This window comes from Oryx dammah, unplaced genomic scaffold (assembly GCF_014754425.2).
Source record: "Oryx dammah isolate SB20612 unplaced genomic scaffold, SCBI_Odam_1.1 HiC_scaffold_17, whole genome shotgun sequence".
Lineage (NCBI taxonomy): Eukaryota > Metazoa > Chordata > Mammalia > Artiodactyla > Bovidae > Oryx > Oryx dammah.
The window spans coordinates 19816515-20104872 of record NW_024070201.1 but is presented as its reverse complement, the minus strand read 5'-3'; the positions used below and the strand labels follow the sequence as shown (position 1 = coordinate 20104872).

General features: G+C 38.5%; 1 protein-coding gene and 1 non-coding gene across 3 annotated transcripts; one reads left to right on the top strand and one right to left on the bottom strand.

The window, feature by feature from the left end:
• The first annotated feature begins 65760 nt into the window (after nt 1–65760).
• ARHGAP20 (Rho GTPase activating protein 20) lies at nt 65761–275628 on the top strand. Of its 2 annotated transcripts, XM_040257933.1 has the most exons (15): nt 65761–65959; nt 90417–90499; nt 186027–186191; nt 213032–213181; nt 227278–227319; nt 228256–228340; nt 230827–230904; nt 234558–234624; nt 236993–237181; nt 255097–255275; nt 257038–257199; nt 263011–263120; nt 265729–265918; nt 268760–268874; nt 269955–275628. In XM_040257933.1, the coding sequence occupies exons 1-15, from the start codon at nt 65855–65857 to the stop codon at nt 271790–271792; spliced, it is 3558 nt and encodes a 1185-aa protein (XP_040113867.1). In that variant the 5' UTR covers nt 65761–65854; the 3' UTR covers nt 271793–275628. The 2 variants fall into 2 exon arrangements, with proteins under 2 accessions (XP_040113867.1, XP_040113868.1); XM_040257934.1 differs by lacking the exons at nt 65761–65959; nt 90417–90499; nt 186027–186191 and adding an exon at nt 199913–199918.
• Nucleotides 221053–221124, bottom strand: TRNAW-CCA. Its single transcript has one exon. It is a non-coding gene; the product is annotated as a tRNA-Trp (tRNA).
• Nucleotides 275629–288358: the final 12730 nt, after the last annotated feature.

Sequence of the window (288358 nt, the reverse complement as noted above, 5' to 3'; positions counted from 1 at the left end):
ATGCCAGGCTGGATGACTCGCAAGCTGGAATCAAGATTGCTGGGAGAAATATCAACAACCTCAGATAAGCCACTCTAATAGCAGAAAGCAAAGAAAAACTAAAGAGCTTCTTGATGAGGGCAAAGGAGGAAAGAGGAAAAACTGGCCCAAAATCCAACACTCAAAAAGCTAAATTCATGACATCCAATCCCATCACTTCACAGCAAATAGAAGAGAAATAAGTGGAAATAGTGACAGATTTTATTTTCTTGGGCTCCAAGATCACTGTGGATGGTGAATGCAGCCACGAAATTAAAAGACACTTGCTCCTTAGAAGAAAAACTATGACAAATCTAGACAGCATATTAAAAAACAGAGACCTCATTTTGCTGACAAAGTTTCATATAGTCAAAGCTAGTTTTTCTATTAGTCACGTATAGATGTAAGAGCTGGACCATAAAGAAGGTTGAGTGCTGAAGAATTGATGCTTTTGGTGTTGGAGAAGACTCTTGAGAGTCCCTTGGACAGTAAGGAGATCAAACCAGCAAACCTAAAAGAAATCAACCCTGAATATTCATGGAAGGACTGATGCTGAAGCTGAAGCTCCAATACTTTGGCAACCTAATGCAAACAGCTGACTCATTTGAAAGATTGAAGGCAGGAGGAGAAGGGGGCTATAGAGGATGAGATGGTTGGATGGCATCATCGACTTAAAGGACATGAGTTTGAGCAAACTCCAGGAGATAGTGAAGGACAGGGAAGCCTGGCATGCTGCAGTCCATGGGGTCACAAACTGTCAGGCACAACTGAGCGACGGACAAAAAACAACAGTCCAAACTCCCTGCCCTTGAACACTGCATCGTTAAGTTATTGGTCCCTGTTTGGATGAGACCAGATTGGAATGCTGGGTCAGAGTGCACCATTCACCGTGGATAAAAGATGGGACCTCTGATTTGAGTGAAAGCCAACTCTGGAGTGTTCTGTAACCATAGTAACTAAATCAGAGCATGTATTAATGATAAGCAAAAACAACTGGCAGTTTGCCTAAGCATCACTTAGAAGCATTAGCTTCCTAAGGTGAGGACTGTGAATAAACAGGCACCCGGTTCAGCATCACTCGTTCGTTCTCCCTGAAGAACACACTTCAGGCACCTGAGGCAGTGGTGAGGGCTGCCCCAGGGGTTGTAGATGTAGAAGCATCACTTCAGAACAGGGAGTAGAACCCATTCCTGGGCTTATTTCTGAGATTCTTATCAACTATATCTCAATTACAGATTTACATCTCCCTAATACGGTCTTGATTGTAATCCAGCTGCACAAGTCCACTGAAATGTTGTAATTCCCACCGTAAGTAACATCAGGCTAGGCCCAGATCCCTATAAGGACAAAGAATTGTCTTCCCACTGAACATATAGGTTCAAAGACCTTACAGTGGAAGTTTACATGTTTCCAATTGGATCAGGACAGCCGGATGTGCAGAACAGAACAGAATCTTTAGCTTTGGAAGACGTGAGTTCGAGTCTAAGTCCACTCACTCACTTCCTGCATAACTGAGCCTGAGACAGGCTCAGTCACTCCTCCTCTCAAATGGGGATAGCTTCCATCTTGGCGAGTTCATAGAATTAAATGAGATACAGAAATGGCAACCCACTCCAGTAATCTTGCCTGGAAAATCCCATGGACCGAGGAGCCTGGTAGGCTGCAGTCCTTGGGGTCTCGAAGAGTCCAACAGGACTGAGCGACTTCACTTTCACTTTTCAGTGTTCCCGCCTACAGAATCCCAGGGACCGGGGAGCCTGGTGGGCTGCCGTCTATGGGGTCGCACAGAGTCGGACACGACTGAAGCGACTTAGCAGCAGCAGCAGCATCACAGGGTACTTGTCTTGTTCCATCTGAAATAATCACTTTCCACCTCATTAGAACTGACCCAAACGAGTTCCTTCTTATAGCTGAGTAATATTCCATTGTGTATATGTACCACAACTTCCTTAACCATTCATTGGCCGATGGACAATTCTAATGAGGTGGATATACCTAGAGCCATTATACAGAGTGAAGTAAGTCAGAATGAGAAAGACAAACATATATTAATGCATATATATGGAATCTGGAAAGATAGTACTAACAATTCTATGTTCAGGGCATCAAAGGAGACACAGACATAAAGAAGAGACTTTTGGACAGAATGGGAGGAGACTGTGGGGTGATTTGAGAGAATAGCATTGAAATATATATATATATATTACCATATGTAAAATAGATAGCCAGTGGCAGTTTGATGTATGACACAGGGAACCCAAAGCTGGTGCTCTGTGACAATCTAGAGGGATGGGTTGGCGAGGGAGTTGGGAGGGGGGTTCAGGAGGGAGGGGACACATGTATGCCTATGGCCAATTCATGCTGATGTATGGCAGAGGCCATCACAATATTGTAAAATAATTATCCTCCAATTAATATAAGTAAAAAAAATTTTTAAAGAGAAATCACTTTCTTCTGTGTCCTCATAGCCCATTTTATTTATATCTCTTAAAAGGCATCCTACAGTTTCACTCTTAATACTTTTATATAAGCCTGACTCATTAAATTATGAGCTCTTTAAAGGTAGGAACTTATTTGTATTAATTTCTTTCTATTGCTAATCCTGAACCTAGTTCATTTATATGAATTACCACATTTATGTGATTTGTATTATGACTTCAATAAACACAGGCTTCACTTGTAGCTCAGTTGGTAAAGAATCTGCCTGCAATGCAGGAGGCCCTGGTTCGATCCCTGGGCTGCGAAGATCCGCTGGAGGAGGGAAAGGCTACCCACTCCAGTATTCCGGCTCGGAGAATTCCATGGACTGTATAGTTCATGGGGTCTCAAAGAGTTGGACACAACTGAGTGGCTTTCACTTTCACTAAACACATGTTCAGCTGAATTTAATTCAGTTAAGTTCAGCTGGACAAAACTTGCTTTCCTATTTGCTCCTCACCTACTATTTCAACTGGGAGTATCTGCACTGGGCAATAGGCAGTGCTGGGATGCTTGGGCAATGGGGAATCTGGAGTGGATTCCAATCAGACTTTGGGGTGGAATTGAAGCAACAAACCGTAGCACTGGAGGAGCTGTGTCTGCCATGACTTTCTCTTTAGGCTGAGGGAGTTGAGTCAAATTCAAACATTGGAGCCATGCTTATGGTGCCACTACAACTCTTCTTACCTGACAGGTGTGACCCTTTCAATAGTTCCACTTTCCCTAATTTGTTTCTCAATTCCTGGACCCAGGAGGTTTTCTCTAAGTAAAATTGTATCCAGTGAAGAAGGGGAGAAAGATTGGAAATGACTTTGGGGGAGATAAGTAAATTTGTATTGTCCTCTTAATACTTATTTTTGTATTATGAATTTTTACAGAAGGTATATGTCCTTTATCCTTCACTAGTGAATCACTGAGATTTTATTTTGGAAGGAGTATTTGTAAACTTCAAAAGACTTTACAGGGTTAAGTTTCTGTTACAGGAATGAAAATGCAGCATAGCTTCAGTTGTCTCTGTTCTACCACTTTTAACTTAACGATTTGTAAACTTGGATGCAGGTCCTGGAGCCAGCTCCTGGGTGCAGCTGTCAGGAATATCATAGCTGAATCAGAGTGTTCTGTGGGGCCATCCTCACATTCCCAGGATCTCCTCTCCACCATCTGGGCCACCCATTAGCTGGATCTTTGCCTACCTCATAACAATTATGCTCTCAAACATAGGACAAATCTAAATCAAGTTCCCCTGGGTGTTTCTAGGGGTTAGACATTCTTGACTTTGCAATCATGCGGTACGTCATTATCTTGCAGGAGCATTGCTTTTGTGGCCAGCATCACTTCAGGAAGTACAGAGCACACTGGTTAAAAGTGAGTCTTGGAGTGTTTCCAGTTTGTTCTAAAAGGGAAGTTGACGCTTTAGTAATATCTGGCATTCTAAACTTTGCAGTATAAGAAATTCACTCTTTCAAAAACAGGGATCATAATAATAGCAAACACTTCTGTAGTACTTTCTTTGTGCCATTCTAAATTATTTCTGTCATACATAGTTAGTTAATTCATACTATGACCCTGTAACTTATATGCAGGTCAGGAAGCAACAGTTAGAACTGGACATGGAACAACAGACTGGTTCCAAATAGGAAAAGGAGTACGTCAAGGCTGTATATTGTCACCCTGCTTATTTAACTTATATGCAAAGTACACCTTGAGAAATGCTGGGCTGGAAGAAGCACAGGCTGGAATCAAGATTGCCAGGAGAAATATCAATAACCTCAGATATGCAGATGACACCACCGTTATGGCAGGAAGTGAAGAGGAACTAAAAAGCCTCTTGATGAAAGTGAAAGAGGAGAGTGAAAAAGTTGGCTTAAAGCTCAACATTCAGAAAATGAAGATCATGCCATCTGGTCCCATCACTTCATGGGAAATAGATAGGGAAACAGTGGAAACAGTGTCAGACTTTATTTTTGGGGGCTCCAAAATCACTGCAGATGGTGATTGCAGCCATGAAATTAAAAGACGCTTACTCCTTGGAAGGAAAGTTATGACCAACCTAGATAGCATGTTGAAAAGCAGAAATAGTACTTTGCCACCAAAGGTCCGTCTAGTCAAGGCTCTCGTTTTTCCAGTGGTCATGTATGGATGTGAGAGTTGGACTGTGAAGAAAGCTGAGCACCGAAGAATTGATGTTTTTGAACTGTGGTGTTGGAGAAGATTCTTGAGAGTCCCTTGGACTGCAAGGAGATCCAACCAGCCCATTGTAAAGGAGATCAGTCCTGGGTGTTCATTGGAAGGACTGATGCTAAAGCTGAAAATCCAATACTTTGGCCACCTCATGCAAAGAGTTGACTCATTGGAAAAGACCCTGATGCTGGGAGGGATTGGGGGCAGGAGGAGAAGGGGACGACAGAGGATGAGATGGCTGGATGGCATCACCGACTTGATGGACATGAGTTTGAATGAACTCTGGGAGTTGGTGATGGACAGGGAGGCCTGGCGTGCTGTGATTCATGGGGTCGCAAACAGTCGGACATGATTGAGAGATTGAACTGAACTGAATGACCCTGTGAGGTAGTATTTTAAGTAACCCAATTTTACCCATAATGAGTCTGGGGCACAGAGAAATAAATAACTTCCAAGGTTATATAGTTATTCAGTAGTTGTAGTAGCCTCTGAACCCAGACAGAAAGTTTCCAGACTCTTATTTACAAGTTCAGTGAAAAGGGATATAGAAAAACAAAAGACACAAATTCAAAATTTTCATTATAGCAAGTAATTTCAAGATTTCCCCTCAAGATGCCAAATTTTGTCACCTAAATTTTTCTCTTAACATCCTTCTGGTGATGATTAGTAATCAAATGGCTGAATGAAATAATTTAAAAAAAATCTTTCCCTCTCCCTTTCTTTTTTACTCCTTACCATATTTATTTACTGAGTCCTAATATTTACTAGGAGTTGATGACATGGTGGAATATGAGCGTAAATAAATTATGTCCACAAATAATGCACAACCTATAGGGGGGATGAAGTATAATTGTCAATTGTAGATAAATGTATTAGATTTGAAATATAAAGAAAATTGTTCTTTGCAGGAGCCCTAAGGAAGCATGGTTAATTCTGCCTGGTCTTCCAGGAAACAGAGAAGGAGAAGAAACAAGGATTTGGGAAAAGTTCATAAGTAGATATGGATTAACTCACTATCATTTTAAGTCCTGTCAATTCAGTAGGTGTTTACACAGAATCTACTATGAATCTAGCATTATAGCTGTTGTTCAGTCATTCAGTCGTGTCTGACTTTTTGCAGTCCTATGGACTGCAGCATTCCAGACTTCCCTCTCCTTCATCATCTCGCAGAGTTTGCTCAAACTCATGTCCATTGAGTCAGTGATGCCATCCAACCATCTCATCCTCTGTCATCCCCTTCTCCTCCTGCCTTCAGTCTTTCCAAGTATCAGAGTCTTATCCAATGAGTTGACACTTTGCATCAGGTGGCCACGGTATTGGAGCTTCAGCTTCAGCATCAGTCTTTCCAGTGAATATTCAGAACTGATTTCCTTGAGGATTGACTGGTTTGATCTCCTTGCAGTCCAAGGGACTCTCAAGAGTCTTCTCCTACACCACAGTTCAAAGGCATCAGTTCTTCAACATTCAGCCTTCTTTATGGTCCAGCTCTCACATCCATACATGACTACTGGAAAACCATAGATTTTACTATATTGATCTTTGTCAGCAAAGTAATGTCTCTGCTTTTTAATATTCTGTCTAGGTTGGTGATAGCTTTTCTTCCAATGAGCAAGTGTCTTTTAATTTCATGGCTGCAGTCACCATCTGTAGTGATTTTGGAGCCCAAGAAAATAAAGTCTGACACTGTTTCCATTGTTTCCCCATCTTGTCATGAAGTGATGGGACAAGATGCCATTATCTTCATTTTTTGAATGTTGAATTTTAAGCCAGCTTTTCCACTTTCCTTTTTCACCTTCATCAAGAGGATCTGTAGTTCCTCTTCACTTTCTGCCATAGAGTGGTGTCACCTGCATAACTGAGATTATTGATATTTCTCCTGGCAATCTTTATTCCAGGTTGTGCTTCATCCAGCCCAGCATTTTGCATGATGTACTCTGCATAGAAGTTAAATAAGCAGTGTTACGTACTCCTTTTCCAATTTGGAACCAGCTCATTGTTCCATGTCCAGTTCTAATTGTTGCTTCTTGACCTCCATTCAGGCTTCACAGGAGGCAGGTAAGGTGGTCTGGTATTCCCATCTCTTGAAGAATTTTCCACAGCTTGCTGTTATCCACACAGTCAAAGGCTTTAGCATAGTTAATGTGTAGCACAAGTAGATATTCTTCTGGAAATCTCTTGGTTTTTCTATGATCCAACAGATGCTGGCAATTTGATCTCTGGTTCTTCTGCCTTTTCTAAAACCAGCTTGAACATCTGAAAGTTCTCGGTTTACGTACTACTGAAGCCTAGCTTGGAGAATTTTGAACATTACTTTGCTAGCATGTGAAGTGGGTGCAATTGTACAGTAGTTTGAACATTCTTTAGCATTGCCTTTCTTTGGGATTGGAATAAAAACCAACTTTCACAGTCCTGTGGCCACTGCTGAGTTTTCCAAATTTGCTGGCATATTGAGAATAGTACTTCAACAGCATCATCTTTTAGGATTTGAAATAGCTCAGCTGGAATTCCATCACTTCCACTAGCTTTATTCTAATGATGCTTCCTAAGGCCCACTTGACTTCACACTCCAGAATGTCTGGCTCTAGGTGAGTGATCACATCATTGTGATTATCTGGGCCATGAAGATCTTTTTTGTATAGTTTTTCTGTGTTTTCTTGCCACCTTATCTTCTGCTTCTGTTAGGTCCAACCAAAGTTGTGTCCATCTTTGCATGAAATGTTCCCTTGGTATCTCTAATTTTCTTGAAGAGACCTCTCGTCTTTCCCATTCTCTGTTTTTCTCTATTTCTTTGCATTGTTCCCTTAGGGAGACTTTCTTATCTCTCCTTGCTATTCTTTGGAACTCTGCATTCAGATGCTTACATGTTTCCTTTTTACCTTTGCCTTTTGCTTCTCTTCTTTTCTCAGCTATTTGTAAGACCTCCTTAGTCAACCATTTTGCCTTTTTTCATGTATTTTTTTTTCCCTTGGGATGGTTTTAATCACGAGATCTTGTATAATGTTACAAACCTCCGTCCATAGTTCTTCAGGCACTCTTTCTGTCAGATCTAACCCCTTGAATCTACTTGTCACTTTCACTGGGATTTGATTTGGGTCATACCTGAATGGCCTAGTGCTTTTTCCTACTTTCTTCAATTTAAGTCTGAATTTAGCAATAAGGATTTCGTGATCTGACCCACAGTCAGCTCCTGGTCTTGTTTTTGCTGACTTGTTTTTGCTAGCTTCTTCAGCTGCAAAGAATATAATCAATCTGACTTCAGTATTGACCATCTGGTGATGTCCATGTGTAGAGTCATCTCTTCTGTTGTTGTAAGAGGGTGTTTGCTATGACCAGTGTGTTCTCTTGGCAAAACCCTGGTAGCCTTTGCCATGCTTCATTTTTTACTCCAAGGCCAAACTTGCCTGTTACTCCAGGTATCTCTTGACTTCCTACTTTTGCATTCCAGTCCCCTATGTTGAAAAGGACATTATTTTTGGTGTTAGTTGTGGAACGTCTTGTAGACATTATATTAGGGGTGAAAAAAATATGTAGGATAATATGACAAGGTCCTTACCTCAAGACGTGTACAATCGTTTTGAGGGGATAAAAATTGCAGAGTCGTCCTTCAGTATCTGCAGGAATTCGTTCTAGGACTTCCATTAAACACCAAAATCCACAGATGCCCAAGTCCCTTATGTAAAACAGCACAGTACCATCTGCACTTTGTATCTATAATTTTTGATCCACAGTTTGTTGAATTCAGGGATGTGGAATTCGCCGATAAGAAAGACATACTATATAAATAAAATTATCAGAAGTCTGTGATAAAGTGCCAAATACATCATGTAAATAAGAAATGCAATACAAGATAAGAGAAGGGGGCTAGGAGTATGGAATTAGGCAGTCACAAAGAATTCCATGGAAATAGGACCATACTATATGTGTTCTTTGTCCGAACCTTGTTATGAAAAGTGAAAGTGTTAATCACTAAGTCATGTCTGTCTCTCTGCAACCCCATGGACTATAGCCCACCAGGCTTCTCTGTCCATGGTATTTCCCAGGCAAGAATACTGGCGTGGGTTGCCATTCCCTTCTCTAGGGGATCTTCCAAACTCAGGGATCGAATCTGGGTCTTCTGCATTGCAGGAGAATTCTTTACCACCTGAGACACCAGGGAAGCCCCAATTGGAAAAAAAAAAAGGAGAAGTTGTAGTTTAGGGAAAATAATTTACCTATCCTAATTTCCCTAAACTACAACTTCTCCTTTTCATTTTGTTACATTTATTTTTATAAGCTTATTTAACTTTTTTAAAATTAAAAAAGAATTAATTAATCAATTTTAATTGTAGGATAATTACTTTACAATATTGTGGTGGTTTTTGCCATACATCGACATGAATCAGCCACAGGTGTACAGGTGTCCCCCCATCCTCCCTCCCTACTCCATCCCTCTAGGTTGTCCCAGAGCATTGGCTTTGAGTGCCCTGCTTCATGAGTTGAACTTGTACTGGTCGTCTGTTTTACATATGGTAATATACATGCCTCAGTGCTATTCTCTCAAATCATCCCACCCTCGCCTTCTCCCACAGAGTCCAAAAGTTTATTCTTTTGTCTCTTTTGCTGCCTTGCATATAGGATCATCATTACCATCTTTCTAAATTCCATATATAAGTGTCAATATACAGTACTGATGTTTCTCTTTCTGACTTACTTCACTGTGTATGATAGACTCCAGTTTCATCCTCCTCATTAGAACTGGCTCAAATGCATTCCTTTATATAACTGAGTAATATTCCACTGTGTATATGTTCCACAAACTTCCTTATCCATTCATCTGCCAGTGGACATCTAGGTTGCTTCCTTGTCCTAGCTATTGTAAACAGTGCTGCAATAAACATCGGGGTGCATGTGTCCATTTCAATTCTGGTTTCCTCAGTTTGTATGCCCAACAGTGGGATTGCTGGGTTGTATGGCAGTTCTATTCCAAGATTTTTAAGGCATCTCCACACTTCTCCATAGTGGCTGTACCAGTTTGTATTACCACCAAAGAACAAGAAAGGAAAAGAGAAAGAGGGAGGGAGGGAAAAAGAAAAGCAAAAGTATCTCCATTAGCTTTTGACTCTTATGATGCTCTGAGCCATGTAGTCCAAGAGCATATTATTATGTAAACACTACAGTAAAGCAAAGTGGATAAGAACCTAACCTTAAGAGCTTAACTTCATGGGTTCAGCTCTCAACTCTGCCACTTACAGGTGTGTGATCTTGGACAAGTTATTTGGTCTTGAAAAAGTCTTGAAGAGAGAAATTGGAAACATTTTCTATATTTAAATTTTGAAAGTTTTGTGTATTTTGATTATCTGTGCCCTTTATTTCATAAACCACGTATTGAGGCTTAGTTTCTTTATATATAAAATGGAAATAGTAATAGTACTTTCCTCAACAGGTATATTGGGAAGATAACTGAGTTAATTACATTAATGAGCTTAGAGCAGCCTCTACACAAAGGTAGTATTCGGTAGTCAGTCAACAATTATTTCCTGAACATTTACTATATTCCAAGAATTGAGTTACATTTTGGGAATATGTAAATAAACAATTTACAGTCCTGTACTCAAGGATTTCACAATCTAGTGGTAGGAACATTAAACAAACAACTTTTATTTTAAAGAAGCCATTTATTCAGCTGAAAAGTACATAATAGTTAACATTTAGAATGTTTGCAATGTGTAATATTTTAGATTTTGTGGTAACAAAGACAAATATAAAAGCAACCAAAGTCAGAATTTTAATTCATTTACCTCCTTGCATCATAATCATGCGTATAAGATATTAATTATAAGTAGTTTATGAAACACTGGATATATTTCCAAAAAGTCAGAAAATACAGTGGAAGAAAAAATATGGTTAAAGTTAGAAATGAGAAAATAAAATAACCTAGAATAATCGAGAAATATGCAGGCAACATATAAAAATATTTTTCAACATTGAGAGGTGATTTAATATTCTAATGCCAATTATTTTTAAATTAACTTATAAATTCAACTTAATATTAATAAACCTCAAACTGTAACTTTTAAAATTATTATAATTTATTTTAAAATGTATATTAAAAAATTATAATATTCTCCAAGAATAGGTAAGGAATTATAAAAAGTAATATGGGATTGGAGACACACTCTGCCAAGATAATAACTTTATTATAAAACTATAATATTTTACATAGTTTGGTACTGGACATAGACCAATCAGTAGAACAGATAACAATCCAGAAATATACCCAAAAGTATATGGAAAAATATTATAGATCAAGGTGCTGCTTCATCATGTGATGGTTGAAAGATAGAATTAATATCCTTTTTTAAGTATTTGAATTGTTTAGCTGAGTTTGTGCAGTTTTCATAGAAAGTACACAATTCTTATAGAATTTATTTATATGTATAACACATATAGACATATATACATGTTATATAATATATTAATATGAGTGCATGTGTGTTAAGTTGCTTCAGTCGTGTCTGATTCTTTGTGACCTAATGGACTATAGCCCACCAGGCTCCTCTGTTCATGGGGTTTTCCAGGCAAGAATACTGGAGTAGATTGCCATGCTTTCCTCCAGGGGATCTCCCCAACCCAGGGATTGAATTAGCATATCTTACATGTCCTGCATTGGCAGGAGGGTTTTTTACCACTAGCACCACCTGGGAAGTCCCAATATATTAACATATACATGTATAAAAATTAAATAGATTGTGTATATATGCAAATATTTGTGTAGCTGCATATATATATGCATATACACATACATAAGTGTGTGTAAAAGAAAGATAAATAAAAATGCTTAAACATTTATTAAATATGTCATAAACAGATAATTTTTAATAGAGCTTGAAATTTGCTAAATTAGCAGCATGCACAAGCATATCTTCATATTTTCCTTTTACTGGTGTGGCATAAAATGTATTACCTTTTTACCAGTCAAAATTGAGCTTATGCTCAATGAAAACTTCTGGATTTTGTATAAGAAGTATTGCTTATTCAAGTATTTTCCTTCCAGTACTATGCAATCAAAAATTTTATATACATATATATTTTTGTATCACATTTTATCTGCTTTAAGCCTATAATTTCAACTCATTAGGAATGCTTTAAATCTCAGTGCCACCCCTGCCCTAATTCTCCCTTCCAAGTTTGTGTTATCTGTAGGTTTGACGAGTATGCCTTCTACTCATCAGTAGGTTTGTGGAACAGAACAGTCATGGACAGAATCCCACAGCACCATGAAATACTTCCTTCCATATTAATACCTAGTTAATCATCTTTTTGATATACAACCAACTATAAATTTTAGCTACTATGTTATCATCATTCAGTTCATGTTTTTCAGTTTGCTCACCAGAGTATTTTACTGAGGTGCCATGTTAGGTAATAAGAAACTATGGTGTCTCAATAAAACCAAGATATATTCCTATATAATACTCCCTGGTCCACTAGTCCAATAACCCTATCGAAGAAGGAAAATAAATCTTTTTATGATTCATTCTGACTCTTGACAAATATTACCTTCACCTGCCTAGTGATCATCCCACCTCTCTAATTCCCCATCCCATCCCCTATCAGGCTTCTAAATTGTTAGCACCTCCAGGTCAGGAATACAGAATTCTTTGTCCATAGGGCCTAGCATAATTCCTGACATATAGCAGACAATCAATAAGTAGTTGTTGCATGAATGAATGAAATCGTCTACTCTATTTGGTTTAGGTTCAAGTTTCATCTAGGACATTCCTTTGCTAAGTTGCAGTCACTATTCCAGGCCATGTATGTGATCACCCTTTGGAAAACATTAAGCTACAGGTTGTTATTATTTATAAGAATAATTTTAGCCATTAACTTAAGAATGATAGTGTAGTGTTCATGGATAACAAATAGAAAACAGAGCTTATTTTCTGCTTTGCTTCTGCCATTTCAAGGAAAATTATCTCCATCATGAAAAAGAATAAAATGCGTGAGTTAAATAAAGAGTTTCTGAGAAATCATAATGTCTGGTCCCAACCAGTTCAAGTCCATCAGTGGGTTAAAGACAGGGAACTCTGAAACTTTGCAAGTAAAATTGTACCAGTGAGCTCTAAAGAGAAGTAGAGGAATCTTAAAAGACACAATGAGTAAAGGGAACTAGCATTATAGTTTTATAAAGAGGAAAGAAAGTAGATTGGCATTTTATTTATTTCTAATTTATTCTTTCTTTGTCCAAATTTGATATCAAGGTTATTTAACCTCATAAAATGACTTGAGAAATTTTCTCTTTTTTTCTATTGTCTTGAAGATTTTGTATAAGACTGAAATGATCGGTTCATTAGAGTTCTGTAAAACTCATAAAATCATCTGGTAAGATGTTCTTAATCTAGGGAAGTTGCTGATTACTGATAAGTTAAGTTCTATAAGTTAAGGTCTATTTAGGTTTTCAATTTTTACTCAAGAAATATGGTCATTTTGTATATGTTTATATTTTATAGGCAAAATGTAAACATATCATTCTGTCACTAAATCAGCTATTAATATATTGTAGTATAACTGCTTTTTATTCCTAAGATTTTGTTTATCTTTTTTTCATGATGTTTCAACATGTGCATGTTTATCAGTTTTTGGTTATATTGATCTAAATTACTATATTTTTTCTATTTCCTGGTCTCTTTCTTTAAATTAGCTCTGCTGTTTGTTTTCTTATGTTTTACCTTAAGCTCTTCCATTCTCACTTTTTTTAATGAAAGTATTTAAAGCTATAAGAATCTTTATGCCCATCATTTTAGCTGTATCCAACATTTTTTATATTATTTTTACTATTATTCATCTCTAAGTATTTTCTGTTGGGGGGTAAGATTAGTTTGTACTTTAATTACACTGTAGGCACATAATTTGTATAATAATGATCCTTTGATAGTTGAGGGGGTTTTGGGGAGTTTTTTTGTCTAAAGTACAGCTAATATATGTAAATGTTCCATGTGTGCTTAAAAAAGTTGATCTTTATGTGCAGATTCATACTTTTGAATTCACCTACCCACTAAAATGTATTTGTACAGGCAAGATCAATATCTGTGGTGGTTTTGTAGCCATTTGTGGACATGCACAGAGCAGTGAAAACTTTGAAATGTACAATATGTCCCTTCCCCCGCTTCCCGCCCCCAAGTGAGGTCAGACTAGGTGACATTGCTTTCTTGTTTCAGCTCCCATCATCTAAACAATTGACCTTTCACTATATACTTAGTGTCACTTTTTTACATTTTAGAAATTTTTGGTGGTGATTTTTCTAACTAAAATAAGTCTCCAAGCATAGTGTTAAAATGCTGTCTGCTGTTCCTAAGGACAAGAAAGCTGTGATGTGCCTTATGGAGAAAACATGTGTGTTAGATTACGTTTTGTTCAGATGTGAGTTATAGTGCTTTTGGCATAAAGTTCAGTGTTAATGAATCAACAGTTTAAATAAGGTGTCTTTAAACAGAAATACACATAAAACAAGGTTATATATTACTGATCAGTAGATGAAAATGTCATGATCAGAGGTTCTTGGAACTTTACTTTATATTTCTCCTAGGACCAGTGTGTTGCTGGGACTACATAGAATACAACTGCCATGAATAATAAGAATCAACCATATATACATGGTAATTGTGGATAAATATTTCTAAATATACATATTAAATTTTCTAAAAGGAAGACATGGCCATAATGTCAAAAACATGGTGAATCTAACAAGAGCAAGTTATTTTTATAAAATTTCTTATCAATTTAGGAACAAGATTAAGGAGGCCCATAGGTAACCTTTCAATAACCCTATTCAAAAGGGACTGATTGATAGATACATCCACATCTCACTTAGAGGGAGATTTCTAGTGGCTGGCTCTAGAGCTTTGCCCTTAGCCCTGCCCCTTTAACATATTTATCATGATATGAATAAGAACAGTCAGAGGATAAGCTCTCATAGCAATTTTTCTACTCCTACTAGTTTCCTAGAGGTTTCTTCTTCTTGGCCTACATGTTGAAACTATTGACTTTTCTCCTTGATACACTTCTTCATTCTAGACCGGCTATAGAGTGAAATGCAGTTTTGCCTGTTCTCTTCTATTCCTAAGGACCAGTACACAGGTCCTCTTGTTTTAAGAGACTGAGGTATTATCAATACAAGGAAATAGTCATAAGATGAACCTGAGAACATTATCATGCTTTCCCACAGAGCTAATCATTATGGCCCCTAGTTTGTTTCTAGTTAATTTTGATTTAATAAGCATGCTTCTGAACATCTAGTGTAAGCAGGCAGTGTACAAAGTGCCTCCAGGGACATGAGGAGAATAAAATGGTCATCCTGCCTTCAAGTCAACTGATGCTTTTTCCTTCATCATAGCCTGTGATGCCTTCAGGGAGGTCAGCAATCCTGGCGGCACCCCCTCCCACAGCCAGTTTATGAGTGCTGGCTCTTCCGAGGTCCTCAGGCTTGCATAATTCTTGCTGCAAAGGATCTCAGTTTAGTGTAAGGCCGCATTTGGGGGCATTCCTTCAGTGCTACTTCCCAATGAATAGGTGACCAAAATACACACACACACACACACACACACCACCACCACCACCACCACTACCACCATCAACAACGACAATCTGTAGATGACTTCAAATTGGAAGAGAAAGCAAATATATAAAGTGAAAAAGTTAGAATCCAGTTCCCAAATACAAATATAACAAAGCAGTGTAGCCAGATGTCCACAGGCAAGGGTAAAAGTGGTTATTATTTGATTTTGTCACCATTATACTAGTTTCTGGTTTGTTGATTTTTAGAAATAATTCATTACTTGAAAACTATACCAGGGACTAGGGGAGGAAGGAATGGTAATTATTGCTTAATGGATATAGTTTGTCAGTTTTGAAGTTGAAAAGAGTTCTGGAAATCAGTAATGGTAATAGCTGCACAATGATATGAACGCACTTAATACCACTAAACTACACACTAAAAATAGTTAAGATGGTAAATTTTATGTTACGTGTATTCCCCTGCAATCTTTTTTAAAAGTGCAAAGGAAGAAAACAGTGCCCATATTAAAGATGAGGCAAATATATGATTTTGAAATTTCATTTCTACTGGGCCGTCTACTTTGATGATGGTTACCAAGACCTCTACTAACAACATGCATTTGATGGTGGTTAATACAGAGCCCTACTTTTCAGACTGAAAACCAACAACCTATAAGGGAGGGTAAATTTAAATTAGCAGCCTTAGGGGTTTCATTCTAAAAGAGAGGGGAATACCAGACCACCTGACCTGCCTCTTGAGAAATCTGTATGCAGGGTCAGGAAGCAACAGTTAGAACTGGACATGGAACAACAGACTGGTTCCAAATAGGAAAAGGAGTACGTCAAGGCTCTATATTGTCATCATGCTTATTTAACTTCTATGCAGAGTACATCATGAGAAATGCTGGGCTGGAGGAAGCACAAGCTGGAATCAAGATTGCTGGGAGAAATATCAGCAACCTCAGATATGCAGAAAACACCACCCTTATGGCAGAAAGTGAAAAAGAACTAAAGAGCCTCCTGACGAAAGTAAAAGAGGAGTGAAAAAGTTGGCTTAAAGCTCAACATTCAGAAAACTAAGATCATGGCACCTGGACCCATCACTTCATGGCAAATAGATGGGGAAACAGTGGAAACAGTGACAGACTTTATTTTGCGGGGCTCCAAAATCACTGCAGATGGTGACTGCAGCCATGAAATTAAAAGACGCTTACTCCTTGGAAAGAAAGTTATGACCAACCTAGATAGCATATTAAAAAGCAGAGACATTATTTTGCCAACAAAGGTCCATCTAGTGAAGGCTATGGTTTTTCCAGTGGTCATGTATGGATGTGAGAGTTGGACTATAAAGAAGGCTGAGCACCGAAGAATTGATGCTTTTGAACTGTGGTGTTGGAGAAGACTCTCAAGAATCCCTTGGACTGCAAGGAGATCCAACCAGTCCACCCTAAAGGAGATCAGTCCTGAATGTTCATTGGAAGGACTGATGTTGAAGCTGAAACTCCAATACTTTGGCCACCTGATGTGAAGGGTTGACTCATTGGAAAAGACCCTGATGCTGTGAAAGATTGAAGGCAGGAGGAGAAGGGGACGACAGAGGATGAGATGGTTGGATGGCATCACCAATTCGATGGACATGAATTTGAGTAAACTCTGGGAGTTGGTGATGGACAGGGAGGCCTGGCATTATACAGTCCATGGAGTCGCAAAGAGTTGGACACAACTGAGCAACTGAACTGAACTGAACTGAGGGGTTTCATAAATTCCATAAAACCTTAGTACGCTGTGCTTAAACCAGACATGTGCTGTGTGTGCTTAGTCACTCAGTCATGTCTGACTCTTTGCCACCCTTTAGACTGTTAATGTAGCTACTAAAACCATGAACTTTGGATTAGTCAGACTGGCTTACTTTCCCACCTAGACTCTTACCCATCCCTAGCTGAGCAGCTTTGCTGTGCTGTACTTAGTCGCTCAGTCATGTCTGACTCTTTGCAACCCCATGGACTATAGGTCGCCAGGCTCCTCTGTCCTTGGGGATTCTCTAGGCAAGAATACTGGAGTGGGTTGCCATGCCCTCCTCCAGGGGATCTTCCCAACCCAGGGATCAAAACCAGGTCTCCTGCATTGCAGGCAGATTCTTCACTGTCTGAGACCACCAGGGAAGTCCAAGAATTCTGGAGTGGGTAGCCTCTCTTCTCCAGGGTTTTCCTGACCCAGGAACTGAACCAGGGTCTCCTGCAATGCAGGTGGATTCTCTACCAGCTGAGTTACTAGGTAAGCCCAGCTGAGTGGCTTTGGGGGCAGTTATTCTAGTTCTTGGAGTTTTGGAAAGTTACAGTCATTTAATATCTACTTCTTGGGATTAGTTGAGAGAATGTATATGAAGTACCTGGCCCATAGTAATCTCCATGAATAATGTTATTATTTGCACATGCTGTTCTTTTTATCCAGAAAGTTTCCACACTCCTGCCTACTTTACTCTGGCTTGGAAAGCTACATCTGGAGAGCCTTACTGACCCAGACATCCCATACTCCAATTTCTAGTGAAGCCTGGACATGCTGAGTTCCATAATTGTTCCTACCACATGCATTTAATTATGTATGTCTCTCTCACATTGGGTCATAAACTCTTTGAAAATAGAAATGCTCTTGTATTTTAATATCCCAAGCATTTAGTAGCGCTTGTCACAAATCATAAAGTACAATATGATATAGCCACTAAAAGACCTAATATAATCTTCAGGATTATTTATAGAAAAAAGTGGCTCTGTGTCTTTGAAAATTTTTATACCTAAACTCTTAGGCCTTTGGGATGGGATCCTGCAGAATATTATTTTCATGGTTGGATTACATTCATGGTTGCCAAGTATGTGAGGTTGCATCAGGCAAGGTAGGGCATAAATTTTCCATTCTTTCTGGAGTCTACATTTCTAGACTACTACTATTGTCTACTACTACTACTACTATCTTGAGTACATTATTATGTTCTTTTGCATTAAATTATTTTCTTTTAAAAAGGGAAAAATGTTGATAGTAGATGAATATCATGGGGATTACTTGTTTAATTTACTACTTTTAATTAGCAAAATAAAATAATTGCCAACTTTTTCTGTTTCCACCTCTCAAACATTTTTACAAATTTTACTAATCAGTGAGACCAAAAGCCCAGAAACGGATGAAAATTGAGGTATTTCAACCCTAATATTCTGATTGTGATATAGAAATTGCATCCTATAGACAAATCATCTAACCACACATATAGGCCCATTTTAGAAAACTGAGAAACGACTCCCCAAACTCACATCACCAACTTCTGGTAATCTTAGGTTAGCCTTTAGATAAAGATTTCACGCCTGTGATAGATTTTTTGGAAACTCACTCATGACGTTAAACCCAAGCCCACTCCTTACCAGAAGACTGCATTTCAATGATGACCTAGGGGTGGGAGTATATGGGGGCCTGAGATAACAGGCCCATTGATAAAGTAAATGCTCCAGCTGACTGCAATAAGCCACAGCTGTTTCGTTAATTTTGTTTTCCAAAAGTAAAATTTATGTAGGGCCAACCAAAGCCTAATCAGCCCTTCCTTGGAAGTACTGCTACCACAGACAGACTGACTTGTTTTCCTAAAACATAATTAAGTCATCATGTGCTTTTCCAGTAATTTCCTTTTGCATCACTTCTAACAAGCAAGATACATTTTTTTTAAAAATTGGCTAAATAATCAAACGTTCCTTTCGTCTTCTTGTTGTTTTAGAACTGTCAAAAGTCAGTGTTCATGACATTTCAGTCCATTATGTGGGAGTGATGATCCACACACTGAAATTGGCTGGTGTTAAATAGCCAGATATGAATGGAAACTTCTGCCAAAAGATTAAGTAACCAACGTATGGGTAAGTGGTGCAAACAGGGCATGATGGAATTTGGTTTAGAGATATGAAACCAGACTAGTGTTAAGCATTTGAAACTTTCTAGTACCTTTAAATAATCTGGATGACAAAGCTCTTGCCTACAGATTCGGACTTTGTAGGATTAGAAGAGGGCTATTTTATCATCAGCTGTGGTACAGTTTGCCCCTGTGCTTTCCCCTAAACAGTCACACAATCCCCAACATGGGAAAAACTAGAAAGCATTCCAGGACTGTTTTGCCTATAAAACAAATTTATAACATTTATCTTGACAAGTGTGGCTGAAGACAGTCCTAATACTTATTAAGAATTATTTAGCAAGTGTCAGAACAAGTGGTTAAATATATCACTTATCGTGAAATCTATCCTGTTATATTTCCCTAGGAAATACAACTTTCTATTCCTCCAAGCATCTATTTTCAAATATTCTCTTCTCTTCTCTCTTCAAGTCTCTAATTTCTCCTCCTCTTCCTCTGTACACATAAGGATTCACCTCATAGAAAAAATTAGGATTTTTTTCTAGAAAAATTAAGAATTTTCATAGAAAAATATAAATCCAGTAGAAAAAGAACCACCTCATTACCTAATTATCCTTCTGGCAACCTGCTTACACCTTCATCCTTTGCCCTTCTAGATAAATTTCCCCCTTTCTAATGGATCATTGTCACTGACAGACAAACATGTCTTAATTAATGTGTCCTATTTTTTTTAAAAAGTAAACTGGACTCCCTTGATCCCATATTACTCTAGCTCCACTGTTTGTCAGCTACGTTTTTAGCAGCAAAACCACTCAAAAGAGTTATCTATGCTCTTGACTCTCATTCACGTCTCAGCTTCCTCTAACTGCCCTTTTGTTCTTGTTAGTCATCAGTGACCTGACCTAGTCAGCATCCCAGTTCTCCATTTTCATCTTTTGTGGTCTCTCAGTAGCATATAATGTGGTTACTAAATTTATTTTTGTAAGTATCTTTCATACCACAATCACTTGATTTTCCTTTTCATAATATCCTTTTCTTCTACCAAATTTTAAGCTTTGAGGATGTTTGCAGCTGTGTCTTCCACTTTCTAATCTTATCTGTCTACACGCTCTACATGATCCCATCCATCCAGTTCAATATGTTTTAAGATAAAGATTTTCAAGGTTTTAGCTCTAATCAGAGGATTCTTAAACTTTGGTGCCATGAACACCTTTGGGAGTTTGATAAAACCTAGGGATCTCTTCACAGGATATTGCTTTTACATGTATAAAGTAAAATAGATTATTATAAAAGAAATACATTGTGCTGAAACACAATTATCAAATACAAGAAAAGAGGTTTATGATATTATATAAAAGTTACTACTTTTTAAACTCAGAGTAATATGATATAGCAGACAGTCCAATAATCACCCTATGGGATACCAGTGCAGTAGTAACTATAAACTATATTCAAGATATCTGTATCAATTGTAATGAAACATGAAAACATCTCATTTTTACCAGTGAATATATCAAAAGCACTGATAATATTATTGTGGTTTGTTTTCTATAATCATAATGGATTGAAATTTCAATAAAACCAACTCCAGTATTACATAGGACAATAAATCATAATAAAGTGGGATTTATTCTAGGAAAACAAGACTAGTTCATTATTAGGAGAACCAATAACTATAATTTACTACAGTAAAGAATAAAGGAGAAAGTTATGTGATCATCTCAAAAGATGTTTTTAAGGATTTGACAAAAGTTCGATATTCATTTATGATATAGAAAAAAAACTTATCAAACTAAGAATAGAAGGAAAATTTCTCAATCTGATAAGGGTACAAATATCATACAAAATGGTGAAATATTGAACGGTTTCCTGACCAGAGTAGAGAAAAGAATGTTTGCTGTCATCACTTTTATTCAATGTTATTTTGGAGATCCTAACAAGTGAAATAGTGAATAAAAATAAATAGAAGGCAGAAACAAATGTCAGAAATGAAGGAATATAGTTGTTTTAATTAACAAATCATTGATTTATATAGAAAATTCAAAGAAATCTACAAAATATCTACCAAAACTGATAAGTATGTTTAGTGAGCTCATAGTACACAAAATAAAAACACACAAAAATTAATTGCATTTCTATATACTGAATGCAACAACTTTTTTAAAAAATTTAAGAATTATACCATTTAAATAGCACAAAATATGAAATATTTAAGGATAAATTTAACAAAATATGTATAAGATTTATAGAATAAAAAAATTAAAATGTTCTGAGAAAGTTAAATAAGACCTAAATAAAGGTAAAGAAACGTCATGTTCATGAATTGAAAGAATTGAGATTATTAAAAGATTAATTCTAGTCTCCTTAATTGACTTATGGAGAAGGCAATGGCAACCCACTCCAGCACTCTTGCCTGGAAAATCCCATGGACGGAGGAGCCTGGTAGGCTGCAGTCCATGGGGTCGCTAAGAGTTGGACACGACTGAGCGACTTCACTTTCACTTTTCACTTTCATGCATTGGAGAAGGAAATGGCAACCCACTCCAGTGTTCTTGCCTGGAGAATCCCAGGGACAGAGGAACCTGGTGGGCTGCCGTCTATGGGGTCGCACGGAGTCGGACATGACTGAAACGACTTAGCAGCAGCAGCAGCCTTAATTGACTTATAGGTTCGAGGCCATTTGAATTAAAATTCAAGCAGGGCTTCCTTTAAATATTTTATATTTTTAGAAAATGAGAAGCTAATATTAAAATTTTATGGAAATATAAAAGACTTAGCCAAAACAGCCTTGAAAATGAAAAAAATTGGAAGGCTTCTCTATAGGATTTCAAAACTTACTTTAAAACAGAGTAATCAAGATAGTGTCCAACTGGCGTAAAGATAGGCAAATCGATCAATGTAACAAATTACAGAATCCAAAATTAAGTAAAATAATACATATATATACATATGTATATATGTATACACATTCATATATATAAATGATCAAAGGATTTTTAACAAATTTATCAATGCAATTTAAATGTGGAAGGTCTTTGACACAATTGGATAATCATATGGTTTTTTTAAACACATGCCTGGAACCTCTACTTCTCTACCTAACACCATACCCAAATTAATTTGAGATGGATCAATTTACAAACTACAAAGCTTCTAAACAGAAACACAGGAGATTATCTTTGCAAACTTCATACAGACAGAGTTCTTAGACAAAATGCAAAAGCACTAGCCACCACAAAATTCATGAAAATTTATCACTTTTGCTAGAGGGGCATGGGCAAGATGGCAGAATAGGAAGACCCTGAGCTCACCTTCTCCCATCAATTCAGTTCAGTCACTCAGTCATGTCCGACTCTTTGCGACCCCATGAACTGCAGCACACCAGGCCTCCCTAACCATCACCAACTCCCTCCTGGAGTCCACCCAAACCCGTGTCCATTGAGTTGGTGATGCCATCCAACCATCTCATCCTCTGTCGTCCTCTTCTCCTCCTGCCCTCAATCTTTCCCAGCATCAGGGTCTTTTCCAATGAGTCAGCTCTTCGCATCAGATCCACACAAAAATTCCAACTGTTCACAGAGCAACTATCTATGATAATGAAATGAAGACCTGCAGAAAAGATTTTACACAATTAAAGAAATAAAGAAGGAGCCATAGTGAAATGGATAGGAGGAGCAGAGATGCAGAATATCAAGACCCACACTCTCAAATACCTAACCCACAAAAGGAAAAATAATTCACAACATTTGCAAAGTTTCTCCCCAAAGAGCAAGGAGTCTGAGATTCACATTAGCCTCCCCAGCTTAGAGGTCCTACACTGGGAATATAAGCCCCCATAAAGTCTGGTTCTGAAAGCCAGTGGGTCCTATGTATGGGAGAGTCAGAGGACTGTAGGAAACAGGGCCTTTGCACTTAAAGGGTATATGCAAAATCTCATATTCCAAGCCCCAGTGCAGAGGTGATCATTTGAAAGGAACCAAGGTCAGCCCTCTTGCAGATCTTAGAGAGTCTCTTGGAGAGGCAAGAGGCAACTGGAACACCCCTAGGGGACAGATATACTGGTGGCAGCCAATTTGGGGACCTTGTTCTACCACAAGGACTCTAGTGCTATCAGGCACCATTTTGGAGTTCTTTCTCTAAACTATTAGCACCAGGAACTTACCCACCCACCAGTGAACAGGCACCAGTCCTGGGACACATCTAGGCAGGGTAGGCAGTCATAAAAGGACCCAGCCTTGCCCACTAGCAGGCTGGAACCAGTCATCAGAATGCTCAGACTAAGCAGCCATCACCACAGAGACTCAGCCCCACCTACCATCAGAGCAGCAGACACTGCAGAAGGCAAGGCCTAGCAACTAACCAGACCAGGGGCCACCCTACCTACCAGTAGGCCCATAGTGATTATCTTCACAACAGCAAGGGCCTGTGAAACCCAGATGGGACACCCTTAAAGCATATAGGTCTGGTGGCCACAAATGAGTGTGCTTTGGGGTTCTATAGAATATCTTCTACATAAGGCCACTTATCCAAGATTGGGAAATGTAACTGACCTACCTAATGCTGCTAAGTCACTTCAGTCATGTCCGACTCTGTGCAACCCCATAGACGGCAGCCCACCAGGCTCCCCCGTCCCTGGGATTCTCCAGGCAAGAACACTGGAGTGGGGTGCCATTGTCTTCTCCAATGCATGAAAGTGAAAAGTGAAAGTGAGTCTCTCAATCGTATCCGACTCTTAGCGACTCCATAAACTGCAGCCTACCAGGCTCCTCCGTCCATGGGATTCTCCAGGCAAGAACACTGGAGTGGGTTGCCATTTCCTTCTCCAATGCATGAAAGTGAAAACTGAATGTCAAGTCGCTCAGTTGTGTCCGACTCCTAGCAACCCCATGGACTGCAGCCCACCAGGCTCCTCCGTCCATGGGATTTTCCAGGCAAGAGTACTGGAGTGGGGTGCCATTGCCTTCTCCGGACCTACCTAATACATAGCTGTAAATACAGAAGATTAGACTAAATATGGAGAGAGAGAAGTATGTTTCAAATGAAGGAATAAGAAAAAAAAAAACAGAAGAACTATGTGAAATGGAGACAAGGAATCTATCTGATTAAGAGTTCAAGGAAATGATTAAAAAGATACTCAATGAACTCATGAGAAGAATGGATGAATACAGTGAGAAATTTAACATAGTTAGAAAATATAAAGAAGAACCTTTAAGAATTAAAGAGTATAATAACTAAAATTAAAATACACTATAAAGAATCAAGAATAGATTAGATAATACAGAAAAAAACATAGAAAACTGGAAGACAGAGTAGTGGAAATCACCTAAGCTGAAGAGAAAAATGAATTGTTTAAAAGGATGGTAATTTAAGATACAAGTATGATAATTTAAGATATATTTGGGACACCATCAAGCATGCTAACATCCCCAGTATAAGGGTCCCAGAAGAACATGGATAGAAAGGAACAGAGAACTTATTTGAAAACAAAATGCTAAAAACTTCCCAATCTGGGAGAAGAAAGAATTCCAGGTGCAGGAAGCACAGAAAAATCCCAAACAATGGGAAACCAAAGAGGTCCACATTGAGACATTACAATTAAAATGTCAAAAAAAATTTTAAAATAAAGAGAGCATCTTAAAACCATCAAGAGAAAAACAACTAGGTAAAAACAGGGAACTCCCGTAAGATTTATCAACTGACTTACCTTCAGAAACTTGGCAGGCCAGAAGTGAAAGTGAAAGTGAAGCCGCTCAGTCATGTCTGACTCTTTGCAACCGTGTGGACTGTAGCCCACCAGGCTCCTCATTCCATGGGATTCTCCAGGCAAGAATACAGGAGTGGGTTTCCATTTCCTTCTCCAGGGGATCTTCCTGACCCAGGGATCGAACTCAAGTCTCCCACATTGCAAGCAGATGCTTTAATCTCTGAGTCACCAGGGAAGTCCAGAAGCGAGTGGTATTTAAAATGATGAAGGGGAAAACCTACAATCAAGAATGCTCTACTTAGCAATGCTATCATTCAGATTTGAAGAAAAGATAAAGAGTATTATAGACAAGCAAAAGCTAAATGAATTTAGTACCACTAAACTGACTTTCCATGAAATCTTAAAGGGACTACTCTTAAGCAGCAAAAAAGGGGCACAACTATAAATATGAAAATTCTGAAAAAAAAATCTAAATGGTAAAGACAAACATATAGTAAAGGTATTAGATCAACCTCTTAGAAAGGTTTAAAACAGGGACTATATCTATCATTGATATCAACAATAAGTAGTTAAGGGGTACACAAAACAAAAACATAAAATGTGATATCAGAAATATTAAATGTAGTAAGCAAGTAAAAGTGCAAGTTTCTTGGCATGCATTTAAGGGATTATTAACTTAAAAAATCATAGATTTGTAACTAAAAACCAAAAATGTATAATCAGTTCAGTTCAGTCGCTCAGTCTTGTCCAACTCTTTGCAACCCCATGAATCGCAGCACGCCAGGCCTCCCTAACCATCACCATCTCCCGGAGTTCACTCAGACTCACGTCCATTGAGTCCGTGATGCCATGCAGCCATCTCATCCTCGGTCGTCCCCTTCTCCTCCTGCCCCCAATCCCTCCCAGCATCAGAGTCTTTTCCAATGAGTCAACTCTTAGCATGAGGTGGCCAAAGTACTGGAGCTTCAGCTTTAGCATCATTCCTTCCAAAGAAATCCCAGGGTTGATCTCCTTCAGAATGGACTGGTTGGATCTCCTTGCAGTCCAAGGGACCCTCAAGAGTCTTCTCCAACACCAGAGTTCAAAAGCATCAATTCTTTGGCGCTCAGCCTTCTTCACAGCCCAACTCTCACATCCATACATGACCACTGGAAAAACCATAGACTTGACTAGATGGACATTAGTCGGCAAAGTAATGTCTCTGCTTTTGAATATGCTATCTAGGTTGGTCATAACTTTCCTTCCAAGGAGTAAGCATCTTTTAATTTCATGGCTGCAGTCACCATCTGCAGTGATTTTGGAGCCCCCAAAAATAAAGTCTGACACTGTTTCTACCGTTTCCCCATATATTTCCCATGAAGTGATGGGACCAGATGCCATGATCTTCGTTTTCTGAATGTTGAGCTTTAAGACAACTTTTTCACTCTCCTCTTTCACTTTCATCAAGAGGCTTTTTAGCTCCTCTTCGCTTTCTGCCATAAGGGTGGTGTCATCTGCATATCTGAGGTTATTGATATTTCTCCCACCAATCTTGATTCCAGCTTGTGTTTCTTCCAGTCCAGCGTTTCTCATGATGTACTCTGCGCAGAAGTTAAATAAGCAGGGTGACAATATACAGCCTTGATGTACTCCTTTTCCTATTTGGAACCAGTCTGTTGTTCCATGTCCAGTTCTAACAGTTGCTTCCTGACCTGCATACAGATTTCTCAAGAGGCAGGTCAGGTGGTCTGGTATTCCCATCTCTTTCAGAATTTCCCACAGTTTATTGTGATCCACACAGTCAAAGGCTTTGGCGTAGTCAATAAAGCAGAAATAGATGTTTTTCTGGAACTCTCTTGCTTTTTCCATGATCCAGCGGATGTTGGCAATTTGATCTCTGGTTCCTCTGCCTTTTCTAAAACCAGCTTGAACATCAGGGAGTTCACAGTTCACATATTGCTGAAGTCTGGCTTGGAGAATTTTGAGCATTACTTTACTAGTATGTGAGATGAGTGCAATTGTGCGGTAATTTGAGCATTCTTTGGCATTGCCTTTCTTTGGGATTGGAATGAAAACTGACCTTTTCCAGTCCTGTGGCCACTGCTGAGTTTTCCAAATTTGCTGGCATATTGAGTGCAGCACTTTCACAGCATCATCTTTCAGGATTTGAAACAGCTCAACTGGAATTCCATCACCTCCACTAGCTTTGTTCGTAGTGATGCTTTCTAAGGCTAACTTGACTTCACATTCCAAGATGTCTGGCTCTAGATGAGTGATCACACCATCATGATTATCTGGGTCATGAAGATCTTTTTTGTACAGTTCTTCTTGTATTCTTGCCACCTCTTCTTAATATCTTCTGCTTCTGTTAGGTCCAGACCATTTCTGTCCTTTATCGAGCCCATCTTTGCATGAAATGTTCTCTTGGTATCTCTAATTTTCTTGAAGAGATCTCTAGTCTTTGTCACTCTGTTCTTTTCCTTTATTTCTTTGCATTGATCGCTGAAGAAGGCTTTCTTATCTCTTCTTGGTATTCTTTGGAACTCTGCATTCAGATGCTTATATCTTACCTTTTCTTGTTTGCTTTTCGCCTCCCTTCTTTTCACAGCTATTTGTAAGGCCTCCCCAAACAGCCATTTTGCTTTTTTGCATTTCTTTTCCATGGGGATTGTCTTGATCCCTGTCTCCTGTACAATGTCACGAACCTCATTCCATAGTTCAACAGACACTCTATCTATCAGATCTAGATCCTTAAACTTATTTCTCACTTCCACTGTATAATCATAAGGGATTTGATTTAGGTCATACCTGAATTGTCTAGCGATTTTCCCTACTTTCTTCAATTTGAGTCTGAATTTGGCAATAAGGAGTTCATGATCTGAGCCACAGTCAGCTCCCAGTCTTGTTTTTGTTGGCTGTATAGAGCTTCTCCATCTTTGGCTGCAAAGAATATAATCAATCTGATTTCAGTGTTGACCATCTGGTGATGTCCATGTGTAGAGTCTTCTCTTGTGTTGTTGGAAAAGGGTGTTTGCTACGACCAGTGTGTTCTTTTGGCCAAACTCTGTTAGCCTTTGCGCTGCTTCATTCCATACTCCAAGGCCAAATTTGCCTGTTACTCCAGGTGTTTCTTGACTTCCTACTTTTGCTCTCCAGTCCCCTATAATGAAAAGGACATCTTTTTGGGGTGTTAGTTCTCAAAGATCTTGTAGGTCTTCATAAAACCGTTCAACTTCAGTTTCTTCAGCGTTACTGGTTGGGGCATAGACTTGGATAACTGTGATATTGAATGGTTTGCCTTGGAGATGAACAGAGATCATTCTGTCATTTTTGAGATTGCATCCAAGTACTGCATTTCGGACTCTTTTGTTGACCATGATGGCTAGTCCATTTCTTCTGAGGGATTCCTGTCTGCAGTAGTAGACGTAATGGTCATCTGAGTTAAATTCACCCATTCCAGTCCATTTTAGTTCGCTGAGTCCTAGAATGTTGACGTTCACCCTTGCCATCACTTGTTTGACCACTTCCAATTTGCCTTGATTCATGGACCTGACATTCCAGGTTCCTATGCAATACTGCTCTTTACAGCATCGGACCTTGCTTCTATCACCAGTCAGATCCACAACTGAGTATTGTTTTTGCTTTGGCTCCATCCCTTCATTCTTTCTGGAGTTATTTCTCCACTGATGTGGTCCACTGGAGAAGGGAATGGCAAGCCACTTCAGTATTCTTGCCTTGAGAACCCCAGGAACAATAGGAAAAATGTATAATAGATACAAATCAAACAAAGAAGATCAAACATAACACTAAAGATAGTCATCAAAGCACAAGGGAAGAGAACAAAGAAAGAAACAAAAAGGAACTATAAAACAGTCCCCCCAAAATTAACAAAATGGCAATAAATACATAAGTATTAATAATTGCTTTAACTTAAATGAACTATATACTTCAACCCAAAGACATAGAGTGCTTAAATGGATTTTAAAAATCAAGACTAATGTTTGTTGCCTGTGAAAGACTCACTTCAGAGCTAAAGACACACAGAGACTGAAAGTGAGGGGATAGGAAAAGATATTTCATGCAAATGGAAAAGACAAGAAATCTGGAGTAGTAACACTCATATTAGACAAAGTAGACTTTAAAACAAAGTGTACAACAAAAACAAAGTGTGTTATATAATGATAAAGAGCTCAATAAAATAAAAGGATACTACATTCATTAACATATATGCAACCAATGCAGAAGCATTGGTTAGTTAGTTAAAGCATTTAAATGTTAGTTAAATATATAAAGCAAATGTTAACAGACATAAAGGGAGAGATTGACAATAATAGAATAATAGTAGATTTTAACATTTTATTTACATTATGGACAGACCATTCAGACAGAAAATCAATAAGGCAATGTGGTCTTAAATAACACAAGTGGATTTGGTAGGCATCTACAGGACGTTCCACCCAAAAATAGCAGAAAGTACATTCTTTTCATGTGCAACATTCTCTGGGATATATCACATGCTGGACCACAAAATAAGTCGCAATAAATTTTAAAAGACTGAAATTATATGAAGCATCTTTTCCAACCACCACTGTATGAGACTACATCAAGGACAAGAAAAAAGAAAAAAAACTACAAAACACACAAACACACACACACACAAACATGTAGAGGCTAATCTGTAAGCTACTAAACAAACAATGAATCACTGAAAAAAATCAGAGGAAATAAAAAAATATTTGGATGACCCTATCTGCAGGGAAGGGATGGAAACTCAGATGTAGAGAGAATGGACTTGTGGACACAGCAGGGGAAGGAAAGGGTGGAATGAACTGAGAAGGTAGCATTGGCGTATATGCACTACCATGTGTAAAATAAATAGCTAGTGGGAAGCTGCCATATAACACAGGGAGCCCAGCCTGTTGGTCTGTGATGACCTAGATGGGTAGGGTGGGGGATGGGATAGGGGGGTGGGAGGGAGACTCGAAAGGGAAAGGATATATATAGTTATTAGCGACTTGTATTGTTATACAGCAGAAACCAACACAACATTATAAAGCAATTACCCTTCAATTAAAAAAATCTTAAAAACATTCTTGGAGACAAAAGACAATTACAACACAATGCTTCAAAATCTATGGAATTCAGGAAAAGTTGCTCTAGGAAGAATGATTGTAGTGATTGATACCAGTCTGCCACAGAAAAATAAGAAACAGCTCAAATAAATAGTCTAACTTTACAACCAATGGAACTAGAAAAAGAAGAAAAAGCAAAATTCAATATTAGTAAAAGGAAAAAATAATAAAGATTGGAGCACAAATAAATGCTGCTGCTGCTGCTAAGTCGCTTCAGTCGTGTCTGACTCTGTGAGACCACATAGACGGCAGCTCACCAGGCTCTCCCATCCCTGGGATTCTCCAGGCAAGAATACTGGAGTGGGTTGCTATTTCCTTCTCCAATGCATGAAAGTGAAAAGTGAAAGGGAAGTTGCTCAGTCGTGTCTGACCCTCAGGGACCCCATGGACTGCAGCCTACCAGGCTCCTCCGTCCATGGGATTTTCCAGGCAAGAGTACTGGAGTGGGATACCATCGCCTTCTCCCACAAATAAATGAAATAGAAACTAAAAATAAACAATAGAAAAGATCAATGAAATTGGTTCTAGAGCTGGTTCTTTGAAAAAATAATCAAAATTGATAAACTTTTAGCCAGACTCATAAGAGAAAGAGCCCAAATAAATAAAATCAGAGGAGATATTTGAACAAACACTGTAGAAACACAAAAGATCATAAGAGATTACTGCAAAAAATTATGTGCCAACAAAGGACAGAAGGAGATAAATTCTTAGAAATGTACATTCTTCCAAGACAGAATCAGGAAGAAACAGAAAAGAAAAAAAGATGGACTATCAATAATTAAATTGAACAGTAATTTTAAAAATCCTTTAAAAATGTCCAAAATGAGATTGCATCATAGGCAAATTCTACCAAACACTTAAAGAGTAGTTAATGCTTATCCTTATTAAATTACACCAAAAAGTTGAAGTGGAAATAATGATTCCAAATTAATTCTACCAAGCCAGCATCACTCTGATACCAATATCAGACAACACACAATGAAAATAATAATAATTACAGGCCAATATGACTGATGAATACTGATGCAAAAATTCCCAACAAAGTATTAGCAAATAAGTTCAGAAATACATTAAAAGGATCATATACTATTGCCAAGAAATACATTATATACATTAAATACATAAGAAATACATTAAAAGGATCATATATTATGGTCACTTGTATCCTAGGGGTGTAAGAATAGTTCATTATTCACAAATCAATCAATGTGATATACCACATTAGCAACTGAAGAATAAAAATCATATAATCATTTCAATAAATGCAGAAAAAGTTTGATAACATTCAACAATTATTTATATTAATAACAGAATTCCTAACAATTGGGTACAGAGATATAAATCCTCAATGTAATAAAGGCTAAATATGGCAAAACTACAGCCAACATGATACTTGATGTGAAAAGCTGAAAGCATTTCTTCTAAAATCTGGAACAAGACAAAGATGCTAACTCACTACTTTTATTTATTGTAGTATTGGGAGTCCCAGCCACAGCAATCAAACAAGAAAAAGACATAAAAGGAACCTAAATTGGAAAGGAAAAAGTAAAAGCATCACTGTTTGTAGATGACATGATTCTATATATAGGAAATCCTAAAGACAGAACTCATCAATGAGTTTAGTGAAGTTGCAGGATACAAAATTAATATGCATAAATCTGTTTTTGTGTAAATACACTAACAACAAACTATCAGAAAGAGAATTTTAAAAAAAATCATTACAATTGCATCAAAAAGAATAAAATACCTAAGAGTAATCTAACCAAGGAGGTACTCAGAAAAACATGACACTGATGAAAGAAATTGGAAATGACACAAATAGATGGAAAGATATAGCAAGCTCATGAATGGGAAGAACTAATATTGTTAAAATTGACCACACTACTGATAGAATGTGGTCCACTGGAGAAGGGAATGGCAAACCACTTCAGTATTCTTACCTTGAGAACCCCATGAACAGTATGAAAAGGCAAAATGATAGGACACTGAAAGAGGAACTCCCCAGGTCAGTGGGTGCCCAATATGCTACTGGAGAGCAGTGGAGAAATAACTCCAGAAAGAATGAAGGGATGGAGCCAAAGCAAAAACAATACTCAGTTGTGGATGTAACTGGTGTTAGAAGCAAGGTCCGATGCTATAAAGAGCAATATTGCATAGGAACCTGGAATGTTAGGTCCATGAATCAAGGCAAATTGGAAGTGGTCAAACAAGAGATGGCAAGAGTGAATGTCGACATTCTAGGAATCAGCGAACTAAAATGGACTGGACCGGGTGAATTTAACTCAGATGACCATTATATCTACTACTGTGGGCAGGAATTCTTTAGGAGAAATGGAGTAACCATCATGGTCAACAAAAGAGTCCAAAATGCAGTACTTGGATGCAATCTCAAAAACAACAGAATGATCTCTGTTCATTTCCAAGGCAAACCATTCAATATCACAGTAACCCAAGCCTATGCCCCAATGAGTCACACTGAAGCAGCTGAAGTTGAATGGTTCTATGAAGACACACAAGATCTTTTAGAACTAACACCCAAAAAAGATGTCCTTTTCATTATAGGGGACTGGAGAGCAAAAGTAGGAAGTCAAGAAACACCTGGAGTAACAGGCAAATTTGGCCTTGGAGTATGGAATGAAGCAGGGCAAAGGCTAACAGACTTTGGCCAAGAGAACACACTGGTCATAGCAAACATCCTCTTCAAACAACACAAGAGAAGACTCTACACATGGACATCACCAGATGGTCAACACCGAAATCAGATTGATTATATTCTTTGCAGTTGAAGATGGAGAAACTCTGTACAATCAGCAAAAACAAGACTGGGAGCTGACTGTGGCTCAGATCATGAACTCCTTATTGCCAAATTTAGACTTAAATTTCCCTAGAAAGTAGGGAAAACCACTAGACCATTCAGGTATGACCTAATTCAACCCCCTTATGATTATACAGTGGAAGTGAGAAATAGATTTAAGGGACTAGATCCGATAGATAGAGTGCCTGATGAACTATGGAATGAGGTTCGTGACATTGTACAGGAGACAGAGATCAAGACCATCCCCATGGAAAAGAAATGCAAAAAAGCAAAATGGCTGTCTGGGGAGGCCTTACAAATAGCTGTGAAAAGAAGAGAAGCGAAAAGCAAAGGAGAAAAGGAAAGATATAAGCATCTGAATGCAGAGTTCCAAAGAATAGCAAGGAGAGATAAGAAAGCCTTCCTCAGTAATCAATGCAAAGAAATAGAGGAAAAGAACAGAATGGGAAAGACTAGAGATCTCTTCAAGAAAATTAGAGATACCAAGCGAAACAGTAGAAACAGTGTCAGACTTTATTTTTGGGGGCTCCAAAATCACTGCAGATGGTGACTGCAGCCATGAAATTAAAAGATGCTTACTCCTCAGAAGAAAAGTTATGACCAACCTAGATAGTATAGTCAAAAGCAGAAACATTACTTTGCCTACTAAGTTCCGTCTAGTCAAGGCTATGGTTTTTCCTGTGGTCATGTAGGGATGTGAGAGTTGGACTGTGAAGAAGGCTGAGTGCCGAAGAATTGATGCTTTTGAACTGTGGTGTTGGAGAAGACTCTTGAGAGTCCCTTGGACTGCAAGGAGATCCAGCCAATCCATTCTGAAGGAGATCAACCCTGGGATTTCTTTGGAAGGAATGATGCTAAAGCTGAAGCTCCAGTACTTTGGCCACCTCATGCTAAGAGTTGACTCATTGGAAAAGACTCTGATGCTGGGAGGGATTGCGGGCAGGAGGAGAAGAGGACGAATGAGGATGAGATGGCTGGATGGCATCATGGATTCGATGGACGTGAATCTGAGTGAACTCCGGGAGTTGGTGATGGACAGGAAGGCCTGGCATGCTGCGATTCATGGGGTCGCAAAGAGTCGGACATGACTAAGCGACTGAACTAAACTGAACTGAACTGAAGTGAACATTTCAGGCAAAGATGGGCTCAATAAAGGACAGAAATGGTATGGACCTAACAGAAGCAGAAGATACTAAGAAGAGGTGGCAAGAATACACAGAAGAACTGTACAAAAAAAGATCTTCATGACCAAGATAATCATGATGGTGTGATCACTCACCTAGAGCCAAATATCCTGCAGTGTGAACTCCAGTGGGCCTTAGAAGGCATCACTACAAACAAAGCTAGTTGAATGATGGAATCCCAGTTGAGCTATTTCAAATCCTAAAAGATGATGCTGTGAAAGTGCTGCACTCAATATGCCAGCAAATTTGGAAAACTCAGCAGTGGCCACAGGACTGGAAAAGGTCAGTTTTCATTCCAATCCCAAAGAAAGGCAATGCCAAAAAATGCTCAAACTACTGCACAATTGCACTCATCTCACATGCTAGTAAATAATGCTCAAAATTCTCCAAGCCAGGCTTCAGCAATGCATGAACCGTGAACTTCCAGATGTTCAAGCTGGTTTTAGAAAAGGCAGAGGAACCAGAGTTCAAATTGCCAACATCTGCTGGATCATGGAAAAAGCAAGAGAGTTCCAGAATACACCTATTTCTGCTTTATTGACTATGCCAAAGCCTTTGACTGTGTGGATCACAATAAACTGTGGAAAATTCTGAAAGAGATGGGAATACCAGACCACCTAACCTGCCTCTTGAGAAACCTATATGCAGGTCAGGAAGCAACTGTTAGAACTGGACATGGAACAACAGACTGGTTCCAAATAGGAAAAGGAGTACGTCAAGGCTGTATATAGTCATCCTGCTTATTTAACTTACATGCAGAGTACATCATGAGAAATGCTGGGCTGGAAGAAGCAGAAGCTGGAATCAAGATTGCCAGGGGAAATATCAATAGCCTCAGATATGCAGATGACACCACCCTTATGGCAGAAAGTGAAGAGGAACTAAAAAGCCTCTTGATGAAAGTGAAAGAGGAAAGTGAAAAAGTTGGCTTAATGTTCAACATTCCAAAAACTAAGATCATGGTGTCTGGGCCCATCACTTCATGGGAAATAGATGGGGAAACAGTGGAAACAGAGTTAGACTTTATTTCTGGGGGCTCCAAAATCACTACAGATGGTGATTGCAGCCATAAAATTAAAAGACGCTTACTCCTTTGAAGGAAAGTCATGACCAACCTAGATAGCATATTCAAAAGCAGAGACATTACTTTGCCAACAAAGATCCATCTAGTCAAGTCTATCATTTTTCCTGTGGTCATGTATGGATGTGAGAGTTGGACTGTGAAGAAAGCTGAGTGCTGAAGAATTGATGCCTTTGAACTGTGGTGTGGGAGAAGACTCTTGAGAGTCCCTTGGACTGCAAGGAGATCCAACCAATCCATCCTAAAGGAGATCAGTCCTGAGTGTTCATTGGAAGGACTGATGCTGAGGCTGAAACTCCAATACTTTGGCCACCTCATGTGAAGGGTTGACTCATTGGAAAAGACCCTGATGCTGGGAGGGATTAGGGGCAGGAGGAGAAGGGGATGACAGAGGATGAGATGGCTAGATGGCATCACTGACCAATGGACATGAATTTGAATGAACTCTGGTAGTTGGTGATGGACAGGGGGCCTGGCATGCTGAGATTCATGGGGTCGCAGAGTCGGACACGACTGAATGACTGAACTGAACTGAATATTGTTAAAATGTACCATACCACTCAAGCCACTCTACAGATTCATTGCAATCCCTATCAAAATACTGATAACATTTTCTACAGAACTAGAACAAATAATATTAAAATGTATATGGAATCACAGGTGACCCCAAATAGCCAAAGTAACCTTGAGAAAATAGAACAAAGCTGGAAGTATCACACTTGCTGATTTCAACCTACACTACAAATCTAGCATAATCAAAACAGCTATGGTACTGGTCCCCAAACAGACATATAGATCAGTGATACATAATAGAGAGTCCCCAAATAAACCCACACTCTGTGGTCAATTAGGTGGCACTAGTGGTAAAGAACCTGCCTACAAACGCAGGTAGACATAAGAGAGGTGCGTTCAATTCCTGGGTTGGGAAGATACCCTGGAGGAGGTCACAGCAAATCATTCCAGCATTCTTGCCTGGAGAATCCCATGAACAGAGGAGTCTGGCTGGCTGCACTTCATAGAGTTGCACAGAGTCAGACATGACTGAAGTGACTTAGCACACACACATGCAATCTATGACAAAGGAGGCAAGCATATACAATGTGGAAAAGATGGCCTCTTCAATAAGAAGTGTTGGGAAAACCAGAGAGCTACATGCAAAAGAATCAAACTGGAATACTTTCTCATACCATATACAAAAATAAACTCAAAATGGAATACAGACTTAAATGTAAGACCTGAAACAAGAAAATTTCTAGAAGAAAGCATGGCAGTAAGCTCTTTGACATAGATTTTAGTAGCAATTTTTTGGATATGTCTCCTTAGGCAAAAGAAACAATAGAGAAATGGAACTACATCAAACTAAAAAGCTTGTACACAGCAAAGGAAATTACCAATGAAACAAAATGGCTGCCCACTGCATGAGAGAAGATATTTATAAATGATGTATCAATAAGGGGTGAATATCCAAAATATAGAAATAACTCCTACAACTCAAAAGTTGACAGTGGATACCAGAGAGACTTGACCCAAAGAGAACTAGGGTAATGGTTAGTGTAATTATTCTCAAACTCGAGCCTGCACCAAAATCATCTGGAGAGTTTCTAAAACAAAACTTTCTGGACCTCAGTTCAGTTCAGTTCAGTCGTGTCCAACTCTTTGTGACCCCATGAATCACAGCACGCCAGGCTTCCCTGTCCATCACCAACTCCCGGAGTTCACTCAGACTGACGTCCATCAAGTCGGTGATGCCATCCAGCCATCTCATCCTCTGTCATCCCCTTTTCCTCCTACCCACAATCCCTCCCAGCATCAGAGTCTTTTCCAATGGGTCAACTCTTTGCATGAGGTGGTCAAAGTACTGGAGTTTCAGCTTTAGCATCATTCCTTCCAAAGAACAGCCAGGGATGATCTCCTTTAGAATGGACTAGTTGGATCTCCCCACACTGCAGACATCTGATTCAGTAGGGCAGTGGAATTTGATAAACTGCCTTGTAAATAAGCTCTCTGGTGATACTAATGCAATTACACCTTGATATATGGTAATACTAATGAATTACACCTTGCTAATCACTAGGTTAGTAGAACATGGCACCCCCATGGGTAAGATAAATGAATAGCCAATAAGGATATTATTAAATTTTTTTAATCAAAAGAACTCATGAATGGAAAATCAGGAGGCTAACAGGCTGATTATCCATCCCAGACTTACTTTTTAGAGTGAGGCTTATGGCAGCCGGATAATAAACAGGTTTGACTCAGAGTGCATCCACTTGATTCTTGGACTTATCTAGTCATTTCTTCAACGTTGGTCTCTTGGCCTACAAAGCAAGAATGATGACACTAGAGAAGGCCAAGTGGAAACCTCTGAAATTTCCCCTAATACCAGTCAAGAAAATAAAATTGCTTCCCCAAAATGGAAGGGAGTATTGACAACCTTAAAAACCTAAAGGATACAGAAATGATGCTCCACATTAAATCTCCATTAATTCACTAGTCTGGGTCCTGCAAAATCTAGATGGATCCTGCAGAATGAAAGTGGAACAATGCAAAATCAAACAAGTAGTGGACCCACTTGCAGCTGTTATGCAAGATGTAGCTAAAACTGAATATCATGGCCTTGGGTACCTAATATAATGCTACTAATCTGAGGGATAAGTATTTTTACCCTATCTGGAAGGAGAGCTAGAAACAATTCACATTCATGTGGGACAAACATCAGTATAAAGTTATAGTCATGCCCCAGGGATGTCAACTATCCTGTTCTCTGTCTTAATATTATCCAAAGGAAACAAGTCTATCTAGACACTGCAGAATTATTTCAGTGGGCAGAAGAGCTCACACTAATTGAACAAAATAAGCAAGAACCTTGGTAAGTACTTTGGAAGCCTTGGTAAGACATGTGAACTCTAAAGATGCCCTATTAATATTCAAAGACCTGCCAAATCAGTGAAATGTTCAGGAAACTAGTGAAGGGACCTAAGATGGCTTATCAAAGTAAAGTACAAATTATTACATCTTGTCTCCCTGACCATGAAAAAAGAAACACAAATCTTCTTTATTGAATTCTGGAGGCAGCACATTCCCCAGCTGGGAATACCACTCTGACCATTTACTGACTGATGCATAAGGCTGCCAGCTTTAAGTGAGACTTGCACAGGTCCAGGCTGTGGTGTAAATAGCCTTGCCACTAGGTCCATATGACTCATACAACCCAACAGATCCTTCTGTACCTCTGATGTAGAGCTTATGGAAAGCAGCCATAAGAGAATCACAGGTAGATCCTAAGGTCATGCCATCCACAGCACAAAAGTACACACCATTCAACAAACAGCTCCCACTGCACTAGAGGGCCCTAGTAGAGCTGTAGATTGAACTATGAAATATCAGGTGACTAGGAGATCAGAACAGTCCATCATTCTGTAAGACCCACCAAGATTGATTGGGCTTTCCCAGCATCAATCCATCTTATATGCAAAGGGTACATCTGCAGTTGAGCATAAGAAGAACTAGAGAACATAACCAAGTTAGTAATGGAGAATCTTTGGGTGGTGTACTGGTTTTCCATTTTGTATTGAGGAGAGAGGTAGGCCAGGGAAAGAATATAAACTCATAGCAGTGATGATTGATTTGATTGGTTGACCAGGGGCCTGAAGGAGTAAGATTGGAGGATTGTTTACATGTCTGGGAAGGAGGTATGTGACAGACAAACAGGAAAGAGTGCAAAGGGTGTAGATCTCTAAGTCACATGTTATTACCCACCAGATGGTATACACCCACAGAAGAGGCACTTAACCCCCAGGTAGACAGAATGGCCTAGCCGTTTGATGTCAGCTTACCCTTGCCACTGGTAAAATAAGCACTAGTACAATTGATTTAAATAAAGTCATCAAATATATTTGTGGGCTCAATTTGTAAGCTGTTGATCACAGGGTTGATTCAATTACTACTATTCTCCCCCTGCCTGTAACAGAAACCCACGCTGAGTCCCTGTCACAGCACTATCTCTTGAAGAGACCAATTAGCCTCTTAGCACATTTATTACAGTGGATTTTTTCTGCAGTGGAAAGGAGGATTCATCTCAACTAGAATTGCCACACATTCCAAGTAGGATTTGCCTTTCCTGCATACAAGGCCTTAGCCAGTATTACCAACTGAGGACTTTCAGAGACACCACCCTACAAGGATTAAGTGTCATTCTCTGGGCTGGTATGCACCTCTATTTAGGACCCCAGATGACCAACTGGGGCATTTGTTGGTACTTTTAATGCATAATTTTGATGATAAATGAATGAGTGCTAGAGCCATACTCAGAGGAGGGTATGGGGGCTAAATAGAGTCACCTTTCCCAAGACTATGCCTGCTTCTCCATAGGCAGCCCACAGCTAATGACAGATTTCTGTAGGATTACAAGGGCCCGGCCCCCTTGCCTCAACTGTGGATATCTCTGAAGGTCCAGCTCTTCAGAGTTCCCTGTGAAATTGGTTGAGGATCTGTTGCAACTATGTTTTACATTCCATCTGCACAATCCTGCTTTATCTACTCTCTCACAGATGTTTCTGTGAGCACTTTCTGATAACCCTCCTACAGATGAATTGCAGTATTTCAGAGTTTACTTCATTGGAATGGGAACCTGTAGCAATAATGTGATTTTAAATCATTTGTAGGATGGTTGAACCTGAAGACAATGGAAGTATGAAGACCAGTTTGTAAGCATCCAAGTGCCAGGCAATAAAGGCCTGAATGAGGAAGAAGAATGTGTGTGTGTGTGTGTGTGTGTGTGTGTGTTGAGGTTGGAAGAAGATGCATATTTGACTATTCCATACTGATTAAACATGGAGAATGAGGGAAAAGTAGGAGTTAAATTTTTACCTTTGGGAATTGACAGAAAGGTAATAAAATTGGGAGAAAAGAAGAGAAACCAATGTAATGGTGATGAGGAAGCATCCACCTAGATCTGTTGCATTTAAGTGTACACCTGAAGAAAATGCCATAACTTTAATACATGTAATGGAAACCATTGAATGAGCAGTTTTCTCCTCAGCTATCCTTGTGAATAGACTTTTTCCTATACAAGAACTCATGAAAAATAAATTAAAGCCCAAAATGAAGTTATTGCCCCTCCAACAGCAAATCAAGATTCAATTGCAGTTTCAACCCTCTTAGAAATGTGACCTTTAAAACAATCTGAAATTTCTTGATCCATGCTAGGTAAACTGCAGGATAAAAGCCTGTTCCCTCCCTTCTTCCCACCAAAAGAAGATGATGTGGCCTAAAGTAATCCTTTCCTCTCTTTCCCTAAGACTTCCTTGGCCCACCCTCCTCTCTATAAAAACCTTTCCTTTTGTAGCTCCTTCCTCAGAGAACCTGCTGGTTGCTAGATGGGCTGCTGCCTGGTTCATGAATAGTTGAATAAACCCAATTAGATCCTCAGATATACTCAGTTCTAATTTGTCTTTTAACAGCCTGTAAGTGATGAGGGTGAGCTTCACTAGATGAAAACTGAAAGGACAACCCAATGCTAGAGGTTTCTCTTTTTATTGCTCCCACCTCCAGACTTGAGGTCTCTCAGCAGGAATCCTTTAAAAGACCATGAGTCTTTATAAAATTTTTTTTCTTTCAAAAATGAAATGGACTAGAACACAACCATATAATCTATCAGGTGAAGAGATTTGTAAAATAAATAGGAAAATCTTTGACATACCACACCATATCTTCAATTGAGAGATATCTAAAATTATTTCTCTTGAAGTCAAAGTAGAATGTCTTTATATTTTGTAGAGCACTGTCAGGAGCATACAAACTGTATCAGTCTAAATGCAAAAGACTCTTGATCAAGGCAGCCTATCCTGTTATATATTACTTTCCTGGATCCATTCACGGTTTGGGAAAACACTGTTTTTTATTTTATTAATTTATTTTTTATTGAAAGATAATTGGTTTTTAGAATTTTGCTGCTTTCTGTCAAACCTCAACATGAATCAGCCATAGGTATACATATATCCCCTCCCTTCTGAAACTCCCTCCCATCTTCCTCCCTATCTCACCCCCCTAGGTTGATTCAGAGCCCCTGTTTGAGTTTCCTGAGCCATACAGCAAATTCCTGTTGGCTATTTATTTTACATATGGTAATATAAGTTTCCATACATCTCACCCTACCCTCCCCTCTCCCCATGTCCATAAGTCTGTTCTCTATGTCTGTTTCTCCATTGTTGCCCTGTAAATAAATTCTTCAGAACCATTTCCCTAGATTCTGTATTTGTGCATTAGAATATGATATTTCTCTTTCTTTTTCTGACTCACTTCACTCTGTATAATGGGTTCTAGGTTCATCTACCTCATCAGAACTGACTCAAATGTGTTCCGTTTTATGGTTGAGTAATATTCCATTGTGTACATGACCACAACTTCTTTATCCATTCATCTGTCAATGGACATCTAGGTTGCTTCCATATTCTAGCTATTGTAAATAGTGCTGCAGTGAACAAAGGGATACATGTGTCTTTTCCAACCCTGATTTCCTCAGGATATATGGCTAGAACTGGGATTGCTGGGTCATATGATGGTTTTATTCCTAGTTTTTTAAGGGATCTCCATACCATCTTCCATAGTGGCTGTATCAATTTACATTCCCACAAAGAGTGCAAGAGGGTTTCCTTTTCTTCACACCCTCTCCAACATTTATTGTTTGTAGACTTTTGATGATGACCATTCTGATTGGTGTGAGGTGGTATCTCATTGTAGTTTTGATTTGTATCTCTCTAATAATGAGCAATGTTGAGCATCTTTTCATGTGCTTGTTAACTATCTCTATGTCTTCTCTGGAGAAATGTCTGTTTAGGTCTGTTTCCCACTTTCTGACTGAGTTGTTTGTTTTTCTGTTATTGAGTTGTATGGGCTGCTTGTATATTTTGAAAATTAATCCTTTGTCCGTTGTTTCAATTGTTATTATTTTCTCCCGTTCTAAGGGTAGTCTTTTCATCTTGTTTATACTTTCCTCTGCTGTGCAAAAGCTTTTAAGTTTAATCAGGTACCACTTGTTTACTTTGTTTTAATTTCCATTACTCTAGGAGGTGGGTCATAGAGGATCTTGCTTTGATTTATGTCATTGAGTATTCTGCCTATGTTTTCTTCTAACAGTTTTATAGTTTTTAGTCTTACATTTAGGTTTTTAATCCATTTTGAGTTTATCTTTGTGTATGGTGTTGCTGCTGCTGCTGCTAAGTCACTTCAGTCGTGTCTGACTCTGTGCATTAGGAAGTGTTTTAATTTCATTTTTTTACATGTAGCTATCCAGTTTTCCCAGTACCACTTATTGAAGAGGCTGCCTTTGCCCCATTCTATATTTTTGCCTCCTTTGTCAAAAACAAGTTACCCATAGGTGCATGGGTTTATTTCTGAGCTTTCTATCTTGTTCCATTGGTCTATATTTCTGTTTTTGTGCCAGAACTATACTGTCTTGATGACTGTATCTTTGTAGTATAATCTGAAGTCAGGAAGGTTGATTCCTCCAGCTTCATTCTTCTTTCTCAATACTGCTTTGGCTATTTGGGGTCTTTTGTGATTCCATATGAATTGTGCAAAGTTTTGTTCTAGTTCGGTGGAAAATGCCATTGGTAATTTTACAGAGATTGCATTGAATCTGTAGATTGCTTTTGGTAGTATAGTCATTTTCACAATATTGATTCTTCCTACCCAGGACCATGGGATATCTCTCCATCTGTTTATGTCATCTTTGATTTCTTTCATCAGTGTCTTTTTTTAATTTAATTATGCAGAGCCCCTCTCTCACATTATCTTTTAAGTCACTATTCATCTGCAATATATTTCCTTCCTTAGGAAAGGCAGCCATAGTAGTTACAAAGGATACTTTAATCAATTTGCACAGTGTATTGCAGAGGAGGATGTAAGTGCTTGGGTATGCTTCTTCTCCCCCTTAGGCTATTTCTAATGAATGCAGTTAGGCCTAATCTTTTTCTTCCTTCCAATCATAGGTCAGTCCTTCACCTACTTCTTAGAGCTTTGGCAAACTAATGCTTGTTTGCATACTAGCTTTTCTTTTTTATTTCCTTTCCTCCTTTATACTTGAAGGTCAGCAAGTTGACTATGACAGTTTATGGAATGTGATTCTATAGGTGGGGGACAAACACATGTGCCTAATCCTGAGTTGATGCCTATGTAAACAAGACACATGATAAATGCGCAAAGTACCAGCCAATAAAATACTTAAATTGGGAAAACCCCTAACTTCTCTACTAGTATTACATTAACGTTTGAGAAGAGTGTTAATGTTTGGTTAAGCTAAGTCCTGCTGCTGTTCTTGTCAAGATAACATAAAAGTGTATTGTCAGCTGTAATTTTATCTTGTCCCCTCCTAATATCCCCCTACAGAGCAACAGTATGCCTTTAGCAACACAGTCTGTGTTACAGTGAAGATATCTTCACTTGGTGTTTTCTTTCTAGAAAGCATTATTTTCTTACCTCATCCTCGGATTCAATGTAGATGGTGCCTAATGCTTCCTCCTAACCAAAAGACTAAGAAGATGTATTACTGCTCTTACTCAAACATCATATGTTCCTAGGAAAATGAGTGTATATTTCTCTGCCTTCCCTGCCACACACGATATGCAAACAAATGACTGTCTAATCACCTGACCTGATGGGGCTAGCCCTTAAGCAAGGCCACATGCTAAGCACATTTCTGCAAAATTTAATTTGCTAAAAATCTCATTAAACATTCATGTATACTTTGTTTCCTTCCATTCTTTGCTGATTACTAAAGCATTTCTATTTGTCAACATAAGCATTTTCTTTTCTCATTGCTCTCCTCTTCCTGCTCTGTTCTTTGAGTTACGGTGTCATTCAGCAATTTAACATTGAAGTATTTTATCACTGGAAATGTGGAGAGTTTTCAGTGCCTTAATGGTTAGCTCACATAAGAGAGAAGTCTTAAGTTTAATTTACAGGAAAGTGAATTCCCATTGTTTCCCTCTTAATTGCATACTCTCTGGTTTTGATGGCTCAGTGTGTAAAGAATCTGCCTGCAATGCAGGAGAAACATGAGTTTGAGCCCTGGGTCAAGAAGATCCCCTGGAGGAGGAAATGGCTACCCACTCCAATATTCTTGCCTGAAAAATCCCAGGAACAAGGGAGCCTAGCTGGCTACAGTCCAAGGGTGGCAAAGAGTCAGAAACAACTGAACAACTAAGCACCCACGCACAGGAAAGCTGAAAGGAGGATCAGTTCTCTCCTTCCCACCTCTCCCTCTCCTCCCAGACCATAACCAGAGCCTATTACAAGAAACTGCAAAAAACATGCTTTAACCTACATCTCATATATGCCAAGCCAGAAAACCACTGAGGTAAGTGTTAAATCTATCTGAACTGAAGTTCAGAGAAGTTAAGTAAATTGCCTATGTTTGTTCCTGGGAAGTGGAGCCAGGAAGCAAACTTAGATCCTTGATTCCAAGTGGACTTTCTCTGCTTAATTCTACATCACATTTGTGTTAATGATTCTTAAAGGAAACTATCAGCAGCAAATTCATAAACTTTATGGTGGTTGAGATATAATTGATATATAATGTTATATTAGTTTCAGGTGTACAACACAATGATTCAGTATATGGATTTATTGCAAAATGATCACCACAGTAAGTCCAGTTAACATCCATCACCACCTACAATTTTTTTCTCATGACGAGATCCTTTAAGATCTACCAGTGAACCAGTGAAGCTGCTCAGTCTTGTCCAGCTCCTTGCAATCCCATGGACTGTAGCCTACCAGGCTCCTCCATCCATGGAATTTTCCAGGCAAGAGTACTGGAGTGGGTTGCCATTTCCTTCTCCAGGGGATCTTCTCGACCCAGGGATCAAAGCCAGTTCTCCCACATTGCAAGCAGACGCTTTACCATCTGAGCTACCAGGGAAGGCCCATTAAGATCTAAACTCTTGCTGCTGTTGCTGCTGCTGCTAAGTCACTTCAGTCGTGTCCGACTCTGTACGGCCCCATAGATGGCAGCCTACCAGACTCCACCGTCCCTGGGATTCTCCAGGCAAGAACACTGGAGTGGGTTGCCATTTCCTTCTCCAATGCCTGAAAGTGAAGTCGCTCAGTCGTGTCTGACTCTTAGCGACCCCATGGACTGCAGCCCACCAGGCTCCTCCATCCATGGGATTTTCCAGGCAAGAATGCTGGAGTGGGGTGCCATCACCTTCTCCGTCTAACCTCTTAGCAACTTTCAAATATACATTACATCACTGCTGACTATAGTCACTACACTGTACATTACCTCCCCAGGACTTATTTCTTTTATAACTAGAAGTTTGTACTTTTGATGCCCTTTATCCATTAGGGTGTTTTTTTAAATTTTTAATTCTTTACAGATAAATAGGTTTTCAGTTTAAATAAAGCATTAGGTGTTCAAGTTATTGGATATTGACATGGTACATGAGAATGTGAGGAATATACAATGACTGCAAAAAAAAAAAAAAAGTAAATTTGCTGTGGAGATTTAAAACTACTTGTACTAGCTACTCCTTCTTCCTTGGAATAAACATTGTGGTCTTCTTCTTGATTGTTTTGGAGTAAAACATAGGATTCATACTTTAAATCAACTGTAAAATCTCCCTGCAAATGACCATTTCATAAAATGGTTTTGTTATCCCAACCCAGATATAAAAAGAATGAAGTGAACAGATTCAAAGTTAATTGCTATTTAAGTGTTCCTTATTAGAGACGGATTTTTTTGTAAGGTTGTAACCCCAGACCAGCTGTCTCCCTGAAGTGACTAGTCAACATTTACTATTCTAGGAAATCAATTTTAATATTAATGTAAATATGGTACAATTAACAATAACAATCAAAAACTGTAAGAATTTCCAAGCAAACTGAGCACTTTTTTTTTTTTTTTTTTGGCTCATTGTGATTTGGGATTATCTACATTTCGGATCCAATACTGGATAATCTAACATTTACCATTTTGCTTGAAGAACTTCTTAAAAACTGTCTTTTGTTTTTAAAATGTCAGAGGAACATCTAAGCTTTTTTTCATCAGTGACTCTATAATTCTTACAGAGCATATTATGCCCTCAAGAAACTAACGACTCATTTCAAAGCACGGTGAGAATCTCTTTCCATGGCCCATTACCTTAGAAAGTGGGTTCATAATACTAAAATAAAATCAGAGCATGTAGTATTAGTAACTGATATGTTGGTCTCTTACACAAAAGTAAAACCTGTATTTGTTGATTTGCTCATCCCTGACACAATTTGACTGTATGTATTATATACTTCTGTGCATATAACTCATCCCAACAGTCACTCCTCCAAGATTTTCAGTTTTCTAATTCATGAACATAAGGATTTGACTACTGCCTCCTACTGTAAAATACCTCCTAACCTGGCACTTTACAGTAACTAGAAGTCTTTTATTTTAAATCTTAAAATATACTTATTTTTTCTCAAAAACAAAAGAAAGGACAAGTTAAGACACCTCTGAACAGGCAAAGAAAGCAGAGATTATTAGGTCTGTTTTGCTTTCCACAGGAAAAATTGCTAAGGGATTAAAATAGAACAGAAGTGTTTAGTTATATTGTGAGAATCTCATCACTGTCTGCCCTTCTCCAATTTCTTTGATTTCAGATGCACATCTAGAACCAAATCTCTCTTGCCACAAAGTTCAGTTCGGATCTTGAATGAAAATCGCCTAGGGCATGTTTGCTAGATCAAAAAATTGGTTTGCTAAGTTAAAGACATAGGAATCAGTCATGCTATCTTTCTCTGAATAACATGTTTTCCAAGAAAAGGTGACTAGGGGAGGAGAATGGATGGAAGTCAATCAAATTATTATTAAGCGCACACACACAATATTAAATGTTGTTCCACCAGAAAGTCTATGATTGATGAAATCGTATAGGTCTATCATATATTGGGAAAATTTATTTCACCTTTTAATACTTCACTTTTAATACCTTTAATATTTTTCTTATCTGAGGGGAAAAAAATCATCCACAGAATGATTGTAATTAAATGAAAGAATGAATGTAAAGGGTTTTGAAGTTATACACCTGGGTTAGATTCTTGGCTCACACAGTCCTGGCAAGAAACTTAATGCTGTATGACTTCAGACTCATTTCTGAAAGCAGGAATAATAACCTTTCTCCTAGGTTTATTGTAAAGACTGAATGAGATAATATATAAAAGACTTAGCCCAGTACCAAGCACACAGTACATATTCATGAAATGGTCATTCTCTTTTCCCCTTCCCACTAGTTCTCAAATGTAACTTTCTTCCTTGCAATTATTTTTTTTAAACATTTTAACAACTTTTCTTCTATCAAACTCTTCACTATTAAAATTTAGGAATCTAGGGAAAGATTCATCTTAAATTTCATCTCAAAGTGGCACTTAGTAAATGTACCTGTCTGCAAATATTCTGTTGATTAAACAAACTTCTAAAGATGGTTTATTTTAAAACTCTTTTGCTTATGCTTTTTAGAAACAAAAGAAAATGGAAGGATATATGCACCCAGAATCAGTTACTGTTAACATCTTAGCAAATTAGCTTTTTTGTTTGTTTTATAGAAAAACTGCTCTATTGCTTTTGTAAAAATAATACATGCTAATTAAAAAGGATCCAGCAATCCAGAAAACAAAGTTTAAAATTACTTTAACCACACTACCCATAAATTACTGTTATTAATATTAGAAGAAAATAATTCAAGTTATTTCCTACACAATTAACATAGATGAATTCACGTATGTGTTTATGGGAAGGATGAATAGAAAAATAATTAAATTTTATTTCCCTTGAATTTTATAAAATATTTAAATAAACTGAAATAATGTAGGGATGGACTGAGGGAGAGAGAGACTATAAAACATTAATAGACTTGTCATTTTAAGAAATCTAAGATTATCAATTTTAGTTAATAATACCCATTGATGCCAAATTTAAAAGACAGTAGTGATCTTTTTTCCTAGTCTCTTCCTTTGATCTCTTAAAAAAATTTTATTAATTTTTTTATCTTTATGTTGTCAGTATTTAACCATGCTCATTTCTTGTCCTGTTACCATGTGCTGTGCTGTGCTAAATCACTTCAGTTTTGTCTGACTCTTTGCAACCCTGTGGACTGTAGACCACCAAGCTTCTCTGTCCATGGGATTCTCCAAGCAAGGATACTGGAGTGGTTTGCCATGCCCTCCTGCAGGAGATCTTCCCGACCCAGGGATCAAACCTGTGTTTCTTACATCTCCTGCATTGGCAGGCGGGTTCTTTACAAGCAGTGCCACCTAGGAAGCCCCCTGTTACCATATCCCATAATTAATTCATACTGGTTTTATATCAATACTTAAACTGACTCAGTGCTCACCCACCAGTCTTTTACTATGATTTCTATATTCCTGAATTATTTATGTTGACTCATTTCTTAAATGGCTAGATTAATGTCAAAATATTCTTTCAATAATGCTGGGCTCTCCAAATTGTTGGAGAATGTCTATTTGCTGCCTTTATATCATAATGCCATTTTGACTAGATACATTTCTTGACTCACTGTGAATAAGTATGAAGTCAGCCTCAATCAACTCTTTTCCCCTTGTAAGTAATTTGCATTTTAAGACAAGTTTTGAAACAGTTTTAGCTTTCCTTAAAACTGAGAGGAGGGTACAGAGATTTCCCATATATTCTCTGCCCCAACACGTGTATAATCTCCCCCTTTATGAACATCACGCATCAGAATGGTACATTTTTTTTATCAAGGATGAACCTACATTGACGAGTATAATCACATGAAGTCCATAGTTACATAAAACTTTTCGCTTGGTGTACATTGAAAAGATTTGGATGTATAATGACATATATCTATCTTTATAATGAGGAAGGCATGGCAACCCACTCCAGTATTCTAGTCTGGAGAATTCCCATGGACAGAGAAGCAGCCTTGTGGGCTACAGTCCATGAGGTCACAAAGAGTTGGACACGACTGAGCGACTAGGCACAGCACTTCTTTATAATATCACAACCTATTTTCACTGCTCTGAAAGTCCTCTGTGTTCTGCCGATTCAACTCCTCTCCTCCCCCACCACTGGCAACCACTTATTTTTTCCCTTGTCTCCATAGTTTTGTATTTTCCAGAATGTCATATATTTGGAATCATACAGTATGTAGCCTTCTCAGGCTGGCTTCTTTCACTTAGTAATTTGCATTTAAATTCCTCTATGTCTTTCTATGTCTTGATATCTCTTTTTACTACTGAATACTATTCCATTGTCTGATATACAACAGTTCAGTTATACATTCATCTACTGAAGGACGTCCTGGTTGCCTCCAAGTTTCAGTTATTATAATAAAGTTGCTGTAAACATCAATGTGCAGGTTTTTGTGTGGACATAAATTTTCAGCTCCTTTGGGTAAATACTCAAGAGCACAATTACTGGATCATGTGGTAAGAGGATGTTTAGTTTTGTAAGAAATGGCTAAAATGTCTTCCAAAGTGACTGTACCACCAGCAACGAATGAGAATGGTTGTTGTACAGCCTTACCAGCATTTGGTGCTGTCAGTGTTATGGATTTTGGCCATTCTAATAGGTATGTAGTGGTATCTCATGGTTGTTGTTTTAATTTATACTGTATTGATGACACATCTTGTGGAACGTCTTTTCTTACACCTTTCTTATGTTTATATGCCCTCTGTACATCTTCTTTGGTGAGATGTCTGTTAAGATCTTTGGCCCAATTTTCAATCAAGCTGCCTGTTTTCTTACTGTTGGCCTTTCAGGCAATTTTGTATTTTGGTTGACAGGTATCAAATATATCTTTTGTGAATGCTTTCTACCCATCTCTGGCTTGTCAGAAGACAATTCTCATGATACTGGTTTTTGAAGTGCAGATGCTTTTAATGTATTAATTATTTATTTTATAAATTATTTATTTATTTTATGTCTTTGGTGCAACATCTAAAAACACATCAACATCTAGATTTTCTCCTATAGTTTCGCATTTTACATTTAGGTCTATAATCCACTTAAGAGTTCATTTTTGTGAAAGTTGTAAGGAGTGCTCCAGTACCATTTGTTGAAGATACTAAATTTGCTCCATCATATTGCCTTTGCCCCTTTTTCAAAGATCAGTTAGCTATATGTTCAGTTCAGTTCAGTCACTCAGTCGTGTCTGACTATATGGGGGTCTATTTCTGGGCCCTCTGTTCTGTTTCATTAATCTATTTACCTATTCTTTCACCAATACTTGGAGAAGGAAATGGCAACCCACGCCAGTATCCTTGCCGGAAAATCTCATGGACAGAGGAGCCTGGTGGGTTGCAGTCCATGGGGTCGCAAAGAGTCAAGCATGACTGAGTGACTAACACTAACACTTCACCAATACTACACTGTCTTAATCATTATATCATTATAATGATTATGGAGCATCTTTTCTTATGCTTTTTCTTATGTTTATACGTCCTCTGTACATCTTCTTTGTTGATATGTCTGTTAAGATCTTTGGCTCAATTTTCAATCAGGCTGTCTGTTTTCTTACTGTTGGGTGTTGAGGCAATTTCGTGTTGGAAATCTGTCTTGAAGTTGAATAGCATCAGTTCTCCAACTTTGTCCTTCTTCAAATATTGAATTGGCTATTCTGAGTCTTTTGCCTCTCCATATAAACTGTGTAATAAATTTATTGAAATCTATAAAATCACCTGCTGGGATTTTGATTGGGATTACATTGAATCCATAGATCACATTGGGAGATTAATGATATCCTAATATTGTCTTCCTATCCATGATCATGGAAATACCTCCACTTATTCAGTTCTTTTTAAATATCATTCATCACAGTTTTACAGTTTTCCATATACAGATCTTGTATATGTTTTGTTAGATTTATGCCTAAGTGTTTCATATTGGGGATGCTAATGTAAATATTATTGTGTTTTTAATTTCAAATTCTACTTGTTCATTATTGGTACATAGGAAAGCAACTGACTTTGGAACATTAACCTCGTATTCTGCAAACTTGCTATGTCACCTATTAAGGAGTTACTTTACTGATTCTTTTGATATTTTACATAGAAGGTCAGGTCATCTACAAAAAAAAAAAGACAGTTTTCAATCTTTCTTCCCAATATGTATACATTTTTATATACTTTTCTTGCCTTATTGAATTAGCAAGAAATTCAATGATATTGAAAAGGAGTGGTGAGAAGGGACACTAGTGTTTTAAAGCTGTCCTAGTGGAAAAGCTTTGGCTTTCTCACTACTGACAATGAAGCTGTTGTTTTACAGTTGTGAAGTCATATCCAACTCTTTGCAATGCCATCAACTACTGCACGCCAGGCTCTTTTGCCCTTCACTATCTCTCGGAGTTTGCTCAAATACATCTTCACTGAGTCAGTGGTATTATCTAACCATTTCATGCTCTGCCACCTCCTTCTCCTTTGCCTTCAATCTTTCCCAGCATCAAGGTCTTTTCCAATGAGTCGGCTCTTCACATCAGACGGCCAAAGTATTGGAGCTTCAGCATCAGTCCTTCCAATGAATATTCAGGGTTGATTTCCTTTAGGATGGACTGGTTTGATCTTCCTGCTGTCCAAGGGACTCTCAAGTGTCTTCTCCAGCACCACAGTTCAAAAGCATCAATTCTTTGGCACTCAGCCTTCTTTATGGTCCAACTCTCACATCCATACATGACTACTGGAAAAATCCATAGCTTTGACTATATGGACATTTGTCAGCAAAGTGGTGCCTTTGCTTTTTAATACGCTGTCTAGGTTTGTCAAAGCTTTCCTTCCAAGGAGCAAGCGTTTTTGAATTTCATGGCTGCAGTCACCATCCACAGTGGTTTCAAAATCCAAGAAAATAAGATCTGTCACTGCTTCTGCTTTTTCCCTTGCCATTTGCCATGAAGTGACAGGACCAGATATCATGATCTTAGTTTTTTGAATGTTGAGTTTTAAGCCAGCTTTTCACTTTCCTCTTTCACCCTCATCAAGAGGCTCTTTATTTCCTCTTCATATTCTGCCATTAGAGAAGTTAGCTGTAGGTTTTTCAGACAGTCTTTATCAAATGAAGAAAGTTCCTCTCTATTCCTAGTTTGTTAAGCTGTGTTTTATAGCCAAGAATGTGGTCTATCTTGGTGATTATTCCATGTGAGCTTGAGGAAAATGTGTATTCTTCTGTTGTTGAATAAAGTAGCCTGTAGAAGAAAATTTTATCCTGTAGATTGATGATGTTCCTAAGATCAACTATGTCACTGATTTTCTGCATGCTAGATTTCTCCGAGTGCTGAAGTCTCTAACATGATAATGAATTAATCTATTTCTCCTCGAAGTTCTATCAGTTTTGCCTCAGATAGTTTGACATTCTGCTGTTAGGCACATGCACATTAATAATTATAAAGGCTTCTTGAGGACTGATTTTTTTATATGTAATGCCCTTCTTTAGCCATAATAACTGTCCTTACTTTGAAGTCTGCTCTATCCGAAATTAATATAGCTACTCCTACTTTACTCTGATTAGCGTCAGCATGTATAATTTTCTGCATTTTTTACTTTTTTGTGACTGTGGAATTATTTATTTCACCCTTTAATTATGTCATTTTTTCTCTATATATTATTTTGAATGTGTTATTGAGCACATAGATTTATTATTATCATTATTATTATATCTTCTTGATGAGCTGAACCTTCAATCATTATGAAATGTTCCTTGTTATTTCTTCCCTGGTGGCTCAGACAGTAAAGAATCTGTCTGAAATGTGGGAGGCCTGGGTTCAATCCCTGTGTGGGGAAGATCCCCTGAAGTAGGAAATGGCAACCCACTCCAATATTCTTGCCTGGAGAATCCCGTGGACAGAGGAGCCTGGCAGGCTACAGTCCATAGTGTTGCAGAGTCAGACAGGAATGAGGCGACTTAGCAGGCACACACACATGGCTAATTAGCAATGTTGTGATCGTTTCAGGTGGACAATGAAGGGTCTCTGCCATATATACATGTATCCATTCTCCCCCAAATTCCCTCCCATCCAGGCTGCTACACAGCAATGAGCAGAGTTATCTGTGCTATACAGTAGGATCTGGTTGGTTATCTATTTTGCATATAGCAATGTGTATATGTTGATTCCAAACTCCCTAACTATTTCTTCCCTCCATCTTTCCCCTCTGGCAACCATAAGTTCACTCTCTAAGTCTGTGGGTCTGTTTCTGTTTGTAAATAAGTTCATTTATATAATTTATTTTTAGATCCCTCCTTTAAGGGATATCATACAATATGAAAATCTTTTTTTTAATCGGTGCATTTAGACCATTGTCATACAAAGTGATTGTTGACATAGCTGGCTTAATGTCTACCATCATTGTTACTGTATTGTATTTGCCTTTGTTCTTTGTTCCTATCTTTGTCTTCCACTTTTTTCTGCTTTTTGTAGTTTTACCTGACCACTCTTTATGTTCAAATTTACATCTTTCTCTTAGCACATAATTTATATTTTTTAAAAGCTATTTTTAGTGGGTGTCCTAGAATCTGCAATATACATTGATAACTACATTCAAATAACACCAACCACTTCATTGGTAATGTGAGTACCTTAAAGTAACAAAATAATCCTAATTCCTTTCTCCTATCACTTGTATACCTAAGCATACCTAAGTATAGGGACATATACATGAGAATATATAACCAAATACATTAGTGCTATTATTATTTTTAATAAACTGCTATCTGTTAGATCAACATCACTATATATAAAATAGATAACTAATAAGAACCTGCACAGGGAACTCTACTTAATACTCTTTAATGGCCTATATGGAAAAAAATCTAAAAATTTACAGATTTACAGTGGATATATGTATAACGGATTCATTTTTCTGTATACCTAAAACTAACACAACACTGTAAATCAACTATACTCCAATAAATTTTTTATAAAAAAAGAGTAATAAAAGATGTTTTATTTTATCTTCACTTATTCCTTCTTTGATGTTCTTCATTTTTAAAAAATTTAGAACTGAATTTCTGATCTATATTATTTTCCCTGCCTCTCAAGAACTTCTTTTAATATTTCATACAGTGAAGGTTCACTAGCAACATATTCTCTCAATTTTTGTTTCTCTGAAAAAGTTTTTAATCATCCTTCACTTTTGAATGATGATATTTTACAGGGTACAGCATTGTAGGCTGGTGTTGGTTTTCTTTTTTTTTTCTCTCAACACTATAAATATTTCCCTCCACCCTCTTCTTGTTACCATGGTTTCTGACAAGTCAGATGTAATTGTTATCTTTGTTCCACTATAGCTAAGTTTTTTCCCTCTGACTTCTTTTGGGATTCTTTTTCTTCATCATTGATTTTCTATAATTTGAAAATAATATGCATAGGTATCATTTGTTGGCATTTAGTCTGCTTGGTCTTCTCAAGCTTCCTGGGTTGGTGGTTTGGTGTTTGACGTTAATTTGGGGAAATTCTCAGGTACAATTGTTTCTAATATTTCTTCTATTCCTTTCTTTCTTCCATTATGTGTATGTTATACCTTTTGTAGTTGTCCTACAGTCCTTGGATCTTCTGTTTTGTGTTGTTTTTCTTCAGCTTTTCTTTCCTTTTCAGTTTTTAAGGATTCTGTTGATATATCGTCGAGTGTAGAGATTCCTTCCCCAGCAACATCCAATCTATTGGGCCCATCAAAGATATAATTTCTGTTATGGTGGTGCTTTTTTTTTTTATCTGTAGCATTTCTTTTTGGTTCTTTCTTGGGATTACTTACCTCTCTGCTTACACTGCCCATCTGTCCTTGCATGCTACTTTATCATTAGAGCCCTTAGTATCTTAGTCATAGTAGTTTCAAGTTCCTGATCTGATTAATTCCAGTATCCTGCATTGTCTGGATCTGATGCTTGATCTGCCTCTTCCAGTTGGATTTTTTGACTTTTGTTATGCCTCATAACTTTATCCTGAGAGCCAGACATGCTGCTCTGGGTAAAAGGAACTGCTGTAAATAGGCCTTCAATAGTCACAGATAGTAAATCATGGAACCACCTTCAACCCAGACAGACAGCTCACTGCGACTCACTAGTTCAGGTTTTCAATACATTGCCTACTAACTTTGTTAAATGGTATTTTAAATTGTAGTAAGACCATGCTGGGCTTCCCTGGTAGCTCAGTGGTAAAGAACCCGCCTGCCAATGCAGGAGATATAGGTTCAATCCCTGGGTCAGGAAGAGTCCCCTGGATAAGGAAATGGCAGCCCACTCCAATATTCTTGCCTGGGAAATCCCATGGACAGAGGAACCTGGCGGGCTACAGTCCGTGGGATTGCAAAAGAGTTGGACATGACTTAGCAACTAAACAACGAACAAAATGTGGTGATGAGGTATGTGGAGAGGAGGGTTGTTCTCTAATCTATGATTAGGTCTCACTGTCTTAGTCCACACTTCTGAACAGTGGACTTCACAAGCATTCCTCAGGATTTTTTTTCTCTCCACTTACATGTAATAGGAAGATTAGAATTGGCTGAAATTGTGTGTTTACTTTCCCTGGTCACTTAGGCCACAATAACACCCCACCAGGCAAGGCTCTGGTTAACAAGTTTCCCCTGAGGGCAGGCCTATTAAGAACAGAATGCTATGACATATTTCAAAGTGATTCCTTTACCCTTGTTCCTGATGAAAACCCTCAGGGATTTTACTCCAATACTTAATGGGAACCTGGTTGAGCTCCTGGGAGCAAATATCACAATATGTGGGACCCCCTCCATGTCTGAGATCCCTAAAGTTTTTACTTTCCAAACTTATCCATATGGGGACTCCAGAAAATTATCAGTTACAGTTCAGGTTTTCCTACTCTGGCAGTGGTTCCAGTGGCAGCTTCTGCTTATGAGTCTTTGCTCCAGAAAGCTGTAGCTCCTTTTGTTTGCAAGCCTGTCTCTCAGTCTTGGGGGGAGCCATTTGCCTTGTGTCCTCCCTTATTATGGATCCAAGAAGGTTGGTTGGTTTTTCAGTCCAGTCAGCTTTTTACTTGTTAAGAGCTAGTAGTGACTTCTACTGTTAGTCGCTCAGTTGTGTCCGACTCTTTGCGACCCCACAGACTGTAGCCTGCCAGGCTCCTCTGTCCATGGGGTTCTCCAGGCAAGAATACTGGAGTGGGTTGCCATTTCCTTCTCCAGGTGACTCCTAAGCAGAACCAGAAATTTCACTTCATCTTTGGGCTCTTGTTCATTGAATACTGGTTCTTATTAAGTTGTTCAATAGAATGCAACATTTATGAACTTTCTGTCCTTTATTTTGTATTTTCATTTAGGTTGGACTCTATCTTTTGCATCTAATGCATAATTTCACATTGTGCTACAGTATTCTTCCTTTGTCATTTGTTTGTTTCATCTTGTTCATTTTCTTATTTCTTTTAAGATTTTGTTATATATTCTATACTAAGATTCTCTGCTTCTATTTAGGGTGGAGGGTAGGACACCCTTCCACTGGGGGAAGATCTCCAATCTTTAGATCATTTTTTGATCTGTGGTTCTGGAGCCCTCTTTCCATAAGGAAAAGGCATTATCACCTGTTTCTCTCCAGCAGTAGTGCCTGTTAATCCATGATCAGAAGGAAGGGAGAAAAAAATAAGGCTACTTAACCCATGTTGTTTCTTCCTAGATTTAGTGAGGTTAGGGTGAGTTCTATTTGGCCAGTTTGGAAGTTCATCCTCTAGGATTTGGAGTCAAGTAAGAAATATTATTCCTTTTTTACTACTCTCCAGAATCTTTTTCACCCCCTCAATAAACAGGTTTGAAATGTTTTAATTAAGTCAATGTTTTCTAACCATGGATGTAGCTATGGAGGTTTAAAAATCCTGACATTCAGACTGCATCATAGAACAGTTAAATTAAAATCTTTGGAGACAAAATCCAAGTATAATTTTTAAAAACTCCCAACTTGTTTTCAGTGCTTGAGATCCAAGCTTAAGAACCACAAGCTTAGGTTATGCTTCTTTCCTTCTTCAGTGACAGTAGGTGATTTAAAAAAAAAAAAAAAAAACACCCTTTTTGCTTATTTTGTGATATGCTTTGGGGCAGAAATTCTATAGTAATATTTTAACCTGCCATCTTAATAATAACTTCTTAACAGGAAATTGAAAGTTCTCAATAACTAATTTTTGCTTACATGTTTTTTTCATATGTATGATATAGTCCTGCGAAATCTACTTCTGCCTTTCCCTCACTCAACACAAAAATATTTATTATGGGGGATAACCCCCCACTCCATTTGTGGGTCAAATAACAATGTTACCTTTGAATAAAAATAACAGTATAAGTGCTGCAGTTAGATTCGGTATTAGGAAAATCATAAATTCACTTATTCAACAAACATTCGAAAGAGTCAAAAGTCATTTGTGGGATCAAAAGTCATGATTCTCCTCAATAGGAGGAGGGAAGGAGACTGCACACATAAGTGTGTTAGAAAAGAAAATAATAGGGGACTTAGGAGATGCGTAAACATGTGAGTATGTGCATGCTAAGTCACTTCAGTCATGCCTGATTCTTTGTGACCCTTTTGACTGTAGTCTGCCAGACTCCTCTGTGCATGGGATTCTCCAGGCAAGAATACTGGAGTGGGTTGTGATTTCCTCCTCCAGGGGATCTTCCTGACCCAGGGATCAAACCTGCATCTTTTATGTCCCCTGCATTGGCAGGCAGGTTCTTTATCAAGTAGGAAAAGAGAAATAGGAGGGCAATTGTAATGTAAGCTTCAGAAGAGTAGAAAGTGTGTCTAAATGGTTCATTTCGTACCTTCAGTGCTTAAAATGGTGGCAAGCACTACTGAGTAATTTATATAGATTTGTGAAATGAATGAATGGTTGGATAGATGGATGAAAGAGAAGTAGTATTTCATGATCGGCAAGAGAAGAGTGGCTGCTCACATGCCACCAAGAGTCATCCTTGAATTGATTGTAAAATCTATTTACATTTGATCACTGGGGAAACATGAAAGGCATCTCGTATTTACATGGGAAGGCGACGAAAAAGTGGAGGCAGTTTATATGGATTCCCTTCTCCAAAAGTTAGCAATGAAGAAAAAAAGAAAGTTCGGGGCGGGGGGGGGGGGGGCATTGGTTAAGGGACAATAGTAAGTGCTAATATACATTAGCAGTATTTCCAATGAAACCCTTGATTATGGAACCGTTTTTTTACCTAAGAACATCTTAAGGGACTAGTGTTCCCCATAAGGTGCTTTGGAAAATATGCTTTAAAGTAAAAATTCTTTGAGAATGTTCATAGCTAAGTTCTTTTTATTTGAGATAAGCACTATTAAAAAATAAGCCATATTTTTGTTTAATTACCAGTACCACTTTCTGTTTATACTGCAAATATGCAACAGGTGATTTTAATTTATAATTTAAATAGGATTTAAGGGAAAGAATTTAAGCCTTATAGTTCTGAGAGTAACAACTGGACTAGAATGCTGTTCCACCACATATTAGCCAAGCAATTTTGCACAGCTTACTGAATCTGCTGAGCTCCCTTACTCTACCTCATCAGTGAGACAATAATCAACTGTGTAGCAGATCCAGCAGAGAAATAGCAGTATAATTAAAAGAGCTAGTCTCCACAAATCGCTGGAGGATTATAACATAAACATGTAGAATGAGCTAAAAAGCATGCAGTCAATTGAAATGCCTAGGAACAACAAAGAGAAAAAAAAATTTAAGCCCAAAGTGATTTGTTGGGGAGAGAGGTGTCACAGATTGTGCTTATCCTTGAGGATGGGCAGGAGCACAAGGCATGTGGGAGACAATAAATGATAATTAGTTAATTAACTTGGTCTGGCTCATAGAGCAATCTAAACTTCGATGGAGACAGACATTTCTCCTCCTTTTTGCTACTTCTTATTAAAACATCAAGTTGCTTTGTAAAGTACATTTTTTAAATGATTCACTTAAGCCTCTCATCAGCAAGTAAGCTTACCATGAATTAAGCAGAAAGGTTTAGGGTCATATCTATTTTATCTCACATGAAAAGGATGTAACACAGTATGATGCTCTTCATTCATAAGGAACAAAACTAAGACAATACTATTTAGAGAAGCAGTTGGCACCATCGGTTTGGACACCCTGTGTTTGGTTCTGGCTCTTGAACTCAGTAGCCATATAATCTTTGACAAGTAGTTTGATATCTCTGAGTATCAAGCTCATCATTTCTATGATGGGCATAAAAAATATAAGCTCTTAGTTTTCTTTTGAACATTTTGATAGTGTATAAAACACTTAGCATAGTGCTTGTTCACCTAATCCATATTTATACAAAGCTAACTTTCAGTGAATGGTATATATTGCTAATAATATTATAATATTGTTCCCATCAAAAGTGTATGGTCTTTGGATTCCATCAGATCTCGGTTCAAATTCTGGCTCCATCACTTTTTGGTTGTGTGATCTCAGAAAGTTGCTTAACAATTTTCTGAGTCTCATCTTCATATTTAAAGTAAGTATAATAATATTCGCTGAATCATGGAAAAAGCAAGAGAGTTCCAGAAAACACCTATTTCTGTTTTATTGACTATGCCAAAGCCTTTGACTGTGTGGATCACAATAAACTGTGGGAAATTCTGAAAGAGATGGGAATACAAGACCACCTAACCTGCCTCTTGAGAAATCTGTATGCAGGTCAGGAAGCAACAGTTAGAACTGGACATGGAACAATAGACTGGTTCCAAGTAGGAAAAGGAGTACGTCAAGGCTCTATATTGTCACCCTGCTTATTTAACTTCTATGCAGAGTACATCATGAGAAACGCTGGACTGGAAGAAACACAAGCTGGAATCAAGATTGCCGGGAGAAATATCAATAACCTCAGATATGCAGATGACACCACCCTTATGGCAGAAAGTGAAGAGGAACTAAAAAGCCTCTTGATGAAAGTAAAAGAGGAGAGTGAAAAAGTTGGCTTAAAGCTCAACATTCAGAAAACAAAGATCATGGCATCCGGTCCCATCACTCCATGGGAAATATATGGGGAAACAGTGGAAACAGTGTCAGACTTTATTTTTTTGGGCTCCAAAATCACTGCAGATGGTGACTGCAGCCATGAAATTAAAAGACGCTTACTCCTTGGAAGAAAAGTTATGACCAATCTAGATAGCATATTGAAAAGCAGAGATATTACTTTGCTGACTAAGGTCCGTCTAGTCAAGGCTATGGTTTTTCCTGCAGTCATGTATGGATGTGAAAGTTGGACTGTGAAGAAGGCTGAGCGCCAAAGAATTGATGCATTTAAACTGTGGTGTTGGAGAAGACTCTTGAGGGTCCCTTGGACTGCAAGGAGTTCCAACCAGTCCATTCTGAAGGAGATCAGCCCTGGGATTTCTTTGGAAGGAATGATGCTAAAGCTGAAACTCCAGTACTTTGGCTACCTCATGTGAAGAGTTGACTCATTGGAGAAGACTCTGATGCTGGGAGGGATTGGGGGCAGGAGGAGAAGGGGACGACCGAGGATGAGATGGCTGGATGGCATCACTGACTCGATGGAAGTGACTCTGAGTGAACTCCGGGAGTTGGTGATGGACAGGGAGGCCTGGCGTGCTGCAATTCATGGGGTCGCAAAGAGTTGGACACGACTGAGCGACTGAATTGAACTGAACTGATAATAATATCTGGGGCTTTCCAGGTGGCTCAGTAAAGAATCCGCCTGCCATTAGGAGACACAAGTTTGACCCTTGGGTCAGGAAGATCCCCTGAAGAAGGAATGACAACTCACTCAAATATTCTTGCCTGGGAAATCCCATGAAAGAGGAGCCTAGTGGGCTATAGACCCTGGGGTTGCAACAAAGTCGGACATGATTTAGTGACTAAACCACCACACCACCGTAATAATTGCCACATCTTTGTGATGGTCAAGGTTAAACGAGATAATGCCAGTTCCCTTTTTACCACTTTCCCTGGAAAATAACCAAATTTTTATCATACAGTCCAAGGCCCTTCATGGTCTAGCTCTTTTCCTAGTCTGAGCTTTTGCTCGTTTCCTTCCTGTTAGTAATGCCTAAAGCGCCTTTCCTCCTTTCTCTAACTCCTATGCCTCCCACTTCATAAGCTTCCACTCTTAGAACTGGGATTTGTTCTGTAAGGAAACAGCCCTGTTTGAGATTCTAACCGAGGATGATAAAGAAAGCGCCACATCTGATTTTGATGATTAAAAGTCAAAAGCTCTCTTCTATCAAGGTTCCTAGTCACCTTGGAAAGGGCTTGATCTCTTGCAACACTAGACACCGTCAATCTCCCTTGTTGAAAGAGTCTTATTACTTTGGCTTTAAATACACACACACATACACGTGGTGTTTCTCATTCTTTTCTTCCCTGTTCTCTCCCTCTCTTGCCAGTTTTTCCTTTTCTATTGTCTTACCTGTTAGCGGTTCCCCAACATCAGGGACAGTGATGATTTGACAATCATGGGTGCACGTGCGCTAAGTCGCTTCAGTCATGTCCGACTCTTTACGACCCTGTGGACCACAGCCTGCCAGACTCCTCTGTCCACGGCATGCTCCAGGCAGGAATACTGGAGTGGGTTGCTGTGCCCTTCTCCAGGGGGTCGTCCCAACCCAGGGATCAAACCTGAGACTCTTATGTCTCCTGCATTACATTGGCAGGCAGGTTCTTTACTACTAGCGCCACCTGGGAGGCCCATGACAATCATAGGGTTGTTGTGAACATGAAATGTAATTAACAGATACAACTCAGTTTTAGCTGATTGTTGCCTTGCAGAAAATGAGCTGAGTGTTGCTAATATTTTCTGAATTTTTTCAAGAGCATCTAGATTTGTATGTAAATTATCTTGATTTTTAAGGTTGCCAACAAATTTGGAAAAAAAAAAAAGGTGTTTATGTTGAAAAATGCCTGAATTCACTCTGTGGGCCATCAGTTTACAAGTCAGCTCTCGGATATTTGGATAACACTGCCTATGATTCTTGTGTGCATTTTGAGGCTTACAAGGACTACACCTGTGAATTCATCTGGACCATATTCTGTGTACCTGGCAGTGTCTGGCACATAGCAGGCACATAATACACACGGAATGAACAAGTTGCGCAGATATATCCGTTTATAGCTAAACTTATTCACTGTTATTCAGTCTAATAGTTGGCAAAACCTTTTGGTTTCATTCTTAGATTGGTTCCTGTTAAAGGTCTGCTATTGGTATTTCCCAGCTGTTACATGTTGCTATTTTTAGTACTTTGCTTTATGGTTTGTTTCAAAGTATTCTGGATACATCCTGCTTGTGTCAAGGCATTGTCATCACACTCCTTCAACTGCCCTGTCATCACTTTTGTTTTTTGGCATCACCCTTTTCTACAACACAACATTCCCAGGACAGGGGAAATGGTTTTTACTAAGGAATGACAGGACTAGCCTAGGACTATTTCCTCCCCACCAGAGCATCTTCCTTGTAGGATGGTTGTTTCCAATTCTTCATTCATTCAAAGGTAAATCATCAAAAAAAATCATTGAAAGTGTAATTGTGTGCCTGGCACAGAGAAGAAAAGGCAAATAAATCTAACCTTCAATGTCACAGAGCTTACAGGCAAGTGAAATAGATGATAAGAGTATAGTCTGTCTTGTGCTAGAAAGAGAAGAAACCATACACAGGAGAGGCAGTATAGCCAAGTGATTAAGGGGAATGGTTAAGTGATTCTGAAGCAAATTCCCCAGCTTTTCCAAGTTTGGCTTCACTACTTACCATCTGTTTAACAAGTTATTTAAGATCTCTGTGGCTTGATTTCTCCATTTGCAAAGTAAGGTGTGAGGAATGTACCCTGTAGGATTTTTATGAAGATTTACGTAACTTAGTATGTGTAGAATGCTTAGCATAGTGTCGTATAAAGTAAGCGCTCAGTAAACATTATCTGTTACTACTGCAGAACGCGTGCTTAACCCCGTGTGTGTGGTGATTGGTGTGTGGAGATTAAAGAGGACTCAAGTCAGGAAGATTTCTCTGATTTAATTATTAACGTAAGTATTGAAGATTTATTTCTGTAACAAATATTCATCGGTTATTTACTATGCACCCTGCACTAGATAAGTAAGTTTAAAGCAAGAGGTTGGAAAATATGGAAGTAAAATTTCCCAGGCAATGGGAACGGCAGGTTCAAAGTCATGAAGATGTGAGAGGTCAAGATAAGTTCAATGAGAGGGAGAAAAGGGTGAGAGGTGAAAAGGTGTAAGAAACGGGAAAAGAAAACTACTGAGGACAAGAGTGTCAAACTGCACTGACATCTGTAGTACAACATTTGAAATTCATTCCATAGACACAGCAAGCCAAAGAAAGTTTTAGCAGAGAAGCGATATTATCTGATTTGCATTCTTCAATCATTACACTGATGATCATATTAATCTGAGCAAACTCAATTTTATTTAGGAAATGAGACCTCCCTCCAAACACCTTACAGGAGAGGGGTAGGATAGTTTTCTATGCAAATCAAAACCAATGGATTTTGAAATAAAAGCACTCAGAAAATAAGAAGTGAAAGTAGGTTTTCCATTTATGCACTATAGGGACTTCCCTCGTGGCTCAGACGGTAAAGCGTCTGCCTACAATGAGGGAGATCTGGGTTCGATCCCTGGGTTGGGAAGATACCCTGTAGAAGAAAATGACAATCCACTCCAGTATTCTTGCCTGGAAAATCCCATGGACAGAGGAGCCTGGTAGGCTACAGTCTATAGAGTCGCAAAGAGTCAGACACGACTGAGCGACTTAACTTACTTACTTATATGCAATATAAATACTACTGTGATTTGTTGGAGCATGAGGTATATATCTCAAAATAAACACCTGATAATACACAAGGCTCTCAGTGAAATGAGGCTTCCCTCCTGGCTCAGAAGTAAAGAGTCTGACTGCCCAGCAGGAGACATGGGTTAGATCCCTGTGTCGGAAAGATTGTTTCAAGGATATAGCAACCCACTCTAGTATTCTTGCCTGGGAAATTCCATGGACAGAGGAGCCTGGCAGGCTACAGTCTCTGGGGTTGCAGGATCAGATATGACTTAGCCACTGAGCACACACTCAGTGAAATAATCAAGTCTAGCCTGGTTCTTCTGGATCTATCTTATATTCCTTTTGTGTCTCATTCATTTATTGAATCAACATTTAATGCGCCAGACACGGCTCTAGGCACTTGGGATGAACAACAACAACAAAGAGTCCTCCTCTCTAGAAGACAATAAACCTTAAACATAACAAGTAGATTACATTAAATATTTTTTAATTCTTGAAATTAAAAAATGAAACAGAAAAACTGAAATCACCCGTGCAAGATAGGAATCATAATAGCATGATTTCAACAAGGAATGAAAAGAGCTGCAAAACCCTCTGCAGTGTAAAGTGTAAAATTACAAAAAACCTCAAGGGTGAGTGCAAAGCCCTGTCTGGACATGGCTCTAAGCAGCAGAGTCACCCTGAAAATCTGTGTGGGTGTATATAATTTACATATATTATATATATACCTTTCTGTGTGTGTGATTTACAAAGCCGGTGTAACAAGCCTGCTTTAAACAATGTGATATGTGCAAGGTATAAAATGGACTGGACTATTTTCTCCCCTTATTTCCACAATAACAATTGTGGGGTTAGTGGTGATGGTAGTGTGTGGGTGTGTTTTGGACAGCAGCTTTTGCTTTGGAACAGAGCTGGCCAGAACCCTATTCTTCTATAATCTGACTCGATAACAAGCCAATCCGGCAGGAGCCTCTGTTTTTTCTTACCACAAAAACAAACCTCTTCCACAAGCTAGTATCCTCGAGCTGCGTCCTTCATCACCAAACCATCCTTTATGGAGTCCTGACTCCAAGGGAAGAATGCCACCTACCGAACCAGCCTCCCTAGTCAGCCAGTCCTGCAAAGTACGGCAGTGCTCAACTCAGCCCGAGTCAGCTCCAAATCCCTTCCCTCTGACTATTCTCTGGCCTTTAAAAAATTTGCCACTATTTGGGCTGACAGGAAGTTATGCTCTCAGCGCAGATATCTGATAAACACTTCCACATATTGTAGCCTTCTCAACAGCTAAGCCATATTTCAGAGCCCTCTCTCTGCCGCATTTTCCTTAATTGCGCTTACACGCTTGGAATGCCCAGGTCTCTGCAGCCCGCAGACAGCGGAAACCGCCCGTGCAAATCGTGCGGGGGCTGCAGAGCCCGCGCCGGTCCGGGAGCAGGCTAGCGTGCGGGCTTCCACTGAAAGGCCCTCTACGACGTGCGCCTCCGTCCCCGGCCTCCCCGCCGGGGGAGGGGCGGGGGACCCCTCCGCTGTCGGCCGAGAGCGAGGCAGGAATCGCCGCCACTCCTCGGTTCAGGCTGAGGTCGCCACAGCCGCGCCCCGCACGCGGTGCCGCGGCGCGGGAAGGGATGGGGTCGGGTGCGAGTGGTTCGAGGGCCTGGAGAGGCGCGCATCCGCGCTAGAGGCCCGCGTTCGGGACACCGCCCGGTGAGCTGACCGCACTCGGAGGCGCGGACCGAGAAGGTCAGTTGGTCGCCCGTTCCCTAATATAATAGCTAGGAGGGCGCGCGCCCTGGCGCGCCTCGCGAAGGGTCGGCGCTGTGTGGGCCGCGGCCGGGGGCGGGCCCGGCGCTGGGCGCCAGGCGCCGAGGGGCGGGCCCGAGGCGGGGCGGCCGCGGAGCTGACGGGCCATCGCCGCGGCAAACCCTGCAGCTTCGGTGCCGAGCGCGGGCGGCGGTACATGGCCCCGACGGGAGGCGCGCGGCTCGCCCCCGGAGCCCGGCTCGCCGCCTGAGCGCGGCCGCCCGTCTCGGTCCCGCGCGCCCTCGCCTGTCCGGCCGCCGTCCCGCGGACATGCCCGCGTAACCTCCTCCTGGGCTGGGATTTGCTCTCAAGTGCTCTTCATGGAAGCGATGTCCCCCCAGCAGGAGACTCTAGGGGGACAACCGGGGCGCTCCTCTTCCCTGACAGGAGTGTCTCGGATCGCAGGCGGCCCCGGCACGAAGAAGGTGAGGACGCCGAGCGGGGCCCCGCCGCCGCCGGCGCGCGCCCTCCGCCGCTGCGCGGGCCGGATGCCGCGGGGATTCAACGCTCGAGGCTCGAGACCCGCCGCGTCTGTACGAGGCCAGGCCCGCCTTCCCGTCTCCCCAGGTCACCCCGGCACCCCCGGGCTCGTCGCGTCTAGAGTCAGTGTCGCTCTCCTAGCGAGCCGAGGGGCCGCCCTCCCCGTCCTCATCCGCCGCTCTCCTCCCTCAGGCGGGGCGCGCGGTCCGCTTTTGCGCCATCGCCCTCCCCAGCCCCGCCGGGCCCGGGGTTCCCCGAGGTCCCTCAGGCGCTCATCGGCCCCTGACGGGGTCAGCTTCGAGATCGCCGGGGCCGAGGCGATCCGCCCTGGCGCGGCGACCGCGCGGAGGGAAGGTAGGCGGCCGGAGAGCGGCGCCCGTGGGGCTCTCAGCCCCTCACCTGGACGCGGCCGCTCCGCGGGGTTTTGCAGGGCGAGGGGCGGCCGGGTCGGGTGCTTGCGGGCTAGGGAACGAGACCCGGAATGACCCCGGGTCACTGCAAGGCGGTGGTCAGCCTTGGCAGCTGTGCTGGGGATGCTAGCGGTTGACGCCCGGGGACTCGGAGGGCCAGTTCGGCTGGGAACCGGACTGGAGAGAGCGGGTGGGCGTCGGCGGAGGGGCCCGCACCCTGCGCTCGTCCGCTGGCCCCCGGGGCTCCGCGGGGCTGGGCTGCGGGCGGCGCGCGCGGCCCCTGTCAAAGCCGGGAGCAAGGATGCGGCAACAACTTGTAGCGTTCCTTTAGGATAAACGCGGCCGCCGAGCGGCGTGCTGACTCCGATCGGGTCAGGTTTCTTTGGAAAGGTTCCCTCAGCAAGTGCAAGCGGCCGCGAGCTGCCGGCCTCTGCGGCTTGGCTCTCAGAGGAATTGATTTGGGTGTTTCTAGCCTTTTCTGCTCTGGCTCCTCCCCTCCCCCTTCTGATATTTGGCCGTTTTTGCTCTGTGTCCTGATAGTGACCTTCCAGCTTCTGTTGGGGAAAAACAAAAGAAAAATGGGACTAGAGGGATAATCTAAGTCATCTCTTAGAAACATCTTGAGGAATGTCTCAATGCATTTGTATCATTGGAACCTTAAGGGGCTACGCAGGCTCCCTGGTTGTCCGGATCTTACTGCCTTTCATGACTCTGCCCAGCAGAATCCTGGGTTGGCTGGAGGTCAGTAGAAAAGAAGTGAGGTTGGTGCGGAGTGTAGAAGTTTGTGTGAGCACCCAGGGACCTTGACCCTGTTGCAGAGCCATCTAGGAGTGTCAGTGAACTTGATGATGTATCTCCTGTAGCGCTGGCTCTCTTTGATATATGGAGGCTGCGGTTTGTCCTTGTCGCTTTTCCCCTTCAGATATGCAGAGAGAGAGAGAAAATGCTAGGTTGGCATTGTATGACTATTCAGTAATCAACATAGTTTACAGGATGCTTGGGGCTGGTGCATGGGGATGATCCAGAGAGATGATATGGGGTGGGGGGTGGGAGGTTGGAGGGGAATTCAGGACTGGGAGCTTGTATACACCCGTGGTGGATTCATGTCAATGTATGGCAAAACCAATACAGTATTGTAAAGTAAAATAAAGTAAAAATAAAATTTAAAAACAAAAAATAAAAGAAAAAGAAAAATAAAAGCAATTTTTATTCTTGTAAACTTAAGAAATTGGGGAAAATAAAGTATTTGTTGGCCAGAACACATCTTATCCCCACCCCTCCTTTTTTTTGCTAATGGTAATTAAGCAAGAAAGCATGAGAGTAACTTGACCAATCAAGAAGTATTTGTTCAATAAATGAAAGATTGTTGTGCATCTTAAGCCATTTTTGTCCTGCGTTATAAAACGTAATGATTTGTCACACAATCAATCCAGTCTTTTTCTTTTCATTTTTAAAAAAAGGAAATAGGTTTGCCTGCTTGGTCTTTCTACAGCTTTTTACTCCCTTTAGGGCAAAAGTAAAATTGAAGACTTGTGTTTATTGAAGAACTGCTTTTTATATTTTTACTTTTAATATTTTAACATTTAATATTATATATTTTATTTTAATATTTTTCCAGAAATGTGTATCTCTGCCTGTTTTAAATGTTAGTAGGTAGTAGGTGTATCTGTTTGATTTGAGACCTCCATAGCAATAGTAATTAATTATAATAAAATAATATTTCCAAATTGTAACTCAGAATCATTGGTATTTACACTCTCATGGACCACAATCTTCTTGTATCCCCAATACTCAGCAGATTGATCTTTTTTATGTTTCCTCTTACCTTTTTAGTGCTTGGTAGTCCTAGTGAATCATGAGACTTATTTCTTAAAATGTCTACTATGCTGTTGTACTGTTAATTACTGAGACTTGGATCAGTGTTGTTGAAATTGTCAGTTGCAGTCAGCATTTTAAAAAATGAAATAGAACAGAAAGTATTGGCACAATAGTAAGGGTAAAGATTGCTTTGTATGACTTTTTGCTCTGTTTTGTTTATATGTATGTGCATTTGGGGTAGTGGAGTAAAATGTGTTTCTTACTGAATATTCAGCATTTTTAAAGACAATGTTATTGGCCAGACTACTGTATGGAATAGGTTCACTTGGCTTTTAGTCCAATCTCTGTTACTATTTGAGTGATGTTGAGGAAATCACTTGCTTTAGTTTCCTCATTTATAAAAGGAGTATCAAAGAGAAGATAGTGGTGAAAGTGCTTGGAAAAGTGTATATAGCAGACTATTACATCTTTTACTTTATGAAAACAAGTTGATCTTAATTAATAGTCCCTGAAGGATAAGCATGCGAAGAGTTGATTCATTGGAAAAGACTCTGATGCTGGGAGGGATTGGGGGCAGGAGGAGAAGGGGACAAAGGAGGATGAGTTGGCTGGATGGCATTACCAACTCGATGGACGTTAGTTTGGGTGAACTCCAGGAGTTGGTGATGGACAGGGAGGCCTGGCGTGCTGCAATTCATGGGGTTGCAAAGAGTCGGACATGACTGAGCAACTGAACTGAACTGAACTGAAGGACAAGCAAAACCATAGCATCTTTCAAACTAGTCATCCTGAAAGTTAAAATGCAGTGGTACTGCCGTTGTCTAGAATATGGTTCATATTCCTAGAAACTACCATTGAAAAGGCAGTTTTGCACAGTGTGGTGAAATTTGGAGTTTGATGACCTGGTAAATAAATGGGGAAGCAGTGGAAACAGTGGCTGACTTTATTTTGGGGGGCTCCAAAATCACTGCAGATGGTGATTGCAGCCCTGAAGTTAAAAGACGCTTACTCCTTGGAAGGAAAGTTATGACCAACCTGGACAGCACATTAAAAAGCAGAGACATTACTTTGTCAACAAAGATCCATCTAGTCAAGGCTATGGTTTTTCTAGTAGTCATGTATGGATGTGAGAGTTGGACTATAAAGAAACCTGAGCGCAGAAGAATTGATGCTTTTGAACTGTGGTGTTGGAGAAGACTCTTGAGAGTTCCTTGGACTCCAAGAAGATCCAACCAGTGTATCCTAAAGGAGATCAGTCCTGGGTGTTCATTGGAAGGACTGATGTTGAAGCTGAAACTCCAATACTTTGGCCACCTGATGCAAAGAGCTGACTCATTTGAAAAGACCCTGATACTGGGAAAGATTGAGGGCAGGAGGAGAAGGGGACGACAGAGGATGAGATGGTTGGATGGCATCACCAACTCGATGGACATGGGTTTGGGTGAACTCCGGGAGTTGGTGATGGACACGGAGGCCTGGTGTGCTGTGGTTCATGGAGTCGCAAAGAGTCAGACACAACTAAGCGACTTCACTTTCACTTCACTTTTCTTGGGTGGACTCGGGGAATTGGTGATGGACAGGGAGGCCTGGCGTGCTGCGGTTCATGGGGTCGCAAAGAGTCAGACATCACACTGAGCAACTGAACTGAACTGATCTGGTTCAGGTCTACATTGTGTTTGTACTAGCCTTCAAATCTAGGTCAGTTACTTAACCTTTTCAGTTTCCTATTTGTAAAATGAAAATAACAATAGTACATAACTCTCAAGATAGAAAAATTTAATGTGAAATTGAGTAAATATTAGCATATGTTAGCTCTTATGTTTGTACTTCCCACTGTGTTTGTAATTCACACTACTTTGTCCCAATCATTTAAGCCAAAAATCTGGTATTTATTTCCTCAGTCTACAACAACCATCGGAAATGCTCGTCCACTGTCACTTCAAAACATACCTTGAATTTCTTCACTTCATCTCCAGTGCTGTTATTGTAGTCCAAGCCAAACCACTACCATCTCTCACTTGAACCTTTGCAGAAATCCCCTAACTTGTCTAACACCTTTTTTGCTTTTACCTGATCCAGTCACCATTTAGAAGTGCCAGAGTGATCTTGAAAAATGTAAATTGATCATGTTTCTAACTGTGTACAATCGTGTTGTGGCTTTCTGTCATGTTTAGAATAAAATTGAAACTCCTCTTTTTAGCCCTCCCTACTCTCACCTCATCTGCTTTACCTGCCTTGTTTGTGTATTCTCCAGCTACATGGGCCTTCTTTTTCACACATCGAGTCATCAAATTGATTCTGTTCTGAGGCTTTGGTGGTGCTATTGTCTGTTTTTTTGTTTGTTTGTTTTTTTTTTGCCACAGATCTTTGCAGTGTTGATTTTTTTCATGTCATTCTCATCTTAGGTTCTCCCAGAGGCCTGTTCTGATTACCCAAGTGGAAGTTGCCCCTCAGTCATGCCCTGTGCTTTCTGTTTTATTCTTATCCCAGTATTCAGTCTTGCCTTGTATATTCTTATTTCTTTTCTGGTTGTGTTACCTGAACAGCTCACCAGATTGTGAACACCACGAGACTAGGGACATTTTCTGTGTTGTTCAAGGCTGTTGCCTCAATGCCTGGGACAGTGCTCCTTATTATGTGTGTGTCAGTCGTTCAGTCGTGTCCGACTCTTTGCAACCCCATGGACTGTAGCCCTCCAGGATCCTCTGTCCATGTGATTCTCCAGGCAAGAATACTAGAGTGGGTTGCTATTTCCTTCTCCAGGAGATCTTCCCAACCCAGGCATCGAACCCAGGTCTCCCACATTGCAGGCATACTCTTTACCATCTGAGCCACCAGGGAAGCTATATATTAGGTACTCATTAAATATAAGCTGGGTTATGTTCAGCAGTCAGCAGGAATAGATATGGCCCTCTTGTTCAGGGTTTATGATTTAGAGCAGGATCAGCAAATCTTTTCAGAGAGCCAGATAGTGAATAATTTAGGTTTGTAGACCATAAGGTCTCCGTTGCAGCTACCTACTATGCCACTGTCATGCTAAAGCATCCATAGACAATATGTAAATAAGTGGGCATAACTATATTCCAATAAAACTTTATTTAGAAAAACAAGAGGTGAATCTGTGGTGTAGTTTGCTGACCCCTGGAGCATAACTGTTAACTGGAACTTTTGACAGTGGCAGAACTAGTCTTTATTTACAATGCCCAATTTAATAGACACTAGCTGTTATGTAGCTATTGAGCTCTTGATGTATGCCTGGTACAGCCGAGCAATTAAAAATTTTTAACAGTTTTTTGAGGTATACTTGGCATGCAATTGCCTCTTGAGAAATCTGTATGCAAGTCAGGAAGCAACAGTTAGAACTGGACATGGAACAACAGACTGGTTCCAAATAGGAAAAGGAGTACGTCAAGGCTGTATATTGTCACCCTACTTATTTAACTTCTATGCAGAGTACATCATGAGAAACATTGGAGTGGAAGAAACACAGGCTGGAATCAAGATTGCCGGGAGAAATATCAATAACCTCAGATATGCAGATGACACCACCCTTATGGCAGAAAGTGAAGAGGAACTAAAAAGCCTCTTGATGAAAATAAAAGAGGAGAGTGAAAAAGTTGGCTTAAAGCTCAACATTCAGAAAATGAAGATCATGGCATCTGGTCCCATCACTTCATGGGAAATAGATGGGGAAACAGTGGAAACAGTGTCAGACTTTATTTTGGGGGGCTCCAAAATCACTGCAGATGGTGACTGCAGCCATGAAATTAAAAGACGCTTACTCCTTGGAAAAAAGTTATGACCAACCTAGATAGCATATTCAAAAGCAGAGACATTACTTTGCTGACTAAGGTCCGTCTAGTCAAGGCTATGGTTTTTCCTGTAGTCATGTATGGATGTGAGAGTTGGACTTTGAAGAAGGCAGAGCGCCGAAGAATTGATGCTTTTGAACTGTGGTGTTGGAGAAGACTCTTGAGAGTCCCTTGGACTGCAAGGAGTTCCAACCAGTCCATTCTAAAGGAGATCAGCCCTGGGATTTCTTTGGAAGGAATGATGCTAAAGCTGAAACTCCAGTACTTTGGCCACCTCATGCTAAGAGTTGACTCATTGGAAAAGACTCTGATGCTGGGAGGGATTGGGGGCAGGAGGAGAAGGGGACGACAGAGGATGAGATGGCTGGATGGCATCACTGACTCGATGGATGTGAGTCTGAGTGAACTCTGGTAGTTGGTGATGGATGGACAGGGAGGCCTGGCGTGCTGCGATTCATGGGGTTGCAAAGAGTCGGACACGACTGAGCAACTGAACTGAACTGGCATGCAATAAGCTGTACATGTTTAAAGTACATAAATCAATAGGTTTTGACACATTATACAACTCTGATACCATGACCACAGCCAAGAAAATGAACATATTTATCATTCCTTAAAGTATCCTCATGTCCCTTTCTAATCCCTTTGTCCCCTCCCAATTTCTAGGCAACCACTGGTCTGCTTTCTGTCACTATTGGTTAATTTGCATTTTAAAGAATTTTATGTAAATGGAATCATACTGCTGCTGCTGCTGCTGCTGCTAAGCCGCTTCAGTAGTGTCTGACTCTGTGCGACCCCATGGAAGGCAGCCCACCGGGCTCTGCCATCCCTGGGATTCTCTAGGCAAGAATACTGGAGTGGGTTGCCATTTCCTTCTCCAATGCATGAAAGTGAAAAGTCGAAGTGTAGTCACTCAGTCGTGTCTGACTCTTAGCGACCCCATGGACTGCAGCCTACCAGGCTCCTCCGTCCATGGGATTTTCCAGGAAAGAGTACTGGAGTGGGGTGCCATTGCCTTCTCCAGGAATCATACTATATATTCTTTTTGTCTGGCTTCTTTAATTTAGTATAATTATTTTGAGAATCACCCATTTTATTTGTGTTCAGATCAGTACCCACTAGTATTCTATCATGTGGATGAAGCACAGTTTGTTTATGCATTCACCTATTTATGGCTGTTTTGGTTTTTTCCTGGTTTGGGATACTATGAACAAAGCTGCTCTGAACATTCATGTACAAGTCTTTGTATGGACTTGTGCTTTCACTTCTTTTGGAAAAATACTTAAATGTTGAGCCTGGGTCATAATTTAGGTGTATGTTTAACGTTTTAATAAACTGTGAAATTGTTTTCCAAAGTGGTTTTACATTCCCATTAACAGTGCGTATGAGTCCAATTTCTCTACATCTTCACCAACACTTATTATCTGTCTTTTTTATTTTGATCACCCTAGAGGATAGAAGGGCTTCCCTGGTGGCTCACTGGTAAAGAATCCATCTGCCAATGCAGAGATACCAGAGATGCTATTTCAGTCCCTGAGTTGGGAAGATCCCCTGGAGAAGGAAACGGCAACCTACTCTAGTATCCTTGCCTGGGAAATCCAATGGACAGAGGAGCCTGGCAGACAGCTTTCCATGGGGTCGCAAAGGGGTCAGACACAACTTAGTGACTAAATAACAACAGAGGGTAGAAAGTTGTATTTCATTTTGGTTTTAATTTGCATTTCCCTAGAGGCATCTGATCCCATCACTTCATGGGAAATAGATGGGGAAACAGTGGAAACAGTGTCAGACTTTACTTTTTGGGCTCCAAAATCACTGCAGATGGTGATTGCAGCCATGAAATTAAAAGACGCTTACTCCTTGGAAGGAAAGTTATGACCAACCTAGTCAGCATATTAAAAAGCAGAGACATTACTTTGCCAACAAAGGTCAGTCTAGTCAAGGCTATGGTTTTTCCAGTAGTCATGTATGGATATGAGAGTTGGACTGTGAAGAAAGCTGAGCACCGAAGAATTGATGCTTTTGAACTGTGGTGCTGGAGAAGACTCTTGAGAGTCCCTTGGACTGCAAGGAGATCCAACCAGTCCATTGTAAAGGAGATCAGTTCTGGGTATTCATTGGAAAGACTGATGCTGAAGCTGAAACTCCAGTACTTTGGCCACCTCATGCGAAGAGTTGACTCATTGGAAAAGACCCTGATGCTGGGAGGGATTGGGGGCAGGAGGAGAAGAGGACAACAGAGGATGAGATGGCTGGATGGTATCACTGACTCGAGGGACATGAGTTTGGGTGAACTCCGGGAGTTGCTAGTGGACAGGGAAGCCTGGTGTGCTGCAATTCATGGGGTCGCAAAGAGTCGGACACGACTGAGCGGCTGAACTGAACTAAACTGAACTGAACTGAACTGAGTGAGTAATGATATTGAACATCTTTTCGTACACTTACTGTCATCCATTTGTTGTCTGCAGTGAAGGAAGTGCCTATTCAAATATTTTGCCCAATTTTGGTTGTTAGTTTTCTTTCTTTTAAAAAAAAAATTTATAAACATTTATTATTGTTGTCTGCTGTGCTGGGGTTTTGTTGCTGTGTGTGCACACTATCTAGTTTGATATGCAGTCTTCTCATCGCAGTGGCTTCTCTTGTTGCGAAGTACAGGCTCTAGAGCACATGGCCTTCAGTAGTTGAGGCTCCCAGACTCTGAGAACAGGCTCAGTAGATGTGGTACTCAGGCTGAGTTGCCACGCAACACGTGGGCCTTCCTGGACCAGGGATCAGACCCAATCTCCTGCATTGGGAGGCAGATTCTTTACCACTGAACCACCAAGGAAGCCTGTTAGTTTTCTTACTATTGAGTGTTGAAACCTATTTAAATATTCTGGAATCGAGTCCTTTATCACATTTTTGTGACCTGTAAATATGTTCTCCCGTTCTGTGTCTTCTCATTTTATTCTGTTACCATTTTCTTTCAAAGAATGGAGCTATTAATTTTGATGAAGTCCAGTTTTTCTTTTTTTTGTAGATTTTACGTAATTGTAGTTTATTTGAATTTAAATTGCCACATGTGTGTAGAGGTATTGGACAGCACAGATTGAGAGGAGACAAAAACAACAATAATAGCAAATTTATTAAATGGTGGGAACTGTTACTGAAGAAACTAGCATGACACTAATTTAGAGAAATGTGAATGTGGAGTTAGACCACTCTGGCATTAGGGTGTTTCAGGAAAGGCTTTTTTTTTTGTTTCTTTTTACATGCTTAACTCTGTTACTGATGAAAAAGATCATGCAATAAAAAGATTCCAGGAAATGGGAGCAGTTGTTCAAAGGTCCTGAGGTAGCAAAGCATATAATATGTTTGAGGACCTAGTTTGTAAATGCTGTATAAAAAGTCAGTCTCTTAATAGCTACATTTATTATTTTAACCTCAAGAAGGATTACCTAGCTGGTTCATCCCTTCTTTGTTAGTCAGATGATTTTACTGTTTCCAAAAATAGAAAGTTTTCCATAATCGAGGCTCTTCAAAAGAATAGACAGTAGATTTGTATAGTATTTTCTAAAAGTGTGATTCTAGAATACAATATTAATATCAGCAGTAGATAATGCATTATTGATGGAATCCTGGATAACATATCCTTGAGCATATCCACCTTTGAATAGAACAGTTTTTGTGAAATGAAATGGCAGCACTTATTAGAATGATTTCAGTTAGGGATGATGATTTTTGTCATTTTCAAGCCCCCTGACCCATTGGTTTCACACACTAATTGAAAAGTCTTTAAATAAGATAGGTTTTGAGGAGGAAAGAGAGACTTGCAGGCATAGAAAATCAAAGCAAAAGGATTTAAAAATAGCTCCAACATTAAAAAGTATAACAGCTGCCATTATACAGTTCATTCTGGCTTTTATTTCTACATTCTCTGGGTCCCAGTGTATTTATAGCAACTCGTGGTAGAACACCCCTGAGAGCCAACTTTAAGCCATGTGTGTGTCTTGCACTGGGGTTTGAATGAAACATCTTGAAGTCAAGTGGGCCTTAGAAAGCATCACTACGAACAAAGCTAGTGGAGGTGATGGAATTCCAGTTGAGCTATTTCAAATCCTGAAAGATGATGCTGTGAAAGTGCTGCACTCAATATGCCAGCAAATTTGGAAAACTCGGCAATGGCCACAGGACTGGAAGAGGTCAGTTTTCATTCCAATCCCAAAGAAAGGCAATGCCAAAGAATGCTCAAACTACCGCACAATTGCACTCATCTCACACTCTAGTAAAATAATGCTCACAATTCTCCAAGCCAGGCTTCAGCAATATGTGAACCGTGAACTTCCTGATGTTCAGGCTGGTTTTAGAAAAGGCAGAGGAACCAGAGATCAAATTGCCAACATCCGCTGGATCATGGAAAAGCAAGAGAGTTACAGAAAAACATCTATTTCTGCTTTATTGACTATGTCAAAGCTTTTGACTGTGTGGATCACAATAAACTGTGGAAAATTCTTCCAGAGATGGGAATACCAGACCACCTGACCTGCCTCTTGAGAAATCTGTATGCAGGTCAGGAAGCCCCAGTTAGAACTGGACATGGAACAACAGACTGGTTCCAAATAGGAAAAGGAGTACATCAAGGCTGTATATTGTCACCCTGCTTATTTAACTTCTATGCAGAGTACATCATGAGAAACGCTGGACTGGAAGAAGCACAAGCTGGAATCAAGATTGCCAGGGGAAATATCAATAGCCTCAGATATGCAGATGACACCACCCTTATGGCAGAAAGTGAAGAGGAACTAAAAAGCCTCTTGATGAAAGTAAAAGAGGAGAGTGAAAAAGTTGGCTTAAAGCTCAACATTCAGAAAACAAAGATCATGGCATCCAGTCCCATCACTCTATGGGAAATAGATGGGGAAACAGTAGAAACAGTGTCAGACTTTATTTTTTGGGGCTCCAAAATCACTGCAGATGGTGATTGCAGCCATGAAATTAAAAGACGCTTACTCCTTGGAAGGAAAGTTATGACCAACCTAGATAGCATATTCAAAAGCAGAGATATTACTTTGCCAACTAAGGTCCATCAAGTCAAGGCTATGGTTTTTCCAGTAGTCATGTATGGATGTGAGAGTTGGACTGTGAAGAAGGCTGAGTGCTGAAGAATTGATGCTTTTGAACTGTGGTGTTGGAGAAGACTCTTGCCAACCAGTCCACTCTGAAGGAGATCAGCCCTGGGATTTCTTTGGAAGGAATGATGCTAAAGCTGAAACTCCAGTACTTTGGCTACCTCATGCAAAGAGTTGACTCATTGGAAAAGACTTTGATGCTGGGAGGGATTGGGGGCAGGAGAAGAAGGGGACGACAGAGCATGAGATGGCTGGATGGCATCACCAACTCAATGGACGTGACTCTGAGTGAACTCCGGGAGTTGGTGATGGACAGGGAGGCCTGGCGTGCTGCGATTCATGGGGTCACAAAGAGTCGGACACGACTGAGTGACTGAACTGAACTGAACTGAAGACTTGATTTCATTCTTTAGAACTGAGAAAAATATTATGTCCATCGTTAAGCCCATATCCTACTGAACACTTTTGTGACGTTATTCACAAAGTGAGTGGCATAAAATCAGGTACCTGAGAGATTGTTTTGGCTGAGAGCAGTCTGGAAATATCAAAAACTGAAATAGATTTTTTTTCTAATCAGAAACAGCCTCTGTTATCACTGGTGTGACCTCTGAATTTCTTTGTTTTGTTTTTGTTTCTTTGTAAAATGGGGATAATAATCCATATCCTGTATATCTCACAAGGTTGTTTTTTATGGGTCAAAGGAGAAAATATATAAAAACACTTTCCAAAAAATGCAGAAGCCATCAGTAATTTTTCACAGGTACCAGGTGAAAGCACCTGTAAAGCAATAAAAAGAGTTTTATTTCCCTGGATTTATTTATTTATTTATTTATTTATTTTTATTTTACTTTACAATTCTGTTTTGGTTTTGTCATACATTGATATGAATCCACAAGAACATTTACATGCAAATGAGTGAATGCTGTTTGTCTTATTCAGCTCAGGTTGCTGTAACAAAATACAATAAACTGGAGGTTTAAACAACAGACAATTATTCCCAGCAGTTGTGGATGTTGTGAATTCCCATGACCTGTATGCCAGCCAGTTCAGTTCCTGGTGGGAGTCCTCTTCTTGGCTTCCAATTATTGTCGTGTCCTCACGTGGGAGACTGAGTGAGAAGAAAAGCGGTGAGGGAGATGAGGAAAGACGGGGAGGGAGAGATGGAGATGAAGTTGGATATCTTTGGTTTCTTCTTACAAAGGCACTAACCTTGTCAGAGCAGCCTCACTCTCAAGACTTCATCTAAACCTGATTACTTCCCAGCAACCCCTGCCTCGTAGTAACGTTACACTGGGGGTCAGAGCTTCATCATATGGATTTAGGAGGCACTAGTATAATAATTTGATCCAAAACATGCATCATCAAAGCAGTCGCCCTTGAAGGTCATAAATATCAAATATTCTCAGGTAGAAGCTTGAGAAAAAAGGAAATTTTTTAGAAACTTCTTTGAGTAAATGCCTCACTATACGTAACACACGTAAGCTGTATGGTAGGCATTGTTAATAACGCACTCTTAGAGGAGAAGGCAGGGAACCCTCCAGGGCTGTGTGTGGCAAGCAGCAGAGCTGAAAATTTGAACCCAGATTTTCCAACTCTTGTTTCTCTTTCCAGCTGGACTACAAATGCATTTTCTATTAATTGTAACATAAGATGTAGGAGAGAGTAGATTTGAATTTTACATAACCAGTTGGGCAAAGCATATCTGAGAAGTTTTTCTCCTGAGGGGTAATTTTGCCCTTCAGAGAGCAGAGTCTCTACCTTCTCCATGTACCATTGAATCATATTATGTCCACTACTGCCATTATATAAAGGTACTAGTCAGGGCTCTACAGAGAAACAGACGGGGGTAGGAGTCCCTTGATTGCCATCCACAGGGAGGAAGGTGGTGTAGTCTTTCCTGAGAACCAGACGAAATGAGATGTTCTAGCTGGACAGTGAGGGAGGAAAAAGGGGGCAAATTCCTCTTTCCTCCACTTCTTGTTCTGTAAAGGCGAATGATGAATGATTGAATGATGGGGAGGAAACCTACTTTACTGACTGCTTATTCAAATGCTAATATCATCTTGAAAATACCCTCACAGACACACCCAGAGATAATATGTAACCTGGGGATTCTGTGGACAGTCAAGTTGACACAATATTAACCTTCATAGTAAATATGGACTAATAGTGACAATCAGGGACACAATCATTGATAATCTCTTTGGAAATTTATATTTTATATAAGGCACTCATATTTCAGGAGCTCTTCAGGAGACCTTCTTTCCATGCTGAAATCTCAGTCCTGCTTGCTGTAGGAAAACTTGGCATGTTCTCCAAACTCATAGAACTATATTTCAAAGTTATGTGTGGGTGCGCTGAATCCTGTGCCTTAGATGTTTCCACCACGGAAAATTGGGTGTGGGAAATGTAGCTGAAACTCTCAATTCAGTAAACATTTTAATACGATAAATCTTGAGTGTAAGAAAAAGCTTGCTTCCCTAGTTAATTTTCACTTAAGATGTGAACACAGTAGTGCATTTTAACATAGCAAAAGAAAACTTATTTTGTGACTCTAACATTCATATATTAGAACAGAATACATTGTTTTTTATAAAATGAAAATTATGTTTTATTTCTATACATCTATGTAAAAAGTAATTATCAGCTTTGAAGATTGAGTCCTCACAGAGAGTTGTAGCTTATTGACTGGAAATTCACGAGTCTCAGATTCCTAAGTAGTGCCGTTGTTGCTTTTTGATTCTGAAGTGAAGGTTGTTATGAAGCACTTTATCATTCTCCGCCCCTTCACTGTTCTAATTTTAGGATTTGGTGGAAGGTCTGCAGGGCAAGAGGTGGAATATATTTAGTAGCCTGGGAGAAGTGAGACAGGCACCTTCAGAAAAGGAAACCTTGAACTTGGATAATCTGGGTTCTGAATCCTTTGCCTCTCCTCCTGCTGCCATCCAGAACTTGGTGGCTGTTCCTTTTGATATAAAGTGGCCTTGTGCCTTATAGGGCCACATACCACGTAACAAACATACTGATTATAATAAAACTTGCCTTCTTAGGAGGTTTTGGTAGCTGAGAATATACTGGACTTCAATTTAAATTGACATTAAAGCATGTTATAAACTATACAGTGTCACAAAAATAGGCATATAGCATCAAGGTTAGATACTTGTGTGTACACACTTACATGTGTAGCAGTAGTGTCAGTCTCTCAGTCGTGTCCGACTCTTTGCGACCCCGTGGACTGTCGCCCACCAGGCTCCTCTGTCCATGGGATTCTCCAGGCAAGGGATACTGGAGTGGGTAGCCATTCTCTCTCCAGGGATCTTCCCAACCCAGGATAGAACCCAGGTCTTCCCATATTGCAGGAGGATTCTTTACCATCTGAGCCACCTGGGAAGGCCAAAGAGACATTGTTGCAAAGGGGGTTGCTGCTGCTGCTGCTAAGTCACTTCAGTGGTGTCTGACTCTATGTGACCCCATAGACAGCAGCCCACCAGGCTCCGCTGCCCCTGAGATTCTCCAGGAAAGAGTACTGGAGTGGGTTGCCATTGCGTTCTCCGCAAAGGGGGTTATACATACTTATATGTACATAGAGTCATATAAACAGTGCTTTGAAGATATATATGTACATTTTATTACTGTGATTTGATGGAGTTTGGAGCTTCGTGACTCATATCCCTCAGTCTCCTGAGTATTTGACCAAAAAACCTCTGTTACAGACTGAATGTTCGTGTCTCCTGAAACTCAAAGGTTGAGGTCATAACCCCCAGTATGATAATATAGTTGACCCTTAAACATCGTGGAGGTTAGACATTGTCACCCTTCATGCAGTCAAAAAATCCACTTAGAACTTGACATTGGGCACTCTCTATCCATGGTTCTACATCTACATATTCAGCAACCTCATATGGTATAGTACTGTAGTACATATTTATTGAAAAAAATTCGTGTGGAAATGGACCTGTGCAGTTCAGATCTGTGTCCCTCAAGGGTCAACTGTATTTGGAGATAGGGGCCTTTGGAAAATAGTTAGCTTAGATGAGCTCATGAGGGCAGAATCCCCATGTTGGGATTACCGCCCATACAAGAGACCAGAAAGCTTGTTCTCTGTGTCGCCCGTGTGAGGCTTCAACAGAAAGGTAGCTGTCTGCAAACTGGGAAGAGAACTATCACCAAGAACTAAATCTACTGACCCATTGACCTTGGACTTCTTAACCTCTAGAACTATGAAAAATAAGTGTGTGCCATGTAAATCACCCAGTCTGTGTTATTTTGTTATGTTAAGTAGTCTGAACTTACTGAATATCTTTAAAATACACTTTCATTGAGGTGAAAGTTTGCTTTCCTGTTCTGTTGCTATCTCAAGTGTTCTAGATCACTCATGCCTAGTATTCTAGGAACTCTAAGGTCCTATTGTGTACAGAAAGCCTTCGAGGTGAATGCTTAGTTTGGTAGTAGACACTGAAGCAGCCTAGGGTGGGGTGATGCCTCACTTTTGTTTACTTACTGAAGACTTGGCCACAATGTGGGAGATTGGAAAGGAGTTAGAGGAAACTGCCTTTGTCAGCCACCAATAATGGGTCTAGTAGGCATCACGGCCCAGTTTGTTTTATAATTTTGTTTCAGTTTGATTTTCTTTATCCAGGACAGGTTTAGATTAGAAATATCCAGCTGACAGCAGAAAAGCCCTATCAGTATGTCAGTGCTGGGCTGAGCAGCCTTGACCTAATTTTGACAGACAGCTCTCACATGGAACAACTGAAAGGTAAAACCTGTTTCTGGATGTCTGGTCACATGTGTGTGGACTCTGAAAATGAAATGTACATGTGCCCATATAAGCTCATGCTTCAAAGATCTGGAAAGCTCAGCTGCTTTGTGGCCTTTTGCTTTTCTCGTTTACCTGGGTCCTAATTTATATTTAGGAGAGTTTCCGTATTTCCTCTTCTATGCCTACAATGTCTTGAACCTCAACTTCCATAGTAGACTTTAATATGTTACAGTATATCTAAATCTGGTCAGACCTTGGCCTGGATTTTATTCTTATTTGATACGCTCTTTTTTTTTTTTTTTTACCATTATGGTTTTGGATTTGATCACTGTACCCTTCCCTTCTGCAAGAGGAAAGTGAGAGGTTGCTGCAAGGAAGAGTTTTCCAACAGCATCTGATACATTCAGCCCCTTAGCCTTCATGCAGGTGGATGGGCGCTGGAGCAACCAGAGAGCCCCTCTGTTATAGTGTGGCATGGGTGTAGAAATTGCAGCACTTCCTATGGACTGTGATGTGATATTTTAGTGAAGCCCTGCCCTGATGACTAGGGAGAGAGCGTCAGTGATTGAACTTGCATACTCCAGGGTGGTGCTGAAAGGGAATCATGACTCGAGTTTGAAACTGGTGGCTTTGTCAAAGAAGAAAGTCCAGTCAATTTGAAGGCCCATAGTGGTACTTCAGATGTTTATATGAGAGGAACAAATCGTGCTGTAGAAGGGGAGTTCTACAGTCCTCATATTTACTGCATACGGTACTTACACATTCTGAAGCTTTACACTGTCATGGTGCTTTCCCTGTCAGAGGGCTTTCATGTATAAAATCTTATCTGATTCTTTGTGGTAGGTCAAACAGTTTTTGTCATTTTACAGAGAGGACTCTGAGAAGTGACCGAACCAGCATCCAGAGTTTAGGTTCAATGCCAAGTGCCCGTTCTTCTCCATTACGTAGATCTCATATTTATTTTATTCAAAGTGCTTATCTCACAGAAACAGGAAATATGGCCAAAAGTAAAACATTTCTTAAGCTCAGAAAGAAATTATATCCCTTTATAGTAGTCTGTTCTGTGATGACATTTGCTTTAAATAAATGCCCAAACTGATTCTGGCTGGGATTATTATGAGTAAATAGAAGATCATACTCATTGCTGAAGTATCATACTCATACTTAAAGTGACAATAGTGGGAAGCTTTGGCTCATCCAGTGGTCGAAACCTTGTGATAATAGGATGTAGAAGCAAGGGGCAACAGTAGAAATAATTTTCTTTTTCCCTTGCAGGGCCGCTTTCTTTGGGGTATGTCTCCACAAGTTAATGGTTCGGGTGTGTAGGGAAAACAAGAAACAGTTCATTGAATTGTACAGATCACCCACAAAGGATTGAGTTGAATTTGAGTAAACTAAGTTGTAAATTTGATTAAGCATTTTTTTCTGTCTTTGAAACTTTAGTCTTAAAAGCTTTCCTCAAAGCCCTTAATTTAATGCTATGCTAATTTTAAACTTGAAAGTGACTTTAGCAAATTTGACTTAAATTTGACTGAAATGCTTGAATTTTTTCCTTCATAAAGTAGCTGGAACAAAACAAAGTATGAAAAATTGAAGTTCACCTGACTTGACTCTTTCATCTTGGTCCTGTCTTTTGATAGGCTTTTTCCCCTTTACATCTCTTTGAGAACTAAGAATGACCAGATTCATCTGATCTCCCCATTCCAAAAATAGTTTTTTGTTGCCTGGTTGATACTTCGAGGTTCCAAAAATAGTTCTTTGTCTCCTGGTTGATACAAAGTTAAAATTCCACTGAGAGACTACATATAGGTTTTTATATAAACAGTGTTTTATGCCTTGTTGAAAGTAAAAGAACAGAACTTTTTTCTTCCATAACCTGCTTACAACTTTAGATTACTATGCAGGCACACTTGCTTTACCACCTTAAACTCTCAGATAAAGGTGAGAATTTACTAGGAGAATACTGGAGAAATAGGGGCAGAACTGTGGCAAACCACAGCATGCAGGTTGGCATATTCCTCAGATCTCTGAGGAGCTCAAATGAAGAGCCACTCAGACGTTTTGTACAAAAATGTATTGGCAAAAAAAATAAGTAATTTTCATTTTCATGTATTATACTTCAGATGATTGTTGTATGAACAAGGAAAAATAGAGCTTCTGGCTATGAACCAGTTTGCTGGGCTAGAGCTCAGTAGTTCAGTAGCTTGGTGGTTAGTTTTTGTTTTACTCATTTTAAGAGCTTTGTTGAGATATAGTTTATATAGCATACAGTTCAGTCACTTAAAACTGTATATTCGGTGGCTTTAAGTATATTCCTAGAATTGTGCATCCATCACAATTTTAGAACATTTTCATTACCACAAGAAGAAATACTGCACCCCTTAGCCATTACACCTCAATTTTCTCATCCCCCTAAACCCTAGGCAAGCACTAATCTATTTTAGTTCCTATGGATTTGTTTATTCTGAATATTTCACTTAAATGGAGTCATAGAGTATGTGGTCCTTTGGGACTGAATTCTTTTACTTAGCATAATGTTTTCAAGATCCATCTATGTTGCACATTCGTTGCTTCTTTTGTTGGCAAGTAATACTCTATTTTATGACGGTATCACATTTTGTTCATGCAGCCTTCAGTTGATGGACATTGGTGTTGTTTCTACTTTTTGACTGTTATGAGTAATGTTGCTGGGAACGTTCGTGCACATGTTTTTGTGTGAACATGTGTTCTCATTTCTTTTGGATACATACCCAAGAGGAATTGCAGGATTGTATGGTAACTTGGTGTTTCGCCATTTGCAGAACTTCTGAAGAGGCATCACCATTTTACATTCCTACCAGCCCTGAATAAGTTTAATTTCTCCACATCTGTACACTTGTTGTCTTTTTATTATCTTGATAATAAGATATTAACTCATCTTGATGGGTATAAAGTGGAATTTCGTAGTTTTAATTTGTGCTTTCCTGGTGGCTGACAATGTTGAGCGTCATTTCTTGTGCTTTTTGGCCGTTAATATCTTCTTAAGAGAACTTCCTATTCAGATCCATTTTTAAGTTAGCCTACTTTATTGAATTGTAACAGTTCTTTAAATATTCTGGATACAAACCCCTTATCAGATATATGATTTGCAAAAATGTCCTCCGATTCTGTGGGCTGTCTTTTCAGTTTCTTAATAATGTCCTTTGAAGCATAGAAATTTTAACCTTGATGATGTTCAATTTAATTTTTGTTGTTGTTTGTGCTTTTGGGGTCATATCTAAGAAACCACCACCTAGTCCATGGTCACAGATATTTATACCTATGTTTTCTTATAACATTTTTATAGCTTCAGCTCTTTTAGACTGTTGATCAATTTTGAGTTAATTTTTGTATATGGTATAAGATATGAATCCAGCTTCATTCTTTTGCATGTATATCCAGTTGTCCCAGCACCATTTGTTGGCAAATGATTAACATTTATTATGTGACAGATGTTTACCATGAAACTCCATGATAATGTAAATGTCAGTGAAAGTCACTTATTCGTGTCCGACTCTTTGCGACCCCATAGACTATACACAGTCCATGGAATTCTCCAGGCCAGAGTACTGGAGTGGGTAGCCTTTCCCTTCTCCAGGGAATCTTCCCAACCCAGGGATCAAACCCAGGTCTCCCGCATTGTGGGCAGATTCTTTACCAGCTGAGCCACCAGGGAAGCCCAAGAATACTGGAGGCGGTAGCCTGTCCCTTCTCCAGGGGATCTTCCCCACCAGGAATTGAACCGGAGTGTCAACTGCTTTGCAGGCGGATTCTTTACCAACTGAGCTATCAGGGAAGTCCAATGTAAATGTCAACACTAGGTCAAAAGCTGTAGTTTGCAATGTACAAGGATGACTCTCACCATCCGGTTCCATAGCAGATGCTTACATTTCCTTAGTGACAGCGTTCCAACAGAACCCTTTAAGTAAGTGTGTTTGCCTTTCTGTGTGTGTGTTGGGAACAGTAGCATAGATATGGAGAATGAGTACATTTTAAAATTCACTGAAAACCTTCATTTATTAAGTATATAGTTTGTACCAGGTATTGTGCTAGGCTCTAGTAATGCAAGGATAGGCCTGCCACAGAGGAGAATTTCAGTAATTGCTGAAAGATAGGATAAAGTTTGGAAAGATAGGAGAACGTTTGGACATAGCCCTTGCTCTCAGGAAAGAGATAGATAATTATAATGTGAAATGCTTTAACTGAGGCATAACTATAAAGTTTGTTAGGAACACAGGAATTCAACATTTAGTTCATCTAACCAATGAAAAAAAGAATTGAAGTGAAAGCACCTTCCAGATTAGCTGGTAATGTTGCTATAGTTTTGTATTATTATTGAAACATAAAAGAAAAATTAATTATATGCATTTTGTTTTTATCTTTATTTACCTCTATTCATTTATTCTTTTGCAGAATAGGTTTTTGCATCTAATACTGAATATAGCTGCAGAGGGGGCAGCTTAGGAAACCAAAGATTTAATTTCTGTATAGTGTTCATGTTATACTTTCCTAATAAATGGCTACTAGTATAAAGATGTCAGTTTTTAAAATTTAATCACAATTCCCTTTTACAACTCTGTCCAAGCCCCTCCTCATTGTTCCCATTTGCTAGCAGAGGAGTAAATAAATCCTACTTCATAATTTGTTTTTCAGCTTATATAAAAGTCTTGTTTAGTTTTTTGGGGGTTGCCTAAGCCTTGGCTTAACTAATTGGTACAAAGTCAAGAAAATCACTTCTAAAAGATTAATGCAGTTGATTTTTTGCCTAATGTTTATCCATTTACAAGATTATCTTTTAAAAACTACTCAGTTTCAGAATGGCATCTAATATTTGTGAGGTAATCTCAATATAGATATCAAGCATTTGGGCATTCTGAAAAGCCACATTGTGAATTGTGATTTTAACTTCACAAAGAAAACATACACTGTTTTAAACCAATCTGCTCGTTGCCTGTGAGGCAAAGTATCGTAGTTTTCTCTGTCACTGAACAACTGGGAAATTTGTTGGTGCTGATATGACCATAGCTTCAACCTGTCCTGACAAGTTTGTATTATTATAGATTTAGAAAGGAATCAGTAGTCTCCTTCTATTTTTGTATATTTTATTTCACAGTTGTTAATAAACCAAAAAAATCTAAGTCTTTATTGACTGAGAACAGATTCTTCAACAGATGAGTGAATTTTTTTTGAAGTCACCATTGGTTCTTTACTTTGCTACACTTTTGAGAAAAAAAAAGCGTGCTTTGGATGAATTAATACCTAGATTCCCATTATATTGACAACTCTTTAAGACTTTTTATAACTTAGAAAAGTGAATCCTATGAATTCCAAATTCATTGTGTATATAAGGTTTATTTTCTTGCATATCCAGTGTGAATCTTTGGTAGCCACTTACCATGAGAATATCAGAAATAGAAGTCACCTAAGAGACTATGTAGTCCAAATTTTCTCAATTTCTGTATAAGGAAATGGAGACCCAGAGGAGTATGTGAATTACCTTAGGCTGCATATCTGATTAGTAGTGAAGTGAGTCTCAGTACAAACAGTAGGACTTCAAATATTATTTTGCCTGTAGTTTGACTGCAGTATCTAAATATGAGTCCACCAAATGAGGTAGATTCACCCCACGTTTGATTCATCACACATCTACCAACTTAAAACAGTTTAAAGAAAAGTGAAAGTGAAAGTCGCTCAGTTGAGTCCAACTCCTTGCGACCCCATGGACTGTACAGTCCATGGAATCCTCCAGACCACAATACTGGAGTGTAGCCATTCCCTTCTCCAGGTTCTTCCCAACCCAGGGATCGAACCCAGGTCTCCTGTATTGCAGGCGGATGCTTTACCAGCTGAGCCACCAGGGAAGCCCATAACTAAGAAAACACAGTCTAATTACTGCATACAACTAGGTACAAATAGTCTGCTATATTAGACCTCTATGAAAACCTATTTTAAAAGCATCTTTACAGAAGAAAATTTGTCACTCTTCTTTAATTATCCGTTCTCATGTTTAATAGCTATCACTCAGAAAGATTTCTTTATATCAAAAAGTTTCAAATCTGGAGTCCATGGATCCCTAAAGAATCCATATTAGGGGGTTTCTGAACCCCTTGAAGTTAGTGCATAATTTCTTTCACAGCTTTCATAAATTTCTTCATAAACCCACTGCCCAGGATCAACCTGGATTCTCAGTCTACAGTATAGCCACATTTCTTTTCACTTTATCTTCTTTGGAAGACACTTGGTATCCTCTGTATAATAACTCTGCATTACCTTGGAGACTTACTGTTTCCAAATGAAGAATCATTTTAACTTGTCAGATCATTTTAACTTGTCTTAAGTTTCTTTCTTTTTTCCACATTTTAAATCATTTTTATGGCTGTCTTTTGAACCCTTTCCAAATTCTTTGTAAGCCTGAAAGCCAAGGAGCTCAGAATTAGAAATCATATGTTAATGAAGATCTTGTTTAGGCACTTGGATCTGCTGAGAGTGGTGTCAGAGGATTAGGAGCAGCAGAAGGAAGACTGCTGAGATAGGTGCAGGAATGTCACTCCTCCACACGCCCCCCACCCCCTCACTCAAAAGGCTAGGCAGAAACTCAAGGCCAGAACAGACCAAGGGTAAGGGGCCCAGGTCAAGCTTAAAGGATTGGGCGTATTTCAAAGTTCAAAGCACAGTACCTAGATCCTTAGTAAAAGGATTCAAATTCCAGAAAAGAAATAGGAATCAAACCTAGACCTGAAGGTGAAACAGAATCCTGCAGAAAATCTACATAGTAAGGAACCATCACCTTTCTAAGTAACGTCAACCCAATCTTCCAGAATTGAGACTCTTCATATGGGAACAGCCCACTGGTAATACTTGTCTCCCAGACTTCCCTTCACCCTGCAACCTCTACATTCACACTGGCCTCAGAATGCTAAATTCCTGAGAGTTGTGTTCCCAGGAGATGTGACCAGTGGAAACAGTTAAGATACAGCTTACAAGCTATAATATATAAAATAGTTTATCAAAATCACTGGGGTTCAGAGAGATTACGGATTCTTCTGGGAATCTGATGAAAACTGTGGGCTTTCTCTTCAGAAGGAGGGCACCACATATATATCGTGCTAAAAACTTTATGTAATTTAACCTGCGCTGAGACTGATTCAGTCTCCTGCTTGATAAGTATGGTATTCTGTATTTCTTAACGATTTGTTTCCTGTTCTTTATTAATGTTTTATATGATTGTTTTGGTTGTCTGAGCTATACCAAAGAGATTAGGGCATTTTGTCTTCACATGTGAGCCAAAGGATTAATGGAGGGAACAGCAACACTGAGGCCATGGCCCTGCTGACAGCAGTGATTTGGGGGAGATCTGTGGGGGCATGGTGAATTGAGGGGGAAAGAATTGTGCCAAAGAAGTCTAGTGTCCCCTTGTCATGGGATGGTTTTTCTTCTCTTCCGTAGGATGATCTACATTTTATTAGTTAAGAAGCTATTCCTTTGTGAATCGTGTAATGAGACATTGAGCTACTTGGTTTTATGTGGTTTTTCTTAGAGCGGCACTCAGCCCCAGATGTGGCTGGCCTAGGTCTACTCAGGTAGGGGGTGAGACTCCTGGCCAGGAAAGGGTGAGAGGGCAAAGCAGGAGGGATGCTTTGGTAACGCAGCCTGAACTTCATTCATGGCTATTTGTGACTAGATGGTAAATTTTACACATTTATATCCAGTGGCTCCCCCTTGGACTCTTTGTTGAGGTGTTAAATCTTTAAGACTGAAAATTTAGAGAGCAATTATCTGGGTAACTCAAATTGAATATAACCTCACCACAAAGTTTGGGTCCTGTAGAACACAGTACCGAATTATCCAATTAATCCTATATTTACATACCACTTAGAAAAGAAAAAAATCTTTTTTCTAAGTTACAATAAACAAAACTATTTTGAAGAACAGATTCCTAAATATGTAAATATTTAAGTTTAAATGTCTATTAAATGTGTAAAACTCTAGTCTCCATCTTGTGCTTTAGCAACTTATCTTCTCCCTTTACTTGGTCTTTTCAAATTCTGTCTTTCCCTAAAGCCCAGTTTGGGGGCCTACCCTGCCAATGAAATAGAGCTATCAGCTACTCTGATGACATTTTGGAGTATAAATTAATCCAGTTCTGTCTTTGGCATGGGGCCTGGCATGTAATAAGCAATAAAACTCAATAAAACTGCAATTGATGATAATGGTTGTGATGCGGTTTTCTCAAATACTCTAGGCAATATTTAATCTCCTTATTTTCTGACCATAAGAAATACTTAACTGCCCATACCACTTTTTGACACTTACTATCTTAGTTTAGATGTTGTCATTTTATTTCCATAATAAGATTGCTCACTTCTTGATAGGCAGGCATAGGCATACAAAATTTGCTGAGTTGGATTGGAAGTTGTTATTTATCAGCTTTATAAGCCACATGATCTTCCTTGTGTGTTTTTTCCCCTCAACAGAAAATGAAAACATTAGCAGAAAGGAGGAGGAGTGCTCCATCTCTTATCCTGGATAAAGCCCTGCAAAAGCGGCCCAGTACCAAGTAAGTGGGAAGTTTTGTACTACTCATTTGGGATCTGCTGCATTTCTATTATGTGTGTGGTTTGTTTGCTTTTTATCAAGACCAGAATTCTCTGTTAAATAAGAGAAAACATGACTTCTGTTCTGAGTTTATTTATTAAGACCTATTATTTATGAGAAATGTAAAGCCTTTTGAGAGCTGGTGATCTTTTGCTTTAAAATTGATTCAAAAGTAAATCTTACATCCAGTGGTACACAAACATGCATGTTCCACATATTGTAAAAGTTTTATTTTTGGAAACAATTAGAAATCAGAATACTAAAGATGAGTTATTTTAACCACTATGCACGTTTGGTTATGCACAAACTTTTGCTTACTTTTTATCATAAAATGATCCCCATGCAAAGGTAAAAGGCAGATTTTTAGCAACTTTAGATATGAATAAAGATAGATTAAGATTAATAAAAGATTGAGTGCTGATTGCTTTTAGACATTATTGGTTAGAGTAATTAGTGATTAATTAGTCAAATTTGAAGTGGAAAACAGGCTAAATGTCTATTGAAATGACCATTTCGCCTATTAAAGCTAAATACTAGTTCTAATTGGATGGCTTCTCAGTCACTAATTTATTCAATAATTTTTAATGGCATTTTAACTCAGAGCCTTTTTATGTTCAAAGGAATCCAACAATTCTTTTCCACTAATACGTGAATCCTTTTATGTAAGGTGTGGTCCTTACCACATTTTTAAAGGTGAGGATATATCTGATATTTCTATGAATGGTGTACTGATTTAACATGAAATCTATATGAAGGCATGGCATTTTTTTCATTTTTTAAAATTTATTTATTTTTAATTGAAGGATAGTTGCTTTACAGAATTTTGTTTTTTTCTGTCAAACCTCAACATGAATCAGCCATAGGTGTACATATGTCCCCTCTCTCTCAAACCTCCCTCCCATCTCCCTCCCCATCCCACCCCTCTACTTGATACAGAGCCCCTGTTTGAGTTACCTGAGACATACAGCAAATTCCCATTGTCTATCTGTTTTACATATGGTAATGTAAGTTTCCATGTTACTCTCTCCATACATCTCACCCTCTCCTCCCCTCTCCCTATGTCCATAAGTCTGTTCTCTAGGTCTGTTTCTCCACTGCTGCCTTGCAAATAAATTCATCAGTACTATCTTTCTAGATTCCATATATATTTGTTAGTATATGATATTTATCTTTCTCTTTCTGACTTACTTTACTCTGTATAATAGGCTCTAGGTTCACCTACCTCAGTAGAACTGACTCAAATGTGTTCCTTTTTATGGCTGAGTAATATTTCTTTGTGTATATGTACCACTTATGCTCTTTATCCATTCATCTGTTGATGGACATCTAGGTTGCTTTCATCTTCTAGCTATTGTAAATAGTGCTCAAATGAACATTGGGTTACATGTGCCTTTCAGTTTTGCTTTCCTCAGGGTATATACCTTAGAGTGGGATTTCTTTGGATAATAGGGTACTTTTATTCCTAGTTTTTTAAGGAATCTCCATACCATCTTCCATGGTGGCTGTATCAGTTTACATTCCCCCCAACAGTGCAAGAATGTTCCCTTTTCTCCGCACCCTCTCCAGCATTTATTGTTTGTAGGCTTTTTGATGATGGTCATTCTGACCTGTGTGAGGTGATATATCATTGTAGTTTTGATTTGCATTTCTCTAGTAATGAGTGATGTTGAGTATCTTTTCATGTGTTTGTTAACCATCTGTATGTCTTCTTTGGAGAACTGTCTGTTTAGGTCTTTTTCCCACTTTTTGATTGGGTCGTTTGTTTTCCTGGTATTGAGTTGTATGAGCTGCTTGTATATTTTGGAAATTAATCCTTTGTCAGTTATTTTCTCTCATTCTGAGGGTTGTCTTTTCACTTCGTTTATAGTTTTCTTTGCTGTGCAAAAGCTGTTAAGTTTAATTAGGTCCCACTTGTTTACTTTTGCTTTTTTTTCTGTTACTCTAGGAGATGGGTCGTAGAGGATCTTGCTTTGATTTATGTCATTGAGTGTTCTGCCTATACTTTCCTCTAAGTTTTAAAGTTTCTGGTCTTACATTTGACCATTTGGTCTTCCATTTTGAGCTTATCTTTGTGAATGGTCTTAGGAAGTGTTCTAATTCCATTCTTTTACGTGTAACTGTCCAGTTTCCCCAGCACCACTTATTGAAGAGGCTATCTTTGCCCTATTCTATATTTTTGGCTCCTTTGTCAAAAACAAGGTACCCATAGGTATATGGATTTATTTCTGGGCTTTCTGTCTTGTTCCTTTGGTCTATATTTCTGTTTTTGTGCCAGTGCCTTACTGTCTTGAAGACTGTAGCTTTGTAACACAATCTGAAGTCAGGAAGGTTGATTCCTCCAGCTCCGTTCTTTCTCAAGACTGCTTTGGCTCTTTGGGGTCTTTTGTGTTTCCATATGAATTGTGCAATTTTTTTGTTCTAGTTCTGTGAAAAATGCCATTGGTAATTTGGTAGGGATCACATTGAATCTCTAGATTGCATTTGGTAGTATAATCACTTTCACAATATTGATTCTTCGTACCCAGGAGTGTGGACTATCTCTCCATTTGTTTATGTCATCTTTGATTTCTTTCATCAGTGTCTTATAATTTTCTGTATACAGTTCTTTTGTCCCTTAAGTAGGTTTATTCCTAGATGTTTTATTCTTTTTGTTAAAATGGTGAATGGGATTGATTCCTTAATTTCTTTCTGATTTTTCATTGTTATTATATAGGAATGCAAGTGATTTCTGTGTGGTGATTTTATATTCTGTGACTCTGCTAAATTCACTGATTAGCTCTAGTAAGTTTCTGGTAGTATCTGTAGGGTTTTCTATGTATTTTATCATATCATCTGTAAACAGAGCTTTACCTCTTCTTTTCTGATCTGGATTCCTTCATTTCTTTTTCTTCTCTGATTGCTGGAGCTAGGACTTCCAAAATTATGTTGAATAATAGTGGTGAGAGTGGACCCCCTTGTATTTTTCCTGATCTTAAGGGTAATGCTTTCAGTTTTTCACCATTGAGAATAATGATTGCTGTGGGCTTACCATATATGTTGAAGTAGGTTCCTTCTCTGCCCATTTTTTGAAGAGTTTAAATCAGAAATGAGTGCTAAATTTTGTCAAAGGCTTTTCCTGCATCTATTGAGATTATTGTATGGTTTTTAATCTTTCAATTTGTTAATATGGTGTATCACATTGTTTGATTTGCCTATATTGAAGAATGGCATGGCATTTTTTAGATGGTCCAAAATAAATTATATAGCTAAATCCCAACAAGTGAAACTTTCAAAATACTTAGCTCAGTCTCCTCTTTTTTTTTTTTTTTTAATTAGTTGCTCAATCCTGTCTGACTCTTTCTGACCCCGTGGACTGTAGCCCACCAGTCTCCTCTGTCCATGGAATTCTCCAGGCAGGAATACTGGAGTGGGTAGCCATTCCCTTCTCCAGGGAATCTTCCCAACTGAGGCATCAGACTCAGGTCTCCCACATTACAGACAGATCCTTTACTGTGTGAGCTACCAAGGAAGCCCCAGTCTCCTCTTAGTACTCAGCAAGTTGTCAGACTCAAGCAGCATCCCTGGCTGCCCCCAGATGACACATTCTTTAGTCATTGGGTTGATCAGAAAATGTAAATTACTTTAAATAGATGCCTAATCAAAATTTACTTATGAAGATATTCTGCCAATGAATAGTATAGAAATACACTTTTGTGCCATATAAAAATGGCTTTTGGATTATTTGCAATGTTGTATCTTTGGATTGGGGCTTCTCTGATAGCTCAGTTGGTAAAGAATCCACCTGTAGTGCAGGAGACCATGGCTGGATTCCTGGGTCAGGAAGATCCCCTGGAAAAGGGATAGGCTACCCACTCCAGTATTCTTGGGCTTCTCTTGTGGCTCAGTTGGTAAAGAATCTGCCTGCAATGCGGGAGACATGGGTTCGATCCTTGGGTTGGGAAGATCCCATGGAGAAGGGAAAGGCTACCCACTCCAGTATTCTGACCTGGAGAATTCCATAGACTGTATAGTCCATGGGGTCACAAAGAGTTGGACACGACTGAGAGACTTTTCACTTTCACTTTCATCTTTGCATTAGTGGTGGATTAAATAGAGAATGGTAGTGTCTTCACAGTTTGACCTTGATTATCTATAAAATTCAAGAGAAATTGTTTTTTAGGGGAGGTAGAGAGAGAAGGCAGAAATTGTCTTTAATTCTGCTATATTTGTAAAAATAGCTTTATTTAACCACTTTTTAAAAAATAAACAGTTTCAGGGAAAATTTTTGTCGGAAGTTCCTGCAATGGACATGTGCTAGGCTTTTCAATTAAAGATATCCCTTATTTATATCAGAGAAGGTTTAGCTTTAAATCAGGATCAAATAGTGGCACACCTACCCTCTAACCCAGGGTGAGAATATACAGCAGTATGCATGTAACTCTCTCAGTTCACTCCACCCTCTCCCCACCATGTGTCCAAAGTCTGTTCTCAATTTCTGCATCACCATTGCTGCCCTGGATAGAAGTACATACAAATGATTAATTGTGTTTACCCTCAGGAATAACTCAGTTGGTAAAGAATCCACCTGTAATGCAGGAGACCCTGGTTCAATTCCTGGGTTGGGAAGATCCGCTGGAGAAGGCATAGGCTACCCACTCCAGTATTCTTGGGCTTCCCTTGTGGCTCAGCTGTTAAAGAATCCACCTGCAATGTGGGAGACCTGGGTTTGAACCTGAGTTGAGAAGATCTCCTGGAGAAGGGAAAGGCTACCCACTCCAATAATCTGGCCAGGAGAATTCCATGGACTGTATAGTCCATGGGGTCGCAAGGAGTCAGACAGGACTGAGTGACATTCACTTCATTTATTTATTTATTTATTTATTTTTGCATGTAATTTTTATTTATTTATTCCTTTTATTTTTTTTTTTTACTTTACAATTTTGTATTGGTTTTTCCGTACATCAACATGAATCCACCACAGGTGTACACATGTTCCCCATCCTGAACCCGCCTCCCTCCTCCCTCCCCGTACCATCCCTCTGGGTCATCCCAGTGCACCAGCCCCAAGCATCCTGTATCCTGCATCGAACCTGGACTGGCAATTCATTTCTTATATGATATTATACATGTTTCAATGCCATTCTTCCAAATCATCCCTTCCTCTCCCTCTCCCACAGAGTCCAAAAGACTGTTCTATACATCTGTGTCTCTTTTGCTGGCTTGCATACAGGGTTATCGTTACCATCTTTCTAAATTCCATATATATGTGTTAGTATACTGTATTGGTGTTTTTCTTTCTGGCTTACTTCACTCTGTATAATAGGCTCCAGTTTCATCCACCTCATTAGAACGGATTCAAATGTGTTCTTTTTAATGGCTGAGTAATACTTCACTGTGTATATGTACCACAGCTTTCTTATCCATTCATCTGCCAGTGGATATCTAGGTTGCTTCCATGTCCTGGCTATTATAAACAGTGCTGTGATGAACATTGGGGTACATGTGTCTTTTTCAACTCTGGTTTCCTTGGTGTGTATGCCCAGTAGTGGGATTCCTGGGTCATAAGGCAGTTCTATTTGCAGTTTTTTAAGGAATCTCCACACTGTTCTCCATAGTGTCTGTACTAGTATGCATTCCCACCAACAGTGTAAGAGGGTTCCCTTTTCTCCACACCCTCTCCAGCATTTATTGCTTGTAGACTTTTGGATCGCAGCCATTCTGACTGGCATGAAGTGGTACCTCATTGTGGTTTTGATTTGCATTTCTCTGATAATGAGTGATGTTGAGCATCTTTTCATGTGTTTGTTAGCCATCTGTATGTCTTCTTTGGAGAAATGTCTGTTTACTTCTTTGGCCCATTTTTTGATTGGGTTGTTTATTTTTCTGGAATTGAGCTGCAGGAGTTGCTTGTATATTTTTGAGGTTAATTCTTTGTCAGTTGCTTCATTTGCTATTATTTTCTCCCATTCTGAAGGCTGTCTTTTCACCTTGCTTATAGTTTCCTTTGTTGTGAAGAAGCTTTTAATTTTAATTAGGTCCCATTTGTTTATTTTTGCTTTTATTTCCAATATTCTGGGAGGTGGGTCATAGAGGATCCTGCTGTGATTTATGTCGGAGAGTGTTTTGCCTATGTTCACCTATAGGAGTTTTATATTTTCTGGTCTTACATTTAGATCTTTAATCCATTTTGAGTTTATTTTTGTGTTTGGTGTTAGAAAGTGTTAGTTTCATTATTTTACAAGTGGTTGACCAGTTTTCCCAGCACCACTTGTTAAAGAGATTGTCTTTTCTCCATTGTATATTCTTGCCTCCTTTATCAAAGATGAGGTGTCCATAGGTGCATGGATTTATCTCTGGGCTTTTTATTTTGTTGCATTGATCTATATTTCTGTCTTTGTGCCAGTACCATACTGTCTTGATGACTGTGGCTTTGTAGTAGAGCTTGAAGTCAGGCAGGTGGATTCCTCCAGTTCCATTCTTCTTTCTCAAGATTGCTTTGGCTATTCGAGGTTTTTTGTATTTCCATACAAATTGTGAAATTATTTGTTCTAGTTCTGTGAAAAATACCATTGGTAGCTTGATAGGGATTGCATTGAATGTATAAATTGCTTTGGGTAGTATACCTATTTTCACTATATTGATTCTTCCAATCCATGAACATGGTATATTTCTCCATCTATTAGTGTCCTCTTTGATTTCTTTCACCAGTGTTTTATAGTTTTCTATATATAGGTCTTTAGTTTCTTTAGGTAGATATATTCCTACGTATTTTATTCTTATCGTTGCAATGGTGAATGGAATTGTTTCCTTAATTTCTCTTTCTATTTTCTCATTATTAGTGTATAGGAATGTAAGGGATTTCTGTGTGTTGATTTTATATCCTGCAACTTTACTATATTCATTGATGAGCTCTAGTAATTTTCTGGTGGAGTCTTTAGGGTTTTCTATGTAGAGGATCATGTCATCTGCAAACAGTGAGAGTTTTACTTCTTCTTTTCCAATTTGGATTCCTTTTATTTCTTTTTCTGCTCTGATTGCTGTGGCCAAAACTTCCAAAACTATGTTGAATAGTAACAGTGAAAGTGGGCACCCTTATCTTGTTCCTGACATTAGGGGAAATGCTTTCAGTTTTTCACCATTGAGGATAATGTTTGCTGTGGGTTTGTCATTTATAGCTTTTATTATGTTGAGGTATGTTCCTTCTATTCCTGCTTTCTGGAGAGTTTTTATCATAAATGGATGTTGAATTTTGTCAAAGGCTTTCTCTGCATCTATTGAGATAATCATATGGCTTTTATTTTTCAATTTGTTAATGTGGTGTATTACATTGATTGATTTGCGGATATTGAAGAATCCTTGCATCCCTGGGATAAAGCCCACTCGGTCATGGTGTATGATCTTTTTAATGTGTTGTTGGATTCTGATTGCTAGAATTTTGTTAAGGATTTTTGCATCTATATTCATCAGTGATATTGGCCTGTAGTTTTCTTTTTTGTGTGGCATCTTTGTTAGGTTTTGGTAGTAGGATGATGGTGGCCTCATAGAATGAGTTTGGAAGTTTACCTTCCTCTGCAATTTTAAAGTCAAACATTGTAAGGTTGTGCTGATAGAAAACGGGAAGCCCAAATTAATCGTTTGTATGTACTTCTAAACCTTTGTCTATGCAAGTGTAATTTAAATTTGTATTTACTTTCTATAATGTTTAAATTCTCAGTTTAATATAGATAAATTAGTTCTTTGCATTTTTCAAGTCTTGCATTCTTTTTAAAAGATCAAATCCTGTTATAGTAACTATTCAAGAAAGCCTTTGAATTTGTCCTTTATATAATGTACACTCTTGAAAAGTTTTATCAATCAGATTTTACTAATTATTGATGAATTTGCTATTTTAAAGAAACTTTATAGTGAATTGCTTCATAAAATAGATCACTTCTCTTTTCACAGATGTTAAAAATAACTCAAATTTTCATGACAGGAATTTTGCTTTTCCATGATTCATACCCAGAAAACAAGGAAAATTTCTAAAGTCTATTCTGAGCACATACCTACTTCAAGTAAAATTTTATGCAACGAAATTACTACTACCTAAAAAGAATCTTTACAATCTCTTTGCATGTAACTTCATGAGAATAAATCTATAAAATATTAATATACATTGTGAGGATAGATAGCAAAGATATTGAGTGTTTTATTTATTAGCATTGTATATTTCTTGACATAGATCCATCATAGCACTTCATATTTCTTTAAACTTATATTTGATTTTGCTTTTCCAGTATAATGTTACTATTTCTACTGTTTTCTAATTATGGTGTTATTTTAATAATTAATGACTTACAGGTGATAAAGTTTTTATCCAAAGTTTAGCAATAACTCACAGAGGATTTATTGGAATTCTTTCACTTAACAGCCATTGCACCTTAATTTTTTAATTTATTGGTTTTTAATTGGAGGATGATCACTTTACAATATTGTATTGGTTTATGTTGTATATCAGCTTGAATCACCCATAGGTATATGTATGTCGCCTCCCTCTTGAACCTCCCTCCCACCTCCCACCCCATCCTACCCTCTGGATTATCACAGAGCACCAGATTTGAGCTCCCTATGTCATGCAGTAAATTTCTACTGACTATCTTATCATATGGTATGGTATATGTTTCAATGCCACTCTGTCAGTTCACTCCACCCTCTCCTTTCCCCCATGTGTCCAAAGTCTGTTCTCAATGTCTTCCTCACCATTGCTGCCCTGGGATAGGTACATCAGTACCATCTTTCTAGATTCCATATATATATATATATATATATATGCATTCCAATAATATATGGTTCCAATAATATACAATATTTGTCTTTCTCTTTTGAGTTATTTCACTCTGTATAATAAGATCTAGGTTCATCCACCTCATTAGAACTGAGTCAAATGCATTCCTTCTTATGGCTGAGTAATATTCCATTGTGTATATGTACCACAATTCTTTATCCACTTATCTGCTGATGGACATCTAGGTTGTTTTCACACACAAGCTATTGTAAATAGTGCTGCAATGAACACTGGGGTGCATGTGTCTTTTCAATTACGGTTTCCTAGTAGTGGGATTGCTGGATCATATGATGGTTTTATTCATAGTTTTTTTTTTTTTGTTTTTTTTTTTTAAGGATTACCTATACTGTTCTCTTCTCTCTTGGAGAAGGAAATGGCAACCCACTCCAGTATTCTTGCCTGGAGGATCCCAGGGGCAGGGGAGCCTGGTGGGCTGCTGTCTATGAGGTTGCACAGTCAGACACAACTGAAACAACTTAGCAGCATACGGTTCTCTATAATGACTCTATCGATTTGCATTCCCACCAATAGTGCAAGAGGGTTCACTATTCTCTACACCCTCTCCAGCATTTATGTTTGTAGACTTTTTGATGATGGCCATTCTGACCAGTGTGAGATGATACCTCATTGTGGTTTTGATTTGTATTTCTCTAGTAGTGGTGTTGAGAATCTTGTCATGTGTTTGTTAGTCATCTTTATGTCTTCTTTGGAGAAATATCTTTTTAGGTCTTCTGCCCACTTTTTGATGTTGCTGTTTGTTTTTTTTTGGTATCGAGCTTCATGAGCTGCTTGTATATTTTTGAGATTAATCCTTTGTCAGTTGTTTAATTTGCTATTATTTCCTCCCATTCTGAGGGTTGTTATTTACTTTGCTTATAATTTGCTTCATTGTGCAAAAGCTTTTAAGTTTCAATTCAGTTCAGTCGCTCAGTTGTGTCCAACTCTTTGCAACCCCATGAACCTCAGCACGCCAGGCCTCCCTGTCCATCACCAACTCCCAGAGTTTACCCAAACCCATGTCCATTGAGTCGGTGATGCCATCCAACCATATAATCCTTTGTCGTCCCCTTCTCTTTCTGCCCTCAATCTTTCCCAGCATCAGGGGCTTTTCACATGAGTCAGCTCTTTGCATCAGGTGGCCGAAGTACTGGAGTTTCACCTTCAACATCAGTCCTTCCAATGAAATCCCAGAACTAATCTCCTTTAGGATGGACTGTTTGGATCTCATTGCAGTTCAAGGGACTCTCAAGAGTCTTCTCCAACACCACAGTTCAAAAGCTTCAATTCTTCAGCGCTCAGCTTTCTTATAGTCCAACTCTCACATCCATACATGACCACTGGAAAAACCATAGCCTTGGCTAGATGGACCTTTGTTGGCAAAGTAATGTCTCTGCTTTTTAACATGCTCTCTAAGTTGGTCATAACTTTCCTTCCAAGGAGTAAGCGTCTTTTAATTTCACGGCTGCAAGTCACCATCTGCAGTGATTTTGGACCCCAGAAAAATAAAGTCAGCCACTGCGTCCAGTGTTTCCCCATCTATTTGCCATGAAGTGATGGGACCAGATGCCATGATCTTAGTTTTATGAATGTTGAGCTTTAAGCCAACTTTTTCACTCTCCTCTTTCACTTTCATCAAGAGGCTCTTTAGTTCTTTTAAGTTTAATTAGGTCCAATTTATTTATCTTTGTTTTTATTTCCATTATTCTAGGAAGTGGGTTATAGAGGATCTTCCTGTGATTTATGTCAAAGAGTGTTCTGCCTGTTTTCCTCTAAGAGATTTATAGTTTGTTGTCTTACATTTAGGTCCTTAATCCATTTTGAGATAACTTTTGTGTATGGTGTTAGGAAGCATTCTAATTTCATTCTTTTACACATAGATGCCCAATTTTCCCAGCACCACTTATTTGAAGAGACTGTCTTTTCTCCGTGTATATTTTTGCCACCTTTATCAAAGACAGGGTGTTTATTGGAGCATACGATTATCTCTCAGCTTTCTGTCTTGTCCCATTGATCTATATTTCTGTTCTTGTACCAATACCATACTGTCTTGATGACGGTAGCTTTGTAATATAGTCTGAATTCAGAAAGGTTGATTCCTCCAGTTCTATTCTTTCTCTAGATTGCTTTAGTTATTTGGGGTCTTTTGTGTTTCCATACAAATTGTGAAATTGTTTGTTCTAGTTCTGTGAAAAATACGATTGGTAGTTAGATAGAGATTGCATTGAATCTATAGATTGCTTTGGGTAGTACTGTAATTTTCACAATATTGATTCTTCTAATCCAGGAACCTGGTATATCTATCTGTTTGTGTCATCTTTAATTTCTTTTATGAGTGTCTTACAGTTTCCCGCATACAAGTATTTTGTCTCTTTCAGTTCAGTTCAGTCGCTCAGTTGTGTCCGACTCATTGTGACCCCATGAACTGCAGCACACCAGGCCTCCCTGTCCATCACCAACTCCACCAAAACCCACGTCCATTGAGTTGGTGATGCCATCCAACCATCTCATCCTCTGTCGTCCCCTTCTCCTCCTGCCCTCAATCTTTCCCAGCATCAGAGTCTTTTCCAATGAGTCAGCTCTTTGCATCAGGTGGCCAAAGTATTGGCTAAAGATTCAGCTAAAGTTTCACCTGCTAAAGTTTCAGCTTTAGCATCAGTCCTTCCAATTAATATTCAGGACTGATTTCCTTTAGGATGGACTGGTTGGATATCGTTGTAATCCAAGGGACTCTCAAGAGTCTTCTCCAACACCACAGTTCAAAAGCTTCTATTCTTAGGCACTCACCTTTCTTTATAGTCCAACTCTCACATCCATACATGACCACTGGAAAAACCATAGCCTTAACTAGATAGACCTTTGTTGACAAAGTAATGTCTCTGCTTTATAATATGCTATCTAGGTTGGTCATAACTTTCCTTCAAAGGAGTAAGCATCTTTTAATTTCATAGCTGCAATCATCATCTGCAATGATTTGGGAGCCCAAAAAATAAAGTCAGCCACTGTTTCCACTGTTTCCCCATCTATTTCCCATGAAGTGATGGGACCAGATGCCATGATCTTCGTTTTCTGAATGTTGAGCTTTAAACCAACTTTTTCACTCTCCTCTTTCATTCTCATCAAGAGGCTTTTTAATTCTTCTTCACTTTCTGCCATAAGGGTGATATCATCTGCATATCTGAGGTTATTGATGTTTCTCCCAGCAATCTTGATTCCAGTTTGTGTTTCTTCCAGTCCAGCGTTTCTCATGATATACTCTGCCTATAAGTTAAATAGGCAGGGTGACAATATACAGCCTTGACGTACTCCTTTTCCTATTTGGAACCAGTCTGTTGTTCTGTGTCCAGTTCTAACTGTTGCTTCCTGACCTGCATACAGGTTTCTCAAGAGGCAGGTCAGGTGGTCTGGTATTTCCATCTCTTTCAGAATTTCCCACAGTTTAGGTAAACTTACTCCTAAGTGTTTTATTCTTGTTGTTGCAATGGTGAATGGGGTTCTTTCCTTAATTTCTCTTTCTTATTTTTCATTGTTAGTATATAGGATTGCAAGGGATTTCTGTATATTTTATATCCTGCAACTGTACTATATTCATTGGTTAGTGCTAGTAATTTTCTGGTGGCATCTTGAACATTTTCTGTTTAAAGAATGATGTCATCTGAAAGTGAGACTTTTATTTCTTTTCCAATCTGAATTCCTTTTATTTCTTTTTCTTCTTGATTGCTCAGCTAGGACTTCCAAAACTGTGTTGAATAAAATAGTGGTGAGCGTAGGCACCCTTGTCTTGTTTCTGATTTTAGAGGAAATACTTTCAGTTTTTCACTATTGAGAATAATATTTTCTGTGTGTTTGTCATATATGGCCTTTATTATGTTGAGGTATGTTCCTTCTATGCCTACTTTGTGGAGAGTTTTTATCATAAATGAGTGTTGAATTTTGTCAAATGCTTTCTCTGCATCTGTTGAGATGATCATATGATTTTTATATTTAATTTGTTAATATGGTATATCAAAGTGATTAATCTGTGTAAATTGAATAATCCTTGCATCCCTGGGATAAAGCCTACTTGATGATGATGTATGATGTTTTTAATGTGTTGTTGGATTCTGTTTGCTAGAAGCTTGTTGAGGACTTTTTGCATCTGTGCTCATCAGTGATATTGACCTGTAATTTTCCTTTTTGTGACATTTTTGTCTGGTTTTGGTATCAGAGTGATGGTGGCCACATGGAATGAGTTTGGGAACTTTCCTTTCATTGCAGTTTTCTGAAAGAGTTTGAGTAGGATAGGTATTAGCTCTTCTCTCAACTTCTGGTAGAATTCACCTGGGAAGCCATCTAATTCTGGGCTTTTATTTGTTGGAAGGTTTTTTTTAACAGTTTCAATTTCTGTGTCTCTGATTGATTTGTTCGTATTTTGTTTCTTCCTGTTTCAATTTTAGAAGGTTATGCTTTTCTAAGAATTTTTCCATTTCTTCCAGGTGATCCATTTTATTGGCATATAGTTGTTCATAGTAGTCTCTTATGATCCTTTGTATTTCTGTGTTGTCTTATGCAACTTTTCTTTTTTCATTTCTAATTTTATTGATTCGAGTCTTCTGCCTTTTTTTGCGTGATGAATCTGGCTAACGGTTTGTCCATTTTGTTCATCTTCTCAAAGAACCACCTTTTAGTTTTACTGATCTTCGCTTTGTGTCTTTGATTTCTTTTTTATTTTTGCTCTGATCTTTATGATTTCTTTCCTTCTGCCAACTTTGGGGGTTTTATTCTTCTTTATCTAGTGGTTTTTGGTGTAAGGTTAGATTGTTTATTCAGTGTTTTTCTTATTCCTTGAGGTAGGCGTGTATTGCTATAAACTTCTCTCAGCACTGCATTTAGTGCATCTGATAGGTTTTGAGTTGTGCTTTCATTGTCACTTGTTTCAAAGTGTATTTTGATTTCTTTTTTGAATTCTTCAGTGATCTGCTGGTATTCAGAATTTAATTGCTTAACCTCCATGTGTTTTTATTCCCTGCTTTTTTTTTTCCTGTAGTTGATATCTAGTCTTTTAGTGTTGTGGTCAGAAAAGATGCTTGAAATGACTTCAGGTTTTTTTTTTTTTTTAATTTCATAAGGCGTTATTTATGAGCTAAGGTGTGATCTATCCTAGTGAAAGTTCCATGTACACTTGAGAAAAAAGTGAAATCTTTTGTTTTTGGATGAAATACCCAGTAGATATCAGTTAGGTCCAACTGGTCCAGTATGTCATTTAAAGCTTGTGTTTCCTTATTAATTTTCTGTCTGGAAGACTGTCCATTGGTGTCAGTGGGGTGTTAAAGTCCCTCACTATTCTCATGTTACTGTCCATTTCCCCTTTCAGAGTTGTTAGCATTTGCCTTAATATTGAGGTGCTTCTATGTTGGGTGCATATATATATTTTTAATTGTTATATCATCTTCTTGGATTGATCCCTTGACCATTATTTAGAGTCCTTCCTTGTCTCTTGTAACAGTCTTTATTTAAAATCTATTTTATCTGAGTCTTGCTACTCCCACTTTTTTTAATTTCCATTTGTATGGTATACCTTTTTCTGGTCCCTCACTTTTAGTCTGTATGTGTCCCTAGGTCTGAGGTGGGTCTCTTGTAGACAGAATATATAGGGGTCTTGTTTTTGTATCTATTCAGTGAACCTGTGTCTTTTGGATGGAGCATTTAGTCCAATCACATTTAAGGTAATTATTGATATGTATGATGTGATTGCCATTTACTTTATTGTTTTGGGTTTGTTTTTGTAGGCCTTTCCTTTCTTTGTGTGTTCCCCTGTCTAAAGGAGTTCCTTTAACCTTTGTTATAAAACTAGTTTGGTGATGCTGAATTCTCTTTAACTTTTGCTTGTTTGCAAAGCTTTTGATTTCTCCTTCAAGTCTAAAGCAGGTCCTTGCTATGTTCGAGTAATCTTGGCTGTAAGTTTTTTTCCTTTCATCACTTTAAGTATATCCTGCCACTTCCTTCCAGCCTGCACAGTTTCTGTTGAAAGATTAGCTGTTGGCCTTATGGTAATCCCCTAGTATGTTATTTGTTGCTTTTCCCTTGCTGCTTTTAATATTTGTTCCTTGTGCTTAATTTTTGTTAATTTAATTGATAAGTGTCATGGTGTGTTTCTCTTTGGTCTATCCTGAGTGGGACTCCTTGTGGTCCCTGGACTTGGTTGTCTATTAGCTTTCCCATTTTAGAAAAGTTTTCTACTATAATCTCCTCAGATATTTTTTTGTGTCCTTTCATTTTGTCTTCTTCTGGGGCCCTATGATTCAAATGTTGTTATGTTTAATGTTGTCCCAGAGTTCCCAGAGACTACCCTCATTTCTTTTTATTCTCTTTTCTTTCTTCTGCTCTGCTCCAGTTATTTCTTACACTTACCATTCTTCTGCCTCAGATAGTCTCCTATTGGTTCTCTCTGCCCGTTGGTTCCCTCTAGTGTACTTTTTAATCTCAGTTATTGTGTTGTTCATTGTTGATTGTCTGTTCTTTAATTCTTCTAGTCCCGTGTTAAACATTTGTTGTAACTTTTTGGCTTGTGCTTCCAGTCTATTTATCTGTGCCTCCATTTTATTTCCAAGGCTTTGGTTCATCTTTACTATAGTTACTCTTACTTCTTTGTCAGGTAGAGTGCCTATTTCCTCTTCATGTGTTTGGTCTTGTAGGATTTTACCGTGTTTTTCGTTCATTGCATGTTTCTCTGTCTTTTCTTTTTGTTTAATTTACTGTGTTTGAAATCTCCTTTCTGCAACCTGGAGGGTCATAGTTCCTCTTAATTCTGGAGTCTATCCCCTGTGGGTGGGGTTGGACTAGTGTCATGGTTGGGAGGGCTTGTGCCTGTGGTCTGGTGGATGGAGCTGGATCTTGTTTGTGAAGTGCAATGCCATGTCCGATGGTATGTTTCTGGGTATCTATGGGCTTCATATGGCTTTAGGCAGCCTTTCTACTAATGGACAGTGTTGTGTTTCTGTCTTGCTAATGTTTCAGCATCAGGCATCCAGCACTGGAGCTTGCTGGCCTTTGGGTGGGGTTTGCTGTTTGTGTTAGAGGGAGACCTTTGGGAGAGCTTTTGTTGACTGATGTTCCATGGGATTGGAAATTCTCTGGTGGTCCAAAGTCTTGGACCCAGGTCTCCTACCTCAGGGGTAGGGAAGGCCCATGAAAAGTGAAAGGTCATCTCACTACTCATCCAAGCCTAGGCTGGAGTGATTCTGGACTTCTAGGCTGAGTGCTGGTTAGACCCTGTCCTTCCTGCAGCACCTAAACTTCACGGGCCTCACAGCACAGAAGACAAAACCCCAAGACTGATAGTGAGAGCAACAGTTAATAGTCAAGAGCACCCAAAGAAATTCACACACTTACAAAGGGAAAAGTAGAGAGAGAAAAGAAAAAAAGAATAAAAACAAGAGTCAAAGAGAAGAGAGCAATGAATACTGTAAAATTAGGAAAAATAAAATGAACTTATTTAAAAATAAGATGTTTTAAAAAGTGGAAAAATAAGTTATAAAAAAATAAAAATTAAAGGAATAATAAAGAAATTACATGGAAACAATATGAAGAAGAAAAGGAAGAAAAAAGGGGGGAAATGAAAGAAAAATTAGAGAAAAATATATGCAGAGTTGTAGTTCCACCTCCACCTCCCAGGAGGCTCTCTAGTATTGAGCTGTTCTCTGGACCTGCATGGGAACAGCTCAGACTCTGATCTCACCCTACTTATGTGTGTACTTGCCTCATCCATTGTCCTCAGTTGCCAGAGCGAGGGCTTTCTCTTTTGTGTCATTGTCCTTTTATATATTCCATAGACACAGAGTCTACTTAGTTGGTTGTGTGGATTTACTCCGCAGCTTGTGCAGCTGGTGGAGAGGTTTTAGATCCTCTGCTTTAGCCTCTCTGCCATGGAGCTCAGTTGTGGTTTTATCCTCACCTCTGCATGTGGTCATTCACAGGAGTTTGCTCCTGCGGCTGCCTGGGAGGACTCAATTCTGCCCTAATGAGGATCAGGCATGGAGGTAGTGCAGCTGCTTGGATCACGGGGATCCTGGCAGCACCAGATACATGGGGGAGCCAGCGGCCATGGACACAGGAAATATGGCACTATTAGGAGTTTTTTAGCCTCTGGCAGCTCTCCCCTAGTAAGGACCAGGCATGGAGGTGGTGCAGCAGCTTGGATCACAGGATTCCTGGCGGTGCCAGATGTTTGGGGAAGCCAGCAGCCACAGGCACAGGAGATAAGGCACTTAGAGACTTTTTCTAGCCTTTGGCAGCTAGTGTTCAAAGGGCTTCCCTGGCTAGTCCTTTTCTGGTGCTTGGCACAGCCGGTGCTCAAAGACCCTACTGGCTGGGGTCCTACTCTATTGCTCAGTGCAGCAGGCACTCAGAGGGCCCATCTGGCCACGGTCTTTACTGCTCTGTACATCAGGCACTCAAAGGACCACTCTCTGTGGGGTTTTTCTCTATGGATCAGCTGCCCAGTGTGTAAGTGGGGAGAGAGCGAGAGGTTACAGTGATGGCCTTAGGCCCTGTGCATGACTCAGCGGTACCACCCTGCCTCCTTGGCTGTCCAGCTTCCCTTGAAAGGCACTCTCTGCCACAGTCTTCGCCCTCATGTTTCTGCAGGCCATCTCCCTGCAGTCAACAGCAGTCCTCGCCCTGAGAGTGCTCCCTAACCTCTGTGCTCCAGCTCCCTGCCACCACACATACTGGAGGATCTGTGTCCCTGTCCAGGCTGCTTTGGGCTGTGGTGCAGATAGCCTTTGTGGTTCTCACTCCCTTCAGATTGCCATAGATCAGATACCACCTCCAGCAGCATCAAACACCTCCCCTCTGTCCTGAACTGTTGCTCTGATGCGGGGATCTCTCCCCTGCTCTTCCGTCCCACTTACTCTCCTCCTCTTTTTCTCTCCCTTCCTTCATCCTACTGGTTTTTGCATGGATCCGTATATCCCTTTCCTGTGGTCAGGGACTCTTGTCAGCTCTCAGCTGGTACTCTGTGAGATACTCTATTTACTTAGGCATATCATGTCATACAAACTTTTCTTTCAGAAATTCGTTTGTTTTGATATGGTATTCAGCCCTCCTTATAAGAATTGCATGAAAATATACCTGCTTTTCTTTTAAGTTACAGTCTATTAGTGCCTTCAAGTTAGTATTCACCTATATCTATCCTTACCTCCAGCTTCCTGATGGCTCAGCAGGTGAACAATCTGCCTACAATGCAGGAGACTTAGGTTTGATCCCTGAGTTGAAAAGAACCCCTGGAAAAGGAAATAGCATGAAAATTTTTTTGCATTAAAATTTTTTTCATGCAGTATTCTTGCATGAAAATTTTTTCTTGCCTGAAAACTCCCATGGAGAAAGGACCCTGGTGGACTACAGTCCAACGGGTTGCAAAGAGTTGGACACGACTGAGCAACTAAGCATGGAGAATGATTCTTAACCTCCAAATCAATTCATTGTGTGTGTACCGTTTGCGAGACTTTGTACTGGGTACTTTACATGTATTACCTTTTGAATCTCTGCTTACTGCTGCTGATTGGAGAGAGAAGTAATGCCAAGGAAATGTTATGGTACAGCAGAAAGTGCTTGGGCTTTGCTACATTTAAATGCTGACTTTCCATCCTGATTGTGTGACCTTAAATAAATTACCTAATCTGAGTCTCAATGTCTTCCTCTGTAAAATATGAATCTATTGCTTAGAATATGAAATGAGAAAATAAGGGAAATGTTTAGATTGACTTAGTTATTATTAGTTGCCTCTTTCTTTCCCTTAGATATATTTCATTTTCAAGCTTGAAACCTCTTGAAATATCCAATAAAGTCAAGTTTGTTAATAAGACTTTGTTGTTGCTGCTGTTCAGTTGCTAAGTTGTATCCAGCTCTTTGATCCCATGGAGTGGGATCTCAGGCTTCTCTGTCCTTCACTATCTCCCAGAGTTTGCTCAGTTTCCTGTCCACTGTTGAACCAGTGATGCTAACCATCTCATCCTCTGCTGCCACCTTCTCCTTTGGCCTTCAGTCTTTCCCAGCATCAGGGTGTTTTCCAATAAGTCGGCTCTTCGCATCAGGTCAGGTAACCAAAGGATTGGAGCTTTAGCAACAGTCCTTCCAATGAATATTTAGAATTAATTTCCTTTAGGATTAACTGTTTTGCTCTCCTTGCAGTCCAAGGGGCTCTCAAGAGTCTTCTTCAGCACTGCATTTCAAAAGCACCAGTTCTTCAGTGCTCAGCCTATGGTCCAACTCTCCCATCCATATATGACTACTGGAAAAACCATAGCTTTGACTATGTGGACCTTTGTTGGCAAAGTGATGTCTCTGCTTTTGAGTGTGCTATTTAGGTTTCTCTTAGCTTTTCCACCAAGGAGCAGGCATCTTTTACTTTCATGGCTGCCATCACTGTCCGCAATGATTTTGGAGCCCAAGAAAATAAAATCTGTCACTACTTCCAATACTTTGGTCATCTGATGCAAAGAACTGACTCATTGGAAAACACGCTGATTCTGGGAAAGATTGAAGGCAGGAGGAGAAGGAAACAACAGAGGATGAGATGGCATCACTGACTCAATGGACGTGGTGAGTTTGGGCAAGATCCAGGAGAACGGTGATGGACAGGGAAGCCTGATGTGCTGCAGTCGATGGAGTCACAAAGAGTCGGACATGACTGAGTGACTGAACAACAACAAAAGGTTGTAAGAGGAACTAAATGAGTGTTATATATGTCAAGCTGTTAATGTAGTATCTAGCACAGAATCAGTGCTTTCATGTTTGACAGCTATGTAGTAGTAAGTAGTAGTAGTAGTGGTGGCAGCAGCGGCAATAACAGAAATAGGACACATTATCCTGGTTCAGAGACTCTCTGAGGACAATAGTAGGTGAGAATTTTTAAAAGATGAAATGCAGTCAGGAAGCCAGCTAGACTATAATGTTAAATTCGTTTTAGCAAAAACAGTTGTATTTCTAGGTCTGGCCTGAAACAAGATCAGCTTAGACTATTTGGAATTCATTTCTGGTGGACCCTGAAAATTCTTGAGGTACCCCTAGACAGAAGCTCAAAGTATACCTAGAATGATTCTTGGAAATAAGAGCTTGCCACATGATGGATTGACCTGGTTGCCACATGGAGGACTGACCTGGTTTGCTCAGCCCCTTGAGATGAAGGGGCTCCAAGAGCTTCATATGTACCAGAGCTGTGCATCAAGATTAAACACATACACAATTGGCTGGCTTGGGGTAAGGATGAGAGGGTAAGAGACCCAAAGCTGGAGGCGGTGGAGACTAGGAAAGCAGCTCTCTGCTGACTCTCTTCTTCCTTTTGGTCAGTTCATTCCTGTTATCCATGGCTGTACACATGTGTGTGCTCACAAACATGCTAATATTGTTTTACTCAGAAGTTCCCACATTGTGTTCTGCAAATGCCTCATCATTTCATTTCCTTTTTCTCTGTCATGTTGGCATCTAACATCTAACTAGTCTAAAGTGGATGATAACTTACCATACTTTCTAAGGCAAAGAGAACATTTTATACTATCTGGAATAGTTTACTGAGGATTGTTGTCAAATCTCCTCTCATAAGAGAATGAAAAACTGCTTCTACCTATGATAAGTATAAACTTGACAAATATGTTATTGAAATGAACTGAATGACCTCGTGAAGGCCTCTCTCTAGGTTATTTATGGTAACTGTCTGATAGAATTTAAAGGAAAAGTCAATTTAAAAAGAAAGTTACTAGACTTTCTTTTGGAAGAAATTCTATAAACCTTCTGTACCTAGATACAATTTCTTGATAACAAGACTTTAAAATAAAATAAAATTTTGAAGAATTCTAAAATAAAAATTTTTTTTTTTTGAAAACTGAATTTCACACTTTATTGATAAATACTTTTAGTATTTAGCTTTTTTTCCTCTGGTTTGGTCCTAGACATATATTAATATTACATATAAATGTTATATGTATGTATAAATCTACATGTACATATACATACATATATATGAGAAATAGTCTCAAGAAAATAAATAAAATTTTTAAAGAACTTTTAAAAATCTTTAAGACCTTTTCAAAATTATAATAAACTATACTGATATGCTATCTTACAAAAAATCTGTATTCTTTACTTTTTTTAGAAAAACAAAACAAAACAAAAAAACACTTTTCATCGTGCTGCCTTGTATTACATGCCCTGGGCTTAGTTGCTCAGTCGTGTCCAACTCTTTGTGACCCCATGGACTATAGCCCGCCAGGCTCCTCTCTCCATGGGGATTCTCCAGGCAAGAATACCGGAATGGGTTACCACCCTCCTCTAGGAGATCTTCACACTCAGGGATAGAACCCAGGTCTTCTGCATTGCAGGCGGATTCTTTACCCTCTGAGCCACCAGGGAAACCCGTATTATATGCTAGTTGGCTCTAAATAAGGCCGATTCCTACAGTTTTGGATAATGTGTTGTAAAGTTTTAGACTGCATAGATTGTTCAAGGTATGTGATGAGGAGAACACAAAGTAGAAATTTAATACATGAAGATCACTATCACTAGAAGTCTACAAGATACCTACTTTCCTTGCAAGGAACATTTTCCAAAGTTGTAAAACTCAGATGTAAAGGAAAGAGAGAGCAGTTGCTTTATAAAGTGGCAAAGTTGTTGGATTTTTGCCAAAATGAAATTCATTGCTTTCTTAGGCAAAAGACTTCCCAGATCCACATATCACTTTATTCTCTTCAAACTACTATTCATATTCCTTAAAAATGATCAAATACATCTGTTCCTGATGGAGTATGCTGTTTCCCTGTGGTATGATTCTGGGAGGAAATCTATAGAAGATGTAAATCTCTTCACATGCTGGTGAGCTTTGACAGGGTCAAATTAATTTATTTTTGCACTTGCAACACAGTACATCCGTTTAATTTATTCAGTCCAACTATAAACTGATTTGCTAATTGCAGTTAAAATTCAATTTTATATTTAATTTTGGCACCAGGAAAACACTGTCTCATTAGTGAATGTTTATTCACCTTTCCTCACCTCTCTCTCCATGAGTTATCAGGCTATCCTAAGACATCCTTACTGTGTAGGGCTAAATATTGCCTTAGCCTGTACAGCTTGAAAGATTTCTCAGAGGTGCTTTGGAATCTCATGATTGGCTTCCTTCAAAACCCTTTACAAAGCAGAAGAATAATTGAGAACCTTCATATTATTATGGTTAAGAAAGTATGGACTGTGGAGCCATCCTTCCTGGGTTTGAATCTGGCCCTGGTTCTTGTCAGATGTGAGAACTTTGACAAGTTCCATAACCTTTTCAGGCCTCACTTTTCTCATCCGTAGCATGAGGACAATCTCCTAGGGGATTAAAAGAGTTAAAGTTGTATCTGGCACATTTTAAGTATTAGATATGTTTTCTGTTAAAATAATTAAAAATACATAAATCCTTGTGCTGCCATGTCACATAACGTCTAATTTTCTTAGTGTTCCAGGTGTAGGTTTTTCTTCAGCCTATCTGCATTTCGAGTGTAGGGACCATGTCTTCTGCACTCAAAATCTACATGTTTAGTGCTAGGTGTAGAAAAGATATTCTATAAATATTAGCTGAGTTAAATGAGTGATTCCTTTCTTCCCCCAGCTAAGTAGGTCAACCCTCGACTGGAGTAGAAAGAGAGTCTAAGAGTCCACTGCTGTCTGAGAACGTGACACAGTCCTTGTCGAAAAGCCACACAAAGAATTGCCAGTTGTGGAATGACCAGCAGTTTAATGTTTGTTGATTTACTGCTCACACGTTTAATGTATCAGCTGTGTTATGAGTCAGTGTGTTGATTTCTGATGGATAGTTTCTGGAGTAATGAGAAGACAGGAGTGAGTTCTAGTTTCTGCTCTATCATTAATGACCCTGGTAGAGTCACCTAGCTTTTTTTTTCAACCAGAACTCTTTTCTTACCTGTCAGGCATGGAGCAGGGGGAGAGTGAAGTTGACTAAATCCTTTATATACTTCCTTCAACAGCCCGCAGCTGTACAATTTTGTGTTTCTTTATGCTAACCATAACTCAGTCACAAGGAGAATGGAAAATGGTATGAACGCTTCTTACAAATCCTTTTTAATCACAGCTCTTAAAACATCTCCAAGCATGTGTATGTCACACTACTGAGAAATGAGTATCCTCCTTATCCACTTTCAGTGCAGAGGTCAAGCATTTGCTCATGTGGGATCTTTGGTCTGTTTACTGTCATTATGTCATTTTGGTAGCGAGTCTCCACAATAGCCCCAATGATTTCTACCTCCTGCTGCTGCTGCTAAGTCACTTCAGTCGTGTCCAACTCTGTGCGACCCCATAGAAGGCAGCCCACCAGGCTCCCCCGTCCCTGGTATTCTCCAGGCAAGAACACTGGAGTGGGTTGCCATTTCCTTCTCCAATGCAGGAAAGTGAAAAGTGAAAGTGAAGTCACTCAGTCGTGTCCGACTCTTCTCGACCCCATGGACTGCAGCCAACCAGGCTCCTCTGTCCATGGGATTTCCCAGGCAAGAGTACTGGAGTGGGGTGCCATCGTCTACCTCTTGGAATTCACGCATTTGTCCAGTTCCCCCCACACATTGTATCAGAATTGATCTCTGTAACCAATTGGATATTATTAAAGTGATGATTGATCACATCTGAGATTAGGTTATTACATATCAAACTTCTGTCTCAGTTGCTCTCACACTTTCTCTGTCTCTGTAATCATTTGCTCTGGGGGAAGCAGTCTCCTAAGCAGCCCTGCAAAGAGGCCTCAATGGAAGGAACTGAAGCCTCCATTCCACAGCTGCATGAGTGATCTTGTAAGCGGATTTTCAAACCCGAGTCAAGTCTTTTAGAGGTTGCAGCCCTAGCTTGACTGCAACCTCATAAGAAACCTGAGCCAGACTCACCCAGCTAAATTACTTCCTGGTTCTTGACACCTAGAAACTATGTGAGTTAATAAATGTTTGTTGTTTTAAGTGACTATGGTTTGTAGTAATTTGTTATGTAGCAATTGATAGCCAATAGTTATCTGATTCAAATCATGAAAGTAGCTTTCTAGAGTGTTTCTTATATTTCCCTTTTATATATTCTTACAGCTAGAAGTGGAAGGATGGATACAGATCCTGTTCCCATTTATAAATGAAAACTCTCATTCCCCAAATCACGTAATTTGTTAGAAAAGGAGCCAGATGTCGTTCTTTCTTTAAACGGCTTTATTGAGATACAGTTCATACCATTTATTTCACCCATTTAAAATGTGCACTTCAGTGGCTTTTAGTATATTCTCAGAGTTGTACAGCAACACTGTTTAGTATTTTAGTCTGTGAATATACTAAACAGGCAAAAATCTTAAAGCATTTTCATCCTGCCTGAAAGAAACCCCATAGCCATTAATTGTTATTCTTTGTTCTCTCCCTTGTCCCTTCTTCCCTTGTCTCTGTCTGTAAGCAGCCACTCATTTCCTTTCTGTTTCTATAGCTTTGCCTCTTCTGGACATTTCATGTAACTGGATCATATCCTATGTGGTCTTTGGAATAGGCTTCTTTCAGTTAGCATGATATTTTCAGGATTCATCCATGTTGTAGCTTGTATTAATACTTCATTACTTTTCTTTGTTGATAATATTTCATTATATAGATAGATATACTAGTTTTGTTTATTTGGTCATGAGTTAATGGACATGTCAGTTATCTTCACCTGTTGGCCCTTGTGAATAATGCTGCTGTGAACACTCATGTACAAGATCCTATGTGGACGTATGCTTCATTTCTCTCGTATGTATCCAGGAGTGGAGTTGTTATATTGTGTGACACTCCATGTCTAGCTTTGGAGGAACCAAATATTTCCCAAGGAAGCTGCACATTCTACATTCTTAGCAATAATACAGGATGAATCTGACTTCTCCACATCTTTACTAATCCTTGTTATTTTCCATCTTTTCAACTATCGTCATCTTGGCGAGTATGAAGAGCTATCACTTGTGGTTTCCGTTTACATTTCCCTTACAATGATGAGCATCTTTCCTGTGTGTGTTTGCCACTTGTATATCTTCTGGGGGGCCGAGTTTGCTATGTAAAATTCAGAACTTTTTAGTTGAGTTACTAATCTCTTTATTAATGAGTCGAAAGAGCTCTTTATATATTGCCAAACAATATTCGTAATATTACATGTGTATATGCACAGTACAGTACCACTTTGAAGCTTCCAAGGCTCCCAAAGCATGTAAGCATGAAGCATCCTGATAATGAAGATCAACCAGGCTTCAGTTGTCTAATTAACTTAGTAATATTTATATAACTTTGGTTTTTTTTTTTTTCATTGAGATTAATCCTTCAGTTTTGGGGAAAAAATAATTTCTACAAGATGAATCCAAAATGATCGTGTGGACAGTTTCTATGATGCACACTCTATAAATTATCTCTAAGTTAGGAGCTTTAATAATCCTTCTTTGATAGTTATGATTTTCTAGAATACCTTTTTGTTTATTTTCTAAAACCACACGTTTTGTAATTATAAAAGTTCCTATAGGTACATGTTAGAAAACTTGGAAAATGCAGGGAGGTACAAATAAAGTTTTCTCTCATTTGCTTCAATTGTATGTATTTTATGACTGAATCATCAACATGACCATGTATAATGCTGTATATGGCAGAACATTCCATATTTACTGTATTTGTGTTATATATGTAAAAATTGAAAATAAAATTCTGTGGATTTGCTTAAACTTCTAACATGTATTTCATGTCTTTCCTTACAAAAATGTTGTCTTGTATTTGAATGAAGTAGACACTGATTAAATAAGGCCTACTTTTCCTTACTCACCTTCAAGGAGTTCATAACTTTATAGAGGAGAAAAATATGTGACAAATAAATTAATATTATAGGGTCTGTTATTAATGTAAAAATAGGAGAACAGAACAACTGTCTTAAGGCATGAGAGAATGTTTCAAAGAAGTGATACAGTATATGCTAGTGATACAGTATATGCTACGTTTTAGTGGATGAGTAGGAGTTCTTTAGCATAGGAAACAGTGACATAATATCCTAGTAGTGAACTCTAAGTTAGAGTTCAAAGTTTGTGTAAAGGAATGGAGATGAGGCTAGTACGTAAGTAAGGACCAGACAGAGGGCAGCCTTTGTCATGCTAAAGACTTTAGATTTCTGGAGAGGGAGGCCTGGCGTGCTGCAGTTCATGGGGTCGCAAAGAGTCGGACACGACTGAGCAACTGAACTGAACTGAACTGAAGGATTAAAATTAAACATTCAGAAATCAAAGATTATGGCATCCATTCCCATCACTTTATGACAAATAGATGGGGAAACAATGAAAACAGTGACATACTTTATTTTCATAGGCTCCAAAATCACTGCAGTTGGTGACTGCAACCATGAAATTAAAAGATGCTTGCTCCTTTGAAGAAAAGCTATGACACGCCTAGACAGCATATTAAAAAGCAGAGACATTGCTTTGCTGACAAAGGTCCATCTAGTCAAAGCTGTGGTTTTTCCAGTAGTCATAAATGGATGTGAGAGTTGAACTATAAAGAAAGCTGAGCGCCAAAGAATTGATGCTTTTGAACTGTGGTGTTGGAGAAGACTCTTGAGAATTCCTTGGACTGCAAGGAGATCAAACCAGTCAATCCTAAAGAACATCAGTCCTGAATATGCATTGGAAGGACTGATGCTGAAGTTGAAAATCCAATACTCTGGCCACCTGATGTGAAAATACCCTGATCCTCGGAAAGATTGAAGGCAGGGGGAAAAGGGGACTACAGAGGAAGAGATGATTGGATGGCATCACGTACTCAATAGATATGAGTTTGAACAAGCTCTGAGAATTGGTGATGGACAGGGAAGCCTGGCGTGGTGCAGTCCACCGGGTTGCAAAGAGTCAGATATGACTGAGAAACTGAACCAAACGCTAAAGGAAATAATCTAAAAACTAAGAAAAAAGTCAAAGTTTGTGATGTGATTTAACTTGTGTTTTTGAAAGAAAGTTCTATTAAAGAATTGATTGGAAGAGAGACATGTCTTGGCAAAGCAAGTAAAACATTTAAGAGAGTTGAAAATCAGGTAAAGGATAATGAAGAACTTATACAGTGAAGGGGAAATTTTTAGAGACATTTAAGAGTAAGAATAAGATTTGAGTGTAAGGAAATGAAAGGAATCAAGAATGAACTTTCTAGCTTTTGAATACTGGATAGATGGTGATGACATTAAAAGATTGGCTAATTGAGAAGATAAGCAGGTTTCAAACGTGGTAAATTTTGAGGTGTATGACAAAGTGTAGTACTAGCAATATTAATAAAAGCTATAATTTAAACCAGCTGCTTACCATGTACCAGGTTCTTAGTTCAATATTTTGTGTATATATTTTTGGATAATTTTTTCCCTTTTACAAATAAGGATATTTAATCTTAGAAATTTTGAATAACTTACCTTAGATCTCACAACTGCTAAGTAATGGAGCTTAAATTTAAGTCTACTTCTCTCTGACTTTAAAATTGATGACCTTACCCAACATAGTATACTGCCTCAATAAAATCAATTCAGTTTTGAGAATTTCGTATATCATAAGATATATAAAGAATATTTCTAGAAGCTAAGTTTATAAACTTCATTATAAGTGTTATAATCTCATTGCAACTATTAGATTCTGCCCGTTGTGGCACCAAGCGGGCAGATCAGAGATAATCATTTTAACTGAAACTGATAGAATGGTTCTGAAATTATTCTGCCACTTATGTAACACATTGAATTTTATCCAAAATGACAAAATTCCTTTTTATTGCTTTTATTCCAAAGTGGTAAAATTGCATTGCTTCATGTTATTCTTTTTTTTTTTTGTACTTAATGTTGGATATTTTCTAGTGTAAATCAGGAAGTTGAAACACTACATATTTTAAAGTGTATTACTTGTTTTTGTTTTCATTTTGAGTCTAATTTTTAATGTTAGCTTATTTATGTCCACTGTCAAAGAATATGGTTGTATGGTATCTGATTTTTAAGTTTTCTTTATGACTTGACACATAGATTTTTAGAAGTGTTAGATGCATGTTGAAAAGTATGCTACCAATTATGTAAATCATCAATCCCTTCCTAATATTTTGTCCTATCTTCTGTCACTTGCTAAAAGAGCTGTGAAATGTTTTCTACTTCAGTTGTGAACTTACAAATTTCTTCTTGTTATTCTATTAGTTTCTTGCTTTGTATATTTGGAGCCTGTATTGTGAGTTCCGTAAAGCTCAGGACAGTTAATATCTTTTTGGTATGTTGTACCTTTTATCAAATGGAAATACATGTTTTGTTCTATTTTTCTTTTACATCTGTACCCTTTCAGTAAGTGAAATGATTTTGAGATTCATTTTTGTTATATTTATCAGAATTTTGTTCCATTTTCTTGTCAAGTAGCATTCCATTGTATGGATATGCCATAGTTAGCTTATTTATTCATGTGTTAATAAACATTTGAGTTGATTGTAGTTTGGAGCCATTATGGAGAAAGCTTCTATGAACATTTGTGTGTGTAGATCTTTATATGGGCATATGTTTTTATTCTGTTGGGTAAATACCTGAGAAATGATTACTGAATCATACAGTGTTTAACTTTAAAATAAATTGCCAGATGGTTTTCTATAGTGGTTGTACCATTTTATATACCTGTCAGTAATGTATGGGAGTTTGAGTTGCTCCACATCTTTGCCAAAACTTATTAAATGACAGTTAAAAATATCTTTAGTCTTTCTAGTGGATGTGTTTTTGGTATCTCATTGTGGTTGTCATTTGCATTTCCTGAAGATTAATATTGTGCATCATTATATGGGATTATTGTCCATTCACATATTTTTCTTTGTAAACTGATCTGTTTAAATCATTTGCTCATTTCTTTACTTATAAACCTAGGAAGTTGCAAGAGTTCTTATACATTCTGGTTAAGTGTTTTGTCAGATATATGTAGTGAAAATATTTCTTCTGAATCTGGCTTTTCATTTTCTTAACATTGCTTTTTGAGGAACAACAAGTTTTTTGTTATGATGCAGTCTAATTTTGTCAAATTCTTCTTCAATATTTATACATTGTGTGTCTTATCTAAGAAGTATTTGAATACTTGGAAGTCTCGAAGATAGTATCCTATGTTTTCTTCCATGAGACCTGTGATCAAGTTTGATTTAATTTCTGTATATTGTATAAAGTAAGGGTAGAGGTTTCTTATTTTTCCTAATGGATATCCAGTTGTTTAAGTACCATGATTGAAGAGTTTCTTTTGACAATTAGATTGAGAAAAAGGACATATGTTTTCATTCTGGAACCTTTGTCAAAAATAAATTACCCATATATGTCTAGGTTTACTTCTAGACTCAATTTTGTTCCATTGATCTATATTTATGTCCTTACCAGTATTATAGTATCTTGATTCCTGAGCTTTCTAACAGGTCTTTTATGTTTTTTTAATTGATATTTTAACACTTTTTATTACATGTTCCATTTGGTCACTGATAATATATAGAAATACAGTTGATTTTTTAATTGACCTTTGATCCTTTGATACTACTAAATTTACTTATTAGGTCTATTAGCTTTAAAAAAAATTCTATTAACTTTAATGTAGATTGCTCAGGATTTTCTGCAAAGACATTTTTACTTCTTTTATTACAGTCTTTTTCATTTAAAAAAAAAACTTCCTTTTCTTGCCCCAATGTACTGGCTAAAACCTCTGGTATATTGCTTGACAGAAGTAATAAGAATGGACATTGTTTTTTTTTGTTGTTGTTCCTCTTCTTAGGAAGGAAAATGCTAAGTCTTTCATCATTAAGTATGATATTAGCTAGCTACAGGGTCTTTTTGTAGATGTCTTGTATTAAACGGAGGAAGATTCCTAGTTTTTGAGTGTATTTCATGAGTGAGTGTTGAATTTTGTCAAATGCTTTTCTTGCTACTTTGAAATGATCATATGTTATGATTTTCATTTAGTCTTAATATGGTGAACTACATTGATTTTTTTAAAACACATTTTTACTTTTAGAATATGTTTAGATTTACTGAAAAGTTATAAAAACGTTATAGGGTTTCTGCATATCCCCCAACCAGTATACCCCATTGGTAATATTTTACAGTACTATAGTGCATTTGTCACAACTAATGAGATGCAGTTCATACCTCTATTAATTATTAACTAACAGCCATACTTAATCAGATTTACTTAGTTAGTTTTACCTAATGTCCTTTTCCTATTCCAGGATTTCATCCCAGATACCATATTAGATTTAGTTACTATATCTTCCTTAGGCCACTCTAGACTGTGACACTATCTCACACTTTTTTTGGTTTTGATGACAATTTTGAGGAGTATTGGTAGACAGTTTTGAGATATTTGGTAGAATGTTCTTCAGTTTGGGTTTGTCTGATATTCTTTTATGATTAGAAAGATTATGGGTTTATAAAACATTTTCAGTTTGTATAGATGAGGGATAGGGTCTGCACTTTTTCTGTACTATCTCTGTCTGGTTTTAGCATCAAGATAATGATGACCTCATAAACTGAATTGAGAAATATTACCTCATTCTTTGAAAGAACATGTAAAAGAATGTCCTTGTTTCTTTCTAGCATGCTCAGAGTAGAATTTACCAGTAAAGTTAATCTAATATATGTTTTCTTTCCAAGTTTTAAATTATGATTTTAATTTTTAAATAGATAACTGCTTGGTTATTTCTTCTTGAGTCAGTTTTCATAATTTGTTTCGTTCAAGGAATATGTCCCTTTCATCCCAGTTTTCAGCATCACAACAAAGTTATATATAATATTCTTTTATGTTTTTAATGTCTCAAGTACTGTAATGATATTCTTTCTTTCATTCTTGGTATTTGTGATTTCTCGACTTTTTTTCTCCTAGATTAACTAGAAGCAATCAATTTTATCTATCTTTTCAATATTGTTTTTGTTTATTGTTTTTCTATATTGTATGTCCACTTTCATTTCACTAACTTTGTTCTTACTTTTAAAGGTTTATTGGAGTATAGGTATGTATAATAATGTACCTATGTTTACAGTGCAGTTTATGAATTTTGACATAGCATGCACCCATTAACCCATCACTGCAATCAAGATAACGGACATTTCCATACCCTCCAAAAGTTTCCTTGTGTGCCTTTGTAATTAATTTCTTTCCTGCTACCCTACCAACCGATCCTCAGGCAATCAGTGATCTACTTAGTGTCACTATTAGGTTAGTTTGTATTTCTGAGAATTTTATTAAATGCTATATTGTTTTTATTTGCTCACTAGTATTGCATTATGTGGGCATACCACAATTTGTATATCCCTTTTTCATGCTGGTAGGGTTTTCTCCAGTTTTTAATGAAATACCAATGTGCTTTATATATGCATGTTATAAGTATTTATGTATACTCCTATTTCAATTTTTTAAATTTCTTGGTATGTACCAAGAAGTAGAATAACTTGGTTGTAAGTATATTAAGGAACTACTGAATTATTTTCCAAAGTGGTTGTACCATTTTATATTCCCACTAGGTTATGAAAGTTATCATTGTTCTATATCTTCACCAATATTTAGTATGGTCATTTTTAAAATTTGCATCTGCTTTTGTATGTGTGTCATATCTCTTTGTAGTTTTAATTTATTTTTCCCTTATCATAATAATCAGAGAAGCCCAGAGTTCGTGGGCTTATTTGGCATCCATGTGTGATGTTTGGTAAAGTGTCAGTTCAGATAGATCTCTTGTTTGTTTTGTATTGGGTTGTTTATCCTCACTGTTGTGTTTCAAGTATTTTTTATAAATTCAGGATCTGTGCTGCTCAGTATGGTAGTCAGTAACCACTGAAAATTTAAGTTTAAATTAATTAAAATTAAATACTTAGTTTATTTAGTTATGTTAAACAAAATAATTAAATAATTAAATAAATTTGATTCCCTAGTCAAACTAGCCAATTTCAAGGGCTCATTTAATAGTATATGAATAGTTGCTACCTAGTGGACAATGCAGATATAAAATAGTTTCATAATGTCAGAAAATTCTCTTTGCAGTGTAGTTCTATATAAAAGTTCTTTATTGAGCATGTTTTGTGAATATCTTCTCCTAAATATGTAGCGTGGCTTTTCATTGTAATAACAGTGTCTTTCAAAGAACAAATTTTAAATTTTGATGAAATCTATCATTCTTTTCCTTTTATACATTTGTGCATTTTGTGTTTATTAAAATGTTTTCTTTTTAGATCAAAGGTCAAGATTTTATCCTATGTATTACTTTAGAATTTTTGTAGTTCCAGAGTTTACATTTAAGGCTGTGATCCATTTGGAGTTAATTTTTGTATATCATATGAGATCAGGGTTGATATTCATTTTTATTGCATATGGCCTCCAGTTTTTTCAGCACCATTTTGAAAAGATTATCCTTTCCCCATTTATTGTCTTTGCAGCAGTATCAAATAATCATTTGGTTATGTAAATGTGTGTCTACTTCTGGATTTTGTTCTGTTCTTATGATAGTATAACACTGTCTTGATTATTATAGCTTTAAATATGTTTTTAAGTCAAGCTTTGCAAATCCTTCAATATTTTCCTTGATTTTCAAAATTATTTTGGCACTAGGTCTTGTAAGCTTCCATATGAATTTTTTAATCAGTTTAACAATTTCTATCAGAACACTGCTGGAAATTTCCTAATAATTGCATTTCATTGATATCAGTGGGGAGAAGATAGACATTTTAGAAATGTTGAGTCTTCCTATCCATGAACATGGTGTCTCTTCATATATTTCAATCTGTATTTATTTCCCTCAACAATATTTTACAGTTTTCAGTGTCTTGCACAGATTTTGTCAAGTTTATGCCAAGGTATTTTATATTGGTTGATGGTATGGTGAGTGGTACAGTTTCTGAATTTCAACTTCCAATTTTCTATATATTGCTAATATATAGAAAAAAATCATATGTGTGAGTGTGTATGTATGTATGTATTGGGTTGGCCCAGAAGTTCATTCAGGTTTTTTGGTATACTGTTATGGGAAAACCTGAACTTTCTGGCCAATCCAATATATATATATATGTATATATATATATATTTAATGAGAGAGATTATATCTAGCAACCTTATTAAACTGGCTATTAGTGCTAGTAGTATTTTTTTCGGTAGCTTCATTAGAATTTCCTGCATAATCATATCATCTTTCATTCAGCACCCTTTATGTTAATGAGGTTTCTCCAGTTTGGCTGTTGGAAACATGAACTGTTTGCTCCCCTGTGACATCAAGGTATTGCTCTATCTGATTTTTCCTGGTGACTTTCCCCAGCTAGGTAATTTCCTCACACCTATCCATCAGTCATTCTCAGATGAAACCCTTTGCAGATCTCTTAAGCTCTTTTCTTCATTGGTACTCTGAATTCTAACCACTCTGGCCTCTTGGATTCTCAACTCTTTCTCCTCAAGCTGAGCTCCATTTGGCTTTCTTTCTGCATTTAGAGTGGGATCTCTCAGCTGCAGTCTGGGACGATCTCAGGGCTCACCTCATTTGTTTCCCTTATTTTAGGGAATCTCTGTTTTGTGTTCCTGTTTTCCAGTGTCTGAAATAGTTGATTCCTTTTTTTCTTTATTTTCTCTGCTCTTCTCTTTCCTTCTTCTATAGTTTTAATTTGAATTATGATTGAGATCAGAGATATCTGTTTTAATGACTTCTGCTTTTATCTTTATTATTTTCTTTCACTTATTTTGGATTTTATTTGTTCTTTTCCTAGCTTCTTAAAATGGAAGCTCAGATAATTAATTTTAAATGTTGCATCTTTTCTAAAGTGAGAAATTCTTTTTAAGCACTGGATTAGCTGCATTCCTCAAATTTGGGTATGTTGTGTTTTCATTCTCATTTATTTAGTTCAAAATGGTTTTCTGATTGCCCTGTGATTTCTTCTTATACTCATGGTTATTTTTTGTGTTAATTTCCAAATGTTCTGGGACTTTCCTGATGTCTTTTTGTTATTGATCCTAATTTAATTCTGTTGTAATTAGAAAAGATACTTTTAATGATTTCTACTAATTATCTATTAGAATTTTAAATGATACTTTACAGGGTCTATAGGTCAATCAGGATGGAATTTATATCTTAATAATATTGTGTCTTACAACACATGAACAAGATATATTGATGCATATATTTATATCTTCTGCAAATCTATCAGCAGTGTTTTATAGTTTTCAGTGTGCTAATACTTTACATATTTTGCCATCAGTTCAGTTCAGTTGCTCAGTCATGTCTGACTCTTTGCGACCCTGTGGGTGTAGTATATCAGGCTTCCCTGTCCATCACCAATGCTCGGAGCTTGCTCAAACTCATGTCCATCGAGGAGGTGATGCCATCCAGCCATCTCATCCTCTGTCATCCCCTTCTCCTCCTGCCTTCAATCTTTCCCAGCATCAGGGTCTTTTCAAATGAGTCAGCCCTTCGCATCAGGTGGCCAAAGTAATGGAGCTTCAGCTTCAGCATCAGTCCTTCCAATGAGTATTCAGAACTGATTTCCTTTAGGACTGACTGGTTTGATCTCCTTGCAGTCCAAGGAATTCTCAAGAGTCTTCTCCAACACCACAGTTCAAAAGCATCAATTCTTTGCCGCTCAGCTTTCTTTATGGTGCAACTCTCACGTCCATACATGACTACTGGAAAAACCATAGCTTTGACTAGACAGATCTTTGTTGGCAAAGTAATGTCTCCACTTTTTAATACACTGGCTAGGCTTGTCATAGCTTTTCTTCCAAGGAGCAAGTGTCTTTTAATTTCGTGGCTGTAGTCACCATCTGCAGTGATTTTGGAGCCCAAGAAAATAAAGTCTCTCACTGTTTCCATTGTTTCCCCATCTGTTTGCCAGGAAGTGATGGGACCAGATGCCATGATCTTAGTTTTTTGAATGTTGAGTTTTAAGCCAGCTTTTTCACTCTCCTTTTTCACTCTCCTTTTTCACTTTCATCAAGAGGCTGTTTAGTTGCTGTTCACTGTCTGCCTTAAGGGTGGTGATGTCATCTGCATATCTGAGACTATTGATATATTTCCTGGCAATCTTGATTCCAGCTTGTGCTTCATCCAGTCCAGCATTTCACATGATACACTCTGCGTGTAACTTAAGTAAGCAGGGTGATGATATACAGCCTTGGCAATACAGTATTTTGTCATGTTTGCCCTTAAATATTTTGTATTTTAATGCTATTTGTAAAGAGTATTTTTAATTTCTTTTGTCAAGTGTTTGCTGCCTATTTGTAGAAATACATCTGATTTTTGTAGATTGTACATTGTCTACTCTGCATCCTTGCTAAACTCCTTATTAGCTTTAGTAGATTTTTATTGATTGTTTTGAACTTTCCACATAGACTATCATGTTGTCTGTAAACAAGATAGTTGTACTTCTTCCTTCCAGTCTAGATGTCTTTTATTTCTTTTTCTTGCATTATTTTTCTGGCCAAAACTTGCAGTACAGTGTTGAAGAGAAGTAGTGATGGTGGACATCTTTGTCTTATTTAAGATAATAGGAGGAGAAAGGAAATTATCCTCTTTTCCAAGATTGCTGACTGTTTATTGTGAGTGTTAAATTTTGTCAGATGCCTTTTCACCATCTATTGTGATGATCATATGATTTCTTGATTTTAGTTTCTTAATATGTAAAGTTGTATTGATTGATTTCAAAATGTTAAAGCAACTCTGCATTCTCAGGATAAACCCCACTTTGTCACGATATAGTATCCTTTGTATGTATTGCTGAATTCAAATTTGCTGAAGAGTAGTTTTAGAAGTTTTATGTCTGTGTTCATGAGAGATACTGGTCTGTAGTTTCCTTTACTTGTAATGTCTTTTTTTAAAATTTAATTTAATTTTTAATTGGAATATAATTGATGGTTCTGGCATACATCAGCATGAATCAACCATAGGGATGCATATGTCCCTTCTGTTTTACCTCCCTCCCCATCCCACCCCTCTAGGCTGTCATAGAGCACTTTCTTTGGGTTTGCTGCATCATACAGCAAATTCCCACTGGCTATCTATTTTACATATGGTAATGTATATGTTTCAGTACTACTCTCTCAAGTCATCCCACCTTCTCCCTCCCCGCACTGTGACCTGAAATCTGTTCTTTATGTCTGCATCTCCTTTGCTGCCTTGCAAATAGGATCATCAGTACCATCTTTCTAGATTCCATATATATGCATCTATATACAGTATTTGTCTTTCTCTTTCTGACTTACTTCACTCTGTATAATAGGTTCTAGGTTCATCTCCCTGATTGAAACTTATTCAAATGCATTCCTTTTAATAGCTGAATAATATTCCATTTTGTATATATACTACAGTTTCTTTATCCATTCATCTCTTGATGGACAACTAGGTTGTTTCCATGTCCTGGTTGGTTTGGTTTAGTCACTAAGTCGTGTCTGATTCTTGCAACCCCGTGTACTAGCCTGCCAGGCTCCTCTGTCCTTGAGATTCTCTAGGCAAGAATACTGCAGTGGGTTACCATTTCCTTCTCCAGGGAATCCTCCCGACCCAGGAATCGAACCCAGGTCTCTTGCATTGCAGGCAGATTCTTTGCCGACTGAGCTACGAGGGAAGCACATAAAATAGTGCCGTGATGAACATTGGTGTGCATGTGTGTTTTCCAGTTGTGTTTTCCTGAGGGTATATGCCCTGTAGTGGGATTGCTGGGTCATACGAAAGTTTTATTCATATTTTTTAAGGAATCTCTGTACTGTTCTCCATAGTAGCTGTATCAACTTACATTCCCACCAGCATTCCCACTTCTCCATACCTTCTCCAGCATTTATTGTTTGTAGATTTTTTGATGGTAACTATTCTGACTGGATGGCATCACTGACTCGATGGACGTGAGTCTGAGTGAACTCCGGGAGTTGGTGATGGACAGGGAGGCCTGGCGTGCTGCAATTCATGGGGTCGCAAAGAGTTGGACATGACTGAGCGACTGAACTGAGCTGAACTGATTCTGACTGGTGCAAGGTGATACCTCATTGTAGTTTTTATTTGCATTTCTCTAATAATGAGTGTGGCTGTACGTATTTTCATATGTTTGTAAGTTCTGTATGGTGTTAGGAAATGTTTTGTTTCCTTAGCACCGGTTATTTGAAGAGATCGTTTCTTCTCCATTATATATTTTTGCCTCCTTTGTCAAATATAAGTTTTCCATAGGTGCATAGATCTCAGAGCTTTCTGTCTTGTCCCATCTATATTTCTTTTTGTGTGTCAGTACCATACTGTCTTGATGATTGTAGCTTTGTAATTTAGTCTGAAGTCAGAAAAGTTGATTCCTCCAGTTCTCTTCTTTCTCAAGATTGGCTTTGGCTATTGGGGATCTTTTATGTTTCCATACAAATTGTGAAATTACTTGTTCTAGTTCTGTGAAAATTACCATTGGTAGTTAGATAGGGATTGCATTGAATCTGTAGGTTGCTTTGGGTAGTACAGTCATTTTCACAATATTGATTCTTCCAGTCCCAAAACCTGGTATATCTATCTATCTGTGTCATCTTTAATTTCTGTTATCAGTGTCTTATAGTTTTCTGCATATAGGTACTTTGTCTCTTAAGGTAAACTTATTCCTGAGCGTATTATTCTTTTGTTGTAGTGGTGAATGGGATTCTTTCCTTAAGTGCTCTGATTTTTTTGTGTATAGTAATTTTATATCCTGCAACTTTAAGATATTCACTGATTAGCACTAATAATTTTCTGGTGGCATCTTGAGTGTTTTCTGTGTAAAGAATGATGTCATCTGCAGACACAGTTTTACTTCTTCTTCTTCTTTTCCAATCTTGATTTCTTTTATTTATTTTTCTTTGACTAATATGACTAGGACTTCCAAAACTATGTTGAATAATAGTGGGTGAAAGTGGGCCCCCTTGTCTTGTTTCTGATTTTGGAGGAAATGCTTTCAGTTTTTCACCTGTGAGAGTAATGCTTGCTGTATATTTGCCATATTTGGCCTTTATTAAATTTTGATATGTTTTTTCTGTGCCTAATTTCTGGAGAGTTTTTATCATAAATGGGTGCTGAATTTTGTCAAAAGCTTTCTCTGCGTCTATTGAAATGATCATATGATTTTTATCTTTCAATTTGTTAATACGGTGTATCACATTGATTGATTTGAGTATATTGAAGAATTTTTGCATCCCTGGTATAAAGCCCACTTGATCATGATATATGATCTTTTTAATCTGTTGTTGGCTAGAAGCTTGTTGAGGATTTTTGTATGTTCATCAGTGATACTGACCTGTAGTTTTCTATTTTTGTGGCATCTTTGTCTGGTTTTGGTATTAGCATGATGGTGATCTCCTATAATGAGTTTGGGCATTTTCCTTCCTCTGCAGTGTTTTGAAAAAGGTTGATAAGGATCGTATTAGTTCTCTAAACTTTTGGTAGAATTCACCTGTGAAGCCATCTGGGCCCTGGGCTTTTGTTTGTTTGAAGATTTTTGGTTACAATTTCAATTTTTGTGTATGTGATTGGTCTGTTCATATCTTCTGTTTCTTCCTGGTTCAGTCTTGGAAGGTTATATTTTTCTGAGAATTTTTCCATTTCTCCCAGGTTTTCCATGTTTTTGGCATATAGTTGCTCATAGTAGTCTCTTAAGATGCTTTGTTTTTCTGTGTTGTCTGTTGTAACTTATTTTTCTTTTCTAAAATTTATTATTTATTTTAATTGGAGGATAATTACTTTACAATATTGTAATGGTTTTTGCCTCCTTTTTCATTTCTAATTTTATTGATTTGAGTCTTCCATTTTTTCTTGATGAATTTCTGGCTAATGGTTTGTCAATTTTGATTATCTTCTCAAAGAACCACCTTTTAGTTTTATTGATATTGGCTATAGTCTTTTTCATTCTTTTTCAACTAATTTTCTGCTCTGATCTTTATGATTTCTTTCTGCCTACTAACTTTGAGATTTTTGTTGTTGTTCTTCTTCTTTTTCTTGTTGCTTTAGGTATGGAAGTTTATGTTGTTTTCTCACTGTCTCTCGTTTCTCAATGTAGGCTTGTATTGCTATAAATTTCCCTCTTAGCATTGCTTTTACTGCACCCCATAGGTTTTGAGTGTTGTGTTTTCATTGTCACTTGTTTCTAGGCATATTTTGATTTCCTTTTTGTTTTCTGAAGTGATCTTTTGGTTATTCAGAAGTGTGTTGTGTAGCCTCCATGTGTTTGTGTTTTTATAGTTTTTTTCCTGAGGTTGACATAGAATGTTATAGGATTGTGATCATAAAGGATGCTTGAAATAATTTTTTTTTAATTTTACCAAGATTTGGCTTATGGCCCAAGATCTGTCCTAGAGAATGTTCCATGTGCACTTGAGAAAAAAGTGAAATCTGTTGTGTTTGGATAAAATGCCCTGTTGGTATCAATTAGGTCCAACTGTTCCAAAGGATTATTTAAATCTTATGTTTCCCTATTAATTTTCCATCTGGATGATCTGTCCATTGCTTTGAGTGTATTAAAGTCCCCCACTATTGTGTTATGGTCAGTTTCCCCTTTAATATTTGTCAGCATTCGCCTTATGTGTTGGGGTGCTCCTGTGTTGGGTATGTATATATATAATTGTTACATCTTCTTCTTGGATTGATCCCTTGATCATTATGAAGTGTCTTTTTTTTTTTTTTTGCCTTTTTAATGGTCTTTATTTTAAAGTCTTATTTTATCTTTTGATTTCCATTTGCATGGGATATCTTTTTCCAGCTCCTTACTTTCAGTCTGTCTATGTCCCTGGGTCTGAGGTGGTTTCTTGTATACATCTTATATAAGGGTCTTCCTTTTTGTATCCATTCGGCCAGTATGTCTTTTGGTTGGAGCATTTAGCCCATTTACATTTAAGGTAATTATTGGTAAGTATACCCTGTTACAATTTACTTTATTGTCTTTGGTTTGTTTTTATAGACCATTTGTTTTTGTGTTTCCTGTCTAGAGAAGTTCTTTTAGCATTTGTTGAAGAGCTGATTTGGTGGTGCTGTATTCTTCTTAACATTTGTTTGTCTGTAAAGCTTTTGATTTCTCTTTTGAATCTGAGTGCGATCCTTGCTGTATAGAGTAATCCTCATTATAGGTTTTTTCCGTTTCATCACTTTAACTATATTCTGCCATTTCTTTCTGGCCTACAGAGCTTTTGTTGACAGACCAGCTGTTAGTCTTATGGAGATCTCTTAGTTGCTTTTCCCTTGCTGCTTTTAATATTTTTCTTTGTGTTTAATTTTTGTTAGTTTGATTAACATATGTCTTGGCATGTTTCTTCTTGGCTTTTTCCTATATGGGACTCTCTGGGCTTCCTGGACTTGGATGGCTATTTCCTTTCCCATTTTACAGAAGTTTTCAACTATAATCTCTTCAAATATTTTCCCATGCCCTTTCCTTTTGTCTTCTTCTTCTGGCATGCCTATGATTCAAATGTTGGGGCACTTAATGTTGTTCCAGAGGTCTCTGAGACTGTCTTCATTTCTTTTTATTCTTTATTCTGCTCTGCTTCAGTTATTCCCACCGTTTTATCTTCCAGCTCACTTATCTGTTCATCTTCCTCAATTACTCTACTGTTGGTTTCCTCCAGTGTGTTTTTAATCTTAGTTATTATGTTATCCATTGTTGATTTTCATCCTTTAATTCTTCTTTATTGTTGTTGTTCAGTCACTAAGTCATGTTTGATTCTGTCACCCCATGACCTGCAGCATACTAGACTTCCCTGTCCCTCACTGTCTCCCAGAGTTTGCTCAAACTCATGTCCATCAAGTCAGTGATGCCATCCAACCGTCTCATCCTCTGTTGTCCCCTTCTCCTGTTGCCCTCAACCTTTCCCAGCATCAGGATCTTCTCCAGTGAGTCAGCTCTTCATATTGGGTGACCAAAGTATTAGAGCTTCAGCTTCAGCATTAGTCCTTCCAATGAATTTTCAGGATTGGTTTTTTCCTTTAGGATTGACTGGTTTGATCTTTTGCTGTCCAAGGGACTCTCAAGAGTCTTGTCCAGCACCACAATTCAGAATCATTGATTCTAGGTCTAAGACCTTGTTAAACATTTCTTTCATCTTCTTGATCCATGCCTCCAGTCTATTTATCTGTGAATCCATTTTGTTTTCAAGATTTTGGATCATCTTTACTGTCATTATTCTGAATTCTCTTTCAGGTAGACTACATATTTCCTCCTCTCTCCTTTAGTCTTGTGGGTTTTTACCATGTTCCTTTATCTGCTGTATATTTCTCTGTCTTTTCATTTTGCATCTGGGGTCTCCTTTCTGCAGACTAGAAGGGTCATAGTTCCTCTTAATTGTGCAGTCTGTCTCCCTTGGGTGGGGTTGGACAGTGTCTTGGAAAGGATTCCTGATTGAGGGGACTTGTGCTTGTGTTCTCATGGATGGAGCTGAATCTTGTCTCTCTGGGGGGCAGTGCCATGTCCAGTACTGTTTTGGAGTGTTTGTGTGTTCAGTATGGCTTTGATTAGCCTGCCTGTTAATATGTAGAGTTGTGCTCCTGTTCTGCTGAAGGTTTGATATGGAGCGTCCTACACTGGAGCTTGCTAGCTCTAATGTGGAGCTTGGTCTCAGTGTTGAGATGGGGGCCTTTTGGTGGCCTCTCATCTATTAATGTTCCATGGGGTCAGGAGTTCTCTGATGGTCCAAAGTCCTGGAGTTAAATCTCCTTCCTCTGGGGTTCAAGCCTGACCCCTTTCAGTAGCATCAAGTTTTATCAGGTCACACAGCACCAATGACCAAACCCCTCATTCCAAGGAGATTGGTTTGCTTTTCTGGAAGTCTGGGTCCTCTGCAAGCATTCAGAAGATGTTCTGCAGGAATTGTCCCATCAGGTCCACCACTATATGTAAATCCCTTCACCTTTCTGAGCTTTCTGAGGCTCAGTTCCTTACCTGGCAGCACATGCCTGGACCCTCCCATCTTTCTCCCTGAGGTAGTGACTGGCATCAGAACAATGCTAGTCTCCATGAATGAACTTGGAAGATTTTCCCCTTCAGTTTTCTGGAAGAGTTTATGTAGTATTAGTATTCTTTCTTTCTAAAATTTTGGTGGAATTTACCTCTGTCTAGGCCTGGAGTTTTGTTTCATTTTATGGGAGGGCTTTAACTACATACTCAATTTCTTTAATAGGACTAATCAGTTATTTATTTCTTTTTTAGTAAACTGTGGTCGATTATGTAGTCCAGGAATTTTTTTTTTCCAATTCAATTAAGTTGTCAAATTTATAGCCATACTATTTTTCATAGCATTCCTTTATTATCCTGTTAACATCTGTAGTCGGTAGTAATAAATATTTCCTCTAGAATTCCTGATACTAGTAATCCCAATATTAGTGCAGTATATAATAGGAATATTAATGTCTTTTCTCCTTTATTCTTAGTCTTCATAGAAAGTTTAATAATTTCTATCAATATTCTCAAAAAACCAGTTTTTGGTTTCATTAATTTCTCCTATGGCTTTTCTGTTTTCTGTTTCAATGAGACCTAAATACTTTGGTCTTGAGTATAACTTTCTTCTGCTTATTTTGAGTTTAATTTGCTACTATTTTAAGGTCTTTCTTCTTTTTCTAGTATAAGCATTGAATACCATAAATCTCTTAAGTGCTATTTTAGTGGCATATCCCATGAATTCTCTTAGGTTATTGTTATTGTTCAGTTGCTCAGTTGTGTCTGACTGTGCGACCCCATGGACTGCAGCACACCAGGCTTCCCTGTTCTTCACCATTGCCTGGAGTTTGCTTAAAATCATGTCCATTGAATTGGTGATGCCATCCAGCCATCTCATCCTGTCATCCCCTTCTCCTCCTGCCTTCAATCTTTCCCAGTATCAGGGTCTTTTCCAATGAGTTGGCCCTTCACATCAAGTGGCCAAAGTATTGGAGCTTCAGCTTCAGTATCAGTCCTTCCAATGAATGCTGCTAAGTCACTTCAGTCGTGTCTGACTCTGTGTGACCCCATAGACGGCAGCCCACCAGGCTCCCCTGTCCCTGGGATTCTCCAGGCAAGAACACTGGAGTGGGTTGCCATTTCCTTCTCCAACGCATGAAAGTGAAAAGTGAAAGTGAAGTCGCTCAGTCGTATCCGACTTGTAGCGACCCCATGGACTGCAGCCTACCAGGCTCCTCTGTCCATGGGATTTTCCAGGCAAGAGTACTGGAGTGGGGGTGCCATTGCCTTCTCCAAATTCCAATGAATATTCAGGGTTTATTTCCTTTAGGATTAATGGCTGGCTTGTTCTTCTTGCAGTCTAAGGTACTCTCAAGAGTCTTCGCCAGCACTACAGTTCAAAATCAATTCTTCAGTGCTTAGTCTTCTTTATGATCCAGCTTTCACATCTGTACATGACTACTGGAAAAGCCATGGCTTTGACTATATGGACTTTTTTCAGTAAAGTGATGTGTCTACTTTTTGATATGCTCTCTAGGTTTGCCATAGCTTTTTATCTCAAGGAGCATGTATCTTTTAATTTTGTGGCTGTAGTCACTATCACCAGTGATTTTGGAGCCCAGGAAAATATAGTCTGTCACTGTTTCTATTTTTTCCCCATCTACTTGCCAGGAAGTGATGGGACTGGATGCCATGATCTTAGTTTGCTGAATGCTGAGTTTTAAGCCAGCTTCTTCAGTCTCCTCTTTCACCTTCATCAAGAGGCTCTTTAGTTACTCTTCGTTTTCGCCATTAGGGTGGTGTCATCTGCATATCTGAGGTTATTGATATTTCTCCAGGCAGTCTTGATTCCAGTTTGAGCATTATCCAACCTGGCATTTTATATGATGTACTCTGCATATTAGTTAAATAAGCAGGGTGACAATATACATCCTTTACATATTCCTTTTCCCATTGGAATAGTTCGCTCTTCCATGTCTGGTTCTCACAGTTGCTTCTTGATCTGTATACAGGTTTCTCAGGAGGCAGGTATGATATTCTGGTCAGTAGTGTTTTCCTTTTCATCTAAAAATACTTTGAAATTTCCCTTTTGATTTATTCTTTGATATATGGATGGCTTAAATATATAATTTTTAGTGTGACATGATGTTCTTGGTTTAACTTACGTACTTTCTTCCTCAGACCTGGAATCAGGTATTACCCCAAAACTATAATCTAGGCACTAAGGGCCTGCTACTATGTTGAGCATCTTTTCTAGGTCTTTTCTAGTGGATAACACAAGGAGAATATATCTTCTTTAGATATGAAATATGACAAAAGTAGAGTCATAACTGAATATAAATTTATTTTCAACTCAGATTTAGGACTACAGGTTTTTTATTTAAGCTAGTCTATGTTGATATCTAGGTTTCCTTTCATGCTAAGAATACCACTTGCAGTGACTCTGGGAATGTATGAATTGGAATATCATACAATCATATCACCTTATATATACAACTGTCTCAGAATAACACTATCAATACTACTACCAGCAATATGATTACTGGAAATACTTGTATTTTTAGATCAATTATCTTTATCTTTATGGCATATCCCAGTAGTGATATACAGTAATACTATTTTTTTTTTAAAGTCACTTAAGTAGTTTTTCTCTAAGTGGTCATTTTGGCTGATTTTTTTAATTTTACTTTTTTAGTTTTATAGTATTAAAAAAATTTACAAACATTTTATTGTTTATAATTTTATAGTTTATACTTTTGTGAATTTTTAAATAAAATTATTATATCTATGTAAATATTTACATAGTACAAGTTGAGTCTATTTAAAAGAAGATACATTCAAAGAAGCTTAGTTTCTATTTCTGTCTCTCAACCTTAGTTTTTCTCTTCCCTTTGCCATTGGTAACTTTTAAAATGTTCAATTTTTTATATAAGCAAAGGTGAATTTGTGTATCTATATATCCTCTTTCTTAAAAAATAAAATATACTTCCCACCCCACTTTTTTAATATAACACTGCATCTGTGTGGTTGCCTCATATAGAGAGATTTTTCTTCCCTTTCTACATCTTCCTGGTAATCCATTGCTTACATGTGCCATAGTTTATTCAGAAAGTCCCTTACTGACAAATGTATGATTACTTTGTTTTCAGTCTTGCTATAAATGATACTCCAGTGATAAACTTATACTTATCAGAAATGGGACTGCCGTATATAATTTTGCTAGATATTGATACATTTTTACTTTATATTTGTGCCATTTCCATTCTCACCACTCATGTAGAGGAGTTCTGGTCTCTGCCACAGCCTCACTACAAAATTATGTTGATATGATATATCAGGGTACTTTCAATTAAAATTTTACTGGTGTAAAGTAAAACTTATATTTTAAATCATATGCTATACGAAATAAATGTAAACTAAACTTTAAAAGCCATACTCTGTTCCAAAAACATCATCAGAAATGCGTGACAAAAAACAAAAACTCATCAGTACAATGTATAAATATAAAATGTTCTTTGCATAAAAATAAATGCTGAATTATTATTTCATTTTTGTCATTTGAAGTGTAATTTTGCTAAACTTTCACATTAACACATTGGTTTTAAAGGAGCTTTTTCAGTTAACTTCTGGATGTGAATTCTTTATCCTCCTGCTGTTGTTTTTCTCCCCAATGTGTTTTTCCTCCCATGTTCTGTATAAACAAACACATTTATTTATTACATAAAAATGAGCTTATGGTTATGTTTGTGCACCTGGATACTGAAATGAACTTATTCCTCTTGAACTTAGTAATTGACTGCTTTTGATGAAGAAGAAAATAAGATGAATACAGGAAAAGGAGACAAAGGAATCAGTATCAACTTTTTTTTTTTTAACAATCCACAAACATTGGATGAATAGAATAAATTTTTAGTTGAACTAATGTTTTTACGGGACTTCCCTTGTGGTGCAGTGGTAACTAATCCTCCTCTGCCAAAGTGGAAGATGTGGATTTAACCCTTGGGTCGGGAAGGTACCCCAGAGTAGGAAATGGTAAACCACTCCAGTATTCTTGCCTGGAAAATTGCATTGACAGAGGAGCCTGGTGGACTGTAGTCCATGGGATCACAAAGAGTCGGACAAGACTGAGTGACTCCATATGCATGCATACTGGTTTAACAGTGGTCCTCTGATATATTTGTTCTGGAATTGTGCAAACTTCTGACTTTGTGGATCACAGCAAACTGTAGAAAATTCTTAGGAAAGAGATGGGAATGCCAGACCACCTTACCTGCCTCCTGGGAAACCTGTGTGCAGGTCAAGAAGCAACAGTTAGAACTGGGCATGGTTCCAAATAGCCCAACTGCAATTCCATCACTTCTGCTCACTTTGTTCGTAGTGATGCTTCCTAAGGCCCACTTGGATTCTCATTCCAGGATGTCTGGCTCTAGATGCATGATCACACCATTGTAGTTATCTGGGTCATGAAGACCTTTTTTGTACAGTTTTTCTGTGTATTCTTGCCACCTCTTCTTAATATCTTCTACTTCTGTTAGGTCCATACAATTTCTGTCCTTTATTGTGCCCATCTTTGCATGAAATGTTCCCATGGTACCTCTAATTTTCTTGAAGAGATCTCTAGTCTTTCCCACTATATTGTTTTCTTCTGTTTCTTTGCACTGATCACTGAGGAAGTCTTTCTTATCGCTCCTTGCTATTCTTTGGAACTCTGAATTCAAATGGGTATATCTTTCCTTTTCTCCTTTGCCTTTAGCTTCTCTTCTTTTCTCGGCTATTTATAAGGCCTCCTCAGACAACCGTTCTGCCTTTTTGCATTACTTTTTCTTGGGGATGGTCTTGATGACTGCCTCCTGTACAGTGTCATGAACATCTGTCCATAGTCATCCAGGCATGATTCTGTCTATCAGATCTAATCCCTTGAATCTATTTCTTATTTCCACTGTATAATTCAAAGGGATTTGATTTAGGTCATACCTGGATGGTCTAGTTGTTTTCCCTACTTTCTTCAACTAGTAGAGGTGATAGAATTCCAGTTGAGCTATTTCAGATACTAAAAGATAATGCTGTGAGAGTGCTACACTCAGTATGCCAGCAAATTTGGAAAACTCAGCAGTGGCCCCAGGACTGGAAAAGGTCAGTTTTCATTCCAATCTTAAAGAAAGGCAATGCCAAAGAATGTTCAAACTCCTGCACAATTGCACTCATCTCACACGTTAGCAAAGTAATGCTCAAAATTCTCCAAGCCAGGCTTCAAAATATGTGAACCATGAAATTCCAGATGTTCAAGCTGGATTTAGAAAAGGCAGAGGAACCAGAAATCAAATTGTTGGATCATTGAAAAATCAGGAGAGTTCCAGAAAAACATTTATTTCTGCTTTATTGACTATGCCAAAGCCTTTGACTGTGTGGATCACAATAAACTGTGGAAAATTCTTCAAGAGACAGGAATACCAGACCACCTTACCTGCCTCCTGAGAAATCTGTATGCAGGTCAAGCAGCAACAGTTAGCACAAACATGAAATGACTGGTTCCAATTTGGGAAAGGAGTACGTCAACGCTGTATATTGTCACACTGCTTATTTAAATTATGTGCAGAATATATCATGTGAAACGCTGGGCTGGATGAAGCACAAGATGAAATCAAGATTCCTGGGAGAAATATCAATAACCTCAGATATGCAAATAACACCACCCTTATGGCAGAAAGTGAAGAACTAAAGAACCTCTTGATGAAAGTGAAAGAGGAGAATGAAAAAGTTGGCTTAAAAGTCAACATTCAGAAAACTAAGATCATGGCGTCTGGTCCCATCATTTCATGGCAAATAGATGGGGTTATAATGTAAACAGTGAGAGACTTTATTTTCTTGGGCTCCAAAATCACTGCAGAGGGTGATTTGCTCCTTGGAGGAAAAGCTATGACCAACCTAGACAGCATATTAAAAAGTAGAGACATTACTTTGCCAACAAAGGTCCATCTAGTCCATCAAGTCCAGTAGTCATGTATGGATGTGAGAGTTGGACTATAAAGAAAGATGTATGCCAAATAATTGATGCTTTTGAACTGTGGTGTTGGAGAGGACTCTTGAGAGTCCCTTGGACTGCAAGGAGATCCAACCAGTCCATCCTAAAGGAGATCAGTCCTGAGTGTTCATTGGAAGGACTGATGTTGAAGCTGAAACTCCAATACTTTGGCCACCTGATGCAAAGAGCTGACTCACTGGAAAAACTCTGATGCTGGGAAAGATTGAAGGCAGGAGGGGAAGGGGATGACAGAGGATGAGATGGTTGGAAAGCGTCACTGACTTGATAGACATGAGTTTGAGTAAGCTCCAAGAGTTGGTGATGGACAGGGAAGCCTGATGTGCTGCAGTCGATGGGGTCACAAAGAGTTGGACACAGCTGAGTGACTGAACTGAACTGATTCATTGGAAGGAGTAATGCTGAAACTGAAGCTCCAGTTTTTTTGGCCTCCTTATGTGAAAGCTGACTCACAAGAAAAGATCCTGATACTGGGAAAGATTGAAGGCCAGGAGGAGAAGGATGACAGAGGATGAGATAGTTGGAGGCATCACAAGCTCAATGGACAATGAGTTTGAGCAAACTCCAGGAAATGGTGAAGGACATGGAAGCCTGGTGTCCCGCAGTCAATGGGATCACAAAGAGTTGGACTGGACTGTGCAACTGAACAACAGCAAAAAGTTAATCCTTAAGCAGTACTAGGAGGTCAATTTCCAGACCTCTTCAGGATTACTGAATGTCTGGATAGACATGCTGCAGTCTCTGAGAGCCAAAACAAAAACAAACACTAAATAACAACATCCTGAGTCTAAGATGTTGTAAACATGGGCCAAACCTGAGTCCTCCAACAGATGTGGAGCCACTACTGAGCATATAATCTGTGTTTCACTATATTTGCATTACATGAACTAGAGTTTAACTCTGCCCTGTAAATAAGAATTTTTTTTCAGCACACACTTTTTTTTTTTTTTTCAATCTGCTTTTCCTCACACATAAGCACGGTAAAACAGAGGAAGTTAGTAACTCTTCTTACTTGTGAGGCATAAGTTGTTACTTGCTATTTCCAGTAGGAGGGACTTTCTCCTTGAGCTACTTTTAAATGTTTTCTAGCTTTTGTGCCAAGGAGAAGATAGGAACTTAAGTATCTTAAGGAAGAAAATGATTATACAAAGGCTACAAGGAGACAATTGTTTTCCTAAAGCAAGTGACCATTTAGACTTCTTGAGATTTCCAGAGAAGTCCCCAAAGAGTATTGTTGCAGAGGATGTTGGTGCCTCAGCACTGTGTTGGAGAACCATTACTAACAGTAGTAAGACCCATTATTGTATTGAGCATGTGTATTCCAACTGTGCTTAGCTTAGTACTTAAGGTGGATTGTCTAATTTAATCTTAACAACAAACCTGAGAGGTAAGTATAAAAACTTCTATTTAACAAACTGGAGAACTGGTGAAATGCAGTTTCAGCTTCCCAGGTGTTGTTTTTGCTCAGTGGCTAAGTCTTGTCTGACTCTTTGAGACCCCATGGTCTGCAGAATACCAGACTTCCCTGGTCTTCCTATCTCCCAGAGTTTGCTCAGATTCATGTCCATTGAGTCTGTGATGCTATCTGACCATCTCATCCTCCACTGCCCCCTTCTTGTGCCTTCACTCTTTCCCAGCATCAGGATCTTTTCTAATGAGTTGACACCACATCAGGTGGCCAAAGTATTGGAACTTCAGCATCAGTCCTTCCAGTGAATAGTCAGGGTTGATTTCCATTAGGATTGACTGGTTTGATCTCCTTGTTGTCCAAGGGATTCTCGTCTTCTCCAGCAGACCTTCCCTCAGATGCTTCTTCAAAAGCATCAATTCTCCAGCACTCTGCCATTGTTATAGTCCAACTCTCACATCCATACATGACTACTGGAAAAACCATAGCTTTGACTACATGGACCTTTATCGGCCCAGTGATGTCTCTGCCTTTTAATATGCTGTTTAGGTTTACCATAGCTTTTCTCCCAAGGAAAAAGCATCTTTTAATTTCATAGCTTTAGTCACCGTCTGCAGTGATTTTGGAGCCCAGAAAATAACATCTGTCACTGCTTCCACTTTATTCCATTCTGTTTGCTGTGAAGTGATGGGACCAGATGCCTTGGTTTTAGTTTTTTGAATGTTGAGTTTTAAGCCAGCTTTTTCACCTTCTTTTACCCTCATCAAGAGGCTTTTTACTTCCTCTTCATTTTCTGCCATTTGAGTGAAATCATATGCATATCTGGAGTTATTGATAATTCTCCCAGCAGTGTTGATTCCAGCTTGTGGTTCAGCCAGCCTGGTATTTCACATGATGTACTTGCATAGAAATTAAATAAACAGGGCGACAATATACAGCTTTGTAATACTCTTTTCCCAATTTTGAGCCAGTCAGGTTTTCCATGTCCATTTCTAACTGTTGCTTCTCTATCCACATACAGGTTTCTCAAGAGGTAGGTACGGTGGTCTGGCAGCCCCATCTCTTTAAGAATTTCCCACAGTTTGCTGTGATCCACAGAGTCAAAGGCTTGGCCTGGTCAATGAACCAGAAGTCAAAGATTTTCTGGGATTCCCTTTCTTTCTCTATCATCCAGTGAATGTTGGTGATTTGATCTCTGATTCCTATGCCTTTTCTTGAGCTTGTACTTCTGCAAGTTCTTGGTTCACATACTGCTGAAGCCTAGCTTGAAGAATTTTGAGCATAATCTTGCTAGCATGTGAAATAAGTACAATTGCAGGATAGTTTGAATATTCTTTGGTATTGCCCTCATTGGGATTGAAATGAAGACTGACCTTTTCCAGTCCTGTGGCCACTGCTGAGTTTTCCAAATTTACTAACATAATGAGTATAGCACTTTAACAACATCATCCTTTAGGATTTTAAAAAGTTTGGCTGGAATTCCATCACCTCTACTAACTTTGTGTGTAGTAATGCTTCCTAAGGTCCTCTTGACTTCCACCTCCAGGATGTCCAATTCTAGATGAATGACCACACCTTCATGGTTATCCAAGTCATTCAGACCTTTTTTGTGTAGTTCTTCTGTGTATTCTTGCCACCTTCCTAGATGGCAGAGTGGTGAAGAATCTGTCAGTGCCGGAGATTCAGGAGACCTGGATTCAATACCTGGGTCAGGCAGGATCCCCTGGAGGAGGAAATGGCAACCCATTCCAATATTCTTGCCTGGAAAATTCCATAGACAGTGGAGCCTGGCGGTTAGGCTATAGCCCACGGGGTCGCAGAGAGTTGGACGTGACTGAGTGACTGAGCACAAAATGCAGCTTAATGAGCTTAACCAACTGGTCAAAGCCACCTGGTGTTGAAGCAGTATACCAGGTTTAAACTCAGATCTGTCTGACTCCAGAGTTTATGCCCTTAATCCTTGTCTCTTGGCACTGCTCCCTGCATCCTCAGCCCTAAACATGTCTATGGTTTGTTTATCTCTCTTTGCCTTAAATATACTCACCTGCTTCTCCACTTAGAGAACTGCTTCAGGGCTAAGTTGAACTTGTGCTTTTTGATAATTTCCTGGCCAGATTTTCTTATCTTCCTTCTCCAAGATCCCCCAACTCCTCACACTAAATTCCCATCATGATTTTTCATTTAAGCTATGTTACACCTCTCTCACCACCCATTGTAATATAATCATATTTTGTCTGTCTGTCTCAATGGCCAGTGACTACCTCACAGCCAAATTTAATTTCCTATTATTTTTCTCCATAGCTCCAGCCTGCACATATTTCCCTTCTATGATATTCTCAAAATCTTAGAAACTTAGAACTGTGACAAACTTAGACCAAAAAAAAAAACCCAACAAAAAGCAATTTAACTCACATCTGTGAGGGCAAAAGTGAAAGTGAAATCACTCAGTCTTTTCCGACTCTTTGCGACCCCCTGGCTGTAGCTTACCAGACTCCTCCATCCACAGGATTCTCCAGGCAAGAGTACTGGAGTGGGTTGCCATTTCCTTCTCCAGGGGATCTTCCCGACCCAGGGATCGAACCAAGGTCTCCCGCCTTGCAGGCAGACGCTTTACCCTCTAAGCTACCAGGGAAGCCCTTTTTGAGGACAAAAGGTTGAAAAAATATTACATGGCTGATAACTCACGCTTTGCCTAATAAAATAAATCCTCAAAAGATTATCATTCCCGTTATAACAACATATAAAATCCATATCATATTCAAAATTATAACTTTTCTTGAATTCATTAGTTAACTGAGTTTCTAAGGAAAACCAAGTGAACTGTGAAAAGAGAACTCATAAATTGTTTCGCTTTTAAAAGAGTATAACATAAAGATGCTGACCTGGGAAAGAAAAAATTTATTAAAATTTTCTAAAAGTTTAATGCATTTCTTAAATGCCAAGTGTGGGATAAAGTATCAGTTTAAAGTTATTGGGAGCCCCAGAATACAGAGGACATTAACATTCACTTGTAGGCTCTTTTTAATGGACCTCTGCTCAGTGCCCAGTGACTACCTGGTCATTAGAGGTAGGTCAGAAGATAGAAAAGAGCCCACCTTAGTAACATATAACATAGCTATATAAAAGTTGATTGGCTTCCTCTAGGGGTCAGGCATGAAATACTGCTTTCTTCCTCAGAATTTCTTTTTATATTAAGCAGAAGCCTTAAAGCACTAAGGGAAAGACAGAAAATCCTCTCACCCTCAGGGCCCAGATGAAATTCCATTGCTTCCTGGGAAGAGGTATAAGCAAAACCCATCAGCCTCTCAGAATTGAACTTTTCCTTCACCTGTAGTGAAAGTGAAGTGAAAGTCACTCAGTCATGTCCAACTCTTTGTGACACCATGGACTGTACCATCCATGGAATTCTCCAGGCCAGAATACTGGAGTGGGTAGCCGTTCCCTTCTCCAGATCTTCCCAACCCAGGTCTCCTGCATTGCAGGCGGATTCTTTATCAGCTGAGCCACAGGGAAGCCCAAGAACACTGGAGTGGGTAGCCTATCCCTTCTCCAGCAGATCTTCCTGACCCAGGAATCAAACTGGGGTCTCCTGCATTGCAGGCAGATTCTTTACCAACTGAACTATCATGGAATCCCACATGACTCAGGCAAATATCCACTGTTTCTCAATCATCTACCCCTATGGAAAAGGCAGGAAAACCTCTTGATTCCAGGATTCTGCACCAGTACAAACCAGAAGTCTGCTACCAATGAGAGAGAAACTGGAAACTCGTTCAAAAGCTATCACAGATTCAAGGTAGAATTTGGTGGCCATGGGGGTTGAAGAGGGACAGGAATATGGGAAGAGCATACCTCAGAGGCCCAGGTGCATAGACTTCTGCCTAAAACTGAGACTTGGGCTTCCCTGGTGGCTCAGATGGTAAAGAATCCACCTGCAATGCAGGAGACCTGGGTTCTATCACTGGGTTAGGAAGATCCCCTGGAGAAGGGCATGGCAACCCACTCCAGTATTCTTGCCTCGAAAATCCTCAGGGACAGAGGAGCCTGGCAGGTTGCAGTCCATGGCGTCACAGAGAGTCAGACATGACTGAGCGACTAAGCAAACCTGAGACAGATCAGGAGGGCTGAGAATCCGACATGCTCTTACCAAGAGCCTGATGCTGAGTAACAGCAGCAGTAGGAGTCTACTGCTCAGACAAGAGCAAGAGCTGGCAAGAACCCAGCCCACCTAAGCACTTCAGGTATCAGGGACTGCTAAAAAATGATGACACCCCAGTGTTCCAGGCCTCACATTAAGCACAAGACAGTAGTAGTCCTTCACTGGAAGAGTCTGAAGCCTGTGGTGCACTGAGGTTTAGGATAGCAACAACAGAATGCAAATCTAGCTCATGACTGACTCAGTTGATCCAACCTCCCATTTCCATGAGAAAATACTGGTTTCCTCAGTCTCCGTTGTTCTATCACAGTGTCCAGTATTCAGTCAAAATGTAACAACACATTAAGGAGCAAGAATTAAAAAAAAAAAAAAAAGACCTATGGAAAGATAAAGCAGTCAACCAGACTTAAAGATGAACCAGATGTTGGAACCATCATATAGGGACGTTTAAAGTGATTGATATGTATAGGATCTAGTGGAAAAGGTGGACAGTGTTCATGAAATTTTAGCAAAGAAATGGAAACTGAAAAAGAATCAAGTGGAAATCTTAAAAGATAAACGTGCATGTCTGCTAAGTTGCTTCAGTCATGTCCAACTCTTTGCAACCCTATGGACTATAGCCAGCCAGGCTCCTCTGTCCATGGGATTCTCCAGGCACAGATACTGGAGTGGGTTGCCATGCCCTCCTCCAGGGGATCTTCCTGACCCAGGGATCGAACCCTGTGTCTCTTTACATCTCTTGCATTGGCAGGCAGGTTCTTTACCACTAGCGCCACCCACGTGACATCAAGGTTTATCCATACACTTAACATGATTAAAGAACGAATCAGTAAACCTAAAAGTGGATTAATAAAAATTTTCAAAAGTTAAACCCAAAGGAAAAATATAAAGCATCCAGGAGCTGTGGGATAATATCACAGCCTAACACACATGTAGTTGTCCCAGAAGAGAGAGGAAATAGGGCAGAAATAAATTTGAAGATTCAAATGGCCAAGAATTTTACAAATTAAAGAAGCTCAGAAACTGAAGCTGAATAAATAAACTCAAATCCTTCTATACTGGTAGTTAAGGGAGAATATCCAGGCAGGGAGGGATGGCTGGAATTCTCAGTTCAGTGTCTTATCCCTTTATCTCCACAAACCAGTGAGGATCTCTTTCTAGTTATCACTGCTATCTTCATACTGGCAATTTAACACTCTTAACTATGTGTACGTATTGCTGAAGCCTGGCTTGGAGAATTTTGAGTATTACTTTACTAATGTGTGAGATGAGTGCAATTGTGTGGTAGTTTGAGCATTCTTTGACATTGCCTTTCTTTGGGATTGGAATGAAAACTGACCTTTTCCAGTCCTGTGGCCACTGTTGAGTTTTCCAAATGTGCTGGCATATTGTGTGCAGCACTTTCACAGCATCATCTTCCAGGATTTGAAATAGCTCAACTGGAATTCCATCACCTGTGCTAGCTTTGTTCGTAGTGATACTTCCTAAGGCCCACTTGACTTCACATTCCAGGATGTCTGGCTCTAGGTGAGTGATCACACCATCATCATTATCTGGGTCGTGAAGATCTTTTTTGTACAGTTCTTCTGTGTATTTTTGCCACCTCTTCTTAATATCTTCTGCTTCTGTTAGGTCCCTACCATTTCTGTCCTTTATTGAGCCCGTCTTTGCATGAAATGTCCCCTTGGTATCTCTAATTTTCTTGAAGAGATCTCTAGTCTTTCCTGTCCTGTTGTTTTTCTCTATTTCTTTGCGTTGAATGCTGAGGAAGGCTTTCTTATCTCATCCTTGCTATTCTTTGGAACTGCATTCAAATGGGTATATCTTTCCTTTTCTCCTTTGCTTTTCACTTCCCTTCTTTTCACAGCTATTTGTAAGGCCTCCTCAGACAACCATTTTGCTTTTTTGCATTTCTTTTTCTTGGAGATGGTCTTAATTCCTGTCTCCTGTACAGTGTCACAAACCTCCATCCATAGTTCATCAGGCACTCTGTCTGTCAGATCTAGTCCCTTAAATCTATTTCTCACTTCCACTGTATAGTCATAAGAGATTTGATTTAGGTCATACCTAAATGGTGTAGTGGTTTTCTCCACTTTCTTCAATTTCAGTCTGAATTTGGCAATAAGGAGTTTATGATCTGAGCCACATCAGCTCCCAGTCTTGTTTTTGCTGCCTGTATAGAGCTTCTCCATCTTTGGCTGCAAAGAATATAATCAATCTGATTTCGGTGTTGACCATCTGGTAATGTCCATGTGTAGAGTCTTCTCTTGTGTTGTTGGAAGAGGGTATTTGCTATGACCAGTGAGTTCTCTTGGCAGAACTCTTATTAGCCTTTGCCCTGCTTCATTCTGTACTCCAAGGCCAAATTTGCCTGTTACTCCAGGTGTTTCTTGACTTCCTACTTTTGCATTCCAGTCCTCTATAATGAAAAGGACATCTCTTTTGGGTGTTAGTTCTAGAAGGTCTTGTAGGTCTTCACAGAACCGTTCAACTTCAGCTTCTTCAGTGTTACTGGTTGGGGCATAGACTTGGATTACTGTGATATTGAATGGTTTGTCTTGGAAACAGACAGATCATTCTGTCATTTTTGAGATTGCATCCAAGTACTAGTTTGGGTGGCATCCAGGAGCTGGTAATGGACAGGGAGGCCTGGTGTGCTATGTTTCATGGGGTCACAAAGAGTCGGACATGACTGAGCAACTGAACTGAACTGAACTATGTGTACATTTGGAAGTCCTCTTTTACTGCCAGCATCACAGCAAGGGCAGCCTCAATGGCATTACCTAAGCAAGACACAGGAGTGTGTTTCTCAATCTGTGTTCAGTGTGAATGGGAAACGTTGCTGCTGTCACATGTTCAGTTTGAGGGGAAGAAGGGCTCTTCAGTTTTCGCTGTACACGTGCTTAGTCAGTCCTCTGGAAAATAAGGAAGTAAAGAAAGCTCTTCAATCTCATATTTCCCTCGTATTCCTTTTTCCTGGTCTTCATAGAATATAAACTCTAGAAGAAATAGGGATATTTTTTGGTCTCATTCACCTTTTAGAATGATGCTTGGCAACTATTAATTTATTCAGCTAATATTTAAGTGACAGCTATTATGTCAGACACTTCTAGGCATTTGGTTATACAGTTGTAAGATCCTTACTTTCATGGAATTTATATTCTAGTAAGGAAATGTGAATAGCAAAACATACAAACAAATTAGAGTGTTAGAAAGTAGTGTCTCGTATGGGGGGAAAAATGGGCAGTTAGAGTGACTTGGTAGGGTCGCAGGGCAGACCTCCCTGAGCTGAACACCTGTTAACATCCCATGGATGCTGGACTCTAAGGGAAATAACGTAGCATTAGAAAATATCATTCCTAAATTAGACCTTTTTCTTTCCTCCCTTTCTCCTGGTCATCTCAGTGCCAATCCCAAGGAGCTCCACGTTTTTATAAGGCACAAGATCAAAGAATGAGAATTCAGAGTCAGGCATTCTCATCTGCTTTAGAGACCTGTGCCTTTCCATGTCACTAGCCCTGACAGTATCCACCACCTTCAGGGAAGACCCATGACTGTCCATAAGGAGCTTTACAAGACAATAACAAATAGACATTCACCATCATAATTCATTCAGCAAATATTCATTGAGTTTCTGATGGCCAGACACTGCTGGGAACACAGCAGTGAATGAAACAAAACCCAGAGCTCTCATGGAAGGCAGGGACCCTGATTTTTTTCTTAATATTTGGAGCACTTTAAGCCCCAAATAGAAGAGAAGAAGGCTTGTTCCTTCCTCATCTCTCCTTTTGTTTTCTTCTCTTTCCAAAGTCTGTCTACTTAGCTTCTTGGTTATAAAAAGGAGAACAGAGTATAGACAGCTCAAATGTAATTAATTCAACTCTGTTTTTATGGAATACTGACACTCCCTATGGATCTCCAGAGTTGAGGTCAATGGAGAAGCTTTTTTTGAAGAATGAGAAAAATGAAACTTCCATTGGAATTTGTGTTCTGGTTAAAGCTTTATTCTTAAACCTTCTCTGAACCCCTATAGACAGAAACCTCTGGAATTTATTTCCCATATAATTTTATTGGGAATGGTAGAAACAGTAGAACACTTGCCCAGTAACCTCTCTTTCAGTGAGGCCCCTTTGACAGGGAATATTGCTTTAGCACTTGTGCTAAATGGTCAGAGAAAGCATCTTTAGCAGTGCACTAAAATTTTCACAGTCTGGAAATAAATCAGGCCACATGTGTATTTGCTAAACTCCACCAACACAGATGCAGTGCGTGCTTTCTGCTTTGTTAAGGCAATGATGTCATTTTAGCTATGTGAAAAATGACTTTAAAATGTGGTTTGGTTTTAGTTGAGCTGTCAATTTTTATTTTGTCTGGCTTTTAATATGTGGGTTTCACACTTGAATGTACACCAGCAATTATTTGTAAGCATTACATTTATTACTAACATTTTAAAGACTTTGAATAAAATAGAGATTAAGACATTTGTTGTTTAGCATTAATTTATGATCCTTGTCATTAGTCTCTTCATGATTTGAATATGCAAAAAAAAATTGAGAATGACAAAAGATTTTTAATATGATTTTAATATGATGGTTCTTCATGACTAGTGTCCAGTTGGTGAGTACTTTAATGTTTCTTGTTTTTCATTAGTTCAGTTTGGACTTAAATTCATAAACATTTGTTGACAATATGCTAGACTTTGTATTTTGTAAGGAAAGAACGATGCTAAAGCTGAAACTCCAGTACTTTGGCCGCCTCATGCTAAGAGTTGACTCATTGGAAAAGACTCTGATGCTGGGAGGGATTGGGGGCAGGAGGAGAAGGGGACGACCGAGGATGAGATGGCTGGATGGCATCACGGACTCGATGGACGTGAGTCTGAGTGAACTCCGGGAGATGGTGATGGACAGGGAGGCCTGGCGTGCTGCGATTCATGGGGTCGCAAAGAGTTGGACATGACTGAGCGACTGAACTGAACTGAACTGAAAATTTAAAGGTTCACCCTTGCATGAGGGGTTCGAGTTCCAAAACCATGCTAGGCGTCTTAACACATGCTTTCGTAAATGTACCGACAGCCAGCATTTTCAATTCTGAGTTAGAGTTTGCTAATTTGTGGCAAGAGAAACAGTTGGTTGAGGGCTTTTTTCTAGTATCTTTTAGCATTTTCTCACATTTTAGAATGCTTTGATCGCTTGAAGCCACTGTCAGTGAAATTGTGTGAAGTCAAATACTCATCCTTCTGGAATTCTTCTCCCTTCTTTTATTTTTATTTAGGAACATTGATGGAAAAGAATTCCAGAAATAGAGTGACATGGATGTAAAAGCGAGACTTCAGTCATAAAGTAGGTGGGGAATAAGAACAAACAAGCAAATAGGTCTGCCTTCCCTGGGGAAGGTTAATTAACCGTGTGCGGTGCGCCACTGGGTTACTAGAACTGTGGTAGTAATCAGCCACAGGAGAGGAGAACCTGTTTCTCACTCCTACCCTACTCCAGCTAAAAAGTATTATTACCAATGTAGACTCAGAGAAAAGTGACTTTGGGGTTTGATTTTGGTTTCTGAATGATCCAAATAAATTCAGTGATTTCTCCACTTTACTTTCGTGGGTGGAAAAGAAACTAAAGACACTGTTTTGTTTGTTTAACTCTTCATTCTGCAGACATTCAACCCTCTGTACCAGGCATGGTTCTTAGAAACAGAGAATCAGAAACAAGACATGGATCCTAACTTGCTGCATAATGCAAAATGCTCACTGGAGCTCCATCCAGTTGGGGAAATATGGCATACAAATACAAAACAAGTAGAGAGCATGAAGAAAAATAAGTTAAGAAGTGCTAAGGAGCACATTTGTAATGCATTTAGTAAAAAAATAATAATAACACCAGTCATAAGTCAGATACTGCTGGTATACCAAGATACAGATTTTTGTTTGTTTTGTATAGTTTCTGTCAAGTAATATAGGTAATTTAAATATAAACTGTGAAATTTTTCCTGTTCTCAGTGTCTTTTTAGCAGGTAGAGTTTTCATTGTGACCAGTTTCAACCATAGAAATGGGGAAAATAGACAAAGATCATGTAGTGTGAGGAAAAACGAGATGAAAAGTACAGCCAAAACTGCCACTTCTGTGCCAAATTCAATGCCTAATCCAAGCCCTACTTGCTTTTAGACATCAGGAAACCATTGTTCCAGGCCTGACTTTCAGTAAGTAACTTTGTGACCTTTGGCACATCACCTGATTTTTTTTAATGCTCAAGTTTTTCTCTTTTGTCCAAAACCTAACTCTGAAAGATCAAATGCTGACTCTTCTGTGAAGCTTTTTCTGATCTTCTGTCTTTGCCCACCCTCTTCTTCCCATTTCACCACATACTTGTTTGGAGAACACATTCTGACTCCTAAATTCTCTTGACATCTGAGTTACATCTCTTTCCCATGGCACTTACCACCCAGAGCCTTCCTTATTTTGCATCATTATTACATCTCATTTCACTGTCTTCAATGCATCTGAATGATTCCTGTCAACTTAAATAATTTTATGTTTGTTTTATTTGTTTTTTGCATTAGTGACAGATACCAAGGTTTTACAAGGTGAAGAGAGTTATTTAAAATGCCAGACCTGAAAAGTGCTGTTATAGTTCCTTCAGATATTTGCATCAGTGGTGACAGCCCCAAGTGAAAAGGATAAATAATTGGAAATTAGTTTCTTATATATTAGTAAATATGAAAATTGTGTCTCTTAACTTAAAAATTTTTATTACATTTGTTGACAGTGTATATTGTATTTGTTCCATGTAAAGTTTTTATAAGGCTCGAGTTTACTTTAGTTTGAAATTGAAAAGTATATTAGATTTTCACACTTTCAGAAGTTAATGTCAGGATTAGATTTCTCAGCCTAGGCTTGCTTGAACCACTTAAGATATATTGTCAGCCTAGCATCTTTTTACTATGTTATTGTTTTTATTCTGCCTACAATAAGTGACTATTAGCATAATAAAACAAGCAGCCAGTTTATCTGGAAAGCTCAGCCACATGAATTTGGGCCAATTTTATAAAAAAGAGATAAATGAGAATATTACAGACTAAGCATAGATTTACTTAAGAAGCATTTTGTGTTGTGGTATGGGGCTTAAGAGCCTGTTTCTTTGGAATCATGATTACTGGTGTCTATAACAACTACTGGATCCTTTTATCATGGATTTAGTTGTATATGTGTACATGTGGTACTGAGTTTGGTAGACAAGATGGTTGTTCAGTCTCAAAGGTTGGAACAAAGAGCATCCTGGGCTTTTGGTACTTTATTCATTGCTTTCACCTATAGTGTATGTCTGAAGTAGACTGTCAAAGAAATGTTCTGACATCTGTTCCCTGTAACGTATTAACTGATTCTTGACTTCAGCATCAATTTTATGAAAAGCTGCCAGTGTAAGAAAATACGCTTTGCATCCTCAGAGCAAAGGTACTTTCTTAGCACTGTGGAGAGAATTTTCTGGAATATAGGAAAATATCTGCTCTAATTATGAGAACTTTTATGTTCTATTCGGTTTGGTTTTTACCTGTTTCAGTGAGAGAATACTGTTAGAACTTTGTAATACATTTAGCAAATGATGGCCAAGGCCATTTAATTAGCAGCTCCTTGGATTTAGAGTCTTCTTTTGTATGTCTCCAATTCTATTTGGTATCTTTTAAACATTTTTTTCCAAAAATTATACATGGTTTTAGAGAAACCATATACAATACCTAAAATTTGATGTTAACCAAGTTGAGATCATTTCTTCATGAATACCCACCAGAATGTTTCTTGACAGGGTCACTGGTGACTGCCATAATGCCAAGTCTGTGTACTGACAGCCAAGTTTCTCCTTCTTTCCCAACTTCTCACAGTGCTTGAACCTGTTCCCCATCTATACTGACTTGCTACATGAGCTGATCTAATTCATAGCTTTAGCCTCTCCATTTTATGTCTAATTGTTATTTCAAATTTATATGTCTAAAAATAAATTTCTTATCCCCACCCCTACCCCAGTTGCCCATGCCAGAAATCAGCCTATCATCAAATATTCTACCCTGAAATATACCCAGAATAGAACTATTTCTTACCACCTCTGTAGCTACCAAACCACGATTATTTCTCTCCTCTAAGTTACTGTATTTCAAAACGTTTTTGCTTAAGAAATTCCAGCCAACTCCATACTGTGATTTTTCCTTTAAATTTTCTTTAAACAAGTATTTTTTACCTGCTTTAACCTTTGCTTCCTTGCATTCTAGTCACCATATCTGTGTGTCACTTCTGTCTTCTGTGTGTCATATCTGTCACTTCTCTGTCCAAACCACTCCTTCTTCTTATCTTACTCAAAATAAAAAAGGTGAAATTCTTTGCATGGCCCCTGGCTACTTCATAAACTGCTGTATCCCTAGTGCCTTGAATAGTGCTTAATGCTTTGTAGGTAATCAGTGATATATAAGTGACTGAGCAAGTTGTTTGTAAATATGCAGTATGATTCAGTTCAGTTCAGTTCAGTCGCTCAGTCGTGTCAGACTCTTTGCAACCCCATGAACCACAGCACGCTAGGCCTTCCTGTCCATCACCAACTCCCGAAGTCCACCCAAACCCATGTCCATTGAGTCAATGATGCCATCCAACCATCTCATCCTCTGTCGTCCCCTTCTCCTCCTGCCCTCAATCTTTCCCAGTATCAGGATCTTTTCCAATGAGTCAGCTCTTTGCATCAGGTGGCCAAAGTATTGGAGTTTCAGCCTCAACATCAGTCCTTCCAATGAACACCCAGGACTGATCTCCTTTAGAATGGACTGGTTGGATTTCCTTGCAATCCAAGGGACTCTCAAGAATCTTCTCTAACACCACAGTTCAAAAGCATCAGTTCTTTGGTGCTCAGCTTTCTTTATAGTCCAACTCTCACATCCATACATGACCACTGGGAAGAACCGTAGCCTTGACTAGATGGACCTTTGTTGGCAAAGTAATGTCTCTGCTTTTTAATATGCTATCTAGGTTGGTCATAACTTTCCTTCCAAGGAGTAAGCGTGTTTTAATTTCATGGCTGCAATGGCCATCTGCAGTGATTTTGGAGCCCAGAAAAATAAAGTCAGCCACTGTTTCCACAGTATGATTAGGATTTAAAAAATAAAAGTTAAACTTCTTCAAATAATTTATCTGTCTCAATACAGAAAACCAACATGTTGAATTAAAATATCCCTTTAATATTCAACTTCATATTTGGCATTCACTAAAAAATTTATTTTTTATTTCCCAAATTACATACACTGAAATAAAGTTATCAAAATGAAGAATGTGCTTTAAAATATATTTCAAAGCCTCTAAGGAGTTTTTCAAAAGCCTTCAACAACTCATTGCTATGATTCTCTTTTAAAAATGGTTCCAAGCAAGTACTGTGTTCTTCCTTGCTCTGAAATATCTTATGTAGAGAGTCTGGTAAAATTGTACAGTAGACCCTTGAACAAGGCAAGGGGCTTAAGGTCAATGACTTTTCATAAGAAATTGTAGATAGAGCTACCTTTAATCAGATACGATCCTTTTGTTGTTTCCAGTCTACTATTATTACATAATTATTACCTGAATCAAACTATTCAAACTACAGGAGTGCCAGGATGGCATATTGGTGATTTGATTTACTATTGAATCAGTAAATATACATATTACCATATTACTCTGTCATCACTATACATAAATCTCTTTGAGTAACAAATATATTTGATGTTCTTATCTAATTCAAGAAGATGACCCAAACCAGTTTTATTTAGTCAATAACTAATGTAAGCAGTATTTTTAAGACAGCAAACCACACAAGTGACTGCATTGGTCTGGAGGTTTCTCTGATGCTTATCTGCAATCTGTCTCTTCCTTCTCATTCTTTCAGAATGAAGTAGACCCATTCTTCATGAAGAGGTGTCTTTTCACTGGAGTGTTTGAAGTTCTAAAACTCACGTTTTTGTCTAAGTGGATTACAGTTTTTAATATAATTTGTACATATTTTTTTAAAGTTCTCAGAAACAATGCTTCTAAGATCCTATTCTCTCCTTTCTTCTTATGATGTCTTGACAGGTGTTTTGTACAAAGTGAATTAATACTAAATGTTGCTGAGCAACTTCTGTGTCAGGGCTCTGAAGAGGTTACGTACTTTGCTCCCTTCTTTGGAGTTAATATCCCTTTGTATATGGATCTTGCTTTGTTAGTGTAACTGTTCATTAGTGTCATTCTCTGACAGCATATTAAGAAGCAGAGACATTACTTTACCAGCAAAGGTCCGTCTAGTCAAAGCTATGGTTTTTCCAGTAGTCATGTATGGATATAAGAGTTGGACTATAAAGAAAGGTGAGAGCTGAAGAATTGATGCTTTTGAACTATGGTGTTGGAGAAGACTTTTGAGGGTCCCTTGGACTCCAAGAAGATCCAGCCAGTCAATCCTAAAGGAAATCAGTCCCAAATAGTCATTAGAAGGACTGATGCTGAAGCTGAAACTCCAATACTTTGGCCACCTGATGCAAAGAACCAACTCATTGAAAAAGATCCTGATGCTGGGAAAGATTGAAGGTGGGAGGAGAAGGGGACAACAGAGGATGAGATGGTTGGATGACATCACCGATGATGGACATGAGTTTGAGCAGGCTCTGGGAGTTGGTGATGGACAGGGAGGCCTGGTGCTGCAGTCCATGGAGTCGCAAAGAGTCGGACACAACCGAGCAACTGAACTGAACTGTCCTTCAATCTCTCCTTCCATATTGCTGTTCTGTCTTTGCTTAGTGTTTATGTTTTCCTTGCTCCTCAAATATTAACATCATTGATATAAAATTGTTATCCTCATTATATCATTTCACTGTCTGTTTTAATCAGCATTTTTATGATAAGTTGAAAGTTCTCCTTTGTATATTTCTTAGCTTCACTCAGTTATCCAACCATAAACTTGTTTGATGTATCCTAAAAGCCCTTATCCTAGCTTAGTTTCATTTTGATCTTGGCATTATCACTACTAGGACTGGATTCTGTTATATCATCAGAATTCCAGCTGTGTAATATGAGCTACATGATGTGTCATTTTGTTGTTAATTTGGAAGTGAAAATAATAGCATGTATTGTATATAGTCACATCATGTTATAATCTCTGTATACAATTTTCTTTGGTAATTTGAATGTGATTTTTACCTCAGTGATGACTGTTGAAATGTAATAGTACTTTTTCATGTTTTTTCTCATCAATAAGACAGATAATTGCTTTAAACTAGATTTCCTGAAAATGTGAGAAAATGTGAAACATTTCCTAAAAATGTTTTAATATCTGAGACATTTGAGATAGTCGTGACTATCTGATGAACAGACTGATATTGTTGAATAACAGAATTTTGTTATGAATAGTTTTTTTTTGGCTACACAGCTTGCAAAATCATAGCTCCTAGACCATGGTTTGAACCTGGGCCTCCTACATTGGAAGCTCAGAGGCCTTACCACTGAACTGCCGGGAAATTCCCCTGGTAGTGGTTTTTTTGTAGCTTCATTTCAGTAGTTATCTCTTTATGTTCTTCCAGACTAATTTATTCTCTAATACTCACCAGGGTTACCTTTGTACCGGCAGTATAGAGAATTCTACCCTGACACATCATCATAACCAGGTAGGGTAAATAGATGCTCAGTTATCTCTCTTTATGATCCCATGGACTGTAGCCTGCAGGCTCGTCTGTCCATGGGATTATCCTGGAAAGAATACTGGAGTGAGTTGCCATTTCTTCTTCCAAGGGATCTTCCCAACCCAGAGATCAAGCCAGTGAAAGTCCTGTGTTTACCACTGAGCCACCTCTTGAACGCTAGGTTAATGAGTTGGACTTACTCTCAATAGGACCCTTATACATTGCTAGTGGGACTATAAAATAGTACAGTCACTGTGAAAAAATGTTGGATGGTTTCTCAATAACTCAAACCCCACTCCAGTACTCTTGTCTGGAAAATCCCATGTTCGGAGGAGCCTGGTAGGCTGCAGTCCATGGGATCGTGAAGAGTCGGACACGACTGAGCAACTTCACTTTCACTTTTCACTTTCATGCATTGGAGAAGGAAATGACAACCCACTCCAGTGTTCTTGCCTGGAGAATCCCAGGGATGGGGGAGCCTGGTGGGCTGTTGTCTATGGGGTCACACAGAGTCAGACACGACTGAGTGACTGAACTGTACTGAACTGAAAGCAAGAATCACTGGCTTAAATGCTTTCAGGTCCCTGGGAGGTTCAGGAAACAGGGTAAAGAAGTTCAAGAGGGGAAATGTGGTGAACTGAATAATCAAAATCACATTTTTGGAACCTCTGATCAGGCCACATAAAACATGACTGTGGGTTATGGTTTTCAACCTCTGTTACAGATTGAACTGAGCAACAATGGTGGGTTATGTCATGCAGGTAGCTGACAGTAGAACTAGACTCATGATTCCTTAAAGATTAGGGAAGAGGAGAAATCTGAATTGTTTAACCCATAAATTTGCCATTTAATGTGATGCCATGCCAACACATGTAGATGCTCACCAGGAATTTGTTGGATGAAAAATAAATTAAAAATAAGTAAATAAAGTCTGGGCAGTACCTCTGTATTCCTTTTCTTAGTCAATTCTATCTCCATCTGCCCCTTCCACCGCTAATCAAATTGCAGATTTTAACAACCAATATTTGTAATATCTCTTGAATATGTATTTTCATATATCTTCATATTGAATACATGTTTTCAGACACTCATACTGAATATGTGTTTTCAAACATTTATATTGAATACATATTTTCAAATATTTTTATTGAATATGTGTTTTCAAACACCAGTGCTTCCCTGGTGCCTCAGACAATAAAGAATCTGCCTGCAATGCAGGAGACTCAGGTTCGATCCCTGGTTTGGGAAGATCCTCTGGAGAAGGGAATGGCTACTCACTGCAGTATTTTTGCCTGGAGAATTCCATGGACAGAGGAGGCTGGTGGCTACAGTCCATGGGGTTGCAAAGAGTTGGACACGACTGAGCAACTAACACTTTAACTTGTAATATCTCTTGAATATGTTTTTTCCTATATTTACTATCCTTTTCTCACTGCCAACTCAGGTCGATGACATTTCTTGCCTTAGGTGACTGCAATCAATTATTCCTAAAGATCTCCCTTCCTCTAAGCTTGCCTGCCTCTAGTCTCTTCAGCATTTTGCAAAGGAGTGTCCTACTTGAAATCTTTTGGTGCTCTCAGATGAAGACTAAATGTGTTAGGAAAACACCTGTAATATGGTGCCTTCCTCACCATGCGTGTTACGTTTGGTGTGCTCTTCTTTCTGAAGAGAATGCCTTTCAGCCTTCATTGTTCTGTTCATCCTTTAAGACTTTGGTTCCTCCAGGAAACTTTCCTAGCCAATTCAGTCTCAGATAGCACCTCCTATTTTTGTCCCTCCTTGTGCCTTCAATACATTATATTTCTTTTTTTAAATTTTACTTTATTTTACTTTACAATACTGTATTGGTTTTGCCATACATCAACATGAATCCGCCACGGGTGTACACGTGTTCCCAATCCTGAACCCCCCCCCTCCTCCCTCCCCATACCGTCTCTCTGGGTCATCATTGCATTTAACCTCACTAGTTTATTATTGTGTTTCATATCCTATTGCTAGCTCCTTGAAACTAAAGACCACGTCTGTCTCTAGTTCCTTGCACAAGGCAGCCACCCAGCAAAGGCAACCCTTATCACTACTACAAATAACTAATTTATTATATGGTGATCATATACTCAGTATATGTTAATTGAGGATATTTAAGAGGTACAAGGTAGGATATGTGTTAGCTATATGACGTACCAATCTAGGATTCAATTGAGAGGAAATTTTCATAGAAGAGATGGTATTTGGAATAAGCAGTGATCATGTGCTAGGCTTTGAGATTATCAAGGTCCTGTCTAGTACTTGTCACCATAATCACTGATGGATTACCGCTTATAAACATAGACATTTCCAAGAAGCATTCTGAATTTTAGTTCATTTTCTTTTGTAATTTAAAATGAAGTAACACTACCTTTAAAATTGTACATAAAAGTGGACTCACTTTTACATTGAACCATAGTAATGTTAAGGGGTATCACTGTAGCCCAGTTTCATGAAAGCTATTATCTGGTTTTAGAGAAAAATGACCAAGGTCCTAAAACTCCTTTTTTTGATTTCAGAAGTGGCTTCATAAACTTAATTTGAAAATGGAATGTTAATACATAAGATATAAGCAGCAGGTTAATTCTGAGACTCCGCTTGTATTAAATCATTTTAGAGCTTTGTTAATTATAACTTGTAAATCCTAATCAGGCTACATTAAGAGGCTAAATGGAAGGTTATTATCTTACTCTTCCTCCCGTTTCCATACTCTGAGACTAAAATAAACACATCTACATTACACTCAGAATAAAAATAAACAGTTCAGAGTAATTACTGAGAAATACATTTTTAAGTAGGAAACACTGATTAAGATTGTAGTTTTAAAAAATACAAAAGCTACTTGTGTTTTTATTTCCTTATACAAAAGAATTTTTCTTCTTAAATTATGTGAGTGCTGAGATGTTTATTTTTACTGTAGAGTGTTGTCTGAATGTTTGGGTTTAAAAAAAAAAAACAACAGTGCTTAGCTTGCTAAAATCACAAGGCATTTCTTGCCATAATGTAAATCTTCATATGTAAATCTTTAAAATGAAAGACTATACACATGTACATTGATAAATCTACACTGAAAAAAAAAGATTTTTAACTTTATTATGAATTATCATGCACACCACCATCAAATCTACTTATTTGAAAGTATTACTGTGAGATGGAAAATGAATTATTATGTACTAAAATCCTTTGGAATTGTTTTAAAACACAAACCATTTTTGAAAGAACCCAATTAGCTCTAAGCAAAAAAAATTCTTTTTAATTTTCTGATTACTTCAGTTTAGCCTTTATTTATGTGCATATAAATGTTTTAGAAGTAGTATTATTTCAACTAGGGGACAGCAAACTCTAGCTCACATAGGCTGCCTGTTTTTTTATAAAAAAAAAAAAAAGTTCTATTGGATCATAGCCACATCTGTTCCGTTAAGTGTTATTTGTGGCTGATTTTTCCACACAATGGCTAGTTGAATATTCGACAATGGAGATCACCATATGGATGGCCTACAAAGCCTAGATGATTTCTTTTATTATCAGACCCTCTGAGTAATAGTTTGAAGATCCCTAGTTTAAATAATACTGCTATCCAATGGTTTATCATTGTAATCAGAAATTTTTATTTATTGAATATCTAAAGCCAAAATGCAAAGGTAATTTTTTCCCCTTGCAAAATTTTCCTGACAGGTAAGAAAATACACTATCTAAAATGCTATTCAGTTCAGTTCAGTCGCTCAGTCGTGTCCAACTGTTTGCGACCTCATGAATAGCAGCACGCCAGGCCTCCCTGTCCATCAGCAACTCCCAGAGTTCACTCACTAACATCCATCGAGTCAGTGATGCCATCCAGCCATCTCATCCTCTGTCGTCCCCTTCTCCTCCTGCCCCCAATCCCTCCCAGCATCAGAGTCTTTTCCAATAAGTCAACTCTTCGCATGAGGTGGCCAAAGTACTGGAGTTTCAGCTTTAGCATCATTCCTTCCAAAGAAATCCCAGGGTTGATCTCCTTCAGAATGGACTGGTTGGATCTCCTTGCAGTCCAAGGGACTCTCAAGAGTCTTCTCCAACACCACAGTTCAAAAGCATCAATTCTTTGCCGTTCAGCCTTCTTCACAGTCCAACTCTCACATCCATACATGACCACTGGAAAAACCATAGCCTTGACTAGATGGACCTTAGTCTGCAAAGTAATGTCTCTGCTTTTGAATATACTATCTAGGTTGGTCATAACTTTTCTTCCAAGGAGTAAGCGTCTTTTAATTTCATGGCTGCAATCACCATCTGCAGTGATTTTGGAGCCCCCAAAAATAAAGTCTGACACTGTTTCCACTATTTCCCCATCTATTTCCCATGAAGTGATGGGACTGGATGCCATGATCTTCGTTTTCTGAATGTTGAGCTTTAGGCCAACTTTTTCACTCTCCTCTTTCACTTTCATCAAGAGGCTTTTTAGTTCCTCTTCACTTTCTGCCATGAGGGTGGTGTCATCTGCATATCTGAGGTAATTGATATTTCTCCCAGCAATCTTGATTCCAGCTTGTGTTTGTTCCAGTCCAGCGTTTCTCATGATGTACTCTGCATAGAAGTTAAATAAGCAGGGTGACAATATACAGCCTTGATGTACTCCTTTTCCTATTTGGAACCAGTCTGTTGTTCCATGTCCAGTTCTAACTGTTGCTTCCTGACCTGCATACAGATTTCTCAAGAGGCAGGTTAGGTGGTCTGGTATTCCCATCTCTTGAAGAATTGTCCACAGTTTATTGTGATCCACACAGTCACAAGCTTTGGCATAGTCAATAAAGCAGAAATAGATGTTTTTCTGGAACTCTCTTGCTTTTTCCATGATCCAGCGGATATTGGCAATTTGATCTCTTGTTCCTCTGCCTTTTTGAAAACCAGCTTGAACATCAGGGAGTTCACGGTTCACATATTGCTGAAGCCTGGCTTGGAGAATTTTGAGCATTACTTTATTAGCATGTTATTAGTCATTTCTTTATTCATTGCTTGCTTGCTAATCTTGTCGTTGCTCAGTTTTCACAAGATAAGTGAAATTTCATTCTTGTTTTCTATAAATTTAAAGTCACTACTTAATACAAGGTGCTCTTATGCCTCCTCCTATTCCCCCACCCAAGAAGATTTTGAAATAGAAAGGATTCTTCTCTGTGATGATGAATCTGGATCTTTTCTCTCTGCTTAATTCCAATTTATAATATTAAACATAAATATTAATTAACGTAATCCATTTCCCTTCTGTTTAGAAGTACTTCAGCTGATTTATTTGCCTTATCATTTACTACTACATCTCTGCAAATTACACATCTGACATGAAGTCACTCAGTTGTGTCCAACTCTGTGACCCCATGCATCGTAGCCCACCAGGCTCCTCTGTCCATGGGATTTTCCAGGCAAGAATACTGGAGTGGGTTGCCATTTCCTTCTCCAGGAGATCTTCCCAACCCAGGGATTGAACCCGGGTCTCCCGCATTGTAGGCAGACGCTTTACCGTCTGAACCATACTTAATTAGTAATTGGTGAATGTAACAGAATTCACTTATTAGGGATGGGAACTATAGTTCAAAAATTCCAGGAAATGATAAAACAAATCTTGAAAGTTCACTTTATCTTAAGTAGAAATATATGTTACTAATACTTACCTTAAAAAGATAGTTGTAGAATTTTAGAATGTTAGGATGTATGTTGAGAGAGTCAGCAGAGAACAGTAGTTTTCAAACTTCATTGTTCATTAGAATCATCTGAATAGCTTGGTAAAATACAAAATTTGGAACCAACTCTCCAGAGTTTCTGATTCAATTAGTCTGAGGTGGGCCTGAGGATTTACATTTTTAAGAAGTTCCCATTTGATGCTGATGCTGCTCCTGGGGAAACTGCACTTTAAGACCTGTAATAAGGAAGGAATGGCTGACTACTCAGACATTACCTCAGAGAGTTATCCGGATAGTGTGTGTGTTCTCAGCCAGTAAGCCTGTATAAATGTTAGGCTTGGATCATAAAGAAGGCTAGCACTGAAGAATTGATACCTTTGAATTGTGGTGCTGGAGAAGACTCTTGAGAGTCCCTTGGACTACAAGGAAATCAAACCACTCAATCCCAAAGGAAATCCACCAGGGATATTCATTGGTAGGACTGATGCTGAAGCTGAAGCTCCAGTACTTTGGCCACCTGATGCAAAGAGCCAGCTCCCTGGAAAAGACCCTGATACTGGGAAGAACTGAAGGCAAAAGAAGAAGAGGGTGGAAGAGAATGAGATGGTTAGATAGCATCACCAACTCTATGAACATGAGTGTGAGCAAACTCAGGGAGATAGTGAAAGACAGGGAAGCCTGGCATGCTGCAGTCTATGGGGTCACAAAGAGTTGGTCATGACTTAACGACTGAACAACACAGCAATAACTCAGCCCTGTTGTATACTCAGAAGAGATCTGACACTGTGACCCATACTGTTCAAATCCAAGAAACATAGATAAGCCAGAATCTCGATTTATTGCAGCTACTATGTGAACCAGATACTTGGAATGATAGAGCATGGTCTCTTATATCCTATATTTTGATGGACACCCTGACAATGCAAGTTCTTGCTCTTTGAGCTCCTTTAAAAAGTAGAATAATAAATACCTCTTTGTTTTTGTTTTAACTGTTATTAATGTTGCTTGAATTTTATTTCAACTATGGCTTGTTTCCTTTAGGACACTTTCATTAATGCTTATCCTCACATTTATAAACTATACTTTAGGATAGGGTTGCTTTCACAGAGGTAGCTAACTGCATACATTATCTATTTCCCTCTTATCAGTAATCGGAGAAGGCAATGGCACTTCACTCCAGTACTCTTGCCTGGAAAATCCCATGGATGGAGGAGCCTGGAAGGCTGCAGTCAGTGGGGTCACTGAGGGTCGGACAGGACTGAGTGGCTTCACTTTCACTTTTCACTTTCCTGCATTGGAGAAGGAAATGGCAACCCATTCCAGTGTTCTTGCCTGGAGAATCCCAGGGACGGGGGAGCCTGGTGGGCTGCCGTCTATGGGGTCGCATAGAGTTGGACACAACTGACCCGACTTAGCAGCAGCAGTAATCTTATTGTTTCTTTTTTCATTTTTAATTGAGGCATAGTTGATATATGATACTAATATTATGTAAGTTGCAGGTATAAAATACAGTGATTCATAATTTTTACAGGTTATAATCCATTTACAGTTGTAAAAGACTATATTCTTTTGTTTTGTAGTATATCTTTCTTTCATATTTTATACATAATACCATGTGCCTCTTAATTTCCTGCACCTGTGTTGCCCCTCTCACCTTTCCTCTCCCCACTGGTAACCACTAGTTTGTTCTCTGTATCTGTGAATATACTTCCTTATTGTGTTCACTAGTTTGTTGTATTTTTTAGGTTCCATCTTCTTTATCCATTCATCTAGTGACGAACACTTAAGTTGCTACCATATCTTAGCTATTGTAAATAATGCTGCTATGAACATTAGGGTGTGTGTATCTTTCAAATTAGTGTGGTGTTTTTTTTGTTTTTTTTGGACATATACTCAGGAGTGTAATTGGTTGGTCAAATAGTAGTTCTATTTTTTTTAGCTTTTTGACAAGAATCCATACTTTTTTCCACAGTGACTGCACCAATTTACATTCCCACCAATAGTATATGACGGTTCCCTTTTCTCCACATCATTGCCAACATTTGTTATCTGTGTTCTTGTTGATGACAGCCGTTCTGACAGGTGTGAGGTGATATCTCTTCCTGGTTCTGATTTGCATTTACCTGATAATGAGCTATGTTGAGCATCTTTTCGTGTGTTTGTATGTCCTCTTTGGAGAAATGTCTGTTCAAGTCTTCTGCTTGTTTTAAAAATTAGGTTACTTGTTTTTTTATATATGAGCTGTTTATATGTATCTTAGATATTAAACCCCTTATTAGTCATATAATTTGCAAATATTTTCTCCCATTCAGTAACTTGTCTTTTCATTTTGTCATGATTACCTTTGCTGTACAAAAGATTTTCTCCTAGGAGTTTTATGATTTCCAGTCTTACATCTAGGTCTTTAATTCATTTTCAATTTATTTTTGTATATGAGTGTTAGACAGCATTCTAATTTCATTCTTTTGTATGTACCTATCAAGTTTTCTCAACTCCGCTTATTGAGGAGACTGTCTTTTGTCCATTGTATATTCTTGCCTCCTTTGTCATGGATTAATTGACCAAATTATCATAGACTAGTAAATTATTAATTAATTATTAAATAATTATTTCTGGGCTTTCCAGTTCCATTCACCTGTGTTTCCCTTTTAATGACTTTACCATACAGTTTTGATTACTGCAACTTTGTAGTATAATCTGAAGTCAGGGAGCCTGATTCCTCCAACTCTGTTCTTTCTCAAGATTCCTTTGGTTACATGAGGTCTTTTCTCTTTCCACACAAATTTTTAAATTTTTCATTCTAGTTCTGTGAAAAAATGCCATTGGTAATTTGATAGGGATCGCATTGAATCTGTTGATTGCCTTGGGTAGTATAGATCATTTTGATAATACTGATTCTTCCAATCCATGAACATGGTCTATCTTTCCGTTTGTCTCATCTTCTATTTCTTTCATCAGTGTCTTACCGTTTTCAGAGCATATGTCTTTTGCCTCGTTAGGTAGATTTATTCCTAAGTATTGTATTCTTTTCGATGAAATGGTGAAATTTGTCTTAATTTCTCTTTCTGATACTCCATTGTTGGTGTACAGAAATGCAATGGATTTCTGTGAATGAATTACCAGATTCATTGATCTCTAGTAGTTTTCTCTTGTGCCTTTAGGGTTTTCTATGTATGTTGTCACGTCAGCTGCAATCTGTGACAGTCTTACTTCTCCCCTTCCAAAATGGTTATCTTTTATTTCTTCTTCTCTGATGGCTGTGGCCAGGATTTCAAATACTGTGTTGAATAAAAATGTCAAAAGTGGGCATCTCTGTCTCATTCCTGATCTTAGAGGAAATGCTTTTAGCTTTTCACATTCCAGCATGGGGTTAGCTGTGGTTTGTCATATATGGCCTTTATTATGCTGAGCTTTATTCCCTCTATGAACACTTTCTGGAGAGTTTTTATAATAAATAGATGCTGAATTTTTCAAAAGCGCTTTTTCTGCATCTATTAAAATAACCATTTAGTTTTTCATTCTCAGTTTGTTAATATGGTATATAACATTTATTGGTTTACAGATAATGAAAATTCTTCTCATCTCTGGGATAAATCCCACTTGATCCTGGTGTATGATTTTTTTAATGTTTTGTAGGATTCATTTTGCTAATATATTGCTGAGGATTTTTGTGTCTGTATTCATCAGTGATGTGAAGTGAAAGTGTTAATAACTCAGTTGTGTCTGACTCTTTGTGACCCCCATGGACTGTAGCCCACCAGGTTCTTCTGTCCATGTAATTCTCCAGGCAAGAATACTGAAGTGGGTAACCATTCCCTTCTCTAGGGTATCTTCCTGACATAGGGATCAAACCCAGATCTCCTTCTCTACAGGCAGATTCTTTACCATCTGAGCCACCAGGAAAGCCCCAGTGATAGTGGTGGATAATTTTCTTTTTGTGTGTGATGTCAGTTTTGGTATAAGAGTGATGCAAACCTCATGGAATGGTCTCAGGAGTATTCCTTGCTCTGCAGCAGTTTGGAATATTTTGAGAAGGATTATTCTCTAAATGTTTGATAGAATTCACCTATGAAGCCATCTAGTCCTGGACTTTTGTTTGTTGGGAGTTTAAAATGGTTGGAGAGGAAGATGATGCTTATGACTTCAGATTATGCATAATAGAACCATGTCCTTTTTAAAAAAAGAGTTTTGTTGGGGATCATTTTTAACATTTTGTGCAAACTGCTAAGCTATTCTTCATGTGATGTACTTGTTTCTTATGGATATAATAAGTGTGTAAATTTTGAGTATACATATACTGATATAGTCATTTAAAAAAATCAGGCAACTTAAAAAAAATTGCTGATTTAATTTAATTACTGGTAATTCAGTTCAAGCCAGTCACTCAGTTGTGTCTGACTCTTTGCCACCCCCGGGACTACAGGAGGCCAGAATTTTCCTTTCCATCACCAACTCCTGGAGCTTGCTCAAACTCATGTCCATTGAGTCAGTGATGCCATCCACCATCTCATTATCTGTTGTCCCCTTCTCCTCCTGCCTTCAGTCTTTCCCAGCATTAGGGTCTTTTCCAACAAGTCAGTTCTTCACATCAAGTGGCCAAAGTATTGGTGCTTCAGCTTCAGTATCAGTCTTTCTAATGAATATTCAGAACTGATTTCCTTTAGGATTGACTGGTTTGATCTCCTTGCTGTCCAAGGGACTCTCAAGTGTCTTCTCGAACACCAGAGTTCAAAAGCGTCACTTCTTCAGCACTCAACTTTCTTTTTTAAAATTAATTTATTATTTAATTGAAAGATAATTGCTTTATAGAATTCTGTTGTTTTCTGTAAAACCTCAACGTGAATCAGCCATAGGTATACATATGACCCCTCCCTCCCATCTGCCTTCCCATCCCACACCTCTAGGTTGATACAGAGACCCTGTTTGGGTTCCCTGAGACATACAGCAAATTCCCATTGGCTATCTATTTTACATATGGTAATGTAAGTTTCCATGTTACTCTCTCCATACATTTCACCCTCTCCTTCCCTCTCCCCATGTCCATAAGTCTGTTCTCTATGCCTGTTTCTCCATTGCTGCCCTGCAAGTAAATTCTTCAGTACCATCTTTCTAGATTCCATATATATGTGTTAGTATAGGATATTTATCTTTCTCTTTCTGACTTACTTCACTGTAAACTCTGTGTAACAGGCTCTAGGTTCATCCACCTCATTAGAACTAACTCAGATGCATTCCTTTTTATGGCATGCTCAGCTTTCTTTATGGTCCAACTCTGACATCCATACATGACTACTAGAAAAGCCATAGCTTTGATTAGACAGACCTTTGTCAACAAAGTAATGTCCCTGCTTTTTAACATGCTGTCTAGGTTTGTCATAGCTTTTATGTCAAGGAACAAGCGGCTTTTTAATTTCATGGCTGTGGTCACCATCTGCAGTGATTTTGGACCCCAAGAAGATAAAGTCTCTCACTGTTTCCATTGTTTTCACATCTGTTTGCCATGAAATGATGGGACTGGACGCCATGATCTTAGTTTTCTGAATGTTTAGTTTTAAGCCAGCTTTTTCACTCTCCTCTTTCACTTTCAACAAGAGTCTCTTTAGTGCCTCTTTGCTTTCTGCCGTAAGGGTGGTGTCATCTGCATATCTGAGGTTACTGATATTTCTCCTGGCAATCTTGATTCCAGCTTGTGCTTCATCCAGCCTGGCATTTCACATAGTGTACTCTGCATATAAGTTAAATAAGCAAGATTACAATATACAGCCTTGACATACTCCTTTCCCAGTTTTGAACCGGTCCATTGTTCCATGTCCAGTTCTAACTGTTGCTTCTTGACCTGCATATAGATTTCTCAGAAGGTAAGCAAGGTGGTCTGGTATTCCCATCTCTTAAAAAATTTTCCACAGTTTGTTGTGATCCACACAGTCAAAGGTTTTAGTATAGTCAATAAAGCAGAAGTAGATGTTTTCCTGGAATTCTCTTGCTTTTTCTATGATCCAGTGCATGTTGGCAGTTTGATCTCTGGTTCCTATGCCTTTTCTAAATCTAGCTTGTACATCTGGAAGTTATCAGTTCATGTACTGTTGAAGCCTTACTTGGAGAATTTTGAGCATTACTTTGCTAGCATGTGAGATGAGTACTGGTAATTGGTCTGTTCCAATTTTGTATTTCTTCTTGGTTCAATCTTGGGAGATTTGCTTTTCTAGGAATTTTCCATATCATCTAGGTTGTCCATTTTCAGCATATAGTTGTTTTTAGTTGTGTCTTATGATTCTCTGAATTTCTGTGGTGTCAGTTTTAACTTCCTTTTCATTTCTGATTTTATTGATTTGGACCCTCTCCCTTTTTTCTTAAGTGTCTGGCTAAATGTTTATCAAATTTGTTTATCTTTACCAAGAACCAGCTTTTAGTTTCTTTGAGCTTTTCTATTATTGTTTTTTCTGTTACTTATTTCAGTGCTGATGTTTATAATTTCTTCCCTTTTTACTAACTTTGGTATGTTTTTGTTCCTCTGCTTCTAGGTGTAAGGTTAGGTTGTTTATTTGAAAGTTTTCTTGTTTACTGAGGTGAGCTTGTATTGCTATAAAATTCCCACTTAGAATTGCTTTTGTTGCTTTCCATTGGTTTTTGGATCTTTGTTCTTTGGTTTTCATTTGTCTATAGATTTTTTTTTTAATTTTTCTTCGATTTCTTCAGTGATTCATTGATTGTCTAGTAATATATTATCTGGTCTGCACATGTTTGTGGGTTTTTTTTTTCATTTTTTTCTTGTAATTCATTTCAGTCTCACAGTGTTATGGTCAAAAAAGATGCTTGATCTGATTTCAGTTTTCTTAAATTTACAAGGCTTATTTTTAGCCTCACGTGATTTATCCCAGCGAATGTTCTATGTGAACTTGTAAAGAACATGTATTCTGCTGTCTTCAGATAGAATGCTTTACGTATACCAATTAAGTTCCTCTGTTCTGATATTTCATTTAAGCCCAGTGCTTCCTTATTGATTTTCTTTCTGGATGATCTGTACATTGATATAAGTGGTATGTTAGAGTCCCCTATTATTATTGTGTGACTGTCAATTTCTCCATTTATGCAAGTTAATATTTGTTTTATGTACTTAGGTGCTCCAGTGTTGGGTGCATATATATTTACAGTTGTTCTATATTTTTCCTGGATTGATACCTTGATTATTATGTAGTATCCATCCTCAGTGGTCTTTACAATATAGTCTATTTTATCAGATATAAGACATGCTGGGGCTTCCCTGATAGCTCAGTTGGTAAGAATCTGCCTGCAATGCGGGAGACCCCAGTTCAATTCCTGGGTCGAGAAGATCCCCTGGAGAAGGGATATGCTACCCACTCCAGTATTCTGGCCTAGAGAATTCCATGGACAGTCTATGGGGTTGCAAAGAGTTGGACACAACTGAGCGACTTTCAATTCACTAAGACCTGCTACCATGGGTTTCTTTTGATTTCCATTTCCTTGGACTATTTTTTTTCATATACTCACTTTCACTCTGTGTGTGTCTTCAGATATGAAATGAATCTCTTGTCGGCAGCATATATTTAGGTCTGGATTTTGTATTTATTCAGACACTCTGTCTTTTGATTGGAGAGTTTAGTCTATTTACATTTAAGATAAATATTGACATATATGTTCTTATTGCCATTTTGTTCGTTGTTTTGGAGCTGTTAGTCTAGGTCTTCTTTTATTCTCTTCTCTTGTGACTTGATGACTCTTTAATGTTATGTTAGGATTCCTTTTTCTTCTTAGGGCACATGTCTACTACAGATTGTTGGTTTATGGTTACCATGAGGTTTTTATATAGCTATACATATATTTGATTATTTAAAGTAACTGATTGGTTCAAGATTGAGAAAAGAGTATGACAAGGCTGTCTTCTGTCACCCTGTTTGTCTAATCTGTACACTGAGCACATCATGAGAAATACCAGGCTGGATGGGTTACAAGCTGGAATCAAGATACGCAGGAGAAGCATCAACCACCTCAGATATGCAGATAATACCACTCTAATGGCAGAAAGTGAAGAGGAACTAAAGAGCCTCTTGAAGGAGGAGAGTGAAAGAGCTGGCTTAAAACTAAATATTAAAAGAGTAAGATCAGGGCATCCTGCCCCATTACTTTAGCAAATAGAGGAGAAAAAGATGGAAGTAATAACAGGTTTCCTCTTCTTGGGCTGTAAAATCAGTGTGGATGGTGACTGCATCCATGAAACCAGAAGACATTTACTTCTTGGCAGAAAAGCTTCAACAAACCTAGAAGTGTTTTGAAAAGCAGAGACATTACTCTGCCAGCAAAGGTCCCTATAGTCTAGGCTATGTTCTTCCCAGTGGTCATGTACAGTTATGAGGGCTGGACTGTAAAGAAGGTGGAGCGCCTTCAAACTGTGGTGCTGGAAAAGATTCCTGAGAGTTCCTTGGAGAGCAAGGAGATCAAACCAATCATTCTTAAGGGAAATCAACCCTGACTACTCGTTCAAAGGACTGATTCTGAAGCTGAAACTCCAGTATTTCAGTCATCTGATGTGAACAGCTGACTCTTTGGAAAAGCCCCTAGTTCTGGGAAGGATTGAAGGCAGAAGGAGGAAAGGGTGTCAGAGGATAAGATAGCTGGGTGGCATCACCGATGCAATGGACATGAACTTGGGCAAATTTCAGGAAATGATGAGGGTCAGGGAGGCCTAGCATGTGGCAGTCCATGGGATCTCAAAGAGTCAGACACAACTGGATGACTGAAAAACAACAGAAGTTACTGATCTCTTAAGTTTGAAAGCAATTTAACAATGCTGCATTTTTACCCGTGCCCCATATTTATGATCAGCTTCCCCAGGGGCCCAGTAGTGAAGAATCTTGCATTGCAGGAGACACAGGAGACATGGGTTCAGTCTCTGGGTTGGGAAGATCCACTAGAAGAGGGCATGGCAACCCACTCCAGTATTCTTGCTGGGAAAATCCCATGGACAGAGGAGCCTGCCTGGCTATGGTCATGAGGTCTCAAAGAGTCGGACACAACTGAAGTGACTGAGCACACAATTATTGACTGGGACACTATATTTTACAGCCTTTTGTGTGTGCCTTAACTACTTACTCTGTATATAGGTGATTTTGCTACTTTTTTTCTTTAACCTTCCTACTGTCTTTATATGTGATTGGCCTACTACCCTTACTGAATATTTGCCTTTACCAGTGAAATTTTTCCTTTCACAATTTTCATATTTCTAGTTGTGGCCTTGTCTACTTAGAGAAATCCCTTTAACATTGCTTATAAAGTTGGTTTTGTGATGCTGAACTCTTTCAGCTTTTACTTCTCTGTTAAGACTTTTTGATCTGTCTTCCGAATCTGAAGGAAAGCTTTGCTAGGTAATTCCGTGGTTGTAGGTTTTTCTTTTTCGTCATTGAAAATATATCATGTTACTTCCTTCTGGTTTACAGATTCTATGCTGAAAAATCAAGCTGATTGCCTTAAGAGAGTTCCTTTGTAGATGTGTTATTGCTTTTCCCTTGTTGCTTTTAATAAGTATTCACTCGTGTCTTTATTTTTAGCAATTTTAATTGCAGGTGTCTTGGTGTTGTCCTCTTTGGGTTGATCCTCTGTTTCCTGTACAGGATTCTCTGTACTTCCTGGACTTGGATGTCAGTTTCTTTTCTCAAGTTAGGAGTGTTTTCATGGTGGTTTGTCTCCAAATATGTTCTCTGTCTCTTTCTTTCTCTCTCCTCCATCTGGGACCCCTGTCATGGGAATTTTAGTGCACTTGATGTTTGCCCAGAGCTCTCTTAAATTGTCCTCATTTATTTTCATTCTTTTTTCTCTGTCCAGCATCAGTAATTTCCACTGTTCTGGCTGATAGCTTGCTGATTCATTCTTCTATATCACTTTGTCTCCTGTTGATTCCTTCTAGTATATTTTTCTTTCAGTTATTGTATTCTTCATCTCTGTTTAGGGCTTCCCTGGTGGTTCAGTTGGCATAAAGAATCCACCTGCATGCAGGAGACCTGGGTTCAATCCCTGGGTTGAGAAGATCCCCTGGAGGAGGACATGGAAACCCACTTTAGTATTCTTGCCTGGGGAATCGCCATGGGCTGTAGCCCACCAGGCTACAGTTTGGTTGTTCTTTAAATTTCCTAACTCTTTGTTAAAAAGCTTCCAACTTCTCACTCTGTGCATCCATTCTATTTCTGAGTTCTTTGATCATCTTTACAACCAGTATCCTAAACTCCATTTCATGTAGATTTCTTATCTACACTTCACATAGTTCTTCTCCGTGTCTTTATCTTCTTTTATTCTAGAACATTTTCCTCCATCACCTCATTTTACCTCAGTTGCTGTCCCTTTTTATGTATCTGGTAGATTGGTTATGATTCCTGACCTTAGAGAAGTTACCTTTTGTATGATACATCCTATGATTTCCAGCAGCACAGTCCCCTTTCATCACCCAATCTATATTCTCTGAAAGTTCCCCCTATGAAGGTCACACGAATCTTTCTGTTGTGGTGAGCAGACTATGTAGGTGGAGTAGGGGCATGGTTGGCTCGGGTTCTTAACTTGTGCAGAGGCCACCAGCCGGTGATGGGGGGGACTGGCTCATGAAGAAGCTGACTGTGTTATCCCCGGAGGCCCTGGGGCTTTTGCTGGCTCACCAGTCTGCAGAGTCAGTGTCCAGAAGATTCCAAATCTGTTACCTGACCACTGGTGGGTGTAACCAGGTCCTGGGCTTAGTGCTGGACTACTGCCAGTCAAGACTGGGTCCTGGAATCTGGTTATAGAGTCCAGGGATCCTAGAGTTGCTGCCAGGTCACTGGTTGGGAAAGAGGGTTCTTGATATGGTTGGGTGTGTCTCAAAGCTTGTTAGTCTGCTGGTGGGCAGGGCCAAAGCCCAGCTCATCTTGGGGCGAGGTCTGGCATGCTGTGGTCAGGCTGTAGGTTAGTGGTTTTCTTGTTTCTGCCTCTTGGTGGGTGATGTTGGTCTAGAGTCTGGCACAGGTTTCCTATAGGGCAGGAGGTTCCCAAGGGGTTTCTGGAGCTGGATCCTGCCCACTGGTAAATAAAGCTGTGTCTGGGGCCCTCTGGTGGGCAGGGCCATGTCTAGAGGTATGTCTGGAGACAGCTGTGGACTCAAGATGGCTTTAGCAACCTGCCTGCTGATAGGTGGAGCTATGTCACCACCCAGTTAGTTGCTTGGCCTTTCGTGTCCCAGCACTGGCACCTACGAACTATTGGGCTCTATCTTGGCACTGAGCTAGAGGAAAGATCCCAGCACTGGCACCTGCCAGCCCCAGCTTCCACATAGTAGGAGAATCTCCCGAGAATGGTTGCTGCTACAGTCTGTTTCTCCACAGTGAGCCATATCCACCTGTTGCCTGTATGGGAGACTCTCCAAGACCAGCAGGTAGGTCTGTCCCAGACTTCTATCAGATTACTGCTTTTTTCCTTAGGTCCTGTTATGTGTAAGATTTGGGGTGTACCCTTTAAGAGTGAAGTCTCTGTTTCCCCCAATCCTGTGGTTATACTCAAATTAAGCCAACTGGCCTTCAATGTCAAATGTTCTGGGGGCTCATCTCTCTGGCACAAGACCTCTGGGACAGGGAACCTGATGTGGGGCTCAGAGCTCTCACCCTGAGAGAAAATCTAGACAGGACCTGAAAAAATATTTGAAGAGATACTAGCTGAAAACTTCTCTTAACATGGGAAAGGAAATAGTCATCCAAGTCCAGGAAGCATGGACAGTCCTAGATAGGACAAACCCAAGGAGCAACACACCAAGACACATATTCATAGTAATTAAGCTTACAGAAATTAAAGACACAGATAGAACATTAAAAGCAACAAGGGAAAATGACAAAAAACATACAAGGAAACTTCTATAAGGTTATCAGCTGATTTCTCAACAGAAACTCTGCAAGCAAGAAGGGAAAGTTATGATATATTTAAAGTGATGTGAAGGAATAACTTACAGTCAAGAATAATCTACCAAAAAAAATGAATAATCTACCAAGCAAGACTTCTGTTCAGATTTGAAAGAAAAATAAAAAATTCTCCAGACAAGCAAAAGTTAAGAGAATTTAACACCATGAAACCAGCCTTACAACAAATGCTAAAGGAACATCTCTAAACACAAAAGAAGGAAAAATAAACCCAAAACAATTAAAAAATGGTAATAGGATCATATATATTCATCATTACGTTAAATGAAAATGGATTAGATGCAGCAACCAAAAGACATAGACTGGATGGATGGATGAAAACATGTGTATGTATACATTTCCACTTACCATATCACTCTATTTAACCTCCCAAAAGTATGTAATTGTTTACATTGTTAGGGTAATCATGTTTCCAGTATAGCTTTCGATTGTAATTATCTTTTATTTTTTATCTGGCTAATGGTTGTGAAAACTGATAAACATCTTTTACTATTGTGATTATATAGTTCAGTTCAGCTCAGACGCTCAGTCATGACTGACTGTTTGCGACCCCATGAATCACAGCACGCCAGGCCTCCCTGTCCATCACCAACTCCCAGAGTTCACTCAGACTCACATCCATCGAGTCAGTGATGCCATCCAGCCATCTGATCCTCTGTCGTCCCCTTCTCCTCCTGCCCCCAATCCCTCCCAGCATCAGAGTCTTTTCCAATGAGTCAACCCTTCACGTGAGCGAGCCAAGGTACTGGAGTTTCAGCTTTAGCATCATTCCTTCCAAAGAAATCCCAGGGCTGATCTCCTTCAGAATGGACTGGTTGGATCTCCTTGCAGTCCAAGGGACTCTCAAGAGTCTTCTCCAACACCACAGTTCAAAAGCATCAATTCTTCGGCTCTCAGCCTTCTTCACAGTCCAACTCTCACATCCATCCATACATGACTACTGGAAAAACCATAGCCTTGACTAGATGGACATTAGTCGGCAAAGTAATGTCTCTGCTTTTGAATATGGTGTCTAGGTTGGTCATAACTTTTCTTCCAAGGAGTAAGCGTCTTTTAATTTCATGGCTGCAATCACCATCTGCAGTGATTTTGGAGCCCCCAAAAATAAAAAGTCTGACACTGTTTACCCCTCTATTTCCCATGAAGTGATGGGACCAGATGCCATGATCTTCGTTTTCTGAATGTTGAGCTTTAAGACAACTTTTTCACTCTCCTCTTTCACTTTCATCAAGAGGCTTTTTAGTTCCTCTTCAGTTTCTGCCATAAGGGTGGTGTCATCTGCATATCTGAGGTTATTGATATTTCTCCCAGCAATCTTGATTTCAGCTTGTGTTTCTTCCAGTCCAGCGTTTCTCATGATGTACTCTGCATAGAAGTTAAATAAGCAGGGTGACAATATACAGCCTTGACATACTCCTTTTCCTATTTGAAACCAGTCTGTTGTTCCATGTCCAGTTCTAACTGTTGCTTCCTGACCTGCATACAGATTTCTCAAGAGGCAGGTCAGGTGGTCTGGTATTCCCATCTCTTTCAGAATTTTCCACAGTTTATTGGGATCCACACAGTCAAAGGCTTTGGCATAGTCAATAAAGCAGAAATAGATGTTTTTCTGGAACTCTCTTGCTTTTTCCATGATCCAGCGGATGTTGGCAATTTGATCTCTGGTTCCTCTGCCTTTTCTAAAACCAGCTTGAACATCAGGAAGTTCATGGTTCACCTATTGCTGAAGCCTGGCTTGGAGAATTTTGAGCATTACTTTACCAGTATGTGAGATGAGTACAATTGTGCCGTAGTTTGAGCATTCTTTGGCATTGCCTTTCTTTGGGACTGGAATGAAAACTGACCTTTTCCAGTCCTGTGGCCACTGCTGAGTTTTCCAAATTTGCTGGCATATTGAGTGCAGCACTTTCATAGCATCATCTTTCAGGATTTGAAATAGTTCAACTGGAATGCCATCACCTCCACTAGCTTTGTTCATAGTGATGCTTTCTAAGGCCCACTTGACTTCACATTCCAGGTTGTCTGGCTTTAGATGAGTGATCACATCATCATGATTATCTGGGTCGTGAAGATCCTTTTTGTACAGTTCTTCTGTGTATTCTTGCCATCTCTTCTTAATATCTTCGCTTCTGTTAGGTCCAGACCATTTCTGTCCTTTATTGAGCCCATCTTTGCATGAAATGTCCCCTTGGTATCTCTAATTTTCTTGAAGAGATCTCTAGTCTTTCCCATTCTGTTGTTTTCCTCTATTTCTTTGCACTGATCGCTGAAGAAGGCTTTCTTATCTCTTCTTGCTAGTCTTTGGAACTCTGCATTCAGATGCTTATATCTTTCCGTTTCTCCTTTGTTTTTCGCCTCTCTTCTTTTCACCCTCTTCCAACAACACAAGAGAAGACTCTACACATGGACATCACCAGATGGTCAACACCGAAACCAGATTGATTATACTCTTTGCAGCCAAAGATGGAGAAGCTCTATACAGTCAACAAAAACAAGACCAGGAGCTGACTGTGGCTCAGATCATGAACTCCCTATTACTAAATTCAGACTTCAATTGAAGAAAGTAGGGAAAACCGCTAGACCATTCAGGTATGACCTAAATGAAATCCCGTATGATTATACAGTGGAAGTGAGAAATAGATTTAAGGGCCTAGATCTGATAGATAGAGTGCCTGATGAACTATGGAATGAGGTTCATGACATTGTACAGGAGACAGAGATCAAGACCATCCCCATGGAAAAGAAATGCAAAAAAGCAAAATGGCTGTCTGGGGAGGCCTTACAAATAGCTGTGAAAAGAAGAGAGGCAAAATTGTGATTATATAACTATTATTCATTTTAATACCAATGTATCATGATTGGTCAACAGAAAATAACAGAATTCTCTATCACTGAAACTACCATTTCATAGAAAAATCTGTAATCACCTTTTAGAATATTGGAAATAAAAGCAAAAATAAACAAATGGGACCTAATTAAAATTAAAAGGTTTTGTACAACAAAGGAAACTATAAGCAAGGTGAAAAGACAGCCTTTGGAACGGAAGAAAATAATAGCAAATGAAGCAACTGACAAAGAACTAATCTCAAAAATATACAAGCAACTCCTGCAGCTCAATTCCAGAAAAATAAACAACCCAATCAAAAAATGAGCCAAAGAAGTAAACAGACATTTCTCCAAAGAAACTTACCGATGGCTAACAAACACATGAAAAGAGGCTCAACATCACTCATTATCAGAGAAATGCAAATCAAAACCACAATGAGGTACCATTTCACCCCAGTCAGAATGGCTGCTATCCAAAAGTCTACAAGCAATAAATGCTGGAGAGGGTGTGGAGAAAAGGGAACCCTCTTACACTGTTGGTGGGAATGCAAACTAGTACAGCGACTATGGAGAACAGTGTGGAGATTCCTTAAAAAAATTGGAAATAGAACTGCCTTATGACCCAGCAATCCCACTGCTGGGCATACACACCAAGGAAACCAGAATTGAAAGAGACATGTGTACCCCAATGTTCATCACAGCACTGTTTGTAATAGCCAGGACATGGAAGCAACCTAGATGTCCATCAGCAGATGAATGGATAAGAAAGCTGTGGTACATATACACAATGGAGTATTACTCAGCCATTAAAAAGAATACATTTGAATCCATTCTAATGAGGTGGATGAAACTGGAGCCTATTATACAGAGTGAAGTAAGCCAGAAAGAAAAACACCAATACAGTATACTAACGCATATATATGGAATTTAGAAAGATGGTAATGATAACCCTGTATGTGAGACTGCAAAAGAGAGACAGATGTATAGAACAGTCTTTTGGACTCTGTGGGAGAGGGAGAGGGTGGGATGATTTGGGAGAATAGCATTGAAACATGTATACTATCATATATGAAACGAATTGCCAGTCCAGGTTCGATGCAGGATACAGGATGCTTGGGGCTGGTGCACTGGGATGACCCAGAGAGATGGTACAGGGAGGGAGGAGGGAGGGGGGTTCAGGATGGGGAACACGTGTACACCCGTGGTAGATTCATGTTGATGTATGGCAAAACCAATACAATATTGTAAAGTAATTAGCCTCCAATTAAAATAAATAAATTTATATTTAAAAAATAAAAAAATAAAATCCAGATGACTTTAGAATTATCTTGGAATGTTTTGAAAAATATAAATGCCCAAGTATTTTTTTTTAATTCAGAGCTCCAGATGTGATTCCAATGAGGAGCCATGTTTAAAAAAAACTGAACTATATGATGATGATTTACTTTTATCTAGTTTGTTTCAACTTTTCTATTTCATTTTCAGTGCTTCCCTTTCATTTAGGTAATGTTTTCCAATTTCTTGGTGTCTTTTTTTTTTATTGTTCTTTCTCAAGCTTTTATCTAATGTAGTAGAAAAGCTTTTGTATACATATATATAGTATGTATTATATATATATTAGGAAACATAAATTTTTGCTTAGCTAAAAATTTTGTGACATTTTAGTTTCACTTGTTTGACTAAGTATGAATAAAATGCTAAATTTCTAATTTATATTCACTCAAAACTTTGATATAGTTCCATTTATTCTGGCACTTAATATTACTGCTAAAATTCTAGAAAGTATTATTTTAGATTATTTTTTTTTAATTGAATGAGGCTTGAAACTTCTAATCCAGTTCTGAGAATATAAAGAAATACTATGTTGTTTAAAAAAAAGGGGGTGGGGGGGGATTAATATGTGATACAGTATTAATAACTGAAATACAGATTTTGTTCAAATTTCACAAAATTTTATGCTTGTGTCCATTATTTGTTTTAACACCTTATTCAAGGTTTTGCATTGTTAACTAGTTTCATTGAGCAGCTTCAGTTGCATGCAACAAATTCTCATAAGTTCTTTTCATTTTTTTTTTAATTTTTATTTTTACTTTATTTTACTTTACAATACTGTATTGGTTTTGCCATACATTGACATGAATCCACCACGGGTGTACATTGTTACAAATATTTTCTAATTTTCCTTGTAATGGCTCTTAGATACACCCATCATTTTTAAATGGGCATTTAATTTCCAAATATATGGGGTTTTAAAGTATCTTTTATAGTAACTTCTCAATTAAATCCTTTCTACTATCACCTTCTGTATTTTTTCAGTCTTTTAACTTTATTGAAGCTCTCAGTGGCTAAGTCAAAGATCTCTCTTTGTAAATATCACAATCCACTTGAAAATATGTGAGTTATTTTCAAATATCTTTTGATAATGATTTTTAACATAATTCCACAGTGATAAGACTATATGATTTCAATACCTTTAGACCGTGAAATTTTTGCACCTCATTTTGTGTCCCTGTATATGTTTCAGTGCCTCCTGGTTTATAGTCTATGGGAATTGGAATAGAATTTGTATCCTGCTGTTGTGTGAAAATTGTATGAATCTTAATTATGTTGAATTGGTTCATTGTGCTTTTCAGATCTACTGTATCCTTCTACTTTTCTGTCTACTTATTTTATCAATTTTTGAGAGTTTGATATTGAAACTGCAGCTAAGAATCTTAATTTATCTACTTAAAAAAGTAATTGTAATATACAGTGGAACTGTATGTATCTGTATGTAATCTTTTCACTCTTTACCCCAAACTATTTGAATTCTGCCTTTACCATTTTCCTGGGACTGTTTTTTCTTAAACATCTTCATGACTGACGATTTTTTCCCAGACATCTTCTCAGTCTTCAATTTATTATCTCCTTCTACCAGCTTCAGCAATACAGACCACCACTCCTTTTTATTATTCTTTTTCCACTGCTTTATTCACTAGTCTCCCATCTCGTTCACAGATTTTCCTCCTTTCTTCACCCCTTCACGTTATTTTTTTTCCAGGTATATGTTTCTGCCTTTTTTCTTAGACTTTGCCCCTTCCGTGGGCAGTTCTAGTCATTCCCGTAGTATTATTTCTGCAACTGTCTTTGTATGATTACAAATGTGACATCTCTTTTAAGTGGTAGCTGCCTTCCTTATCTTCGCATATCACTTAGTCCACTGCTAATTTTACACTCAGTATAATTGAAACTGTGTTCATTGCCTCTTCCTTCACCACAGTAGGTTTTCTTTCCTGTGTTCTTCATGTTTGTTAATGTCAAATATGTATAAATTAATACAGAGGATTATATGTGTTAATGAAATGTATTATTTAATACAATGTAATTAAAATAATTACAGAGGATTTGAATAATAGCAGATTACCCAAAGCTGCTGCTGCCTCTAAGTCACTTCAGTCATGTCCAAATCTTTGGGATCCCATGGACCGTAGCCCAGCAGGCCCCTCTGTCCATGGGATTCTCTAGGCAAGAATACTGCAGTGGATTGCTATGCCCTTCTCCAGGGTATCTTCCTGACCCAGGGATCAAACCCAGGTCTCCTGCAGCTCCTGCTTTGAAGGCAGGTTCTTTACCACTGAGCCACTGGAGAAGCCCAGATTATCCAGAGCAGTGTAAAAAAAAAAGTTCGTAGACTTATACTGCCTAATTTTGTGATTTGCTCTGTAAAGATAGAATAATAAGGCAATATGAATCTGACATAGATTAATTCTTAAAATGACCAGTGAATCTGATGACCCTGTTTACAGAGAAGTGTAGATGGAGACATAGAAAATGGTCTGGTGGACAGAGCAGGGCAAGGAAGAGAGGATAGGACAACTTGAGAAAGTAGCATTGACATATATACTCTTATCATGTATAAAATAGATAACTAGCAGGAAGCTGCTGTGTAACACAGGGAACTGAACCTGATGCTCTGATGACCTAGAGGAGTGGAATGGGTATGGCAGGGAAGGCTCAGGAGGGAAGGGTTATATATATAATTATGAATCATTCGCATTGATGTGTGGCAGAGACCACCACAACATTGTAAAGCACTTAGCCTCCAATTGAAAAAAAAAAGGGAAGGAAAAAAGTATAAGTTCATTCTAACATAGAATTTTCAAGATATTATATATTCTATAATGAAATTTGTTGATAAACTTTAAAGAAAAAAAAATAGAAAGCCCAAAAATAGACCTGTGCTCTGTAGTCATGGGATTTTTCAACAAAGGTACCAAAGCAATCCTGAGGAAAGGAGAATCTTTTGTGCATGTGGTGCTTTAACAATAAGGTGATCATATAGAAAAACAAAATGAAGTTAAGCCCCTACCTTATACCATAAACCAAAATTAATTTGGTGTGAATCATAGACTTAGTTGTAAAAACTAAAATCATACAGACTTCAGTGAAAAATGTAGGGGAGTATCTTCATGACTTGGGGATAGGCAATGATTTCTTTAAAAGGACACAAAAATCATTATAAAAATAATAAAGTAGGCTTCATCAAAATTAAAACTTTATAGACGAGAGAATATATTTGCAAACATTTAACAGAGGATATATTTATATTTATTTATTTATATTTATATTTATTTATATATATTTTGTGTATAGGTGCATGCATGTATGTATGTATGTATGTATACTCAGAAAATAGATACATATGCACATACATCCAGGATATATAAAAAATATCCACAACTCAATAATAAAAAGAATATGTAACACAATATTTTTAAGATTTGAAGACAAGGGAGTGTGGTTCCAGATGGTAGAGTAGAAAGACGTGCACTCATCTCCTCCTGTGAGAGCACCAAAATTGCAGCTATTTACAGGAAGACTCTGGAACCCACCAAAAAAAATGATTCCCCACACCCAAAGACAAAGGAGAAGCTACAGTGAGACGGTAGGAGAGACACAGTCGTGATAAAATCAAGTCCCATACCTGCTGGGTAGGCAACCCACAAACTGGAGAACAATAATACCAAAGAAATTCTCCCACTATTGTGAAGGTTCTGACCCCCATCACAGGTTTCCTAGTCTGGGGATCTGGTAAAACGACTAGGAATCCCCAGGAAACCTGACTTTGAAGGCTAACGGAATTTGATTACAGGACTTCCACAGGATTGGGGGAAACAGAGAAAGAAAAAACTTAAAACTAGGAGACAATTCACAAATTAATATATACAAATAACCAATAAGAACATGAATGTTCAACATTATTAGTTATCAGAGAAATACAAATTAAAATCTTTGAGACACTACTATATATCTACTAGAATGACCAAAATTTAAAAGATTGACAGTGCCAAATGTTGATATGGTTGTGAAGTAACTAGAATTATCCTGCAATATTAAGTTTAAAAATTACAGAGGAAGGAACACTTCTGAACTCATTCTGTGAGGCTACCATCACCCTGATACCAAAACCAGACAAAGATATCACACACAAAAAAGAAAACTACAGATCAGTATTACTGAAGAATGTAAACACAGAAATCCTCAAGAAAATACTAAACTGAATCCAACACTCATTAAAAGAATCATACATCATGATCAAGTGGGATTTATCTTAAGAATACAAAGACTTTTCTCAATATCTACAAATCAGCATGAAACACCACATGAATAAAGTGAAGAATAAAAACCATATGATCATTTCAGTAGACACAGAAAAATTATTGACAAAATTCAGTGTCTGTTTATGATTGAAAAACTCTTAAGAAAGTGTGCATAAGGGAACTTGTGTTGCTGTATAGTCACTAAATCGTGTCCAACTCTTTGTGACCCCATGGACTGTAGCCTCCCAGGCTCCTCTGTCCATATTTCCCAGGCAACCATACTGGAGTGGGTTGCCATATCCTTCTCAGGGAATCTTTCAAACCCAGGAATAGCACTCCTATCTCCTCCATTGGCAGGTGGATTCTTTACTGCTGAGCCACCAGGAAAGCCAAATGTAACTTACTTTGACATAATAAGGACCATATACAACAAACCCACAGCAAGCATCATTCTCACTGGTGAAAAACTGAAAGCATTCTTAAGATTAGGAATAAGACAAGGATGTCCACTCTCCCCACTATTATTCAACATAATTTTGAAAATCATAGTGACAACAATCAGAGAAGAAAAAGAAAGGAATCCATATTGGAAAAGTTAAACTGTCAACTGTTTGGAGATAACATGATACTATACATAGAAAATTCTAAAGATGCTACCAGAAAACTATTAGAGCTCATTGATGAATTTACAAAGTTGCAGGTAATAAAATTAACACAGAGAAATCTCTTGCATTCTTACACACTAACAATGAAAGATCAGAAAATCAGAGAAACAATCCCATTCACCATCATATCTAAAAGAATAAAATGCCTAGGAATAAAACTACTTAATGATACAAGACTTCTACTCAGAAAACTGTAAGATATTGCTGAAAGAAATTGAAAATGATGCAAACAGATGGAGAGATAGACCATGTCTATTGATTGGAAGAATCAATTTCGTGAAAATGACTGTAGTACCCAAAGCAATCTACAGATTTAATGTAAGTCCTATCAAATTACTAAGAGCATTTTCCATTACATTAGAACAAAAAATTTTGCAAATAGCCAAAACAGTCTTGAGAAAGAAAAATGGAGCTGAAAGAATCAACCTTTCTGACTTTAGACTGTACTACAAAGCTACAGTCATCAAGACAGTATGGTACTGGCAGAAAAAAAAGAAATATAAATCAATGGAACAGGGTAGAACGTCCAGAGGTAAATAAACCCACACACTTATGGCCATCTATAACAAAAGAAGCAAGAATATGCAATGGACAAAAGACAGTTTCTTCAAGATGTGGTGCTGGGAAAACTAGACAGCTACATGTAAAAAGAATGAAATTAGAACATTCCCTAACACCATACACAAAAATAAACTCACAGTGGATTAAAGACATAAATGATAGGCCAGGCACTATAAAACTCTTAGAGGAAAAACTTAGGCAGAACACTCTGACTTAGATCACAGCAAGATCTTTTTCAGTCCACCTCCTGGAGTAAAGAAAATAAAAACAAAAATAAACAAGTGGGACTTGAAAGCTTTTACACAGCAAAGGAAACCATAAACAAAATGAAAAGACAACCATCAGAATGGGAAGAAATAATTGCAAGTGAAACAACTAATCTCCAAAATATACAAATACTTTATGGAACTCAATATAAAAAACAAACAACCCCATCAGAAAATGGGCAGAAAATCTAAATAGACATTTCTCCAAAGAATACATACAGATGGTCAGCAAACACATGAAAAGAATGGCTCAGCATCACTTTTTCATTAGATAAATGCACATTACAGCTACGAGGTATTACCTCACACCAATCAGAATGACCATCTCAAAAAATCTACAGGCAATAAATGCTGGCAGAGGTATGGAGAAAAGGGTGACTCTCCTAAACCATTGGTGGGAATGTAAATTAGTACAGCCAGTGTGGAGAACAGTATGGAGGTTTCTTAAAAAAGTAAAGGCAGAGTTGCCATGTGATCCGGCAGTCCCACTCCTGGGCATCTATCCAGAGAAAACCATGATTCAAACAGATACATGCACCCCAGTGTTCACTGAAGCACTATTTACAACAGCCAGGACACAGAAGCAGACTAAATGTCCATCAACAGAGGAATGGGTAAAGAAGATGTGGCACTTGTGTACAATGGAGTATTACTCAACCATAGAAAGAATGAAATAATGCCATTTGCATCAACATGGAAGGACCTAGAGTGTCATACTGAGTGACATAAATCAAGGACAGATACGTGATATCACTTATATGTGGAATGTTAAAAACAGAAACGGAGTTATCTACAAAACAGAAACAGAGTTACAGGTGTAAGTTAACAAGAAAAAGCAGGAAGAGGGATAAATTGGGAGATTGGACTTGACATATACTAAAATATAAAATAGATAACTGATAAGTACTCAGTATTCTGAGTAGTCCAGGAAATTCTATTCAATCCTCTGTAATGGTTTATATGAGAAAGAATCTAAAAAAGAGTGGATATATGTATAACTGATTCTTTTTGCTATACATCTGAAATTAGCACAACATTGTATATCAACTATACTCCAATAAATAAAAATATATATATACAGGCAAATCACAGACTAGAAGAAAACACTTGTAAAATTTGACAAAAGATATATATTTATATATGCATATATGCGTGTGTGTATGTATGTGTGTATATATATATATACATATATATATACATATACATATATTTATATGTATATCCAGGAGATCCAGGATATATGAAAAATTCTTGATTCTCAATAATAAATATGATATGGAGCAACTCACAAATTAATATATGTAAATAACCAGTAAGAACATGGGTATTCAAAAGTATTAGTCTTCAGGAGTGCAAATTAAAATCTTAATGTGATATGCTATATATCCACTAGAATGACCAAAATATAGAACATTTACAAATGTTGACATGGTTGTGAAGTAACTAGAATTATCCTGGAATATTGTTGAAAGTATAAATTAATGCAACCATTTTGGAAAACTTACTGGTAGTTTTGGGTTTCCCCCCCGCCTAAAAATAGCATGCAGCTACACTGTGACCCAACAATTCCACTGTGAGCTCTTTATCCAAGAAAAATGTAAATATAGGTTATAAAAAAAAGACTAGTAGAAGTTTAATAGAAGTTTTATTCATAATAGCTAAAAAGTGAAAAGAGCCCAGCTGTCCATCGATAGGAGAATAAATAAGCAAACATATATTTATACAGTGGAATACTATTCATCAATATAAAGGAATGAATTGCTAATAAATGTAACAAAAAATACTGAGTAAAAAAATATCTTACACAAGAGTATATATAAGTTTCCATTAATATGAAATGCTAGAATAGGCAAAATTCCAGAGGGGGGAAAAATAATAATAATGGTTGCCTTAGGTCCCGATGGAGTAAGGATTAACTGTTGTAAGGAGTTTAAGGGATCTAGGGATTGATGAATGAAAAAACTATTATCACTGGACAGGTTTGCATAAGAAAAGTCCTCACAGCATGAAACTAGCTAGAGGCTTATGGCCAAAAGAGAAGGAGGGCAGAGGAGTTCTTGAAGTGATGGAGACTGCAGTGACTGTCTCTGGAGGTTACCTGACTAAGAATGTTGCTTCGTAGCACAGTGAGGAGTCTGGATCAGAGAGAGCAGTGACTTTGGATCTTAAAACCCCATCCTCTATCTTATCAATGGCTAGCAGGTGTTCAGTGTTGTTTTGTGGAGTATACAAAGCAGGCAAGCTATAAATCATTAAAAGTCTGCTTGTTTTGGGTCATTTTTTAAAAAATAATTGAGTGTATAAAAATGTTAGTTTATACATCATTTAGTTCCAGCTGACGCTGGAGCTAATGGATTTCAGCCTGCAATGAAGAAATAAACAACTCAGGCTAATACATAGAAGCCATCTTTATCTAGTAAATATAACAACTGAAAAGGAATAAGAGGATATTTTTTTGGAGTGATGATAATGTTCTACATCTTGATAAGGGTTTAAATCACACAAGTGAATACATTTGTCAAAACTCATAAAATATATACCTAAGAATTGTGCATTTCATTGTATATGATATGCATGCTAAAATACTCAGAGTGAAATGTACTGCTGTATCAGTTTGTACGGAAACACCAAAAATAGAATGGGTTCATAGATAGTTGGATAGGTATCTGATAAAGCAAGTATAGTAAAATTTTAATAGTAGAATCTAGGTTGGGATATATATATATGTTTATTATAAAATTTTTTGCTTTTTATTTTAAAAGTTTATAATGAGATATTGAGGCCTACCAGGTCGAGATAGACTAAACATAACAAGAAGTCCTGAGTAAAAAAAATATCTTACACAAAAGAGTATATGTTAAGTTTTCATTACTATGAAAAGGGACCTGTTTGGAAACTATGCCATTGCATTAAAAATATATATATAAAGAGAGAGCTTTGTATTTCTTGACCAAGATTAAAATATAATTTCTGTAGAAACAATCCTATGTTGATCATTTGACTGAAGATATGTGGTGTTTGCTCTTTTACAGAGAAAGTCCTTCTGCTAGCCTGGACACATGTGCATTTCTATCATCATTTGTGTGCTCCAATAGGACTCTGCTTATTGATGGCCGTGTAGAACTCAAGAGAGGCCTGCAGAGGCAGGAGCGGCATCTTTTCCTTTTCAATGATCTGTTTGTTGTAGCCAAAATCAAGTAAGTATACTGGACACTCTCTCCTGGTTTATCACTATAAAATTGCATTTCCACTAACAAAGATAACCTTTCTTTTCAATATCACTATTAAGAATATGTGGCCTCTATTACCATAACTAATGTCTGAAGTGACTTTTATGTTTGTTTTGTTTTTGAAAAAATGTTTCAATTATTTACTCATCTAACAAGTGTTCGTTTAAGTCCCGCTCTGTGCTATGCTCTGAATAAATATAGGGGATACAGTGAAGAAGGTGATGGATATGGTCTCTGCTTTCCTGATACTTTTATTTATAATGTGAATGGGGGGATTACAAATTGTGCTTAGTGCCATGAAGAAAATAGGGTGAAATAAAATATGGGATATGTGTTAGGTAGGAAGAATAAAATCAATGAAGAAAGAAGTAATAGCAGGTACAAAGCAGGTTGAGAAAGTTTGGCCCTTTGGAGTTGAAAGAAGGCCTATGTCACTGGAGCATAAGAAGCAGGAAGAGAGTAATATAAATTGATATTGGAGAAACAGACAAAGATCAGGTTATCAGGACCTTTGTTGGCTGCATGAATTATCTATTGCCATATAACAAATTACCCCAAAAAGTAACAGTTTATGACTATAAACGTCTTACACATTTTCTCTGAGTCAAGAATCTGGGAATCGTTTAGCCAGAGGTTTCTGGCTCAAGGGCCCTAATGAGGTTACAGTAGAGCTGTTGACCAGGTTTATTGTCATCTCAGAGCTTGAAGGAAGAGTCTTCAAACCTCCTAGATCACTCATGTGGATTCTGGCCATCCTCAGTTCCACTGTGGCTCCTGGCCAGAGGCTATAGTTCTTTTCCATGGAGGTCTCTCCACAGAGCTGCTCTTAACATGGAATTGTTTCCTTTAAAGTGAAAGATCCAAGGGAGTGAGGAAGAGAGTGTTGAAGGGAGTGTGTGTGTTCAGTCGCTTCAGGGTCCTTTGGTCCTTCGCGACCCCAAGGACCATAGCCCACCAGGCACTTCTGTCCATGGGATTTTCCCAGCAAGAAAATTGAAGTGGGTTGTTATGCTCTCCTCCAGGGGATCTTCGCAACCCAAAGATTGAACCCATGTCTCCTACATCTCCTGCATTGCAGGTGGATTTTTTACATTCTGAACCATTTAGAAAACATTGTTGAAGGGAGAGGACACTTAAAATAGAAGCTGCAGTCCTTTATAACCTAATTTTATAGGTAGTATACCATCATTTCTAATGTAGGCTATTGGCCACACAGAATATTGGGAAGCCAGGATCTTTGGGGGCTATCTTGGTAGGTCATGGTAGAAGTTTACATTTTATTCCAATGGTTTTAATTAGGGGAGCAGCATAAAGGGGTACATATTTTTTAACTTTTTAAATACTCTTCTGGCTATAGTAGATAATGGATTAGAGGGTAGACAGAAGTAGAAGCAAGGAGACTGGACTGGAGGTTATTGTAATAGTCCTGATGAGAGATAATGGAGGCTTTATCTAGAGAAATGGCAGTTAAAAAAAAGGATGCAGACATATTTGAATATACTTTCAGTTCAGTTCAGTTGCTCACTTGTGTCCAACTCTTTATGACCCCTTGGACTGCAGTATGCCAGGCTTCCCATCCTTCACCAACACCCAGATCTTGCTCAAATTCATGTCCATTTAGTCGGTGAATCCATCCAACCATCTCATCCTCTGTTGTCCCCTCTCCTCCTGCCTTCAATCTGTCACAGCATCAGGGTCTTTTCTAATGAGTCAGTTTTTTGCATCAGGTGGCCAAAGTATTGGAGCTTCAGAGTCAACATCAGTCCTTCCAATGAATAGTCAGGATTGATTTCCTTTAGGATGGACTGGTTGGATCTCCTTGCAGTCTAAAGGACGCTCCAAGAGTCTTCTCCAACACCACAGTTCAAAAGTATCAGTTCTTTGGCACTCAGCTTTTTAGTCCAACTCTCACATCCATACATGACCACTGGAAAAACCATAGCCTTGACTAGATGGACCTTTGGTGGCAAAGTAATGTCTCTGCTTTCTAATAGGCTGTCTAGGTTCGTTGCAGCTTTTCTTCCAAGGAGCAAGCATCTTTTAATTTCATGGCTGCCTTCACTATCTGCAGTGATTTGGAGCCCCCAAAATAAAGTCTGTACTGTTTCCATTGTTTCCCCATCTATTTTCCATGAAGTGATTGATGGGACCAGATGACATGATCTTCATTTTTTTGAATGTTGAGTTTTAAGTCAACTTTTTCACTCTCCTCTTTCACTTTGATCCAGAGGCTCTTTAGTTCCTCTTCACTTTCTGCTATAAGGGTAGTATCATCTGCGTGTCTGAGGTTATTGATATTTCTCCCAGCAATCTTGATTCCAGCTTGTGCTTCATCCAGCCTAGCATTTCTCATGATGTACTCTGCATATGACTTAAATAAGCAGGGTGACAATTTATAGTGTTGGCGAACTCTTTTCCCAGTTTGGAACCAGTCTATTGTTCCATGTCCAGTTCTAACTTGCTTCTTGACCTGCATACAGATTTCTCAGGAGGCAGGCAAGGTGGTCTGGTATTCCCATCTCTTGAAGAATTTTCCACAGTTTGTTGTGATCCACACAGTCAAAGGCTCTGGCATAGTCAATAAAGCAGAAATAGATGTTTTTCTGAAACTCTCTTTTTTTTCGATGATCCAGCACTGTTGGCAATTTGAACTCTGGTTCCTCTGCCTTTTCTAAAACCAGCTTGAACATCTGGAAGTTCTCAATTCACGTACTGTTGAAGCCTAGCTTAGAGAATTTTCAGCATTACTTTGCTAGCATGTAAGATGAGTGCAATTTTGTAGTAGTTTGAGAATTCTTTGGCATTTCCTTTCTTTGGGATGGAATGAAAACTGACCTTTTCCAGTCCTGTGGCCACTGCTGAGTTTTCTAAATTTTCTGGCATATTGAGTGCTACACTTTAACAGCATCATCTTTAGGATTTGAAGTAGCTCAACTAGAATTCCATCACCTCCAGTAGCTTTGTTTGTAGTGATGCTTCCTAAGGCCCACTTAACTTCGCATCCAGAATGTCTGGCTCTAGGTGAGTGATCACACCATCATGATTATCTGGGTCATGAAAATCTTTTTGTATGGTTCTTCTGTGTATTCTTGCCACCTCTTCTTAATATCTGCCTCTTCTGTTAGGTCCATATCATCTCTGTCCTTTATTGTGTCCATCTTTGCATAAAATGTTCCCTTAGTGTCTCTAATTTTTTTGAAGATATCTCTAGTCTTTCTGATTCTATTGTTTTCCTGTATTTCTTTGCATTGATCATTTAAGAAGGCTTTCTTATCTCTCCTTGCTATTCTTTGGAACTCTGCATCCAGAGGTATATATCTTTCCTTTTCTCCTTTGCCTTTTGCTTCTCTTTTCATATACTTTAGAGGTACCCCAAAGAATTCATGTTTACTCAATACTAAATGCCAGTGCAATTAACATCCAACCTAGAACATGAAAGCTATACCTTGCTCTAATCCCTTTCTCATTGTTTATGAAATATCATAAAATAGTAGTTTATCAAATCCAGTATCTCATCAACTGGAGAAGAGTTGGCTTTTTTCTACCATCTGTACCCTCACATTTAAGTTATGGTATGTCATAAGTAAGATGTGAATGGGGAGGTAATCAAGATTGTGGGTTAGAAAGATGCTGAGCTCACCTACCCCCATCAACACATGAAAAGTACGTCTTAATGTGAAGGAATTCTCACTGAAAAGTACCCGGAGACCAGCAGAAAGACCCTTTGGCAACCAAGGCTGTGAAGAAAGATCCACAAGAGTCATAAAGGAAGGGAGGGGAAGCAATGAGGTCAGGACACACATCCCTAGGAATGTACAGAGAAGAGGAGGGGTAAATCATGGGCTTGCATATCCTTCCTGGGGATTAAGGAGTGTGAACCACATACTGGGCACACCAGCCAGCACCGGTAAGATAAGTCCCCTCAGCTGGTTTGAAAACCACTGACTGACAGGAGGGTGGAAGAGAATGAGACTCCCGTCTGTGAAGAACATGGACACGCTCTTGATGACTCTCAGAACAAGGCAGAGGAAGCAGATTAAAACTACCTAGGGCTCTGACAGTAATGGATACCTCAGCATTGCCTCCAGCTCCTGTGCAAATACCAACTAGGATATAGGCTAATATTGCCAAAGCAAGTGTGCACTTGTGAGGGAGAGAGCAACTCAGACCCAGCACTGCAGTTAAATGTGGCAGGGAGGTTTATTGCTGGCACTCATGGAAGGCAATGGGTCAGGAGCTGTCTGCAGATCTCACTGGCATGCTGGAGCCATCCTGATGCTTGTCCTAGTTGTACCAACTGCCTGCTCTAAACCCCTCTTTCTGCATTCCTACTCCCCTCTGCAGTGAAGGTAACATGGCTAGGAGAGGGGAGAATACATACTTAGAGGGAACAGAACAAGCTTATATCTGACCTTCAGGGTTTCTGCCCCAACACTTTGGACCTGACCCTGCCACAAGTAGGATGGTGATGGCCACTGATCATAGTAAAAGCCCCAGCTCACACTTGGCTCTGGCTTTAGCCCCTCCATTTCCAGCCCTACCTTTTTCCAAGGTGATAGATGCCAACACACCCAGGAGGATGATATGACCTGTGCTCAGCTGAGATCCAGCTCTCCCACCAAAGCCACTGGGAATACACCGACTTGAATAGGCTTGAACAGTGATTCTCCCACACAAGGACACATCTTCAAGACTGGGATAGGTAATTATTCACTACATTTCATAGAGAAAGAAAATTAACCAAAATGAAAGAAGAATTTGTTTCAAACAAAACAAGAAAAAACTTTTAAAAAACAACTAGAGGATAGATGAACACAGTGAGAATTTTGACAAGGAAGTGGGAAATGTAAACAATACTGGTCAGAGTTTAAGATTACAATAACTGAAATGAAAAACAGACTATAAGGAATTAACAGCAGACTATGATACAAAAGAAGGCATTAGTGATCTTGAAAATAGAATAATGAAAATCATCAATCAAAAAGAAAAAAAATAGAAAATAATGACATTTAAAAGAAACTGTGGGAAAACAGCAAGCATAATAACATTTGCATTATGGTGGTTCCAAGGAAAACACAGAAAGGGACCAAAAATGTATTTGTGGAAATTATGGCTGAAAAATTCCCAAACCTGAAGAAGGAAACAGATAACCAGGTACAAGAAGCGGAGTCCCAAATAAGATGAAACCAAAGAGACTCACACTAAGACATGTTACATTAAAATGGCAAAAATAAGGTATCAAGAGAAAAACAAAGTGTCACATACAAGGGGACCCCATAAGGCTATCACCTGATTTTTTTCTACAGAAATTTTACAGGCCAGAACAGAGTGGCATGATATAGTTAAAGTGGTCAGAGGGAAAAACCTCCAACCTAGAATATGCAAGATGGTCATTCAGAATTGAAAAGACAAAGAACTTAGGCAAGCAAAAACTAAGAGTTCACCAATACTAACTTGACCCTGAAACATGTTAAAGAGTCTTCTCTTAGTAGAAAAGAAAGTACCATAGTAAGATGTAACAAATTATGGAAAAGGAAATATACAACTAGTGAAGGAAAATATACAGTTTACTGTAGATCAGTGACTTAGTACTAAGTCTAAAGGACAAAAATTATAAAAATCAAGTATAACTGAAATAAACATTTAAGGTGAAAAAACTGGAAATAGAACTGCCATATGACCCAGCAATCCCATTTTTAGGCATACACACTGAGGAAACTGGAATTGAAAGAAATACATGTATCCCAATGTTCACTGCAGCACTGTTTACAATAGCTAGGACATGGAAGCAACCTAGATGTCCATCGACAGATGAATGGGTAAAGAAGCTGTGGTACAAATACACAATGGAATATTACTCAGCTATTTAAAAAAACACATTTGAGTCAGTTCAAGTGAGAGGGACAAAATTGGAGCTTATTATACAGAGTGAAGTAAGTCAGAAAGAGAAACACCAATGCAGTATATTGGCACATATATATGGAATTTAGAAAGATGGTAACGACAACCCTATATGCAAGGCAGCAAAAGAAACACAGATGTAAAGAACAGATTTTGGACTATGTGGGAGAAGGCGAGGGTGGGATGATTTGAGAGAATAGCACTGAAACATGTATATTACCATATGTAAAATAGAGGACCAGTGCAAGTTCAATGCATGAAACAGGGCACTCAAAACTGGTGCTCTGGGACAACCCAGAGGGATAGGGTGGGGAGGGAGGTGAGAGGGGGGTTCAGGATGGGGGAACACGTGCATCCATGGCTGGTTCATGTCGATGTATGGCAAAAACCACAATATTATAAAATAATTAGCCTCAAATTAAAATAAATTATTTTTTAATAAGGTAAAATATGAGCTTGTAAAAGATGACATCAAAAAACAAAATGTGGGAAAAGAAGAAAAATATAGATTTTTTTAGAGTGTGTTTACACTTGAATGACTATAGATTAAAATAAGTAGGTACAGGGGGCGGTCCTAAGATGGCAGAGGAATAGGACAGGGAGACCACTTTCTCCCCCACAAATTCATTAAAAGAACATTTGAACACTGAATAAATTCCACAAAACAACTTCTGAATGCCAGCAGAGGACATCAGGCACCCAGAAAAGCAGCCCATTGTCTTCGAAAGGAGATGTTTTATAAACGGTGCTGTATAGATGGAGACAGCTTGAGACTACTGTAAAAATAAGACTGAAAACCAGAAGCCAGAGGCTTAAGTCCAAATCCTGAGAATACCAGAGAACTCCTGACTCCAGGGAACACTAATTGACAGGAGCTCATCAAACGCCTCCATACCTACACTGAAACCAAGCACCACCCCAGAGCCAACAGGTTCCAGAGTAAGACATACCACGCAAATTCTCCAGCAGCACAGGAACACAGCCCTGAGCTTCAATATACAAGCTGCCCAAAGTCACTCCAAACCCATTGGCATCTCATAACTCATTACTGGACACTTCACTGCACTCCAGAGAGAAGAAATCCAGCTCCACCCACCAGAACACTGACACAAGCTTCCCTAACCAAGAAACCTTGACAAGCCATCCATCCAACCCCACCCACAGTGAGAAAACTCCACAATAAAGAGAACTCCACAAATTGCCAGAATACAGAAAGGCCACCCCAAACACAGCAATATAAACAAGATGAAGAGACAGAGGACTACCCAGCAGGTAAAGGAAGAGGATAAATGCTCACCAAACTAAACAAAAGAGGAAGAGATAGGGAATCTACCTGATAAAGAATTCCAAATAATGATAGTGAAAATGATCAAAAATCTTGACAACAAAATGGAATCACAGGTAAATAGCCTGGAGACAAGGATTGAGAAGATGCAAGAAAGGTTTAACAAGGACCTAGAAGAAATAAAAAAGAGTCAATATATAATGAATAATGCAATAAATGAGATCAAAAACACTCTGAAGGGAACCAACAGTAGAATAACTGGAGGCAGAAGATAGGATTAGTGAGGTAGAAGATAGAATGGTAGAAATAAATGAATCAGAGAGGAAAAAAGAAAAATGAATTAAAAGAAATGAGGACAACCTCAGAGACCTCTGGGACAACATTAAACGCCCCAACATTTGAATCATAGGAGTCCCAGAATAAGAAGACAGAAAGACCATGAGAAAATACTTGAGGAGAGAATAGTTGAAAACTTCCCTAAAATGGGGAAGGAAATAATCACCCAAGTCCAAGAAACCCAGAGAGTCCCAAACAGGATAAACCCAAGGCAAAACACCCCAAGACACATCAAATTAACAAAGATCAAACACAAAGAACAAATATTAAAAGCAGCAAGGGAAAAACAACAAATAACACACAAGGGGATTCCCATAAGGATAACAGCTGATCTTTCAATAGAAGCTCTTCAAGCCAGGAGGGAATGGCAGGACATACTTAGAGTGATGAAAGAAAATAACCCACAGCCCAGATTACTGTACCCAGCAAGGATCTCATTCAATCTGAAGTAGGAATCAAAAGCTTTCCAGACAAGCAAAAGCTGAGAGAATTCAGCACCACCAAACCAGCTCTCCAACAAATGCTAAAGGATATTCTCTAGACAGGAAACACAAAAAGGGTGTATATATTCGAACCCAAAACAATAAAGTAAAGGGCAACATGATCATGCTTATCAATAATTACCTTAAACGTAAATGGGTTGAATGCCCCAACCAAAAGACAAAGACTGGCTGAATGGATACAAAAACAAGACCTCTATGTATGATGTCTACAAGAGACCCACCTCAAAACAAGGGAGACATACAGACTTAAAGTGAGGGCTGGAAAAAGATATTCCACACAAATAGAGACCAAAAGAAAGCAGGAGTAGCAATACTCATATCAGATAAAATAGACTTTAAAACAAAGGCTGTGAAAAGAAACAAAGAAGGACACTACATAATGATCAAAGGATCAATCCAAGAAGATATAATAATTATAAATATATATGCACCAAACATAAGAGCACCGCAGTATGTAAGACAAATGCTAACAAGTATGAAGGGGGAAATGAACAATAACACAGTAATAGTGGAAGACTTTAATACCCCACTTACACCTATGGATAGATCATGTACACCCGTGGTGGATTCATGTCAATGTATGGCAAAACCAATACAGAATTGTAAAGTAAAATAAAAAATAAATTAAAAAAAAAGAAAGAAAATTAACAAGGAAACACAAACTTTAAATGATACAATAGACCAGTTAGACCTAATTGATATCTATAGGACATTTCACTCCAAAACAATGAATTTCACCTTTTTCTCAAGCACACATGGAACCTTCTCCAGGATAGATCCCATCCTGGGCCATAAAACTAGCCTTGGTAAATTCAAAAAAACTGAACTCATTCCAAGCATCTTTTCTGACCACAATGCAGTAAGATTAGATCTCAATTACAGGAGAAAAACTATTAAAAATCCCAACATATGGAGGCTGAACAACACGCTGCTGAAAACCAACAAATCACAGAAGAAATCAAAAGATGCATAGAAATGAATGAAAATGAAAACACAACAACCCAAAACCTGTGGGACACTGTAAAAGCAGTGCTAAAGGGAAGGTTCATAGCAATACAGGCATACCTTAAGAAACAAGAAAAAAGTCAAATAACCTAACTCTACACCTAAAGAAATTAGAAAAGAAAGAAATGAAGAACCCCAGGGTTAGTAGAAGGAAAGAAATCTTAAAAATTAGGGCAGAAATAAATGCAAAAGAAACAAAAGAGACCATAGCAAAAATCAACAAAGCCAAAAGCTGGTTCTTTGAGAAGATAAATAAAATGGACAGACCATTAGCCAGACTCATCAAGAAACAAAGGGAGGAAATCAAATTAATAAAATTAGAAATGAAAATGGAGAGATCACAACAGACAACACAGAAATACAAAGGATCATAAGAGACTACTATCAGCAATTATATGCCAATAAAATGGACAGCGTGGAAGAAATGGACAAATTCTTAGAAAAGTACAACTTTCCAAAACTGAACCAGGAAGAAATAGAAAATCTTAACAGACCCATCACAAGCACGGAAATTGAAACTGTAATCAGAAATCTTCCAACAAACAAAAGCCCAGGTCCAGACAGCTTCACAGCTGAATTCTACCAAAAATTTAAAGAGCTAACAACTATCCTACTCAAACTCTTCCAGAAAATTGCAGAGGAAGGTAAACTTCCAAACTCATTCTATGAGGCCACCATCACCTTAATACCAAAACCAGACAAAGATGCCACACACAAAAAAAATCTACAGGCCAATATCACTGATGAACATAGATGGAAAAATCCTTAACAAAATTATAGCAATCAGAATCCAACAACACATTAAAAAGATCATACATCATGACTAAATGGGCTTTATCCCAGGGATGCAAGGATTCTTCAATATCCGCAAATCAATCAAATGTAATACACTACATTAACAAATTGAAAAATGAGCCATATGATTATCTCAATAGATGCAGAGAAAGCCTTTGACAAAATTCAACATCCATTTATGATAAAAAAAACTCTCCAGAAAGCAGGAATAGAAGGAACATACCTCAGCATAATAAAAGCTATATATGACAAACCCACAGCAAACATTATCCTCAATGGTGAAAAATTGAAAGCATTTCTCTGAAAGTCAGGAACAAGACAAGGGTGCCCACTCTCACCACTACTGTTCAAAATAGTTTTGGAAGTTTTGGCCATAGCAATCAGAGCAGAAAAATAAAAGGAATCCAAATTGGAAAAGAAGAAGTAAAACTCTCACTGTTTGCAGGTGACATGATCCTCTACATAGAAAACCCTAAAGACTCCACCAGAAAATTACTAGAGCTAATCAATGAATATAGTAAGTTGCAGGATATAAAATCAACATGCAGTAATCCCTTGCATTCCTATACACTAATAGTGAGAAAATAGAAATTAAGGAAACAATTCCATTCACCATTGCAATGAAAAGAATAAAATACTTAGGAATATATCTACCTAAAGAAACAAAAGACCTATATATAGAAAACTGTAAAACACTGGTGAAAGAAATTTAAGAGGAAACTAATTGATGGAGAAATATACTTGTGTTCATGGTTCAGAAGAATCAATATAGTGAAAATAAGTATACTACCCAAAGCAATCTATAGATTCAATGCAATCCCTATGAAGCTACCAATGGTAGTTTTCAGAGAACTAGAACAAATAATTTCACAATTTGTATGGAAATACAAAAAACCTCAAATAGCCAAAGCAATCTTGAGAAAGAAGAATGGAACTGGAGGAATCCACCTGCCTGACTTCAGGCTCTACTACAAAGCCACAGTCATCAAGACAGTATGGTACTGGCACAAAGACAGAAATATAGATCAGTGGAACAAAATAAAAAGCCCAGAGATAAATCCACACACCTATGGACACATTATCTTTGACAAAGGAGGTAAGAATATACAATGGAGAAAAGACAATCTCTTCAACAAGTGGTGCTGGGAAAACTGGTCAACCACTTGTAAAAGAATGAAACTAGAACACTTTCTAACACCATACACAAAAATAAACTCTCAAAATGGATTAAAGACAGAAACTATAAAACTCCTAGAGGAGAACATAGGCAAAACACTCTCCAACATACATCACAGCAGGATCCTCTAAGACCCACCTCCCAGAATATTGGAAATAAAAGCAAAAATAAACAAATGGGACATTAAAAGTAAAAGCTTTTGTACAACAAAGGAAACTATAAGCAAGGTGAAAAGACAGCCTTCAGAATGGGAGAAACTAATAGCAAATGAAGCAACTGACAAAGAATTAATCTCAAAAATATACAAGCAACTCCTGCAGCTCAATTCCAGAAAAATAAACAGCCCAATCAAAAAATGGGCCAAAGAAGTAAACAGACATTTCTCCAAAGAAAACATACCGATGGCTAACAAACACATGAAAAGATGCTCAACATCACTCATTATCAGAGAAATGTAAATCGAAGCCACAATGAGGTACCATTTCATGCCAGTCAGAATGGCTGCTATCCAAAAGTCTACAAGCAATAAATGCTGGAGAGGGTGTGGAGAAAAGGGAACCCTCTTACACTGTTGGTGGGAATACTAGTACAGCCACTATGGAGAACTGTACAGGGATTCCTTAAAAAACTGGAAATAGAACTGCTGTATGACCCAGCAATCCCACTGCTGGGCATACACGCCAAGGAAACCAGAATTAAAAGAGACACGTGTACCCCAGTGTTCATCGCAGCACTGTTTATAATTGCCAGGACATGGACGCAACCTAGATGTCCATCAGCAGACAACTGGATAAGAAAGCTGTGGTACATATACACAATGGAGTATTAGCCATTAAAAAGAATACATTTGAATCCGTTCTAATGAGATGGATGAAACTGGAGCCTATTATACAGAGTGAAATAAGTCAGAAAGAAAAACACCAATACAGTATACTAACGCATATATATGGAATTTAGAAAGATGGTAATGATAACCCTGTATGCGAGCCAGCAAAAGAGACACAGATATATAGAACAGTCTTTTGGACTCTGTGGGAGAGGGCAAGGGTGGGATGATTTGGGAGAATGGCACTGAAACATGTATAATATCATAGGCGAACGAATTGCCAGTCCAGGTTCAATGCATGATACAGGATACTCAGGGCTGGTGCACTGCAATAACCCAGAGGGATGGTATGGGGAGGGAGGTGAGAGGGAGGTTCAGGATGGGGAACACGTGTACACCCCTGGCGGATTCATGTCAAAGTATGGCAAAACCAATACAATATTATAAAGTAATTAGCCTCCAATTAAAATAAATTTATTTTTAAAAAATTAAAATAAGTAGGTACAAGTCAGTATATGAGCCCCATGGTAATTACAAACCAAACACCTACAGTTGATAAACACTAAAAACAAAAAAAGTAATACAAACATTCCACTGAAGAAAGTCATCACACCACAAGAAAAAAAGCAAACAGAAGAAAAAAAGGAACAGCAAACTACAAAACAACCAGAAAACAAGTAACAAAAAGGCAGTAAGAGTACCTGCCTATCAATAATGACGTTAAATGTGATTAGAAACAATACATCAGAAAAGTAGACTGAGTGATGGGATTAAAAATCCAAGATCCATCTATGTGAACCTACATGAGACTCACTTCAGAGCTAATGACACAAACAGCCTGAAAGTGAGGGGATAGAAAGAGATATTTCATGCAAATGGGAAAAAAAAAGAAAGCTGGAGTAGTAGTACTCATATAGATAAACTAGGCTTTAAAACAAAGCTATTTAACAAAAGACAAAGACAGGCATTATTTTATAATAAAGGGATCAATACAAGAAGATATTATACTGATTGACATACATGGACCCAATACAGGAGCACCTAAATATATCAAGCAACTATTAAAAGACATAAGGGAGAAACTGACAATACTACAGCAACAGTTGGAGATGTTAACACTCAAAAGATATTAGCACCCAAAGGATAGATCGTTCAGACAAAATTATTAAGGCAACAGTGGTCTTAAATGGTATAATATACCAGGTGGGCTTAATAGATAGCTATAGCACACTCAAAAATCCCTGAAGATGGTGACTGCAGCCATGAAATTAAAAGATGCTTACTCCTTGGAAGAAAAGCTATCACAAACCTAGATAGCATATTAAAAATTGAGACATTCCTTTGCCGACAAAGTTCCATACAGTCAAACCCATGGTTTTTCCAGCAGTCATGTGTGGATGTGAAAGGTGGACCATGAAGAAGGTTGAGCGCCGAAGAATTGATGCTTTTGAACTGTGGTGTTGGAGAAGACTCTTGAGAGTCCCTTGGACTCTGAGATCAAACCATTGGAAGGACTGATGCTAAAGCTGAAGTGCCAATACTTTGGCCACTTAATGCAAAAAGCCAGCTCATTAGAAAAGACCCTGATGCTGGGAAAGATTGAAGGCAGAAGGAGAAGGGAACAACAGAGGATGAGATGGTTGGATGGCATCACCAACTCAATGGACATGAGTTTGAGCAAGTTCCAGGAGATGGTGATGGACAGGGAGGCCTGGTGTGCTGTAGTCCGTGAGGTTGCAAAGAGTCAGGACTGAGTGACTGAACAACAATAGCACACTCCAATCAAAACACCAGCAAAATACACATTCTTTTGATGTACACGTAAAATGTTTTCCAGGATAGTTCACATTCTAGGCCAAAATACAAGTGTCAACAGATTTAACAGGAGAGAAGTTATATCAATCATATTCTAATCACAACTATATGAAACTTGAAATCAATTACAAAAAGAAAAATGGGAGAAGCACAGACACATGGAAAGTAAACAGTGTGGTACAGAAAACCAATGGGCTGATGAAGAAATCAGAAAGTATCTTGAGACAAATAAAAATGGAAACAATGCTTCATGCAGCAGAGCAGTTGTATGTAACTTCCCTGTAGCTCAAATGGTAAAGAACCTGCCTGCGATGCAGGAGTCCAGGGTTTGATTCCTGGTTTGGGAAGTACCTCTGGAGAAAGGAATGGCAATCCACTCCAGTATTCTTGCTTGGAGAATCCCATGGACAGAGAAGCCTGGCGGGCCACAGTCCGTGGAGTCACAAAGAGTTGGACATGACTGAGTGACTAACACACAGAGTTGTATGGGGAGTTAACATCAGTACAGGCCTTCCTCAGGAAACAAGTAAAATCTCAAACAACCTAACCTGTTTTGGGCTCCAAAATCACTGCAGATGGTGATTGCAGCCATGAAATTAAAAGACACTTACTCCTTGGAACGAGTTATGACCAACCTAGATAGCATATTTAAAAGCAGAGACATTACTTTGCCAACAAAGGTCCATCTAGTCAAGGGTATGGTTTTTCCAGTAGTCATGTATGGATGTGAGAGTTGGACTGTGAAGAAAGCTGAGCATCGAAGAATTGATGCTTTTGAACTGTGGTGTTGGAGAAGACTCTTGAGAGTCCTTGGACTACAAGGAGATCCAACCAGTCCATTCTAAAGGAGATCAGTCCTGGGTGTTCTTTGGAAGGAATGATGCTAAAGCTGAAACTCTAATACTTTGGCCACCTCATGCAAAGAGTTGACTCATTGGGAAAGACTCTGATGCTGGGAGGGATTGGGGGCAGGAGGAGAAGGGGACGACAGAGGATGAGATGGCTGGATGGCATCACCGACTCGATGGATGTGAGTCTGAGTGAACTCCGGGAGTTGGTGATGGACTGGGAGGCCTGGCATGCTGCAATTCATGGGGTCGCAAAGAGTTGGACACGATTCTTTGAGCGACTGAACTGAACTGACTGAACCTGCCTTCTGAAGGAATTAGATAAAAGAAGAATAAGCAAACCCTAAAGTCAGGAGAAGGAAGGAAATAATAAATATCAGAAAGGAAATAAATAAAATAGAGACCAAAAAGTAATGGAAAAAGACCAGTGAAATAGCTAATTTTTTGAAAAGATAAAATTGATAAACTGTTAGCTAGACTCATCAAGAAGAAAAGGGACAGGACACAAAAAAAGAAATGAAAGAGGAGAAAAAAAAGAATTCTGTGAATAGTTGTATGCCAACAAATTAGACAACATAGAAAAAATATGCAAATGTTGAAAAACATTCAAACTCCTAACACCGTATCAAGAGAAAACAGACAATTTGAACAGATTGATTACTAGTACTGAAATTGGATTTATAATTTTAAAAAATCTACTAGCAAACAACAGTCCAGGACCAGATGACTTCACAGGGAAATTCCACCAAACATATAAATAAGAGCTAATTCCTTTCTTCCTCAGTCTCCCAAACTCATTCTCCAAGGCCACCGTTACCTTGATACTAAACTAGACTGAGACACTAAAAAAGAGAAAAGAAAATTACAGGCCAATATCCTTGATGAATATACATGCAAAAATCCTTAACAAAATATTAGGAAACTGAATTAAACAGTACAAAGAAAAGATCTTACATTGTGATCAAGTGGGATTTATTCCAGGGATGCAGTTCAGTTCAGTCGCGTCTGACTCCTTGCGACCCCATGAATTGCAGCACGCCAGGCCTCCCTGTCCATCACCAACTCCCGGAGTTCACTCAGACTCACGTCCATCGAGTCAGTGATGCCATCCAGCCATCTCATCCTCTGTCGTCCCCTTCTCCTCCCTGCCCCCAATCCCTCCCAGCATCAGAGTCTTTTCCAAAGAGACAACTCTTCACATGAGGTGGCCAAAGTACTGGAGTTTCAGCTTTAGCATCATTCCTTCCAAAGAAATCCCAGGGCTGATCTCCTTCAGAATGGACTGGTTGGATCTCCCTGCAGTCCAAGGGACTCTCAGGAGTCTTCTTGGTTCAAAAATGGGCAAGTAAATCATTGCAATACACCACATTAACAAAGTATGGAAATCACATGATCACCTCAGTAGATACAGAAGAAGCATTTGACAAAATTCAGCATCAATTTATGATAAAAAAAAAAATCCAATTTTTCCCCAGATCTGGAGAGAACATATCTCAACATACTAAATACTCTTTATGACAAACCCACACCTAACATCATAAATACTCTGAAAAGCTGAAAGCTTTTTCTTTTCAATCAGGAACAAGACAAAGATGCCCAGTCTAACCACTTTTATTTAACATAGTATTGGAAGTCCTAGCCACACAACTTTAAAAGAAATAAAATGGATCCATGTTGGAAATGAAGAAGTAAAATTATCGCTATTTGCAGATGACCTGACACTATGTCTCAGTTCAGTTCTGTTCAGTTGCTCAGTCTGTCTGACTCTTTACAACCCTAAGGACTGCAAGCATGCCAGGCTTCCTGTCCATCACCAACTCTGGGAACTTACTCAAATATTATGTATAGAAAACCCTATATATATTATGTATAGAAAACCCTCAAGTCTTCATCAGAGAGCTATTAGAACTAATAAATTAACAGTAAATTTTAATATACAAGATTAATATACAGAAACCTGCTACTTTTCTATACACTAATAAAGAGCTATCAGAAAGGAAAGAGACACATGTACCCCAATGTTCATCGCAGCACTGTTTATAATAGCCAGGACATAGAAACAACCTAGATGTCCATCAGCAGATGAATGGATAAGAAAGCTGTGGTACATATACACAATGGAGTAGTACTCAGCCATTAAAAAGAATACATTTGAATCAGTTCTAATGAGATGGATGAAACTGGAGCCGATTATACAGAGTGAAGTAAGCCAGAAAGAAAAACACCAATACAGTATACTGACACATATATACGGAATTTAGAAAGATGGTAATGATGACCCTTTATGCTAGACAGCAAAGGAGACACAAATGTATAGAACGGACTTTTGGACTCTGGGGGAGAGGGAGAGGGTGGGATGATTTGGGGGAATGGCTTTGAAACATGTATACTATCATATAAGAAACGAAGTGCCAGTCTATGTTCAATACAGGATACAGGATGCTTGGGGCTGGTGCATGGGGATGATCCAGAGGGATGGTATGGGGTGGGAGATGGGAGGGGGATTCAGGATTGGGAGCTTGTATACACCTGTGGTGGATTCATGTCAATGTGTGGCAAAACCAATACAGTATTGTAAAGTAAAATAAAGTAAAAATAAAATATTAAAAAAATAAAAAAATAACATAAAATTGCATTTAAAAAACGCCAAGTAATAAACTTTTTTTTGTTGTTTTTTGTTTTTGTTTTTGTTTTTAATTTATTTATTTATTTATTTTAAATTTTTACTTTACAATTCTGTATTGGTTTTGGCATAGATTGACATGAATCCACCACAGGTGTACACTTAATCATAGAGGTGAAAGACCTCAATTTTGAAAACTATAAAACATTAATGAAGGAAATTGAAGGTGCTACCCCCCTCAAAAAAATGGAAAGATGTCCTGTGTTCATCAGTTGGAAGATTTAATGTTGTTAAAATGTCTATAATGCTCAAAACAGTCTACAGGTTTAATGTAGTCCCTATCAAAATACACATGACAGTTTTAACAGAACCAAGCAAATAATCCTGAAATTGATATGGAATGACAAGAGATAACATAGCCAAAGCAGTCTTGAGAAGACAGAACATGATAGGGGTATCATGCTCCCTGTCAGACTAAACTTCAAAACAGTACAATACTGCTGTGATTACTCTGTTACTCTGTATATATACAGTGAGGAAAAGTGTTACTAGGAAAACCTGAGAGCAGGCTATAAAAGAATGAAATTAGAACATTCCCTCACAACATATATAAAAACAAACTCAAAATGGAATAAAGACCTTAATGTAAGACTGGAAATCAAAAAAATCTATTAAAATTCTATAAAAAAAGATAAAAAAAGAAAATTCACAGATCACTCTTCGACATAAATCATAGCAGTATTTTTTTGGAACTCTCTCCTCAGGCAAAAGAAACAAAAGCAAAAAAAATAAACAAGTGGGACCTAATTAAACTTAAAAGCTTTGCACAGCAAAGGACGCCATTGACATAAAAAGATAATCTACTGAATGGAAGAAATTATTTGCAAATGATATAACTGATGGGTTAATATCCAGATGAGGTAAATAACTCAACATCAGAAAAACAAACAACCCAATTATAAAATTGGAAGATTAACTGAATAAGAAAAAAATTCAAAAGAATTCAAAAAGAATTCCAAAAGACATTTTTCCAAAGAAAACTTACAGATAGCCAATAGGCACTCAGTATCACTGATTATTAGGGAAATGCAAATTAAAACCATGATGAGGTAGCAGTCCACATCTGTCAGAATAACTGTCATCAGCAAGAACACAAATAACAAATGCTGCAGAGGATATGGAGAAAAGGGAACCATTGTACATTATTGGTAAGAATAAACTGGTGCTGACAATATGGAAACAATATGAAGATTCCTTAAAAAAACTAGAACTCGAACTTCCATATGACCTAGTAATTGCACACCTGGGTTTATATCCAAGGGAAATGAAAACACTCATATGAAAATATGTAATACATTGACCCCAATATTCATTAGCAGGTTTATTTACAATTGCCATGATATGGAATCTACCTAAGTGTTCATTAACAGATGAATGGAAAAAGAAGATGTGGTATGTATATACTGTGGAATGCCACTCAGCCATAAAAAAGAATGAAATTTTCTCATTTGCAATAACTAGGTATTGTGCTTAATGAAATAAATTAGATGAGGACAAACACTGTGTTATCACTTACATGTGAAATCTAAAAAGTAAAATGTATATAACAGAACAGAAACAGACTCAAAGATACAAGAGAACTGATGGTTACCAATGAGGAGAGGAAGTCAGCAAGGGAATGACAGGGTTGGTGGTTAAGAGGTACCAACTATTATTTAAGAAATAAGCTACAAGGATATATAGCACAGAGAATATTGTCAATGTTTTATAATAATTTAAAATGCATGTGGTCTATAAAAATGTTGACTCACTGTTCTGTACCCATGAAACTGGTTTAATATTGTTAGTCAACTATAGTTCAATTAAAGAATAAGGCACGGGCTTGACTAAATATTAATACTGCTTTTGTAAGCACTATATTTAATCTGAGCATTATTGATAATAATAGAGATCTCACATTTATTGGAAGCCTGTTAAGTATTTTTCTAGAAAATTTTACCCATATAACTGTTCTGTTGTATAGATAGTATCTTTCTCATTTACAGAAGATATTTCTTAAAGAAATTAAGTGACTTCCCCAAGATAACAAAATTAGTAATTAGTTGAGCCCACATTTGAACATAGGTCTATCATATGTCAAACTCCATGCATTTAATCAATATGAATTGATCAAAATTTCATCCATGCTGTCTCTATAATTTACCTCTTTTTTTATGGATGGTATACAAGATTCCTCAACCAGTTAGTGTTTGTTCAGTTTTGGTTTTTAAATCAGTCTTTCTCTTGTGATAAGTAAAAGGATCTAACTAACTACTCATCTAACTAAGAAATGATGTAGAATGTTTAATGAACTATTGATCTTTTAAAACCGTATGCAAAGATAATAAATGCAAAGCTGTTTCTGAATGTGTTTCCCTTAGGAAAAGTTTATTGTGGTAGGAATATTTAACATTGAGATCTACCTTCTAAGCAAATTAAGGGTACAGTACAGTATTGTTCATAGGCACAGTGTTGCACAGCAGCATCTCTAGAATTTATTCATCTTGCATAAATGAAAATGTATATTCATTAATTAGCAGCTCCCCACATTCCACCTTTCCCCAGCCCTTTGCCGCCTATATTCCACTTAGGTTCTATGAGTTTGATTGACTCCCTTAGATACCTCATATAAGTAGAATCATTGTTCTTCTCTGATTGGCTTATTTTACTTAGCATTATGTCCTCTGGGTTCATCCATGTTGTTGCATATGATAGGATTTCTTAAAGCTGAATACTATTCCACTGTATGTATGTGCTGGTGGACATTCATTTCAGTTCAGTTCAGTCGCTCAGTCGTGTCCAACTCTTTGCGACCCCATGAATTGCAGCACACCAGGCCTCCCTGTCCATCACCAACTCCCGGAGTTCACTCAAACTCACATCCATTGAGTCCGTGATGCCATCCAGCCATCTCATCCTCTGTCATCCCATTCTCCTCCTGCCCGCAATCCCTCCCAGCATCAAAGTCTTTTCCAATGAGTCAACTCTTCACATGAGGTGGCCGAAGTACTGGAGTTTCAGCTTTAGCATCATTCCCTCCAAAGAAATCCCAGGGCTGATCTCCTTCAGAATGGACTGGTTGGATCTCCTTGCAGTCCAAGGACTCTCAAGAGTCTTCTCCAACACCACAGTTCAAAAGCATCAATTCTTTGGTGCTCAGCTTTCTTCACAGTCCAACTCTCATATCCATACATGACCACTGGAAAAACCATAGCCTTACACATTTACACAATACTGTTCCACATCTTGTCTATTGTAAATAGTGCTTCATTGAATGTGAAAGTGCTAGTATCTCTTCTAGATCCTGATTTCAGTTATTTGATAAATATACAGAAGTGGGATTGTTGAATTTTTAAGTACTAGCTATATTTGTTGGGGATATTAAAGAGTATGAGTGGTCTAAGTTAATTTTGTGAGGGCATGAACTCTTTCTCCTTGACACAGAGAAAACGTATATTTAGGAGATAATCATTAGTGTTGACATCAGTAGAGGATCACTGACTCAATGGGCATAAATTTAAGCAAACTCCAGGAGACAGAGGAGGATAAAGAAGCCTGGTATGCTGCAGTCCATGGAGTTGCAAAGAAGTGAACTTGACTTAGCGATTAAACAACAAATGAAAGCTGCCATCTTGCAAAACTTTTACCACAGTTGTTCAGGAAATTGCTGATATATACATATATATATATATGTATATCCAACATTTTCATATACTGACAGATCCTTCTTAATAAGAGATAATTTATTCTTTCCGAAATAGCAACCAAGAAGTAGTCCTCTGATACACTAAACCTATGTCCTCCCTATCACTTTTCACCTCTGTATGCAGGATTGAGGTGAACCCTGAATCAATTACTTGTTGGAATAAACTAGGTTATTTATTTATTTATTACTCAGTATAAATAATTGAGTTATTTAGTACTTAATATACTTAGTGAACAGATTCACTACCTTATGTTCAGTATTGCCTCAGCTCATCTTCAGGCTCCATTTGGAAACTGCTTTCAGTCCTTAAGTTGATACTATAGAAATAAACTCAGGGGGGATAAATAGTTGGCCAACTGCCACATATTTATTTAGTCAAAATAAGTGGATTTTAGTGAGTACAATAATACAGAATGTTTTAAAAGTCTTTCTTTGGCTAAGGTATTTTATTTATTCCATTTCATGTAGAATGTTGACAGTGTTTGCCTAAAATTGTTTTTGAGTTCATTGTCATTCTTTTCCATATTGAATTAAACAAGTACTAATATTAAAGCTAGATGTGACCTTAAGGACCACTTTTGATATTCATTAGAAAGGTAAATTAAAAATTATTTTCCTATAGAATTGTGTCTTTACATTTTTAAAAACAATGTTTGAGCATCACTGTATTTAGAAAGAAGCTGATATATCCCCTGTGTTTATAGCCTTAGAGCACCTATTTGGATATACAGAAAAGGAAATAAAAGGGCTTCTCAGGTGGCACAATGGTAAAGAATCCACCTTCCAATGCAGGAGACACAAGAGACACGTGTTTGATCCCTGAGTTGGGAAGATCCTCTGCAGAAGGAAATGGCAACTCACTCCAGTATTCTTGCCTCAGAAATTCCATGGACAGAGAAACCTGATGGGTTATAGTCCATGAGGTCACAATAAGTCAGGCACAACTGAGCATACACAAGGAAATGGAAATAGTTATTTCATACTCTCTTAAACCATAACTATTCTCATATTCTATTTCCTGAAAGAAATATGGAAGTAATGATGAATTCTGTGTAGGTCAAAAAGATGTGGAGAAAAACAAGTTCCAATTATTAATTCATTACTAATAGGATTATCATCAGATACTTACGGAATATAACATATTCTCTACCCCAAAATGTATTTAATAGAACATCTCTATCTTGGAATGGAGTGAAATCTAGAATTCATACTTTTAAATTTCTATTGGAATAATCTAATACTATTAAAAATTGAAGTGAAAAATCTGAAGAAACACACTGTGACCCTAAGGTTCTCCATCTTAATATAAATTGAAATGCTAGTTTTAAATATTTTTAAACTAGTACCTCTAGCTTTATGGACATAAATGTTCATGAGATTTGTCCCCCAAGTCCATAAAAGAAGAGTCCCATCAGAAAGCCTTGTAGGTAAGGAGATTTAGAAGAGTAAGTTTTAAGATTTAGGTCATACCTGAATGATCTAGTAGTTTTCCCTACTTTCTTCCATTTAAGTCTGAATTTGGCAATAAGGAGTTCATGATCTGAGCCACAGTCAGCTCCCAGTCTTGTTTTTGCTAACTGTATAGAGCTGCTCCATCTTTGGCTGCAAAGACTATAGTCAGTCTGATACAGGTATTGACCATCTGGTGATGTCCATGTGTAGAGTTGTCTCTTGTGTTGTTGGAAGAGATTGTTTGCTATGACCAGTGTGTTCTCTTGACAAAATTCTGTTAGCCTCTGCCCTGCTTCATTTTGTACTCCAATACCAAATTTGCCTGTTACTCCAGGTATCTCTTGACTTCCTACTTTTGCATTCCAGTCCTAATAAAAAGGACATCTTTTTTGGGTGTTCTAGAAGTTCTTGTAGATCTTCATAAAAATGTTCAACTTCAGCTTCTTCAGCATTACTGGTTGAGACATAGAGTTGGATTACTGTGATATTGAATGGTTTGCCTTGGAAATGAACTGAGATCATTCTGTCATTTTGGAGATTGCATCCAACTACTGCATTTTGGACTGTCTTGTTGACTATGTGGCTACTGCATTTCTTCTAAGGGATTTGACCTAAATCCAGTTCCTTACGATTATACAGTGTAAGTGACAAATAGAATCAAGGGATTAGATCTGATAGACAGAGTGCCTGAAGAACTATGGACAGAGGTTCATGGCATTGTACAGGAGGCAGTGATCAAGACCATCTCCAAGAAATAGAAATGCAAAAGACAAAATGGTTGTCTGAGGAGGCCTTATAAATAACTGAGAAAAGAAGAGAAGCTAAAGGCAAAGGAGAAAGGGAAAGATATACCCATTTGAATGCAGAGTTCCAAAGAATAGCAAGGAGAGATAAGAAAGCCTTCCTCAGTAATCAATGCAAAGAAATAGAGGAAAACAATAGAATGGGAATGACTAGAGATATCTTCAAGAAAATTAGAGATACCAAGGGAACATTTCATGTAAAGATGGGAACAATAAAGGACAGAAATGGTATGGACCTAACAGAAGCAGAAGATATTAAGAGTGGCAAGAATATACAGAAGAACTATACAAAAAAAGATCTTCATGACCCAGATAACCATGATGGTGTGATCATGCATCTAGAGCCAGACATCCTGGAATGAGAAGTCAAGTGGGCCTTAGGAAACATCACTATGAACAAAGTAGTGGAGGTGATGGAATTCCAGTTGAGCTATTTCAAATCCTAAGAGATGATGCTGTGAAAGTGCTGCATTCAATATGCCTCAGCACTGGCCACAGGATTGGAAAAGGTCAATCTTCATTCCAATCCCAAAGGCAATGCCAAAGAATGTTCAAAGTACCGCACAATTGCACTAATCTCACACACTAGCAAAGTAATGCTCAAAATTCTCCAAGCCAGGCTTCAACAGTATGTGAACCATGAACTTCCAGATGTTCAAGCTGGATTTAGAAAAGGCAGGGGAATCAGAGATCAAATTGCCAACATCAATTGGATCATCGAAAAAGCAAGAGAGTCCCAGAAAAACATCTACGTCTACTTCTGCTTTATTGACTACGTCAAAGCCTTTGACTGTGTGGATCACAACAAACTGTGGAAAATTCTTAAAGTCATGGGAATACCAGACCACCTTACCTGCCTCCTGAGAAATCTGTATGCAGGTCAAGAAGCAATAGTTAGAACTGGACATGGAACAACACACTGGTTCAAAATTGGGAAAGCAGTACATCAAGGCTGCATGTTGTCTCTGTGTTTATTTAATGTAGATGCAGCGTACATCATATGAAATGCTGGAAAAAAAAAAAAAAAGAAATGCTGGGCTGGATGAATCACAAGCTGGAATCAAGACTGCCGGGAGAAATATCAATAACCTCAGATATGCGGATGACACCACCCTGATGGCAGAAAGTGAAGAAGAACTAAAGAGCTTTTTGATGAAAGTGAAAGAGGAGAGTGAAAAAGTTGGCTTAAAGCTCAACATTCAGAAAACTAAGATCATGGCAACTGGTTCAGTCACTTCATGGCAAATAGATGGGGAAACAGTGAGAGACTTTATTTTGGGGGGCTCCAAAATCACTGCAGATGGTGACTATAGCCATGAAATTAAAAGACGTTTGCTCCTTGGAAGAAAAACTGTGACCAACCTAGACAACCTGTTATAAATCAGACATTACTTTGCCAACAAAAGTCCATCTAGTCAAAGCTATGGTTTTTCTAGTAGTCATGTGTGGATATGAGAGTTGGACTCTGAAGAAAGCTGAGCACCGAAGAATTGATGCTTTTGAACTGTGGTGTTGAAGAAGACTCTTGAGAGTCCCTTGGACAGCAAGGAGATCCAACCAGTCTATCCTAAAGGAAACCAGTCCTGAATATTCATTGGAAGGACTGATACTGAAGCTGAAACCCCAGTACTTTGGCCCCCTCATGTGAAGAACTGACTCAGTGGAAAAGACCCTGATGCTGGGAAGGATTGAAGATGGTAGGAGAAGAGGATGATAGGGGATGAAATGGTTGGGTGGCATCACCTACTCAATGGGCATGAGTTTGAGTAAGCTCCAATATTTGGTGATAGACAGAGAAGCCTGGCTCACTGCAGTCCATGGGGTTGCAGAGTTAAACAGGATTGAGAAACTAAACTGAACTGAAGGTTTAAGATAATAAAGCTGAAGAAAACTTCATGGAGACACAGTCCCCTCCAGGTCCTTTGTAAGAATGGCCATGTCCACAGGACTTTTTATAGATACATAATGGTTATAAGCATAAGTAAGCTCAAGAGTCAACCCTGCTCAGGTTCAGATTCTAGCTCTGCTAGTTAATCTGTTGGACTTTTAGCAAATTACTTAATCTCCCTGTGACAACATTTTCTTGTCTATAAAACTGTTTGAGGATTAAACTAATATGTGTAACGTGTTAACAATTACTGGTAAATGATAAGTTCTCAATAAATACTGACCATTAGAATGAAAGTGTTGTTTACACTTTTAGATAGCTCCTTGTTTTTTTGTATTAATATAAGGAAGTAGACAGTCTTGACAATTTATTGATCTAGGGAAGGCATTATTGGAATGACTTTTTTCCAGATGAATAGGTATACAAGTTCCCACATGGTATCTGACATTTCTAATATAAAGAGAGGCCTGCATTAAAAAAAAAAACAAAAAACTCAAAATGTATGAAGGCAGATACAGAAACATACTATTCCTCCCAAAAGATTCATAGTTTCAATTTTATATTACCTTATATAGCTGCCATCAAGAAGTAAGATTTTTAAGAGAAAAAGTAAGATTTTACTTAAAAAAAAACTAATGATTTATAGCAATAGGATGGAAAATATTGAAATAAAGAATGAAGTCATTATGCCACAAGGCACTTTTCTATTATATTTACATTGTTTGCCTTACAGGAAGTATAGATGAGGCTTTGAATCTAGATTATCATTCATGTAAAGGCTCCTAAAAAATCCTGTTTTATTTTATAAATTCTACTGAAGAATTTTAGCTTTAAATATTCCATGAGGAGTTTTAGGAATATGAAGTATCTTTGATTTTCATTTTAGCTTTTAGTGTTTCTGTAAATGGTTCTGAATGATAGAAAGTACTGAGGTTTCCTAGGGCATTCTCTTTATCCTTAACCAGTGCCTTCTAACTGTTTAAGTCTCAGGTCCATTATAAGCATTAAATCTGTAAAGTAGGAGAGAATGATGGTTTCAATACCAGGGTTGTAAGGAGGATTAGATAGAAATTGAAAAAGCAGTTTCATTGCCAACTTAAAAGTAGATCACTTTCTGGGTATCCAGAGATAGATATCAATTATATCAACTCTACTTTAAATATAATACTTCCTGGCCTCTTTTTTTCCAGTTTAGTTTAAGGTCTATTTTTAGGCTATAGTTTTTTTCAGTTTTAGCCACAATATAAGGGAGGTGGTAAGAAAAAAAATTTTTTTAAGGAAATTTAAAATAATCTTTGCTTGTAAAGACTAGAAAGCATACAGCTACTCAGCTGGAAATGCATTGTAAATTTCTCTAATTCCTGGTTATATTTTTAGTGCATATAAGGTAGAAATTTTATAAATATTTTAATAAATAATGTTTATGTTTAATCTCTACCCAGCCATTTATATATATTTGGAAATAAGTTATAAGTAATAAGTGAATTAACTTTTTATAACAGCAATAAGTTTAAAATTGGGTTTTTGATCCAAATGCAATACTTAACATATAGAAAATAAAATTGCCAGTTTATGGCTATTTGCTACCATAAATGCAAGCATTAGGACCAATATGTCATATGTTTCAAAGGCCTTTTTAGGCTAAGGTAACCAAACATGTTACAATTCACTGAAGGTAAAAACAATGAATAAGACATTCTTTGCCTATGATTAGTAAAACTGTCTTCTTATCACATGTATGGAAGTTCTCATAAAATTTAAGAAACAAAATAACATGAAATCCTATCTGGTTTTTCTCTTTCTAGATATAACAATAACTTTAAAATAAAAAATAAAATAAAGTTAAGTGACATGTGGACAGCAAGCTGTGTGGATGAAGTGGGAGAAGGCAACACCAATGCCATGAAATCCTTTGTCTTGGGCTGGCCCACAGTGAACTTCGTGGCCACTTTCAGGTGAGAACCATAGCTTGTCTTATATTATTCATATGGGTTTGCTACTGTGAAATACAGACAGCTATGTAATTTCTAGAATGGAGAGGGGAAAAAGATAATTCAGTTTTGTTCCCATAATTTTTTAAAGAAAAAAATTTTTTTATGATTGATCTATTCTGTTTTATAGAGAAGTTCATTTGTATTCTAAAGCCAATAATTCATCTTTTGGCACACCCTCAATAAAGACACCTGTGCTTTATGTTTCTCCCAAAGAGTGTTTTATTAAAAGATGTGAAAGGATACATTTGAATCAGTTCTGATGAGATGGATGAAACTGGAGCCGATTATACAGAGTGAAATAAGCCAGAAAGAAAAACACCAATACAGTATACTAACACATATATATGGAATTTAGAAAGATGGCAATGATGACCCTGTATGCAGGACAGCAAAAAAGACACAGATGTGTATAGTGGACTTTTGAACTCAGAGGGAGAGGGAGAGGGTGAGATGATTTGGGAGAATGGCATTGAAACATGTATAATATCGTGTAAGAATTGAATCGCCAGTCTTATGTCCAATGCAGGATACGGCATGCTTGGGGCTGGTACACAGGGATGACCCAGAGAGATGTTGTGGGGAGGAGGGTGGGAGGGGGGTTCATGTTTGGGAACGCATGTACACCCGTGGTGGATTCATGTCAATGTATGGCAAAACCAATACAGAATTGTAAAGTAAAATAAAAAATAAATTAATTAAAAAAAAAGAAAGATGTGAAAGGTAATGGTAAATATTGAGAACTCTTGAAAGCATTTACCTTGGTTTGAGCTGTGACTTTTTAAAGGGGCTACTTAAACACCTCTAACACCATGGAAGAGGAAGAGTAATCAGAGTTCTAGGACCTCCCTCTGCAGTATTCCCTTCCCTCATGTTTGCTGCTGCTAAGTCGCTTCAGTCATGTCCGACTCTGTGCGACCCCATAGATGGCAGCCCACCAGGCTCCCCCATCCCTGGGATTCTCCAGGCAAGAACACTGGAGTGGGTTGCCATTTCCTTCTCCAATGCATGAAAGTGAAAAGTGAAAGTGAAGTCACTGAGTCGTGTCCAACTCTCAGTGACCCCATGGACTGCAGCCTACCAGGCTCCTCCGTCCATGGGAGTTTCCAGGCAAGAGTACTGGAGTGGGGTGCCATTGCCAATTGAGTTTTCAAGTTAACTTTTTAAACCACTGAAACAGATGTTTTACTGAAAAAATTCTATAAAAGACTCCAATTAAGCTTGAATAACTGGTTTATACTCCCAGATTTTCTTTAAAAATAGTTTATAATTATAGAAATAAATTTAATGTAATGAAATAATGTGGTTCCTAATTGCACATCATGTTCTAACTTGGTATCTACAGAGGTGTGACAATCAAAACCAGATTTATGAATTCAAGGAATGAAAGTCAGTTTCCTAAGACTTATTCCTTGGCTGGGATGGAGTTGGAGAATGCATGAAGAGAGAATCTTTGTGCTCTTATCTGAACAGGCTAAATTGACACTTTTCCATTCAGAGTGAGCATACGAAAACTCAGACTTATGATATTGAACAATGGCATGTTCAGTATTTGTTTTACACCTAAAAGAGCTGGTTTTTATTTCAAGCACACATTTTTCTTTCTACTTCCCCATTACCATCCAATTCCTCAGGCATCATTTTAAAACCAAATAACTATTTTTTTGAAACTTAATCTAATAAAGGAAAGGCATGCCATTAAATTCTATTATGCACTATTGACCTACCACAGGATTTTAAGAATTTATTTAGAAGAAACATACATTTGTATCATTCTCCATGTGTCTTCTTTTCCATGACAAGCTTCTCTAAATATTGTCATTTCATATTGTTTAATCTCCCTGGTGTTTACCGCTGAAAGGAAGGGATTTCAAGTGAAGGGTGAGACTACATTATGTCTTCAAACAAGGGGTTTCCATAAAACTTTTTTTTAAGTAGAAGGGAAAATATTGAATAATTTATAAAATAATTCCTCAAAAAGTATAGTACTTTAACTGAATGACTAAGTTAACATCCCTTGTGATGTTGTGTGGACATCATCTATGCTTTGATAGTGTATTGAGGAGTTTCTGTGGTGTTTGTCTCCGATACCATAGCCCCAGTCTAATCACAAGAAAAATGTCAGATAAGCCCAAATTGAGGAATGTTCTATAGAGTTACCTGACCAGTAAGCCTCAAAATTGTCACAATAAAAAAAAACAAACATGAAAAGGCACACAAAAGGTCACTAAGGAGGCATGATATCTAAATCTACTATGTGGTATCCTACAATAGAAAATAGGAAAAGGACATTAATGGAGACACTGGTGAAATCTGAAGTCAGTAGTGTAATTAATGGTAATGTACCAGCATTGGTTTCCTAGTTTGATGGATGTGCCATGACATTGTGAGAGGATAACATTAGAAGAAACAAAAACTGGGTGAGAGAGGTATATCGGGATTCTCTGTACTATCTTTGCAACTTTCCTGAAAATCTAAACCTATCTCGAAATTAAAATATTACTCTTTAAAAAAAAATAGTAGTGTGGAAGCGTTCAGGCTCTGGTATGGCAGAGTGAGGTCTTAACAGACTGACCACTCTACAGATAACAACTGTAAACTCTAAAAAAACACAAACAACAACCTCCTGAAGGTTCTGGAAAGTTAACAAAATGTTGGCAGATTTTGGAGAAGACTTGAAACTTGGAACAAGGCATCTGCACTGCATGAGTTTCCTGCTTTTAAGGCATTAGCCTTAGGGCAGGCTGCAGTCAAATCATGGTGCAAGGCATCTAAACTGATAAAAACTCAGGCATTCTGGGCTGAAACACCAAAGTACAGAGTTTGGGTCAGCCACAGCCACAGAAACTTGAGGGAGGAAATCTCAGGAAGAAGAGTATCAGAGAAAGGAAGCTACAAATTTTCTGTTTAGACTCTGCACAGCTGAATGCTGAACCACATATGCATGGAACAGACTTAAAGCAGCTTCAAGCTAAGGCTGAAAAGACTTGTCCTGAATTGCTGCTGAACACAAGAGGGGTAGGGTTTTCAGCCTGAATCTAATAAAATGAGTTGTCTGTTAAAACAGCGACATTATTTTGCAAATGTAACAAAACTCAGAGTTTCCAGAATAAGATATTTATAATGTCTAGAGTATTATCTGAAGTTTTTTAATCTATGAAGTATCTAGAAAGGAAAAAGATAATAAATAGAAGCCAATCATGAGATGATCTATTAGTTGGAATTGCTATAAAAGAACTTACAAGCAACTCTTACAATTATGCTCAGTAGGTAAAAGAAAAAGCCAATTGAAATGAGTGAAAAGATAGGAAATCTTAGCAGAGAAATAGAAAATATTTTTCAAAAGCCAAATGAAAATTCTAGAACTAAAAATTATAATATCTTAAATTTTTAAAAATTCTCTCTGTGGCTTTAGTTGCAAAATGGAAATGAAACAGAAATAAGTCAGTGAATTTGAAAGTATATCAACAGAGATTATCCATTCTGAGGAAGAGAATAAAAAAGCTTTGTAATCAAAAATGCATTAGAGACTTGGAGGAAACCAAAATATATAATATACATGTAACGGGAATTCGGGAAAGGAGAGGGAAGGAATGCAGCAGAACAAATATTTTAGAAAATCTCCCAAATTTGGTGAAAGACATATATGTATAGATTCAGTGAGCTCTGTGAACCCTAAATGGGAGTAATATGAATAAAACTTCACCTATTTATTTGTAGACAAACTGCTATAAACCAAATATAAGAGAAAATCATGAAAGCAGCCAGAAAAAAACAACACATTATATACAGTAGAACAACAGTTCGCATCACTGTGGTTTTCTCATCAGAAATTATGGCTGTTTCAGAGATCGCTGGAATAACATCTTTAAGAGTGTTTAAAGACTCAAGATTGATCAAAGTGGCAGAGTAGGAGGATGTGGAACTTACCTTCCCCCATGTAGATTATTCCACATCTACATGTGGAATGATTCTCACTGAAAACTGGCAGAAAGACTCCTGTACAACCAAGGCTGTAAGAAAGATCCACACATAATCAGGAAGAAAAGAAAAGTGATCAGGCTGGGAGCTTGCCACCAGGCGTATCCTCAGAGCAAAAGGGAGATTACACGGGCAGAGACCTTCCCTGGGGAGTGAGCAGTTCAAACCACAGATTGGGCATCCCACTCCTGGCATCCTACACAGGGGAGACCAGCCCTCTTGGCTGGTTGGAGAACTGCTGGAAATAACAAGAAGGCTGTGGGAAACCTGGACTCTGCTTGCATGCGTGTACACACTCACTACTCATACGCAGAAACGCACATACATGCCCATAAGCTGGCTTGCCCCTGAGGCATAGTGGAGAAGGCTGATTGAGGATTGTTCTAGAGGCTGCTCGTTTTCCCTAACCACCTCAATGGTGCATGATTTGGGCCTGGTGGAGAAATGCTCAAGCCCTGCTTCCTCCAGTTGCAACTCCCCACTGGACCAAGAGCTGCCATGACTAGGAACAGAACTTAGTTCCAACCGAAGGTGATTTGGTCCTGAGGTGATGTTTAGGTGGGGTAGCAGTGGCCATTGTTGGTCCTTGCTTAAGAAGTACATCAGATGCAGACCAGAACTCTGATGACACCTGATTCATTACAGCTCATGCCACAATATATGGGGAGTTCACACAGACCCCGACTGTCCTGCAGGACAGGACATCAGGGTGGAGGCAACAGAGGAGGGAGAAGGACAAAGGGGACTCAGACCCACAGGTGCCTATGAGCAGAGTAAGGGAAACAATTGCAGATTCTTGTACAGTCAGCAGATCAGAGATAGCTCAGATGTCTGTCTGAGGCTGACATGAACCAAGAACCCACATGAGCTCCCCCCCTTGCATCAGCATAGCCCCACTCTGGAACAAAGGTTCCAGTACTTAGAGAAGTGAAAGCACACACTTAACAGGAACAGAGCCAGCTCAGGCCTGAATCTCGGGTTCTGCTGTAGCAGTTTGAGATCCATTGAGGAGAGAGGAAGTCCTGCCTCCAAGTAGCTTCAGCACTAACCTATCAATTTCCAGCCACATCTACTACCAAGGCTATTGCTGCTGGCACACACTGAGGAAACGTCTGACTTTCATCTACATCAAATCCAGCTCTGCCACCAATGGCACTGGGCACACACAGTCTGTATAGGGATGCTCCCACCTAAGTACACCATTTCAAGAACGTAATAGGTAAGTGTTTCACCAAAATACACAGAGGCTGAAAATGTTAAGCATAATGAAAAAGGCAGAGGAACTGGTTTCAGTTGAAGAAGTAAGAGAAAACCCGAGAGAAATATATAATGAAATAAACTGTTTATCAGACAAAGAATTCAAAGCATTTATAGCAAAAATATTAACTTGATTAGGGAAAAATAGATGAACACAGTGAAAAATTTTAACAAGAAACTAGAAAATAAAAGAGGACCCAGTTAGAAATGAAGAATTCAATAACTAAAATTTTAAAATACACTAGAAAGGATAGCACACTGTGTGATCTGGAAAACAGAATAATAAACACCTGATCAGAGCAGAAAAAAATGTTTAAATGAAAAGAGTTTAAGAGAGCTCTGGAATAACATTAATTAAGCTTACCAACATTAACATTATAGGTAACCCAAAAGGAGAAAAGAGGGAGAAATTGAAACTCAATATTTCATGAAATTATGGTGGAAAACTTCCCAAACTTGTAACAGATACCCAGGTACAGGAAGCAAGGAGGATCCTAAATAGGACAGAAGGCAGTGACATGATGTATTCAAAGTGCTAAAGGGGAATAACTTGCAACCTGTGATACTTAGCAAGATTATCATTTGGAGTCAAAGAAGAGATAAAAGACTTCTCAGAAGGCAAAAACTGAAAGAGTTCATCCATATTAAACCTACCCTAAAATAATTAAAGAATTTTCTCTTAAGTGGAAAATAAATAAGAATCTATAGGATAGGGAAAATCCCACTAAGAAAAGTACATAGTAGGGACTGAATTTCCTTATCCAGGAGATCTTCCCGACCCAGGGATCAAACCCAGGTCTCCCACATTGCAGGCAGATGCTTTAACCTCTAGCCACCAGGGAAGCCCCTTAAGTGAGCTAGTATGAAAATAAAAAGACAAACAATTGTAAAAGTAGCTATTATAACTACAAATAAATAGTTAAGGGATAACATGAAAATGTAAAATATGACATCAAAAGCAGAAAATGTCAGAGAGGGGGATAAAAAATATAAATCTTTTAGAATGTGTTTCAACTTAAATGACTACAGCTTAAAACAAGTAGATGTAGTTGTAGGTCAACGTATATGAACCCCATGATAACCACAAATCAAAAACCTATAATTGGTACTTAAAAAGTAAAAAGAAAGGAGCACAAGCATGCTACTAAAGATAATCATAAAACCACAAGGGAAGAAACAGAAAAAGAAGAAATGACAAGAGAAGAACTACAAAAACAACCAGAAAAGAATAATAAAATGGCAATGAACACATACCTTTCAGTAATTACCTTAAATGTCACTGGACTAAATGTGCCAATCAACAGACATAGGATGGCTAATTGGATTAAAAAAAAAAACACCAATATGCTGCCTATAAGAGACTCACTTCGTAACTAAAAACACACAGGCTGAAAGTGATGACATGGGAAAGCTATTTCATATTTCATATGAATGGAAAAGACAAGAAAGCTGGAGTAGTAATACTTATAACAGACAAAATTGATTTTTTTAAAAGCTATACAATAGACCAAAAAAGAGCATTATTTTATAAAACAAGGACCAATACAAGTAGAGCATACTATACTCATTAACATATATGCTCTCAGTATAGGAGCACCTGAACATGTAAAGCAAATATTAAAAGACATAAATGGAGAAACTGACAATAATATTATTAATACAGTAATAGTAAGGGATATTAATACCCCACTTAACATCAACAGACAGATCATCCAGACAGAAAATTATTAAAGCAACAATGACCTTAAATGGCACACTAAACCACATGGACTTTTTAGATAGCTGCAGCACACTCCAACCAAAACCAGCAGAATACACATTCTTTTCCAGTGTACATGGAACATTCTCCAGGATATATCACATATTGGCCAGAAAACAAGTGTAAACAAATTTAATAGGATAGAAATTATAGCAAGCATCTTTTCCAATAATGACTGGAAAATGATTACAGCACATTACAGCTGGAAAAACATAACAAGCACAAATACTTGGCAACTAAACAACATGCTACCGAAAATCCAGTGGGCCAATGATAAAATGAAAGAAGAAATGAGAAAATACCTTGAGAAAAATAACAGTGAAAACAGCACTACCAAATCTTTAGGATGTTGCAAAAGCATCTCTTAAGAGGAAAGCTTATAGCAGTACAGGCCTTCCTCAAGAAACAAGAAAAATCTCTAATACAACCTAACCTGCCATCTAAAGGAATAGAAAGAGAAGAACAAACAAAGCCCCAAAGTCAGCAGAAGGAAAGAAATAGTAAGGATGAGAAAGGAAACAAATAAAATAGAGTCCCTCCAAAAAAAAAAAAAATAGAAAAGCTCAATGAAACAATGAGCTGGTTTTTTGAAAAGATAAACAGAATTGATAAACCTTTAATGAGGTTCCCCAGGAAGAAAAGGGAGAGGACCCAAGGAAATACAAGAAATGAAAGAGGAGAAATAACAACCAATGCCATGAAAGTATGAAAGTGAAGTGGCTCAGTCGTGCCCAACTCTTTGCGACCCCGTGGACTGTAGCTTACTAGGCTCCTCTCTCCAAGGGATTCTCCAGGCAAGAATACTGGAGTGGGTTGCCCTTTCCTTCTCCAGGGGAGCTTCCCAACCCAGGGATCGAACCTGGGTCTCCTGCATTGGAGGCAGATGCTTTAACCTCTGAGCTACCAGGGAAGCCCTATGCCATAGAGATACAAAAATTATCAGTGAATTCTGTGAACAATTGTATGCCAACAAATTGGACAACATAGAAGAAATAGACAAATTTCCAACAAAACCTGCTAACATTGTATTAGGAGTAAACAAACAATTTGAACAGACCGATCACTAGTACTGACATAGAATTTGTTATTTTTTTAAAAACTGCTAGCAAACAAAAGTCTAGGAATTCACAGGGAAATTCTGGCTTCACAGGAAAATTCTACCAAACATATAAAGGAAAGCTAATATTTATCTTTCTCGAACTCTCCAAAAAAATTGAAGGAGACACTCCCAAACTCATTCTCTGAGAGTACCATTACCCTGATGCCAAAACCAGACAAAGATGCTTCAAAAAAATTAGAGGCCGATATCTTTGATGAATATACATGCAGAAACTCTTAACAACATATTAGCAAATGGAACCAACAGTATATAGAAAGAACCATACACCATGATGAAGTAGGATTTATTCCAGGGACACAAGGACAGTTCAGAATTTGCAAATCAATCAGTGTGATATGTCACATTAACAAATGGAAGGATAAAAATCCTTTCTGTGTCAAGACACAGAAAGCATATTTGGCAGAAATCAACATCCATTCATGATAAAAAAAAAAAAAACCTCTTATCAAAGTTGGATTAGAAGGAATATATCTCAGCGTAATAAAGAACATTTTTATAAACCCAGACCTAATATGCTCAACGATGGAAAGCTGAAAGCCTTTCCTCTAAATTAAAAAGAAAGTCAGGGATGCCAACTCTTACCATTTATATTTAACATGCAATCAGACAACAAAAAGAAATAAAAGGTATCCAAAGTGGAAGAGCAGAAGTAAAACTGTCACTATTTGCAGATGACAATATACTATGTATAGAAAACCCTAAAGTCTCCACCCAAAATTATTAGAACTAATAAATGAGTTCAGCAAAGTTGTGGGATATGAGATTAATATACATAAATCTGTTGCTTTTCTATATGCAAGTACTGAACTATCAGAAAGAGAAAGCAAGAAAACAATCCCATTTAAAATCATATGAAAAAGAATATAATGCCTAGGAATAAACTTAACCTTGGAGGTGAGAGACCTATACACTGAAAACTATAAAACATTCAAGGAAATTGAAGCTGATACAAGGAAATGGAAAGATCTCCCATGCTCTTCAATTAGATGAATTAATATTGTTAAAGTGGCTTCACAGAACTGAACAAATAATCCTGATATTCATATGGAAGTACAAAAGACCCTAATTGCCGAAGCAATCTTGAGAAAATAAGAACAAATCTAGAGATATTACCCTCCCAGACTCCAAATTATACTACAAAGCTACAGTAATCAAAACAGCATGGGCCTGGCCCCAAAACAGATACATAGATCAATGGAATAGAATAGTGAGTCCAGAAATAAACCCACACACTTTCAGTCAATTAATCTACTACAAAGGAGGCAAGAATATACAATGGAAAGATTAAAGTCTCTTCAAGAAATGGTACTAGGAAAACTGTACATCTATGTGTAAAGCAGTGAGGTCAGAACATCCTTTCATACTGTATACAAAAATAAAGACAAAATGGATTAGAGGCCTAAATGTAAGACCAGAAACCGTGAAATTCATAGATGAAAACATAGGCAGAACAGTCTTTGACATAAACAGTAACAATATTTTTTTGGATCTGTCTCCTAAGGCACAATAAAAGCAAAAATAAAGAAATGCCCTTAAACTAAAAAGCCCTTACATAGCAAAGAAAAGCCCTTACCATTGACAAAACGAAAAGACAACCTACAGAATGCAAGAAGATATTTGCAAATAATGTGTTCAACAAAGGGATGATATCTAAATTATTTAAACAGTTCATACAATTCAGTATCAAAAAGCAAACAGTCCAAAATTGGCAGAAGACCTGAATAGACACTTTTCTAAAGATGACTTTCAGATGGCTAGCTAACAGCATATGAAAAGATGTTCAGCCTTGCTAATTATCAGAGAAATGTAAATCAAAACAATAATGGGATATCACCTCACACTTTTCAGAATGGCTGTCATCAACAAGAACAAATGTTTTTGAGGAGGTAGATAAAAGGAAACCCTTGTACTCTGTTGAGAATGTAAATTGGTACAGCCATTGTGGAAAACAGTATGGAGGCTCTTCAAAAAACACTAAAAATAGAATTGCTATAGCATCCAGCAGTTCTACCCCTGGATATACATTCAGAAAAAAAGCCAAAACACTAATTCAGAAAGATTCTTGTACCCAATGTTCATAGTGTCATTATAAGAGTCAAGATATGGAAGCAACCCAAGTGTCCATGAACAGACAAATGGATAAAGATACAGTGCATATATACACACACACAGAATGGAGTATTATTCAGACGTAAAAAAGAACGAGCTTCTGCCATCTGCAGCAACATGAGTGAACCTTCAGAATATTATGCTTAGTGATATATGTCAGCAAAAGATAAATATTGTATAATATCACTTATACATGGAATCAAGAAATTAAAACAAATGATTGGAAATACAAAAGCAGAAATAGACTCAAAGATAACAGAAAATAAAGTCGTGGTTACCAGCGGGGGGAGAGAGGTGGGGAGACACACATTACAGCTATGGGATTAAGAGATACAAACTGCTATGAATAAAACAGATAAGAAACAAAGATATATTGACAGCACAGGGGATTATAATTAATATAGTAGCTTTTAATGGGATATAGTGTAGAAAACAATCATTGTGTTGTACACCTAAAGCAGATATAATACTGAGTTGGCCACAAAGTTCATTTGGATTTTTCTGTAACATGTTAAATGGAATTCAATTTAAATTCAACTATACCAGTCCATTCTAAAGGAGATCAGCCCTGGGTGTTCTTTGGAAGGAATGATGCTAAAGCTGAAACTCCAGTACTTTAGCCACCTCATGCGAAGAGTTGACTCATTGGAAAAGACTCTGATGCTGGGAGGGATTAGGGGCAGGAGGAGAAGGGGACGACAGAGGATAAGATGGCTGGATGGCATCACTGACTTGATGGACGTGAGTGTGAGTGAACTCTAGGAGATGGTGATGGACAGGGAGGCCTGGTGTGCTGTGATTCGTGGGGTCACAAAGAGCGACTGAGTGACGGAACTGAACTGATACTTTTATTTTTTTTAAAAAAGTATTTAAAGAAAAAGCTTTCAACCTAAAATATTATATCTAGCAAAAATATCCTTCAGAAATGAAAGTGAAATAAAAAATTTTTAAACTCTTAAGAATTTATTGCCAGCGGAACTGTACTACAAAAAAAAAAAAAAAAAAACGCTGACAAATTTTTCAGCCCAAAGTGAAATGATCCAAGAAAGTGGCTTGGATCTTTACCAAAGAGTAAAAAACATCAGAAATCATTTATATAAATAAATATTAAGAAAATCTAGTTCATGATCACTTTAAAATGCTATTGGACTAGCAGCTCAAGAAGCAGTCTTTCATAGCCAGTCACTCTAACAAAAATGTAGACTAATAGTTTTGAAATCAAAGTCTAACATCAACTGTTAGACTAAGAAATTCCCAATTAAGTCAAATTGGGGGAAGAGCAGTCAATAAATGTGAATTTTCCATGATTTACCTTGGGAAGTGGTGTAGATGCCACATCTTGAAACAGACTAAAAGGAATTTCTTACCTCTGTCACTGTTTGGACGCTTATTCACTATTTGGATGCTCTTCACACTAGGGTCTATCTCTGTCAGAAAAATAGGAACTTCTCCTTGGGTTTGAGACAAATACAATAATAAAGTGGGAACAGTACAATAAAATGGGAACATTATTCAGAAGATAATGAAAGTATTTAAATCTGACAATGATCTATCTATAAGAGGAATCAGAATAATATTTTAATTTAGGTAGCTAATATGAATCTTATTCTACAAATTCAGGTATGCCACAAAAGCCTGTTTATTTATAGATCAAATTAAAATCTACCTTAGGCCCCTATTTAGCCAGGCTTTTAGAAAATCAAATTTTCTTTTTAATGGAACCCCTGTTTTCTTAAGGTAGAACCAGAATACAGGAGACTTCCGTGATGTCCTTGAAACAGATGAAATGCTTCTGATCTTCAGTCTCTTGTGATCTCTGCTGATGTTCTCTCTTTTATGCCCAGAGTTGTTTTTTGACATCCAGAGATGTTCTGATTCCTTGCCACTAGTGGGCTGAAAGTTTCTTATTGATGTAAAATAAAACCCTTAGTTCCTAGGAGCAAGCCTCCCCACTTACTCCTTAGGACCATTTCCTCAGGGATCTTTCTGTTTCATTAGGCACCTCAACTGAGTGGCATATGGTTCCCAGCCAACTCTTAACGGATAACAGATTCTGCCTCCTCCCAGGTTTAAGGGAGTCTTTCCTGTCTTGCCCTTTTTCTTTCAGATATACCACTTTCTTCTCTCCTGGCTCTTATCATAGGTGCTTATTAAACTCAGAGCTAGCCTTGATTTTGGAGTACTTCTGTTTTTAGTTCTATAAAAGTGCCTGAGATTAAGAATCACTAAGGAAAGAGAAGTCCTGGATTCTTGCCTAGAGCAAGAGAGAGGGGAACTACAAGATTACCAAATCAATTTCAGTTAACTTGATGCACTTAAAACTTTGTTCCTTTTGAGTAATTGTGTGCTGTATATTCAAACAATGGAACACTGTACAGCAATGAGAACGAACAAGCTAAAACCACATACAGTAATATGGCTGTCTCACAAATATGCTAAATGAAAGAAGCCTTGTACAAGGATGGCACATACTATATGGTTACATTTATAAGAAGTACTCAAACAAAACTGTTCTGTTTTGTTAGAAGTCAAGATAGTGGGAACTAGTGCCTGAAAATGAATACAGGGACACCTGACAAGGTGGTTTTCTGTGAAATATGGGTGTGAGTCACGTGGGTATGTTCAATTTGTGAAAAATTTTCAAACTGTACTTTTAATATTGTACAGTTTATGTATCTTACATGTCAATTAGAAGTTTTAAAAAATGCCAAAAAAAGTTTAAAAAAACTACTGTGTGTTTAGAGGGGTGGTTTTCTTTAATTGCTTTGAAAAAAGTTTAAAAGTCTAAAGAAAATGCACCCTTTTTTTCAACATAGATTTTTGCTAAATAAATGCAATATTTGACATTAATGAACCTAGAAAATCTTCTGTTTATGAAAGAAGGCATAAAAGATTATAAGCATTATGAAAGATGAAATTGGTCAGTGGCAAAAGAGATACAGTGCACTTTGGGATGACCAATTCTGGGAGATTACTTAGGGGGGAAATTGCTAAGCAACAAAGACACAAATTACAAATGTTGTTAAGTGTATTTTTCTGGAAGAAGAAAATAACTAGTGTTTCCAACTTCTTTGAGAAGGTTAGAAATATGATTTTAGAGCTAATGAGTGACAAGACCATATAGAAATAAACTTTAGTTTTAACTTTAAGAATTAAATGCAGCAGTGACTTCAGCAAGAAAATTAATAGTTATTTGTTGTAAATGAACTGATCTTAGATGATTATAGTAATTAAAAATAAATTTTGTATTAATTCATTGGCTAAATTTTAGTCCTGCCATATGTATAGAGAAATAAATGTTCCTTTTGCTGACAATAAACTGGTTTCTGAGCCAAGATATTTCCATCAATATGCCAAATTTCTCCTTAATCTCTTTAATCTCAAAATAAACATATTTTTTATTTGCATGGCACTGAAAACTACAAAAACACTCTGAGATAATTACCCCAATTTTACAGATGTGGATGTTGAAGCTTAGCGATGTTATGTGATTTGCCCATAATGATACATATTGCATGTATTTTTGAAACCAGGTGTTTGAATTCCCAATCAGTTACCTTTTCCACTATCAGTATACCAGTTGTAAAAGAGCCATGAAGTAAGTTAGTGGGCCTGTCTTGGATCCATCCAGGAGGTTTTAAACAAACTATGCTTGACTGTGTAGTTCTTCCTAATAGCCATTTTCACTTCAAGGTTCTTTAGGACACAGTTATGCCAAGGTTGCAGTCATATGGGCCCACATCAGTAACAGGCTGTTGGTATTCCATCTGAATTAAATAAGTTAAAATAAGTATTTTGCGTAGTTTAATTTTGTCACCCATTTTCTTATTGCAGTTCTCCAGAACAGAAGGACAAATGGCTCTCTCTTCTTCAAAGGTATTTTTTTTTAGTACATATTTTCTAATTCTGTAAGGTATAATTACACCTTAATGAATTAAATGAATTAAAGTTTTGTCTGCAAGAATGTGCCCCAAACTATCCCCCTTCACCTTAATAGAAATTGTTCATTTGTCCTCAAAATAAGCTGTTTAAACTGTGCGTTAGCTACTGCTTACTGTAAGTAATGTTCTCTGATTACATGTATTTCTTTCTTACTAGGAAGGAGAATGTTGAGGTCTGGTTAGATCATTCTAGACAGAAATTAATCAATAATCTTTCCCATTTCTTTCTGTGTTCCCAGCCTACCATTTGGAGCTAACAGTTTCCTTAAAGCATGTATTGTTTCCATTTCCATACATGGAGGTTTTCTGCTGAGCCCCTCAAAATTCAATTATCCCCACCTTTGAGCATATGGATTAAAATGATCAATTGAGGCTCGTCTCTTGTTCCCATAGTCCTTCCGTCCTTCCTCTCTGCTCTCCCTTCCCAAGCGTGGAGAAAACCAAGGTGTACAGCTCAATGAGAAGTAAAAGCCCATTGTTTCGGTTTGGTCTAGTAAAGTAGTATATATGCTCCGGTACTTTTCACTAAGATAAGTGCTAAGTGGACAGTCCAGAAAATGTAGAGAAGTGTTGAGGATAAAGCATCACCAAAAGATGCTTTAACCGGACTATGCTTCCCAAACCTCTTTTGAAATGGATCCTCCTCTGTTCTTCTTTGTGCCTATGCCTAATGTCCTGAGAAATTTTTTTTTTTTAATTCTCTTCCAACCCATAATGTAATCTGACTTTGCTGAGTCTTTCCATCTGTCTTTTTAAAAATAGCACATAAATATATTGAAAATATTAGCAAAATAGAATGCTTTAAAAAATAAGCCATTAGCAAAATCCATCTGACTCAGTGTTGTTTTGGGTTGTTGTTGCGTTTGATTAGATACATCAATCTAGAGAAAGAAAAGGACTACCCGAAGAGCATTCCCCTCAAAATCTTCGCCAAGGACATTGGGAATTGTGCCTATGTAAGTGTTTCTAAGTCAGAAAAATAAATTCTAAGTCCCTGCATAAGGCAGAACACCTGGATAGAAAGAAAGACAGGTAGGCAGACAGACAGGCTGGGTATGTGCTGTGGAAGGTAGGGATTTAGAAAAATACATTGTGAGAAAGTATATTTTCCTGGGTATCTGTGTTGTACATATGAGAAGTAACCCTAGAGAAAATGAAGTGAGAGAAATTTATATTAACTCAGTATTTAACATTTACACTTGGAAAGATTATTGCCTGTCAGATGTCTCTGTCCTCCATCTGGCATTAATGCTTCTCTGGATCTTTTCAGTAGAACCCACAGAGGCTCGTAGTAAAGACATTTCCACAAGGAGATATTTCCTATTAGTATTAAGCAATTTTTCCAACCTGTCACTTCTTGAGAGTGAGTTTTGGAAAGTTCTTCATTCTTTGAGTTTTTAGGTATTGAATTCCTCAGGTTAATAAATGGATGAGCTGAGAGAGATAACATTTTTAATGAATCAGCACAGTTTTTATCATTTTGGTCAAAATAAAAATTAAGTTTGTTTAGCCCTAGGCGTTATATGCAATTTTATGACTGAAATATAGTCCAAGATGATGCACAAAATAGAAATGAGCATTTTTATGATACTGTAGATTACCACAGTTCTCAGCAGCTCTGCTTTATCACTCGTACCCTGCTTAAGTTCGTGATGATATGACACACTGTCTTTTGCTCTCTGAAGTTGCTTCATGGCAGGAGTCTCCTTACACGGAGCCCTGCTTCCAGAGTGATTTCCCCCAAACAGGAGTGCGTGTATGAGAGGCATTCATTATCCTTGGCCTTTAGTTATTCACAACTTGTTTGTGAATTCTGCTAATATGGGAAAAAATAGCCACATGCTCAAGTCACTATTGTTTTTGTTTACTAGCCAAAGAACACGTATCTGCTAAAAATTCATTTGTTTTTTTCTACCAGAGATGCATGCACGAAAAAAAAAATCCTATAATTACTATTTGAACATATATACCTAATATTAAGAAAAACCATTATTTTAGAAACCAGATACTTTGGGAGTGATTATTAGTATTATAGGATAGATCTTTCTGGTGGAGGACAAACACTGAGCTTTCCCTGTTGTTCATGTCTGATTCTTTTGCTTAATCCTCGAAACTATAAGGAACGCAGTTTGAAATCAGTAAACGAATTTCAGAAGCAATTTGTTATTGTATTTATAGAGAATAAATACAATGATAGTTAAGTGATGAGTTATCAGTGGATTTCACTTAGCTTTATTTTTAGATCATTCTGTTTCCATTTATCTTACTTATTTGTGCCATTTAAGCCTTATCAGGGACACAGCACTAATTGCTCATTTATCTGATAATTAGAATATGTAAAATCTACCTATGTGCATAGTAAATACTTCTTTTTTAATGTTTATCTTATAATGGAGTATAGTTGATTGATTTAACAATGTTGTGCTAGTTTCAAGTGTATACAAAGTGATTCAGTTTACATAACACATGTATCTATACTTTTTCAAATTCTTTTCCCTCTTAGTTTATTAAAGAGTATTGAGCAGAGTCCCTTGTGCTATATAGTAGGTCCTTGTTGGTTATCTGTTTTAAATATAGCAGTGTGTATGTGTCAATCCCAAACTCCCAATATTTATTTCTTTTTTGATAGCATAGCATTGTCTTATTTTTAAATAATATCTTATAATTCAGTGAACTCTATAGGTAATCTCATTAATTCCATTTCTCTTGTTGAGAACTATTTATTTTTAAGCAGTAATCTCTCAGTGTAGTTGAGCATTCAACACAGGGATATTATAGATACTTTATTTAGTAGCAGAGTTGGTAACAGAATTGAGTTTTCTAAAATGTTCTGTTTATTTGCCATACTCTTTGGTTTTAAGGCCTCTTCAGATTTCAGCAGTGAAAGTCTCAGCAGCCACAGTGCCTGACATACAGAAAGTGCTCAATAAATAGTGCTTTTAATTCCAAACATTAAATTTTGTAACCAGTTCTTATTCTGATTTTATCTAAACTGATTTTTTTTACCATACAAAGAAATGAAAACCCACCCTGTGAAAACAGTGCTCAGAGAAAAATGGAAAATAGTTTAATGTTCTCCCTTTTTTATTACATATTGCTTTATGGAAACACTCATAGGCAGGATGCAGAGGACCAGCCTCTCTGACTTTTTCGTTTGGTTTCGAGAGTGGTCCATGTCATCTCTCTGAACTACATTTATTCTTTTTCTTTCTGGCTGAAGGTCTCATACTTTGAGTTTAAGAAGAAGAGATGTTTTATTAAAAGGAATAATATAAAAATTGAATGAAAATAAATTATAATCAAGGATCTGTGTTCTACCTAAGTGGTACTTTGTCAACACTTGAAATCAAGATTTGCCTGTGGATAATCATTTGACAATCATTATTTGTTCCCCTGGTTTAAAATCCTTTATTTATATCTGTGTTTCTTTTTTTCTCCACAGTCTAAAACTATAACAGTAACGAATTCAGATACAGCAAATGAAGTTATCAACATGTCACTACCAATGCTAGGGATAACTGTAAGTTACTCGGCTAGATATTCTTAATTAAAAACAAACTTTGATGCTTTGTGCTTAGCCACTCAGTTGTGTCCAGCTCTTTGTGACCCTATGGACTATAGCCCGCCAGGCTCCTCTGTCCATGGGGATTCTCCAGGCAAGAAGACTAGAGTGAATTGCCATGCCCTCCTCCAGGGGATCTTCCCAACCCAGGGATTGAACCCAGGTCTCGCGCATTGCAGGTGATTCTTTACCATCTGAGCCACCAGGGAAGCCCTTTATTTGATACTTTAGATTATTATAAATACTATCCCTTCCATCATAATACAGCTGATTCTTAGAGGTACCAAAGTCATATTTTGTTCCCCCACATATGGAAAATAATGACAACAGTTTTTTATTCTTTTTGAGAGTTTTATTTTCTTTTGAATTGAACTGTAGTTGAATTATAATATTGTATTAGTTTCAAGTGTACAACATAGTGATTTGATGTTTTTATGGATTATACTCCATATCAGTTCAGTCGCTCAGTCACGTCTGACTCTTTGCGACCCCATGGACTGCAGCATGCCAGGCCTCCCTGTCCATCACCTGCTCCCGGAGTTTACTCAAACTCATGTCCTTTGAGTCAGTGATGCTATCAAACCATCTCATCCTCTGGCATCCCCTTCTCCTCCTGCCTTCAATATTTCCCAGCATCAGCGTCTTTTCAAATGAGTTAGCTCTTCGCATCAGGTGGCCAAAGTATTAGAGTTTCAGCTTCAACATCAGTCCTTCCAATGAACACCCAGGACTGATCTCCTTTAGGATGGACTGGTTGGATCTCCTTGCAGTCCAAGGGACTCTCAAGAGTCTTCTCTAACACCACAGTTCAAAAGCATCAATTCTTCAGCATATAATTATTGTAAAATATTATCTGTATTCCCTATGCTATACATTGCATCCATGTATCTTAATTTATTTTATACCTAGTAGTTTTATACCTCATAATCCCCTTCATCTACCTTGCCCTTCCTCTGGCCTACTCCTCATTGGTAATGGTAGTTTGTTCTTGTTAAGTATGTTCCTCTTTTGCTGTATCTGTTCACTTGGGGTTTTTTTTTTTTGGGATTTTACATATGAATGAGCACATGCTGTATTTGTCCTTCTCTGTCTTAACTTATTTCAGTAAGCACAGTACCTTCCAGGTCTGTCCATGTTGTGTTGCAAATGACAAAATTTTTATTCTTATTTATGGCTGAGTAGCATTCCATTTTTTATACATACATATACCACATATTCTTTGTCCATTTATCTATTGATTAACATTTGGATTGCTTCAATATCTTGGCTATTATAAGCAATGCCACTGTGAATATTGGGGTACATATATCTTTTCAAATTAGTGTTTTTGTTTTCTTTGGATATATATGTAGGAGTGGGATGACTGAATCTCATGGTAGTTGTAGTTTTTTGAGGAACCTCCATACTATTTTCCACCAGGGCTGCACCAGTTTACATTTTCACCAGCAATGTACAAAGATTCTTTTTTCTCTGCATCTTTGAACACTTTTGTTATTTGTGGTTGTTTTGATGATAGCCTTTTTTTGTTTTTGTTTTTGCATTTGAATGTCCAGATATTCCAATAACAGTTTTAATATTTATTTCTTTAGCTGCATTGGGTCTTAGTTGTGGCATAGGGACTCTCTAGAGTTACACAGTCTCCAGAGCATGCAGGCTTCAGTAGTTGCTGTGCATAGGCTACTTTCTTTGTGGCAAGTGGAATCTTAAGTTTCCTAACCAGGGATCAAACCCACATCTCCTGTATTTGCAAGCCAGATTCTTAATCAGTGGCCACCAGGGAAGTCCTGATGATAACCTTTCTTGAAGGTGTGAGGTAATATCTCATTGTTTGATTTGCATTTCTCTGATACTTAGAGATGTTGATCATCTTCTCATGTGCCTGTTAGCTAGCCACCTGCAAGCCATCTTTGGAAAAATGTCTGTTCAGGTCTTCTGCCCATTTTGGGATTGGTTCGGTTTTTTGATATTGATTTGTATGAGCTGTGTAAATATGGATTTAAATCCCTTATTGGTCATATCATTTCCAAATATCTTCTCCCATCCTGTAGGTTATCCTTTTGTTTTGTCACTGGTTTCCTTTGCTATGCAAAAGCTTTTACTAATTTAATGAGGTCTTATTTCTTTATTTTTGTTTTTATTCATTTTGCCTTAAGAGATTGATCCAAAAAAAACATTGTTAAGATTTTAAAAGTGTTCTGCTTATGTTCTCTTCTAGGAGTTTTTGTTTTTCAGTTCTTAACCTTTAGGCCTTCAATCCATTTTGAATTTATTTTTGTATGTGTTAGGGAAAATATTCTTACTTCATTTTTCACATGTGGCTGTCTTGTTTTCCCAATACCACTTATTGAAGAGACTTTATTTAGTTTTCAAACACTACAAAAAAAGAAAGAATTTTTACTAAATTGCTCTTCCTGTTTGCAATAAAGGTTTTTGACTAGGAGACAGTGAAGGGCATGGTGGAGTAGGGGAGGGCAGTAGGAGATGTAATCTCTTAGCCAGGACCCTCCATTATAAGGTCAGGATCATAATTTTTAATTAGAAGATAAAGGTAAGAATATTATATATTGCCTGTCTGTTGTAGTTTCATTTAAAACATTTTTGCTTTATCCTCTTTTAAACGATACGGCAAAATCTGTATAATTTAATATTGTTTCTTTCAAGTGGGATTTTAAATATTGCTGGGTTGTAATTCTGCTAGTGAACAGTTTCATTGTTCCTCATAACTGGGCCTATTCTCTAGACAGAATTCTTATCTTTTCTGTCCCCAGGACTGGACTTGCTCGAAGTAAAGCCCGTGTAGACTGTGCCAGCTACCTGTCTCTCTCCTCAAAGCCCCGATGTCATTCTTCTCCGTCCACTCAGAAGCAGCTAAACTAATAGTCAGCCTTTGAGATTTTACTTTTTCATCACAGACATAGCAGGGTTGTAGTTTTCTGGATAACAAAGTTGTCTTTGCAGGGGCATGTTGTAGATTAAGTCCAATATTCTCTGAGAAGTTCAGAGAAGCAGAAGTTAGAACTCTGAAAAAGATCAGTTAACCTTTCAGAAAAACAAATTTCTTACTTTGTGAAAGAGCATATATATGATTTCATATTCTGTTCACTTCAGTTCAGACACGACTCTTTGTGACCCCATGAATTGCAGCATGCCAAGCCTCCCTGTCCATCACCAACTCCCAGAGTTCACTCAGACTCACGTCCATCAAGTCGGTGATGCCATCCAGCCATCTCATCCTCTGTCGTCCCCTTCTCCTCCTGCCCCTAACCCCTCCCAGCATCAGAGTCTTTTCCGATGAGTCAACTCTGCATGAGGTGGCCAAAGTACTGGAGTTTCAGCTTTAGCATCAGTCATATTCTGTGGGCTATCCATAATAGTGAGGGCCTGATTCTGTTACCGAAGTCATCCCTAGGTAAAAATGAGTCCTCTGTTTGGGTTTAGAGAGGTTATAGAATCAGCACTACCATCTTCAAAAGCCATATCCACCTGCTATGAAGCTTAAAGGCATTTATATTGTCCCCCTTTTTTTTTGCAAAACATAAAAATGTCCAGAAAATGTATTCTTATTCATTTACCAAATGTGAAGAATCATTGTTAATTCTTTTATCTCCAAGGGCTCTGAGAGAGAGTACCAGTTATGGGTCAATTCTGGCAAAGAGGAGGCACCATACCCACTTATTGGTAAGTTTCTATGAAGATCTAAGATAGAATTGATTGTGAATTAATTATAATTCTAAATGTCTCAGCGAATTGACTATATAGTCCTAAACTTAAATACTATTAAATATTAAATCTTCTATAATATTCATGTGTTAATTTAATAGATGCTTATCAAGTATTTCCTATGTGCCAGACAAATGATATCTCTTTATTCGAGCAGCTAATGATATAGTTGGAAAGAGAAATGTGAATTTTCCTCTTTTTTTCCTTTACAAAGAGAACTATCTTGTCAACTTTTTAAACATTTTTTCTGAAAAAAGCAGTATATGTTGTTATTCCTTTTCCCTATATATTTATTTTTCATGTTTAGATTTTTAATTTCCTGTTCCCTTTCCTACCTACTACTTGCCTCTGTGGAAGACTATCTATGATCCAATCATGCCTCAATCTGTCAGTGAGTATTTAACATCTGCCCTGCACCAGGAATTTTCCTAGGCATCATAAGGGCAATGAAATTAAACCATTTTGATTCCTAAATATCCTCATTGACTAACTTAGCAGTAACTACTAGTTACTAACTACTTTGCTGTTTCTGTAGTCAAATTTTCCAGCATTTGTTTTGAAGAGTCATTGATAAATGATTTATCACCTCACCTTATTTAAATTGATTTTACTAAAAACTATTCTTGATAAGTGAGTCCATTCAGTGTGGTTAACAGACAAAAAACAATTACATTAAGGGACAGCATCTGTAGCAGATCTTGAGATGATAACCATTGTTGATGAGAGTTCTGTTAATAATTTTTAAATGCTTACTATCTGCCAGACATTGTGCAAAGCATATCATCTGAGTTATCTCATGTTATCCTTTCATTTACCTGTGGAGATCACTACTGTGTAATTCAGGTTTCAAGCAATCTGAGTAATATAAAATCAAACTTTTCTATGAAATGTATGTTCTCAGACTTAAAGCAAGTTGTTATGCACACAGCTGGGAACAAAAAATTCTTTGCATTTCCAGTTTCTTAGTGTTGACATTTTATAAAAGTCAGTAAGCAACAATTAAAGCTGGGATTAAAAACCAAGTGAGTACTTAAATCAATTGTTTTAATAAAATATATTAATTTAATTATGACTGTATAGATGTTAACTCTCAGGCTTAAAACAGCTTTAAGCTTCATTTCTATCTCTCACTATAAGAACCATGGGACATGAAACATGATTGTTACCTAGCAACAGTTCTCCACTTCATATTTTAACATACTTTGCAAACTTCAATTGTATGTCAGCTATTGGCTATTTTGATAAATTGACTTGGCTTTATTACTATGATAGAAGTCCTTTTTTTTTTCTTTGCCTTAATCCCTGAGAGTTACTGTGGTACTTGATGTTAATGGAGCATTGACATTGTATGCCTATGCCAGATGGAAAAGAAAGAGTTCACTGAATTACATTCAGTGAAAAATAAGGGATATAAGAGAATTTACTCTTTTTAAAAAGTAAACAAGATCTACAGCACAATGGTACTTGAGGAATAATTAAGAAAATGCAGCTGCTTAAAAGTACTAAAGAACAAAAAAATCATGTTGCAGTCAGATGCAGAGTCAACGTAGAGTTTAGTTTTTCTAGTTTGAAAATTACTTTTTGAATCTTGTCTCTGTGTTTCTAATACCCTGTAGTCTTTCTTCTAATTCTTGCCTTTGAATAGCGACCTCAGACCTCAGTGCTGGGTGGGAAACATAAATCAAACAAACTAGTCCTTTCGCTATTGAGTGACTAATTATATAACTAATAAAAAGTATAAAATGTCTTTTTCAGAAAGATATCTTATGTTGAATAATAGTAATAATAGCAGTGCCTGAAATATGTAGTTTTTGCCCTTATTATTTAAAAAAGTATTAATTTTAAGGTTTACTTATTTGATCCTTATAATGTTATATGATAGGTAGGGTAAATATTTTAAGTCATGGATTTAAGGCTGAGAGAGGTCAAGGACTAACTGAAGATTTACAGAAGATAGTTAATGTCAAAGGAGAAACTAGAGTGCCTTTAAATATGTTCACAGATGTGAGCATAGGAGAAGTCAACATTATGCAACTCACAGACTAATCTGTGCATTCCCAAACAAGATACTCTTTAAAGACATTTTTTTCTCTTTGCTTTTTTCCCTCTGCACTCCAAAAATAAACTACTCTGGTTGGGCCACCTGCATTATGCGCTGGTCTCCAGCTGTAAGAGTGTGCATGGTGATCATTAAGTCAACAAAAGGATTCTTTATACCAGAAATCCCAGGAGCAAATTGCAGTACATTCCAGTATGTAGCACACACAGTCACAGTGTTAGTCTGCCTAAAGTCTACATTTAGATTTTTTTTTTTTTCTCTGTGAAGGGCATGAATATCCCTATGGAATTAAAATGAGCCATCTTCGAGACACGGCACTCCTGACACAAGGATCAAAGGACTCCCCGACACCTTCCAGCTTCCAAGAGCCCTTCCTCATGGAGCAGCTGCCCCGAGAGATGCAGTGTCAGTTCATCCTGAAGCCCAGCCGCCTGGCTGTGGCCCAGCAGCTGAGTGGTGAGTTTTCTCCTCCCTCCTAGAGCCTTTTTTACCAAAACTTTTCATTCCTGAAAGCAAAAAAAGTTCTTCGCCTTTCAGCCAGATGAAATATTTTTTTCTTTTAAATGTGTGAAGTGTTTTGAAGGAAAGATGGAGTTTTAGAAGATAGTTTTAGAAATTAGTGGTAGGACTGACTGACTTGTAATCAGCAGCTAATAACTGCAGTAGAGTCTGTTCCTTCTTTCTTCGCTATTCTTTCCCCTTTAACCTTATGTCCACTGCAGAGTCAAAGGCACCAGGCAATGCTGCAGGTGCTTCAATGCTTTCTTTGTACTGTAATACATTGCACAGTGTGTTCCCCAAATGGTCACGTTATAAAAAAGGAGGCTGTCAGTGATGCGTGTCAGGAGACTCTAATGCCCGACCTGGATCCTGCTACTGATAGGTATGTAAAGATTACAACGATTTTCACAGAAATCTCTTGGTATTCTGCTAATCCCTCTGAATGTAGCCATCCCTTATCCACCCTGTAATAAAGACTCCAGAATGGTAAAAATGATATTCAACATAGGAGGACCATCATTAATTTATTCTAACTCTAGTTTGAGCTTTACACCTCAGTCTGAAAGTAAGACTGTGAAAAAAATAGAAGAAAATATATCGTGCCAAAAAGTGTTGAGTGGGGTAGTGGAAAATTGGTGCTGAATTTTTGTAGCTGCTTTTGTCAGTTTGAAAAACCTGGAGAAACCAGTGAACAGTGGCCGTGGTTTACACTCATCCCCCAACCCATGCATGTCCAACCCTGTCCCTTTCTGTTGATGACCCAGCCTTAGATTTTATACTTGATTGAAGTCATTGGTCTGCTGCTGCTGCTGCTGCTAAGTTGCTTCAGTTGTGTCCGACTCTGTGCGACCCCATAGACAGCAGCCCACCAGGCTCCCCCGTCCCTGGGATTCTCCAGGCAAGAACACTGGAGTGGGTTGCCATTTCCTTCTCCAATGGATGAAAGTGAAAAGTGAAAGTGAAGTCACTGAGTCATGTCCAACTCTCAGCAACCCCATAGACTGCAGCCTACCAGGCTCCTCCATCCATGGGAGTTTCTAGGCAAGAGTATTGGAGTGGGGTGCCATTGTCTAGAACTTCTAAATATTGCTGACATTGTGTGCAGGCAGGCTCAGTCATGTCCACCTCTTTGCAGCCCCATGAACTGTAGCCCACCAGGCTTCTCTGTCCATAGAATTTTCTAGGCAAGAATATTGGAGGTGGGTTGCCATCTCCTACTCCAGGGGATCTTCCCAACCCAGGGATCCAGCCCATGTCTCCTGCACTGGCAGCAGATTTACCCCTGCGCCACCTGGGAAGCCCTAATCTTGCTGATAGCAGCTATAAAAACTGATCTTCATTTGCCCCAGTCCTCCTCCCTCCAGCAGTGGTAAATTGAGATTTTTAACTCGAAGGCTATTTGCTCACATCTTTGGGCCATTTTGAAGGGGTATTATTATAGACATGTTACAGTTTTCTAACCTCTAAAATATGAGCTCCTTGAAGGTGGAGAGTTTGGTCTGTGTTGCTATATTCCCAGCACCTGGAACAGTTTCTGCATACATAAAAAAGTGTCCAATAAATATTTGTTGAATGAATTTATTAATAGGTCTGTTGTTAGTGCTTATTAAAGTTACAAAAGGAATGTTGCCTTTCTAAGATGAGAATATTATTTTACTCTTCTACCTTTATTACCCAGCTTTTTCAAAACTGTTTCTGTGGGTACCTTGTTAATAAAATAAGTGTATTTTAACTAATTAGACCAAAATAATCAGGAGTCAAGAACCCTGAAGGTTTTACTCATTTTTGCCAACAATTTGATTAATTAATTGTAAGCAGCGTTTACTTATTAATCCTCTGTTTCTCCCTGTTAAAGGTTAAGATAATAATGGTTGCAGCTATAAAATGATTCATAATAAATGGAGTAACTATAGACCAATGGTGGCAACTACGTATGTAGTTAAACAATTAATATGTGAACCAGTTTTGTATGTTTTTTTTTAATACAGAGGATTTTGAGAACAACTACTTTGGAAACCACTAACTTAGATCAGGGATCGACAGACTTTCTCTGTAAAGGACCAGGTAGTAAAATTTGCAGGTCAGCAGACAAAACTGAGAATATCATGTAGGTACTTATGTAACAAGAGAGAAAACAAATTTCCATAAAATTTTTATGGATGATATTCAATATGCAGTAATAATTGAGTACACGCATGCTCACTCACTCAGTAATATCCAATCTTTGCAACCCCATGTACTATAGCCTGCCATTCTCCTCTGTCCAGAGATTTTCCAGGCAAGAATACTGGAGCAGGTTGCCGTTTTCCTCCTCCAGGGGATCTTCCCGACCCAGGGACTGAACCCGCATCTTCTGCATTGGCAGGTGGATTCTTTACCACTGTTCCACCTAGGAAGCCCATAATTGAGTACAATTTAAGGAAGTGGCAACCCACTCCAGTGTTCTTGCCTGAAGAATCCCAGGGACGGGGGAGCCTGGTGGGCTGCCATCTCTGCGGTTGCACAGAGTCGGACACGACTGAAGTGACTTAGCTTAGCTTATGTAATACAGATATATTAATGAAAATAATTCTTTTGGGTAAATAACATTTCACTTAATTGGGATTCAAAATTAGTATTCCAGGTTGGGAAGATCCCCTGGAGAAGGGCATGGCAACCCACTCCAGTGTTCTTGTCTGGACAGTATTCTTACATAGACTGTTACAGTCCATGGGATCACAAAGAGTCAGACAAGACTGAGCGACTAAGCACAGCACAGCACACATTATAATTAAATGTAAAATATTCTTATATGTAATGATATTTTATATATTTCATGATATTTGAAAATAGCTTTTCACACCAATAAGTACTGCCAAATACTAACGTATCATTCTACAAGCATATAATTTTTAAAATTTTTATTGGGGTATAGTTGCTTTGCATTGTTCATATTAGTTTGACTGTACAACAAAGTGAATCAGCTGTACATATACCTGTATCACCTCTTTTTTTTCTTTCCCATTTACATCACCACAGAGCATTGAGTACAGTTATAGATTCTCATTAGTTATCTATTTTACACACAGTATCAGTGATTTATATATGTCAATCCCAGTCTCCCAGTTCGTCACACCCACCCTTCCCCCTTGGTATCCATACACTTATGCCCTACATCTATGTTTTTATTTCTGCTTAAATAAGATCATTTATACCAATTTCTTCAGATTTCACTTATATATATTAATTAATATACAATATTTGTTTTACACTTTCTGACATACTTCATCCTGTATGACAGTCTCTAGTTTATCCACATCTCTACAAATGACCCAGTTGTTTTCCTATTTATGCCTAAGTAATATTCCATTGGTAGCTCAACTGGAAAGAGTCCATTGGTAGCTCAGCTGGTACACTTCCTGGTAGCTCAGCTGGTAAAGAATCCACCTGCAATGCAGGAGAGCCCCCATTCGATCCCTGGGTTGGAAAGATCCCCTGGAAAATGAACAGGCTACCCATTCCAGGATTCATGGGCTTCCCTAGTGACTCAGACAGTAAAGAATCCACCTGCACTGTGGGAGACCTGGGTTTGATCCCTGGGTTGGGAGGGTCCCCTGGAGAAGGGCATGGCAACCCACTCCAGTATTCTTGCCTGGAGAATCGCCATGGACAGAGGAACCTGGTGGGCTACGGTCTTGGGGGTCACAAAGAGTCTGAGTGACTAAGCACTAAGCAATATCCCTTTGTACATATGTACCATATCTTATTTATCCATTTCTCTCTTGGTGGACATTTAGGTTGCTTCCATGTCCTAGCTATTGTAAATAGTGCTGCATTGAACATTGGGGTGCACGTGTCTTTTTGAATTATGGTTTTCTCCAGAGATATGCACAGTAGTGGAATTGCTAGGTCACGTGGTAGTTCTGTTTTTAGTGTTTTAAGGAACTTCCATACTGTTCTCCATAGTGGCTGTATCAATTTACATTTCCACCAACATTGCAAGAGGCTTCCCTTTTCTCCATACCCTCTGCAGCATGTATTGTTTATAGATTTTGTGATGATAGCCATTCTAACCAGTGTGAGGTGACAGTTCTTTGTAGTTTGATTTGTATTTCTCTAATAATTAGTGATGTTGAGCATCCTTTCATGTGTTTGTTGGCTATCTGTATGTCTTCTTTAGAGAAGTGTCTATTTAGACCTTGTACCCATTTTTCGACTGGGTTGTTTGTTTTTTTATATTGAGCTGAATGAGTTGCTTGTATATTTTTGGAGATTAATCTTTTGTCAGTTTCTTCATTTGCAAATATTTTCTTCCATTCTAAGGGTTTCCTTTTTGTCTTGTTTATGGTTCCCTTTGCTGTACAAATGCTTTTCAATATACCTTGGTCCCATGTGTTTATTTTTGTTTTTATTTTCGTTACTGTAGGAGGTGGGTCAAAAAAGTTTTTGCTGTAATTTATGTCAGAGGGTATTCTGCCTGTTTTCCTCTAAGAGTTTTATAGTGTCTGGCCTTACATCAGGTCTTTAATCCATTTTATTTTTTGTGTATGCTGTTAAGGAGTGTCTAATTTCATCCTTTTACATGTAACTCTCCAGTTTCCCCGGCACCACTTATTGAACAAGCTGTCTTTTATCCCTTGTATACTCTGTCCTTTCTTGTCTCTTGTGACAGTCTTTATTTTAAAGTCTATTTTATGTGACATAAGTATTGCTACTTCACCTTTGTTTTGATTTCCATTTGCATGGAATATCTTTTTCCATCCCCTAACTTCCAGCCTATATTTCTTCCTATATCTGAAGTGGGTCTTTTGCGGGCAGCATATATATGGATTTTGTTTCCTATCCATTCAGCCTTTCTTTATCTTTTCATCAGAGCATTTAATCCATTTACATTTAAAGTATTTATATGTATATTCCTATTGCCACTTTCTTAGCTGTTTTGAATTTGTTTTTGTAGGTTTTTTCCTTCTCTGTGCTTCCTGCCTAGAGAAGTTCTTTTAATATTTATTACAAAGCTGGTCTGGTGACAATGAATTCTCTTAGCCTTTACTTGTCTGTAAATCTTTTGATTTCTCCATCAAATCTAAGCCTTCCTGGGTAGAATAATCTTGTAGGTTTTCCCTTCTATCACTTTAAATATATCCTATCTGGCCGGCAGAGTTTCTGTTAGGAAATCAGCTGATAATCTTATGGAGATTCCCTTATATGTTTTTTTTAATTAATTTATTTTAATTGGAAGCTAATTACTTTATAATATTATAGTGGTTTTTGCCATACATTGACATGAATCAGCCATAGGTGTACATGTGTCCCCCATCCTGAACCCCCCCTCCCACCTCCCTCCTCATCTCATCCCTCAGGGTCATCCCAGTGCACCAGCCCTGAGCGCCCTGTCTCATGCATTGAACCTGAACTGGCGCTATGATTCACATATGATAATATACACGTTTCAATGCTATTCTCTCAAATTATTCTACCCTTGCCTTGCTGCTTTTAATATTTTTTTGTATTTAAATTTTTCAGTTTGATTAATATGTGTTTCAGCTTATTTCTCTGTGCTTCCTGGACTTGACTATTTCCTTTCTCATGTTAGGGAAGTTTTTCACTATAATCTCTTCAAATATTTTCTCAGACCCTTTCTCTTTCTCTTCTTCTGGGACCCATATAATTCAAATGTTGGTGTGTTTAATATTGTCCCAGAGGTCTCTGAGATTGCGCTCAATTCTTTTCATTCTTTTTTCTTTATTCTACTTCGCAGCAGTTATTTCCACCATTTTATTTCTAGCTCACTTATCCATTCTTCTCTCAGTTATTCTGCTATTGATTCCTCCTAGTGTATTTTTAATTTCAGTTATTGTGGTGTTCATCATTGTTTGTTTGTCCTTTAGTGTTTCTAGGTCCTTGTTAAATATTTCTTGTATTTTCTCCATTCTGTTTCCCAGATTTTGAATCATCTTTACTATCATTACTCTGAATTATTTTTCAGGTAATTGCCTATTTCCTTTTCACTTGTGAGTTTTTACCTTGCTCCTTCCTCTATAACATATTTCTCTGTCTTCTTGTTGTTTAACTTACAGTGTTTGAGGTTTCCTTTTTACAGGCTACAGGGTCATAGTTCCTCTTGCTTCTGGTGTCTTCCCTAGTGGGAGAGGTTGGTTGTTCCAAGGGCTTGTGTAAGCTTCCTGCTGGGAAGGACTGGTGCCTGTGCTCTGATGGGTAGTGCTGAGTCTTTTCCCTCTGATGGGCAGAATCATATCAGGTGGTGTGTTTGGGGATTTCTGTGAGCTTAGTACAACTTTAGGCAGCCTGTCTGCTGATGGGTGGGGCTGTGTTCCTTTCTTGCTGCTTGTTTAGTATTAAGTGTCCAGCACTAGAGCATGTATGCCGTTGAGTAGAGCTAGGTCATGGTATCAAGAAAGATAGTTTATCCAAGGTTATTCAGCTAAGTAGCAGAGCCAGAATCTGAAATCAGCTCTGACTATAGAAACCATATTCTTTCCAAGATACCACATTGCTGATGGATGGTAAGTCTGTCAGGTAAGCTACATTCCCAGGATGCAGCACTGACCTAGCCAGTTGCCAGCTCCTGGAGCAAATGCTGTCTTAATCTATTTTGAGTTAATTTCTGTATATGGTATGGTCCAGCCATTTTTGCATGTTGCTGTCCAGTTTTCCCAACATGACCTACTGAAGAAACTGTCCTTTTCTCATTGTATGTTCTTGGCTCCTTTGTCATAAATTAATTGAGCATAGTATGTACGTCTATTTCTGGACTGTCTATTCTGTTCTGTTGATCTGTATATCTGTTTTTATGCCAGTATCATTTTATTTTGATTACTGAAGCTCTATAATGTAGTGTGGATCACAGTAAACTGTGGAAAATTCTGAAAGAGATGGGAATATCAGTCCACCTGACCTGCCTCTTGAGAAACCAGTATGCAGGTCAGGAAGCAACAGTTAGAACTGGACATGGAACAACAGACTGGTTCCAAATAGGAAAAGGAGTACATCAAGGCTGTATATTGTCACCCTGCTTATTTAACTTATATGCAGAGTACGTCATGAGAAACGCTGGACTGGAAGCAGCACAAGCTGAATCAAGATTGCTGGAAGAAATATCAATAACCTCAGATATGCCTTATGGCAGAAAGTGAAGAGGAGCTAAAAAGCCTCTTGATGAAAGTGAAAGAGGAGAGTGAAAAAGTTGGCTTAAAGCTCAACATTCAGAAAATGAAGATCATGGCATTCGGTCCCATCACTTCATGGGAAATAGATGGGGAAACAGTGGGAACAGTGGCTGACTTTATTTTGGGGCTCCAAAATCACTGCAGATGGTGATTGCAGCCATGAAATTATAAGACGCTTACTCCTTGGAAGGAAAGTTATAACCAACCTAGACAGCATATTTAAAAGCAGAGACATTACTTTGTCAACAAAGGCCCATCTAGTCAAGACTATGGTTTTTCCTGTGGTCATGTATGGATGTGAGAGTTGGACTATAAAGAAAGCTGAGCGCCGAAGAATTGATGCTTTTGAACTGTGGTGTTGGAGAAGACTCTTGAGAGTCCCTTGGACTGCAAGGAGATCAGTCCTGGGTGTTCATTGGAAGGACTGATGTTGAAGCTGAAACTCCAATACTTTGGCCACCTGATGCGAAGAACTGACTAATTTGAAAAGCCCCTAATGCTGGGAAAGATTGAGGGCAGGAGGAGAAGGAGATGACAGAGGATGAAATAGTTGGATGGCATCACTGACTCAATGGACATGGGTTTGGGTGAACTCCAGAAGGTGGTGATGGACAGGGAGGCCTGGAGTGTGGCAGTTCATGGCGTCACAAAGAGTCGGACACGATTGAGCAACTAAACTGAACTGAACTGATAATGTAGTTTGAAATTAGGAAGCATGAAGCCTCCTGCTTTGTTGTTCCTTCTCAAGATTGATTTGTCTATTTTAGGGTCTTTTGTCATTCTATACAAATTTTAGAATTGTTCTATTACTTTGAAAACCACAGTTGGAATTTTGATAGGGACTGCATTGAATCTGTAGACTGCTTTGAATAGTATGGAGATTTTAGCAATACTAACTCTGCCAATCCGTGATCGTGGAATATCTTTCCATTTATTTGTGTCTTCTTCCATTTTTTTCATCAGTGTCTTCTTAGTTTTCAGTGTACTTGTCTTTCACCTTCTTGATTAGATTTATTTTTAGTTGGTTTATTCTTCTTGGTACAGTTATAAATGGGATTATTTTCTTAATTTAACTTTCTGATAGCTTGTTATTAGTGTATAGAAACTCAGCAGATGTATGTTGGTCTTATATCCTGCAAATTGACTGAATTCATTTGTTAGTTCTAAAGTTTTTTGAGGGGAGTCTTTAAAGTTTTCTGTATATATTATTATTATAACATCTACAAATAGTGGAATTTTTACTTTTTTCTTTCCAGTTTGGGTATCTTTCATTTTTTTTCCTGCCTACTTGATTTGGCTAGGCCTTCCAAGGCCTAGCCAAAGAAAAATGATGAGAGTGGGCATCCTTGTCTTGTTTCTAATCTTAGAGGGAAAACTTTTTGGCTTTTGACCATTGAATATGATATTATCTGTCATATTAATATATGACCTTGGTTATATTGGGGTACATTTCCTCTATTCCCACTCTGTTGAGGATTTTAATCATATTAATAAATGGATGGATTTTTTTCAAGTGCTTTTTTTAATCTATTGATACAATCAAAGAAAAATCATATGATTTTTTTCCTCTGTTTTGTAAATACAGTATATCACATTGATTGATTAGTGGAATATGAATCATGCTTGTATAACTTTAATAAAGTCCAACTTGATTATGGCATTGATTTTTTAATATATTGTTGGATTCAATTTGATGATTTCTTTGAGAATTTTTACCTATATGTTCATCAGAGATGTTGACGTATAATTTTCTTTGCTTGTGGTTTCCTTGACTGGGGTATCAGAGTAATTATGGCCTTGGAAAATGAGTTTAGAAGTGTTCCCTCATTTCCTACCTTTTGGAAGACTTTGAGAGTATTGGTATTAATTCTTCTTTGAAGGTTTGATAGAATTCACCAGTGAAGCTGTCAGGTCCTGGACTTTTATTTGTAGGGAGTTTTTAAATTACTTATTCAGTATCCCTACCAATAATCAGCCTATTCAGATTTTCTGTTCATATTCAGCCTTGAAGTTTGCATGTTTCTAAGAATTTATCCATTTGTTCTAGGTTTTCCAATTTGTTGGCGTGTAATTGTTCATAATAGTCTCTTAATGATCCTGTATATTTCTGTGGTCAGTTACATCTCTTTCATTTCTGATTTTTTTTTTTTTACTTTAGTTCTCTCTCTTTTGTTGAGTCTGGCTAAAGGTTTATCAACTTTGTTTATTTTTTCAAAGAACTCGCTCTTATTTTCATTGATCTCTTCTAGTGTCTTTTAGTCTCTATTTCATTTACTGCTCCTCTTAGGTCTGAAGTGAGTCTCTTGTAGGAGGCATGTAGGTGGGTCTTGTTTTTTATTCCACCAATCCCTCTCTGTCTTTTGATTGAAGAATTTAGTCCATTTACTGTTAAAGTAATTGTTAATAGATATGTTATTGCCATTTCTACTGTTTCTGGCTGCTTTGCGGTTCCTCTGTTCATTTCTTCTACTGCTACCTTCCTTTGTGATTTAATGACTTTCAGATTCCTTTCTCTGTCATTATCTTTTGTGTATCTACTTTAGGTTTCTGCTTGTTGGTTATCACAAGGCTTATACATAAGAACTTGTATTTATAATAGTTTTTATGTTGATACCAGTGTTTGAACACTTTGTAAAGCTCTACTTATTTATTCTCTACTCACCCAACATTTGGTTTTTTGATATCATATTTTATGTCTTTTTTTATTTTGTAAATCCCTTGCTTAAATATTGTAGCTACAGTTATTTTTACTATTTTTGTCTTTTGACCTTCACATTAATAATTCATTCACTATCATTACCATATATTTGCCTTTACCAGTGAGATTTATGCTTTTATATATTTTGTTACTAATTAGCACCCTTTCTGTTCAGCTTAAAAAGATACCTTTGACATCTCTTCTGAGAATGGTTTAGGTTTAGTGGTGATGAACTCCTTTATCTTTTGCTTGCTAGAAACCTCTGTCTCCTTCAATTCTGAATGATAACTTTGGTGGGTGAAGTATTTTTGGTTAGAAATTTTTATCTTTTAGCACTTGGAATATATTGTGCTATTTCCTTCTGATCTTTAAAATTTCTGCTAAAAAATCTACTGATAGTCTTACAGGATTTCCTTGTACATAAAAAGTTGTTTTTCTCTTGCATCTTTTAAGATCTCTCCTTGTCTTTAGCTTTTGACATTTTAATATAATGTGTCTTGGTGTAGATCTCTGGGTTCATCTTATTTGGAACTGTCTGGGCTTCCTAGATTTGAATGTCTTTTTCTTTCACAGTTTAGGACAGTTTTCAGCCATTATTTTTCAAATAAATTTTCTTTCCCTTTTTATTTTTTCTGAGACCTATGTGATAGTTAATGCACTTGATGTTGTCCCATAAATCCTTTAAGCTGTCTTCACCATTTTGCATTCTTTTTTCTTTTTGCTGCTCTGATTGGGTGAGTTTCTCTGCCATGTCTCAAGTTCTCTGATCCTTTCTTCTGCTTCATCAAATCTGCTTTTGACCCCCACTGGTTATTTTTCAATTCAGTTGTTGTATTCTTCAGTTCTGTGACTTCTGTTTGGAACTTTCTTATATTTTCTATCTTTAAGTTCTCACTGTGTTTATCCATTCTTCTCCCAAGATTAGTGAGCATCTTTAGGATCATTTATTGAACTTTTTACCAGGTAAATTATTTATCTCCAGTTCATTAACTTTTCTTCTGATGTTTTATCTTGTTCTTTCATTTGGAACATATTTCTGTTTCTTCATTTTGCTTGATTCTGTCCTGGTTTCTATGCACTGGGTGAAAGAGCCACCTCTTCCACTTGAACTGTTGGCTTTGTGTAAGAGTTGAACCTTTTTCATTCAACCCTGTCCTAGCTCTTGGTTTTCTCTCAACTATTTGTAATTATCCAAGAAGCCTATCTTATATTTAATAGCTCTCAGTACTTGAGGAAGTGCCAAGATCAGTCAGTGTCCCAAAGGGGAGAGCTCAGTCAGCACCTTGATTCAGGCTGATTGGAAACCAAGTCCTCAGGCAGCAGCTTTTCAAGAATGCAGATATATGCAGTTCTATAAGACTGCAAAGATAAGCCCTGCTGGCCCCCAGAGCCAGGCTATCTGGAGGTGGTCCCTGGCAGCAGTCACAAAAATTGGGTCTCCGGTGAGTTTATAAGCTCCTTCTTGGGAGTTGCTAGTGAACTGTAGTCACACAGGAGAAAGTGCAAAGATGGTGTCCCTGGCTGCATCTTTGAGAGCACCTGCTCACCCTTCAGGTGTGTGCCAGACCTGTTGCTTATCCCAAGGGCTGAAGTTCCTAGACAAGCAAATAGCCTCTTTTACAAAGAGTGGGAGTGTGTTCAGTCTGCTGTCTGTTTGATGCCCTGGAAATGGTAGTCTTTCAAGAACTGTCTCTATAACTGTTACAGTCCTATGGGACACAGGAATGCAAGCCTCCCTGACCAGTTGATCACAGGTCTTTCTCTGGGTGGCAGCTGTAAGAATCATGTCACCAAATGTAAAAACCAGAGCACCAATGTTGTGTAGAACCTCCTCTCCAGAAGATAAAAGCACTCTGCAGTATAGCAGAAGAGCTAAAAAATGGTACCCACTGGCTGACATGGGACAGATGGGGAGTACACAGATGGCATTCACTGAAAAAAAAAAAAAAGAAAAGAAAAGAGAAAGAAAAAGAAAAAACAAGGGAGAGGAAAAATAAAAAGATGATACCCAACAGAAGGGGAGAAAGTGGGGAAGATGGTGCTGCTGACTTTAGCAAGGCAGAGAGAGAATAGGAAGATGGTGTCCACCAGCCTCTGTCCAAGGGAGTATCCAAGCAGGTACCAGTGCTTTAAAATTAGTAAATGAGTCTCTTTCATATGATGTCTGAATGCTTTGCAAATGGCTGCTTCTCCATTGGGCTCTGGGTTAGGTGAGCCTAGGCATAAACCCTTTAAGAACCCTTCCTGTGTCCACAAAGCCCCATATGTCTCATGGACATGAGCCTTGTTGGCCTTCAAAGTGAGATGCTTTGCGGGTTTATCTCTCAGACACTGGATCTTAAAAGTTAAGGTGACCTATGTGAGGTATGAACCCTTCACTCCTTCTGGAGAAGCTCTGGGTTTTGAGTTCCCTCCAGACTGGGGGTTGTTTTATTGGGGGTGGAGTTTGTAATGAGATTGTGTTTCAGCCTTTTCTACCCACTAGGATGTGGTTTCTCTCTCATTTGCCCAATGTAACAGGGTCTCTTTACCAGTATGTGGATTCTTTTCAGAAGAAGCTGTTCCATGTATAGTTTTAGATAAACTGTATCCATGGGAGGAGGTGAGTGCAAGAGCTTCCTACATATCCATCTTGCTAAAATTTCTTATTAAAAGTTTTTGTTGTGGTTATTTTTAATAATCAATAAGCACAAACTTTTAAGAATTACAAATTTTAATATTCAGTTTGTTCATTTAAGCATAAAGAGAATCTAACTTGACTCTTGCTGGGATTGTTGAGGAAAGTTGTATGTTCATGAGTTTTATTTGCTCTATATTTACATCATCGTAATATTTTTTATAACAATTGCATGTTTTTTCATCAGCCTTTGACATTTAGAAAGTAAGAGCTAAGCATTAAAAGCTCTGCAAGAAAGTAAATTTTAATGAAATTTTTTTCCTCTCAGTCCCAAAGGGAACATGAACTCTAAAATTGACAGTGGTATATAATAAATGACTGCAGCTGAAAGCACTTATAATAAAGTACAAGACTCAGTTCTACTTTGTCCTCTGTCTACACTCATTGGATAGCTGAGTTTATAACTTTATGATAGAACATTCTTCCTAAGAAGTGTGTGAAACCAAAAAGATACAATAAATCCCCTAGTTTTCAAAATAGTGAAACCATATTAAATGTGAGGAAACTAGATTGAGTATAACTACTCAACATATATAAACATACATAGTAAACAAACATTTGCACAGATTGACATTGCTGCCACAAAGGAACCCCTTTCTGGATTTAAGAATGTGTTCAGTTTCCTAAACTACTGATCAGTTAGTTCAGTCGCTCAGTCGTGTCTGACTCTTTGCAACCCCATGGACTGCAGCACACCAGGCTTCCCTCTCCATCACCAATTCCCGGAGCTTGCTCAAACTCATGTCCATCAAGTCGGTGATGCCTCCAACCATCTCATTCTCTGTCATCCTTCTCCTCCTGCCTTCAACCTTTCCCAGCATCAGGGTCTTTTCCAGTGAGTTGGCTCTTTGCATCAGGTGGCCAAAGTATTGGAGCTTTAGTTGCAGCCTCAGTCCTTCCAATGAATATTCAGAACTGATTTCCTTTCCGATTGACTGGTTTGATCTTCTTGCAGTCCAAGGGACTCTCAAGAGTTTCTCCAACACCACAGTTCAAAAGTATCAATTCTTTGACACTCAACTTTCTTTATGGTCCCACTCTCACATCCATACATGACTACTGGAAAAACCATAGCTTTGACTAGATGGACCTTTGTCGGCAAAGTAATGTCTCTGCTTTTCAATGTGCTGTCTAGGTTGGTCATAGCTTTTCTTCCAAGGAGCAAATGTCTTTTAATTTCATGGCTGCCTTCACCATCTGCAGTGATTTTGGAGCCAAAGCAAATAAAGTCTGTCACTGTTTCCATTGTTTCCCCATCTGTTTGCCATGAAGTGATGGGACCAGATGCCATGATCTTAGTTTTTTGAATGTTGAGTTTTAAGCTAGCTTTTTCTCTCCTCTTTCACTTTCATCAAGAGGCTTTATTGTTCCTCTTCACTTTCTGCCATAAGGGTGGTATCATCTGCATATCTGAGGTTATTGATATTTCTCCTGGTAATCTTGCTTCCAGCTTGTGCTTCATCCAGCCGGGCATTTCGCATGATGTATTCTGCATAGAAGTTTAAATAAACAGAGTGATAATACACAGCTTTGACATACTCCTTTCCCAATTTTGAACCAGTCCATTGTTCCATGTCCAGTTCTAACTGTTGCTTCTTAACCTGCATACAGATTTCTCAGGAGGCAAGTCAGGTTGTCTGGTGTTCCCATCTCTTGAAGAATTATCCACAGTTTGTTGTGATCTACACAGTCAAAGGCTTTGGCGTAGTCAATAACGCAGACGTAGATGTTTTTCTGAAGTTCTCTTGCTTTTTCTATGATCCAACGGATATTGGCAATTTGATCTCTGGTTCTTCTGCCTTTTCATTCCAATCCCAAAGAAGGGCAATGCCAAAGAATGTTCAAACTACCACACAATTGCACTCATCTCACACACTAGCATAGTAATGCTCAAAATTCTCCAAGCCAGGCTTCAACTGTATGTGAACCATGAACTTCCAGATTTTCAAGCTGGATTTAGAAAACACAGAGGAAACTACTGATATTATGTATAAAACAGATAACTAATGAGAACATACTGTATAGCACAGGGAACTCTACTTAATGCACTGTGATGACCCAAATGGAAGGAAGTCCAGAAGGGAGGGGATGTATATGCATATATATGTATGACTGATTCATTTTGCTGTATAGTAGAAACTGACAAGCAAGAATACTGGAGTGGGTAGCCATTCCCTTCTCCAGGGGATCTTCCCAACCCAGGGATCGAACCCAGGTCTCCTGCCTTTCAGGCAGATTCTTTACCATCTGAGCCACCAGGGAAGCCCAGAAACTAACACAACATTGTAAAGTAACTATATGGCAATAGAAATTAAAAATAAACAAATAAAGGGCTTCCAGTTCAAGATGATGGAGTAAAAGGATATGTGCTCATCTCGTCCTGCAAGATGACCAAAATTGTAACCAGCTATTGGACAACCATCAACAGGAGGACACTGAAACCCACCCCAAGAAAGGTACCCCATGTTCCAAGCCAAAGAAGAAGCCACAGTGAGATGGTAGGAGGAGCCCAATCATGATAAAATCAAATCCCATACCCGCCAGGTGGGTGACCCACAAACCAGAGAACAGTAATACCAAAGAAGTTCTCCCACTGTTGTGAAGGTTCTGAACCCCACGCCAGGCTTCCCAACCTGGGTATCTGACAAACAGGCTGGGAATCACCAGGGAACCTGACCTTGAAGGCCGGCAGGACTTGATTATAGGACTTCCACAGGACTGGGGAAAACAGACTCTGGTCTTGGAGGGCACAAACAAAATCTTGTGTACACCAAGACCCAGAGGAAAGGAGCTGTGAGCCCATAGGGAAGTAAACCAAAACTACCTACTAGTGGTGGAAGGCCTCCTGTGGAGGCATGGGTTGGCAGAAGCTCACCACAGGGACCGGAGTTCTGGCAGCAGCAGGTCAGGAAGTTCCCTCTTGGCATAAACCCTCCTGGAGTTCACCATTAATCCAACCATAGAGCCAAGAAACCCCAGGCCTGAGTCACCTCAGGTCAAACAGCTACCAACTACCTATGAGGGAGTGCAGCCCCACCCATCAGCAGATAATTGGATTAAAGCTATACTGAGGAAGTCCCTGCCCACCAGAGCAAGACCCAGTTTTTCCCATTGCCAGTCCCTCACACCAGGAAGTTTACACAAGCCTCTTAGCCTCATCCATCAGAGGGCAGACAAAAGAAGCAAGAAGAACCACAATCTCACAGTGGCTGAAACAAAACCATATTACAATGAGTTCATCACAATGGAAAAAAGCAGAAAGTTACGTCCCAGATGAAGAGACAAGATAGAACCCCAGAAAAACTTTGCTAACGTGGGAAAGGAAATAGTCAACCAAGTCCAGGAAGCACAGAAAATCCCAGACAGGATAAACCCAAGGAGGAACACACCAAGACACATAGAATCAAACTGACAAAAATTAACAACAAAGATAAAATATTAAAAGCAACAGGGAAATATGACAAATAACATACAAGGGAGCTCCCGTCAGGCTATCAGCTGATTTCTCAATAGACTTTCAATAGCCAGGAGGGACTGGCAGGATATGTCTAAAGTGGTGAAAGGAAGCACCTACAACCAAGAATACTCTACTCAGCAAGACTGTCCTTCAGATTTGATGGAGAAATCAAAAGCTTTCCAGCAATCAAAAGTTAAGAGAACTCAGCACCACCAAACCAGCTTTACAACAAATGCTAAAGGAAATTCTCTAGGCAGAAAATACAAGATGTTTAGAGCTTCCCACTATTCAGTTTTTTCCTTTCTGGGATTTCTACCTTACGGGAGTTCCCCCTTACGGGAGTTCCCTTTACGTTACTTGCCATTTTTCTCTTGTTGCTTTTAATATTTTATCCTTGTCTCTAGTTTTTTTCAGCTATTATCTCTTCAGATATTTTCTCAGGTCCTTTCTGTCTCTCTTCTCCTTTATAGTTGTTACTTGTGTGTTTGTTTTGAGGGCCAGAGGTGCATGCAGCAGAAAGATCCTAAAGGAACCTCAAAGAGCCATTTTTTTTTAGTATCAAATTCTGTGTAAATCCATCAATTTTCATGTTAAAGTTAGATACAGATAAACCAACAATGCTTTAGAGCTATGATCTCACAAAATCGTGTTTCAGTGTTTACCTTTCTTTTGCCTATTTTCTTCACATTGTCTTTTATCGCCTAAATGTCTCCTCAGTTCAGTTACTGTCCAAGAATGACTTATTGAGTACTTACCAGATACAAGTCATGAAATTAGATCCTCTACCTATTGAAATCATGTTCGTTCAAAATTCACATCAAATGCAGAAGCTTCCAAGATCACTCTTGCGCTCGTAATGCGTAGATGTGTGCGTGCTAAGTTGCTTCAGTCCATATCTGACTCTGTGCAACCCTAAAGACTGTAGCCTGCCAGGCTCCTCTGTCCATAGACTTTTCCAGGCAAGAATACTGGAGTGGGTTGCCATTTCCTCCTCCAGGGGATCTTCCCGACCTGGGGATTGAATCTGCATCTCTTGTGTCTCCTGCGTTGGCAGGCAGGTTCTTTTCCACTAGCACCACCTGGGTAGAGGGATGTGATTTATTGTTTTTCTGAATGTTTTTTTGCTTCCTTCTTCTCTTATGGCATTTTATTTATAAATATACTTGCTTTCCCTCCACCCACCTATCGCCAGTCTTGTTCCACCCATTAGGTTGTAAACTTGACTGTGGCAAGGGCAAGTCTCACTCATGTTTATATCCATCCATGCCGCCTTAAACATGCTTTTCAAAGTCGGGACTAAAAAGATACAGGAAAGTCTTTGCAGCTGGAAGAAAGGGGGGAAATGTGGAACATTAGCTTCCTGTCTCTGTTTCAGCAGAGTAGAGCATCAGGTAATGATGCTCTGTTGTTTCTAGAGCACATCTTAGTAGAGACAGCTCTTCTTCCCCTAGTTGTTGTTCTTCCTTTTTGCTTCCCTTTTCCTCCTCCTCCTTCCCCTTCCCCTCTCCTCTCACCTTTTCTCCTTCTTCCTTCCTTATTCTCACTATCTAATTGTGGCCTAGTTTAATCTTCAACTTTTTGTATGCTTAGTCTCAGCTTTAAAATGGGATATGTGCTGGTTTGAAAATGTTCTACTTTAAATTGTTACAGTTCACTAAGGGATCCCTTCTTTCACCTTTGAAGACTTAGTGCCAGAACTCAACTAAATAGACCAGTGATGTTCCCAAGAATAGGTAGGAGAATAAACCAAATGATTGATTCTTCTTTAACTTATAGAATATTGAGCTGTAATGGACATACTGTAAAATGAAAACTAGAAATAAGATCAAGTGAATTAAATTATTTTTCCTAATAATCTCACTTCTTCCTCAGATTCAGGTCAGAAGACATTTAAAAGGAGAAGGTCTATCATAAACTGGGCCTTTTGGCGGGGTTCTAGCATTCACCTGGATAACTTGCCCGTGTCACCAACATCTCCTATCCCAGGACAGCTCTTCGGGGTTTCTCTGCCAGATATTTGTGAGAATGACAATCTGCCCAAAGCTGTCTTGGTAAGTCTCATTTGGGCCTATAGCACTAATAGGAAAGGAGGTTTGGGAAAGGAATGCTCTGGGAGGTAAAGCTTTCCCTAAAAAATGAGAAATTTATAGATACCCATTGCTTTGGCTGAGAATCTTTATTATTCCTTCAAAGAAAAAAAATCTGATTAGGCTACTGCAGAGTCATAAGGTAGACATAATAGGGAGAGATAATCTAGCCTACTAATTTCAGGCAAGAGCCCCATTAACCTGCTTAGATAAATTAGAACCTACACTGTAGACAGAGAATCCACATTAGCCCTGACATTTTTCTCACAGCCTTTCTTAAACCCTGCATTGTTCAGAAAGTCTCTAATCACTTTAGCAACACAGACTAAATCTTAACATTTTTAAATTTGTGTTTTATTTGTATTCCAAGTCTTTAAATATAAAGATATGTCCTCTGGTATTTAGTTATCTTTTGTATGTAGAAGAGATCAAATGAAAGCCACTGAGTATGTATTTTTCCAGGTAATGTAGTAAATGGATTGTGTTAAAGAATATTTATTGAGTGTCCAGTACCCTTCAAGCAATATGCTAGATGCCTGGCCCTTTAGTCCATGTTGTGCATCTATCTGTAAGCACCAGGTACTAATCTAGCCACTTTATTGCTTATCCTTCACAACAGATTTAGAAGGTAGTTATCATCATCATCATCATTACTGTCATTCCTACTCTTCCAAATTAAAGGGAAACCCCCACCCAAGTTTACCAAAGGTCTCACCATAAATATGTGTCATAGCTAGTTTCCAGATCCCATGGGTTGCTTGTCTCCAGCACCCATTCTCTTCCTGTATGGCAAGCAGAGGGCACACAACTAGAAAGAAAGAGAAATAAAAGCCTGAATAGAATGGAATGGAATGGAGAAAGCTTCCTAAAGGAGATGATTTTGGAGGCTAATTTTAAAAGAAGGAAATAGTGACTTCCCTGGTGGTTCAGTGGTTAAGAATCCACCTTCCAGTGCAGGGGACAAGGATTCAATCCCTGGTCAGGAACTAAGATCCCACCTGCCACAGGGCAACTAAGCCTGCATACCACAATGAAGACTCAGCACAACTAAAAAACAACAAGAAAAACATATGTGTTTAAAAAGAAGAAGAAGAAGAAGAAGGAAGGAAAGTATAAAGCCACATGAAAAGAAAGACAAGCAAGGGCACTTCCCTGGTGGACCAGTAAAGAGTCTGCCTTCCAGTACAGTGGGTTCTATCCCTGGGCAGGGAACCAACCAAAGATCCCACATGCCATGGGGCAGCTAAGCCTGTGTACCGCAACGAAGAGCCTGCATGCAGCAACTAAGACCTAAGACAGCCAGAAACAAATACCCAAAAAAGAAAGGACAAGACAAGCAAGTGGAGAATGAATTTGGGAAGAGCATTGTCATACTTGGGGAAAAGAATCCATATTGGAGAGTAATGGGAGAATAGTTAGGGAGGAGAGAGACAAGTTAACAGCTACCTTGAAGTGACTGCTGGTTCACTGAAGAAAGTGTCATTAAAGCAAGTGTTTAAAATGTTTTAGATGTTAAATATAGGAAGCATAAATAGGAGAAAGAAATTTAGAGATGCCAAAAAGCAAATAGAGTTTAATCCTCTAGCAGGCTTTCTAGCCCCAGGCCTTCAGGTCTTTCCCCTGGTACACTCCAGCCTCTGGCAGCTGGAGAGGGCAAATATATGTTCCCTTTCTTGTTCTGCATGAAGTACCATCTTGATTTTCTTTTTCTTTTGTTTCCCCGTAGGATATGCTTTTCTTTCTTAATCAGAAAGGACCTCTCACAAAAGGAATCTTCAGACAGTCAGCCAATGTGAAATCCTGCAGAGAGCTAAAAGAAAAACTGAATTCCGGAGCTGAAGTACAACTAGACTGTGAATCTATTTTCGTAATAGCGTCTGTCTTAAAGGTAGGAAAGTTTCTCCCTTCATCTACCCCACAGCATAGCTCTGGAGACAGACAACTGATTTATCTCATTGTAACATTACTCCCATCTTCAGAAGACCATGATAGAAATAGAGTCTTAAAAGTGTTAAAAAAAAAAAAAACCCACTTCATACAGTCATGTATGTGCTCAGTTATGTGTGACTCTTTGTTACCTCATGAACTGTAACCCACTAGACTCCTCTTTGTCCACAGAATTCTCCAGGCAAGAGTACTGGAGTGGGTTGCCATTTTCTCCTCCAGTGGTCACAGAATCACACTGGCATTTAAAAGCCACTTCTAATTATGTGGCATGTCAGATAGTCTTTTTAAAATTTTTCATCCCACATCACTCTACCCATCTTCACTTCTGCTACCCCATGCAAAAAAGAAAAAAAAAATGAAATGAAAATTAAAAACAATTATAACACACAGTTTATTTACCAAAATAAACATCCTGATTAGATGACTTTCTCACAGTCTCACTATCTTCCTAATAAAGGCAAATTTTTCAAAAATAAACTTTTATTAAACTTTGAAGCAGAGTTTTACCATAATAAACAAACATTTGCCTAATAATTGAAACATTGCTCTCTGAGACTACTGAAAATTATATTCAGTTATACAGTACCCCCCCCAATGCCTTTTAAAAGTAAAGGTGGAGTAGGAATGATTGCAACATCTAGTCCTTCTTTTATGAAACCCTTACCACATTTGGTACCCTTGATCCCATGTATATCTGGTATTTCACATAAGCTTCTTTGCTACAAGCGTTTTTGCTACTGACATTTTGGACATATAACCATATAATTAGCCTTATGGTAATTTTGTTAAAAAAAATAAAATAAGTGGTTGACAGTTTGTTTTGACATATACAATATAAAAATCATGACAGATGACAATGATTTGTCCCAAGAATTGGTTTCACATTTTGAAATATACTACACTGGAGCTGAAAGAGACCAAGGGCCTTGAAGACATAGCATGAACCCACATTTCCTGTAGAACTCTGAAAGGTTTTATAAAGGACAAATGGCAATATGCCAAGAACAAAAAATAGTGTGCAGAGCTTTCACAAAAGCTCAGGCACAAATATATATCCTAGTACCTAGTGTTTGAAACTTGATGCCTCTCCTAAGAAATTTGAGCAAAAAATTTAAAAGTGCAGTGCTGAACAAGAGACAAATCAACAATATATATATATACATATATATGTGTGTATGTATGTATATATATATAATATTGTGAATGAAAGATTTGGAAGACAAATGCTTTAGTATAACCCATGAAATAATTGAATTAATAATATGAATTGTGCAGTATTGCCATGAATCTATACACATTTTATTTTTTAACTTTTTATTTTGTATTGGAATATGGGAGATTAGCAATGTTGTGATAATTTCAGGTGAACAGCAAGGGGACTCAGCCATTCATATACATGTGTCCATTCTCCCCTAAACTCCCCTCCCATCCAGGCGGCCACATAACATTGAGCAGAGTTCCCTGTGTTATACAGTTGGTCCTTGTTGGTTATTCATTTTAAATATAGCAGTTACACACATTTTAAATGTGTTCAAGCGTTTTGTATTTCACAATAAAATCTTTAATTCTGTTATTCTAATGTTTTATTATGTCCTTCTTAATATCCCTCTTTTATTTTTTATTATTTTATCTCTTATGGCAGAACTGCCTTACAGCCAGTTCATTATTTGGTTAAAGTATTTGCTGCAGAAATGCTTGTGGCAAAAATGTCTATGGCAAATAAGCTTACTTATGACAAAAAAGCTAGATCCTCCCCTCTCCCCTCATCCCAACACCACCCACCTCCACCTATGATTACTTAACTCACATCCATATTTGAGTTAATCTTATAAAATGTTTTCCTCCTCACATTCATGAAAATGCCTCACTTTTTTTGAAAATCTAGAGTCAAAACTAGCTTTTCGCAGAGCTTTTGACCTGAGCAATAGCTTCTGCAGATCAAAATCAGGCTCCCACCTCTGAGCAGGGTTGGAAGTGCCCCAGCCCGCATCCCCAGGCCTGGAGCGTAAAAACCAAATTAAGGAAAACATGATGAAGAAGACTCCTGCATGTCCCTCCTCCTGGTCAGTTGCTTACACACTCATGTTTTATGACTTAGTAAATAATCAGATGCCTCTTGATAAAAGGGTCTTGTCTGCTCTTAAACAACCCCACCATAGAGTTTCACAATAAAGTGTCACTCTAAAGAACTGGAGAGGGGCTTCCCTGGTGGCTCAGTGGTAAAGAATCTGCCTGCCAGTGCAGGAGACAAAGGTTTGATCCCTGCTCCAGGAGGATCCCATATGCCGAGGAGCAACTAAGCCCATGCAAAACTATTGAGCCTGTGCGCTAAAGCGCGGGAGCTGTGGCCACTGAGGCCTGTGCACCTAAGAGCCTGTGCTCCACAGCTGGAGAAGCCACTGCAATGAGAAGCCCCTACTTGCCACAACTAGAGAAAAGCCTGTGCAGCAGTGAAGACCCAGCACAGGCTAAATGAACAAATAATTTTTTAAAAAAAGAACTGGAAAATTGGAGCTAGGGTCATCTAATTTATTTTACACAGGGTTTGTGATTACCTTTCAGTCCTGGAGTACAATAAAGGTATGTATAGTGTGCTTACCAGATACATAGCAGGCATGCAAGTATATGCATGATAAAGTTTTCTTTGATTTTTGTCATAAAATTAGGCTTTCTCCCATCTTTTAAGAAGTTAAAGCCTGTGTTTTAGAAATTTTTCCTTAATATGCTATTCATCACAGCACTACACTTCTTAAAATTTTGTTCTAAATTGTTGACTGCTACGAAGAAGTATGGTTCTAGAACAGTTTAACGTATTTCACAGTGAAGAAATAGTACTTATAGTTCAGTTCAGTTCAGTCGCTCATTCGTGTCCGACTCTTTGCGACCCCATGAATCGCAGCACGCCAAGCCTCCCTGTCCATCACCAACTCCTGGAGTTCACTCAGACTCATGTCCATCAAGTCAGTGATGCCATCCAGCCATCTCATCCTCTGTCGTCCCCTTCTCCTCCTGCCCCCAATCCCTCCCAGCATCAGAGTCTTTTCCAATGAGTCAACTCTTCGCATGAGGTGGCCAAAGTACTGGAGTTTCAGCTATAGCATCATTCCTTCCAAAGAAATCCCAGGGCTGATCTCCTTCAGAATGGACTGGTTGGATCTCCTTGCAGTCCAAGGGACTCTCAAGAGTCTTCTCCAACACCACAGTTCAAAAGCATCAATTCTTTGCCGTTCAGCCTTCTTCACAGTCCAACTCTCACATCCATACATGACCACAGGAAAGAGGAATAGGCAAAAGACAAAAATTAATCCAAATGAAAAATCTGGTTATATGAGTTCTAACTAAAGCGTTATAATCATGTAGCTGTGTTTTACTCTCATTTCTTCCAAGTAGTTGCAAGAAAGGGATACTTTTTGCCAAAAGTTTTTGAGCTTTTGTTTTGTTTCTTATTTTTAAGACTATTTAGAAGCAGTACTTAAATTTTTCTTTAATTTTTTACTTACACTGGTTTTGTTTAAATGTAACGATAATTGGAAGAAAATTACTTGTGATACTGTATTTTTGATTCATCAGACCTCTAAGGAAAAGTCCATTTTTAATCCTGTAGGAATCTCATCTCAAATTAATTTGGGAGTTCTGCTTATAGCCTGGTTTCTGTTTTTGGAAGGGGAAAGACTTTTGGTTGAGTGCTAAGAGCTGGTGATTGTAATTCAGAACCAGCTTTCCCATCCCTTCTCAGATCCAATGGTGGTTGTTATTTTGTAACTTGTTATTCCAGCTGTGGAGAGTTCATTGAGATGTTACAAGTTATTATCTTTCAAGTGTAGGTTTTAAGATTTAATGATGTTTTTCTTCAAGACAGATCATAACTGTGTTTTCCACTGAGATTTTAAAAGAGAGGTATTGTCACTGCCCCATTTTGAAATAACAGATTTTTGCTCTTCTGAATCTGACTTTTAATGTAGGTACAGCCACTAAAATTAGTCTGAAATTATGAAAATTTGATAGATTGACCCAGAAAAGAGGTAATTTTTATGATGACACATCTGAATCCCAAATATCCATGGATATTACTACTGGAAAATAGAACAGAGAAAGACTTTGTATCAATCATCTTCCTACTTGTTAACTACTCTAAAAAAAAAATGTATGATAATAGGTGACACAACTACAAAGAGGTTTTCAAAATTACTGTAGATACAGTTAATTGACCTTTCCTTGTCTTCCACTAATATTTGACCAGATGACAAATACCCACAGTTCAGTAATGACCTCTACTGTGTTTGGGACTGGGGCTTCCCAGGTGGCTCAGTGTTCTGCCAATGCAGGAGATGCAAGTTCATTCTCTGGGTTGGAAAGATCCCCTGGAGAAGGAAATGACAACCCACTCCAGTATTCTTGCCTGGGAAATCCCAAGGACAGAGGAGCCTGGCAGGCTGCAGTCCATGGGGTCGCAGAGAATCAGGCATCACTGAGAGACTGAGTGGATGAGCACGCATGCACGCCTGTCTGGGAATGTGCTTGGCATTAAGGTGTATGAAGTAGAAGGTGAGGGTCTGATTCTGCCATGAAGAAGCTGATTAGCTGGTAGGGAAGATGTTCACCTAGTTAGCTAACTGCAACACTTAGGAGTCACAGCTTCCGTAATAGCAGTATAAACATGAGATATAAGTAACAAGTTGTGCATTCCCTTTTTAAGGCACAAAGGTAAAGTTGCTGATTCGATTTTCCAGCAAGAATTAAAATTATTCAGTTGCAGATATTTGCCTGTCTCAACATTGTAGGCAGGAACTTATAAGCAGATAGTCAACCATGTCATGTTATGTTGTAAGCAGGAACTTGTAAGCAGATAGGAACTTGTAAGCAGATGGTCAACCATTGCCAAAAGCAACAAAGAGATTGGCCTAGAACAAAAAGGAAACATAGGGCCAGGACCAGAATTCTTTATTTTTAAACTTTGTATTAACATATGTCAAACCGGAAACTGTTGGGTATCTCCTACTTTTGTCATAGTCTAGTTTCATCACACCCAAGCCCGCCAGTGGTCTCAGTATAAGAGTCTCGAAGACCAGAAAAGATACTGTCCCAGAGACATGTTATTTAATGTACATTATGTGTGGGGTGCGGCCGCATGTTTCCAGAGCCTAGCCACAGTCTGGAATGCTTTCTCCTCCTCATATATGAGAGCCCTTCTAGGGGGAACACAAGGAGAAGCTCTAAGCATCTCTGCATGAAATTATTCACCAATGCCACTGGAATATAAAGTTCTAATATAACAGGGACTTGGTTTAATTTGCTACTCTCTCCCTACCACCTCAAACAGTACCTGGCACATATACATAAATATTTGTTGAATGGTTGGATGACTGATTACTATATTATGAATCTCACAAATGTGTTCATACATTTCTTTTAACTAATGAAATAAAAAGGATTTAGGTTTGTCAGACCCCGCCATGTTATACTAGTTTGTGAAAATGTACACAAACAGGAGATTTCAGCCTAAGCAGGTTGTCCTTTATCTTTACCACTATAGTCCAGACTCCAGTTTCCCTCTGGTTTTTGTTAGAAAAATATCAAAGCATATGTTTCTATGGGTGCACGTCATTGAGGGGTTGGCACCAAGCTTCATGGAGTCCAAAGAAGAGAGAACTTAACTGTACTTTTCAATAAAGTGTCTTCTTTCTAATGTCTCTAATACATATTTAACCTGAGAATAACAATTTAAAATATTTATTTTTCCCCTCTATATAAGGATTTTCTGCGAAATATTCCAGGAAGTATTTTTTCATCAGATCTCTATGATCACTGGGTCTGTGTAATGGATCAAGGAAATGATGAAGAGAAAATAAATGCGGTTCAAAGGTAATTATTCTGATTTGGTCCTTTCTCAAAAATGATTTTTAAAAAGCTTATATTTTGTAAGCTTGTCTAGGAAGGTAGTGTGCTTGTGCTTGCTGTGTTTAGTCACTCAGCCATGTCTGATTCTTTGCAACCCTTTGGACTGTAGCCTGCCAGGCACCTCTGTCCATGGGATTTCCCAAGCAAGAATACTGGAGTGGGTTGCCCTTTACTCCTCCGGGGATATTCCCGACCCAGAGATTGAACCCACGTCTCCTTCATTGCAGTTGGATTCTTCACCCACTGAGCCATAATCACTATCAAAATCATATCCATGGGGACCAGTTTAAATATAGATTTATGCTAGCTACTGTCACTTTATTATTGCTTTTCCCTAATCCTATTAACATGGAATACTTGACCATTTTATACATTCTGTACATCTCAATCTGATAGGAGCTGAAACCCATTAGACCAAGAGTTAATACAGTAGACTCAATCTATAATTTACATCTTAGTTTAACCAGACTATTCCTTATATACTTCATTTAGCAACTGAATTCATAAAGAAAAAATTGCTTCCACCTCAAGGGTATCACAGTCTAGTAGAACAGATAGGTAAAACCAAGAGTTACAAAGTAGTATAATCGGTGCTAGTAAAGAGATACCTGCAAAATATGTGGGAATGCTTCAGAGGGACAGTTAACTTGTTGAAAAGTGTCAAGGAAGAAGGGTGTTGCAAAGTCTCAGTCTGATCCCAAAGAATGCATCGTTTATACTCAATTTAAAGAGAAGTTGCTGGCAGGTCTCGCCACCCCAACCCCTTATAGGAGTATAGGAAAGAAGAGTCCATTAACAAAAAGCATGCTTCCGGTTCTGTGAAAACCCATGAATCCTAAAATCATTTATTTGCATATGCTTGTTTAGTGCAGTTTTTCTTGAGTAGCTCTCAAATACAAGTCATTATCTACACACTGCTATTGATAGACACCTGTTATCAATAGAAGAACATAGTATAACTGTTGAAGACACCAGAATCAAAGCCACGTAACAGAATTGTGTCTGTTTTGGCAGAAATCATTCAGGGGCAGTGAACGTCAGATCCTGTATTTTGTTGCTCATTGTCTAAAACTTTATATTCTACAAATGGTTAAAAAGATGATGCTTTTGTGTATTATCATATGTGAAACGAATCACCAGTCCAGGTTCTATGCATGATACAGGGTGCTCGGGGCTGGTGCACTGGGATGACTCAGAGGGATGGGATGGGGAGAGAGGTGCGAGGGGTTCAGGATGGGGAACATATGTACACCTGTGGCGGATTTATGTCAATGTATGGCAAAACCAATACAATATTGTAAAGTATAAAAAAAAAGATGTTTTAAAGAGGGTTAGACTTATATCTCTCATACAAATACAAAATGAGCACACATGAGAGGTTTTATTTAAAACATTAATTAGAGAACTAGTAAGATATTACTGCAAAGTCAAAAGAGATTTCAAACTATCACAATTTACATAATTAAATCAGAAATGCTGAAATGAATTTATAAATAGATGCAAAACTGACTTTTACTGCTAGGGCATGGGGCGGGGTGAGTGGGGCACTGTATGTGCAAATAAACCATTTATCTCTCTACCAGATAAGATTTTTGAGTCTACAGACAAGTGTTAAGTGCACTGCTATCAGTAATCTACAGTTTACAGAGTCAAATAACTCAACCCCTATGACCCAGATACCCCAGAGTATGATAATAGTACCTTACTTTCCATTGAATACATCCAGGAACCCTTTGATTCATTTCCGTATCTTTCATAATTTGTCCCTTCAAAACTGTTCCCATTGTCAGTCCATACTGCTGAAGAAAAGCCTTTCTCTTGTTATGCAACAGGAGTCCAAGTATCCAGTTTTCACCCCAGGTTACAGATTCTTGTTGGAAAAAAGCAACCACCATGACTATCAACATTTGTATCTGTTTTCTGTTTGACAGTAAAAAATCATCTTAAGTAAATGATCGTTTGAAATCCTTTATCAATTACAAAATAGGAATGATAGAAAAAATATTATAATAAGTTTGCATTATATGTGAGAGTGATGTCAGTGAGATAGAAAGATGGAGGGCAAAATTGATCTTGAGAGCTGCCGGAGCAGAGTGTGAGCTTTCAGAATGGACCTGGGAGTCTCATGGCCGAGGTTTAGGTTTTTACCAAGAGACAGAATCCTCTGTTGCTTCTTGGAAGTAAAGGAGCCACGTATTAGTAAGTAAGTAAAGGAGTTACATATAAAATGCAACTGTTTAATTTCATTAGAAAGCTTTTTGGGGGTTTTGGTTGAGAATATTTTGGAATGTTATAGGGTTTGCTTAAGATACTTTGTAACAGTTCCAGGTAAGTATTTCAGACAGCATCTTTTTATGAGTTACTTTTTTGCATTCTTTTACATTTTCATTGGATTGCAGAATAAATAATAAATCTCCAGTGCTCCCTCTCTCCTCTTCACAGGCAGTCCTCCCTTGGCATGTGCCGCATTAACAGACATTCCTGCATGTCTGAACTGTGAAAGTGAGGACTGCCTGTCAGTGCAGGTTTTCTATGAAATGTTTGCTTACAGAGTGCCTGTTTCTGTCTTCAGGCTATTAGACCAGCTTCCGAGAGCCAATGTTCTTCTCCTAAGGTATCTTTTTGGGTTATTACACAACATTGAGCAACATTCTTCATCCAATCAGATGACCGCATTTAATTTAGCAGTGTGCATCGCCCCAAGCATTCTTTGGCCTCCTACTTCCTCTAGCCCAGAACTAGAAAACGAATTTACAAAAAAGGTAATGAAGTTTTTCCTTTTTCTGCTCTGGGGGACCAGTTCCCCATTTTGAACCTAAAAATTGGGGTATGAATTCTGAAAGATACGTATTTTCTTAAGTGAAAATACTTAAGAAAATAAGTACTATATGTACTAAGTACCTATCATTGTAAATCTGAATTCATTGAGTGTTTTATCCTATGCTGGCAGATGATAAAAAAGGTAATTTCTTGAGCAAAAAAGTGATAGCAGTTGGATTGCTTCTCTTTTCTCTTTAAGGAGGAAAAACAACTATGACTGACTTAAACCATAGAGTGATATGAAAAGAGTTGATATGATTTTAAAAATAAATAAGGACTTTTCAGTTCTAATGAGGTAGATGAACCTAGAGCCTATTATACAAAGTGAAGGAAGTCAGAAAGATAAATGTCATATATTAGTGCATATATATGGAATCTAGAAAGATAGTACTGCTGATCTTACTTGCAAGACAGCACAGGAGACGCATGGAAAGAACAGACTTTTAGACACAGTGGGGGAAAGGAGAGGGTGGGATGGTTGGAGAGAGTCACACTGGAACATATACATTACCATGTGTAAAATAGCCACCTATCTATTTAGGGGGTTTGCTCTATGATGCAGGGAAGCCAGAGCCAGCCCTGTGACAGCCTAGAGGAGTGGAATGGGAGGGAGGTGGGAGTGGGTTTCAAAAGGGAGGGGCCATATGTATACCTGTGGCCAATTCATGTTGATGTATGGCAAAAGCAAAAGCATCACTATATTGTAAAGTTATTATCCTCTAATTAAAAATTAAATAAGGACTTTGGAATTAGACAGGTCAAGGTTGAATTCTCAGGCCTAACACTTGCTAGATGTACAATCTTGGGCAAAATTAGTTACATTGATCCACAGTTTCCTCATCTAATGAATGGAGATGTTGCTAATACCCAGTTCATACATTATTTAAGTTGGTGCAAATGCAGTTTTGGACTGTAAATGTTAAATCGTTATAACTAGGCTCAAACATATCTTTATTAATCAAAATAGGAACCATTACAATCAACACATTGTTGCCAATGAGAAATGTTTGTCGATTTCTGTAGCATAAAAATGCTTTGGAATTCGACAAACTCTTGGGAAACACTTTCTGCCTCCTCCTGGTTGTGGAAGCATTTTTCCTGCAAAAAGTTGTCAAGATGCTTGCAGAAGAGGTAGTTGGTTTTCAAGAAGTCAGGTGAATATGGCAGATGAGGCAAAACTTTGCAGCCCAGTTCATTCAACTTTTGAAGCATTGCTTGTGCCATGTGTGGTCAGGCGTTGTTGTGGAAAGGAATTGGGCCCTTTCTTTTGACCAGTGCCAGCTGCAGACGTTGCACTTTTGGGTGCATCTCATCAATTTGCTGAGCATTCATCTCAGATGTGATGGTTTCAGCGGGATTCGGACAGGCAGCAGACCAGCACACAGTGACCGTGACCTTTTTTGGCTGCAAGTTTGGCTTTGGGAAGTGCTTGGAGCTTCTTCTCGGTCCAGCTACTGAGCTGGTCATAACCAGTTGTCATATAAAATCCACTTTTGATCACATGTCACAATCCGATTGAGAAATGGTTCATTGTTGTTGCATAGAATAAGAGAAGACGACACTTCAAAACAACAGTTTTTTAAATTTTCAATCAGTTCATGAGGCACCCACTTAGTGAGTTTTTTCACCTTTCCAGTTTGCTTCAAATAAGTTCTTTGGCAACTCCTCATTTAGTTGTAAGAGGATCAGCTTTGATGTTTACTCTCAGTTGGTCACTGTCAACTTCTGATGGCTGGCCAGAAAGTGCCTCATCTGCAAGGCTCTTGTCTCCTTTGCAAAAACAAATAGCACTGCACTATTTATTAGCAGTTTCTGGGCCAAATACACTGTTGATGTTGTGAGTTGTCTCCGCTGCTTTATGACCCATTTTGAACTCAAATAAGAAAATTGCTCAAATTTGCTTTTTGTCTAACTTCATTTCCATAGTCTAAAATAAATATAAAATACACAGAAAGTAGTGTCATTTGCCAAAAACATAAAGCAAAAATTTCACATTAAAATGATGTATACCATAACCACATTTATTTAGGAATGTATTCCAACATCAAACAGCAGAGTTCAATAGTGCAAAACCACAATTACTTTTGCCCCAACCTAATAGTTACTTGAAATCATACACTCCTGAATTGCCTGATTATAAGTACAGGAGTTGGGGCTTTGCTTCAGCTATTGGGGCAAAAAAACTATGTAAAGATTTCTGTATATCTCATGGAGGCACAAAGCTTCCTAGTAAAATCTTTACCTCTTCCCGAAGCACCTCCAGTTAGCAAGGCTAAGGGAAAGAAATGCATAGGAAGAGACTAGTCAGGCAAAGTGCAAGTTTTTTCTCCAGCTGTCTCTCCTCACAGAGAACCATAGAGGATAGCTACCAACTTCCCAGCTCATGACACCTTCCTTTTGCATAAGAAATACATTTTATAAGTCTTCATTTAATGACACTTCATGAATTTTAATGAGAAAGTGTGTTTCCTCATCCCAAGTGCCCTATAGAGAATACTTTAAATTACTCTAATATTAAAGACAAGACAGTTGGTATAAAAATGTTAGTATTAAGCCAAGGCCACAAGTAATAACTAGTCTACTGATTAAAATTAATTTCTATGCTCAAACTACTCTTGAAAGTATCATAGTTGTTTAGGGGAAACTGTATTATAAAGCAAACCTGAATTTTTCTCGGGATTCTTTGGCATTTTTTGTTAGAATTAGGATTCATATATGAAATGTGATTTACAGACAGGCTGTATGAGAAGTTTGCAGCTCATTTTTGTCCCTTTTTTGTACAGGTTTCTCTGCTTATACAGTTTCTTATTGAAAACTGCTGTCAGATATTTGGAGAAGAAATCACTTCCCTCTTGGGAGAGGTTTCAGTGAGATGTGATTCTAGAGAGAATGCCTCAGGTATTGTGAATAACTGGATTGTTTTTTGTGGGAAACAGACACACGTCTGTGAAAATCAGCTGGGACAGTGGTTATCCTGGAGCCTATAGCAGCTCAGGTGAAGAGGGCCTCTCTCCTCGGTCAGTGGGTCTAGGATTCTGCTCCTTCCTTAGAAGGTCAGGGTATGTTAACACTGTGGTAGGGTTAAGAAGGGTATAAGACAAGGTCCCAGATTGTTAGTGGCAGCATTATATAGTATGATGTTTTTAACCGTTTTAAAAATAAACTTTACAAGGAGCCCCAATATGTATAACACAACTGCTCTGGTTGAAACTGGAGTAGAAGGCCCAGAGGCAATAGAGACAGCCCTGTTTTTTCTCCTCACCTTCCTCTTAGAGGTCCCTGAGGCTTCCGAGAATTCTCATGCACTGCTAAACACTTTAAAAACAAGTAACATCATGGAGCAGGCTGGGGTGTGTGGGGAGTAAAGACACTCAATATTCCAAATTATGAATTATTGTAACACCAATTGCTAGTTATGTTGTCTTTGGCCAATTCTTCTATGCCACTGAACATCAATATCTTCATCTACAAATATGGATAACCATCATATCTAACTGTTGTGGTTGTAGTAAAGATAAAGTAATATATAGTAAAGCACTTTGTCAAAGAGAAATTGGTAGGGCTAGTAAATGGTTTCTCTGAGATTAGAGTTAATTATGTGTATACACCAGCAGATCCGTTTAAAAGACAGAGTCTTAATCTGAACCTGGATATATCTGGCATTAATTTCTTTATATTTTTAACTGTTTCTTGGTAGTATGACCATCTCCTCATTGAGGAAATCTTATATAAAGAAAGCCTATTTCTTCAGGAACTGAGGTAAATCTCGTATACCTCAACAGTTTATTTTTAATTCTGCACTTACATCTGGGGAGATTATGAAAGATTCTTTCTTTCCTTAGAGTGAAAATTTGAACAATCTACACTTAAAAACAGAATTACACCAAACATCATCATAGTTGGGTTTTTTAATTATTTTTAAGGCAGCATGCATTTGTGTTAAGTAAAAATGTTAATCCTGGTTTGCTTTTTGGACAGATATCTCTTGCTTCCAGCTGAATGACTCCTCCTATGACAGCTTGGAAAATGAGCTGAATGAGGATGTTGATGCCCCATGTAGTGACTTGGTAAAGAAACTTGGTCAGGGTAGCAGAAGCATGGACTCCGTGTTAACCCTCAGTGACTATGACCTCGACCAGCCTGAGGTGGAAGGCCTTTTAACCCTAAGTGACTTTGACTTAGACCATTCTAAAGATGAAGACATTCAAATGGGACAGCCCCTTGAATCCAAGCCAGTGGACACTGCAGTGTACACCAAGGTCCCACACGCCCAGGCCCCCTCTGGCACGAGCACACCCAGCCGCCTGTCCACAGCTGCCGCAGATGCTCCAAAAGGCCTGAGGCGACACCGCCGCTGCTCGGAGCCCAGCATCGACTATCTCGATTCAAAGCTTTCCTATCTCAGGGAGTTATATCAGAAAAAGCTACGCAAGTCCAGCTGTGATGCCATTCTCTCAAAAAAAGATGAGAGCCATCTGAATCAGAATCAACCCCTTCAGGAAGGGGGTAAGACATGTTTTAAAAAGAGTTTAGTCACAGGCATTGATAGCAAGAAAAATGCCACTAGTAAAAATGTTAAGAAGAAAAGCTTGTCTGATAATGAAGGAAGTCATGTAAAACTTTTTCCTAAATCCAAGCCAGTAGCCATTTCCATGGCGTCTTACAGTCACATGACCTCCTGTGATCATCCCAGGAGCCAGCCCTTTGACATGGATGCATCCGAATACTCCCTGCCACACACTGCAGACGCCCTCAAGAGTTCAAGGAGACAACGGCGCTGCTCAGAGCCCAGCATTGATGACCAGCACTGCAGACTGACCTATCTCAGGGGGATTTATCCAAAGAAGCAGCAGAAAGCCAGCTACGAAGCCAGTCTCTTGCATGGAGAGGAAGATTATCTCAAACGGCACAAGTCTTTACAAATGGAGGGCCAAAAGCTTATTAATCAGAGTTTGGTCATGGGGATTGAGGTGGGCAAGAGTAGTGCCACAAACCAAAACACAGAGAAGGTTTTACCCCCAAGTTTAAACCTTTGCTCAAGGACTAGCTATTCCAGCTTGTCCTCCCCAGGTACTTCCCCATCTGGATCATCAGTGAGCTCCCAAGACAGTGCTTTTTCTCAGATTTCTGAACACTCTGTGTTTACACCCACCGAAACATCCTCTCCAATAGATTGTACTTTTCAAAGAAAACAGGCAGAGCTTTCCTCTGACTTTAGCAGTTCTGGCCTCATTTCTGGAATTCCTGGTCCCTCATCGGGGCAGGCCAGTGGCCGCCTGGCTTATACAAAAAAGGACAGCGTAGAGTGGCATTCACACGTGCATCCCGTAACTCTTCACCCCAGCACATGGTTGAAGAGTGGTGTAGCCAGTTTGAAAAACTGGTCTCTCAAAAAGAAGGCAAGGGCACCCAGACCAGAGGAAAATAAAGTGGGTTCTCTAAAAGGACCCACGGATCCTCCTGCACATGCTTCTGGTGTTCCGGAAGCCATCGCACTGCAAGAGAGGCAGAAAGACGTGCCCCAAAGGGCAGCTGAAGGGCTGGGAGCTGTGCAGACGGCCCGCTGGTACAGTTCCTACCCCAGCCAGGACTCAGAGAAGTACTGTAGCCCTCCATTCAGCCTCGTGGAAGACAGACTTGGGCTTCGTGTGAAGTCACCCGCGGAAGGAGAGGATAGTGGGCAGTGCTCTCCTGGTATGCTGCCCCAGAGAAGATCCTCCCCCGGCTCTTTGACTGTGGATGATGCGTCCAGCCCAGACTCAGGGCCACCCGTGGTGTGTGATGCTGAGGATAGACATTTGGCCAAAGACATGTAACCACCATGAGAACCTGATGTCTATAAGAACAGAAACAGGCTGATAATGATACAACAATTACTATGACCCCTTTGTATAAAATACCTGGGATGGGTAGCATAAAGATAATCATTGCTAATACTTAGGACAACAAACGAATTCTCTTTCTTGAAACTATTTGTCCAAAAGTTTAGACTGAAAAATTCCGTGACCTCAGTGTTTGGGGAGGCTTTTCCGTATTAAAGCATGGATGGATCCTGTCATGCATTTTAACAGCTATGAGCAGACAGCTAGAGAAAGCGTCTTTTCTGTAGAGGAAGCATGCTGTTTATGATGAGATTAGTTCCTGAGGAAGCCAGGAGATAAGCGAAGAACGGGAAGTGTGGAGAGAGAGGGAAGGCTGCAGAGAAACCATTCACATTCCGTGGAATGGTTTTAATGAGTAGGCCAAAATAATGCCGCTAGTCAAAGCTAAAGAGGTAACACATCTAACAATGAAGAAAATTATGTGAAACTGTTCCCCAAATCCAAACCAGTGGCCATTTCTGTGGCATTTTATATTATATCACATACCCTCACAGCATCATTTCAGGTATCAGCCCATTGGTGGCAGCCAGAGAGGGAAAAAGCTGAAGTGATTTGAAAGCCGTGAGTACCATGATATTGTAGGTGGTTTGGTTTGGTTTGTTTTTTGGTATGGGTTGAGTTTTTCCATCAGTATTTCGTGCTCCACAGAGGCTCCACTGCACACTGCTGTGAGGAGGAAGGAGACGACTGCTCGTTTCAGTGTCCTTTCAAGGTGCCTGAGCTCAGAACATTTTCCTGTTGTAAGACGACCTTCCCACTGTATTTACTGTCTTCGTGTGGAGGGAAAGACTGCCAGAGCAGTCCTTCTCTTACCCAGTTGCTGTTGCAAACGTGTGATCAAAGCATGGCTCCTCTTTGCTAAAATGTTTTTCTGTTCCTTACCCTTTAGTCAGCCAGAAGAAATTCGTGATAAGTCATCCCTTTACTGATGGTCATTTGTCAGTTGAGAAAACAGTTTTGAGGTTGGCAGGTTATCAAGCGTCACAGAGTGGAGGAGCAGTCAGAGTGGCTCCCGGGGCTTCTTTTCGACAGTCATTGGCTTGGGGTTATCTTACCTCCAGAAGTTTTTACATCTTTTTTGTTCCAGTAGTTCGCAGTTTATACCCCCATTGATTTATTACATATTGATGGACATTTCTCCTCTCTCTTGCCTTAAAGATTACACCAGTACCTCTCCTGGATTATTTCCTTGGGTTATTAGGCATTGCCAGCCAGTGTGATGCAATCAAATCAGAAATGGATGTGCATCTTCCTTCATTTTAAATACTTATAAGAAGTTGCTTAGAGCCCATTGTTCAATATCAGATGGACCTTCCCCTGACAATACTTGCTTATTTCAAATTATTTTCCTCAGCCACCCCGAAACGTTCATGTCAAATATTTTCTCAGTGTTGTCCTAAAGGTTGCATTTTTCACTTATATAAAAAAATAATGTTTTCTGTAAGAGAGAAATCCTTTCAGTATTAGCTATAGGTGCTACCTACCTCTAGGGGACATGGCCCTGTTTGTCCTAAGCATTGTAATTAACTTTTAGAACTCTCTCAAAAGAGCTCCTTTATGACACTGGCCATCTCAGTCACAGATGTGAAGTAGATTTTACCTTTTAACTAACCACTCCTATATTTAGACTCCTCAGTGTCCATATGCATCTTTTGTGGTATGATATATAAAGGCAACAGGGATTCCCCTCACCCTTAGGGCATACTACTGCAGAACCCCAAGATGTGAATGAAGCTTTTATGGCTTGGAGTGTCTTTCCAGAAAAAATTGCTTCTCTGCTTAACAAAATAATAGTTGTATCCTTTTTCCTTTCATATTGGTGGTTAGGAAACCGTCTACTCAGTTTGGAGCATAAAAGATGCTGAGGTTCTTCCATAACCATTCCTATTCTCTGTGTTCCCTTAGATACTCCTGTAACATTTAATGTGAATAATTAATATTGCTGTAAAGTATTATATTGTACGATTTGAAGATAGACTACATGTCATTTTATTATACTCCATCAATCTATAATATATTAGACCAATGCTTTATCTAAAATGCTTTGAGTTTGTATAATATATCTTGACAAATTTTACTACCATATGTTATGTAATAAATGTGTATTTTTGTACTTGCAGAAACTGCTGCTAACTTTTAAAGTTGTTTGGTTTTAAAGGCACTGATTATGGATATGTATGAAGTCCATGCTGTCTGTTAAATAAAACATCATCCTTCAGAGTTAACAGTCCCACCAGGGTAATGTTGCCCTTTGTAGACTTGTTTTAGCTAATGAGCCCAATTTCTGCTTAACATTGGAAATTTCGTAAAATGTAATTAATGTTGGTTAGAACTTTGAGCTTTTAGTCATAGGCTGTGTGGTCAGTCTCTCTAGAAAAGGAGGGCTTTATTTCTTTTATATTTTTCTGATCTTACTGTTTACCAAACAATTATGTTTTAGACATAAAGTGTTCGTTTTTCTTAGATATTACATGTACACTGTGCTCCTAGAATCAGATATATATTGTCTGTGTTCTCATAGCAAAGAACCATCAACTCAGTTCAATTGATGTATGAGATCTTCTTGTCTAAATTTGAGCCCTTCTGACCAAAGTATCTAATTGATTCCAGACATGTCCAAACATCCCAGGATGTCTAGATCCAGATACTACAAGACATCAGTACTTATAAAGTCATATAAAGTCAATAAATATTCTCATTTCTCTCATTTTCCATGAGTATCTTTGCCTCCTCAAAGTTCATGGAGGTTCACTCTATGTAAGTTTAAGCACCATTTCAAAAAGGTTAAAAAGATACACATGACCTTTAGTCCAGAAAAAAAAAATGATTCATTCTGAGCAGTAGAGACCTAAATGTTAAATGCAAAGATGATTTTTGCTTCTAAAGAAGCTTAATCTACTAAAAACATTGAGTTCAATAAATTATCTTAGTTTTGTGGTTTTTTGGCTTTTCATGGGATGGCATTGAATTGAAAGGATCTAATGTATCCTCAAACCAGTGGCATATTTTGTCTGTTGAAACTAAAAATATTATGTATCTTAATCCAAATTATGGTAGTGTTTAATCTTTTTTACCTGGTCATGTTTTAATGACTTGAGAGGAAGTATCTGCAAACTGTTTATTTCAATACAAAGAAAAAAATTTAACAATAAAGCTGAGTAAAATGTTAACTTCTTTAGTATCTATTCTGATTACAAGGATATCTCATAAGCTAAGTTTCCTGATAAAAGGAAGAGTACTCTTGAATTTTGTGCTTTCTACCCTAAGTGTGAGTCTACTCTGTTCCTAAGCCACCTGTAAATATAAATCCTTCATTTGTATCGCTTGTTTGTTTTTAAAAGGGAGGGGTGGAATTTCATAAACTTCAGTCCTACATAGTACTGGGTGTGTGATAGAATTGGCAGAAGGCTCTGGGGTGTAATTTGGAAAATTTGGTTTCCAAGTCCCAAGGAAATATGCACAGGGTGGTAGTAGATGCATATTGTTTCTTAATTTATGGAATGCTTTCTCGTTGTGCATTGTCAGAGTGCACATACATTTGTAGATCAAAGTGTTTCTACCTATTTAACTGGTTAAGGCAAAGTAAATATGTTCTCTGGAGTTTGATTTTATGTGACAATAGAAGATGCAGATTTGGGAGACATTTAAGATTTAAATGTTAGTATTTTTCTCTAGGTTTAATTTTTAGATTACAGTAACTTGAAATTAAAATTAGAACTTCTTACAGCCTCTTGATCTGCCATGAGGAGTGAATAAACTAGCTAAAAACCTGTACTAGTGGCATAGCCCATTACTCTGAGCAAGTAAAATGGATGCTTAAAAAAATACTCAGTCTCTGCCAGATCACAGGAACTAATTGTTACTGTCTAAAATTTTCAGAAGAAAGAATCATTTTATATCTGTGCCTGAGAATGAGATGACTGGGAAGCAGATAATCATCAAAATACATGAACACAGAGAAACAGTGCTTGAAGGTACAGTGAATGATTAGAGAGGAGGAAAGCTAATTCAAGATGGTGAATCACAAAGATCTCAAGAGCTTAGTTAAGAAAAGGGAAAAAGAGTTTGTCTAGGGAGAGAGAGAGATGTTACAAATGATGTAAATGCTAGTCAGGCCATCTGTAGGTACTGTTCTAGACCCTAGGATAAAGGTGAAAAAACATTGTGTCCTTAGGGACTTCAAACAACTAAGGGAAAACTGGGTTGTGTAGAAGAAGGGGAACAATAACATTGGGTACTCACTGTTGCCTGTATGCACTGGCGACCAGTGCATTATTGGTTTTATTTTATTTAGTGCTCACTGCAGCCGTTTGTGGTAGGTACATTCAGCTAGAACCTCATTCTGACCCCAGGCTCTTTTTTTCATCCTTTCATCTTAAAATAATGATGATAATAATGCCTCTTCCATAATAAAGCAGACACAAAGTTAGGTACTTGAGGACCATCCAAACTTTGCTAAGTTATAAGCTGGATATCTCTAAGAAAATCATTCAGTATCAGAAATAATTCAGAAACCTATGATAAATGTAAAAATAATTGGGCTGAAAGTTGGTTCAAACAGTGTAGACCTGCCTCCCTGCTTCTTCTAAGTACATCTGTAAATCCTGGAAACACCACAGAGACCAATCAAAGATGGGTGGATTGGTTCAGAATGCTGGGACTGAAAGGAAACACAGTAATGGGGCATCTTACATCCCTTCAGCCAACAGAAGAAGAACCAGGTCTGGTCTTTTCCAACCTAGCAACAGAAGGCAGCACAGATCTGTGCATTGCTCCCCAGAATCAGATGGCATCCTTCTGACACCCGTGGGTGAACCAAGCACCACCTGCAAGAGGGATAGTTGAGCCACACTGAGTGGCCAGGTCTGAGACTTCCCACCCCCACTGGAGGTACTAGAGTCACAATAAGCAGTTCAGCCTGGGAAGTATCTTTGTTCCAGCAGGCCTGACTCCACCATCCATCCAGAGACACTATGATCAGATGCCATGGACAGGAGGGATTCTACCCCAGAAAGCACTCAGCCTGGGGAGTCTGAGAGCCAAAGAACAAACAGGCTTCTCTGACTGGGAACAGGTCAAAAGAGCACCAAAAAGACTGAAAAACTCACTGACCTGACAATTTCCAGTAGGCCAAGGGCTTATGTGTTAAAGCTAAACAAGGTGACTGCTATGAAAGTAAATAGGGCCCAGAGTCTCCTAACACAACAGACAAAGTGTCCAGGATACAATTGGAAATCACCTGTCATTCCAAGAACCAGGAAAATCACAAATTCAGTGAGAAAAAGCTGACACCAATATGAAAGTTTAAAAGCAAACTAGCATCTTAAAAATGTCTATGGACAACTAAATACAAATTATCTTGAAACAAAGGGAAACAAATAGAAAATCCTACCAAAGAAACAGAAGTACAAAACAGCCAAATGAAAATTGTAGATCTAAAAAATACAATAACAGGTTTAAAAATTCACAGTGTAAACCTAGTAACAGAGTGAAGATGACAGGATAAAATCAGTTAACATGAGGACAGAATTACACAATCTAAACAACAAAGAAAATAGACTTAAGGCAGAGCAGGGGAAAGTAATCAGAGGCTTAGAGATCTGTGGAACAGTAACAAAAGATCCAACATTTGTATCATCAGTTTCAGAAGCAGGGTAGGGCTGAGACAGTATTCAGAGAAATGATACCTAAAAACTCCCCAAATTTGATAAAATATACAAACCTACACGTTCAGGAAATGGACACCCAAACTGGATAAATGCAAAGGAAGATGTATCACAATTAAATGAAGACTGACTATGGAAAAAGTGTTGAAATTCGTAAACAACACTTACCTTTAGGGGAACACTAATTTAAATGACAGGAATTACCATCTGAAACCATAAAGGCCAGAAGAAAATGGCACATTTTGAAAGTGCTGAAAGAAAACTGTCAACCCAGAATCCCGTATCCAGTGAAACTGTCCTTTGTGAATGAAGGAGAAATAAAGACATTCTTGATGGAGGAAAATTTAAAGGATTTGTCACTAACAGATATATCCTTAAAGACTGGCCAAAGGAATTTTTTTTAAACAGAAAGTAAATGGTAGAAGAAGGAAATCTGGAGCATCAGGAAGGTAGGACAACAGAAAGCAGAAATAATAGTATATAATGATTGACTGTCTTCATGAGTTTTAAGTTATATGCGATGCTTGAAACTAAGATTATAATGCTGTGAGATACTCAAGAAAATGATATTTAAAAGTGGGAAAAATAAAGAGACCTGATAGAAATGGCAGAAAGCAAAGAAGAACAAAAGAGCCTCTTGATGGACATGAAAGAGGAGAGTGAAAAAGTTGGCTTAAAACTCAACATTCAGAAAACTAAGATCATGGCATCCAGTCCCATCACTTCATGGCAGATAGATGGGGAAACAATGGAAACAATGACAGAGTTTATTTTGGGGGGCTCCAGAATCACTGCAGGTGGTGACTGCAGCCATGAAATTTAAAGACGCTTGCTCCTTGGAAGGAAAGTTAGGACCAACCTAGATAGAATATGAAAAAGCAGAGACATTACTTTGCCAACAAAGGTCCGTCTAGTCAAAGTTATGGTTTTTCCAGTAGTCATGTATGGATATGAGAGTTGGGCTATAAAGAAAACTGAATGCCGAAGAACTGATGCTTTTGAACTGTGGTATTGGAGAAGACTCCTGAGAGTCCCTTGGACTTCAAGGAAATCCAACCAGTCCATCCTAAAGGAAATCAGTCCTGAATATTCACTGGAAGGACTAATGCTGAAGCTGAAACTCCAATAGTCTGGCCACCTGATGTTAAGAACTGACTCATTTGAAAAGACCCTGATGCTGGAAAAGATTGAAGGTGGGAGGAGAAGGGGACAACAGAGGATGAGATGGTTGGATGGCATCACTGACTCAATGGATATGAGTTGGAGTAAACTCCAGGAGTTGGTGATGGACAGGGAGGCCTATCGTGCTGCAGTCCATGGGGTCACAAAGAGTCAGACATGACTGAGCAACTGAACTGAACTGAATAGAAATGAGTTTTCCATACTTCACTCATAGGGGTAAAAATGTTGAAACCAGTAGAATGTAATATGCTATAAATATATTTACATGCTAAATCCCTTCAGTCATGTCTGACTCTGCGACCCTACAGCCCATAGCCCACCAGGCTCCTTTGTCCATGGGATTCTCCAGGCAACAATACCTAAAGAGGGTTGCCATTTCCTCTTCAATGGGCTCTTCCTGACCCAGGGATTGAACCCATGTTGCTTCTGTCACCTGAACTGGCAGGCAAGCTCTTTACCATATGTTGTAATAATTAACCAACTACAGAAGCTATATCTTTGGAGAACATTTCTTTCCAAAATACTGTAAGTAAAGCTAGATGGAATCCTAAAAAAAAAAAGAGAGAGAGACAAATGTTTAAGACACAGAAAGCCAAAGTAGAGGAAAAAACGGAAAACAAATAAAATGGCATGCTTAAGCTCCAATATATATTACCTTAAATATAAGTGATCTGTATATATCAATCAAAAGACAAAGATTGACATTGTGGATTAAAAAAGCAAAAACTACCTAACTACATCCTATCTATAAGAAACTCACTTCCAATTGGTTCAAGATGGCTGAGTAGAAGGATGTGCTCTAATCTCCTGCGAGATCACTGAAATTGCAACTAACTGTTGAACAACCATCAACGCGAAGATGCTGGAACCCACCAGAAAAGGATATCCATGTCCAAAGACAAAGGAGAAGCCACAATAAGATGGTAGGAGGGGCACAGTCACGATAAATCAAGTCTCATACTTTCCAGGTGAAGGACCCACAAACTGGAGAACATAATACCAAAGTAGTTCTCCCACTATTGTAAAGGTTATGAGCCCCTTCTCAGGCTTCTCAGCCTGGGGATCCAGAAAAGGGACCAGGAATCCCCAAGGAAGTTGACTGACAGCCAGTGGGATTTGATTGCAGGACTTCTATGGGACTGGGGGAAACAGTGACTCCACTCTTGGAGGGCGCATACAAAATCTTGTGCTCACTAGGACCCAGAGGAAAGGACAGTGACCGCAGAGGAAACTGAACCAGACCTGCCTGCTAGTGTTGGAGGGTCTTCTGCGAAGGCGTGGGTGAGTAGTGGCTCGCCTTTGGGACAGGAATGTTGACAGCAGCAGTTCTAGGAAGTGCCCAACGGCAAGAACCCTCCTGGAGGACACCATTAGCCCTACCTTAGAGACTGTAGATTCCAGGACTAGGTCACATCTGGCCAAAAAACTGACAGAGAAGGAGCATAGCCCCAGTCATCTGCAGACAATTGGATTAAAGTTTTACTGAGCATGGCCCTGCCCACCAGGGCAAGACCCACTTTTTCCCACCAGCAGTCCCTCCCATCAGGAAGCTTGCACGAGCCTCTTAGCCTCATCCACCAGAGGGCAGACAGAAGAAGCCAGAAGAACTACAATCTCAGCCTCCAGAATGAAAACCAGTCACTAAAACTTGAACAAGTTGAAAAGGCTGAGGATTATGCCCCAGATGAAGGAAAAAGATAAAACCCCAGAAAAACATCTAAGTGAAGTAGAGATAGGCCAGCTTCCAGAAAAAGAATTAAAAACAATGATAATGAAGATGATCCAGAATCTCAGAAAAAAATTGAGAAGACGCAAGGAATGTTTCAGAGAAGGCAATGGCACCCCACTCCAGTACTCTCATGTGTGGAGGAGCCTAGCAGGCTGCAGACCATGGGGTCGCAAAGAGTCGGACACAACCGAGCGACTTCACTTTCACTTTTCACTTTCATGCATTGGAGAAGGAAATGGCAACCCACACTCCAGTATTCTTGCCTGGAGAATCCCAGGGACGGGGGAGCCTGGTGGGCTGCCATCTATGGGGTTGCACAGAGTCGGACATGACTGAAGTGACTTAGCAAGGAATGTTTAACAAAGGCCTATGGGAACTAAAGAACAAATAGAGATGCACAGTTTGCTAGAAGCAATCAATAACAGAAGAATTGAGGCAGAAGCATGGATGAGTGACCTGGAAGACAGGATAGTGGAAATCACTGCTGCAAAACAGAAAGTAGAAAAAAAGAATGAAAAGAAATGGAGATAGCCTAAGAGACCTCTGGGACAACATTAAATGCACCAACGTTCACAATACAGGGGTCCCAGAAGGAGAAGAGAGAGACGACCTGAGAAAATGTTTGAAGAGAAAATGGCTGAAATTTTCCATAACATGGGAAAGGAAATAATCGACCAAGTCCAAGAAGCACAGAGAGCTCCAGGCAGGATAAACCCAAGGAGGAAGACATCAAACTGACAAAAGTTAAAGACAAAGACAAACTATTAAAATCAAAAAGGGGAAAATGACATAACATAAAGGATAAGATTATCAATTCATTTCTCAACAGACACTCTACAAGCCAGAAGGGAGTGGTACAATATATTTGAAGTGATTAAAGGGAAGAATCTATAACCAAGAATACTCTTCCCAACAAGGCTCTCATTCAGATTTGATGGAAAAATCAAGTTTTACAGACAAGCAAAAGTTAAGAGAATTCAGCATCACCAAACCAGTCTAACAACAAATGCTAAAGGAACTTCTCTAAGCAGGAAACACAAGTGAAGGAATAGACTTACAAGAATAATAAACTCAAAACAATTCAGAAAATGGTAATAGTATCCTATATATCAATAATTACCTTAAATGTAAACCAATTAAATGCACCAACCAAAAGACATAAACTGGCTGGGTAGATACAAAAACAATCCATATATGTGCTACAAGAGACCCACCTCAGACCTAGAGACACAGACAGAAAATAAGGGAATGGGAGAAGGTATTCCATGCAAATTGAAATTCAAAAGAAAACTGGAGTAGCAATACTCCTATCAGATGAAATAGACTTTAAAACAAAGACTGAGAAACAAGGACAAAGGACAGTACATAATGATTAAGGAATCAATCCAAAGGAACATATATATATGCACCCAGCATAGGAGCACCTCAATACGCAAGATAGATACTAACAAACATAAAGTAAGAAATAGACAGTAACACAATAATAGTGGGAGGACTATATCCCCCCACTTTCATCAGTGGTCAGATCATTCAGAAAGAAGGAAACACTGGCCTTCAATGACACATTAGACAAGATGGACTTAATTGATATTATAGAATATTTCCTCCAAAAGCAGCAGACGTCATTCTTCTCAAGAGCATATGGAAGATTCTTCAGACTTGACCACATGCTGAACCATAAGCCAAGCCTCAGTAAATTTAAAAAAGTTGAAATCATATCAAGCATCTTTCTGATCACAATGCTATGAGATTAGAAATAAAGTACAAGGAAAACAAAAACTTAAAAACACAAGTACATGACAGTTAAACAGTATGCTACTAAATAACCAATGGGTCACGGAAGAAATCAGAAAATACCTAGAGACAAATAAAAATGAAAGCACAATGTTAGAAAACCTATCACATCGGTCACATAGCACGCAGTCATATCCTACTCTTTGCAACCCCACCGGGCTTCTCTGTCCATGGGATTCTCCAGGCAAGACTGCTAGAGTGGATTGCCATTCCCTTCTCCAGAGGATCTTCCCGACCCAGGAATTAAACCTGAGTCTCCTGCATTGCAGGCAGATTCTTTACCATTTGAACTATAGGGAAGTCCATAGAAAGTCATGGGATGCAGCAAAAGCCGTTCCAAGAGGTAAGTTTATAGCAATATCATCTTACGTCAAGAAAAAAGTCAAATAAACAACCTAACCATACACCTAAAACAACTAAAGAAGAACAAACAAAACCTGAAGTTAGTGGAAGGAAAGTAATCATGAAAGAGCAGAAATAAATGAAACAGAGACAAAAATATATGAAACTGAAAGCTAGGTTCTTTGAAAAGATAAACAAAATTGATAAACCTTTAGCCAGACTCATCAAGAAAAAAAAGAGGACTCAAATCAGTAAAATTAGAAATGAGAAAGGAAAAGTTACAACTAACTCCACATAAATACCAAGGATCGTAAGGGACTACTATGAGCAGCTATATGCCAATAAAATGGACAACCTGGAAGAAATGGACAAATTCTTAGAAAGGTACAGTCTCTCAAGACTGAACCATAAGGAAATAGAAAATGAACATACCAATCAAAAGCACTGAAACTGAAACTGTGGTTAATGTATACCTATGGCTGATTCATGTTGAAGTTTGACAGACAGCAGCAAAATTCTGTAAAGCAATTATCCGTCAATAAAAAATAAACTAAAAAAAAAATACTCCGAACAAACAAAAGTCTAGGAACTGATGCTTCACAGGCAAATTCTATCAAACAAAATAGTTACAGGGCAAACAGCTGCCCCCAAAATCAGAGGGACAGACGGGTGGATACGGAGAATCACAGCTTACCAAAGCAGAAGCCTCTGCTGCAATCGATCCGGAACAGGAAAGTTTAAACTATAGTTGATGGACTGCTGAGAGCTCAGGGCAGGCAAAATGAGAGTTAAAAGTTCCAGGGTGCCCGGACTTGGGAGACACTGCACTTTTGCCTGTTTTACTTCTAGGAGCCCTACCAGGTGAAGATCAGAAGAGAGCTCCTCAAACTTTCAGCAAGGAGAGGGGGAAGGCAGCCATTCTGACATATGCCCAGAGCATTGTTTGTTTTGTTTTTTTTTAACCAGGCTGCCCTCAAGGAGGGCTTCCCAGGTGGCGCTAGTGGTAAAGAACCCGCCTGCCAATGCAGGAGACAAGAGATACAGGTTTCACTCCTGGATCAGGAAGATCCCCTGGAGGAAGGCATGGCAACCCACTCCAGTATTCTTTCCTGGAGATTCCCATGGACAGAGGAGCCTGGGGGGCTACAGTCCATAGGATTGGAAAGAGTTGGACATGACTGAAATGACATAGCAAGTTACACATACCCTCAAGGAAAACTACTTTGCCAAAGCCCAACCTACCAAGGTTTTCTCAGAGCCTGGGTGTTCTTTGGAAGGACTGATGCTGAAGCTGAAACTCTAATACTTTGGCCACCTCATGCGAAGAGTTGACTTGTTGGAAAATACCCTGATGCTGGGAGGGATTGGGGGCAGAAGGAGAAAGGAACGACAGAGGATGAGATGGCTGGATGGCATCACCGACTCGATGGACATGAGTTTGGGTGAACTCCGGGAGTTGGTGATGGACAGGGAGCCCTGGTGTGCTGCGATTCATGGGATCACAAAGAGTCAGACACGACTGAGCGACTGAACTGAACTGAACCAACCGAGAGGAAAGGTAATAATCAACCCCAGCCAACCCCAGCCTTCCATATAGAACAGACATGCCCAGCTTCAGCACCAGGGAATGAGGGGGAAAAAAAAGAAATGTTTCTTTTTCACAACACTGGGGATCAGGAGAATGGAGGCACTCTGCCTCAGTGTCTTCAATTGTAAAATGGAGATATCTGCTCTGTTAAATGACAGAAAGCAGTTACTCACTCATTCAACAAACTTGAATTGATCACTCACTGTGCACCAGCTGCTGTTCTAGCTGCATACAGCAGTGAATCAGCGGGGCACAATGTGTCTGTGGATATCTAGTGCAGAAGCATTCCTGGCAGTGTGATGTCTAGGAAAACTCGGAAACTTAAAAGCACCACGTGTGTGTGCAGGCAAGGGAAAATTAATCTGGTATTTTAAGTATGCTATGATCTTCTTTTCTTGTTTTTTTCTAGACTTTTCTCTAGACTAGTCAAAAATATTAAGAATATTATCTAAAATCAGAACCATCTGATGGACCTAAGAAATCAACAGGCCAAACTCAAATAACCCCGAGAGGCCACACCTGGCCTAGGTTCTGTAGCAGGCAATGGCTGGTGTTTCTCTGTCTCTCCCATGGTCCACATCCATCCCTGGCATTTGACTACCTGAGAAGCTGCTCATTTGAGACTTGGCTTAGAACCCAACAATGGGCTACTGCCTAGTCCAGGTTGTGACAGTGAGACTCGCTTCCCTAAGACATTTCTCAAGTGCTAGACTCTCAGCCGAGCATCTGGCCCTGGGCAGCTCTGGTTCCTGTCCTTTTGGTTGCAAGCACAGCGCGTTGTCCCTTCACCTCTCCCGCCTCCACGATGCATTCCGTTCAAGGACACCTACTGATGCCACACATACACTCAGAGCTGTGGCAACGGACAAAGAAACACCTGGTCCTGTAATTGTCCCTCCACGTGGTGTCAGACGCAGGCAATGGGCAACGCACAGTCAGAGGAGCTGATTTCAGTCAAAACAGCTCTCAGCCCCTTGTGGCACCAGTGTAAACAACTGGTTATTTTGGTGTCGCATAGACAAAACAGCTCTTTGATGGACTGGTTTTTCACTCTCCAGCCAGCCCGAGTTGGCATGAGTCCAGGGTGGTGCCTGCCAAGTATGTGGGCAGGTTGGGGCCCTGCACGCGTTGCTGTTGTGGTGTTGGCAGCAGCCCCACGTTCCCACTGGCCCCAGAGGTGCTTGGTTTGGGGTTGGGGCAGCAGAAGGGAGCTAAGTTTGGAAAGCTGATCACTGGGATGGGGCTGAGTGTGTCAGTTCCCTAACCTGAAAAAGTCTCAATGTTTCCCAAGTTTACCCTCTTGTCCAGAGCAGGATCACTGGACTTTGACATTCACCCCAGCCCGTGCTTGTGTGTGACTGACCAGGCTACAACAGAGGCTTTCATGGAATCTGAGGTTAAGATGAAGGACCAGTGCCGCCTGTCTGTCTGCAGTGGGCATATTACATAATAATAGCTCTCTCTGATCTTTCTTTTGTCTGTTCTTGGTTTCTCCACTTCTTCCTTTCAGCTTTGTAATGTGACACCCAGCCGCTGGCTTATCTTTGCTGCCTCCTCACCACCATCACCACCCCCTCACCCCACCCCACACCCAGCCTCCCAAATCTCCCCTCTCAGATGCACGCAGAAAACAGAGACCACTCCTGTCTTTGAAAACTTGAGGACCAGGCCACTTCCCTTAACACTCTCTGTTTGCTGGTCACATTGTTTAGTGGTGCTGTAACCAGATGGGGACCATTCATCCTGTCTTCGTTGCTTCCCTTTCCCAGTTTAGTTTAAGGTGACTTATTCAGGCAGGTCAATGCCTTGGTAAGCCCTGGAGGCCCCATCTCAGGGGAGGGACAGTGCCTAGATTTGAATATTTAGTCTGGAGTTTTTCCATTCCTCCATAAACTTAAGAGATGAAAAACAAGAATGCTGACTTTCTTAGACAGCTTTATGCTTTGTAAGCATCTTCTGGAAGAAGATAACAAAGACCTTTTTGCTATCATGCCCAGCCCAGAAGAGACAGCATTTTCCATCTGTCGAGAAGCTTCCAGGGTTACCAGTCTGGTGGACCCCAGCTTTGGCCAATGAGTGGTTGTGTGACGAACTGTGGTGTATGTCCCAGCCCAGCACTTCTGGGTCTAAGGAGCCCTGAGCCACCGGCTCAGCAGGGGTGTCATGAGAAAATAGATCAAACTTGGATCATTCCCATCACAAACTGACAGAATACTTCACTAAAAAATGCCTGTTTGCTCTTTTTTAGAAAGAAAACAGTCTTGGAGTGGGGAAAAAAAATGTACTCTTTGTATCTTTTCTCAAACACACTAACTGCAATCAATGATCAGGAACTCCCTGTCGGGTTGCCAACTGCCTGGACCTCTCTGAGGCAGGAATGGAGACACTCACATAATTTCAACATTTAAAAAACCAGTTATAAAACTGCACAGGCGAATGGCAACTTCAGCAGCAGCATTCTTTACTTCCGGTTGTAATTCATGAACTTAGTATAACTTGTGGGGAAATAAAGTCTGTCTCCTGACAAATCACCTACAATCACATAAACAAAAAAGGTATGTTAAAAAATGATTTGTGCAGGCAGAAAACAATGAGAGGAGCCATTAGAGGTGAAAAAGCAAGACAGCTTTGCATCCACTTGGGGTTTGCTCCATGGAAATCTCCATCATCTGTCAGCCTCTCATGCCCTTGCCTGGCTCTCTCACTGCACAGAGCCCAGCTGAGCCCCATGGGACTAACACACCTCAAGGACTTTTCCTGGAAATGCAAACAAGAGGTAAGATGACTTTGAGTTTTGCAATCTTTCCTTTCTGCCCATCCCCTAAGAAAGATGCTCTTGAGCAGTGAGGTGCTCACAAGTGAGGACTGAGCTAGGAGAAGGGATAAGATAATAAAAGAGGGTAATGGACCCCTGGAGGGCTGATAATAGTGGAGTCAATGTTATAATACAACACCTGTTGAGAACCTTGGGGCTTTCAGGATTTATTCAAATCCCTCTAGTCAAAGCCCATTATGATGTCATGAGCATGATTACCACCATTTTGCAGATGGATAAATTGGTTACTCAATTAGTAAATGGCTGAGCCAGGGCTTGAACCCAGATCTCCTTATCATTGACTAACATGGTACCTTTTCAAAACAGCAAGCTCTGAGGCTGTTGTAAATTTAATAGGTGAAGGGTCTATCTTTCCCCCCACCCTCACAATTATCCCAGACTCTTTTTGGACTCCTAAATATTTACTGTCTCATGGCTAAAAACAGCTTCTCACATGAAAACTAAACCACCCTGCACTGACAAAGAAAAAAATTGATATCATCAAAATTAAACAGTTCTCATCAAAAGACACTGTTAAGGAAATGAATAAATAGTCCATAGACTGGAAAAACATATAAAGCACATATCTGACAAATCCAGAATATATAAAGAAATCTACAATTGAAGAATAAGGCAAGCAAAAATCTGAAAAGATCTGTTGCCAAAAGAGATATAAAAGTGGCAGGTTTTATGTTAGAAAGCATTCATCCTCATTAGCCATAAGAAAGTGCTAATGAAAACTACAGTGAGATAATACTACAGACCCATTAGAACGGCTAAGATTTAAATGACTGGCATCACTAAAGGACGTGGAACAACTGAATTCATGTACATGGGGCGTGTGTAAATGGCTCATTCACATTGAAATCATTTACCAGTCTCTCATAAGGTTAAAAGACATCCACTATCAGTACTTACCTAACAGGAGTGAAAGAAAACGTGTCCATGCAAAATCTTATACACAAATATTCGTTGCAAATTTTATTTATAATAGCCAAAAACTTTAAACAACCCATCAATGAGAGAATGGATAAATAAATTATGCTCTATTCATGAAATGGAATACTATTCAGCACTAAAAAAGGAATAACATACTGATGTGTAAAAAAATACAGTAAAATTTCAAACACGTTACACTGAACAGAAGAAGACACACACACACAACTGTACCTGCTCTTATTCCAGTTGGATGAAGTCCAAGAACAGAAGATAGGAGCTGATGGTGATAAAAGTCAGAAAGTGGGCAGGAAGGTGATGGAGTTGATTGGGAAGTGGCACAAGGGAAATTTTGGAGCTGATGGAAATGTTCTATGTCTTATTTTAAGCAGTGGTTACACAGGTGTCTAAAACTAGCAAAACTCTTCTAATTGAATACTTAAGACCT

What these genes read in the sequence shown, in the direction of transcription:
- ARHGAP20 (XM_040257933.1), top strand. Translation starts at nt 65,855, where the DNA reads ATGGAAGCGATGTCCCCCCAGCAGGAGACTCTAGGGGGACAACCGGGG. An exon ending in CAAAAGCGGCCCAGTACCAA is followed by an intron (nt 90,500 to 186,026) that starts GTAAGTGGGAAG and finishes GCTCTTTTACAG; the next exon opens with AGAAAGTCCTTCTGCTAGCC. An exon ending in TGTGGCCCAGCAGCTGAGTG is followed by an intron (nt 237,182 to 255,096) that starts GTGAGTTTTCTC and finishes CTTCTTCCTCAG; the next exon opens with ATTCAGGTCAGAAGACATTT.